Consider the following 252,709-nt stretch of genomic DNA (forward strand, 5'->3'; position numbering starts at 1 on the left):
AGTAAGTAACCTTGTCCCAAAATCGCATTATTTTGCTCTATTCTATGCCACTTTGCAGTGTAAGAAGTATGAGCAGTCTGAAACCAGTGTCACAACACAGAAGAAGGGTTGAACCAAGTAGCGGGAGCTTTATTTAAGTAGAAGATCTTAAGTTAAGTCAAACGTTATAGGAGAGATTGGTAACTTAACTTCAAATGACAGAGTTTGTGTTTCCAAGGAGTTTGCGGAAGGAGTCCCAAACCAGGAAGTCAGAGGAAGAAGATGAGTCCTTGGGACTGAAGAGACAAGGAATGTCAAGAAAATGAATAGAGCTTAACATAGGTAGAGTTTACAGGGCAGGTAAGTCTGGGTGTTCCTTGCGGAGACTAGACAAGGATGGAGTGGCGGGGTGAGTATTTATAGGGGTGATGTGATTGAGAAGAAAACTCAGAGTGAGAGAAAACTCAAAAAGTGTGGAGTGAGAGGGGGAGTCCAGTGTGGATGTGAAATTACCGCCCTCTCAACAGGCCAATCCAGAGGCACGGAACTGCCAATGTCATGGCGCAGGATGATGGGGATGGTCTGTGTGGAAGTTGGTTAACAGGGCCGGTTCCGGGATGTCATCCCGAGCCACCCATGATCTTTCTTCTGGGTCGTACCCCTCCAAGCCAACTAGGTACTCGAGATGACCCCTTCGACATCGAGTTTCCAGAATCCTCATCAGACCTGAGTGACATGGTTTTAAGAGAAACATGAAAGGTAGGTGAGATGCGGTAGTGTGTGGGTAATTGGAGATGGTATATGACAGTATTTCTTTGTTGTACTATGCTGAAGGGGCTTATGTATCGGGGACTCGCAAGGTAGCCAGAGCCTAATGTCTCGTGTGGAGAGCCAGACCTTCTGACCAGGCAAGTACGGAGGAGTGTTGCGTCAAGCATCTGCCTGATCTTTTTGGTGTTGGACTGCTCTCTGGAGGTGCACATGGGTGGCATCCCAGACCCTCTCACTCTCAGAGAACCAGTGGTTGATAGCTGGAATATCAGAAGACTCTATTGACCATGGGAACATCGGTGGCTGGAAAAGGAGTATGCACAGAAAGGGAGTTGGGGGGTTGGCGTAAGGAACTTTGAGTGTACTCGACCCAAGGGAGGGACCTGTTACAGCTGTGTTGGTTATGGTGGTAGTAGGTCTGCAGGAAGCATCCGATTTCCTGAATTTTCCTTTCAATTTGTCCGTTGGTCTGTGGGTGATAACCGGATGACAAGCTTACTGACACACCTAAGAGTGAGAAGAAGGCCTTCCAAATTACTGATATAAATTGGGGACCGAGATCAGACACTATGTCCTCCGGCAGGACGAAGTTCCAGAAGACATGCTGGAAAAATGCTTCCGTGGTCTCCAGAGCAGTGGGAAGAGCTTTCATGGGGACTAGGCGACAGGCCTTGGAGAACTGGTCTACCGTGACTAGCACACACTGCCATCTGAATAAGGGAGGACTCCTAGTTGTTAACAGGGGCAATGAGGTACAGGCAGCAGAACCATTTTACCAGAAGGAAGATGACGGGGGGGACTTTGAGATTGTACAATCTGGGCAGGACTGGATGAATCATTGTATCTCCTGGGACATTCAGGGCCACCAATAGCGATCCTTTAGAGAGGGTCTGGAGGACTCCAGGGTGTCCTGTACCAAGGAAGGAGAAAACTGTTTCCATTAACTGTAGGTGGAGAGGAGTGGGGATGTAGATGCCTCACTCAGGGCATCCTGGCAGAGCAGGTTCGGCAATGGTGGCTTCAGCGATTTGGTCGTCCAGGGTCCAGTGGATAGGACTGACGATCAGAGAGGGAGGTAAGATAGTCTCAGGCATAGAGGTGGTCTGATCCGTAGAATGTAGTCAGGTGAGGGCGTCAGCCTTCTTGGACCCTGGACGATGTGTGGAAATGGAATCGGGTGAAAAACAACGGTCACCCGGCCTGGAAGGGTTTCAACCGTCATGTGTCCCTGAGGTACTCAAAGTTACGAAGGTCGATGATGACTGTGAACTGGTTTGATTGGAGCAATGGAGGAGTCAGGAGACGTAGGATCTAAGTGCAGGCTTTAATAAAAATGACAGTCAAAACAACAAATGGGAGTGTTAGAGACTGGGTCAGGAGGTCTGGGAGGTGGCCTCAGGGCAGGGACTGGGTCAGGAGGTCTGGGAGGTGGCCTCAGGGCAGGGACTGGGTCAGGAGGCCTGTGAGGTGGCCACAGGACCAGGACTGGGTCAGGAGGCCTGGGAAGCAGCCACAGGGCTGTGACTTGGTCAGGAGGCCTGGGTGGTGGCCACAGGGCGGGGATAGGGTCAGGAGGCCTGGGAGGTGGCCACAGGGCCAAGACTAGGTCAGGAGGCCTGGATGGTGCTATAGAGCTGGGACAGGGTCAGGAGGTCTGGGAGGTGGCCTCAGGGCAGGGACTGGGTCAGGAGGCCTGGGAAGCAGCCACAGGGCTGTGACTTGGTCAGGAGGCCTGGGTGGCGGCCACAGGGTGGGGACAGGGTCAGGAGGCCTGGGTGGCAGCCACAGGGCGGGGACAGGGTCAGGAGGCCTGGATGTGGCTATAGAGCTGGGACAGGGTCAGGAGGCCTGGGAGGCAGCCACATGGCTGGGACTGGGTCAGGAGGCCTGGGTGGTGGCCATAGAGCTGGGACAGGAGGTCTGTGAGGTGGCCTCAGGGCAGGGACTTGGTCAGGAGGCCTGTGAGGTGGCCACAGGACCAGGACTGGGTAAGGAGGCCTGTGAAGCAGCCACAGGGCTGTGACTTGGTCAGGAGGCCTGGGTGGCGGCCACAGGGCAGGGACAGGGCCAGGAGGCCTGGGAGGTGGCCACAGTACCAAGACTAGGTCAGGAGGCCTGGGTGGTGGCCATAGAGCTGGGACAGGGTCAGGAGGCCTGGGAGGCAGCCACAGGGCAGGGACTGGGTCAGGAGGCCTGGGTGGTGGCCAAAAAGCTGGGATTGGGTCAGGAGGAGATTTGGTAGCGGGAGGTGGCGGCTTTAGGGGCAGAGTCATAGATGGTGGAGGTTTGAGAGGCTCGAGGATTTGAGACACAGGTGGTGGAGAGCCATAGTAGACACAGAGGGTGGAGCCAAGGAAGGGTCGACAGAGGCAGGTTGAGCCTGGAGAGGCACAAAGGGCGGAAAGCCTCTCACCACAACAAAATAACCAATTAAGAATATCTAACAATTTCTAATATATCCTACATTTATTTCAATAGAAATAGCTCCCTCGTCTTCCTCACACTTACACATACACACACACACACACACGCTTGTGCACGCGCACACACACACACGCGCATGCTCACACTCACACACAAACTCTTGCGAAAACACATTTTTACCCCTATGCTGAAATGCAGTTCATCCTCCGTTGCTAGTTCTAACATGACATTTCCGAATTAGCAACAAAGACTAGAGCTGTATCAAAACTATATACACTTGACCAGTACAATTACAGAACAGTTTCTATATTATCTGAAATATCTGTGGGAAACACCCCTCGCACTCTCTCTCTCTCTCTCTCTCTCTCTCTCTCTCTCTCTCTCTCTCTCTCTCTCACTCTCTCTCACACACTACACACACACACACACACACACACACACTAATGGACACACAGACATACACAATGCTAGGGCTGCACGATTTGGACAAAAAGTCATATTGCGATTATTTTGAAAAATATTGCGATTACGATTTGAGCTGCGATTATGATGGTAATGTTTCCACTGCTGGGATTTTCACATTTGAGCCTACTTTAAAAGAATCAAACGGAGACCTTTTATCAGTTCAACCACAAACAAATAAATGTATAAACAGTGAAACAATGTCTTCTTCATATCCAAATGTTACCATCCACTGTGCACCTGTTTTTGTCATTTTTTTGACAGGATCTCAGCCCACTAATCATCATCATTAGTTTTTGAAAAACAGTCAACTTGAATATTAGGGATTGTGATGGCCACAGCCATGGCCTCACAACCAGTTCAAGAGTGGTAACCTCATACACTATACATTTGTTGCAAATATTTATTTAGTTACAAATAACTCACAGGACACTTAGTTCATTTCACACACATTATACTTTATTTAGTTGACCATACATGAGTATCTTTTTGGGAGCACGCAACATTAGTTACTTTTGGATTGTTATTCTGTTTGTATAATTATTTTTTTTCTGAGCTTACCAGTGTTGGATTCCACACCCGGGAGAGATTCAGGAAGTCGGCTGGCTTAAAGGGGTGGCGTTTGGAGCAGGAGCAGCTTTATAGGGGAGGTGGCCTAATTGGACCCCACACTGCTTGTGGGGGGGGGGGGGTAGCTTTATTCCCTGTTTAGATATTTGGGGGGTTGAATTCATATTATATTGAGTATTTTTGTTGAGTTAAGGTTAAGTAAAAGCATATTTCTTATGGAATAAGTTTTTAGGTAGGTTTTGCTGTTATTTGTAGGTAGGTTATTTGTAGTTTATGTAGTAGGGTTGTTGTTAGTCTTCCCTTGTGTGTCAATTGGTTTGATCAGCCAATATATAAGTCCCCTTTGTTTCTTTTGTTTCAGGTCAGTTGTATTTTTGAGTCCTTTATGTTCAGAGCTTCAGTTATTGTCTGTTTATTTGACCTCTTTTACGGGCCCAAAACTTTATTTTTGTTTTGTTGTAATGATTTTTGGGAAATAAAACCCTTATTTTTGAACTTCCCTTGTGACTCCTCTTGCTTAACTGCTTGATCCCTCACAGGGATGCTCCAATCAGGATTTTAACATCCGATACCGATCTCCAATTTTCTTTTCATCTCATCAATTGATGCTGATCATTTAACTTTTTAACAGCAGCTCTGTCAACACTGGTTACATGTAAGCTTTTTGCTCAATGTCACTGTTAACTGAATTTCCCAGTAGGTAAAACCATAGTTGTTGCCTAGTTTTTGATGTCAAAAATAATGTTGATTGATCAAATAATTCAGTATACACAAAATATAAATTTTACTCTTTATTCTAGGCCTTAAAAACTAGTAGGCTTATACAAACTATTCTTTACTGTATATAAGATAGTACTAAAGAATGAGGCTTAATGTCAAACTGAAGTTGAACTGATAACCCATTGGTGTAATTCAATTTAATGTGAAAATTTAGCAATGCATTATATTATAGTAACTAAATATTTGATATAGATTTATTAAAGGTACGTTCCTTCCTTTTAATTTTGTTTGATGTTGGTAATATTAGTTCCGCTTTCAGCTGTTTCCACAGGGAGTGTATTAAGGGCGACACGCTCTCTCCTGAGGTAAACAAATGACAGGAGAATGAAGAGATGTTTCTGGACTCTACAGGTGTTATCATTTAATAAAGATGTTTAAATTATACCTCATCTTGTATTGTGCGATATTATTATGATACCTGTGCCTTGCGGACACTGAGATGCTGTTACCGCAGATAATAATAAAAAAAAACGCTTCACGCAGGATGCTCCAGTTTTGTGTAAATAAAGCGTTTAGCGCACGTAAGCAAACGGAATGGAACTTCTGTTACTCTAAGCATGAGAGGGAGTTGTGGAGCACAGAACTGCCCTGAAAACACTGTAACAATGCTCTAACTTAATATAGACTGGACAGAGCAGCGCAAATAAACTTTGAAGGGAGCAGGCTATTTATTTATTTAATTAAATCGCAGCCCTTTGCAATCTAATAATCGCACAAGGTCATATCGCGGTTTCGATTTTATTTCTATTAATTGTTCAACCCTACACAGTTGACATACTTATGGCCCAAACATACTCGTGAGAGTCGTCATGTCAGCGCACTCCTGCATGGGGATGAAAAAAAGTTATTTATGCATCACACAGGCAAGAGTGTGATATTGCTTATATACAACAGTTCAATGAAATCAAGTTCAAGTACATTTTGAAAAATGAGGAAAAACTGAGTACAGTCATAAAAAAGCATTTGTGCATGGAACTACATTCTTACGCGATGGATCAGAATCTGCCATTGCTGGTTCAAACCATAGACTGTAAAAAAAGATGGACGATGCCCCTTCGCTCTTTTCCATTGGTGAGAACTGAAGCCGCCAGTGTCCCGATATGGTGCTGACATCTTGGGACTTGAGTCTGCGCAGTTGCGATTTCGGGATCAGACCTGCGCAGTAGTGAGCAGGAAGTAAAGCCGCGAAATCAAGGCCCCGCCCTCACTCTCGCTGAACAACCCATTATGACGGTGTGAAATAATTCATTATAGAAATTTAGATATTAAATTTAAAGCTAAAATCTCCTCAGTCCTACGAAGATCCCGAAAAAAAGTCAGTTGGTGCTTCAGTGACTACTTCACTCAGAGAACCTGTCAATCACAGCTGTCAATCATGATGTCACAGCACCGTTTTTATAGCATCAAATAACTAACTAAAAACAAACTTATTTTGAAAACAAACACTTGAAATTACATCAACGTGATAGAAACTACAGTAAATGACAGAAACTATCTTTGGAAAAAAGATATGTGAAGTATATTTTAATATACCGTCCTGTTGAATAACATGGGGAGGCAGGGTTTATGACCTATACTAGGACCAGTCACCGGGGGGGCGATCGAGACATTTTGGCTTCACTTTTGAGGGCTTGTGCGGCACGCTTGGTTCAAACTAAATGATGCGTATGTTTGAAGCGATGTTACTTCTAACAAAAGCTGCAACAAAAAAAGGTAATCACATAAGCAAGATATCTCATTTTCTGACTTTCTCTCTTGCAATCCCTCAAATACAAACTCACAAATTCACACACACACACACTAACTTGTTACTCCAGTAAGTCCTCGAGTAAAGCAGCACAAGCCTCCGTTGTTGGTTCTAATGTGATGTTTTTAAATTAGCAACGAAGGCTTAAGCTGCATTAAAGTAAGATGCTGAATCTGTGGTGGAAGAAAGTAGCAGAGGTGGGAGTAAGTCACTAAATGCAAGTCTCAAGTCAAGTCCAAGTCTTAACATTGCAAGTCAAAGTCAAGTCAAGTCATTCTGTTGTAAGGGTCAAGTCAAGTCAAGTCATTCTGTTGTAAGGGTCAAGTCAAAGTCAAGTCAAGTCATTCTGTTGTAAGGGTCAAGTCAAGTCAAGTCAAGTCGCAACTTAGTCATCAAGTCATACCAAGTCGCACACAGGCTAGTTTTACACATTTTTTTTTTAACTCTGGGACTTTTATTACTTATTTAGTAATAAAAAACACAGAGGGCTGATGGGTTACAAAAATAAATAAATTAACTTGTGTAATAAATAAAATATCATTAAGAAGCACTTTAAATGCTCTAAAATAAAAATAAATTAAATGAACACAAGTAAACAAGAATTAATAAAACTTTTCCCATCTTGTGCTAGGCCTACATATAGTTATTTTGCTGTGATGTCCCCTATGAAAGTGTAAACTAAACAAAAACATTAAAAGTTTCAATTTAATCCAATTAGGCCAACGTGAACACGCTTAAAAAGAACTAAGAACATATATCTGGGAATTTCATATTATTGTAAGTTTTTCAGACAGTAGAATGTGCTGATGTTCCCTTCTCAGGAGGAGTCAGAACTACAGCTGTTAAACTGGATCATTTCTATCTATGAATACCCTGATGTATCTGTGTAAACATGGACTGAACATTGTCACATGCTCCCATCTCAACATATAGTAATAATACCTATACTGTCATCTCATCAGACACCAAACAATGGGTTGCATACTCAAAGTAGAATATCAATATCAGAAAAAAAAAAAAAATCTTACTGTACAAGTGAGGCAGTGGTTTTTAAAAGGTGATGAACCCAACATTGTTTTAAGAGTTATCCACAAACTAACTATTATGATCATGTTACTCTAGGGCTTTTCATTAGTTTTCTAATATCTTTAATAATGTAAAAAAAAAAAAAAACTATCAGGTTGTAACAAAGACTCAGGTAGGTTGGGATCCATAAGCAGTGTTTCTTTATTGAACTCACAGATACAGGTGAAACTCGAAAAATTAGAATATCGTGCAAAGTTGAATTACTATAATTTCAGTAATTCAACTTAAAAGGTGAAACTAATATATTATATAGACTCATTACAAGCAAAGTAAGATATTTCAAGCCTTTAATTGATATAATTTTGATGATTATGGCTTACAGCTTATGAAAACCCCAAATTCAGAATCTCTGAAAATTAGAATATTAAATGAAATCAATAAAAAAAAAGGATTTTAAATACAGAAATGTCGGCCCTCCGAAAAGTATAATCATGCATATGTACTCAGTACTTGGTTTGGGCCCCTTTTGCATTAATTACTGCCTCAATGCGGCGTGGCATGGATGCTATCAGCCTGTGGCACTGCTGAGGTGTTATGGAAGACCAAGATGCTTCAATAGCGGCCTTCAGCTCTTCTGCATTGTTTGGTCTCATGTCTCTCATCTTTCTCTTGGCAATGCCCCATAGAGGTTCAGGTCAGGCGAGTTTGCTGGCCAATCAAGCACAGTAATACCATGGTCACTGAACCAGGTTTTGGTACTTTTGGCAGTGTGGGCAGGTGCCAAGTCCTGCTGGAAAATGAAGTCAGCATCTCCATAAAGCTTGTCTGCTGAAGGAAGCATGAAGTGCTCTAAAATGTCCCGGTAGACGGCTGCGTTGACTCTGGACTTAATAAAGCACAGTGGACCAACACCAGCCGATGACATGGCTCCCCAAACCAACACAGACTGTGGAAACTTCACACTGGACTTCAAGCATCTTGGATTGTGTGCCTCTCCATTCTTCCTCCAGACTCTGGGACCTTGGTTTCCAAATGAGATGCAAAATTTGCTCTCATCAGAAAAGAGGACTTTGGACCACTGAGCAACAGACCAGTTCTTTTTTTCTTTAGCACAGGTAAGACGTTTGACATTTGAAGCCCATGTCCAGGACCCGTCTGTGTGTGGTGGCTCTTGATGCAGTAACTCCAGCCTCAGTCCACTCCTTATGAAGCTCCCCCACACATTTGAATGGCCTTTTCCTGACAATCCTCTCCAGGCTACGGTCATCCCTGCTGCTTGTGCACCTTTTTCTTCCACACTTTTCCCTTCCACTTAACTTTCTATTAATGTGCTTTGATACAGCACTTTGAGAACATCCAACTTTTTTGCAATTACCTTTTGAGGCTTTCCCTCCTTGTGGAGGGTGTCAATGATGGTTTTCTGCACAACTGTCAGGTCAGCAGTCTTCCCCATGATTGTGAATTCAACTGAACCAGACTGAGAGACCATTTAAAGGCTCAGGAACCCTTTGCAGGCATTTTGGATTAATTAGCTGATTAGAGTGTGACACTTTGAGCCTACAATACTGAACCTTTTCACAATATTCTAATTTTCTGAGATTCTGAATTTGGGGTTTTCATAAGCTGTAAGCCATAATCATCAAAATTATATCAAATAAAGGCTTGAAATATCTTACTTTGCTTGTAATGAGTCTATATAATATATTAGTTTCACCTTTTAAGTTGAATTACTGAAATTAATGAACTTTTGCACGATATTCTAATTTTTCGAGTTTCACCTGTATATGCAGGCAATGGTCAGGCAATGGGGAATCAGGGCTATCGTAGGCAGTGCAAGAGCGTTGTGAGGAAAGCAGGATGTCAGGGCAGGCAGCAATGGGCAATCACGAAGGGACAGGCAAGGTTCAGGTAGGCAGGCAGTAATCAATCGTTGTCAGCAGGAAAAGCAAGGTCGGTAGGCAGATAATCAGACAGGAATGGTAGTTAGAACGCTCAGTAGTGTAGCCGGAACAAACAAGAATTCGCAGTGAGTGTGTCACTGCGTGAAGCTTAAATAGAGGAAGCTGGGATGGGAATCAGCTGTGAATTTAATCAAGCCCGGTATGTGGGTGCATGGGTGATTAGTACTCAGGTGCATCAGATCTCCGTTGGCCGATCGCGGAGGTGCTTTCGAAAGCGTTTGTGACAGAGCCCCCCTCCTGTGAGCGGCTCCTGAAGCGAGGACCTGGTCGGCGCCGGGGTCGACCTCGAGGGCGGAGGGCCGGTCTCTCTGGATGGACTCTGTGGAATTCGGTGATGAGGTTGGGGTCGAGGATGTCATCGGCTCCGACCCAGGACCTCTCCTCCGGACCGTACCCCTCCCAGTCCACTAGGTATTGGACTCGACCCCGTAAACGTCTGGAATCCAGCAGTGTTCGCACCAGGAAAGCTTCCTCGCCGCCCACGATGATGGGGGGGGCCGGGGTTCGTCTCCTCCTCCGATCTCGGGCCACAGGCAGGTTTGAGTAGGGAGACATGGAAGTTGGGAGAGATGCGGTAGTTAGCGGGCAGTTGCAGACGGACTGATACAGCATTGATTCGTTTGAGGATTTTGAAGGGACCCACATACCTGGGACTGAGCTTTCTGCAGGGAAGACGTAGATCTCTGGTGGAGAGCCAAACCCACTGCCCCGGGAAGTAGACGGGACCGGGACGGCGGCGCCGATCCACCTGCTCCTTAGTTCGGTTCACGGCCCATTGGAGGCCTCTGATGGCTCGCCAGACCAGGGGAACAGAGGAGGTTGGTACCCCAGGATGCACTGGAACGGGGTGAGGTTTGTTGTGGGTTTCAGGAGTGAATTCTTGGCGTACTCGGCCCACAGGAGGAAGCGGCTCCAATCGGCCTGGTTATGATGGCAATAGGTGCGGAGAAACCTGGTGATCTCTTGGTTCAGGCGCTCCATCTGGCCGTTGGACTGGGGGTGGTACCCTGAGGTGAGGCTGACGTTGATATTAAGCAGTCGGAAGAAGGCTCGCCATTCCCTGGCGGTAAACTGGGGTCCGCGGCCTGAAACAATGTCCTCGGGTAGGCCGTAATAGCGGAACACCCAGTGGAGGAGGAGTTCTGCGGTTTCTAGCACTGTGGGGAGCTTGGGGACTGGGATTAAGCGGCATGCTTTGGAGAAGCGGTCAATGACTGTCAAGATAGTGGTGTGACCCCGGGAGACCGGCAGGTCGGTGATGAAGTCCACCGCGATGTGGGACCAGGGACGGTGAGGTATGGGGAGTGGTTGGAGAAGCCCTGCGGGTGGTTGCTTCAGAGTCTTAGACGCGTTGCAGGCGGAACACCAGCACACAAAGTCGGTGGCATCTCCTTGTAGGGTTCCCCACCAGAAACGGTTTTGCAGCAGGCGTATGGTGGTCGCGATCCCGGGGTGCCCGGAGTTTGTGGCGTCGTGAACCCAACGGATGACTCTCTCTCGGAGGCTGTGTGGCACGAATGTCCGGTTGGGCAGGCAGACGGGCGGAGGCGGATCGGTCGCTTGGGCCTGGACGATATCAGCCATGATGTCCCATTGGATTGGAGCCAGAATCAAGGTGGATGGAAGGATGGGCTCAACACTGGAGCTCGGAGGCATGGCATCGTGTTGCCGGAAAGTGAGTCGGCCTTGACGTTCTTTGAGCCTGGTAGGTAGGAGATGGAGAAGCGGAAGCGGGTGAAGAACAGCGCCCACCGAGCCTGCCGGGGGTTGAGCCTCTTGGCGGAGCGCAAATATTCCAGGTTGCGTTGGTCTGTTAGGACTTGGAAGGGATGTCGAGCTCCCTCCAACCAATGTCGCCATTCCTCCAAGGCGGCCTTCATTGCCAAGAGTTCGCGGTTGCTGACATCATAATTCCGCTCCGCGGGCGAGAGCTTGCGGGAGTAATTGCCCTTGAGAGGATTGCCCTGGCATTGCGAGAGAATGGCACCAATGCCTGAGCTGGATGCGTCCACTTCCACTACGAAGGGGAGATCTGGATCGGGGTGATGCAGAATGGGAGCCGAGGTAAACCGTTCCTTGAGCTGGTTGAATGCCCGGAATGCGTCGCTGGACCAGTGAAGCTTGGTGAGTCCCCCCCTTTACCATGGAGGTGAGCGGCGCGGCGACCGTGCTGAAGTTCCTAATAAAGCGGCGGTAAAAGTTGGAGAAACCTAGGAACCTCTGCAGTTCCTTTACAGTGTTGGGTTGTGGCCAGCTGAGAACCGCCTGCACCTTGCTCTCGTCCATGGCCACTCCCTCTGGGCTGATGACGTACCCGAGAAATGTCACAGTGGTTAGATGGAACTCGCACTTCTCGGCCTTGGCGTAAAGTTGATGCTCTGCCAGACGTTTCAGCACGGTCCTGACCTGCGTGATGTGTTCCTCCAGGGAGTTGGAGTAGATTAATATGTCGTCGATGTAGACGATTACACACCGGTTGAGCATGTCTCGGAAGATGTCGTTGATGTATGACTGAAACACGGAGGGGCTATTGGACAGGCCAAAAGGCATCACCAAATATTCATAGTGGCCGTTGGTAGTGGAGAAAGCGGTCTTCCACTCATCCCCCTCGCGGATGCGGATGAGGTTGTAGGCACAGCGCAGGTCCAGCTTGGTATAGATCTTGGCAGATCGGAGTTGTTCGAGGCCCATGGGAATTAAAGGGAGCGGGTAGCGGAATTTTACGGTGACGTCGTTGAGCTCACGGTAATCGATGCAGGGGCGCAATGACCCATCTTTCTTACCCACGAAGAAGAAGCCGGCTGCGGCTGGAGAAGTGGATGGCCGAATGAACCCCTTGGCGAGTTCTTCCTCGATGTAGGTTCTCATCGCTTGGGATTCGGGTTCTGATAGGGGAAAGATGCGTCCCTTGGGCGGTGACAAGCCAGGAATGAGCTCAATGGTGCAGTCGTGCGCGCGGTGAGGCGGGAGCTGTGCTGCCTTGACCTTGCTGAAGGCTACGCTTAGATCAGCGTATTCAGAGGGTACCAGGGAGGAGGCGTGAGGCACTGCCGAGATTCTAGCGGAGCCGGCCATGATGGGCGTGGAGGATTTTAGGCATTTCGTGAAGCAGTCGTCGCCCCATTGAGTGATTTGTTGCTCCCGCCAGGAGATTTGTGGGTTGTGTTGGCGTAACCAGGGGTGGCCGAGAATGACTGGATTGTGGGGTGAATGGACAATGAAGAAGCATGTGGTTTCGGTGTGCAGTGCCCCCACCTGCAGGATCACATCAGTGGTGGTGGTGTAGCACACGCGACCGGTCCCCAGAGGGCGCCCGTCTAACGCCGCCACTGCCAAAGGAGGAGTACAAGATATCAAGGGAATGCTAGCACGTTTGCACAGTGACTCATCAATAAAGTTCCCCACCGCTCCCGAATCAATCATAACATGGGTAGTGAGGTTAGCAGTGAAGTGAGTGAGTTTAATGGGGACTATAAGACAAGAAGCGGTGAGAGGGGAAGTGGTAAGTTGACTCACCTTGGCCTGTGGAGGGCGTCGCGGGCAGTTGGCGCGTAGATGCCCCGCTTGACCGCAGTAGAGGCAGAGGTTGTGCGAGAGGCGGCGTTCCTTCTCTTCGTGAGAGAGATGGGTCCGACCGACCTGCATAGGTTCGGGTTCCTCGTGGAATGAGCGAGTCGGAGCTGCCGGCGCGGACCACCGGGTTGACCGCCTGGAGCGGATGAGGTTGTCAAGGCGTATGGCGAGAGTGATGAATTGGTCAAGGGACATACCTTCGTCGCGGCAGGCCAGTTCAGACTGAAGCTCGGCACTCAGACCTTGTCGAAAGTGGAGCTTGAGGAGGCTTTCCGGCCAGCCGGTCTGCATAGCGAGAGTGCAGAAGGAAAGCGCGTAGTCCGCTGCCGTGTGATTACCCTGACGCAGGGCTATCAGCTGTTCGCCCGGGCTATTGCCACTCTCGGGGTGATCAAAGACGGTGGTCAGGCTGCCCATGAAGGATTCGTAGGTTGACTGGGCGAAACCCTGGTTGGTCCAGATCGCGGTAGCCCAATCGAGAGCTCGGCCCGTGAGCACGGAACAGACGAAGAGGATCTTCCTCTCATTGGTGGGGTAAAGTGCCGGTTGTTGGGAGAGGAAGACCGAGCACTGCATGAGGAATCCCTTGCACTTTGAGGGCGTACCGTCAAACTTCTCGGGGTGTGCGAGGCGAGGGCCGGTGATCGGTTGGTAGTGAGGAACGGTGTCGGCTGCTGGGCTGGCTTGAGGCGCGGTGAGTGCCGGTGCTGGCTGGCTGAGGGCTTGTACAGCCTGCATAATTTCATCCACGGCGGTCGTCAGACGGCCGAGTTGATGGTGTTGTGCAGATAGCTGATTCGCTTGGGTGGTGAGCTCTTCAGCCATGCATGAAATCACCGCTGGATCGATGTTTGGCGAAGTCTTCTGTAACAAAGACTCAGGTAGGTTGGGATCCATAAGCAGTGTTTCTTTATTGAACTCACAGATATATGCAGGCAATGGTCAGGCAATGGGGAATCAGGGCTATCGTAGGCAGTGCCAGAGCGTTGTGAGGAAAGCAGGATGTCAGGGCAGGCAGCAATGGGCAATCACGAAGGGACAGGCAAGGTCCAGGTAGGCAGGCAGTAATCAATCGTTGTCAGCAGGAAAAGCAAGGTCGGTAGGCAGATAATCAGACAGGAATGGTAGTTAGAACGCTCAGTAGTGTAGCCGGAACAAACAAGACTTCGCAGTGAGTGTGTCACTGCGTGAAGCTTAAATAGAGGAAGCTGGGATGGGAATCAGCTGTGAATTTAATCAAGCCCGGTATGTGGGTGCATGGGTGATTAGTACTCAGGTGAATCAGATCTCCGGTGGCCGATCGCGGAGGTGCTTTCGAAAGCATTTGTGACACAGGTCATGCCCCAGTATTTATGGAGATATTAACCGTACATCAGATCAAACCATATTTATGTATTTGTCCATAACAAGTTTAACCCTTGACCACTTCAATGTTAAACTATGATGTTTGGACAGTGCATGGTTTGGCATGACTTGATAATTCCTAAAAAGCTGACATCAGTTCATCGCGATCTCACACATCTCTGTTATTATCAATGAAGCTTTCATAATATATACACTTTGTTTGTTATAATTAGAGGATTTGTCAGCATACAGAATTCAGCACTGAACAAAAAGTCTGTTTTGAGCGGTGAGGGAAGTCTATCGTAAATGCTTCTGATTGGCCATTTCGTTCAAGAAATCAACACATAAGTCTGTGATTGGCTACATCGCTCAACGCTGGAAACATGTTATTTTATTCTCCCTCAACCCGCACACACAGAGTGAGTGGAATACCGCCCGCGCTCCCTCTTATAACGTCATCACCCAGTTACTGTAAAAAAAATAAAACATGCTTCCTTTGAAGAAACCCCAATAAATGTTATTTTAAGGCATTTTAAGACTTAAGAAATTTTAAAAAATATACATATTGAGCACTTAAATTTACACATTAATTGGTTGTGGTGGTTAACCTGCAATTTAATTTACACTTTAAGTTGGAAGTAGATAGATACCACAGAAAACCTCGTGCTTGAAAACTAGCAAAACCACTTACTTCTCGCTGTGCAACTTGAAGTGACGAATGAAATTTGAAGTTGTGGCCGATGAATCACTTATCTTGGCACTGCAGATATTACACACAGCCGTTCTTTTCTTGGCCGTATACGCGTAATCTCTAAACCCAAAATTTATTATCCTCGGGGCTGGAGCTGATGTTGTTGTTGCTGTGTCCATGTTGTCCGCAGAGGGATCTGCTGTTTTGGCAGGCGGCAAGCGGCTTCCTGATTACGCATGCGTATAAAGAAGAGTAGCTTGGGTTCGCAGACTTATTGGAAAATTAATAGTTCATTCTTAAATATATAAAAAAATCACAATAATTGAAAAACATTTTTTTCCACAAGTCATTTCAAGTAAATAGGCACAAGTCCGAGTCAAGTTTAAAGTCACAAGGAGCAAGTCTAAAGTCAAGTCGAGTCTTTTCAGAGATCTAGTCAAGTAAGTCTCAAGTCCAGAAAATTGCGACTCGAGTCTGACTCGAGTCAAGTCATATGACTCAAGTCTCCCACCTCTGGAAAGTAGTTCCTCTCATAAGAGAGTTTTAGGGATGAAAACCAGACAATGTTAAGATAAAACCCTGAACAATATCTTAAGGCGTAGTAACCGTGGTATAAGTGGAATAATTGACTCCGGCCCATTAAATTGTTTAAAAATAATGCACACTCCGCTGTGCATCGTTACTGCATTACCACCTTGGGTGTACATTATTTTTCAACAATTCAGTGGTCTGTCTCAATTATTCCTTTCTTATTTACTTTACTTTCACCAGGAGCTTATATTCTAATGCTGCAGTGTATTTGTTCATCATGTTCCAAAAGGCTTTATGTAAGCATCGAAGGCAACATTCGTAACAGTAAATAACAAACAAGGCATGGCAGCCCCTCAGCACACTAGAGCAGAAGGTGGAAAAACAATGCTGTTTATCAAGTGCTGAAACTGCTTGGTGCAGAATAATCTGCAATAATTTTAAACATTGTAGCCCAACAGTCACCTCTTTGCAACCTGAACGCCTGCGCTAAAAACAATGTAGAAACAGCGCAACCAATGAAACAGAATGCAGAGTTATTATTAACTGAACACAAGTGTCTAAAAATGTGCCTGCCATGCCTGAGACACTGAAGAAACAGCGAGACACGGTGCAGCAGTCAAGGACGTTCGTCCAGCGTATGTTTACATAGGAAAACAATGGAAAACAGAGCAGACGCACGCAAAAACGCGTTAAGTGTGAACGGCCCCTAAACAAGTTCGTGTATATATTTTCATTAATTATAAACCCGAACCCTTAAAGTCCTACTTGAAAAACTGACCCGAACCCGACGGACCTCTAACGTGAACGGCTCTAAGACCGCTGACAACAGCGTAACCGCGCGTGCACTCAGAACATCATGTCACCCCTCAAGTGATTTTTGCGGAGCTTTCCTACCGGGGCGGCTATGAATAAGGTGAATACAGCCTGTGCAGCATCAGTAAGTAGGAAGCTTGTATTTCAATTCGAACATAACCTGCCCTTACACATTTTATCATGAAGAAAACTGACCAGGCTCAGAGATATTTAGCCTCAGAAGGTGATTGTATTATTTTGTCATGATAAAGTTTAACGTTTACATAGTGTAATATTCAACGGCTGAGAGTTCATTCGCTATATATGCTTCCTAGCAGATGTAGTGACGGATATTTATTTACCGGGCGGGTCCCTTTAAGACAGCATTTCGTACGTTCATGTGAGAGAGAAAATATCGGCGTTTTAAATGCCCGGTTGACGTCATTAAACTTTTTAAGCGGTTGGAGTGAGCGCGGAGGTGAAACACACAACAAGCGCGCGCTCTCACAGTGACTCGCTGCAGATGCGCCTGGACAGGCTCAGATTTGCAGAGAATTACTACAAAATCATCCTTCCTTGTAAGAGAACTTACATTTCTTTTTATATCTGTCTTATGAATCTTTCAAACATTCAAAATAAGGACATAAAAACATTGTTTTTATGCAGTTAGACTGCTAGAGTGTGGATCAGTGGCGTATTGTTTCTTGTTTACGTGTTGCATTTATTCTGACTACACTGCTTTTTTATTTTACTTGTGCGAAAGATTATGGCAATTGTGTGCTAAAACATCTATTACTTTATAAGTTGTGTACTTGAATGACAGGTGTCTTGGTCAAGCTCGTATGCACATTTGTAACTCTTGTATTTCATCGCTGTATTCAGTTCACCGGGCTTAACTATCTATACTGCTTTCAGCAGTGTTGTGCTGTGTAGTAGCAAACTGCATTGACCCAGAGCTCAGCTTCCAAACAAAACATTGACAGAGACAAAATAATGATCATAATGATATTGCTGACGCCGTGTCTCTCGACGTTTGCTGTCCTTAAAAGCGGAAACAGAGAACAGCATGGTTTTCTGACATTCTTTGACGATCTACTGTATTTATTAACTGGTGACTCTGTATTTAATAACTGGTGATTCTTTCCAGACTCTTTCGTTTGACTGAAATCAATTTACCTGTGGAGAGAGTGACCTGAATGAAATGTTAGGCTCTAAAATACAACTTCTACAAATCTAGTCAAAAATGAATTTTCATGACTATACCTGCCTGTAATGAAAATAAAGAGACAGTGCACCCAGAAATTTAAATCCTGTCATCATTTACTTGACCTCATGTTGTATGATTTTCTGTCCATGGAACATAAAATGAGATATTCTGAAGAATGTCCAAGCTTTCATTTACATACAATGAAAGCATACAGTAATCAGTGGTTGTCAAGCTCCACAAATGACTAAAAGCATCAAGACAGTTGTCAATATGACTTGTGCACTAAATTCCAGATGTTCTGAAAAGATTGTTTTATGTAAAGAAGCGGCTGAAATTCTAGTCAGTATTACATTAAATCTGGGACTCTGCCCCTAAATGTCATTAAATCTTATGCATCTTCTCCTATAGCTCCTTTCAGACATGCAACCAGGTAAATTACAGGAAAATCGTTGGGTTGCCTTTACTGGTAAATGTACCTCATGTGCTTTTCACACATGCAACAAAAAGTGCAACGGCTGCCCTTTCTTGCACGTTATACACAGGGTGTCTACGGGTCTTAAAAAGTCTTAATTCGCCCTTTTGTAAAATAAGGCCTTAAAAAGTTTTTAAATCGGAGCAAAAAGCCTTTTATTCATAAGGTCATGGCATTAAATGTATGAGGGATTGTTTTCTCATTGCGGGATTGTTTTCTGATTGCATTTAAGTAGGGTGACCAGACATCCCGTTTTGAAGAGGTGTGTCTCGACAATTCTCTAAACATTGTAATTATGTCCTGGTTTCAGCTCACTGATTTTTTTTCTACTTACATTTGATGTACTAATTTTCCTTCTCACGTCTATGGTATCGTTTGCAGAGAAGATAAGCAATTTCGAAGCGTTGCACGTTGATTTGATGATACTTTCATTCTAGTATTTCTGCAAATCTGCTGAAATGTATCTGGATACGATGGCAATGATGTCATATGCTTTGCGCACACTCTTTATCATCCTGTCATTCAGCACAAATAGAAATGCACCAATAATAAAAAAATAATGCATTTTCAACAAAGAGCTGAAAGCAGCAGATCTATTACTTCATACAGCTTGTAAATATGTAAGCGAGTATTTTTCTGTAATCTTCATCTGCCACGAGCATGGATGTAAATCAGACAATGTCACATTTAGACAGCTACACTGCACTTTTTATGTAGTACAAGCACTTATTTGTTCAGATGTGGGGGTTGTATTTAGAATTTTTGGTTACAATGTTCTGAATTTTTGTGAAGTAATTTCATAATTACACATGCAATATGACATCATATGGATAGCTGTTATGATTGTGTGGGAATGCAGGCGAAGGCAGACAGGAGGTTTGGATCTAAGTGCAGCTTTATTGCAACAACAAAAATAAACAAACTCAGGTACAAATGAAAAAGTCCACGATGGGAAAAAACTAGGGCTGGGACGACGCGTCGACGTAATCGATGACATCGACGCAAAAAATACGTCGACGCAAAATATGCGCGTCGATTCGTCAGACCAAAACAAAGATGGCGGCGCCGGAGAGTAGAAGCAAAACGAGTGGCTCCTCAGACTACCAGAAGTGCAAGGCGGCACGCACTCGTTCATCTAAAGTGTGGGAATTCTTTAATTTAAAAGGAAAAAATTATGTGATATGTCGTCTTTGCAAAATGGAGGTGGCTTTCCATTCTAGCACCACGGCAATGCACCAGCACTAGGGCTGGGATGATGTCGATGCAAAAAATACGTTGACGCAATATATGCGCGTCGAATTGTCAGACCCAAAACAAAGATGGCGGCGCCAGCGCCAACACGAGTGGCTCCTCAGACTATCAGAAGTGCAAGGCGGCATGCACTCGTTCCTCGAAAGTATGGGAATTATTTAATTTAAAAGGAAAAAATTCCGTGATATGTCATCTTTGCAAAATGGAGATGGCCTTCCATTCTAGCGCCACCCGGGAGCAGCCGCAGATGACAGAGCACCGTAAGTTTTTTTCAACTCCCCACTTTGCACTCGATGTTGGAGTAAGCTATAATACGTTGTCGACACCTAAAGTTTTCGCTTATAGCTATTAATAATGCGCTTATAGCTATGAATGTCGTGAAAAATACATAGAGGACACTGACAACGCGCTGACAGACAGGACCAAGCAGGTAACATTTAATAAAGTCTCAACTTTCAAATTTGGACATTCAAAGAAAATTAAACCATAAATAGGCCTACTATTTTGTGGCTCTTTAATGTGTCGTGACAGATTGCCTCAGTTAAAGCTGCTCGTGAACCGATCATCTTTTCCTTGGTTAATTTATAGCATCAAATAGGCTAAACATGAATGTAGCCTACATCAGAAGGACTGTTGTTTTAAACGCGGAAAGATGTCAGTACGGTAGCCTACAATCCATTATTCAAATTCAAATCCACCGACGTTAATCTTCTCTCTCCTGACTACTTTGTCGGACAAAAATGGCGTATTATGATTGATTGATCAGATCGCCAGTCAATCAAACTTTTTTTACATTTTATACACCCCCACCCCCGATGAAACAGGTATTACCGGTGTTGTCACAAGTCGATTAATCGAATCGAAATCGAATCGGACTGAAAAATGAATCGTTAGATTAATCGATGCATCGAAAAAATAATCGCTAGATTAATCGTTTAAAAAATAATCGTTTATCCCAGCCCTAGAAAAAACTAAACTCAAACACAAAATAACACACAGCTGAACACAGGTTGACAAAACATCCACGAAGGGCAGGGTTACCTCGAACGAACACAAGTGACAATAGTAAACATGAACCAACATCAGGACACATTTAGAAAACATTGAACGACATCAGGGAACGTGAACAGAGAACATGAAACGAATAACGATCGACCAAGGAAAGGGGAAACAGCGGGGTTAAAAATTTACATTTATGCATTTGGCAGACGCTTTTATCCAAAGCGACTTACAGTGCAATTGTTACAGGGACAATCCCCCCGGAGCAACCTGGAGTTAAGTGCCTTGCTCAAGGACACAATGGTGGTGGCCATGGGGTTAGAACCTGTGACCTTCTGATTAACAGCCCTGTGCTTTAGCCACTACGCCACCACCACTCCCAAACAGATGCGGACAATAACACAGAGGCGGCAGTGATGAGGGCCGGGAATGAAGGGAAGTGTGGTTTATACAAGGGCTAGTGAAACACAGGGCGGACAACAAGGAAAACGTGACATGGAATGTGATCAGTGGTGAGTGAAACAGAAAACACGGGCCAGACAACAAGGGATAACCCACCCTCAAAAGGACCGGATTCCAGATGGTACAAAGAAAAGAACCCACGAAAACAACAAAACAACAAACAAAATGTCCAAAGAGTGAGGGGCTAGCACAGGGGGAGAACAGATAGACTGAAGGGGGCACAAGGGACACAGAGACAGTCCAAAGAGGCACAAGGGACAGACAGGCAGATCAGGGAGGCCGAGAGGGCAGACAGGCAGTCCATGGGTGTATGAGACAGGGACCGGGTTAGGTGGCCTGGGGGGCGTCCACCGGGTAGGGACAGGTTTAGGAGGCCAGGGAGGTGGCCACAAGGCAAGGACCGGTTCAGGAGGTCTGGGAGGTGGCCACAAGGCAAGGACCTGTTCAGGAGGTCTGGGAGGTGGCCACAGGACAGGGACAGGTTTAGGTGGCCTGGGAGGTGGAGTGGCCACTGGGGGAGCTGCGTGAGGCGGAGCCAAGGAGGACTTCTGAGGCGGAGCAGTCGAAGACTTGGGTGGCGGCGCCAAAGGAGGTGTAGGCAGGGCCGCAGGAGACCCTGGGGGCAGAGCAGAGCCATGGGAGACACTGTGGGCGGAGCAGAGGCAGGCTGAGACGTGGCGGACTCAGGTGGTAAGGCCTTGGGTAGGTCAGGAGGCGGAACCGTGGTGGGCTCTGGAGACGGGGACGAAGGTGGCTCAAGAGACGGAGCCGTGGTAGGCGGAGCCAAGGAGGACTTCGGAGGTGGTGCCGTGGAAGGCGTAGGCGGAGCCAAGGGAGGCTCGTGAGGTGGAGCCGAGGGAGGCGATGGCGTAGAAGGCTCAGAAGGCGGAGCTGAGGGAGCCACTGGAGGCGGAGCCGAGGGAGGCTCAGGAGGTGGAGCTGAAGGAGGCTCTGGAGGCGGAGCCGAGGGAGGTTCAGGAGGCGGAGCCAAAGGAGGCGAGGGCGTAGAAGGCTCTGAAGGCGGAGCTGAGGGATGCTTCGGAGGCGGAGCCGGGAGAGGTTCGGGAGGCTCCGGAGGCAGAGCCGTGGTTGCCGGAACCATAGAAGGCTCTGTAGGCAGGGCCGAGGGAGGCTCCGGGGGCGGAGCCGTGGTTGACGGAGCCGTGGGAGGCACAGGAGGCGGAGCCGAGGATGGCTCAGGAGGTGGAGCCGAGGAAGGCTCGGGAGGCTCAGGAGGCTGAGCTGAGGGAGACTCAGGAGGCAGAGCAGAGGGAGGCTCAGGAGGCAGAGCAGAGGGAGGCTCAGGAGGCAGAGCAGAGGGAGGTGGCGCCGTAGGAGGCTCTAGAGGCGGAGGCCTGGAAGGCTCTGGAGGTGGATCCGAGGGAGGTGGCGCCGTAGGATTTTCTAGAGGCGGAGGCCTGGAGGGCTCTGGAGGTGGAGCCGAGGGAGGTGGTGCCGTAGGATGCTCTAGAGGCGGAGCAGTAGAAGGCTCTGGAGGCAGAGCCGTAGGAGGCTCGGAAGGCGGAGCCGTAGTAGGCTCGGGAGGCGGAGCCCTGGAAGGCTCTGGAGGCGGAGCCGTAGGAGGCTTGGGAGGCGGTGCCGTAGGAGGCTCGGGAGGCGAAGCCCTGGGAGGCTCGAGCGGCAGAGCCAAGGAAGATTCGAGGGGCGGAGCCCTGGGGGGCTCGAGAGGCGGAACCCTGGTTGGCTCGGGAGGCGGAGCCCTGGGAGGCTTGGGAGGCGGAGCCCTGAAAGGCTTGAGAGGCGGAGCCCTGGGAGGCTTGAGAGACTTGAGAGGCGGAGCCCTGGGTGGCTCGGGAGGTGGAGCCCTGGAAGGCTCGGGAGGCTCGAGAGGCGGAGCCCTGGATGGCTCTTGGACGGTCACGGTTACTGGTGCTGGATCTTGGACGGTCAAGGCCACTGGCGCTGGCTCAAGGACGGTCGAGGCTACAGGCGCTGGCTCAGGAACGGTCGAGGCTACAGGCGCTGGCTCAGGGACGGTCGAGGGCGGGGCAGGCGTGGGCTCTGGCTCGCAGACCGGGGCAGGCGTGACAGGAAGCGCCATGGACGAATGGAGAGTCACCACTGTGGGAGGAGAGGTAGGGTCCTCCTCAGCATAGCCCATGGTGAACGGCGAGCCGCAGACCAGTAAAGTCGCCTCCATGAAGTCACGGAGCGTCCAGTCGGATGTCAGGAACAAATGAAAAAGTCCACGATGGGAAAAAACTAAACTCAAACACAAAATAACACACAGCTGAACACAGGTTGACAAAACATCCACAAAGGGCAGGGTTACCTCGAACGAACGTGAGTGACAATAGTAAACATGAACCAACATCAGAAAACATTTAGAAAACATTGAACGACATCAGGGACCGTGAACAGCAAACATGAAACGAATAACGATCGACCAAGGAAAGGGGAAACAGCGGGGTTTAAATAAACAGACACGATAATGACAAAATAACAAACAGGTGTGGACAATAACACAGAGGCAGCAGTGATGAGGGCCGGGAATGAAGGGAAGTGTAGTTTATACAAGGGCTAGTGAAACACAGGGCGGACAACAAGGAAAACGTGACATGGAATATGATCAGTGGTGAGTGAAACAGAAAACACGGGGCAGACAACAAGGGATCGTGACAATAGGATAGGCTACATGGAATTTGTACATTTAAAAAAAGCTAAAATTTGGTTAAATCGTGAAAAAACTAAATCTTAAATATACATTTTAACAAACTATATAGGATATACTGTTAAGTGCAGACGTTTGCATAACGTTTTGTTTTTATAAGTTTCCACACCCCTTTCAGAATGTATACAAATAGCCTATAAGAGATTATATTTTTTATGTAGTACTGCCCTTCAAAAGCTACATAACACAAAATGTACTATTATTTACACAAATCATACTGTTAAAAGTTTGCAGACCTTAGATCTACTTATGTTGCCTTCTTGAGCATCAAAAATGTTGAAATAGTCATGTATTAGTCCCTCAATTGTCAAAATCTGGACCTCATGTATAGCCACTGCTGGGAAGAACGCAAATGTGCAGAAGATGCAGAGAAACCAAATCATTTTACTGTAGTTGTTTTTTTGTTTTTTTTCATAAGAAAAGTGGTCATGACAAAGTGGGGATTCTTCACTGCTCATGACAAAGTGGGGATTCATGAACAATTATTATACAACCAGTCATTGATCATTGAGAAATCAGCACACCACATTAGAAACCAAGGGAATGTTAACTTCTTAACAGTATTATGTGTGTAAATTTAGTTACTATTTTGTCATGTGGAATATATGTGAGGATGTGTTATGTCAAATAGTTTATTCGGGGCAGTACTAAATAAAATAAAATGCCATTTTTGTGACCCCACACACACAAATATTGATTCCTTAAATTTTCTTTAGTTGGTCTTAAAAAGGTCTCTAAAAAGTCTTAAATTTAGCTTCATGAAACCTGCAGAAACCATGATACATTATTAAAGGATCCATAGCAGTCGCAGAACACTCCCTGTCAGAAGATTGCCTCAAAAGGCATTGAATGTATTTAAACAGAAAGATTATGAGAAATAGGAAAAGCTCTTGTTTAGTCGCACTATCTGCAGATGTTTTTTTAAACAAATAGCTTTTAACACGTGACTTATCACATAATCTTGACGCGTCATAACATACATTTTATTTCTTGAACATGAAAATAACTGAAGTGTAGCAGAAAGCTTGAGCCCTGTCAGCGTCATCTTCTGCTATCCTAGTTCTCCTGGACTGAGGCACAATGTCTGTGTAACTAATCCTGTCCTGCAAATGTGTATTTAGAGCTGAGCATATGTGAAATCTTTGCTTTCGAGCTTTGCCATGGCCAGCTAGAATCCTGTCAATTATCAATCAGTCTTGCATTATGCCATCTTCCATTTTGCCTATGATTTGTCAGAATAAAATAGTCTTCCTTTGGGCTAAAGTGTTCTGGGTAAGGTCTTGGTTTCAGAGCAGCAATATTAGATAATGTTAACCATATTACAATTCAAATCGTCTTGCCAGACAGCAAAAGACGGCTTTGATAGGTCCGGTTTTTTTTTCTCCCTCCATGCAAAATATACGTAGATGAATGTCAAACCATACTTTACTTACAAGTTCTATGGGTGTCCAAGGGGATCTCAAGGTTGAACTCAGTTACAGAGGACAGCAGTGTAGGCGTATTAATGTAACATGGTTTTAATGCACGCATACCAGCCAATCAAAATCAAGTTTTCAAGACCTTTAACAGTGTTCTGCGTAAAGCCTTTTACACAGACCACTGAAAGAAGACCTTTGAGGATCTGTTTGGAGTTTACAGTCGATTATGTTTTTTTAAAATTGCGATTAATTACATTATTTTTTTTGTAATTAATCGCGATTAATCACAGATTTTAATAGTTCTGAAATTTGACACTATATATACTTATTTTCTTGCCAAAATTAATTTATTTCCATCATAGGAAAGATAACAAAACAATATGTAGCAATATAATTCTTTATTGACTTTTTCCAAACAAAGACAATGCACTAAAATAGCACCATAACTATTGACCTTAGCTGTTAAGAGCATTTCCTACGAGCGATTTTATGAACGTTTTCAGAACGTTGCATATTTTCTGTGTGCAACCAGGCTGTGATATAGCGCCCGCAAAATGCTACGAGACTTAATCCAGTTCACGAGCTCCTCTCCAAATGCATTTCATGCACGATTCATTTTGCTCATCTACCTGCAAAAGGAACACACATATGGCAGCATTGTTTGGGAACAAAATTATTTTTTAGGCTTATTTATTATGATGATTATTATAATTATCTTTACATTTATAATTGTCTTTAGTTCTTAAGTTTTATGCTAGTCATTTTCACCTGTTGCTGCATACTGATACATTTGTGATGGCAAATTGTGAAGCCGTTGGAGACACTAAAGGTTTGGATTTTGGGAGGTGGTTATATATAAGATTTTTTTATCACTTCGTTCTTTGTATTGCTTTTTCGTTTTGTTTAAAGTGCAATTTGAATTTAGAAATGTCTTTTGTTCAAGTTTTTCATGCTTCAATAAATAAATTTAATTTCTCAAGCAAAATCAATATAGCTTGGGGATTGAACATATAATCAGATATTGATATTTTAAATGTGATTATCATTAAAATGTTTTTTACATATCACACAGCCCAAAAGGGAAGTAAAATTTTCATGAAGTAAAATTAAGTAATTTTATGGAGACCCGCGCAAACTGTAACATTCTCACTTTGACTTTTGTTTTTGTAATTTTATTTTGAAATTTCCTGATTAGTTCCTGTTTCCTAGTCTTGTCTATTCCTGTTTTCCCTTGTTCATGTGTCCGGTTTCATTGGTTTATTGTTTGATTACTTCGCTTCAGTTCCAGTTTGTCATTGGTTTTAGTTAATTGTCTTGTTATCTTGTTTTAGAGTTCTGTTCGTTTATTGGCCTTTGTCACCCTTGTCTTTTGTATTTAAACCTTCATGTTTGCCTTTTGTACTTGTCAGGTATTGTTCTTGTAACCTTGTCTTTCTGCTCTTGTAACCTTGAGTCTATGTCGCCTTGTTGTTTGGCCTTGTTGTTTGGCCTTGTTGTTTGGCCTTGTTGTTTGGCCTTGTTGTTTGGCCTTGTTGTTTGGCCTTGTTGTTTGGCCTTGTTGTTTGGCCTTGTTGTTTGGCCTTGTTGTTTGGCCTTGTTGTTTGGCCTTGTTGTTTGGCCTTGTTGTTTGGCCTTGTTGTTTGGCCTTGTTGTTTGGCCACACCTCTGTTCTAAACTTGTCTTTCTGCCATAGTCTAGCCTTTGTGTTTGTCACCATGTTGTTTACCCACAGTCTAATCTAGCCTTCGTACTTGTTACCTTACTGTTCTTCTGTAGTTTAGTCTAGCCAGTCTTTGTGTAACCTTGTTCACCTATGGTTTAGTCTCCCCTGTGTACATGTAGCTTTGTCTAGTTTAGTCCAGTCTTTTTCCATGTACCTTGTTTTGTTCCAATCCTGTCCAGCCTTAGTTATTTCATGTCGTGTTTTGTCTCCCTTCACATTTATAGTTCGGGATCCTGGTTTCACATTGTCTGAATAAACTGCACTTGGGTTCATCTCCACTTCGTCATCGTCTCTGCCTGTTTTGTGTGTCTAGATCGTTAGACAAACACGTGTACTCAATTTCATATTGCTACATGTTACCTATTAATATTTGTTTTTTTTTATTAGTCTGAGTAATATAAACATTGTATTTTTTTTAAACTTTGTAAAATAGTAAATTATTTGTTTATGGTATGGCTCTTGCGAAAAAATACATCAACCAAAAATTAAAATTGGCTCCTTAGTGAAAAAGGTTCCCGACACCTGATTTAGAGTAATCAATGACTTAAAAATGGTACAGTGCATCCGGAAAGTATTCACAGCTCTTCACTTTTTCCACATTTGGTTATGTTACAGCCTTATTCCAAAATTGATTAAATTCATTATTTTCCTCAAAATTCTACAAACAATACCCCATAATGACAACGTGAAAGAAGTTTGTTTGAAATCTTTGCAAATTTATTAAAATTAAATACGAAAAACGTCACATGAAGCGCTGTGAATACTTTCCGGATGCACTGTATATTAATAGAATAATATGAAATTAATTAGAGCTGTAATTTAAATTAGAGGTCAACTTAAATTGTCAGATTAATATAAATTTGGAGTCAGATAATATTAATAACAGAATAAATTTGTAAAGAGTAAATTAACAATAATTGCTTTACTCCAGCGCTCCGAAAAGGCAGAACAATGCAGAGATATTCAAAGGGCAATTTATTGAAATTCCACTCCGAACAAATAAGTGTGCCTTTACAAATGCGTTAATTGTGATTAAGAAAAATTAACACGTTAAACATTTTTAATTAATCGCATGTGTTAACACGTCAGTTCTGTCATCTCTATAGAGATAATATTTCTCATGTTGTCCTCTGTGTCTGTTTTCTAGGGGTGGGTAAAAATATAGATTTTCCAATCTTCATTTGAACGATCTCAATATCGATTCTTAAACTCCTATCTTTTACTCTAAGGGCAACCCTCTACTACAATGAGAGGAAGTTGCTCACATTATCAACCAAATTTCCCACTATGCAACTAAAATGTATATTGGCAACTGGCTTGTAAATGATTAGATTTCACTTACCAGTGATTGTTTAGTGGTGGAGCAGCAGCGAGATCCTTTCACTGTGTGTTAAGAGTAAAAGTTGTTCAGTGTAATGTGTGTGTGCCCAAAGACGAGATCCACGCAACCCATTTGTTATTGAATAATGTAGGGCTGAACGATTAACTGAAATAACATCGAAATTGCGAAATGACCCTATGTGATTTTCAAACCATGAGGGCTGCGATATAAATAAATAATCTCAACGCGCTGCCCGCTGTGCCTATGTGCACGTCTGTTTTGTCTGTAGTGTGTAGTGCTTTCTTAAATGCATGTAAACAGGATCATTGCATTACACATGTGGTACACACAGATTCTATCTATCCGGTGCCCTAAGTTCAGAAAGGTGTGCTAACATGCTCTGAGTGCATTATTTAAAGTGCCCTAGATTTACTTTAATTGCACATTCCCTTACATTTCCCATACCTCTATGTTTGGCTATAACAATTTCTTCTTGTTATTATTGCATTAATATTAAAATAAAGTTGACTGGGTTGCAAAAAAATAATGATGAAACCTGATTGTGATATATATATTTTTTTTCTCAAAATAATCACAATTAGAGGGGGGGTACATTTTTGTTTTTCCAAATAATCACAATTAGATTTTTTTTTTTTCCAAATAGTACAGCCCTAGAATAATGTCTCTTTTAAAACCCTTTCTGTTCTCTATAGTCAGTTGTTGATCAAAAACAACAAAAGAAATATTTAATTCTAATTAAGCTTAGGACAGATAAGTTAAAGCCATTAGCGTCTCTCTCATTAACATGCCCTCATTTTGAAATGTCATCTTTTTTTAAGAGACATTACTGCTTCACAACAAATCTATGGAAATACCTGTAAATAACACAAATTATGTTATTAAACAATAAACATGAAAAAAATCATATATAAAAAATATTATCATATTTATTGATTGGATGTGTTCATTTAAAAGCTAAAAAGTGATGAAAAACTGATAAAATATAATTAGTAAAATTTATATTTTTGTAATGTACCTAGTTAGAAGGTCCCATGCATAATTAACAGCATTAGCTGGGAGCAGAAGGTATATTTTAACTGAAATATACCCATAAAAATCTAATCGAGAGCTTGTGAATCAGAATAAAATTTGGAAATCTGTATCAATACCCAGCCCTACAGTGTACAATAACCTGTACGAGCCACAAATATTGGCATTAAGTAAATGTGAAAATCAAGTGATTTAAAATGTTCACAATGCAAGATGAACTGCACTGCAGATTTAAAGAGAACCACACTCAGACCACCTCACAATATTGTCTTGATTGTTTGTCTGAGGTCTGAGCATGTTTGGAGCGTTTAAATTTAATGTAAAAATTCTCGTGAACCGCTCTCAGACCCTTAAGACGAATGTGTGAAAGCACCCAGGTCTCGCAAATGGTTGCAGATTTGACAAGAGGTCTAATGGACATGGATCTGTCCTTAATAGGGTTTTTACACCTGGCTTGTTTGCAGTATTTGTTCCTGAACCTGGTGTGTTCTCTTCCTTAGTTTGTTTAGTTTAGGTATGGAACGTTTCGCATAACTGTGACATAAACAATACTCAAACATTTGTACCGGTTGACATATTTTTACTGTTAGCTATATCGTTTAACTTGGTAGGCTATATTGATTTATGAGCTAAATCCCGCAACAGTGTACAAATATTCTGACAAATGAGGGGACAGTTTGCACACATGTGACTTTTAATAACACGTTTAATAAATGTTATTGTGAAAGCAAACCAAACCAAGGAGAAATGTCAGTCTGTTTTGAAGCAAATCAAACAAGCTTTAGGTTTTAAAGCACCCATAGATTCCTGTCCCATTGGTACCCTGCCTGCATTTGTCTTAGGAGAGTTTTTATGACCACTGGCTGCTGATAACTTCCTGCAGTTACATACCAAAAGGAAGCAAAAATGCTTTTTGCAAAGTGAATACTTTTTTTAATGCATATTCTAGTTTAATTAAGAGCCTCTTTAGCTCTCATTGTTAAAGGACTTGATGAGTATATGCATGCAGTCAAAACAACTGAGTTTCAGGAATAACTTTGTTCAGTGATTATATGAGAGTTCTACAACCACACTTTATTTTGGAAGTAAAAATTATTGACAGTTTTTTAATTTGTTTTATTACACTGAATTCAGTAATGAGATAATAATTTGAATAGCAAATAAGATACAGCTGAATCTCTGAATGTTTCCTTGATTAGGTTTGTTTTCTTTTTCTTTACCATGATGTCCTTAGTTTACGGGAGGTATATATTTATTGTGTTTGCCAGCAAATTTTACTCTGATCGTATTAGTGTTGCCTCAAAGAAACCTTCTGCCAAGGAATATTAATTTTAAATAAAGTTCTGCTGTTCAGGGAGTTTCTACCACCACATGTTTTGCAACTTTCATGCAAATTGTAAATATGAAAATATTTCTGCATTTCTATTTCTGACAAACAAATACAATCTAGGCAGATGGTCTCTGTCAATATGACCTCACAGAAACATACAAATTATCCATCTCTAAGTCCTGTTCTTCTTTTCCAGATGATTCCAAAGATTATAAAAATCTAGCAGTCTTCTAGCTATAATGACCAAAGAATACTTTCCAGGTCACAAACAGGATTCTACATGTACACAATACAGATATTCTAAAACAACTCAACAAAGACTGAATGCTGTGAGGGACCACTGTCCTTTCATTCGAAACATCCAGACAGAGATAATCACTCCACGGTGTCTGATGCTTTATTTTTCTCCAGTGCATCAGCATCTGACTGTCTTCATCCTGTCTCCCTCATATTACATTACATTTTTTGAGTTTCAAATTGTAAATGACAGGAGCAAGTGCTCTATGAATCTAAATGTTTGTGCTTTTGATTCCATTGAAGTGTAGAAACTAACAGGCTTCTCTAATGCTGACAGCATGCATTTTTAAATAAAGCAACAGTTTTAAAGCTTTGGATGTGGAGAACAGGTCCATGCCTGATGGTTTAGCACATGAATCCCATGATCGTTACAAAGCTGCTTTCAGCATGGAGCTGTATCGATCTGAAAATAAATGAGTAATAAATAAGTTATTGCCACTTCTTCTATTTTATTTACCTTCTTAATACCACTTTGATATCTGGAGTGTTGGTATTTATTCATCGGGGGAGTGCATTGTGGCTTATTTACAACAGCCATTTGAACATGTCTGAATTTATGCAAAAATGACTAATGGGGGATGGCAGTTCTTGTCAGTAATTTGTCAGAATGGTGTGGTTTTCAAGGTACTTGAACTTTCGGAAGCAGCATGTTGATTTCATGTGTGATCATGTTGGACACTCATGTTTGTATGGTATGTTTCTCAAATTAATAATTCTAGGAATTAGGAATTATTCTTAATGGAATATCAAGTTAAATTTTATCAACAGCACCTGTGGCATGCTGTTGATTACAATTTAAAATGATTTGGACTCACTCATGTCTCAGTTTGTAAAAAATAAAAATAAATAAATGCATTTACAATTGATCTCTTCATCTTGTTGTCCAAAAACCTGGAAGAGAATTTTTTATGTGCTCCCTTTTTCTATGGGTTTTTGTAAAGGTGCATTTGAACTTATGAGAAAAATAAGTTACCCGTCTGTCGCTCACTTCGACGTTGTGTCGAGTGAAGCAACACTTGGGGACGTTCTTGAAGGCCTCGGTTACCTCTGAACTTGAGAAAAGGCCAATGAGAATTTGGCAGACAGAATTTGCATGTCCCTATGGGTATAAAGGGAGGGAATCATGCCTCTGTTCATTCAAATTTCTTCTTCGGAGCCGAGCGGTTGTGAGATCAGCGAGCTGAGATGAGAGCTTATGCTGTTGGATCTATGGCGCATATTAGCGGCTTTCTCCTTCTCTGCACGGCAGTGCAGCATTGCCCCTGGGCGTTTCGACAGCGCTGCTAAAAGAGAATATTATAAAAGTTTATTTTCTCTAAAAAAGAAATGCACAGCTGGCATTGAACATCCTTTTCAGGACACGTCTTGATGCCCTTCTGCTCCTGTTTAATTCCTGGTGGTCACAGGCATGGCCTCGCATGTCGGCTGCGATCACACTGAGGCAGCGTTTGTGGATGGTTCGTGTTCTCACTGCTAGAACCTAACCATGGCATCATGGCAATGTTTCTTCTTAAAGAGGAACGCCACTCCAGCTGCCCCTCATGTCGCTCCTTCCCGTGGGATTGAGGACGACCCGGCTGGCGATGGAGACAATTTGGGGATGGCAGTGGGCTCGGTTTCGCTGGGTAGATCCCCACGAACCACCCGCTCCCCGACACGCTCGTTGACTTCTGTCCGAGCTCAAAGTGAGAGCATTCCTTTTCCAACCCCTTGTGTCGCTTACACTTCCTTTACTCCCTCGAGCCCCCCAAGCTGGATAATGAGTTCGGCGCTGCATCGGAGTGCGTTCCGGCGTCTGACACGGAAGACTCGACGGGACTGCCTTCTTCGGGTCGGTACGCCCAGTCTGAGGCTGACGCCCAGATGGCCAACATGCTTGCCCGGGCCACTGTCAGCGTGGGGTTGGACTGGAACCCTCTGTCCTCCCCACAGCCTTCATGGCTAGATGATTGGTTCCTCAGGTCCGGGCGCTGCTCACAGCCACGTCAGCTCCTTTCTTCCCAGAGGTGCATGATGAGGTGTGGAGGGTACCTTTCACTGCCCGAAACTGACCTCCTCGCTCATCCGCTCTCACTACCCTCGACGATGGGGTGGCTCACGGGTACTCGGAGGTCCCCCAGGTGGACAGAGCGGTTGCGATCCACCTGTGTCCCGAGAACGCTGCCACCTGGTGGGATCGCCCGGTGCTCCCCTTCAAGGCCTGTAGGATGACGTTGTCACTGACCGCCAAAGCCTACAGCGCCACTGGACAGGCCGCCTCCGCTCTGCATGCCATGGCCCTCCAGCAAGTTAACCAGGCCAAACCATTCATAAAACACTGCCTGAATGTGATCGCAGTCAAGGCATGCGAGGCAGCTCTTATGACCGCCAGAAGTGGAGAGAAATCGACCGCATCCAGTAACTACACAGAGGCGGAAAGACATCTTTAAAAAGACGTGTCCTGAAAAGGACGTTCAACGCCTGCTGTGTATTGCTCTTTTGTGAGTGAGAACTCAAACTCTTTTAGAGAATACAAACTCTGTTAAGGAGGGGAAAACACTCTTTCAGGCAGTGAAAGTGCTGTCGAAGTGCCCAGGGGCGTGGACTGCACAGCGTGCAGAGAGAGAGAAAGCCGCTGGAAACACGTCGTAAGATCCAACAATAGTGCTTCTTGCCAAGAGAGGTGAGTGGAACAGTGGTGAACTCAAGCTTGCTGTTGCACATCCGCTTGGCTCAGAAGAAAAAATCTGACTGACAGACGCATGCCCGCTTTCCCTTATACCAGTATGTCTGGGAGTGGGACATGCAAATTCTGTCTGCCAATTTCTCATTGGCCTTTTCTCCAGAACAGAGGTATGCAAGGCTCCCAAGGAAGACCCCTTGTGTCACTTCATTCGACACAACGTAGAGTGAGTAACAGAAGGGGAACTGATTTTTTTTATTCATTTAATACATTTTTATTTCATCTTTAGTTTACAGAGAAAATATGTAACAGAAAATATTAGCAAAAATTTTATATTACAACAATAATCACATACCATGTTTTTTATATAATAATTACAACAACAAAAATAATAATAGCTCTACTCACTCATAGCACACACAAGACAGTCTTTTTTGTTACCTGCTGTATGAATTAAAATTCATACATCTAGCTGCTCCTAGAGATCTGCACTGCTCATATCTTAGAGTTCTGCACTGCTCATACACGTTTGGAACACCACAAACCAACGCGGAGTGATACAAACAATTTAGCATCCCAGTGCTGTTGGTGTGAGCTATCAGCACTCTTGGAATGCCTCCCGACAAATCAGACTCAAGGACCAGAACAAACTGTTGTATAATTTAAAATGTCTTAATACATCTCATTACTGTAAGTCACATAAATTATTATGGTCTTGCAATGTTAGAATTCATCCACTGAGCATCAGAGCATGAAATGGTTGAAACATCGTCACTACTCATTTCACTGCACTCATCTGGAAGGAATAACACAGTTATTTTTTATTCTGAGTAAATATGTCACTTAAAAACATGTGAAGCATTCGCAAAGATTGATGCTGAATAGAAAATAATATACTTTTAAACTTGAACTTGAACATACTTTTGAATGAACTTTCAGCACATGTACACACCTACATGATGTTGTCATTTATTTGTAGTTCATGGCGCTCCATTTCTTGATGTCTATCTTTGCCGAGCCATAAAGGTGAAAAGGATACATTTTCTCCGCTGTTGACTTCTGTGAGCTCTGTGCACTTTGCAAGTTTTAACACTTTTAATGACATAAACTGGTGAGATTCGATACACTCTGTTCCATAACTGTTCTAGGAGGACATTATTTCAAAGAATTAAAAATCCTCGGGCTCTGGAGACATTAAAAGACACTTACGTGCTCAAGCCGATGCTCCACAGCAGGCCACGAGTCGGAGGGGTGTGGGAAATGCAGCGAGAGATGCTGAACATGTCGACAATGCTGGCGAAAGTAATTGCTGACTTGGAGGATCTTGCTGTGATACGCCAATACGCCGAAATTTACTGATGTGGTTAAAGAGTAGGGGATGTCGAGAAATGGGTCGATTATCTGGAGTCATCGGAGAGGGAATAATCTGCTAGCGACCAAGGTGGATTTGGAGCATGTCTGGGAGAAGTTGGAGGACATGGATAAAAATGTTTTTAATTTTTTACCCTGCACTGATTGCTGGATGGTAATCAGCCATCTGTGATCATTTTAAGCATGTTTTTAAAGATTGAATTGACAGAGGTGGGAGATTAACTGTATGTGAAGATGAAATGTTGGACACAGACAACCCCATTCTCACCATTACTTACTACACTAAAGGCACTATTCTTCTGCAAGGCAATGAGGCAAGCTTAAACTCATTAGAGGAAATATTTACTATGTTGAAAGTCAGAGTAGATAAGGAGAGAGACAAGACCCCTGCAAACTGCTCCGACTCTGAGGAGGAGAGTGTAGAAAAACCCCCACCATCACCGTCTGAGCATCAGCTGAGAGACAGTCTGGCCCTGCTGGAACTGGACTTTATTGAGTTTAGAGAACACATTCAAAACAGACAGTCAGACACACACAACACAAATATCTGCATCCAACAGCTCAAAGATGAACTCCAGCAGCTGAAGAAAGAGAGCAACACCTCCATCACTAAACTCACAGCAGCTCTCAAAGAACTCAAAGAAGAAAATCACACTCTTCGTGCACAGATTGACAAATTAACAGAAGACACAGAGAGTAATGAAAAAAACTTCTCCAGAAAGTTGAAAGAGCTAAGAGATCAACAGGAGAATAGCAGAGATAGTACACCTCACTGCAGCACTACAATGCCTGTAACCCTCAAAAACAACACATACGCAGACACACAGTCTGCATCTAAAACACAGTCACCAGTGAAAACACAGGTCTCATCATCCCAGCATCCTCACTGTAACCCATCAGACCCTGGTCCAGATGTTTTCATTCTGATGGACTCTTAATGGGAAGTTGCTGGACCCACAGAAGCTCTTCCCACATCACAAAGTTTCAGCGAAACGATGCAGCACAACAGGCCACGCCCATCAGCTCCTTAGAGACTTCTCGGGAAACCCCTCATGTGTGATTATTCATACGGGAACTAATGACCTTCACACACTGCGCAGCAGTACTGCTGATGCTGTGAAGAAAGTCGCAGAAATCACCAGCAAAAAGTTTCCAGAGACCCATATTGTGATCTCCACACTTCTGCCGAGACTTGACACGCCACCTCATGTCATCAACAACATGCTGAAATCAAACGAGGATGTTCTACTCTCCCTAATGTGCACCTGGCCCACCATCACCACATCGGCCTCCACCACCTCTATGATGGAATTCACCTACACAAAGACGGAGTGCGTGTTTTTGCAAAGAACCTAAAGGATGCTGCCCTGGGCCGCAATCCAACATCACTGAGCCCCTTTCCAACGACACCAGGACACTACCGGCCCATCCACACCTACATGCCCATATATGCCCCTTTGACCCCGGTGAGGAGAGACAACAGCTGGACAAGCAACTTACATCATCCAATACCCCCAACACACCTACCTGAGGCTCCATACACACCTGTAAACCCACACATACCTGCCCCACATCCACCTGCTGGCCATCAACCCCCCACAAGGAAAAGGAAACAAAAAACTGCCCCAAACCAGGAGAGACCCCCACAGCAGAGAGCACAGAGCTATGCTGAAGGTGTGGCCCGGCCCCCTACCACACCCACACTCACGACAACCAGCGAGCTGGGGCACATTAAAGAGATGCTACAAACACTGTGCAACCAGCTGTTACAGAGATAAGAACACTATTCAAACACATACAAACACACACACTCACACATTCACTCTCACACAGACACACACACACACACTCACTCACACAGACACACACACACACACACACACACACACACACACACACACTCACACATTCACACATAGATCAGCCATTTCCAGGCCCAGGGAAACGTGCTGCTGTCTGGAGACTTTAACGCAAGAACTGGAACTGAACTGGATAATATTGACCCAAAGGGCAATAAACATGTGTTTGGCCAGAGCCCCCTGAGCCTCACAAAAAACCTCCCAGCACGGAACAATCTCGACCATACTATAAATAAAAATGGTACAGAATTAGTGCACCTCTGCCAAGCCTCAGGCCTGTACATACTTAATGGCAGGATCAGAGGGGACTCATTAGGGAGGTTCACATGTTATTCAGGTCTTGGAACTAGTGTAGTTGACTATGCCATCACTGACATGGACCCCTCCTCCTTCAGAGCATTCACTGTCAGACAGCAAACTCCACTCTCAGATCATAATCAAACTAATATATATATTAAAAGACACCACACAGCAAAACATAGAAGAATGGAGAACTATCAAATGTATCCAGTCCAGCAGAGATACAGATGGACTTCAGACAGCACAGACAAATATATCCAGGCCCTGAATTCTGAAGAACTGAAAAACCTAATCACTACATTTATGCACAAACTATTTGGAATGAACAAGGATGGTGTAAATTTGGCTACAAATGAAATCATTCATATATTTCAAAAACCTGCATGTAAATCTGAGTTGAAAAAGAAAGGCAAAAAACATCCTAAAAAAACAACCAAAACGGAAAAGTGGTTTGACACAGAATGCAAAACATTAAGAAAACAACTCAGTAAATGATCAAATCAGAAACATAATGAACCAAACAATACAGACATAAGAATTGACTACTGTTCCAAATTACAACAATACAAACAAACAATTAGAGTAAAAAAGCTTACATGAAATTGAACAATCAATAAATCAAAATCAGTTCTGGGATTTGTGGAATAATTTGAGCACAACAAAACAACAAGATTTGCCAATCCAAAATGGAGAAATTTGGAAAAAACATCTTGAAAACTTATATAAAGAAATCCCACAAAAACAACTAAATGACAATTATAATCAGGTCAAGCAAAAACTACAAATATATGAAAACACAATAAAAAATAACCAAAATCCACTGGACTTTCCAGTCACATATGATGAATTAATCCAAAAACTTAAAAACCAAAAATGGCAAAAAATCTTGTGGTTATTATTCAAATTATTCAACCTTGATATTATTTAACCTTGTACTTAGTTCGGGCTGTTTCCCTGACATCTGGAGCCAAGGACTTACCACAATTCACAAGACTGGGGACAAACTGGACCCGAATAATTTCAGAGGCATTTTTGTGAGCAGTAATCTGGGGAAGTTATTTAGTAGTATTTTAAATAATAGAATTGTAAACTACCTTAATGAACACAATGTCCTGAGCAAGAGTCAGATTGGATTCCTTCCAAATTATAGAACTACGGACCACATTTACACCCTACACACCCTAATCAATAAACACGTAAACCAGACCAAACAATGGAAAATATTTGCATGCTTTGTTGATTTCAAAAAAGCATTTGATTCTATTTGGCATGACAGACTATATTACAAACTATTACAAAGTGGTGTAGGGGGTAAAGTTTATGACATCATTGAAACAATGTATTTGGACAACAAATGTGCAATAAGAATTGGCAACAAACAAACAGACTTCTTCACCCAGAAGAGAGGAGTGCGGCAGGGCTGTAGTCTGAGTCCAACACTCTTCAACATTTACATTAATGAATTAGCGGTGCAGTTGGAACAGTTTATAGCCCCTGGACTCACTCTGCAAGACAAAGACATCAAGTTTTTGTTCTATGCAGATGACCTGGTGCTGCTGTCACCCATCCCACAGGGACTACAGCAACATCTGGACCTACTGGAGAACTACTGCCAGAACTGGGCCCTGGCAGTAAACCTGAAGAAGACAAACATTATGGTCTTTCAGAAAAAGCCCAGATGTCAGGAACACAGACACCAGTTCTCTCTATGCAGCACCGTCCTAGAGCACACTATGCAGTATACTTACCTTGGGCTTATTATCACTGAATCAGGAAGCTTCAGTAAGGCACTGGTGTAAGATCTTTGATAGTGTCATACAGCCCATAGCGCTGTATGGAAGTGAGGTATGGGGTCTACTCAGTGATCAGAACTACACTAGATGGGAAAAACATCCAACAGAAGCCCTACACACAGAATTCTGCAAATTAATTTTGAAATTACAAAGGAAAACACACAATAATGCATTCATGGCACGATTCCCATTGATCATTAATGTACAAAAAAGATCTCTACATTTTTGGATGCATTTAAAATCAAGTCCCACAGAGTCGCTTCATTATAAAGCGCTACAAACCCAAGAACTGAACCCTGAAAAAAGTCCCCTCAGTCAGCTGGTTCTGAGACTCACTAACCCGGTTAACAGTACTAACAGTAACCAGCCTCAAACCAGCACTGCTTTACAAACAAACATCAGAATAAATCAGATCATCAAACAATCTCAAATCACCTATCTGGAACATTGGGATCAAGAAACTAAAACACAAAGCAAATTACAATTCTGTCGGACTCTAAAATCAAAGTATGAATTGGAAGAGTATCTCCTGACTGTCAGAGATACAAAGCAGAGACAGATCCTGAGCAAGTACAGGCTCAGTGAGCACAGTCTCGCCATCGAGAGAGGCAGACACAGAAAAAACATGGTTACCCAGAGATGAAAGGGTGTACGACTGTACGACAGGTGAGGTTGAGACAGAGGTGCATGTTCTACTTCACTGCCCAAAATTTCAAAATACAAGGGACATTTATATGGATAAATTAACACACAGCATAAACAAATTTATAACCATGACAGAACAAGAAAAAATTAACGTAATACTTGGAGAGGGACACACAGCAGCACTGGCTGCAAGATACGTTTTAGATACAGCCTGAGAGACAGCGGGTGAATCTGTGTTATGTGTTTACCCCCGTGTGTCACCCCGATGTTCACCACAGTGACCCTCAGTGTATGTATGTATATTAATTTATGTGTAAGTATATATCAGTTCTCTTCAGTTATTTAAACACTGTGGTCTTCAGCAGTTCTGAACCTGTTTTGTATTTATATTTATAATTTATTTTTATATTTGTTAAACTAAATGTAATTATAGATTAAGATGTAGTTCTGCTTTTTTTTACACAACCTCTGCTTTGGCAATATTGTATTGTTTACATTCATGCCAATAAAGCCCCATTGAATTGAATTGATAACCGTAGCCGGCGGAATAACGTCCGAATCGTCGGAATTCCTGAGAGCGAAGAGGGATAGGATATGGTGAAATTCCTGGATGGGCTCTTTCCAAATCTGCTCAACATAGCAGGCCATAAATTGGAAATAGAGTGAGATCACAGGGTTCTTGCCCTGCGATCCACAGAGGGAGACAGGCCTCGATCAATTCTTGCCAAATTTCTGAGATCATCTGATAAAGATCTTGTTTTACCCGAGGCGAGAAGTAAAGAACCACAGTATTTTCTTGTTCCCAGACTTTGCGAATTTGACAAAAGAGAAACGTGATCAATTCAAGGACTGCAAGAAACTTTTACATAAATGGAAGGCCGCTTTTGCACTGATATTTACAGCCGAATTGAGAATAGATGCTAAGGATAGCCATAAAACATTCACATGCCCACAGGAAGAGATGTCCTTCATAAAGTCACTGGAGTGAGTAAGTCATTTGCTTGCACTTATGTTGCAGCTGAGTGGACCAGCTCACTGAACATTCGCTTGACTCTTTGATAAATCTGTGCACTTTTTGTGCTGGTTCCACCTATCAGCTGGAGTTTGTTTTGTGGAGTATTTCTTGCAAAGTCATTGGAGTAAGTCATTTGCTTACACTCATGTTGCAGCCAAGTGGACCAGCTCACTGAACATTTTGTAGATGATATTTTGCTGCGTAATTCTGTTTTGCAAAATTTGTATAGAAACATCGGACTTGAGCAATCTGTCTGCTCGCCATCAGGTCAGACAGCACCACTGCGGTAGCCTACATAAATCGCCATGGCGGCTTACGCTCCCGCCACATGTCACGACTCCCCCGTCAGGTCGCTGCGTGCCACTCACTTCTCCGTTAAACTCAATGTGATAGCGGACGCGCTGTCACGACAACGCTTGCCCAGCGGAGAGTGGAGGCTTCACCCCCAGTCGGTCCAGCTGATTTGGGAACGATTCAGCAAGGCCCAAGTAGATCTGTTTGCCTCCCGAGACATCCCATTGCCCGCTCTGGTATTCCCGAACAGAGGCTCCCCTCAGGGCAGACGCACTGGCACACAGCAAATACGCATTCCCCCCAGTGAGCCTTCTTGCACAGGTGCTGTGCAAAGTTAGGGAGGATGAGGAACAAGTCACACTAGTGGCTCCCTATTGGCCCACCCGGGCCTGGTTCTCGGACCTCGTACTCCTCGCGACAGCCCCTCCCTGGCTTATTCCCCTGAGGAGGACCTTCTTTCTCAGGGGCAGGACACGCTCTGGCATCCGCATCCAGACCTTTGGAAACTCCCCATCTGGTCCCTGGACGGGACACGGAAGATCTAGCTGGTCTACCACCTACCGTCGTAGACACAATCAACCAAGCTAGAGCCCCTTCCACCAGGCATCTCTACGCCCTGTTGTGGCACTTGTTCGCAGATTGGTGTTCTTCCCGGGCCGAAGACCCACAGAGGTGCGTAGTTAGGTCAGTGCTCTTATTCCTGCAAGAGAGGCTGGAGGGGAGGCTGTCCCCTTCCACCCTAAAGGTGTATGTCGCTGCTATCACCACGACGCAGTAGACGGCAAGTCCCGTGTTAAGCACGACTTAATCATCAGGTTCCTCGGTAGTCCTCGCGGGCCGCTAGAATCAGTTGGACTCGGGGCCCTCTCTCTTAAGACTGCCCTGCTGATCGTGCTTGCTTCCATCAAGAGGGTCGGGGACCTGCAAGCGTTCGGTCCGGCAGACACTCATGTGATCCTAAGACTGCGACCGGGCTACTTGCCCAAGGTTCCTACCATGCCCTTTAGAGATCAGGTAGTGAACCTGCAAGCGCTGCCCCGGGAGGAGGCAGACCCAGCCCCTTCGTTGCTTTGTCCTGTACGTGCTTTGCATACCTATCTGGACCGCATGCAGAGCTTTAGACGTTCTGAGCAGCTCTTTGTATGCTTTGGGGGACAGCGGAAAAGAAATGCTGTCTCCAAACAGAGGCTTTCCCACTGGGTAGTAGACGCCATTTCATTGGCCTATCATACCCAGGCCGTGCCCCCCCCCCTCCCTTGCGGGTCCGAGCTCACTCAACAAGGAGTGTTGCGTCCTCGTGGGCACTGGCCAGGGGTACCTCCCTGGCAGACATTTGTAGAGCAGCGGGTTGGGCGACATCCAACACCTTTACGAGATATTACAATCTCAGGGTTGAGTCAGTTTTATCCCGTGTCTTCTCAGGTCCGAGCCAGTAGAACTCGGTAACACGCTGATGGGCTGGCCGGGTGAATCGCTTGCATATAGCGCCCGTTCCCTTGGTTGAGGTAAAATTGGTTCTCAATCTACCCTGTACTGGAATAGGTGCTCCACAGGGTGAGGACTCCAACTCGGACTCCACCTGTTTGTATTCTCCGCGATATGGTCCCCTTACGAAGCGGACCCGCGTTTTCCTTAGGCAGTCCCGGCTGCCCTCCTGTCGCCGTGTTGTAGCAACTCCCCCTTGGGTGCGTGCAGTCTGATACCGCCGGTCGTCTTGGCACACAAAACACCATAAATGAACTCTAGTATTTCCTCACCTTTATACCCATATGTCCGGGGGTGGGGTATGCAAGTAATAGCTGCCAACTTTTCATTGGCCTTTTTTTCATTGGTCAGAGGTATATTCGGTGCTCAAGAGAGACCCCTAGTGTCGCTTCTCCGACACAACGTCTCGTTTCCTCCATCTGGGAATGGAGGTTATATCCGTAACCTAGACGTTTTTGAAACAAAATCTATCTATATGTCCAATGTTAATATGAGTGGAATGTCTCTCTCCACATGGAATGTGAATGGGTTGGGGCACCCCATAAAAAGAAGGAAGGTTATTTATGTTAAGCATAAGAAATATGATATAGTGTTTCTTCAAAAAACGCACCTTTCTCTGCAGGAAGCTGAAACATGTGGAAAGATATGGGGTGGGCATTTTTTTTATAGTGCTGGTTTGAATAAGAGCAGGGGAGTCCTTACGCTGATAAGTAAACATCTACAGTTCAAATGTCTCAAACAGAGTAAAGATAAATTAGTAATTTTTGTTCTAGCTGAAATTCAGAGACAAGTCCTTATTTTGGCTAATATTTATACACCTAACGTTGATGATCAGGGCTTTTTTATAGATCTTGAAGTGATGTTACAAGCCGCTGGCACCCATATCACTCATGATATAATATTGTGAGGAGACTTTAACCTTGATCATAGTGAAGCAAAAGTGTGCAAGCCCCCTAGAGCAACACTGACGCTTCACAGGATGTGTAAAAATATTGGCCTTATAGATATTTGAACCCATCTGGGAGGGACTATACATTTTTTTCATCAATTCATAAGATTTATTCTAGAATAGATTTTTTTTTATATCTAAGTCCCTCATTTCATCTGTTGTTGATTACTCAATTGGAAACATTTTAGTCTCAGATCACACCCTGGGGTGTTTAGAGGTGTTGTCACAGATGGAGAAAAGGAAATCATATAGTTGCCGTTTTAATGTATCCCTTTTGCAACATCCTTAATTCCAAACAATTGTTAAAGGCTGAAATCAGTGTCTATATGGAGACCAACTGGTCCTCAGTATCCTCTGTGGGCGTGGCTTGGGAGGCACTTAAGGCAGTTCTTATTTGCCGGATCATACAGTATGCCTCATTCACCAAAAAAATCTTAACCACAAGAACTTGTGGAATTGGAAGGGAATATTAAAAGAGCCTAAACAGAGCTGAAGCGCGAATGTCATCTAATGGCCTCAGGGAGTTGCAGATATAAATACAGAAATACAGAAATACATATATAATACTATTATGCTGCAAAAGGTGGAGTTTTGGCTATTCAGGGCAATACAGTCATTCTTTGAGTAGGGGGACAAGGCAGGGAAACCTCTGGCTAGATATATAGATATAACAGATAGTCTTTTTCTACCTTTCCCTCAGTGAAATATGCTGGTGGTGATATATTTACCTCGGCCATTGATATTAATAATGCTTTTAAAGGATTCTATCTTGATCTCTATAGTTATACATCTTCGTCTACTGATGAGGATATTAGAAACTTTGTGGAACCATTAGAACTTTCTAAACTGACGACTGAGCAAATAAATTATCTTGATTCTGATATAACCTTGGAAGAGCTTGGCGAGGTAATTCCAGGGCCAGACAGCTTTGCTGCTGAATTGTTTTAGATCTTATGCTACAGAACTGGCTCCACTTTTGCTAGAAGTTTATACGGACACATTAAAGAATGGAAAGATTCCACCAACCATGATGCAAGCCTGGATCAGTCTGATCTTCAGATCTTAAAAAGGACAAAGATCCAAGTGAGTGTAATAGTTACCGTCCAATCCAGCTAGATGATAAAAAGTTTGGCTAACCGTTCAAGTAAAGGTATGACAAATCTTATACATATAGATCAGGTCGTAACTCTTCTGATAACATAAAGCATTTTATTAATGTCATGTGGGCAGTGGCGAATGATCAGGCTCCAGTCGCTGCCCTCTCACTTGACGCTGAAAAGGCGTTTGATACGGTATAATGGGATTACCTTTTTAAGATTTTGGAAATGTACAGGTTCGGAAATACTTTATAGACACCCGTTAGCAGCGGTTCAAATTAATGGATTAATTTCAAATTATTTTACTCTAGATAGGGGCACCTGGCAGGGTTGCCCTCTTTGGCCATTAGTGTTCTGTCTTGCCCTGGAACCTTTTGCAGCCGCAATAAGAAAGGATGATGATTTTCTAGGGGTGGCGGCGGGACGTATGGCGCATAAGCTTTTGCTTTTAATTTATAGGGTCTCCGACCCTACTAGATCTATGCCTTGCCTCCACAGAATTATTATTTCCTTTTATAATTTCTCAGGGTACAGAATGAATTGGTCTAAATCCGAAGATTGGGCTCTGACAGCATATTGCCCTGTAACAGCTTTTCAACTGCGCCTTCCATTGGCCCAAGCAAGGCATTAAGTATTTGGGCATTTTATTTCCAGCAAATTTGAGTGATTTAGTTAGAGTTAATTTTGACCCTTTAATAAACAGTGTGATGTGGACAGGTGGGCTTCATTACATTTATCTATGACTGGGAAGGTTAATGTTATAAAAATTAATTGTATTCCAAAGTTCAACTACCCACTACAGTCTCTCCCATTTGAAGTTCCCCTCTTTTATTTTTATTTCAATAGGATAGCTAAATCCTTTATTTGGAATGGTAAATGCCCTCCGTTGCATTCCAGTAAGTTACATAGTCCAATTGACAAAGGTGGGTTAGATCTCCCCAAGATTTTGTTTTACTATTATACTTTGGTCTCAGACATTTGGCACATTGGTCACTTTCACCTCAGAGAGCCCTTCCCTTGCTCTTTACTGAACTGGAGGTCCTTGCCCCTATCTTGAATTGCAAAGTTTTTCTACCAAGCTACCCAGAGAAGTAAAGACACGTCTCGTTATCTTACACATGCAATGTGGACAAAAGTTTCCCAAGTGTTCAATTCGGACATTTACCTGAACGTTGCTGCAAGTATTTGGTTGAACCCTAAATTATGCATTAATAAGTCCTCTTTCTACTCGATGGAATGGATTGAGAAGGGTGTTGCTACACTGGATGACCTGTATGAAAATAAAGTCGCAGACACTCTTGCGATGGTACTTGCTGCTTTTAGAAAAGGTCATGAAGCTTCAGCGTACTATTCCTGGCTCATTCAGAGTCAAGGGGACAGGGTTTTAACATCTCCTAAGAAGTTATGGGAGAGAGACTTGAATTTAGTGTTGGAAGATGGAGAATGGTGTAGGATTTAAAAAAAATGTCACATATATGTCTAGGGATGCAAGGGTGCGCCTCATTCAATTTAAAATTCTGCATTGTTTTTATTGGACTCCTAGATTGTATAGGATTGGCCTTAAAGACTCTTACTTGCTGGTGATACCAGTTGGAGGATGGGGACACAGCCCATGCTTTTTGGTTCTTTACTAAGATTCAACAGTTTTGCTCAAGGGTTCAGAATTTTATCTTGAGCACTCAGATTTTATTTTGCCACATAATGGATAGTGGTTCATTCCGTGTATTCTTGTGCTGTTTGTTTGGATATGAGTATGGAATCAATAAAAAACTTGTTAATGACAAAAAAACAACAACCGTGTCCACAGCTAAATAAATAAATATATAAAAATAAAGTGAAAAGAGCACACTCTTTCCAAAGCTTTTCCAAACATATATTACGAAGCCAATCCTTCTGTAGGCAGTCTATGGACGGATCATCTGTGACAACTGTGCTTTTGCGAGTAGTTTCTGATCATACTATTGCATCTTTAGACAAACTTCAGTTTGGCTTGACTACAGAGTGTCACGAACGCCGGTGAAGGCGCCTCCTCAATCGGCCACCGGAGATCTAACTCACCCGAATATTGACTTTAAGACTACATTTCCCATAAGCCTGCATACCTGGTCCGATTACACCACAGCTGTTCCATATCACCATCACTCTATTTAAACCTTGTCTGTTTTGTCAGTTTTCTCATCGCAAAGTCTTGTTTGCCCCGGCTACATTTCTGAGCGTTTACTATTACTGCTACTGATCTTCTGTGTACTGACCCTGCCTTGTAGCTTTGATTACGTTTGTTTGCTGCCTGTCTTTACTGTGTCTTCGCCTGGTTCTCTACTATTGCCGTCTGCTGCCTGCCCTGATCTTCTGCCTGTCTGACCACGATACTGATTACCTCTGATATCCCTGTTTGCTTGACCTTCGAACCACGCCTGTATTAACCTGAGTCTGTTTTCTAAATAAAACCGCATATGGATCCCAACCAGCCTGAGTCTGCGTTACACAGAGACAGCCATTAACTGCACACATTGTCAGAGAAATTTTTAAAGCCATCTTACAATGTTTAAATAGCAAAAATCGAACAGGTTGACACACAACCTAACAGTTACTGGCTACACACAAAACACCAAGCAACCGCACATCTGCTAGCCAACTGGAAATTCTGCCCATCTGTCCCAATACAGTGGACACAAATGTCCATGGTATTTTTTATGTATAGTAAAATGTGATGGGAATTTGAAGTGCACAGTAATCAAGGTTATCTCAAATATTCTCGGTTATATCAAATAATCGCAATCAGATGATTATTTAATATTGCAAAAGGCCTAGCTGAACTGTTTTGAGCTTGTTATGTGAGAATGTTATAATAGCTTTTACAAAACCTGATCAATTGTTCACATTGCTGTGATATTTAAACTGTCCTTTTCACAGCAGATTCTGCTCTCTCAATAAAAGGTGCTGTGATCTACTCCCTGAAAGATATCACTGAAATAAAAGTCAAGAGATATCTCAGCAGTCTCTGTGACAGCGCTAGACTTTGTAAACTGCAAACAAAAATGTGTCTGCGGGCCGTGGTCTCTGACGCTTTCTGCCTGTCAATCATTTTGCACATTATCACAGTGTTGTGATTGCAGCAAATTATTGAGGCTGAATGCAATATTCTGGTTTAGAATTTGTTAATTGAGGCCGCTATTTCACTACTGTTGTATTTGACAATCGTGGGAACATGTTTTGTGTCGATATCAATGGTATCGGTGCGGGGGCATGGCTAAATCAATGGCTCAGTCTTGTGTAAGGTAGAATGGCTAAAATCACTTACAGCACCTTTAAAGGTGCACTTAGTAATCTTTTGAAAATGTCGTCATGGAATTGCATGATGTAGCAGCATTTAAACGCAGTAGATTTCAGTTACTGACTCCATTGTAGAACTTCAATATTCACAGTCTGCTATTAATTAATTTAATCCATGAGTGAAACTGTCCAGTAACAGGGTGGTTGCTGAGATTATGCAAGTAGTATTTTGCTGGTTATGTGATTGTAACGTGGCAGCCCCCATGAGAAAACCCTATCCGTGCAGATTAAAACAGCTTTTTTTAAAGTTACTGATGTGACTAGAGTCTTCATCTTATGTAAGTGGTCATGGTTTTCTACACATGTTTAAAAATGACAATTCATTTCTTTAGAAGTAAATCTTTTTAATAAGGACAAAAAATTACCTTTAATTGTAGTTTTAATAGCAGTTTTATTGTTTTCTGAAAAAAGGCAGATTGTTATGAGATTGATATGGTGATTCATTAATGCTTGCATTATTCACACATCATATAGGATATAATGTGGGAGAGCACAATTGTAATTTTTGTATGCTGATTATTTATTCTGATCATTTAGCTGAAGACACAGAGATGCTGTGGGGATATGTGTAATTACTTCTAGGAAAAGTAATTTGGATGTGATTCACATGTCTAAATGTGGGGAAAGAAGTTGATTTAATTATGTTATTGTGTGGGTGGTCTTCAGTTTTCCGTTCCTCTGTGACCTCTAATTGCACTGAAGTGAACAGCTGGTCTGGGTTGCATCATCTCTTGCATTTATTCTTCATGAGCTAGTGTTATGCCTTTCTCTGAATTTATTGTTATTTTGAGTGGTTGGTCACAAAATGTCCCAAGTTTCATCATAGGGCTGTCAATATAGCATCATTCACCAGTTCACGTGCCCCTATAATCTTTGCGTGAATGGTAAAACTGGTTTGGCTTGCTGTCTGCAATGGAGGAGCTTGAGGAGGCGACTTGAAACTTGAGCAAATTTATAACCCCCCAGTCTAGTAAGGATGGAGATAGTAGTCTGGGCCGATGTAAAAGGAGGAGTAGGGGAGGAGGTGGGGTGCTGGGAGAGCTGTGTTATGATGAGTTTAGAGGTCGCTTTTATATACTGGTAATTAATTGGAAGATTAGATGGGCATGCTCCTCCCAAACTTACGTTTATTAACTTAACTAATTCTTTCAGAGCTACATCAAAATTATTATAGTCTGGTGTTCAAAATCACAGCAAAATATTGTGATTTGTATACTGCTTCGACATCAATGCTAATATATCATTTTGATGCTCACTGAAACCTCATAAATATGTTGTAATAACCTCGTGATGGATAAATGTTACCCGAATAAGGTAGTTGACAGATAACAAATTCATGGACCTTTTTCTTAAAATCAACATCAACAACATTTTATTTATTATGTATTTATTATATTTTAGCTGTTGTGATTAGTCACCATTTCTATTAAGTTTTGCACCATTATAATCACCTTTTTGCCAGTTCATTTTAAATGGTCCTGTGATATGAAAAATATATATTTTTACATAAAAGCTTTTAAATAGTTAGAAAATGCTGTTTAAAATAGTTTTTAAAGAAAAATTGTTTTGATGGATTGTAGCATGTCAAATGCAGGACTTTCCATAACTATGTCATGTCAACTCTCCATAAACAGGTGTTGATCCTATTTTGAAAATGTTTCTAAACCCTGATCATAAAGACAACATTGCTCTTGTCTGTGTGTGTTAATGAACTTATTTTGGCCTCAGTAAACCACCAGAAATGCCTTTCCCTTTTGAAGATTCATAACTGTACAATAATAGTTTCAATAACGTTAAGATGGCATGAGAAATGCGTTTGCATGCTTAAATATCAGAAGCAGCTCTAGGCATAGAGACTTAAATGGTCTCTTTGATGATGAGTTACTAGAAAGATAGTAGACTTGCTCTAAATATATCAGGGCCATGTTTGTTTATGAGAAACTGGAAACAAAAGTATCTATTGTGAACTGTGGTAGCAAGCTGAGAGTCCTAAATAATCCTCCAAATCAAGGACCATCCCAAGAGGAATTCAGTACACTGTAGAAGCCACATCAAATTGTCAAAAGATCCACAGTCTGACAAAAAGACACATGATGGATTTTGAAAAGTCAGAGGTGTTTTGGAGGAACACGAGCTGTGACAGATTAAAAGCATAGCCTGTGGTATTGCCACTTAAGGATTTGTCCAGGAAGAGATTCCGGGAGTCATGTAAGGTGTCCCTCTCTGGGTGCGGTCCAAACAAAATTGTCCCTTTTGCCAAGAAAGTCTATTTTGATCCCAGAGATGCCTACCGTCTCCTTTAGAATCCATTCATTACACCATTTCCTCTCTAAGAGAAAACAAGAAATGTTCCCTGGGGATAAAAAGCATTGGAATGAGGCTCAGATTAACAAAATTATAATAACTCTCACAGTATTTCGGCTCCTGTGACCATATTTTACATGACTGTAAAGTAAATTTTCACATGCCTTTACAGGGTCAGTGCTGGTTTGTCCACTACAGGATATCATTTCTTTAGTCCATTACAAATCCTTTGAAGGGGCACTTCTCTGCGGTTACTCTGTACTTATCACTTGACCTCATTGTGTTTGTTCCATAAAGAGAAACCATGCCAGCCACTTAACCTGCGTTGTTGCCCCTAGATATAATTAGTGGTGCTTGCAAAGCATCACTATTGTAATCTCACATACTTATTAGTGGTGCTTGCAAAGCATCACTATTGTAATCTCACATACTTATTAGTGGTGCTTGCAAAGCATCACTATTGTAATCTCACATACTTATTAGTGGTGCTTGCAAAGCATCACTATTGTAATCTCACATACTTATTATTAGTGGTGCTTGCAAAGCATCACTATTGTAATCTCACATACTTATTATTTTTATTTTTATTAGTGGTGCTTGCAAAGCATCACTATTGTAATCTCACATACTTATTATTTTTATTTTTATTAGTGGTGCTTGCAAAGCATCACTATTGTAATCTCACATACTTATTATTAGTGGTGCTTGCAAAGCATCACTATTGTAATCTCACATACTTATTATACTTTTTATTAGTGGTGCTTGCAAAGCATCACTATTGTAATCTCACATACTTATTAGTGGTGCTTGCAAAGCATCACTATTGTAATCTCACATACTTATTAGTGGTGCTTGCAAAGCATCACTATTGTAATCTCACATACTTATTATTAGTGGTGCTTGCAAAGCATCACTATTGTAATCTCACATACTTATTATTATACTTTTATTTTTATTTTTATTTTTATTTTTATATCTCTTAACAAAACTTCGGCACCTAACTCGTCCCGCACCGTTTGGCGTAGACCCACGAATGAGGTGTCAAATCGAACGGCCTATTGAGAACACATGTGCTATGACTTTTATAAGCGATCGGAGTACGGTATTTGCCCCAGGGGCAAAAAAGCGGCCGAAAAATCCCATAGACTTAACATTGAGACAAACTTTGACGCGTCACAGCTCCAAGCGAGGATTTCGTAGAAACGTGTGATTTGCCACATTTGAAGAGGCTGGCAGGCTCTGTAAGAGCATACCTCAATATGGGGTAAAAGTTGCACCCCTGGGGGCAGGAGCTGCCCAAAAATGCCCCAATTGACTTATAATGGTGTAGGACGGCCCATGAAATGAAAAGGCATAGGGATTTGTATTGAACATAGCTCTGGATCACAGTGTCATAGAGACGAGGGGGTGGGCTCATTTTACTCAGACAACCAATCAGTCTCTCTGGATCATTGTGAAGCTATCAAGCCACGCCCTAGCAACCATTAAGAGCACCTTAGCAACAAGTCCCATAGACTTCTATTGAAAAAGATCAAAGGGATATCTCCGGATAGAAGTGTCATAGAAACACAAGGGTGGTCTCGTTTGACTCGGGACAGCAAACAGCCAATCATGCATCACTTCAACACTTCCTAGCCCCTCCCTAGCAACCATTGTCGAGCACCTTAACAACCAAAATCCATAGAGGGATATCTTCCATTCTGAATGTCACAGAGGCATGGGAGTTGGTTTATATCATTCATACTGACAAGCAGCCTTTGGAGATTCATGATTGGCAGCTGCCAAGCCACTCCCTAGCAACTACACAGAGTACCCTAGCAACCGTTTAGCAGTAACTATATCTCTGCACCAGAAAATCAGAGAGACTTCTGGGTTGATTTATTTCAATCAGGATGGCAAGGACACTTGATAAGTATCACTATGTTAACTGCCTAGCAACCAGATGGGGTTACCCTAGCAACCGAGTAACAAATCACATATCTCTGCATCAGAAAAACGTAGAGACTTCCGGGTTGACTTATTTCAATCAGGATGGCAAGGACACTTCATTAGTATCACTATGGTAAATGCCTAGCAACCAGATGGGCTTACCCTAGCAACCGAGTAACAAATCACATATCTCTGCATCACAAAAACATAGAGACTTCCGGGTTGACTTATTTCAATCAGGATGGCAAGGAGACTTGATAAGTATCACTATGATAACTGCCTAGCAACCAGATGGGGTTACCCTAGCAACAGAGTAACAAATCACATATCTCTGCATCAGAAAAACGTAGAGACTTCCGAGTTGACTTATTTCAATCAGGATGGCAAGGACACTTCATTAGTATCACTATGGTAACTGCCTAGCAACCACATGAGCTTACCCTAGCAACCGAGTAACAAATCACATATCTCTGCATCAGAAAAACGTAGAGACTTCCGGGTTGACTTATTTCAATCAGGATGGCAAGGACACTTGATTAGTATCACTATGATTACTGCCTAGCAACCAGATGGGGTTACCCTAGCAACCGAGTAACAAATCACATATCTCTGCACCAGAAAACAGTACTGACTTCCGGGTTGATTTATTTCACTCAGGATGGCAAGGACACTTCATTACTATCACTATGGTAACTGCCTAGCAACCAGATGGGGTTACCCTAGCAACCGAGAAACAAATCACATATCTCGGCACCAGAAAAGAGTACAGACTTCCAGGTTCATTTATTTCAACCAGGATGGCAAGGACACTTCATTAGTATCACTATGGTAACTGCCTAGCAACCACATGGGGTTACCCTAGCAACCGAGTAACAAATCACATATCTCTGCATCAGAAAAACGTAGATACTTCTGGGTTGACTTATTTCAATCAGGATGGCAAGGACACTTGATTACTATCACTATGGTAACTGCCTAGCAACCACATGGGGTTACCCTAGCAACCGAGTAACAAATCACATATCTCTGCACCAGAAAATAGTACTGACTTCCGGGTTGATTTATTTCACTCAGGATCGCAAGGACACTTGATTACTATCACTATGGTAACTGCCTAGCAACCAGATGGGGTTACCCTAGCAACCGAGAAACAAATCACATATCTCGGCACCAGAAAAGAGTACAGACTTCCGGGTTGATTTATTTCACTCAGGATCGCAAGGACACTTGATTACTATCACTATGGTAACTGCCTAGCAACCAGATGGGGTTACCCTAGCAACCGAGAAACAAATCACATATCTCGGCACCAGAAAAGAGTACAGACTTCCGGGTTGATTTATTTCAACCAGGATGGCAAGGACACTTCATTAGTATCAATATGGTAACTGCCTAGCAACCAGATGGGGTTACCCTAGCAACCGAGTAACAAATCACATATCTCTGCACCAGAAAACACTACAGACTTCCGGGTTGACTTATTTCACTCAGGATGGAAAGGAGCCATGTATTGTATTACCTTGGTAACTGCATAGCAACCACATGGGCTTACCCTAGCAACCGAGTAACAAATCACATATTTCTGCACCAGAAAATCGTACAGACTTCTGGGCTGATTTATTTATGACCATCATTTTTGTTCTTTTCAAGTTACAACATGCTGTTTGACGAGTTTTGCCACGGCAAGCACCACTCACATTTTCTTCAGGAAATGTACCTATCTAGTTATATTTTTATTTTTATTTTTATTTTATTTTTATATCTCTTAACAAAACTTCGGCACCTAACTCGTCCCGCACCGTTTGGCGTAGACCCACGAATGAGGTGTCAAATCGAACGGCCTATTGAGGACACGTGTGCTATGACTTTTATAAGCGATCGGAGTGCGGTACTTGCCCCAGGGGCAAAAAAGCAGCCGAAAAATCCCATAGACTTAACATTGAGACAAACTTTGACGCGTCACAGCTCCAAGCGAGGATTTCAGTAGAAGCGTGTGATTTGCCACATTTGAAGAGGCTGGCAGGCTCTGTAAGAGCATACCTCAATATGGGGTAAAAGCTGCACCCCTGGGGGCAGGAGCTGCCCAAAAATGCCCCAATTGACTTATAATGGTGTAGGACGGCCCCTGAAATGAAAAGGCATAGGGATTTGTATTGAACATAGCTCTGGATCACAGTGTCATAGAGACGAGGGGTGGGCTCATTTTACTCAGACGACCAATCAGTCTCTCAGGATCATTGTGAAGCTATCAAGCCACGCCCTAGCAACCATTAAGAGCACCTTAGCAACAAGTCCCATAGACTTCTATTGAAACAGATCAAAGGGATATCTCCGGATAGAAGTGTCATAGAAACACAAGGGTGGTCTCGTTTTACTCGGGACAGCAAACAGCCAATCATGCATCAAATCAACACTTCCTAGCCCCTCCCTAGCAACCATTGTCGAGCACCTTAACAACCAAAATCCATAGAGGGATATCTTCCATTCTGAATGTCACAGAGGCATGGGAGTTGGTTTATATCATTCATACTGACAAGCAGCCTTTGGAGATTCATGATTGGCAGCTGCCAAGCCACTCCCTAGCAACTAAACAGAGTACCCTAGCAACCGTTTAGCAGTAACTATATCTCTGCACCAGAAAATCAGAGAGACTTCTGGGTTGATTTATTTCAATCAGGATGGCAAGGACACTTGATTAGTATCACTATGGTAACTGCCTAGCAACCAGATGGGGTTACCCTAGCAACCGAGTAACAAATCACATATCTCTGCATCAGAAAAACGTAGAGACTTCCGGGTTGACTTATTTCAATCAGGATGGAAAGGAGACTTCATTAGTATCACTATGGTAACTGCCTAGCAACCAGATGGGCTTACCCTAGCAACCGAGTAACAAATCACATATCTCTGCATCACAAAAACATACAGACTTCCGGTTTGACTTATTTCAATCAGGATGGCAAGGACACTTGATTAGTATCACTATGGTAACTGCCTAGCAACCACATGGGGTTACCCTAGCAACCTACTAACAAATCACATATTTCTGCACCAGAACATTATACAGACTTCTGGGTTGATTTATTTATGACCACAATTTCTGTTCTTTTCAAGCAGGCTATTTGACGAGTTTTGCCACGGCAAGCACCACTCACATTTTCTTCAGGAAATGTACCTATCTAGTTAGTGGTGCTTGCAAAGCATCACTATTGTAATCTCACATACTTATTATTAGTGGTGCTTGCAAAGCATCACTATTGTAATCTCACATACTTATTTTTATTTTTATACTTTTTATTATTCTATCTCCGTACAAAACTTCGGCACCTAACTCGTCCCGCACCGTTTGGCGTAGACCCACGAATGAGGTGTCAAATCGAACGGCCTATTGAGGACACGTGTGCTATGACTTTTATAAGCGATCGGGGGTACGGTAATTGCCCCAGGGGCAAAAAAGCGGCCGAAAAATCCCATAGACTTAACATTGCGACAAACTTTGACGCGTCACAGCTCCGAGCGAGGATTTCGCAGAAACGTGTGATTTGCCACATTTGAAGAGGCTGGCAGGCTCTGTAAGAGCATACCTCAAAATGGGGTAAAAGTTGCACCCCTGGGGGCAGGAGCTGCCCAAAAATGCCCCAATTGACTTACAATGGTGTAGGACGGCCCATGAAATGAAATGGCATTGGGATTTGTATTCAACATAGCTCTGGATCACAGTGTCATAGAGACAATGGGGCGGGCTCATTTTACTCAGACGACCAATCAGTATCTCAGGATCATTTTGAATCTATCAAGCCACGCCCTAGCAACAATTTAGAGCACCTTAGCAACAAGTCCCATACACTTCTAATGAAAGACATCAAAGGGATATCTCCGGATAGAAGTTTCATAGAAACACAAGGGTGGTCTCGTTTCACTCGGGGCAGCAAACAGCCAATCATGAATCACCTCAACACTTCCTAGCCCCTCCCTAGCAACCATTGTCGAGCACCTTAGCAACCAAAATCCATAGAGGATATCTTCCATTCTGAATGTCACAGAGGCATGGGAGTTGGTTTATATCATTCATACTGACAAGCAGCCGTTGGAGATTAATGATTGGCAGCTGCCAAGCCACTCCCTAGCAACTAAACAGAGTACCCTAGCAACCCTTTAGCAGTAACTATATCTCTGCACCAGAAAATCAGAGAAACTTCTGGGTTGATTTATTTCAATCAGGATGGCAAGGACACTTCATTAGTATCACTAAGGTAACTGCCTAGCAACCAGATGGGGTTACCCTAGCAACCGAGTAACAAATCACATATCTCTGCATCAGAAAAGCGTAGAGACTTCCGGGTTGACTTATTTCAATCAGGATGGCAAGGACACTTGATTACTATCACTATGATTACTGCCTAGCAACCAGATGGGGTTACCCTAGCAACCGAGTAACAAATCACATATCTCTGCACCAGAAAATAGTACTGACTTCCGGGTTGATTTATTTCACTCAGGATGGCAAGGACACTTCATTACTATCACTATGGTAACTGCCTAGCAACCAGATGGGGTTACCCTAGCAACCGAGTAACAAATCACATATCTCTGCATCAGAAAAGCGTAGAGACTTCCGGGTTGACTTATTTCAATCAGGATGGCAAGGACACTTGATTACTATCACTATGATTACTGCCTAGCAACCACATGGGGTTACCCTAGCAACCGAGTAACAAATCACATATCTCTGCACCAGAAAATAGTACTGACTTCCGGGTTGATTTATTTCACTCAGGATGGCAAGGACACTTGATTACTATCACTATGGTAACTGCCTAGCAACCAGATGGGGTTACCCTAGCAACCGAGAAACACATCACATATCTCGGCACCAGAAAAGAGTACAGACTTCCAGGTTGATTTATTTCAACCAGGATGGCAAGGACACTTCATTAGTATCAATATGGTAACTGCCTAGCAACCACATGGGGTTACCCTAGCAACCGAGTAACAAATCACATATCTCTGCATCAGAAAAGCGTAGATACTTCTGGGTTGACTTATTTCAATCAGGATGGCAAGGACACTTGATTACTATCACTATGGTAACTGCCTAGCAACCAGATGGGGTTACCCTAGCAACCAAATAACAAATCACATATCTCTGCATCAGAAAAGCGTAGAGACTTCCGGGTTGACTTATTTCAATCAGGATGGCAAGGACACTTGATTACTATCACTATGATTACTGCCTAGCAACCAGATGGGGTTACCCTAGCAACCGAGTAACAAATCACATATCTCTGCACCACAAAATAGTACTGACTTCGGGTTGATTTATTTCACTCAGGATGGCAAGGACACTTGATTACTATCACTATGGTAACTGCCTAGCAACCAGATGGGGTTACCCTAGCAACCGAGAAACACATCACATATCTCGGCACCAGAAAAGAGTACAGACTTCCAGGTTGATTTATTTCAACCAGGATGGCAAGGACACTTCATTAGTATCAATATGGTAACTGCCTAGCAACCACATGGGGTTACCCTAGCAACCGAGTAACAAATCACATATCTCTGCATCAGAAAAGCGTACATACTTCTGGGTTGACTTATTTCAATCAGGATGGCAAGGACACTTGATTACTATCACTATGGTAACTGCCTAGCAACCAGATGGGGTTACCCTAGCAACCGAGTAACAAATCACATATCTCTGCACCAGAAAATAGTACTGACTTCCGGGTTGATTTATTTCACTCAGGATCGCAAGGACACTTGATTACTATCACTATGGTAACTGCCTAGCAACCAGATGGGGTTACCCTAGCAACCGAGAAACAAATCACAGATCTCGGCACCAGAAAAGAGTACAGACTTCCGGGTTGATTTATTTCAACCAGGATGGCAAGGACACTTCATTAGTATCAATATGGTAACTGCCTAGCAACCAGATGGGGTTACCCTAGCAACCAATTAACAAATCACATATCTCTGCATCAGAAAAGCGTAGAGACTTCTGGGTTGGTTTATTTCACTCAGGATGGCAAGGACACTTCATAAGTATCACTATGGTAACTTCCTAGCAACAAGGAGGGGTTACCCTAGCAACCAAATAACAAATCACATATCTCTGGATCAGAACATCGTAGAGACTTCCTGGTTGACTGATTTTACTCTGGATAGCAAGGAGACTTGATAAGTATCACTATGGTAACTGCCTAGCAACCACATGGGGTTACCCTAGCAACCGAGTAACAAATCACATATCTCTGCACCAGAAAATAGTACAGACTTCCGGGTTGACTTATTTCAATAAGGATGGCAAGGAGACTTCATTACTATCACTATGGTAACTGCCTAGCAACCAGATGGGTTTACCCTAGCAACCGAGTAACAAATCACATATCTCTGCATCAGAAAAGCGTAGAGACTTCTGGGTTGATTTATTTATGACCATAATTTTTGTTCTTTTCAAGCATGCTATTTCACGAGTTTTGCCACGGCAAGCACCACTCACATTTTCTTCAGGAAATGTACCTATCTAGTTATACTTTTTATTTTTATTTTATTTTATTTTATATCTCTTAACAAAACTTCGGCACCTAACTCGTCCCGCACCGTTTGGCGTAGACCCACGAATGAGGTGTCAAATCGAACGGCCTATTGAGGACACATGTGCTATGACTTTTATAAGCGATCGGAGTACGGTATTTGCCCCAGGGGCAAAAAAGCGGCCGAAAAATCCCATAGACTTAACATTGAGACAAACTTTGACGCGTCACAGCTCCAAGCGAGGATTTCGTAGAAACGTGTGATTTGCCACATTTGAAGAGGCTGGCAGGCTCTGTAAGAGCATACCTCAATATGGGGTAAAAGTTGCACCCCTGGGGGCAGGAGCTGCCCAAAAATGCCCCAATTGACTTATAATGGTGTAGGACGGCCCATGAAATGAAAAGGCATAGGGATTTGTATTGAACATAGCTCTGGATCACAGTGTCATAGAGACGAGGGGGTGGGCTCATTTTACTCAGACAACCAATCAGTCTCTCTGGATCATTGTGAAGCTATCAAGCCACGCCCTAGCAACCATTAAGAGCACCTTAGCAACAAGTCCCATAGACTTCTATTGAAAAAGATCAAAGGGATATCTCCGGATAGAAGTGTCATAGAAACACAAGGGTGGTCTCGTTTGACTCGGGACAGCAAACAGCCAATCATGCATCACTTCAACACTTCCTAGCCCCTCCCTAGCAACCATTGTCGAGCACCTTAACAACCAAAATCCATAGAGGGATATCTTCCATTCTGAATGTCACAGAGGCATGGGAGTTGGTTTATATCATTCATACTGACAAGCAGCCTTTGGAGATTCATGATTGGCAGCTGCCAAGCCACTCCCTAGCAACTACACAGAGTACCCTAGCAACCGTTTAGCAGTAACTATATCTCTGCACCAGAAAATCAGAGAGACTTCTGGGTTGATTTATTTCAATCAGGATGGCAAGGACACTTGATAAGTATCACTATGTTAACTGCCTAGCAACCAGATGGGGTTACCCTAGCAACCGAGTAACAAATCACATATCTCTGCATCAGAAAAGCGTAGAGACTTCGGGTTGACTTATTTCAATCAGGATGGCAAGGACACTTCATTAGTATCACTATGGTAACTGCCTAGCAACCAGATGGGCTTACCCTAGCAACCGAGTAACAAATCACATATCTCTGCATCACAAAAACATAGAGACTTCCGGGTTGACTTATTTCAATCAGGATGGCAAGGAGACTTGATAAGTATCACTATGTTAACTGCCTAGCAACCAGATGGGGTTACCCTAGCAACAGAGTAACAAATCACATATCTCTGCATCAGAAAAGCGTAGAGACTTCCGGGTTGACTTATTTCAATCAGGATGGCAAGGACACTTCATTAGTATCACTATGGTAACTGCCTAGCAACCACATGAGCTTACCCTAGCAACCGAGTAACAAATCACATATCTCTGCATCAGAAAAGCGTAGAGACTTCGGGTTGACTTATTTCAATCAGGATGGCAAGGACACTTGATTAGTATCACTATGATTACTGCCTAGCAACCAGATGGGGTTACCCTAGCAACCGAGTAACAAATCACATATCTCTGCACCAGAAAACAGTACTGACTTCCGGGTTGATTTATTTCACTCAGGATGGCAAGGACACTTCATTACTATCACTATGGTAACTGCCTAGCAACCAGATGGGGTTACCCTAGCAACCGAGAAACAAATCACATATCTCGGCACCAGAAAAGAGTACAGACTTCCAGGTTGATTTATTTCAACCAGGATGGCAAGGACACTTCATTAGTATCAATATGGTAACTGCCTAGCAACCACATGGGGTTACCCTAGCAACCGAGTAACAAATCACATATCTCTGCATCAGAAAAGCGTAGATACTTCTGGGTTGACTTATTTCAATCAGGATGGCAAGGACACTTGATTACTATCACTATGGTAACTGCCTAGCAACCACATGGGGTTACCCTAGCAACCGAGTAACAAATCACATATCTCTGCACCAGAAAATAGTACTGACTTCCGGGTTGATTTATTTCACTCAGGATCGCAAGGACACTTGATTACTATCACTATGGTAACTGCCTAGCAACCAGATGGGGTTACCCTAGCAACCGAGAAACAAATCACATATCTCGGCACCAGAAAAGAGTACAGACTTCGGGTTGATTTATTTCACTCAGGATCGCAAGGACACTTGATTACTATCACTATGGTAACTGCCTAGCAACCAGATGGGGTTACCCTAGCAACCGAGAAACAAATCACATATCTCGGCACCAGAAAAGAGTACAGACTTCCGGGTTGATTTATTTCAACCAGGATGGCAAGGACACTTCATTAGTATCAATATGGTAACTGCCTAGCAACCAGATGGGGTTACCCTAGCAACTGAGTAACAAATCACATATCTCTGCACCAGAAAACACTACAGACTTCGGGTTGACTTATTTCACTCAGGATGGAAAGGAGCCATGTATTGTATTACCTTGGTAACTGCATAGCAACCACATGGGCTTACCCTAGCAACCGAGTAAAAAATCACATATTTCTGCACCAGAAAATCGTACAGACTTCTGGGCTGATTTATTTATGACCATCATTTTTTTTCTTTTCAAGTTACAACATGCTGTTTGACGAGTTTTGCCACGGCAAGCACCACTCACATTTTCTTCAGGAAATGTACCTATCTAGTTATTTTTATTATTTTTATTTTTCTTATTTTTATATCTCTTAACAAAACTTCGGCACCTAACTCGTCCCGCTACCGTTTGGCGTAGACCCACGAATGAGGTGTCAAATCGAGCGACCTATTGAGGACACGTGTGCTATGACTTTTATAAGCGATCGAGGTACGGTACTTGCCCCAGGGGCAAAAAAGCAGCCGAAAAATCCCATAGACTTAACATTGAGACAAACTTTGGCGCGTCACAGCTCCAAGCGAGGATTTCAGTAGAAGCGTGTGATTTGCCACATTTGAAGAGGCTGGCAGGCTCTGTAAGAGCATACCTCAATATGGGGTAAAAGCTGCACCCCTGGGGGCAGGAGCTGCCCAAAAATGCCCCAATTGACTTATAATGGTGTAGGACGGCCCCTGAAATGAAAAGGCATAGGGATTTGTATTGAACATAGCTCTGGATCACAGTGTCATAGAGACGAGGGGGTGGGCTCATTTTACTCAGACGACCAATCAGTCTCTCAGGATCATTGTGAAGCTATCAAGCCACGCCCTAGCAACCATTAAGAGCACCTTAGCAACAAGTCCCATAGACTTCTATTGAAACAGATCAAAGGGATATCTCCGGATAGAAGTGTCATAGAAACACAAGGGTGGTCTCGTTTTACTCGGGACAGCAAACAGCCAATCATGCATCAAATCAACACTTCCTAGCCCCTCCCTAGCAACCATTGTCGAGCACCTTAACAACCAAAATCCATAGAGGGCTATCTTCCATTCTGAATGTCACAGAGGCATGGGAGTTGGTTTATATCATTCATACTGACAAGCAGCCTTTGGAGATTCATGATTGGCAGCTGCCAAGCCACTCCTAGCAACTAAACAGAGTACCCTAGCAACCGTTTAGCAGTAACTATATCTCTGCACCAGAAAATCAGAGAGACTTCTGGGTTGATTTATTTCAATCAGGATGGCAAGGACACTTGATTAGTATCACTATGGTAACTGCCTAGCAACCAGATGGGGTTACCCTAGCAACCGAGTAACAAATCACATATCTCTGCATCAGAAAAGCGTAGAGACTTCGGGTTGACTTATTTCAATCAGGATGGAAAGGAGACTTCATTAGTATCACTATGGTAACTGCCTAGCAACCAGATGGGCTTACCCTAGCAACCGAGTAACAAATCACATATCTCTGCATCACAAAAACATACAGACTTCCGGTTTGACTTATTTCAATCAGGATGGCAAGGACACTTGATTAGTATCACTATGGTAACTGCCTAGCAACCACATGGGGTTACTCTAGCAACCTACTAACAAATCACATATTTCTGCACCAGAACATTATACAGACTTCTGGGTTGATTTATTTATGACCACAATTTCTGTTCTTTTCAAGCAGGCTATTTGACGAGTTTTGCCACGGCAAGCACCACTCACATTTTCTTCAGGAAATGTACCTATCTAGTTTATAATACAATTTGAATGAAGGAAATATTACACACAGTGTGTTGTGATGCAGAAATAATTGGACATCTCAAGGTTATTACTTGTGGCTAGATGGAGCAAAACAGTATTGATATAGGACATTGCTGTGTTTGTGTGTGTTGTCTGGCAAAAACAAAAGTGTTTGTGTACAGTTTACTAAAGCCATCCCAGCTTTTAACAATGCTTTTAAAGTTTTCGGTCAAGTCTCACATAGCCAGAGTTTTGATTATCTGGCATAAAGTCTGGTCCACTTTGCAGATTATTTTGCCAATGAATCTCCTTGACACATTGTGCCCATCTGGACTATTTTAAAAAAATTCTACATAAACATGCAGTAGACCAACTGTTTCAATCGTTATCATGCATTTTGCACCACTTTTAAAAGATCCAACGTCAACACATTATTTTCAAGACACGTACAGTACTGTGCAAAAGTCACATAAGATGTTTCACAAAAGCATTTCTTTTAAGATGGTTATTTAAATCTTCAGCTTTAGTATGTCAATAGGAAATATAAATATTAGACTCCCAAACATTACTTTAGCAAATAAAACTGATTAGAATAGAAGAACAGGGAGCCCTGAATTCTTTCATACATTTCTAATTTTCAGATCTATGAGTTTGCTTGTCAATCTGTGAGACTGGGACGTCAATTCTGTTTGAGTTTTTGTGAGATTTCTCCTTCTGCATTCATTCATATTTCTCTGGAGTGGTTTGTGTTTTCATTTTATGATTAATCAAGATTCAGACAGTGTTGCCTTATTTTGTTTTTTCACAGTAAGCCATACAGTTACTCATGTGAATTGGCTGAAAACACCAACCAGTAAAACATTTTTTAAATAAAGTTTTCATTTCCATGAAATGAAATTTGCTGGCTTATCTTGCCATTCCAAGTGCTCTTGCAGCCTATTCAAGAGTAAGTTTGTACATGCAGCTGTTTGGAGGATGCTTGTGATATAATCCATGTAGTTGCGCAGAGTTGGCAATCTCATTTCAGATTGAGAAGTGATTCCTCGAACCATCTGTCTTGCCCCAATCAGGAAGACCTCAAACGCAGCTGTGAACACAATGGTAGAGATAGAACATCCCTTCGCTATTCTTTTTTCAAGGTGCTACTTATTAGTAGTGTACTCCTGCTTTGTATTTCATATCTTCTGGTCCCTGTAGTAACTGTCTACCGAACTCCTAATACTCTCTGGTACATGGCAAAACTCCAGTGCATAGCTGACAAACTGGTGTGGAACTGATCCATAGGCATTTGCCAGGTCCAGCTAGACTACGTGGAGGTTTTCCATGTCTCTCTTGGCAGAGAGGATCTGCTCCCAATAATTGATGCATTCTCCACACTCCCAGGGAAACCTATGACACCTGCCTTCTGGCAGCTTGTGTCTATGTATCCATTCTTTAAGAGGCAGTCAGACATCCTTTGCATTGCTACCACTGAAAAGAAAATCTTTCCCTCCATATTGAATAGAGCAATATTCCTAAATGTACTAATGTTAGTCAATTCCTGTCCATAGGTATAAAGATGGCCACCGCCCATTGCCACTCCAAGGCTATACACTGCTTCTTCCAGATAACTCTCAGAAGTCTCCATAACAGTTTAATAACCTTGGGGCACTTCTTCCACATCCTATATGGTATCTCATTCATGCTTGGGGCTGAAGTTGCCCTGGCTCTTCCACCATCTGTTTGATCTCACTCAGCTTAGGTGGAGCTACATCGAATTCTACTACTTGCTCAGCTGGCAATGGGATATATGCTCCTTCCTTCCCTCTCCGCTGTAGAATTCTCTCTACCCTCCTCAGTACTGCTTACCTAGCACTAATGCCATACCACAACACCTTCAAACCCTCCTTCTCATGCTCTCATGGTCTTCTTGGTGCCCCTCTACAACAGTGGATTCAGTAGAGCTATGGTGCTCAGTCAGGCTCTGTATCCTTCTAGTCTGCCCTGCTGCGGCAGCACAAGGTTGTGTCGTAGTAAGGATCCTTTGCTCATTAAGCATGTCCATTCTATTCGTATCTGTAGAGTCCGTCCTAATTGATCCTGCCTCTCGGAGGACAGCTGGACTGTTTTTCTTGAATTATAGCCCTCATTTTCTTTATACAAAATATAATTACATATGTTTTTGTGTTGACTGACAAGAACTTTTGTATTTAATATGACTAGGACATTTCCTTGTCATTTTTCACGCGAATAACCCGTAAATCACATAACGTAATGTTGAAAATATGTTATAGAGATTAAAATTATTTTTTCAATTTCTTTCAAAGTTGTGTAATCAATTACACAACTATATTTGCAGATACTTCAAAGTATGCTGTGATACGATTGATTCAGGGGCCTGCGATCAATATTTTGATAATTATCAGTTGCATGATTTGGTAAAAAAGTCATATTGCGATTATTTTGTAGATAAAATCTTATCTTGAACGGAGCATTGCTATGTGATCGAGTTAAACCAAAGAGTTCTCTAGACCATCAAGCTTTTATTTTGGCAGTTTCTGTGTAGCTGAATTCACAACTTCTGTATAATGCATTCCTGATTTTACTGTCCTCTCCTGTTCGGCCCACAAATACCCCGTGCCATGGGGAGTGGGCCTATTATTTGTATTTGCATATTAACTTATAGCAGCTAAGCATATATGGAATTACACAAAAGTAAAATTAATGTGCTATAAAAATGACAGCTTAGCGCACATATACAAATGGAACCGAAATCGGAACACATCGTTTACTCTGAGAATGAGTTGTGGAGCTCAGAACCTCTCTGAAAACACTGTAATAATGCATTAACTCAATACAGACAGGACATAGCAGCGCACGTAAACTTTAAAGCGAACAGTGCAAGCAGACTATTTATTTAATTAAATCTCATCCCTTTGCTGTTTAATAATTGCAGAGTCATTTGTGAATTCGATTTTATTTTGATTAATAGTGCAGCCGTATTATCAGGGTTTTAAAACAGAACCACCAAACTATCAGTATCTGAATCACCAGGTGTTGTTCTAAATAACTGGGTATCGTATTGGTACATACATTTTGTATATGTGCATCCCTAGCTCAAAACTATTACCTTTCAGTTACCAGTCCATATGTCTAAACACTACGCCACACTACCATCACCATAATGATAGTGCTGTCAACTTTGCAGCCAAGGTATATTAAGACTACTGCACCAGACAGTAGCGTTTTGATCCTCATGTCTGTACATTCCAGTGTTTGCTGCCTTTGTTTATACAAGCGTTCTCAGGACCACAGAGTCTTTAGTCAGTAATGACTTAGACATATTGTTACCCTTTTTTTTCAAACCCATATCCCTTGAAACGGCTCACAGGGTAACTTTACAGGTGTTTTGTATTACCTGTGCAGGGGGAGTCTTATCTCTCCTGGACCAGAAATGCTCTAGAGAGAAGAGTCCATAAATATCACCAGTATCCTCTGTTTAGCTGCTCCATTCTGTCTGTTTCCTATCAAGCCTACTCAGTTAGTTTTAATCAGACTTGTGCTTTATTGTCCATAATGATAATCTTCCATTGTTAGTTACATGTGCTTTGTTTGCACAGAAGCATGGGATGTCTGGTCTTCATTGCCTGCATGGTTTTCTTGTCTTTCCTCCAGAGCCAGTGAGGATATGGTTTGGAAGACATCCTAATTTACTGGTTGTGACATACTTATCCCTCCAAACAAACACTTGCCTTTGTATGTCTGTATTAGAAAGCACTAAATCAAAGGTGCCGCTATTTATGACAATAAAAACCTGTTTCTTTTGATGTGAGATCTGAAGAGCTGGAGCTGGCCTGGTTCACTTTCATAATGTCTCCTGTGTAGAAAGAATGTCTGTGTGTGCATGCATTAGGCCGCCCTTTTTGTGGCTGGAAAATGCTCTTTTGGTCTCTATTTGGCTTTGACTTCACAGCCTGCCTTTGTTCCTCACCAGTGGTGTAGTTGAGGCCATACACACACGTACGCTGTATGCTTACTCTTTTCCCAGGTCTGTTTGCGTATAAAGACTTCTAAGAATCAATATTTGCGTATACCTTCTGTATACCCACTTGTTTTGCTGGTTCAGAAGTCCATAATCTAATGTCGTTAGTTGGATTGTATTGGATGCTGTTTTGTGAAACTGAAGATTATGTTTTGTAATTCTGCCATTCTCCGCCCCTGACAACCATTGTCGCTGCTATCACCGACTGAGGGAATTTATGACAGTGAGTGGAGAGTCATCATCACGCTGAAGCAGTATCAGGTAAAATTAATTAACAAAATATGCCAAATGTCCTGTAAATTAAGGAATCGTCCCGGGGTCGACGGAGGCGCCGGCGCGTCCTGCTGGATATTTTCGTCATTACAGCAGAAACAATTTAAAATGCTCCGTAATTTTTGGGTATACAGATAAGTGTAAGACATCATTAGAGACTATAAAGGGTCTACTTTTATTTGTGTACACTCACAATAACAACAAAATCTTGTGCTTTTGTAAAATAAAGAAAATAAAAAGGGTGAGCTTTCAGCAGTCTCTGTGTCCACGAGCATATTTCTGAAATCGTCACAAAAATGAACTGAAACTCCACAAATACTTATCACACAAACATGAAACATATGTCTAAAGAAAGCTTAAAATGTCTACTTTTAAATAAAACAATTCAAATTTAAAACAAATATTCTCCTGCAATGCAATCTGTTTGAAACAAAGCGATCTACAGTTTTTACCGGTCCATTTCATTATCTGTAATGTGATCCCACCCACCAGCAGAGCGTGCCATTCATACGCTAATGTGCTGAGACGATCAATGCAAATGTACACGCCCCCGACTCTGAGGTTCAATGTAAACACAACACAACTCAACTTTTCTGTGTGTTTGTAACGATACACATTCGAGGAATCTCCTTGATATTAAGGAAGAGTTAACATTTTCCTCAGAAGAAGAGCGTGACTCCGATGAACATTTGTATTTTGAAGAGAGACTTAATCCAGCCGATGATACAATTTCGGACAAGTCAATTAGTTTTCATTAGCTGACATGCTATTTGTACACATAAATGTACATATTTTACTAGTGGGACTGTTTCCAGACTTGCCAGACAGGATTCAGAGTATTGACATTTGAAATATGACTCCTAATAAGCAAGTTTTCGTTACATTTAAATGCTGTTTAGGCTAAAGCAGGTATTTAAATTGTATGCTGTATAATATAAATATGGTATGTAATATGATATGATATAAAAATAATATGAATGTTTAGATTATATTTTATCTATTTATTATATAAAATTCAGCTTTGATCACAAATTGCCTTTTACAATATATTTAAATAGAAAACGGTTCTTTTAAATTGTAAAAAGAGTTCAGAATATCAATGTTGTTTCTGTATTTTTGATCAAATAAATCCAGTCTTGGTGAGCAGAAGAGACTTCTTTTAAATGGTAGTGTAGGTCTAAAATTAAGTAAAGTCTTTTATGTAAAGAAAATATATAGTCAGATTTCTTCTTTTAACTTAAAACTTGATTTTGATCATTAAGTCTCCTCACATTCATTCTCTATCCCTCATTGATTGGCCCAGGGGAGGGTCTTTGTCTTCTCAGGTGTAAATCACCTCCATATTCATGATCATTCACGCCTCCTCGCAAATTACCTTTCAACACTAAAATTGTCTTACAAAAGTTACTATATTGTTTTGTATGAATGAGTGATCAGGATGATTTTCACATCATTTTGTAGCAAACACTCTAGGCCTGGGGTCACCAACACGGTGCCCGCGGGCACCAGGTCGCCCCCAAAGACCACATGAGTCGCCCGCAGGCCTGTTCTAAAAATAGCACAACTCAGCTGCGTATAAAATTTTATTTTATTCTGTTGCTATTCATTTTTTTTAAATCACACTTGCATTTATATAGATTTAAAAAATGAAAATATCTTAAAAATATGTTTCTTATACATGAAGTTTAGATAAGTTTAGGTGAACTCTGACGTACTCCAGTCAGTATTGTGCGTGTGACAATACAGTGCTCGTGGAGAGTAAGCTAGAGGGCGCAGCAAAGATTGGCGCTGAACGTAGTTTCTTACCCCAAAAACATGGCAGAAAAAAGAAAGAAAACGTATCACTTTCACAACGAATGGGAGTCGGGAGTTCTTTTTTACGACTGTGAAAGAAACCTGCATGTGTCTTACATGCGGAGCGACTGTGGCAACGGCAAAGCGGCACAATGTGGAGAGACACTTTACTACGAATCACAAAAACTACTAACTAACCACCGGGAAGCGCACTACGGGCAGAAAAAGCCCTTGAGCTAAAGACAGCTTTGGGTAAGCAACAAGCTTTTTTCACAAGGCCGGCGAAAAAGTCACAAAAAGCAACCGAAGCCTCTTTTAGAGCTACGCATTTCCTGATCAAGAAGAAGAAGGCATTTTCAGATGGAGAAGTTGTCAAAGAAGCAATGATGATAATTGCTAACATTGTACTTAAAGACGAGAAATATGGAAGCGATGAAATCGCCACTCTCTCCAACGTCCAACTGGGGGCATCTATGATGGCTAGACGAGTGTCAGCTTTGTCCAGTAACTTGGTCGATCAGCTGGACCGGGATCTGGCGAGGTGCAGGTGGTTTAGCATCCAGTGCGACGAGTCCGTGGACAGCACAGCGCAGCTGATGGTTTTTATCCGGATGGTGTTTGAAGATTTCTCCACAAGAGAAGAACTCCTGACACTACTGCCCATAAAGACAACTACGAGGGGAGTTGACATTTATAACACAGTGAAGGAGTTTTTCGTGCAGAAAAAGGTACCATTGGAAAAGCTGGTAGCGGTGACCACATATAGGGCTCCTGCTATGATTGGCCGACATGCAGGTTTCATCGCTCACTGTAAAGGTGACCCAGACTTCCAAAAATTTCTGCATTACCCACTGCATCATTCACCAGCAGGCATTGTGTGCCAAAGTGATCGGCTCTGGGCACGTGATGACTCCGTTGCTAGAAAATCATAAACAATATCCGCTCCAAAGCAAAAACAGCACAGGATTTTCAAAGTGCTATTGGAGGAGATGGCAGCTGAATATGGTGACCTGCTACTACACACAGAAATCAGATGGCTCAGCAGAGGACGAGTTTTACTTCGTTTTTGTCACTTTTGGGTGAAATCAAAGAGTTCATGCAGTCCAAAGGCAAAGACGTCTCACTGCTAGAGGACACGGAGTGGACACTTGACATTGCATTTTTGACGGACATTACTGGGAAACTAAACCAATTAAACTGCGAGCTGCAAGGTAAAGGCAAGACTGTTGTTAATATGATAAGTGCTTTAAATGCATTTAAAGCCAAAATGAACATTTTCTCTGTGGATCTACAGAGAAAAAGGTGCTGCACTTTCCCTCTGTGCAGTCAGTGCTGAAAGACAATGCTTCTGCATCTGATACATTTGACAAAGTTGCAGACAAGTACTATGAAGTCATAAACAGACTTGGGCAAGAGTTTGAGAATAGGTTTTGTGACCTAGATCAGCTTGAGCCATGTGTATCATTCATTTCCAATCCTTTCATGAATGTGGACACAACTAGCTTTGCTGAGCAACTAAGTACAACGTTCAACTTGGATGCTGGACAGGTGGAGATTGAAATCATAACATTGCAAAATGACCTCCACCTCAAAGCCTACCAGGCTGCACCAAACTTTTGGTGCCTTGTTGACACAGAGAAGTACAGTGGTATGTGTGTATACAGCAGCTATGAAGGTTGCCAGCCTGTTTGGTTCTACCTATCTATGTGAATCAGCATTTTCTGACATGAACTTCATCAAGAACAAACACAGAACACGCCTCACTGATGCACATCTGAAAGAGTTACTCACAGTTGCAGTGTCAAGTTACACACCAGATTACAATACAATGGTAAACAGCATGCAATGCCAGTCTTCCCACTAACAAAGAAAATTATACCAGATGTCAGTGGCAACATGTCAGTGCCATGGCAAAGTTTAATTAAAATATTGAAGAATTGTTCAATTTAAAATGTGTGTTCATGACATGTAACAGTTATTATTTTATTAAAAATACAGCAGATTTGGTCATTAGTTCAAAATGTGACAAGATTTATTTAAAAATATTTAAGATTTTTCACTACATAACAGACATTACAATGTACATAATTGATAACTTTTTGAAACATGGTGCAACATAGTTCATGATTTGTTTAAAAGGTTTGTCAGTGGCTAGTGAAAATGGGACATTTTTCCTAAGAAATGTAATGTAAGTGATCATCTGAACATTTTACAATTACTGAGATAAATAGAAATAAAGTGCTGAATATTGATATCTGTTTCCCACCTTGTCATTGTTGGTAATTATTGTGAGAAATCATTAACGTGATCAGAGTCTTTACATTATTAATAATGTATAAGGCAAACTAAGCAAATTTGTTATTTCAGAAGAGTGTATCAAACTGGTAGCCCTTCGTATGACTCAGTACCCATGAAGTAGCTCTCAGTATGAAAAAGGTTGGTGACCCCTGCTCTAGGCTACAAGATCCAATTCTCAAAAGTCTTGTGGAAAAATGTTTAGTATCTGTTCTATGGCCTTATTTCAGTGACTAAACGTTATTTTCTCAAAAATACAAACATGTACACACATGTTGCTCACATATTATTGTAGCCCAGTTTGTGCTGAATACATTATTATCAGACTTTAACCATTAATATGTTTTTAAGCAACTGAAAAAAGCACAAATGTCAAGGCATGTCAAAACTTCTGCAGGGCCCAAAATACCCTCAGACCCCAGAGGGTTAAGGGAAAAAAATTGCTTTTATTTACAGGAAAACCTGTAAATATGGGTCATTCCTACAATTCTGTGTCATTTAAGTCCCCATTACAAGTGTGTGTGGTATTTAAATGGTTTAATTTCACCTGATTGCAAATTTGATAGGCTTGTTAAAAACAAATAAAGACTTTTTATGTTACACACTTCTGTGGGCTTAAAAGTTACATTTTAAATAATTTAAATCTTTTCTATTGTACTGTGTCATTTTCTCATGTCCCAAAAGCTGCACGTCAAACATCTTTGACAAAAAATAAATGCAAAATCTTTGGATTTCAATTTTTCCCCCACATACAGTTTAGAGTTATGTGTTACATTCTCTCACTAACATGTATTCAGCTGTGGTAAACATGTAATTTTAACACTGATAGTGGAGGTTTTTTGTGTGTCACCTTGATTTATTGCATGCCTTGTTATGTCATGTAAATATTAGTTTACAAAATGTTTCCTAGATATCAATCACAGATCATGTAGTGGCTAATTTATCCACTGAATGTCCCCCCTGATGCTACCCATTTAACTGGATGGACATCTGAATTTTGTTGTAATTTATCTTGACCAATATGACTAATAAAATCATTAATATGTCCCTTTAATGACGAAACATGAAGAAACTTAAAAGTATGTTTTATTTTTCAAAAGTTTCAAAGCTGTATTGTCACCGAATTGCAGGAATGACCCATTTACGATATGTACAGATTTGCTGTGCCGCAGCTGTCTATACGCAGATTACACAGTCTACAGTACCAGTAAAGTACAATCTAGTAACAGAATAGGGATGCACCGATACCACTTTTTCTCTTCCGATTCCGATATCGGAAACCTCAGTATCGACCGATGTTTTTTTTTTTCTTCTTCTTCTTTTTTTTTTTTTTTTGCATAATCAGTTTAGAATATCTTTACATTTTTGTGTGGAACTAATTGGGAGTACTCTTTAATATGTAAAGAAACACAAACCTAATAATGTGTCTAACTACACATTATTTCAATATAAATGTATATCTTATTAAGAAACACTTTATTATTAACTAGTATACTGGATAATTTGGCATCAAAATTAACAGTAATTCCAGTCTTCAAAGTAGAAGACTTCAGTAGAAAAGAAACCAGTGTTTTATTTTTGCCTTTTTTTTTATGTTTCAAAACTGGACTTTAAAGGATTCGGATCTCTTTTTTGTTCAATTTAGTTGTAAGACAGATCAGTCCACTTTTCATTCACACAGTTGTTTTTTGGAACCCATTGAACTTACATATTGTTCTAAATTGTAAACAAATACTAATGATGACAATAATAATAATAATAAATTGTTATTCATATTATTATTATTGCCTTTTTAATTTGAAATACAACAGTAATATATTTAAATCGTACACTTTTTAAACCCTCACGCCCTAACCCAAACAAAACCCTTTATTTTGACATTCTAAACTCTCCAGGAAGTCCTGTATGTGTCTGTTTGTAGGCAAATTCACAGTAGTTTAATTAGCTTCTTATTCAAATTCTGTTAAAATGCACCTCCAGTGCCGTTCTAAATGCATATTATAAGTGAACCGAACTATTGAGCATCTACATCTGAGATGCTGTTCTTGAGTTGCGCTCAGATATTGTTCTTGTTTCCCATTGTGGATGTTTTATTTGTTCCCGTGTCTAACAGTTATTTGTATTTGTTTATTTTCATTAAAATCCTTAGCTGCACCTAGATCCAGCTCTCTTGACTTCTTCCCAACGTTACAGATATGAACTGCTTTAATGGTGTTTTTATGTTTTTTTTATGTCATTTTTGGAGCTTGACAGTAACTAACATGTCTAACACACAGTATCGCATTTGGATCGGGCTCGTCGTGCCGATACCCGATCCATCTAAAAGCTTCAGTATCGGAGCCGATACCGATCCAGGTATTGGATCGGTGCATCCCTATAATAGACACCCCCAGCATTGTTCATGAAAACATGATTAAAAACCTACATGATGTATTAAGATCTTTTATGAAGCAGCATCCACACTGGCATTTGTCTGACATGAATAGGTGCACTGCACAAACTAAGATGGATGAATGTAATTTCAAGCCTATTAGTTTTCAACCCCCACACCAATCCTCTCCACAAATGTCAAAACAGTTGGCACTGCCAAGTACATCACCTTTCATTACATGAAAGTTGCATATTTGCATGCAACAAGCATGACCTACTGTGCTAGAGAGATGTGACTAGAAATAAGCCTTATTATTTGAATCGAAACTCACTTTTCATCCACAACAAATGGAAGAAGCTGCATGCTGGCATTTGTTAATCTTTACCCATTGTGTTGGTTATTTACATGACTAAGATGATGTGCAAGTAATTAACATGGCCTTTGTTCTTATTTTAGGACCTTTCATTATGGTGAATTATAAATTGTTGCCATTTGCCAATGTTTGTTTTTGCTGCCAAAAGAATGGCAGCATGCACAGAGACATGTGATCTTGTTGTTTGTTGAGTCACAATTTGTGATGTGCTTTTTTTTAACAGTTCTAGGGAAAACATGCTCATTAACTGTAAATTGTGTTTGTCTCACTGTTTTTGCCCTTAAAGGGATATTTTTCCCAAAATGAAAATTCTCTGATAATTTACTCACCCTCATGCATCTTAGATTTTTATGACTTTCATCTGCAAAACACTTTTGAAGATTTGTAGAAAAAGATCCAGGCTCAGCAGGTTCTTAGAACGAGAGAGGATGGTGATTTAGATATTTGTGCGAACATTTAAGCATTTTTTATCTATAAAAGATTGTCAGGTGTTGACGAATGGACATATTTTCCCGAGTGATGTAATCTCGATGGCATGTGAACTGACACTTGACAGACACGCAACCAATTAGTCGAAGGAAACGTGCCAATGTGCTTGTGTCACAGGAGCACTCGCCTGACTAAAGGCAATCTTTTAAAGTTAAAAATGGTTAATTATGGTTCTTTTTAGCACACAAAGTGATCAGTTCTCTTTAGGAGACATTAATGTCACTGCTGGAGATGGGATGGATTTCTTTTATGATGACTATCTATGCTTTTTGGGCCTACAAATATCTAATCACTACACCTGCTGATCTTCAAACGTGTTTTGCAGAAGAAATAAAGTCATACACATCTCAGATGGCATGAGGGTGAGTAAATTATCAGACAATTTACATTTTGGGGTGAACTATCCCTTTAACGCATCAAAAGGAATGGAATGCAACTGGCTAAAAATACAAACTAATAACACATAAGGACCAGGGATAGAAGAGAAAAAAGATTTTGCACACAGACTGCGCCTTGTTACAGAATGGGAAAAACTATTTAGATTAGCGCACACTCCTTTAGCCTACAAGGACAACGTGACAATGCGTCTTAAGAGATTTACCAAATATGCTCTGTTTAATGTTTTGCTCCAGAAATGCAGCTCTGCGAGGGTCTATGGCAAATTTATTCATGTGAGTCTTCTTGTGAAATTGCTATTATTTTGCATTTTTCTTTTTTATTCCAAATGATGTTCTCAGCATAACATTTTGAGTGACAAGTTAATTTTAACGATTAACATTTATTTCATGATGTCTTTGGAATTTGGTATGTCCAGCATGCACTCGAGCTGGCATGGACTCTTAAGTTTATCTAAAACCTGATCCATATAATGCCAGCATGATTTGAGAATGTTCCAAAGAGCATCTTTAATCTCAAATTTGCTTATTTATTCAGTGACCTAGAAATAGTTCAGAATCTAAAATATGTATTAGTGGACAACTGACATATTGCAGCAGCCGATAAATCAGCCGATATTTGGTACTTTTAGATTATTAGCTGCTTAATTTTCCCATTTTAGCCATTTCATTTAGCCAAATTAAGGTGAATGTGAAGGTGAAATTTATATTTTGTTTTATTAACAAAATTATTGTTTAAAAATAAACTAACTTCAACAAACCACCTTTCTTTGGGAAAAAAAGAAGAAAAAAAGCATTTATATTAATAAAAAAAGATTTTCAAATAACAGTAAAAAAAACATTTGCACTCACTCAGAGCTTACATAGAAACCATTCGCCAGTTGCCATATATAAACTCCGATTGTACATCACATTTATAATTTCACGTTATTATTTAGAATAGTTGTAAAAGTTCTCACCGTTTTCAGATATTTAATGCATATACCCGGTCTTAGAAGCTTCCGTGTTTCTCATAGCGTTTCGCATTCCCTTTCCAACGTAAAAATAGATCCTTGTCCGTTGGTTGCATGAATCCAACAAGAACCGAATACCTACAGAGTAGAATTCAAAAAGAATCTAAATATTACAAGTATTGCCACACTTGGCTTTGCTTGAAAGTAAACAAATATACAATCATGTCTCTTTCTCTCATCCAACACCTCAATGACACACATCCACAGCACCCCTCAGTGAATTAAATTTAACTGCGTTAGATTTGTTATTATTATTGTTAAGAGTTTCAGCGATTTTTGAGTAGTGTTTTTAATTGTCGACTAGCTGATGCAGAACGCTAATACAAATATTTATCTAATATGTGCATCTATGTAAATGTAATTACGTCATTCAAATTTTAGCAGACTGGAGTTCAAAGCAGCTTTGACCCGCTCTGATATTGATTTATTTTCCTGTTACAGACAATATCACACATTTATAGACCGATTATGCTAAACTCACTTGCTGTATTAGTTCTGTAATTCTTGTTTCTGTTTAGGCTTCCTCTATTTTATTGATATGTTTTGCAAGGAACAACTGCGGACTGTCTACAGTACACTACTTACTGGTTTATGTCAAGTCCGATAGACCCCTTGTTTACTTGTTTCTTTGTTTATGCAGTAAACTTTTGTTTCTCTTAGAGGGCTTGAATACATCTCATTATCTGAGGTTCCTTTTTGACTAATGAGAACAAAACAGTTATTCCTTTGGCAGGGGCTTTCCGCTCTATCAACGTTGACGGGACCACTTAACTGTTAGATTCAGACAAAGTTTGCTTTGCCTTTTCCTATTGCTTCACACTCATTCAAATGTATTTGAAGAAATGTAAGCAGAATGACTGAAATTGGTTTAGTGTGTCCTTGAGCTGTTTTACTGCTTCGTGAGGAGGAGAGGAAAAGGCCCCTCAGAAATGACAGTAAAATATGGGCATATTTATAGTGACTAGAAAAGTTGCACCATTTCACCAGGGGAAGTCCTTATCATGCAGAAACAGCCATGAAGATTAGAGCAAAATTATAAAAACAGATTTAACGTGTGCACCCAGTCACCAGCTAAGATTTATGAACCTGCTTCATTATTCTAGAGCGCTTTGTCTTGTCAAGATTATGCCACTGCCCATGAGACCTAAGCAGCACTGGAGTGTCGACTGGTTATTGTTCAGTTATGCACTGGGGCCAATAAACATGCAAGTATAACTCATCGATGCACTGTCCCACTGATCGATTTATTAGCACTACATTGAAGTGTTAATTGGCCTGTTATCATTACTGTTGCTCGCTTAGACAAGCTTTGCTGAACTTCCCATATGAATCAATCGGAGATTGCTTTATGGTTAAAACTGTGGGTTTTTTGGCAAAACATTCTCATAAACTGAATGGATATTATTTTTAGGTGGGCTGGAATGAGTGATATTGCCAAGCATTTTGAAATTTTCTTCAAAGAAATTGTTAAAATGTTTGTGCAAAGACATTTGTATGTGCATGGGTACAAGTACATGAGTGTATTATTGAACCAATTCTGATACCAGTATCGGGACATCCCTAGTCCTTAATGATGTTATACATTTACATTTCATTTGTTTTCCATATCTTGGGGTAATTTCTATATAATACCACTTAAAACTACCCAAACACACTTTCATGGACTCTTATTAGAAAATGGCAAATGCTTATCTGATGAAAATGGCAGACAGCTTAATTGCTAAGGTAGGATTGATTAGTAACATTTTAATGCAGGATTAGGGTCAATGTCTTAATAGGAGCCATAACGTCTAGGTTACGAATGTAACCTCCGTTCCCTGTGAGGGAACGAGACTTTGTGTCGGAGAAGAGACACTAGGGTCTCTCTTGAGCACCGAATATACCTCTGATCTATGAAAAAAAGGCCAATGAGAAGTTGGCAAACAGTATATGCATACCCCGCCCCCGGACATACGGGTACAAAGGCGAGGCCAGAAATGGTTCTGGCCACTACAGCGGTTCGGCTCAGCGATGTGGCCGGGAAGACACAATGTCTCGTTCCCTCCATCAGTGGACGGAGGTTACATTCGTAACCTAGAAGTTCCCCGTCTGTCGCTCTCTTCGACGTTGTGTCTGAGAAGCGACACTAGGGGTCCAATTTAAATCCGCCATGTGCTGAGCCGTGTACGTGTTCTGCTGACACAGGAGCGGGCATGTATTTCTTACGTGCCAAAAGACCGGCTGTGTCAGACTGCACGTACCCTTCCCCAATGCCCCAAAAAAGTCGTTGGAATCCTTCTGGTTACCCTAGACAGGGGAACAAGGCAACGCTTGCCAACCTGGGAACGGGCCAAGCCTGGCCGGACCTCTTTTCTCTCTATGTTTCTCGCATAGAGCAATAGACAGCCGGGGCCCTTACATGCATCGAGGGAAGGGGGTCTTACCCAATTTCCTATTCTTTCAGGGGGAAAAGACCCTGCAGAGACCACACCTACCCGGCGGGGAGGTAAAGTGGCGAATACATCACATGTGTTTTTAGGCGACACGTGGAAGTGGCGCGGTGGTAGATCCAGCCTCAGCGAGGGGGAGTTGCTACAACATGGCGACCGGGGGGGCAGCCGAAACTTACCCAAGGAAAACGCGGGTCCGCTCGTAAGGGACCGTATCGCGGAAAATACACACAGGGGGAGTCCGAGTAGGGAGGAATCGACCAGTGATTCGAGATGTGGATTCTCCTGGGAAAAAAAGACGCACAATTTTACCTCAACCGAGGGAATGGGCGCTGTATGCAAGCAATTCACCCGGCCAGCCCAGCAGTGTGTTACCGAGTTCTACTGGCTCGGACCTGAGAAAATACAGGATGAAACTGACTCAACCCTGAGACTGTAATATCTCGTAAAGGTGTAGGGTGTTGCCCAACCCGCTGCTCTATAAATGTCTGCTAGGGAGGTACCCCTGGCCAGTGCCCATGAGGACGCAACACTGCACGTTGAGGGGTCCGAGCTCACTCAACGCCTCCATCGCCGCAGCGCCTGCCTCAATCCCGTAGGAAAGAGGCAAGGTGCGCGGGGCGGCTGAAGTGGCTTTCTCTCATGACAAAAGAAGCCGCGACCGGAATGCTGCCTCAGCTATGTTTTCGCACTGAGAACATAACCCATTGGAGATAAATCGCTCATACCGAGCTCGGACGGAAGCCAGCAAGCCTGCCGGGGAGGCGTCATTGTCCCCAAATCGCCTTCATCGCCCGTGGCGCCTGCCCCAATCCCGTGGGAAAGAGGCGAGGCGCGGGGGGCGGGTGAAGTGGCTTTCTCTCATGACAAAAGAAAGCCTGCGACCGCAATGCTGACATGGCTATGTTCTCACCCTGAAAACATAGACCAGTCATAAAAACACTGCCTGCGTGTAATAGCAACCCAGGTACGCCATGCAGTTTTTATGACCGTCAGAGGCAGGAAACACATCTTTAAAAAGACACGTCCTAAAAAGGACATTCAACGCTGCTGTGTATTGCTCTTTTAGAGAAAATCACTCTTTTAACTCTCTTAGAGTTTTGGATTCTGCACTGTCGAAGCGCCCAGGGGCAATTTGCACTGCCGTGCAAGAAGGAGAAATTGCCGCTGTAATGCGCCCTCAATCCAACAGCATGCAGAGCGTCAGAGGAATACTGGAACTGGTGTGATTTCACATGAACAGCATGCACAACCATCGGTAGGGATGGGCGATGTGGCCTAAAAAATTTATCACGATAATTTCAGGGATTTATTGCGATAACGATACAAATGACGATAAATTATTTTCTTCTGTAAAATATCAGATTATGTTATGTTTAAGTTGTGTTCCAGTGACTGTGCTGAAAAACATCACACAACAACAATTACACAATAATAATAATTCAAATCAATTACAAGTTTAAAATGTAAACACAGATTCTTTATTTATTTATACTCTCATGGTGGAAAAATAGTGCAAAGCAAACAGCAAAAGTAACAATCACCAACCATGTCTTCAGTTGTGTTTCAAAATTACAACAGAGTACAACTGCAAATAAATCCTGATAAAGTAAAGAAGTTCAGAGTGAAACACACTCTTAGAATGTAAATATAATTTCTATAATTTCTTACCCCTAGGTCCACTTGTAGTTTTCGCCTCCATTGCCTCGCGTATCTTCAGACATTCGTCATACTCTGGTTTGTGTTTGTGTTTCAGATGGTGGAACAAATTGGACGTGTTTCCACTATTTGTAACCACCGTTTTTCTGCAAACTTTGCATATTACGCTAGTTTGCTCCTCATCTGATTTTCTGTAACCAAACCAGTTCCAAATTGTGGGGGTAGCTCCTCGCTTAACAACAACCTCCTCCTCAGCCTCACGTCCGCCTTCCGCCATGCTTGTTTTCACTCCGCACAGAGAATGTCCGCACGTGAACAGTGAATCGCGCACGTGCGCACAAAACTACGTCATCAACTAGACTTATCGTTATTATCGTGAGGAGACACATTTTTATTGTGAGGAGAATTTTCAACAATATATCGCAAACGATAAGATATCGCCCATCCCTAACCATCGGCTCCGAAGACATTTTCTGAATGAACTCTAGTATTTGCCTCGCCTTTGTACCTGTATGTCTGGGGGCGGGGTATGCAAATACTGACTGCCAACTTCTCATTGGCCTTTTTTCATAGATCAGAGGTATATTCGGTGCTCAAGAGAGACCCCTAGTGTCACTTCTCCGTCACAACGTCGAAGAGAGTGACAGACGGGGAACTGCTAAATAAACCCTCTGTTTATGTAAATCCCAAATAAACCTTTTCCTGCATAGCTGTATTCATGTTCATGGCCTCTCTACAAACTTATGTCCATTTATTTATGTATTTGGTACTTTTAGCCATGGAATAAGTAGAATAATGTACAGTTAACCATCACCACAAAACAAACCCTGACAGGGTGATCAGCAGGGTCTTGTTTATTTTGAGATAATGACCATGCAGATTGTACATTATGCTGCTGAATACACTTATGTAGGTCCAAGGTCCAACAGCAAAATTGTACTTTATTTTGTAAATACTGTGTTTGGAAATGGAAAATATACTACAACTACAGGTATGTATTGCATCCTGGAAAGTCCTTGTCTCTACCTGTGGAAGTACTGGCTGAAGATTGTCTTTTTAAAAGGGTAAGGCTTTTTAAAATTGTGTTTCTGCCAATACAGCAGGACATCATGCTACATACTCAACTCTGAATTATCCTGCCTGCTGATTTACAGCATAACTGACTTTCTTAACTGTCCTGATAATGAGATTATATGCTTCACAGAGCAGCACATCTTTTTTGGTCTCCATATCTGTAATATAAACACCTTTTACTGTTTTATTAATAGTATGGTGCTCCACAGATGAAACTTAACAACCTATGCATACCTTCTGTAAACTTATTTACCATGCATCCAACAGTGGGTTCCGTTTTGACTGTCTCTTTCTGTGAACAACTAGTTCACATATCATCACCTTCCTAAAAGAATGTCCTAAGTCATTTTTTCAGGTTTTTCAGAAAACAAAAAAACTGAACCAAATATTGTGAGGAGAGATGATTTAGGCAATAAAAAAAAAAAACCATTTTTGTCAAAAAATGACTGGGGACATTATTTTAGGAAGGTAACGATATTCCTATTAAGCTGTCGAAATTAACACGTTATCGCATGCGATTTGTTTGTATAACACGTTGATTTTATACACGATTAACACATTTACCAAATTGACATTAGATTCTGACATTTTGTTTAGCTCTGTGTGAGTTCTAAAAACTGGTTGGAATGGGGAAGAACCTCTGGATTTTGTGTCCGGAGACATTACACTAACATACACTATAGGGCTGGGAATTGCCACAGACCTCCCGATTCGATATTACATTTAGTAATATGTAATATTATGACATTTAGTTGCCAATTCAATATATTTTATTCAATTTAGCAATTTGATGTTATATTTAGCTATGTTAATCCTTTTTTAGAAAGAAATGTTTATTGAAGAACATTTCTGTCTGACATGACAATTCTTTCACTCTGTAATGCAGCAATTGCAGGTAAAACGTAGGGATGTGCAAAACTACCAATTTCATAATCAATTAGTTGATGCGTTGTTTGAGCAATTAGTTGACTAGGAAAGGAACCCATGTAGCCTATAATTACACTGGCAAAATTGTTTTTATTTTTTATATAATAATATATTTAAGCAATATCACACGAACAAGAGTGCAATATGGCCCTACATCAGCACTGCTGTGATTCGGCCGCAGGCGGAGTGCCATAGGTAATTACAGCAGTGCTGATGTAGGGCCATATAGCACAATTGCGAGTGTGATGTTGCTTATATACACTTATAAAAAAATAAAAAATAGGAAAAACTGAGTATGGTCATAAAAACGCATTTGTGCATATAACTACTTTCTTACACGACCGATCAGAATCTGCCGTTGCTGGTTCAAAACAAATGATGCGTCCAATACTTCGTTAGTAATTAAAAAAGTAAAAATAGTATCACGGCTTGTGCTGTTTCTAACAAGTTATTGGATAAACAAGGATAGAAGGCTGGATGTGTATGTGCGTGAGTGAGAGATAGAGAGAGAGAGAGCATGTGTGCGATGATCTGTTGCCACACCCAATCAGAGATGCTGTCAGCTTTATCAGTGGAAAATAGACGTCCAAGCAGGGGTATTCCTCTCCATTTCATGGTAGCCGGTCCGCAAGAGTCATTCACTATAGAAACAGCGATGTCCTCCGCCATTTTAAACAGTATGTATCCAATGTGGAAACTCCGATAAAAGGTAAGCACTTGAGTTCTGTAATAAATCAGTCTGTTGTATCTCTCAGCATGAGCCTTAATCCTGAAGTTGTCCGTTTAAAGCCGTTTAAAGCTATTTCCTAGTTTTGGTAATATATTAGTAATACGAGCGATCACGGAGCACACTTCTATGTAAACAATGACTAAAGGATTCACTTTACGTCACCAACTGGCTCATATTACACAAAAATTATCTTTTGCCACCACCTGCTGGCTAACATATGTAATTTAAAAAATCAAGTCAGTAACTCCTAACAGATACACTTCAGTTTAAAACAGCATGAACACGGAGTGATACACACACACACACATTGAAGCGTTGGAGTGCTGATGGTGTCACACCATCAGTGCTCATGGAACGTCTCCCGTCCAATCAGATTCGAGGATCGGAACTAACTGTGGTATATATATATATATATATATATATACACACACACACACACACACACACATACTGTTACGAAGGCAGACGAGGAGTGGGGATCTAAATGCGGTTTTATTGTAAATAACTACACAAACACAACTGGAACAAACAAAACATCCACGATGGGAAACAAAAGATATAAAGAGGGGAAAACATCCACGACGGGCTCAGGCAGGAACACAGACCAGAATATACAAGGCATAAACATTCACTTACAACATTCACATCCAAACATCTACATTCAACGGTTGACAAATGACTGGGGAACAAACAGGGTTTAAATACACAAACACAATGATGACTAAACGACATGCAGGTGAGAACAATGAAGTGCATGGGCAGTGATGAGGGCAGGGAATTATGGGAAGTGTAGTTTATGACAGTTGACAGGTGAAACACGGGGCAGACAACAGGGGATCGTGACATATACATACACAGTATTTCTTGAAAAAAATATATAAATATTATTAAGACCAGCCACTCCAAACATTTTTTACTTTAAGGTGCTATGTGAAACCACAAACAAAGCGTAATTTTAATTAACACCTTATTTTCTATAATACGTTTTTTAGAAAGATTAGCATAGTACATAAAAGGGTTTAAAATCTTGACCTCAAAGACAAATTATGGACAGTTCTCATGGGAACAGTCAGAATATTATAACTAGGCTTGCTGAATTACTTTTTGCAAATGATTTATGAAAAATAGTAGCCTAAATATGAATGACTCATACGTGTGCGCTGCTGAATCAAAATACTTTATTACTGGCAATATTTATCTACAATCAATGGAAACCAACCAGCAAATGCACCCTAATATTTGCCAATATTTATTAAGTTCAACACGTATTCAGATTCTGAACGACAACTGCAAGACATTTTCCAACCAAATGTGTATCAAAACACTTAGTAGCTTACATGAAAGCACACCATGGCAATACCATGTTTTTAGACATGTACCATTACCTGAAAGCACCATGTAAATACAATGGTATGTTAATATGGTAATCCTATATCAAAGTATTAGTGTGTTCTTTCACTTACTTCTTTGATGTGACATGAAAGGCACAGAGCATCTGATTTTCTGAAACCGTAAACCTTAACCTTACCTTAACAATACTGAGATGAAAACAGCTTTCTTTCACTTACTTCTGTGCAAATATAATATCTCGATATCCAGAGATCAAAAGAGATGGGATGTCAAAGCACAGTGCAAGCGATTTTCGGGGCATGAACAATCGCCATTTGGTGACACCTGCATGGAATTCAGCACAACAGGCATGGTTGTAGCAAGGAATTATGGTCCCCCTGACTGTATATTTCTCTGGGCCCCTTACCTATTAAAAATATACAGTTTTGAATTTTTTGTGGGCCCCCCTGGACTTTTGTGCCTCTAGAATAGTTTCTAGCTTTCACCCCACTAGCTACGGCCCTGACAACAGGTCTGAATTTGGGTGGAAAAATATTTGGAACTAACACAGATTTCCCATTTAATGTTGAGTAGATAAATTACTTTCTTGGACCAACTTTATATTAGGTGTCTTTAACTACTGTGTACTTAAACATTTGATACAATGTTCTTATTATAGACATACTATGGGTGTAACAGTGCAAATTTCTCAAGGTTTGGTTTGTATCATGGTTTTAGGGTCACAGTTTCGGTATGGTTCGGAAATTGCTATGTTCAGAAAAAAAAATACTACTGCCAAATCCAAAGAAAGAATACTAAATTTGGTAAACACTTCAACAAGTTTGCCCTTACAAATAATCACTACAGTTTTACAGTTTTTATTTGACTTTGAGTTATTTGTTTAATTAGAAATAACTCAAAGTCAAACAAAAAAACTGTATCATCCATGGTTTTATCATCATAGTTTTATTATAGTAATAGTGTAGTAACCATGATGTATGAACTATAGTTAATTGTGTGGTTACTATGGATAAATAGATAAGATAAATAAATAGATAAATAGCTGTTTCTTTGTTAATTAATAAGGTTTTCACCTCATTAATTAACAAAGAAACAGCTATTTATCTTCCCATAAAATAATAATAGTCATCCTCTTCCATTGCTACTTCCAATTCAACCACTTGAATCTTTACATATTATGCACTTTATTTACCTATTAATTTATCTAATCTTTTAGCACATTAGTACCATTTAGTAGTTGTTAGTTTTTTTGTTCGTTTTTTGTCTTTTTTTAAATAACATTCATTTTATTGCAACTGTTTCTTCCTTATGTTGATAAAAAGTTAAAGGTTGATAAAGGTTAGTTGAGGAAATCCTTCAGATTAATCAGATGGCCAACTCCCTCCAATTTACATATTTCTAATTTATTGAATGGTCCATTTGGATCATTCTTATATTGTTAAATACGGTATGTTGTTTCCAGGGGTGTAAAAAGTACTCTTAAAAATTATACTTAAGTGAAAGTAAAGATTCTGAGTGAAAATCTTACTCAATTAAATGTCCAAAAACATGCCTGAGTGAAAGTAAAAAAATTGTACTTAAGTATTAAAAAAGTAAAAAGTATCTTTTTTCCTAGCTAGAATGAAATCAAGAGAGGAGATTGTGTGAGGTGGGCCGTTGTCAAATTCAATTAGTTTAAGTCACCTTTTCACTGTCTCTGACATTTGCAACCTGGTTTAAAACATCACGTTACAATAACAACATATTTGAAAAAAAAGTTTTGTGGCCTATTGTACAAATCACAGCAATTTTCAGGTGGAATGAACACTAGAGATACTAAAACAACAATTACTTTTATCCCCTTTCACTCAAATCACAAGTAAAATGTCATGGTTACTGTTGAAGGAACGAGACGTTGTGTCGATTGTAGTGACACAAGTGCCCACGAGGATGCTACATACGAGGATTCTCGTAGAGTGTGCTCGAACCTGCAAGGGGGTTACGGCCTGGGTGTGCTAGGCTAGGGAAATAGCGTCAACAACCCAATGAGCTAACCTCTGTTTGGAGACGGCGTTCCCTTTCCGCCATCCGCCAAAGCAGACAAAGTGCTGCTCAGAGCATCTAGAGCCCTGTGTGTGGTCCACATGGATACGCAAAGCACTTACCGGACACAGCAATGAAGAGTCTGGGTTTGCCTCCTCCCGGGGCAGCATCGCTTGCAGGTTCACAACCTAAACCCTGAAGGGGGGGTCGTAGAAACCTTGGGCACGTAGCCAGGTCATGGTCTTAGTATGAGGTGAGCATCTGCTGGACCGAACTCTAGGCAAGTGTTGCTGACAGAGAATGCTTGCAGGTCCCTAACCGTCTTGCGACTGAATCAAGCGGCTCGAGATCTCAGGAGGGGAACAGGCTTGGCCGTGAAGGGTTCAACCTCCAGGCGCCTCTTAAGGAACCTGATAATCAAGTCGTGCTTACCAAGGGACTTTGCCCTCTACTGCGTCGTTGATGGCTGTGATAGCAGCAACACACACCTTCAAGGTGGAGGGGGACAGCCTCCCCTCCAGCCACTCCTGCAGGAATGAAGCACTGACCGAACTGCGCATCTCTGTGGGTCTTCAGATCTGGAAGAACACCAATTTGCAAACAGACACCACTTGAGGGCGTAAAGCCAGTGCTGGAGCGGCCTCATATGCATCAACACGAGCAGCGTGACCGCGGCCGAGGATGCCATATGCCCCAGAAGCCTCTGGAACTATTGAGTGGAACTGCTGTGCCTGGCATGAAGCAAGCCAGGCACGTAAGCACTGACTGCGCATGCTCGGTTTTGAGGCGTGCTGAAATTGAGACTGAGTCTAACTCTAAACCGAGAATAGACATGCTCTGAACTGGAGAGAGCTTGCTTCTTTCTCAGTTGACCTGAAGACTTAAGCGGCTGAGGTGCACGAGCATCTGATCCTTGTGGGCGCATAGTAACTCCCGAGAGTGTGCTAGGATGAGCCAGTCGTCGAGGTAGTGGAGTATGCGGATGCCCACCTCCCGTAGCGAGGCAATGTCTACATCTGCAACCTTGGTGAAGACGCGAGGGGACAGGGACAGGCCGAAGGGGAGGACCTTGTACTTATATGCCTGGCCGTCGAACGCGAACCGTAAGAAGGGTCGGTGTTGAGGCAGAATGGAGACGTGGATGTAGCCACAAACATCAAAATAATCAGTTCATAAACACTTAATTTTCGCTCTGTTCCTCACACAATGGCATTTTATTACATAAAAACACTTTTACTACAGTGCATGACTCATTTTAATGTTTGTATTACATAACCAACTACATTTACAAGCTTGTTTATGTATGATGAAACTACGCTGTAGCTCAACTGATAGAGTATTGCAAATGCGATACAAAGGTCCGGGGTACATGTCCTGAAGAGCATTCAAGTCTACACGTGAGCCGAAAGTGTCATATAAGCACAACAAATGATGTGGTGAATTGTGTTTTTCATGTCACATTTGCTTTTAATGACACTATCAGTTAGGTTTAAGGTCTAAGATTGGGAGGTAGGTTTTGTTGATTTAAATCTTGATAGAACATTAACCTTATAAACCTCATCTATTCAGGAGAACATTTCACTTCGGAACTACCCTGAGATGTGTAATGAACCACAGAATTGTATTTTATTTCACACTGTCACAGTTATGCAAAATACGTTGTATGGGGGAATGTACCCATGAATTGCGATGTCAGAGCACCCGGCACAGTGAAAGATTAAAAAAATTCAAATGAGGCTTTGAAGGAACTTAGTAATGTTGTTGGTTTTGTGAATTGTGAGTTTTTCTACCAAACCTGGCTGTTGAGCAGATGGATGATTCATTATCATCATTATCATTGCTAGTTTTACTTTTATTATTATAATTAATAGTTGAATAACAATAACAATAATAATTCAGCAAATAGGGCATAAAAATTCACAGATATGATTTAAATAAGTGTAGAAATAAATGACATGTACACATTTAATTATGAAAGCCTTTTGTTTATATATATATATATATATATATATATATATATATATATATTTGCAACGTGAATGATAATTTTTTACTTCATAACTGTCCAATCTATAGAAGTAGCAGGCGTTTAGAATAAAGTTTAGGTTCAAAAATCGGTGCTGTTTCTCACTTCATGCTCATAGTTTTGAATGAATACATCACATTCGTTCAGGAAGTCACATACGATCAAGTCGCACAAATATTTCAACGTATCCAAAGCTCAAATCAGATCTGAAATTCTTGGTCGCTTATGGCAAGACCCTTTTAGCGTCTAAAAGCTTGATTGGACGTACTGCGGTATATCTTTGACGTCAGTTTTCCTAGTCGAGCAGGGTAGTTCAGATATCGACTTCTATATTGTTAAACTCATCCGATGAATTGTCGTTGCCTATGATATCCGCTAAACATTCTTGCTAGGACGAATGGCGCACTTTTGATATTCAGATTGTGAGGGTTTTTAAACATAAAATACAACAGTTGCAGGTGCCAGATAAAGATGATCTGGGGCCACCGCTATACTAGCCCTGGCATAGATCATTTATTGTAGCCTATTCCGTTTGTGATATCTATAATTTGATTCTGACTAGTCATCGACTCAGTTCAAGATATCTCTAATTCACTCAGTCCAAGACGTCAACATTTCCATTCAGCTATCTTAGGCTCGGTTCTGATAGGAACTACGCCTAGACATCGTACTGAAAAATGACGTCAAAGATATACCCAGTAGATGTCTCAACTAGAGTATGGATAGCATAATCTAGGTGCCAGATAGTCTATTATCAATTTATAGACAGCTTGAAGAATTTTGATCAGAGCGTCTAACATCTGAGCTGTCTGTAACGTTCATTCTGCCTAGTCAAAATGTAACACAGATAGCCAATCGTAAATTGACTGTCATGTTGAGACATATATCTTGCATATGGTACATATGTCTAACTGATTGAGTATGTACGTATACAAACAGTCAGAAAGTCATGTTGTATCTACAATGGATGATGTCGTAATGGTCACACGTATGCTTAAACATCAGGCTTGCCATATTATAATTGTTCATGAGGGATAATGCATTGGTACGTAGTGTGTGATGTCAGCCTTATGTCATGATTTGTCATGCCCTTTGTCCTACGTTCTTTCTCAGTATGAAACGCGATCAGGTACAAAGTAAGCAGCTGAAACCATAACCATGGCTCTTAGAAATTTTTTAGCAAACTGCCAAATAACTTTTTCAGACTGCGTGGAGCTGGCTTCTTCTAATAACCATACTAATGAAGATTTGAATCTTGTAATATTACGGTATGTCCAAAAGGCATTACATTTATAAGAAAGATGGCTGACTTAATGCAACTTGAAATCATTACATGGTATGGAGAATTGTCCTGTCTTTCAATACCAGCGGATGTTTAATGGGTAGCTAGCTATTAAACATATGTAATATATTATGAATTAAATTATATGTAACTTTGTTACATTATACAATATAGTCCTAAGCACTTTGCACTTTTCCTAAGCACTTTGTTTTATGATCTGTTCTGACAGAATTGTTTTCCCTATGAATACAAATTTAATATGGCAATCTGTTTCTTTGCATTTATTTTGAATTAATTGTAAGATCTAGGCTTGCAGTTGTTAATGACAGTGTTAGTCAGCCACCACTGAAGTAGAACAACTGAAGTAGAACAACTGTTACAAGAAGGGAAGGTGCAGGGTTCCTGTGTGCACAGGAACACCCAAAGTCACCAAAGGGACTCCAATGTGCAGCATCCACCTGTATGATGCGACGTCAGCCATATTGTGCCAGAACACCCACCACACACCAGCTTACTGATGGCTCGCAGTCTCCGCTGTAATTCATCCCAAAGGTGTTCTATCGGGTCAAGGTCAGGACAGGTGCGCAGTCATGTTAGAACAGAAATGGCCATCTCTGTTCCCACAAAGTTGGGAGCATGAAATTGTCCAAAATGTCTTGAAAATAATAAAAAATAATTTAATAATATAATTATAATAATAGTAAAAATAATTCTCTCTTTCTCAAAACTGAGTTTGGATTTCTAAGTGATCAATTTATGTACAAGTGTTTTCCCACATGCTCATTGCCTAGGTCATCAGAAAATTAATGTGGCATTTAAATGGCAGTGTTTCCCAAATTAAACACAAGAGCTGTTAGTTTTGAATGATGTGAAACTCTACTGATAGAGTTTTGCAAAAAGTTTGTTTTTCAAATGCAAACTCAGTGCAAAGCAATAATGTCCTTGTATTTTTGCAGACTTGGTCTAAAGATTGGGTATATGAGTGAATGGTTTCACCGAGTGATCCTCAAATTCCACTTTTAGCATCTTAGCAATTTGAAAAAACTGTAAAACAAACTGTGACAGATGTCGCCTATATGGAATGAACCAAGAAAATCTTAAAATTGCATGGAACTGAGAAGCATGAACTGGAAGGAACAAAAACAGACTGCAATAAAAAAAAAAACAAGAGACAATTATTTTAATGCAAGCAAAAAAAAAAAAAAAATGTGCACACATCACCTTTGGAATAAAAGAAAAGAAATCTGGAAATCTAATTGTTAGTAATCTGTACTGAATTACAACATGAATTACATGAATTAAACATTAATTAAACTCCTGTCTTAATATAAACCCTGTCTGGGAAACCGCCCCTCAATATTTAACTAAGTTATTCTTGCCACTATAACTTATGGATCCCTAAAGACAAGTTTATGGGTAAATAACATATTAATAATAAAAGTATAATGAATATCAAAACACATGTTAAATATAATGTAGTAATTTTATTGTAGCACTCATCACCCTGCAGCAGCCAAGATGATGTTCTGCAATACAGACAACAGCAGAAACTCTACAACCAATTAAACACCAAATTACAAAACATTATTAGGCTATGTGAAAGTGAATAAATGTGTGTGTGTGTGTGTGTATTTAGTTATAAATGTGTGCTGTATAAGTTAGCCTATAATACTTTTGGAAATTATAACTTAAAACAAAAACAAATAATAACCCATAAAGATACATTATAATAATTGTATTATATGGATAATTAGCAATTACTTAATATACATTTTAACATTACTTTACTCTAGCACAGCAGTCAGTAAAACAATGTCACAATAAACTGAATGATTAATATGTAGGAAGGCTACATCTTAAGGTAAGTCTGTTTTTCTAAAATATTACACTTCAATACGTACAGAATGTGCGCGTTAAGAAACACGTTCAAATTGGTCGTCTCAACATGGTAAAACTGTGCGTCTTTACACGCACTAAAGTAGCGCGACGAAAACTGACGCCTTAACACGACCAGAATGAGCGTGTCTACACGTTCAAAAGAAACACGTAAAAAATTGCCGCGTTAACGCGAACAAACAGCGCGTGTTGACGCGGTCAAATTTCACGCGTTTCGTAAATAGACTATTGGCCCCGTTCGCGTTCCATAAATAAGTGACGCCAAGGGGTCCTGGACGCTTGGTCCATATGTGACGAGTTGGGGTGTGAGAATGTTTTGGAAAAGGCTGCTTCAGTCCAGTAAGACGAAAGTAAATCATCTTTAAAAATTCAGAGAGTACTTTTCAAGTTTAAATAAAATTTTAAGGTGTAAAAGGTACTATTTTGTGTTTGGAAATGTAATTAAGTAAAAGTAGCCTACAAGTATTCAGTTTAAATTGCACTTGAGTAAAGTACAAATCCCCAAATATAATACCTAGTATAATACTTAAGTATTTTTACTCAGTTTCTTTACACCCCTGGTTGTTTCACAAATTTTAGGGGACTCAAGAAAACATGAATTGGGAAAAATACAACATATGTAGACCTTAAGACAGGACCTCACCTCTGCCTTTACAGCCTTGTTATTGTGGGCCTCAAATTAAATGTGCCATCTAATAGAAGAAATTAGCTGCCCTTCAGATGAAATTAATTGATTGAATGTATCAAGAAATCATCAGCTGTATTTTTTTTACAGTTTCAGTTGAAAAATTACACCAAATAGAAACATAAAAGTTCATAGTGATCTGGCTTCTATCATTCAAGCCATCTTACATATGCAAGCTTACCATCCTTGCAGAGATTACAAATAACTAGCATACATTGCACAAAAAGACGGAAGGAGTTGTATTACAAGTGCACCCCATTAAAACTTCACTTCAGAGCACCAGTATCTTCTAGTCAAGATTTGATCCCTGTGTCAATTACCTGCATGTGTATGTGTGTATGTGCACCACTCCACTTTGATCCTTGGGAATCACTGCACTTATATCCAGCACCATTTAAAATCTGCAGCTAAATATGATTTGATCTGTATGCTGTAATGGAAGATGATTGAAATGAGATTGCTTCCGGTGCTCTCTGCCTGGTTCGCACCTCAACTATAAATGACTTTGTCAAAAAAAAATCTGACTCAGGCCACTGAGCTGTCGCCTTCATGAGGAATATAATTAACATCTTAAAATCCACGATCCCGGTTCCGGGATTTAAAATTACGTCAGTAATAATGTACTTCCAATTTTAAATGTATGCGGAAGAGTTATGAGCTCATATCTGGTACCATTTGAAAGCTTAGAATGTCTACTTTCTTGAGATATGCATCACTTTGGCATTTGTTTTACACTAAGTAACTTATTTACAATAAATTACATAGTTCCACCCATCAAAAGTCGTGTCATAATTATGTGCGTTTTTGAATACATATGTCTAATATCGCTCAAATATGACGCACATGTACAAACCATGTATCAAATGAAAGCTCTCATTGCCAGTAAGAAGTTCCAATAAGTCTTTTTATTGAGGTATAATCACATATCTAATACACTTCGAATGAATCATGAAGTATACAATCATACAAGTGAAATTATTGAATATTTGCCGTGCTACTCGCACTAGACAGCACAGTTAGCCACAAATGCTACATAATCTTTTACCTTAGGTTATTCTCTGCAAAATGAGCCGTTTTTCAGTGTTTTCTGTGGTTGTGTGCCCAAGTAATCCCTCGAGTGCAGAAACACCACAAAGTAATATTATATGATATTCAACAATCCAGGAAAATATGTAAACATCCGATCCGGATAAAGCATATATTGCCGTAAAGCTTAGACCCTCCGCTTTCCGGCAATGTCTCTCAAGATCAAATAGACCAATCAGGGGCTGTGATATTGCATCCAGACTGTGAAGTGATCACTGGGTAGGTTACGTGCATAAAACACACAGACGCGTCTCACCAGACACCAGAGTGCATATTTACCACTTTCAACAGTGTTTTATGTAATGACAAAGGGTTTTCTGTAAAATTACACTGGGATTTTGCATTTATAGAACTGTATATGGGTATGGGGAGACTTTAGATTTGGGTAGGCGGAAAGTACACCAAAAAAGTAATATTCCTCCCTTCAAATAAATTGAAATAGATATTAAATAAAACATGATACAGACAAAATTCCTTTTTCAGGTATTTGCTGACATCTAGTGGAAACAGCCAAAACTATCTGCTTGCTGCTAGGGTTTACAGGGCTTGAGTTATACACTTTCAAAAATGAATTTATATAAAAAAAATCAAAAAGCGCCTCTTTTTTTAGGAGGGTTATTACTGTTCAGACAACATATATTTAATTTTTTTTAATTTTTAGCAGTGTTTTATGCAACTTCAAAGGGTTTCCTGTAAAATGACACCAAAACTGTGTATTTAGGCCAAAGTATGTGGGAATGGGAAGCTTTTTAATTTGGGTAGGCCAAATCCAGGCGGAAATCCCCAAAAATGGCAAGGATCTTTTACCAATTATCTTTAGTTTGTCAGACCTCTGGTATTATTTAAATATATATATATATATAAAACATTTCTTTCTTCATTGATAACACAATCACCAAAAAACTTGCACAGTGCTTGACTGAGACGCTCGTATAATGCCAGAAGCGCAAGTAAATTTAATGGAGTCAAATAGGGGTCTTAAGGCCTTGTCAAGAATGGATATGCTCCTAAGCAGAAGAAATGTATTTCCCCTGAATAATTTTACATATATCCTTTGTTTGCCTGTCACACCAGCTAAAATACTGCAATGAGTGTGATGAGCAATCTTTAATGATGGGTAAGGCTTCACAAACAAGTAACACCAGTTTAACATTTACTGTGGTTTCTTATGCACATATTCTGCCTGCGGAAATATTGAGGGAAAAATAGGCCTATTTGCTTATGCAAGTGACACCATATCATAATGAGGTGCCATTAGTCTTGCAGATTCCTGTTCTGCATCAATGTCAAATTTATTTCCAGTTTTTGAAGGTTATATATTGTGTAGCCCAAGGGTGCTCTTTTCTATTGCAGGTTGACCTTTAAGCATTCAAAACAAACACATCTGTCAAGTGAGTCATAGAATTCATCTCATGTGATCAGAAATTCCTGTCACATATAGTGGCACCCAAAGGTACTTGTACATTTAAAAATGTATAAATGTCATTGCAAGACAACCATAAATATCAAACCAATTGGCATTTATAAAAAAAAAAAGTTAAGCTAAGCAAAATTGAAATAAAAATAAAAAATCACAAAAAGAAGTTTGTTAACCTAAAACAGATAGTACAGTAGATATACTGTTTAAAGTTAAGATAAAGTATTTGGACATGTTCTGGTTGTAAATCTTAGTGGAGCATTTTCATAGTTAATGTGATGAACTGGGGCACCTGTGTAAACTTGAGACATATAGTACATCCACTAAAAATTACCTTGGCATCAGCTTGTTGAAAGTAATTGCAATTACAAGTAAGAATTTTACTGAAAATTAAGAAGTGACTTTTAGTTCCCCTTCTGTCACTCACTCGACGTTGTGTCAATTGTAGTAACACAAGGCGTCTCTTCTGAGAGCCGTGCGTACATCTGAACTTGAGAAAAGGCCAATGTCAAGTTGGCAGATAGAATTGGCATGCCCCACCCCCAGACGTACGGGTATAAAGGGAAGCGGGCGAGTGACTGTCAGACAGATTTTTTCTTCGGAGCCGAGACGGTTGTGCAACAGCAAGCTGAGTTCACCACTGTTCCACTCACCTCTACTGGCAATAAGCACTTCTGTTTGATCTACGCTGCATTCCAGTGGCTTTCTCCTCTCTGCACTCTGTGCAGTCCACACCCCTGTGTGCTTCGACAGTGCTTTAATTGCCTGAAAGAGTGTTTCTCCTCCTAAAAAGAGATTATATCCTCTAAAAGAGTTTAAGTTTCCACTCAAAAGAGTAACACATAGCAGGCGTTGAACGTCCTTTTCAGGATGCATCTTTTTCAAGATGCCCTTCCACCTCTGTGTAGTTCTTCTTCCCGGGTCTTGCTCAGCGGAGAGTGGAGGCTCCACTCCCCCAGGTAGCCTCCCAAGCCAACTTCCACTGCCCGCTCTGGTACTCCCTAACGGAGGCCTCTCTCGGCACAGACGTGCTGGCACACAGCTGGACCCGGGGGCTGCACAAGTACGCATTTCCCCCAGTGAGCCTTCTTGCACTGGTGCTGTGCAAGGTCAGGGAGGATAAGGAACAGGTCACCTTGTGGCTCCTTACTGGCCCACTCGAACCTGGCTCTCGGATCTCACGCTCCTCGTGGCAGCACCTCCCTGGAAAATTCCCCTGAGGAAGGACCTCATTGATGGTGCATTCTCTGGCACCACGCCCATACCTCTGGAACATCCATGTCTGGCCCCTGTGTCAGACATGTGATGTGGAATGTGATGTTCCACTTGCACCTTGCACCCTTCACCAAGCTGATCAAGTGCGTCTTCTTTCCCAGGTGAGCAAGCAAGCTCTCGCTTCCTGGATGCTCTTCCTCCCTAGCCCTCTGGCCGCAGATTCGGCGGAGGAATTCACCGCCAGACCCACCACAAGTCGAGTGCTCCGTGTTGGGCTTGGGCTCCACAGAAATAGTTCCCGCTTCAGGCAACTCCCTGTGATGTATTTTCCGTGGTACACTGAGTTTAAAAATTGGCTCTTTAATATATTCATTCACATGTATTTGTAGCATGTTGCTCTCACCTCAGTTTTCTCTCTCTCTCTCTCTCTCTCTCTCTCTCTCTCTCTCAGATCATAGTTTCATTCACCTTTGTCCTAGATGGATGATATTCTGCAACTAAAAGATTGAGCTACACTTTGAGAAAAACTCAGGCTTAGCAACTTTGCTGAACACAAACTGTCAAATTGGTCTTCTTTCTTCCCATCACCCTATTTCCAATATTTTCTATTTCGCATTCCCTCCTCTGAGGATAATTCTTGATTGCCAGTCTGAAGTGCTGGCTCAAGATGAAGTATTTTGAGGGTCTTTAGTGCTGCAGTTCAGTCAGAGAGCAAAGCTTTGACTCTGACAAAAGGAAGAGTTGTGTGTGTTTCCCCAGTTGTTCAGAGCTTCATAGTTCTGAGAACTACAGCTTTACAGAAGCCACTTGACTCCTGCTTGTGTGATTGTGGCACAGCACCAGTAGATTGCTCTGGAAGCTTAGCATCAGATCACACCAACTGATAGGCATAAAGCTCTCAGAGGCAGGCAACATTAGAATAAATTATTCCATTGCTGTCTTTGCAGCGTTCAGTCTTTGTGACTAATTGTGTCAGCAATAAAACTAAAAGATAATGTGTTTTGCATGGCACGAAGGCGAGATTGTACTTCATTTGTGGTATATCAATTGCGTGGGGTCTCTGAGCTATGTTTATTCTCTTGCAGGCGGATTGGCCCCCAGGAAGTTACAGTTTGATATTGAGAGTGGTTGATTCAGTGTTTTTGACATCCTCAGCCTTGAAAATTTCTTTGAGTCTTTTATCTTGTCTACTTCTGTGTCATCTTACTCATCGGGCTAGACATCATCCAAACACTTCACAGCAAAAGTAAGAATTGGCATCACCCCAATGACTAAGGGTAGCTATATTCTAAACCACAGAAATTAGAAATGTTTCTACCTATTGCAAACTGTGCAAGGGAACTTTAAAGTGGGTATAAAATATTTGTAGTCAGTTTTGCACAGCATTGTCTTCGAGCACTCCAAAAAAAGTGATACATACAGCACTAATTCGAAGGAAAGTTCTGCAGTAGCAAGCTCTACCTGGGGTTGTGTTAAGTGTCTTTCTCAAAGGTGTTGATTGAAGTATTGTAATCTCACTAACTTTCTACATTCTGGATCACCCAACCTGGGATTGAATCTTCAAGCACCATGACCAGTTATGTTGTAGTTCAATTATATGTACCCATATAATTCCACAATAGGGATCATGGGATTCGTAAGGAATTAAAAGATTCCTCTTAATGATTCCAGATCTATTAAAGATTATTTTAGAACACTTGGAGAAGAAATGTGGAAATAAGAAATGCAATTCTTATTGGATTTACACCTCTCAGCAACCTGTTACCAAATTATGATATAATTTCATATTTTAACAGAACAGATTCTTGCAAAAGACTTTAATTAAGATATTTCATATATTCACAGTTTTTTATAAAAGACCACTAATTACAAGGAACTCATAAAGTGTATCTTTAACTACACATTGTCATAATAACAACAAAGTAATTCCTCTCTTTTAAAGCCCTATTTTGATGGTGTCAGTTTTGTAAAGTCATTATTACGGCGGATGTCTGTAATGTTTACTGTTGATTCGCACAGGATAAGCAATGTCTGTAAACATCGCAGAGATGTTTGTGTCTACTACATCTGGTAAATACAACATAACTGGTGACTTAAGCAAGCCTGTATTACAATATAACATTCTTGAAACAAATATGTTTTTTTTCTCCAGAAAATATGTTTCCAAAACGCAGGGCTGCCGAACAGCATACACACACATTTTCCCCCATTAACTCAAATTAAAATATAACATGCTTGTATTTTCTGTTCTGTTTTACGTTCTTATTCAGAACCAGTTCTTGGTTCCCAAACGTTTTCCACACACTTTCCCTCCATCTGAACATATAACAAATAAAAATAATAGGGCTTAATTTTTTTACATTTGTCAAAAAATATAGAGATATATCAGTCACAATGCTAAACACACACTCAGAAATGAAAGAATTAATTTCAATTTGAGCCTAAGTTGAGTTCTACAGCCATCTTTTTGGTCAATGTTGGCATTACAAGTTATCTGTTGTTTTCCAGCTGATGATGGCAATCTGACAGACACACACACATACATATTTTTGCTAAATATTATTTTTTCTATAGAAAGTTTAAAATTGCAATATATTTATTCTGATTCTTCTGTTTTATACTCATTGAATTTTGCAGTTTATTTCTGTTTCTTTGTTCATTTTCTTTACATTATTATGCATTTACTTTGAGTTATTACATTTTATGTTTGAAATAAATAATATTCTGTGTCTTTGTAACACCATGGTCAGTTTTGATTGCAAACATAATGACATTAACTGCAAAAACAGACACTTAAAATCTTTGACACATTTTTGTTTGATAATGTCTAAATAAATATCCAAATGCATATGTTGATAAAATATATAATTAGATTACAAAAATTCATCAGACTACAGCCGTGGCCAAAAGTATTGGCAGTGAAATGTGGTGTTTCGCAAATGTTTTGCGAAAAACCACATTGTCGTTGTGGTGTTGATTCATATTGTTTCTAGATTATTGTGCAGAGTGATCAGATGTATTTTAAATAATTTCAAAAAGCTTCATTGGCTAAAAAAAAAATTATTTATCACAAAAACCCAAATTTCACGTTTAGTTTTTTTTGGTCCTGGCACAAAATGACCAGCCAACATAATTTCACTAATCATATCAGCAGCACCTGGGAATGTATGAACAAGTACTAGTCAGGTGAAATCACTCTATCATTCTGATTGGATTATAAGAGTAGACTGATTGCTATAAAAACAAGGAAGAAGTGCTTCCAATCATTGTGTTCTTGTTCGCAATGATTACCTCTAAAGAAAGACGTGCAGCCATAATCGCTTTGCATCAAAATGGCCTCACTTTTGCACCTGAAAAAACCCTTTACCAGATCATCAAGAACTTCAAGGAGACAGGTTCAACTGCAGTGAAGAAGGCTTCAGGACGTCCCAGAGTATCCAGCAAGTGCCAGGACCGTCTCCTCCTGAGAAGTCAGCTATGGAATCGTGTCACCTCCAGTGCAGAGCTTGCTCAATATTGGCAGCATGTTGGTGTGAGTGCATCTGCACACACAGTGAGGTGAAGAATTTTGGACAATGGCCTGGTGTCAAAAAGGGCAGCAAAGTTATTTTCTCTGATAAAGCCCCCTTCCAACTGTTTGTGACATCTGTAAAATTGATTGTCCGGAGAAGAAAAGGTTAATGCTACCTTGAGTCCTGTGTCGTGCCAACAGTGAAGCATCCTGAGACCATCCATGTGTGGGGTTGCTTTTCATCCAAGGGAGTGGGCTCTCTTAGAATTCTGCCCAAAAACACTGCCATGAATAAAGAATGGTATCAAAACGTCCTGCAAGAGCAACTTCTCCCAACAATCCAGGAGCAATTTGCTGATAATCCATGCATTTTCCAGCATGATGGAGCACCTTGTCATAAGGCAAGAGTGATAATGAAATGGCTCGGAGATCATTACATTGAAATTTTGGATCCGTGGCCAGGCAACTCCCCGGATCTTAATCCCATAGAGAACCTGTGGTCAATCCTCAAAAGGCAAGTGGACAAGCAGAATCCCACAAATTGTGATCAACTCTGAGCACTTATAAGGCAAGAATGGATCAGTCAGGATTTGGCCCAGAAGCTGATAACCAGCATGCCAGAGCGAATTGCAGAGGTTATGAAGAACAAGGGTCAACACTGTAAATATTCGCTCTTTGCATATATTTAAGGTTTTTGCCAATAAAAGCCTTTAAAACTCATGAAATGCTTATCATTGTTTTCCAGTATACCATAGAAACATGTGAAAAAATAATCTACAAACTTTGCAAAACACAAAATTGATGTCACTGCAGATACTTTTGGCCATGGCTGTACACAGTAGGTGGCTGCAGCCATTTCCTGGCTGTTACTGGGATGACATGGTTTTAGAGAGCATATTATTTATATTTTGTTCACCAGATGGCAGCAATCTGCCTCCAATTTATGTCACAATGCCTTCATGTTTCAACTTGAGTGTAGGTTCTTTCCAAAATTTGTTTATTTGTATATTCAAATTAATGTTAAAATGTAGAAATTTACATGTAAAAAATGATAATCTAGAGTAAAATCCCAAAATAAATGCATAATTCTATTATTCTTCCGGGAAGAAAAAAAGTTTGTGTCATTATCATCATAAAAAAGGGTTACACATCTGACCCTTCCAGTCTAAAATGACTGCAAATATTAAAGAGAGGTGCCATTTTTCAGTACCATAGGAGGGTTATGTAGCTTACCCTGCAAGACTTGGAAAGCTTGGTCAACCAGCTTCAACTGAAAACCATGCTGGTTGTCCAGTACCTATCAGTCAGACAAGCTCCACACCAGCCTAGTTTCATGCTGATCTATGCTGGTCTGTTAAGTAGGGCAGGCATTTGCTCTCCGATACCATGGAGAATGCTGTTCTCTGCTTTCAATTTGATTTCAAATAGGCAATTGTTTAGACGTTTTGCATGTCATTCTGTTCCTTTGTGCTTTATTTAGGTGGGTAATCATTGGAGTCTTTCCTCACCACACAAGCACTTCTCAAACTCGGCGGAATGAACAGGGCTTTTACCAGGAGAAAAGGTAAGAAAATAGATGTTCCTGCAATGTCAGCTGTCAATACGCCAACATGACTGACTGACTGACTGATGAAGATGAATGTTCGTTTATGCAGGCTGGTTCAACCTGCTTGTAGGAAGGTGCTAGTTTACATGTTTGAATTTAGTCAGACTAAATAAAAAAAATTTTAAGTGTTCCTTCCTATAAATATTCAATTACACATTTGTGCATTATAGATTAAGACTGTAGCTCAACCATGCAAAAACCCACTTTTCTCGATTATAACTGGCTTTTAAACAAACTCTTGGTTATATCATTCATTTTCCTGAAGATATTGAAGAGCTTGTTTGCTAAATGTTTTTGCACAGATATTTGTTAATGATCACTATTGTGATTGTTTTGCTGCACCATCAAAGATGCAGTTTATTGAAATTTTAGCTCTCTGTCACTTTTTAAACTCCTTCACCCAAAATAACCTTAGTCTGTATAGTTTGAAGTTGATTTCTTTGGGGAAAAACAGACCCTGACTGCCTTAAAGCTCACTAAAAAGGAGGCAAACTCAAATTTTACCAGACGAATCAGGTTTTCAAAGCTTCATTTCTGGCACTCATCTCTTCCCTTTTGTTTGCAGTTCCAAAACCTCCCTATATACACTTGTTGCCTAATTTGAAAACCACAGACAGGCCTGGTTTCATAGGTGACAGAGTTCGTGTTTGTAGTGAGTGTACTTCCCACTGATAGTTTGCCTTCTAGCCTAATGTTTTATTAATGGTGGTGACAAAATAGCCCCTGTACGTGCTTGTGTGGTCACAATCTACATTTGGCAAGTTTATCTCCAGCAGCAGACATTGCATTGAATATTTCATAGCCCTCCACTGGGTTTCAGTTATTGGCTGAAATATTGTTCAGTCCAAATCCAAACACACACTCTTACACGTGATTTCTCCTCTCTACAAGGTGATAATGTTGTTTAACAAGCTAGAAGTTATGAGACTTCAGATTCATTGACCTTTCCAGCCGCAGAGGGACACTTTGCTCTTTGTAAACAGTAAACTGAAGTGCTAAATGCACCATGTTAATGGTGAAGGATTCAAAGGGAATATTAAAGGTTTCAGGCATAAATACTGTAGACCGGTGAGTTTGAATTATTTATGGTTCCCCACTAAACAAAAATTACAAAACTTTTACATCGGAAAAAAAATTCTTTATCCAACCAATTACATACTAATCACTCATACATTCTGTAATAAACACATGTCATAAATATTTGACCAGATGGGTCTATCTGGGATGAATATTATGGATTGGAACATTTTTAAAGTGCAGAAGTGCTGGTTTTTAAGATGTTTTCTAAAGTGTAATAAATTTCACCAGAAAAAATATTAAATGCAAGACTCTATAACAAGAATAATTTTGGTCCACCCTTGGAAGTATTATAAATGTCATATATTCTCATTAAAATGTTCTATAATTACATGTTACAGAAACATTTAGAATGTATTTAATAATGTATGCCTTTCAAAGCATTAGCATTATCAAGTGTACAGTTGAATGAATAGTAAAAAAAAAAATCTGTCATAATTACTTACCATCATGCCATTTCAAACTCTTCTGACTTTCTTAGACAGAACACTTTTTGTCCATTTTATCAATTCAATGCCAGTTGTACTCAATTTGATGCTTAAGAAAGGACCCAAAAGTACTCCTGTGTCATATTCCAAGTTTTCTGAAGACACATTATCTGTGAAAAATCTTAGAGACAAACTTGTTCACAGTGACTTAGGTGTTCATGTGTGAACTTGCTGTGTTTTTAACACCTTGTAAACACATAAGGTAAATTTTTTACTGCATAAGAAAGTAAGTCATATGGGTTTGGAACGACATGATTGTGAGAAAATAATGACAGAATTTTCATTTTTGGCTGAAAATATTATTTTAAATGAAATGTGTTGGTATTTTGGTAAGCTGAAAGAAATCAATACTTTTATACTGCATCAACTTTTTATGCAGTACTTGCTGAGAGAGAAAACAGCTGAAACGAGCCTATGGTGGTTTACTGGTTTTAGCTGATTTAAGCTGTTTTAAATGGCTTCTTAGCTTCATCAGCTGAAAAGTGCCCAAAACCATCAAACCAAACCAGCCTGACCAGTAAGGTATAAACCAGCTTAGTGGGCCAAGCCTTTTCACTATGAATGACCTTTAAGTGAAAAAAGTTTTATTATTTTTTAACAAAAGTTAATAACAGTTTTCACAAGCTAAATAAACCTATCATGGTAATCACCTAGCTTTCATATTGAGGTTTTTGCATTCTAATTTAATCATGTTACATCACATGGTCCATGCTCTTGTTTTTCACCAGTTGTTTTGAATGCTTAACCTTTATTATTGTTTGTGTATAAACTGACAGCTACTTTGCACCAACATTAAAAAAATGACCTTTAATCCTCAGCTATATGGACAAAGATGTCCTGCGGTGCAGTAACCTTTTTGTAGCTCAGGGAAAAGCTAAGTGAACACACAAAATGGACCTCTTTGTGCTGCATTTATTAGTTTAGAGTTCAAAGACCAATGAGCTACATTAACTTGTTAATTGCACTGTTGTGAGTTTCACTCCCTTGTTTTGGTATTTAAAAAGTTTAAATGACCTTGTAGATCACCTTTATGAATTATGGTGGATGCATGACTCTATAATATAGCTAATATTTTTTGTACTTTGACAAGTATTGCATCTGTAATTCTGTTGCAATATTCTCTAGCAAAATAGTTTTGTGGTGTCAAGTTTAGAAGATTATCATGATGATATCTGATGTCCAGCAGTTGAATAACATTGTGTCAGGGATTAAAAAAAACAAAAATATATAATTAATACATTAAATAAATAATACATTTCTTCATGTAGCTCATCCCACACTGTATTTGCTACTAACATGAAACAGTACTGAAAACATGTTGAGAAAAAGAATGATGTAACTTTTCTTGGCAATTCAACTTATGTTTTTCACTTGGTAAGAAAACGAGTGAAAAAATAGAAATAGAAACTCAAAGATGCAAATATAATTTCCAAAAATGCACATACAAAATATATATGCTATTTTTTCATTTGATTAAATGAAATAAGTGGTGAGGACCTACCGACAGTGGTCCGAGGAGGGACAAACCACAAACCGGCGACAGGGTGCTTGGTGCCCAAGGCTCATTGATGCGCAAGGGCAATGAAGGCTAGAAAGTCACAGAAAATTTGAATAATGGTTACAGGAGGAGTGTCACAACACAGTGCATCACACCCTATGGTGCTGCATAGCTGCAGACCGGTCGGAGTGCCCATGATGACCCTAGCCCAAAGTTGAAAGCACCTACAATGGGCATGCGAGCATCGGAACTGGACCTTGGAGCAGTGGAAGAAGGTCGTCTGGTCTGATGAGTCCCAATTTCTTTTACATCACATGGACAGCCATCTGCATGTGTGCCATTTACCTAGAGAAGTGATGGCACCAGGATGCACTGTGTAAAGATGACAAGCTGGTGGAGGGAGTGTGATGCTCTGGGCGATGTTCTGCTGGGAAACCCTGGGTCCGGCCATTCTTGTGGACGTTCATTTGACACAAATTTGTTGCAGACCAGGTGCACCCCGTCATGGTGATGATATTCAATGATGGCAGTGGCCTATTTAGCTATAGGGATAATGCACCCTGCCACACTGCACACATTGTTCGGGAACGGTTTGAGGAACATGATGAAGAGTTCAAGGTATTGCCATGACCTCAAATTCCCCAGATCTCAATCCAATTGAGCATCTGTTGGATGTGCTGGACCAACAAATCCGATCCATAGTGACTAAACCTCACAACTTACAGGACTCGAAGGATCTACTGCTAATGTATTGGTGCCAGAGACCACAGAACACCTTCATGGGTCTTGTAGAGTCCAAGCTTTGGCGGGTCGGCACTGTTTTGGCAGCACATGGAGGACCACGGTGGATTTGCTCCATTCTGAAATACTGAACAAAGAGCCTGTAGTCAAACTGACTGCTGAAATGAAAGCTGAAGAGCCTGTGTTATATTAGTCCTGTGATAAAGTTGTCAAATAAACAGTAAAAGATCAGTCATCTTCTTGGCACAGGATTTCATGGGCTATCTCTCTAACGCTGTCTCTTTCTGTCTCCTTCTCTGTCCCTTCATCTTTCATATGTCCAAATGTCTATTCTTCCCTAATATATATTATACCAAAAAAAACATTATGCCTATGGAGTAATATATCCGAATCCTTATTATTCTAAAAACAGTAAATGAGAAATACCCAGATGACCTACTATTTCTGGCAACATTCTGGAGTGCGGATCGACTGGACACTTTACGATCCCATAATCCCTCAAGTGCTGAGGAAATGTCACGTTCAAAACGTGATTATAAATATCAAGAAAGTTGAGCTTAAATGGTGCTTGTTTAACAGAACCAGAGAAGTTTATTTTCGCAATTGTTCTTATTACATCATTGTTACAGTGTTCGTATATTATGGGCAAATAGAGCAGTCAGGAGTTTCTCTCTGGTCCATCTCTTTCTGCCGACTGATGCACTTTTTCTGCCTTTTCAGGTCTCCCTCCGACATCACTATAATGAGAGACAGACACATGACCAAGCCCCCTTCCCCACAATCATAAATTCTTGTCATAGGTCAATACCAACATCCCCGGATAAAGTATGTTGGGAATTTATTCATACCGCTCGCCAGTGGCAGGCCGTGCATTACAAGCCTTTACACACTTTCACAATGAATAAGACACCCTATGCCATTGGGCATCATGCATTATGTCACAGCTAACTAATAATATCAATTGACATTTTAAAATGCGCACTCATGCCAGAACTTGAAACAACACATAATGATCAAGCAAGCCTAATTTAAACTGCAGCATGACTGTATTGTGACATGAACGTCTCCCGAACAGACATTCATAAATCATAATTTTTCATATCAATATACCAAGGAGGTCTATAATACCTGGAAAATTCTATCTAATAATATTAGCTATTTATATATTGCTTGCAATAAAATTTGTTTCGTCAGGGTGCTGCGTTCCATGCAAGTTGGATGTGGGATATTCCTACTTGATATCTCCGACCATAAATGCATTCCAGAGTGTAGACATGTTTGTGTGACATCATGCCCATGCATCTTGGTGAAATCGGAGTTGTGAATTTCTGCACATGCCAACAAGTTATAATTCTGACTTCAATATTAATTTTGCATCTGCATTCCATTGCACTTTTCCTATTAGGAAGTTGTAAAATCCGACTTTCCGAGTTGAATAGAATGCAGCACCACTTTTCAAATCTGGATCTGACACTGAATGCAGCCTAATTTACACTTAGAAAATGTAGTGGTTACTGACGTAACCTCCGTTCCCTGATGGAGGGAATGAGATGTTGTGTCGATGTAGTGACAATAGGGGTTGCTCCTGGGAGCCCCAGATATCTCTGATCTTTGAGAAAAGGCCAATGAAAATTGGCGAGTGGAATTTGCATGCCACTCCCCCAGACATACGGGTATATAAGGAGCTGGAATGCAACCACTCATTCAGGTTTCGCACTGAGGAGCCGAGACAAGGTCCCGGCCATTTCAGCGGGTAGTTGAGTATTTTTGACACATCGACACAACATCTCGTTCCCTATGGAAAACGCCACAACTACTGAACTGTGTTACATGGACTGGTGGTGCGAGACGGGCAGAGCTCTGTGTGCCTCATAGCCAGCGCACTGGGCCATCGAGGCTCTACCCACAATGCACTCATAGGCGTGAAACAGTCCCCTGCACCTCGTGGGACAAGTCGACTGCTCAAAAAATAAGGACCGGCTGACCCAGCCGTGGCCTCTTATATTTTTTTCTCCCCAAAAGGAACAAAATCATTCAGCTGGGGGCCATATAAGGTCCACATCGGGGGTGTCCCTCCAAAGAGGAGGACACCGTGGAGACCACACCCCACCCGGAGAGGGGGCTTTAGAGTGGGAATACTATACAAGGTCTTACCGAGTCTGGTCAGAAGCCCGTCATGTGGAAGGGTGCCATGGTAGATCCTACCCGAAGGGGGAGGATTTACTACAAATACGGTGACCGGGGAGAGAGAGCCCTCTGCCCAAGGAAGTTGTTTACGTGACGTGGTTTACCAATGGGGAAAACGTTTGCGGAAAATACATCACACTGGGTTATCAACGAGATAACCAATACATGTGGAGCACCTACCCCAGTACAGGGCCTAAACGACACGCGTCCTGGGCATGATATACCATAGTGATGGTATCAATGACCCAGTGACCGATCCTCAGTTTGAATACAGTGCTTCCTTACTGCTGTCTTTCAGCTGACTCTAGGGGCTCAACTAGAGCTCCCATGGGCACCGAAGGACCACGGAGAGGTCCCACGAGGGAACGAGGCACGGTCTGGGGGGTTTAACCTCCTTGCACCTCTCAGAAACCTGGCGATAAAGTCGTGCTTCCCCAAATACTTACTGTCTACTGCATCGTGATGTGCCGAGTTAGCGGCTACATACACCCTCGAGGTGGAGGGGGACAGCCGTCCCTCCAACCTTTCTTGCAGACAAGAAAGCACTGATCCGACTGCGCATCTCTGAGGGTCTTCGCATTGGGAAGAACACCACTTAGTGAACAGATGCGACTTCAGGTCATACAGGTGCCTTGTCGAGGGAGCTCTGTACTGAGTGATCCTGTCTACCACTGTAGGCCACTTAAGTCTTCCGCATCTCGTCCAAGGGCCAGATGTCACAGGTGACAGATGGTGCCCCATCCCTGATAAAGAAGGTCCTTCCTCAGGGGTATTTGCCAGGGGGTGACAGTCGCGAAGAGCATGAGGTCTGAGAACCAAGACCGGGTGGGCCAATAAGGAGCCACTAGGATGACCGGCACCTCGTACTCCCTGACCTTGCACAACATCTGTGCAATTAGACACACTGGGGGAAACACATATTTGCACAGCCCCAGGGTCCAGCAGTGAGCCACCGCGTCTGTGCTGAGGGGAGCCTCACTCAGAGAATACCAGAGCGGGCAGTGGGAGTATTCCCAGGAAGCCAACAGGTCTACCTGTGCTTGACCAAATCGACTCCAAATCAGCTGTACCACCTGAGGGTGCAGTCTCCACTCTCTCCTGGGCGTGACCTGCCAAGACATTGTGTCAGCTGTGCTGTTGAGGTGGTCCGGGATATGAGTGGCTTGTAATGACTTGAGTCGCTGCTGACTCCAGAGGAGGAGACGGCATGCAAGCTGCGACATTCGACAAGAGTGTAGGCCACCTTGGCGCTTGATGTACACAATCGTCTCTGTGTTGTCCGTCCGGACCAACACATGCTTGGCCCAGATCAATGGCATTAGCCTTCACAGGGCAAGTAATACTGCCAGCAACTCAAGGCAGTTGATGTGTATGCCCGGCTCTTGAAAGAAAACTGAAGGAAGGGACTGTGTTGAGGAAGGATTGAGACACGAAAGTACACGTTCTTCAGGTCTACCACCACAAACCATCTTGATGCCGGACACTCGATAAGATGCGTTTTTGCGTCAGCATCTTGAACGGGAGTCTGTGCAAAGCCCAGTTCAGAACTCGCAGGTCCAAGATTGGCCCCAACCCGCTGGCTTTTTGGGTACGATGAAGTAGGGGCTGTAAAACCCACCTGAGGGGCTGTAAAACCCCTTCTTCATCTCGGCTGGGGGAACAGGCTCTATCGTGTCCTTCTGTAAGAGAGAGGCGATCTCATTGCACAATCAGCATGTTCTCACCTTTCACCGCAGTGAAGCGGACGCCGCTGAACCTGGGCGAGAGCCTGACGAACTGAATCACATAGCCGAGTCGGACAGTCCAGATCAGCCACCGTGACGTGTTGGGGAGCACGAGCCCGCCTCCGGGGCACCACCAGCTCCACGTCAGCCTGCGACTGGGCTACCACACTCACCGATGCTGCAATCAATTGTTCATCCTCTTCACAAGCCCCGAATGAGACCACAAACCCGCCTTGAGACAGGCCCGCTGTCTCACCGCGGCTCCCATTGAAGTCCCCAGATTGCCCCAGTGCTAACCGACTCTGCCTCATACCCGTAGGTATATTGAACGAGCCGGGGAGACGCTGGGGTGGCTTTCCCTCTGATGAAGGAAAGTCACGACCACAATGTAGCCATGGTCATACTCTCGCAATGAGGGCATGAACCATCCACAAACGCCGTCTCCGTGTGTGTAGCACCCAAGCACGCGAGACAGTGATTGTGGCCGTCAGAACCGGAGAGATAGCGACCGCAACCAGAAATAACACACAAACGAAAAAGCATCTTGAAAAACACGAATTATACAAAATATACTCTTTTTGTTGCTGAAGCGCCCAGGTATGTTTCTCTGCACAACACCAGTGCAAGAGGGGGAGAACCACTGTAATGCGCCTTAGAAACTAACAGCTCATAAAAGCAAGAGATGAATGGCTGGCAGAGTAATTCAGCTTTGTGAAATTCAACCGCTCTGCTCCAAAGAAGAAGTCTGAATGAGTGGTTGCATTCCAGCTTATATAACCGTATGTCTGGGGGAGTGGCATGCAGATTCCACTTGCCAATTTTCATTGGCACTTTCTCAAAGATCAGAGATGTCTGGGGCTTCCAGGAGCGACACTAGTGTCACTACATCGACACAACATCGAATGAGTGACAGAAGGGGAATTCCTGATGTTGCTATAATAATGCAAAAAGCACTTGCCAATTTTCTTGAAGTGAAAATCAGTCCTCCTTTCATGATTAATAAATTAATCAATCACAAAGTCATGCAGAATATCTCAGGTTTTTAAATCCATAAGGATCTCTTTCTCAATGGCGATAGCGGCAGTAATGACAGTCGACTCGTCATCAAGATCTCACTCTTGTCGCTTTCAAATTACGTCACTTAAAGTGTGATTGCGTCACACCGAGACATATTCTAAAGATCACACCCACCTAGAACAAATAAATTGTCTGATTGTCTGATGAATCTGGCAATCTGAATTAGTTGCCCATTTATTTGCACTTATAAGGAATTCTGTGGAAATTGTGAAGGCCTGGGGGGGTGGAGCTCAGACTCACTCGCTGCTTCGGCTTCAGGCTTTGGGCATGTCATTTGTGAAACAGTTATCATGCTTCGCTTGTAAGCATCAAGGAATAAATTCTAACTGGATACATTTTTCATTTTCTGTATTTGTTTGTAGGTTAATTAAGAGTGAAAAGCGATTGTAAATACTTTTTTAGATTCAAGATGGTGCCGAGTATGGCTGCTGCATTGTGAGCTCCGACACAATACTGCAGGTTTTTGTTTTTTTGTTTACAGTTTTTTGTTTTCTTGTCTTGGATGTTGTCTCTCTTATTGCATATGACAGACAAACGCTTTTTGACATTGTTTCTGCAATTACACACTGTAAACCGGACTTTAAATTCCTTAATGCTGACCCGCTGTTTACAAACACGCCAGCAGAGCCCTTTGTCGGGGCTGCCCGGCCGAGGAAATGCAGAAGGAAAAGGGGAAAAAGAGCCGGCGTTCTCATCAGAGTGGCTACAAATTCCTCCCCCGCCCACCATTTGGCAAATCAGACCACTCTTCCGTTCTGCTTCTGCCCGCTTACAGGCAGAAACTGAAACAGGAAGCACCCACCCTCAGAACGATATAGTGCTGGTCGGACCAATCAGAATCTATGCTACTAGACTGTTTTGATCACGCGTACTGGGAGATGTTCCGGTCCACCTCTGATGACGACATCGAGGTTTACGCTGATAGCGTAACATGTTTCATCAGGAAGTGCGTAGAGGACGTTGTTCCGACCTAAACAATACGGATCTACCCCAACCAGGAACCATGGGTTAACGGCGATGTTTGGGCGGCACTTCATGCGCGGACCTCCGCTTCTGATTCTGGGAATGCGGAGGAGTGTAAACAAGCCAGTTATGCCCTCCGCAAAACTATCAGCGCAGCTAAACACCAGTACAGGCACAAGATAGAAGGACAGTTCAACACCACCGACTCTAGAAGCATGTGGCAGGGAATTAATATCATCACGGACTACAAAGGGAATAAAAACTCTGCCGTGAACAGCGCTGCCTCGCTCCCGGATGAGCTAAATACCTTTTATGCTCGTTTCGAAGGAAACAACACCACGCTCGCGGAGAGAGCTCTCGTAGCCAACATAACAGAGGTTAGTTCACTTTCCGTCTCTGTTGCGGATGTAACCTGATCCTTCCGACAGGTAAACATCCATGAAGCCGAGGGTCCAGACGGCATTCCGGGGCACGTAATCAGAGCATGCGCTGGTGTTTTTACGGACATTTTCAACCTATCCCTCTCCTTGTCTGTAGTCCCCACATACTTCAAAACGTCAACCATTGTGCCTGTACCGAAGCAAGCCAAAATCACTTGCTTAAATGACTGCTGTCCTGTTGCTCTGACCCCCATCATCAGCAAATGCTTTGAGAGGCTATTCAGAGATTACATCTGCTCTGTGCTGCCCACCTCAATGGACCGATTGCTGTTTGCCTACTGCAACAACCGCGCCACTGATGATGCCATTGCATTTACAATACACACTGCTCTCTCCCACCTGGAAAAAAGGAACAAATATGTGTGAATGCTCTTTGTAGACTACAGCTCAGCATTCAACACCGTAATGCCCTCCAAGCTTGATGAGAAACTCCAGAATCTGGGCTTAAATAGCTCTCTGTGCAGCTGGATCCTGGACTTCCTGTCAGGCAGACGTCAGGTGGTTAGAACACTGGAGCCCCCCAGGGCTGTGACTATGTGGCAACACATAGCTCCAATGCCATCATTAAGTTTGTTGACAATACGACGGTGGTAGGTCTGATCACTGACTATGATGAAACAGCCTACTGAGATGAGGTGCACAATCTGACACTCTGGTGTCAGGAGCACAACCTCTCCCTCAATGTCAGTAAGACCAAGGAGCTTGTTGTGGACTTCAGGAGGAAAGACGAAAGATGAATGGAGCACTGGTGGAGAGAGTCAGCAGCTTCAAGTTCCTCGGTGTCCACATCACTGAGGAACTCATATGGTCTGTCCACACTGAAGCCGTTGTGAAGAAGGCTCACCAGAGCCTCTTCTTCCTGAGACGGCTGAGGAAGTTTAGAATGAACCACCACATCCTCACATGGTTCTAGACCAGCGCTGTAGAGAGCATCCTGACTGGCTGCATCACTGACTGGTACGGCAATATCACCACCAAAAACCGTTAAGCCCTGCTTTGGGTGTTGCGAACTGCCAGACACATCATCGGAGGTGAGCTTCCCTCCCTCCAGGACATATATACCAGGCGGTGTTTGAAAAAAGCTTGGAGGATCAACAGAGACTCCAGCCACCCGAGCCATGGGCTGCTCTCACTGCTACCATCAGGCAGGCGGTATCGCAGCATCAGGATGCGCACCAGCCGACTACATGACAGCTTCTTCCCCCAAGCAATCAGACTTTTGAACACTTGAGCTCTGACGATCAATATATCAGCACTGCACTTTATTAATCTCACACTATAAATTATATAAATTATATTCTCTTGCAATACAATCTTCTGTATATTTTTTATATACTTTATATACTTTTTTTTTTAATTGTACATGTATTCCATATTGTGTGTATTGTTTACTGTACATTGTATATTATTATTGTGTTGTGTAATTATATGTACATTAGATATGTAAATTGTGTTGTGTAAATCTGTTGTTTATTGTAAATTGGTATACTGTATGTCTCGTCACTGTCATGACTGCTATGTTGCTCGGAACTGCACACAAGACTTTCACCCACTGTTGCACTTGTGCATATGGTCGTGTGACAATTAAGTGATTTGAATTGATTTGATTTGACATGATTGAAAAAGGTGATTGAGAATGAAAGGATGAAAATGTTTTATTTATTTGGCATGCTAGGCCAGCAGAGAAGGCTTTGAGGGCCCTGAGAATTTGCCACTGCCTCTCGCATGCATACCTAAAGAACGGGCGAGAAGAGCTTCCTTCATCAAATACAGTATATACTGTGACAGTACACGATTTTGGACGGAGGGTCTGTCTCTCCCTTTTTATTCCACTTTTTTCCAAGTTTCTTTAAATTTTTTGTTTAAACAGTGAACTGACAAGTCAGGTCTACATCACATCAGCATGCACCAACCACAGAAGTCTCCTCTTGCCAATTAATCAAGCCACAGTTTTGCCCTCAGCTGCAGAGAGAACAGACAGAACACTGAGGGGGCTGTTCATCAACACCTACACAGGCAGCAGGAAATAAAACACAGCATGTCCGCTAGGCTCAATTGCTGGTGTCTGATAGACTAAAGAATAATCTATTTCTCTCTTATTGGCCAACAAGAACATTCCAAGTTTTTACCACTGGTTGTAAATTGAACAAATGACCAAGACAATTTTTTTTATTATTTACTCAGTCAACACTGAATTAGAAAGGAGTGTTGGGGAATGTACTCAAAAAATGTATCCACTAAAGAATAATAAATACTTCTCTAAAGTTGTCATCAGATTAAATGTAATTACATTACCAATTACTTGACTTTCTTTAATCCCAACACCATATCAAAATTACAGTAAACTGATCCCAGAATTCAGGTAATGTACCTTTAACTGCCCTATCTTTCTTACATCTTTAAGATTGTACAGCATGTGTGTTGACACACTGGAAGCTGTCAGCTGCCTCTAACCTACACCTAAATAATTTTTATTTTCTCTCTTTTTATCCAGATAAGCCAACCATGCACACACCTGAAGCCCTGGTGAGAAGCCACGTTGTATATAATGCTAAGGTACATTTTAATGCATATTTGTTGCTGTGGTCCTCTTAGCTGCTGCTACAATATTTACTGTAGATTGGGGAAATACACACACACACACACTGTGCAGTATTATACTGAAAATGCACAGTGCATAAAACTCATGGGTAATACAAACAGTACACAATGACTTTGGCGTGTGTGTGTGTGTGTGCGTGTGTGTGTGTGTGTGTGCGTGTGTGTATGTGTGTGTGTGGGATAGCCTGCTCCAATGAAGCTGTTGGAATGATGGATGTAAAGATGTTCAAAGTTGTACTAAACGCCCTTGCAAGTATGTGTGTGTGTGTGTAGAGCTCACTGTACTACCTTAATTTGACCTTCATCCTCATATTTTCATCAACAGCATCCAGTACATAATGACCACACACTCACACACTTATCAATACAGACACCTTTACATGCTAAATTAATTATATTAAATATTATTTTATTTTATGTTAAAAAAGCTTGTGGTTTGTGTACACTGTATATTTTTTTTTAGTTTTTGGGAATAACAGAGGTGGAGGAGCCCAAAGGGACAGATGTGGTACGTGTGGCCATCAGAAAGCTGAAGGTATTTTATAACATTATTCTGAACATTTATGGGCTATAAAATGTGCTCAAAATTCCTTCATTTTCTTCTCTGTTTATGGGTCAGAAACTCTAACTCAATATGTTAATTAAATGCCAATCTGCAAAAAAATTTCAATGCATAGTTTGCTTCCAAAGTATTTATAACATACTCAAATTGCATTTTAATTTCAAATGAGTGCCAGTAAACACAAGGCAAAATCAGGCAGTGAAAACAATTATTTATTCTACTGAGTAATTGATTATACTTTACAATAATGTTATTTATGTTGCATTAGTTCATTATTAGGTGTCATGAACATATATTTTTAATAGCATTTCTTAATCTTACATATTTACATTTACATTTATTCATTTGGCATATGCTTTTATCCAGAGCGACTTATAAAAGAGGAAAACATAAGCGAATCCTCTTAAGGAGACAGTGGTACGAAAAGTGCCATATTACAAAGTTTCACTAGCATCAGAATAGTATTCAAAACAGATTAATGTGCAACAAGAATGTTTTTTTTTGTTTTGACTGGTTAAGTGCTCATAGAAAAAAATTGTTTTTAGCCATTTTTTGAAGACAGAAAGTGAGTCAGATTTGTGGATGGAGTTGGGAAGGTCATTCCACCAACATGTTATGATGAAGCCGAAAGTCCGGGAATGTTTTTTGGTGCCTTTTTGTGTTGGTACAACAAGTCAATGTTCCTTAGCCGACCGCAGCCTTTAGTGGGTGTGTAGCTCTGCAGAAATTATTTAAGGTATGCTGGAGCAGACTCAGTGACTGTTCTGTATACCAGCATCAGAGCCTTGAATTTGATACGTGCATCAACCGGCAGCCAGTGAAGAGAGACAAGGAGTGGTTTAACATGCGCTCTCTTTGGTTGATTAAAGATGTTATTTTGTAAATATACTATTGATCTATTTCAGCCTCACTTAGACCATCGCCAAAGTCTTTATCCTGATGATACCATTCTACTGCCTATCCTCAAGACCTAATAACAACAAAGTCAGTTGACTGACCTTAGGGGTTCGATTACCACATATAAACATCCGGGTGAACCAGCCTCTTCCTGTTGCCTTTCTTTCCTCATCTGAGACAAGTTTGGTAGTTTGAGTCTTAACTCCACTGTAGAGAAGAATCACATTCAGTCCATACTTATCTTGTTCTGAATGATGGGTATATGACAGAAGACATTTTTCAAATTCTTGGGTACTCGAAACCATCAAAACAGGATACAAGATCCAATTTTGGCAATGTTCTCCCCTTTTTTCAGGGATCCATGAATGTGGTTTGGGATCCAGTCTGGAAAAATGTGAGAACTGCAACCTTGCTACAGAAGCAGGCAATTGTAGTCCCAACAAATGGCATCCTGGGTTCTAGTCCAACTATTCCTTATGCCAAAAAAAGATAGTGGATTTCAACCCATCTTAGATCTAAGACGACAAAACACATTCATAAACCACAGCAACAATTCTACAGGCTATTGAACCAGGCAAAGGGTTTACCTCGGTAGACCTCAAAGATGTACTTCCATGTGCCCATTTGTCAGGAACACCAACAGTTCCTCTGTTTTGCCTTTCTGGTCAGGTCTACTAGTTCAGAGTCCTTCCATATGGCCTTTCGCTTTCTCCACGATTCTTCAGAGTAGTGTCAGTAGCTCTCTTTTCCCTGAAGGTGGCAGGTCTGAAAATCCTGTCATACTGGGGCTTCTGGTTGATTTGCGCTTCATCGTGCCACCAAGTTATCCAAACACAGAAATGGTGGTCAAATGTACAGTCTCTCTGTTTCAGAATAAAATAAGCTATGTTCTGTAACAAGCAGTGTTCATCGGGCTACACCATAACTCCTTCCCTGGAGGAGCAAGAAATTGTTGTCCCCTTCGGTCACATTACGGCGAGACAAACAGTGTTGACAACAGATGTACCCCTAAAGGGGTGGGGGGGCAGTATAGTAAGGCAGGATGGTCAGAGGCTTTTTGGAGTTACACTGGACCTCAGAGCACAGCAATGTGCTGGAGTTAAGAGCTGTTCACCTACCACCGGAAGCTCTTTTTACCCTCATACAGAACAAGCATGTTCTGGTAAGGACGAACAACATGTCCATGGTGTATCATTTCAATCACCAAGGTGGAACCAAGTCACTGTGTTGCCTTTGGGTGACAAGGAAACTTCTGTTGTGGGCCTTTCCGAATCTTGACTCACTCAGGGCAGTATATATATATCTGCTGTTCCAGACTGGACCACTTCCAGGAGAATGGCGCCTATACCCAGAAGTTGTGCGTCTCATATGGACATGGTTTGGGACAAGACCGATCAGCCGAGACAATTGCCATATGTGGCTCTGAATGGTCAGGGAGGCCACTTTGGGGACTAGATGCTCTGTCTAAAGAGTGGCTGGACGGGTTGTTGTACACTCCTCCCCTTCCGTTAATTCAAATTTACTGAGGTACAGGATATCCCCATGTTGTGTCCTTTCAGGGCATTACGTGCTTTTGTGAAATGCACTCAGTTTGTTTGAAATGCACTCATGGCTATTTGTGTGTTTTGATAAAGAGTCTTGGTCAGCCAGTACATAGGCAACGTTTGTCTCGCTGGATAGTGGCCATGATTGCTTGTGCATATTCTAGTCAAAATATGTCAGTTTCAGGTAAACTGGTTCCACCAAAAGTATGGCTACATCTTGGGCAGATATCTGCTCAGCTGCGTTTTGGAGCACACCCTGTTAATTTTATAGGGATAATTTGGCAAACTCTGCTTTGGGGTCCACTTTTTTATCAGCCGCCACTAAACAGGGTTGTGAGGGTTTCATCCCTCATTGCCCTGATGATACTAGTCATCAAGGGTAAAGACCGTGGTGATGAGCTAAGTTAGGTCTAAATAGAGAATAAGTTATGCATATAACAATGGATCTATGAGACCGAACAATGACATTGTGTAAAAGTACAGATGTTTCTAACTTTAAGTAACTGACTAATACATTAAACATGCTCACCCATCCTTTATCTCTCAGAGTGTTGGAAGGTCCAAATCATTTACAGTATGTGAATGTGAATCATTTTGTTTGGATGGTCCATGTAAATTGTAATGAAGACTAATGAAGTTGGTTGGGATCCATATGCGGCTTTATTGAAACAGCAAAACTCAGGTCATACAGGCAAGGTCGTGGGCAGAGTGTAGTAGAGAGACAGGGGCGAAACGAGAACAGGCTAGAGAATGGGGCAGGCAGCAAACAGTCGAGGTAGATTATCAGGCTAGAGTAACAGGGTAGGAAGCTAACAAACGTGGTCAGGGAAACGCTAGGTCGGTACACGGATAAACTAGAGTGGTTTCAAATCTTGCTTGGAAATGTCACCGGGGCTAAACAAGACTTCGCAAAGAAGGAACAAACAGACACGGTTAAATAGGGTGAGGTAACGAGAAACAGCTGGGCGAGTAATCAGACCTAGGTGTGTGGGCTAGTGGGGAATGTAGTCTACGAGATCAGTACTTGGGTGAATGCGATCTCCGGAGGCTCAAGGAGGAGGCGCCTTCACCGGTGTTCGTGACATAAATATATTAGTTTAAATAAATTATTCACAAATACACGAGTTCTTGCACAGAAGTTACTCTTCTCTTTTTAAGCAGATATTTTTTTCTTTTCTACTTGTTTTCTAAGTAGTTTCCCAACAGTGATTATTAGTTCACGTTTCTTCAGAATTCATTAACTAATGTCAAAGTATTTTAATGTGAAAAAAATAGTATATGTAGAAATTAACAATAACCGAGATGAATAAATCCTAAAAAAGCAATGTTCATTGTAAGTTCATGTTAACGTATACAACCTTGTATACAACCCATGTCCAAATACCATATTGTTTATCAGTTTTTATGTTTCATATTCAGTAGCAAGCATCACTATTACAATTACTATTCTATTGTGCTTTTCTAAGAGATCTTACTTATTATTATCACCTGGCTGGTGAGTAAAGTCCCCTAGACTTACGTTAAAAGAGGGACCTTAGCAATATCTAAGGACCAGAGTATCATACAGACTTGGAGGTGGGCTAGTTTAACCTGGGCAAGGAAGCAACCACCTAGAAACCTTGCTGAACCTGCATGCAATGCCCATGCTGGTCTAGGCTGGTTTATGCTTGTTGGTGCTGGTCTAGCTGGTGAACTAGCATAGCCATGCTTTTCACCTACAACACCTAGCTGGTGGACCTGCATGATCTTTCTGATAAAGCTGGTTAAAATAGTTTAAAACCCTGGTGGGGTTACCTGCATGCTAGCATTCTATGCTGGGGGACTAGCACCCAAATCACAACATAAGCTGGTGACCAGCAATGCTGGACTTTTCACCAGGGAATGCCCTAGCAACCACTTGGACACCCTATCAACTACATATCAATGCGTTAAACACCACTAAGGAAACACCTTAGCAATTGTATAGCAATACCCTGGCAACAACACATAATACCCTAGCATAGGGACAGCAAGTTTGGCACAGTCAAGCACATTTTCTTTAGAACATGTCCAAATCTAGTTTAAACTAGTTTTATAGATGTAATAACTGAACCAGATAGTGAACACACAAAACATCATAAATAAAACTGTTTATTAGACCAATGTAAAACAGTGACTCATTCGCAATGGGATATTTATTCCAAAAGTGCTTCATGCTACGAAGGTAATAAAATGAGAAGTGCTACAATACGTAGTTTTAATTTGCTCTGATTAAATTGATTCAAACTGCTTAAAATTGCACCTCCAGCTCTTTTATGTCTAGCTTTGGACTTTCTGCAGGTCAGTGTATTACATGTTTGACATCACGTCATTTCATCTGATGCTATACTGCTCTCTAGCTGCCTTTAAAATATGGTGAACACTTCCAGCTCTGTCTTCTTTCCCCTTGACAGTATGTACTTGCGCTGCATGTGGTGAATCATTTTTGTTTCTCTCAGTTTCAAAAGCACATCAAGAAGTCAGAGGGGCAGAAAACTCCTAAAGTGGAGCTTCAGATCTCTATTTACGGTGTGAAGATACTGGACCCCAAAACAAAGGTACACAAAAGTAGCAACCTGCATTTGTAACCTGCGGATCTATTTCTACTTGATCTAATCATTAAAAATAACTTTTTTTGGTGTAACTTAATTTAGTCAGGTTGATTCATTAAGATTAAATAAAAAATCTGTCTTACTGTATATAAAACCAGTTAATTTAGATGTTAACACATGAATCAATGTTTTAGGTTACCTGAAAAAAATCATTTTGTAATTATTATTTTTGTAAGATATATAATGCTCTTCAGTCACAGTAAGGTTAAACCACATAGTTGATGTGATTTTATGCACAACTCCTTAATTCAGACTCGAAAAACCACACTAATTTATGCAGCCCATGAACTACCCCACTACCATCCTCACACCTGGTCTGACAGCACAATGAAATGCAATTAAGCAGAACATTAAATGCGCTACCTTATCTTTAAAACAATTACATTTCAATGTCATGCCAATTAAGTGCTGTAAGCATGAATGACAGAATGATTTAATTCCAGTTCTGAACTAATTTATCTAATTTGACAACTGAAGTAACCAATTAGCACTTGATTAATGCAATTAGATGTGTTTGTTCAAAACAAAACAGCTCTGTCAGAGGTTCTGACAGGATTTGAATATAAAGCAAACGTTTGTGAACTGTAAGTGTTTAAGGAATATTCTGGGTCCAATACAAGTTAAGCTCAATCAACGGCATTTGTGACATAATATTGATTACCTCCAAAAAAAATTTACTTGCCCCTCCTTTTCTTAAAAATAAAAAAGCAAAAATCTGGGTTACTGTGAGGCACTTACAATGGAAGTGAATGGGGCCAATTTTTTAATGTTAAATTCCTCACATTTTTAAAAGTATAGCCACAAGACGTAAAAAAATATGCGTGTTAACATGATTTTAGTGTGATAAAATTGCTTACTAACCTTTTCTGTGTAAAGTTATAGCCAATTGTACAACTTTTTTGCCATGACAATGAAAATACATGAGTGCTTATTATATAAGCTTCAAATTTCTGCCTTTAAATCCTCCAAAAATTAGCTCCATTCACTTCCATTGTAAGTGCCTCACTGTAACCTAGATTTTTGCTTATTTTAAAGAAAATGAGGGACGAGTCTAAATAAGTTTTTGTGGTAATAAATATTATGCCACAAATGCTGTCGACTGAGCTTAAATTGTAGTTAACAATAGTTAGAATATTCTTTTAAGACTAGGGATGTGCATGAGTAATCGATTAAGCAGTCAGCTTTAAATATACAACTAGTAAAAACACTACTCAAATATTGCAATTAGATTAGTCTTGGGCAGCAATGAGACTGTTCTTTCACCTAAATTTTGCCATTACAACTCAATGCATTGGTTGACGTTAAAGGAATAGTTCTCCCAATAAGAAAACTCTGTCATTACTTAAAATGATGGTATCACTTTAAAAGACTTGAAATGTATGTTTCTATGTGTGGGTGCAAATATTTTTGTCATGTTTATGTTTATGCATAGTGCTCATTTTAAAATAAGAAAAAAACTGTTGAAGGTTGAACTGAAATTCCAATTTTAAAGTAATCAATTACTCGTTTTCTAATGTATACCCGGCTACATGATTACTTGAAATGCCCATCCTGTCCATAGACATGAAAAATCACCAATGAGATCTCTTTAATATCTAAATTGTGTCTCCTTGAAAGCAGTGAGATTTAAATGGAGATCAGATGGAGTTTCCTACTTATCTGAAAAGACAGAAGGAACTCTTTAGTAATCTCCTGTGTCGGAGTCACAAATTGTGTTCAGATTTGCAAAGACACCAAAGTCAGCAATCAAAAGTCAGAGCTTTTAATATGAAGTTGAACATTTTTCATCAAATTCCTCCAAGATCCAGAGGAGAAACATCTGAAAAAAAGTTGAAATGAAACATAGATGAGAACTTGTTTCCTGAGCTATAAAATAGCAGCCTTTGAGCAATAACATTTTCCTCAGGGCAGTTATCTACTTGTTTGTTTGTCTTTACTTGCATGAGATCTTTGCTTTACTTAAAATAGGTCAGTCATACCAGTGAGCTGTTCTCACTCATCTTATTCCTGTTCCAGGAGATGCAGCACAGCTGCCAACTTCACAGAATGTCCTTCTGCGCAGATGACAAAACTGATAAAAGAATCTTCACTTTTATCTGTTCAGAACCGGAGACTAAAAAGCACCTGTGTTACGTGTTCGACAGCGAAAAATGTGTATGTTGTAAAAAATAGCTAAGCATAATTACAGTAATATCTGACAAAGGTTTGCTTAATAATTGCAATTGATGCAAATGTCACGCAGGCAGAGGAGATCACTCTTGCTATTGGACAAGCCTTTGATCTCGCCTACAAGATGTTTCTGGAGTCTGGTGGAAAAGATGTAGAGATGAGAAAACAGATTGGAAACCTTCAGAAACGAGTAAGAAATATTCCTGGCATGTTGCAAACTTGAGCCATTTCATCATTGTAAATGAGATCTGGCCCAAAGTTGTCCCTGAGAATGATTGTAAGAAACCTAATGCAAGAGCATTACTCAAATCTGTGGGGCCCCGCCTAGAAGCAGTGAGATATTTTTTGAAAGTTTGCAATGTCGCCCTTGCTTCTACTGGGCTGAATCTCACGAAACCTGTCAAGAAAATGTCCTGGTCATATTTAACCCAGTGTTTATCTCGTTAATGAGATATCATTACTGAGTAATATTCGTTGACAAATGGATAACGAACCAGGACATGTTTTTGCCTTTTTTTTCCTCTGCTGAGATGTTTTTATTGAATCATTTTGGATTTCGATCTGTTATCAATTAAAATGCCTCAGTCTGGTGGGTGGTCTACAAACTTTGCCATTGTCAATGAACACAGGTCTTGTTTTCTGCTGCAAACAACTCCCTGTATGTACTGCTTAAGGTGCGGCTTAAAGATTGCTTTAAATCAAATCCTTCATCATTTCATTAGTGGTGTACTGCAGTGACTTATGACAAATGTAATGTTTTCGCATTATCGAAAATCAAAAAATAATTATGATTGTGCGATCTGCTTATGTTATTTAAAGATTCAGGATTTAGAGATGGAGAACTTTAAACTGAAGAAGAAACTGAAAGACTTGGAGGACCAGATGATGGATTCTCGCTGCTCACCAGTGTGTTCAGTAGGAAATGAAACATGTTTGGTATTCCAGTAAAATGCTTCTCTTTCCTGGTAATCTAATTGAATCTGAATTGGTCTCTTTTAGTTTGTTTATCTTTTCTATCTACCCTACCACTCACTCTTTCATCCCTGTCTATCTTTCTCTCTCTCCATCCCCTTATGATTTCTCTTTGCCCTCTGTCTCCCTGCCCAAACCCTCAGCCTCCTTTCTCAGCTCCTGCATGTTAATGTCTCTAATGAGCTGTACATTTTGCAGAGACCGTCTGCCTTGTCCTGGTGTGGTGATGTCACATCCCTGTCAAGCTTAGAGATCTCCTCTGTCACTCTAACACCTGCCAGTTCACCCGATTCCAGCCAATCAGCAAGCTTGCTCACTCTGCCTATGGCTAAGCCCAACCACTCACAGCCCACAAGCAGCTATAACGTACCACGACCTCTTGTAAATGTCTTGTGCTCTTTTCAGATTAGCACACAAAATTTTTCTGTGTACTTTGCATGTAATTCAATTTCACCCAAAAATGTACGATTTTGTCATAATTTACTCTATATTCTATTTATGTCGTTCCAAACCCGTATAACTTTCTCTGTTATGCGGAACACAATTTTTTTTTTTTTATAAATATCCTGGTCCATCTATTTAATTAAATATTTGTTTTTATTGACTAGGGAAGGGCGATATGCAAGAAATATGCTCTCAATATTTGTATCAAAAAATATTTTTATATACGATTACATCGTATCATATCCCTGGCCGAGGGATCAGTGAATATTCTTTACTGATTTTGCTAAAGAAATTTAATTTATTTCTTGAAACTCGAAAAACTTAAACCAAAAATATTTCTAAATTCAAAATGAACTTCAAACGAAATGAAAAACAATTAAAATGTGAAAGTGGTCAAAAAATCGCATATAATTTTCCACCACGCAAGTCTTCGTCTACAACGGGTGGAAAATGACTAATACAAATTAAGATCTAAAGACAATTATACATTTAAATATAACAATAATTTAAATATTAATACATTTTAGGTTCAAGGTATACTTGTTTATGTTGTAAACCCATGTATAGGCTATGAAGTGAACCTGCAGAGTTGCGTTCACAATGTATGTTTTCCACAACTACTCTGTGGAAATAGAGAAACTAAACTTCGAGCACCTCCTCATATACAACACTATTCTTGCAAACGTTTTCATATGACTGAAACAGAAAAGAGTGAGAACTACATGCCCGTGTTCCACGAGACATGCTGTATGCTTCTGAACAAACAATTTCATATTCTTAATATCCCAAGATGGATTTTTGACTCTGTGCTCAGTGCTCTATGACATTATAATGTGCCAAGTTAAAAGGTTCCCTGTATAATTAACAGCATTAACTGAGAGAAATATTGTTTCAAATGTAAGCAAAATGGACACTATCGCCACTTCAGGGTATAGAGCTGCCTCGTGTAGGGTGCTCTGACCTGATTAATTTTTTTTACCACCGCGGGCGGTAGACCACTTAGGTCTTCCGCATCCCATCCAGGGACCAGACATGAAGGTTCCAGAGGTCTGGGCATGAGAGGAGGTCCTCCCTCAGGGTTATTTGCCTGGGAGGTGCTGTCGCAAGGAGCTTGAGGTCCAAGAACCAAGTCTGGGGGGGCCAGTATGGTGCCAAAAAGGGAACAAAAGATTCTCCTCCTGGCCCTCCACCGGGGGAACGGAATGTTCTGGTCACCTACTCCAGGGTTCTAGCAGACATCTTCCTCTTTGGGTCGTACATGTCAGGGGCACTTAGGAGCCTTCTTGTGGGTCTAGCTGCAGGCCGTGAGGCGGGGGCATCAGCTTTCTCCGCCTCGGGCTGGGGCGGAGTCGGCTGGGCTTTTGCCGCCGCAGGGGGACGCCCTTGGCAAGCAGACGGAGTACACATTCTTGTGCCAAGCCGGGGCAAGATGTGCTGTATTGCCTCTGTCTGTTTCTTCACCGCCGAGAACTGCTGGGCGAATTCCTCAACGGTGTCGCTGAAAAGGCCGACCTGGGAGATGGGCGCGTTCAAGAAGCGTGCCTTGTCATTGTCCCTCATCTCGATCATGGCATGCAGGGTGGAGGTGACTTGTCCAATGGTGCTGTAGGCTTTGGCCACCAGAGAAGACGTAGTCCTACAGGCCCTGGAGGGGAGTGCTGGGCGACTCCTTCAGGTGGTGGCGCTTTGTGTGCACCGCAACCACCTTATCCACCTGAGGAATCGCTGCATAACCCTCGACGGGCTCGTCATGCACCTCCGGGAAGAAAGGGACCAAGGTGAGCTGCCTGTCTCATTCCAGAATTGAACGAACGAATGTGCTGGAGAATGAGCGGTCCGTGGGGATTACCCGGAGGAACCGAACCCATTGGAGCCACCAAATCCCCTCCTGCAACAAGTGGGCTGGCCTCGTACCCGGATGTAGAAGGAAAATACGCATCTTTAAAAAGATGTTCACGTCAATGTGTTTGCTCAATTAAAGAAAATCTACTCTTTTACATGAATATTTACTGTCTTAGGCTGTCGAAGAGCCCAGAGACATAATCTGCAGTGACCGCTGCAGAAGGAGAGAAAGCCGCTGAAATGCACCATATTTCCAACAGCAGTTCGCTTCTTAGAGGTGAATGGGCTGGCAGAGTAACCCAGCTCGCTGAACACAACTGCTCGGCTCTGAAGAAAAAATCTGAATGAGTGGTTGCAAGCCAGCTCTTTTTATACCCTTATGTCCGGGGGAGTGGCATGCAAATTCCACTTGCCAATTTTCATTGGCATTTCTCAAAGATTTGAGGTGTTTGGGGCTCCCAAGAGCGAACGCTAATGTCACTACATAGACACAACTTCGAGTGAGTGACAGATAGGGAACTCATATGCTGTATTACAAGTCTGAAATCATACAGTAGCTTTGTGTGAGGAACAGACTACAATGTTATTTAATGAAAATCTTGCTTTTGTACATTCAAATATGGCTCTTCAAGATGTGTCAATGATCCCCAACGGCATTGGTTTTCATGTGTCTTAACCTATCACAACATGGCAAGTTTGAATATGTGCGAATGACATTTGAGAGTTTTGACAGAGAGCTACATTTTTCAGCAAAAACATCATGAACAGGTTTAGAACGACATAATAGTGAGTAAATGATAGAATTTTCATTTTTGTGTGAGCTATTGCTTTAGCTTTTTCCATACTAAAAAAGGGAAAAGTGTTGCTCTTCATTTGCATTTTGTAGGTGTTGAGTGCTTGGTCAATTATTTATCAGTCATTTGGAGTCTGATCTTGGTTACAGCTGAGCTGGTCTTACATTTGTGTGCTGTCCATTTTATCAGGCTGGAAGCATACAAGCTACAGCACTCTCTACTGACATATTTGATATGGTTCCATTCACCCTTGCGTCTCCAATAACAAGAAGAGCGAATTGTAATGGGATATCATCTCAGAACAACCCACTGCCGCCAAAAGACAAAGGTGGGGAGCTCTTTATCTCTGCTGTCTCACTCAGATTAATGTTTTCCATTTTCATGCACCTTAAGGCAAAGTCCATAAATGCTAATGTCATCATATAAATATGCTTATCCATAAAAGGGTCCATTTGAGTTGAAAACAAATGGGGCCAGAGTGAGAATGGAGCATATAAGTTATATGAAGGCATTTGTTGCTATGCAGTTGTGTACTTTATCTTTAATTCCATTTTACAGATTGATGATGTATGAATGTATAATTTTGTCTGGAGAGTTTAGATACAAACTTTGTAACCAGTGATCCATGAAATATCACAATTGTGCCCTGGAGCAATGACTGTCCCTGTAATAAGTGGCTGCGGGGAGATTCAAGTACCAAATGACAAATTAGTAATTAGTTTGTCTGGCTGTGCTGCAGATATAGACCTGTTTGGAGCAGAACCATTTGATCCGTTTATCTGTGGACCTGCTATCCTAACACCAGACATTCAGTCCAAACTGGACGAGATGCAGGTAAGCATACAGGGTATTTTTTGTTTTTTTACTTTTACATTTGTTAAAGGTGCTTTAAGTCCATTTGTGTGTGTGTGTGTGTGTGTGTGTGTGTGTGTGTGTGTGTGTGTGTGTGTGTGTGTGTGTTCATATACATACTGTATACCATATTTATCCCTTATATTGTGTTCCGGTCAAAACTGACTGAAAACTCTAGTTTATTTCATCCTGTTGGAATAATATTCCATGACTTTGTTCACACACATCTGAACACATACATTTATTTTATTTTTTTTATAATATTCATAACATTTTATTGCTTTTATTTCACTTTGTTACACCTGTATTGTTGGTCTAAAGTGACCGGCCATTGGACATGGATTATCAGCATCCCAATCCTTTAGATGAGCACATAATGTATGTGGATGTATGTTTGCACACACAAAGTCCTCGGACATGTGCGCGCTCACACACACAATATGTGCTGAGTGCTCTTTTGTGCGTCATCTTTCCATGTACACTCTTTAAGGAATATTTCAAGATCTACTTATCATATTATGTTGTGTTTGGGCGCGTTTGAATCAAGATAGTCTGTTGTAAGATATGATATGCCATATTATATGCTATATGTTTGTTTTAAGAAGTAATTAGGAAAAACGTGACAAAAAGACTCCTGTTTATTATATTTATGTGTGTCTTTTGGAAATTCATGCACAAATAACAAAAACCTGTCATAATTACTAAAAAGAAGTTGACAAAAAGATATAATGCAATTTCTTGGGATAATATATGCAATATGAGAACTGTATTAACAATCTTATTGGGCCAGTCATTTTTGACCGTGAACACAAAATGTGTTAGCACAAACAGACACAACACAAGGGTTAAAATGTCCTTACTACCTGACAGATATCACTGAAATAGGTTGTGCTGAGAAATCAATTTTGTCTCTGTCACAACTCCATACTCTGTAAATGGCAAAAAAAAAAAAAAAAAAAGGATCTGTTTTTGCAGTATGTTAGCTTGTAGTGAATCAGAGGACTCAGATGCACTCTTTATATTACAACCTCTCTGCTGCACTACCTGTGTATAAATCCTAAAGTTTAATTTTGATGCAATGTACAATACTATTTATATATCTAAATATAAATGGTATAAATATTGTAAATAATCTTGAGCACATTGCTCACATTGTCTTGAAGTAGGATTATGACAGAATTCTAGATATGGTAAAATAAATACTGTCAGTTTTTTGTATCATAAACCGTAGAGGCAGCCAAAATGATTGGCAGACATAATTAATAGATCAAAGGATTTGGCTGGCAGGATTCATTCTGGCATATCACAGGGTGCTTTTTATTCCAGTTTCAATAATTCAGAGGATTAAAGAATGTTTTTATTTCTTAGGAAACCCCACCTGTTATGAGAGTATTATTCACTGCAAATGTTATTTATACTTTTGTGTCTGTAATCCTTAACAATTCAATTATCTTGATCTCTGCTTTCACCCTCTATGCCACCCCACAAACTTTCAGAGACAGAGATGGTTTGTACATGTTAATTATTTCACCTCACAGTGAATTCTCTCTCTTACTTTGACATTTTTGAGATTTAAGCATGACTTTTGCACTTTAATTTCTGCACCTCATGAATCAAAATGTAGCCTATTTAAATTGTCAAGCATTGTCATGTTGCATGCATACTGTCATTAATTGTCTCAGTGCACAGTATTTGAAACTTACTGCATCATTGCCCCCAACCCCAATAGTTTTTTCATAGTTGAAAAATATTTATTTATGCTATATGCATAAAATATGAAGCATGAAATATAAAATATACACTGATGAGCCAAAACATTATGACCACTCACAGGTGAAGCGAATAACGTTGATCATCTCCTTACAAGGCCGCACGTCAAGGTCAGGGTAGATTAGATGGTAAGTGAACAATCAGTTCTCGTAGTCATGGTGTTGAATGCAGGAGAAATTGGCAGGAGTAAAGACTGGAGTGACTTTGATAATGGCCAAATTGTTATGGCCAGACGACTGGGTGAGAGCATCAGCAAGGCTTGTGGGGTGCTCCCGGTCAGCAGTGGTGAGTAACTTCTTACAGTGGTCCGAGGAAGGACACACCACAAACCGGCGACAGGGTGTTGGGTGCCCAAGGCTCATCGATGCGTGAGGGCAACAAAGGCTATCCCGTCTGGTCCGAACAGACAGAAGGTCTACTGTGGTACAATTAACAGAAAATGTAATGATGTTATGGGAGGAATGTGTCACAAGACACAGTGAATTGCATCATGCTGCGTATGGGGCTGCTTTGCCACAGACCATTCAGAGTGCCCATGATGTACCCTGTCCACCATCTAAAGTGCCTACAATGGGCATGCGAGTGTCGGAATGCATCCTTGGAGCAGTGGAAGAAGGTTGCATGGTCCGATGAGTCCCACTTTCTTTTACATCATGTGGACGGCTTTGTGCGTGTACGCCATTTACCTGGGGAAGTGATGGCACCAGGATGCACTGTGGAAAGATGACAAGCCTATGGAGGAAGTGTGATGATCTGGGAAATGTTCTGCTGGCAAACCAGGGTTTGGCCATTCATGTGGTAGTTTGGCATGTGCCACTTACCTAAACATCGTTGCAGACCAGGTACACCCCTTCATGGCAATGGTATTCCCTGATGGCAGTGGCCTGTTTTAGCAGGATAATGCACACTGCACACATTATTCGGGAATGGTTTGAGGAATATTATGAAGTGTTCAAGTTGTTGCCCTTGCCTCCAAATTCCCCAGATCTCAGTCCGACTGAGCCATCTGTAGGATGTGCTGGACCAAAAAGTCTGATCCACGGTGGCTTCTTACAGGACTTATAGGATCTGCTGCTAATGTCTTGGTGTCAGGTACTACAGGACACCTTCTGGGGTCTTGTAGAGTCCATGCCTCAGCAGGTCGGCACTGTTTTTGTGGCCAGTGGAGGACCAACAGCATATTAGGAGGTGGTCAAAATGTTTTTGCTCATGTGTGCAATATGAATGTTCAGATGTTCAACCAAATCTGTCAATGGTTTTTTAAAAGTGTATGTCTGGGAAACAGTTTTAACTTTCACTAAAGTCATTAACAAATATTTTATCATTCTTAACAGATCAGCAGTTCATGTATCATTCAAATATTAATATTTATATCAAATATACTGTATTATTATTTCTGTTATTAAAATGACAAATATTTGAATGTAAATTGATTAGTGAACGTTGAAATTGTGCTAGTAGAACCATTTGACATGCTTATTTTCATGGAGATCACAATGTATTTAACATTTCTCAGATGTTTCCTGTTTGCTGTTTTGGCAGGAGGGGTTCCAAATGGGATTAACTCTAGAGGGGACAGTTTTTTCTCTGGATCAGGTGGACAGCCAATGCTGATTTTGGAAAGACATTTTTGAACAGTATATACTGTACTCTAATCACGTTTTGGATTGATTTTGAAAGAAAAATAAGAGGAGCCTAAAAAAGTTCTGTAAAGGTCATTTCTATTTTTATATAGTAAACATTAAGATTGTACATATGTTTGGGGATTTGTCTTAAATCTTGTACCAAAAATTGTTAACATTTATTTTAGCTTTCTAAAAGTTCCAGAATAGGTTGCTCATGTTGTAATGGTGCAACTTAAATTTTTATTTAAATTGAAAGGCAATCTTAATATTATATCCCAGCTATATTACAGGATTATGGCTCTATCAGCTTTTACTGTAAGAATGTACAATCACAGGCATGCTGAGTGACTCAAGCCAGGTCTCCTAAGCAACCAAATTAGCCCGGTTACTAGGGAGGGTAGAGTAACATGGGGTAACCTCCTCGTGGTCACTATAACGTGGTTCTCGCTCTCGGTAGGGCGCGTGGTTAGTCGTGCATGGATGCCACGGAGAATAGCATGAAGCCTCCACAAGTAATACACTCAACAAGCCACGTGATAAGATGCGCAGATTGACGGTCTCAGACGTGGAGGCAACTGAGATTCGTCCTCCGTCACCCAGATTGAGGCGAGTCATTACGCCACCATGAGGACATTGGGATTTGGCCATTCCAATTTGGGGAGAAAAAGGGGAGAAAAAACGAATGTACAATAATAAATGGCTAAATCAACATCAGGTGTTAGATAATCTATCTGGTGGGTCTCGAATATATTCAGCCCTTGAAGTTTCCTTTACAGATGTTCAGAAAATGATCTTTCCCTCCATTGATGGCTATTTAAATATTTATGTTAACTGCTTATTATTTTCACTTTGATTTTAAATAAATGACAACTGATAGCACACTATTAACCTTATGCTCTTTTGTCGACAACAAAACAGTTAGTCCAACAGTTATTAATATGAAAATATTCTTGTTTAAATATTGACAATACACATCCGATGGAAGGAATTTAAAATGTTTAATCTGTCATTCATTACAAACAAATGTCCTTTCTCCCTAAAGAGTAAAATCAGGTCTTTGCTTTCAAAATTGGGACAAAGAGTTTATCTGTGTTGTTAATTTTGGGCTAATGAATCTTTTAATGAGACACTGATTGTGGTTTCTGTGAGGATTCCCATTAATGATAAAACATAAATGAATCATTTGTCAAACAGGGTTTGCTGTTTTTCTTTTAGGTGGCCAGGTCAGAACTGTGTGTTTATTGAATGTAGAAATGCTACCCTTAATAAGAGCCCACTTTCATACAACTTAAACAGTTTCTCTCATCCAGATCCACTTAAACGTAACCAAATCCATTTGAAATTACAATCTATATTCCGATTTGAAGGTTAGCATGACCGAATATTAACAGAATAACACAGACAGGCATGTCACAAATTTGTAATATGGAGAACTTTTCCAGTTACAAAAAAAAAAAAAAGAGTGTTTTTATCTTTCAATAACACATGGCATATAAAGTATAAATTAAAGGGTCCTTATAGTCTCTAATGTACTCATACACCACAGGCTATTGGAAATCCTTGATCATGAAATAAAGGCCCTTACAAACTGTCCCGAATAATAAATATTGCATCGGTCGAGCCCTAAAGTCCAAATGATGATGCTTTTATCCTTGGATTCATGAGAAGCACACAGAGCCGATATCAATTCCAAACTCCTGATCTTTTCCTCCTACATCCACTGGAGCCAAGTCCACAATTGGCAGCCGTGAAAGTGCTTGTGTGCGGTACTCAAAGATGGTCTTACCCCACTCACCATTGGATTTCTGGGGAGAAGAACACAGAGAGCAATGAGGTACTTTTCACTGGTCACAGTGATTTTTAATTTCATATAATACAGCAAGATCGCTAGAAAAACCACAGGAGTTTTTGCATATGGTTCATTGACAAAAAAGATTGTCCAATGTGATAAAAATGAGAAATCTTTTAAAAATCTAGTTTAAAATGTGCCAAGTTCTTAGAAATGTAATCTTTGTGTCTATGTTGGTGTCATACATTTTTAGAAAACATTTATAGAATTTTCTGCAAAAAATAAATAAACAATTATTACATTAAATAGGTCAAGTGATGTAATCATCAAATAAAATGTACTGGTAACACTTTACAATAAGGTTCCATTTGTTAACATTAGTTAATCCATTACAAATCATGAACTAACAATGAACAATATATTTTTTACAGCATGTATTAATCTTTGTTAAGGTTAGTTAATAAAAACACAATTGTTCTTTGTTAGTTCATGTTAGTAACTATTGTTAATATATACAACTTTATATTTTAAAAATGCATTACTATATATTGAAATAAACATTAACCAAGATCAATAATTGCTGTAAAATTAATGTTCATTGTTATTTAATATTAATTAACAAATAAAGAATGGAACCTTCTTGTAATTTCCAAGATATTAAAATAATATTTAAATAAATTAAATTACTTTTTCAAAATATTTTTAAAGATAAAATAAATAGTTTCTTATGGTTATGACAACAGAATGACTACCTACATGTTGGTTACACCACCTGACATTGATTTGGTGGACAAAAGCCATCCCAGATGTGTATGTATTTCCTTCTTCAGCAGAACCAAAATTAAGATTTTTATAAGCACATTTCAGTTTGTCCATACAATGAAAGAGAATGAGTGCTAATATGCTGCTGGCTATTTGAAGGTCCAAACGGTATATTTAGGCAGCGAATCAATAATTAAAATGTTTTTAACTTGAATTCTTTGCTTCCACCCACCGCTGTATTGCTCTGTATTGTTCGTTCCTCTGTTGTATACGAAGTGCGCGCTTCCAACTTTTTGCGTGACCGCGTCATTGCACTTACGTCACGCAACAGCTCCATGATGGATCAACTGGTAGCAGGAAGCGTTATTTAAAGGTTAATAATTTTTAAGTATGGATTTATTTTTTTACACAAACCTATCGATTTGCTTCAGAAGACATTAATTGATCTACTGGAGTCGTTTAGATTACATTTATTCTACCTAAATATGCCTTTTGGACCGTCACACAGCCAGCTGCGTCATTGCACCCATTCGTTTTCATTGTATGGACAAAAAGAGCTGAAATATGCTTATAAAAATATTCATTTAGGTTCTGCTGAAGAAGGAAAGACATATATGTCATGTTCACTGTTGTCTTTTGTTTTTGTGCTGTTATTTTGAAGTTTAGTTTAGTTCCTGTTTCCTGTTTGGTTTTTGTAGTCCTCTGTAGTTTCTTTTTAGGATTGGTTTTCCCCTGATTGGTTCTCCTTCCCTGATTGTTTCCCCAGGTGTCCCTCATTCCCTTGTTTGTTCCTTCTGTATTTAAACCCTGGTTCTTTGTTCAGTCTTTGTCGATTGTTGATGTTTCTGGATGCTTGTTTTGCCTGTTTCCCAGTTTATGTCCTCCATGTTTTTGTTCCTCCCTGTTTTGTTTTATTTTTCCCATTGTGGATATTTCCTTTGTTCCTGTTTTGTTGTGTTGTCATTTTTGCTTAAATAAAGACCCACTGCAGTTAGATCCTCACCCCTCATCTGCCTTCCTGCTCATCTTTACAGAACAATCGACCTAAAATGGATCTAGCAGTGTTCCTCAAGGAGCTAACACTGGCGGACTTGTCTGTTCGAGAGTTCACCCACTTCTTCGCCAGCGTGGCCAGTTACACCGGCTGGGATGACAATACCCTGAAGGAGGCGTACCGGCTCGGTGTACCCAAACACCGATGGTGGGAGTTACCGGAGACTACACCTGGCAGGAGTATGTGGGACTCGTCGTGGAGGAATTCGCTGCCGGGGAACCACATCTCTTGATCCCGGCTCCCGCCTCTGGGCTTTCCTCGCCAGCCACGGTGAGTGAGCCAACCCCCACGCCTGCCGTGGTCAACGAACCAGCGCTGCCAACTTCGTCCGCCCGGAGGAGGAGGAGGAGAAGAAAGGCTTCCGCTCCCCAGCTCACGCCAGCCACGGTCAGCGAGCCAGCGCCTATGCCAGCCATAGTCAGCGAGCCAGCGCCTGCGGCCTCTACCGTCAGCGAGCCAGCGCCTGTAGCCTCGAATGTCAATGAGCCAGCGCCTGTAGCCTCGAATGTCAATGAGCCAGCGCCTGTAGCCTCGACCGTCCCTGAGCCAGCGCCAGTAGCCATGACCGTCCAAGAGCCAGCGCCAGTAGCCATGACCGTCCAAGAGCCAGCGCCAGTAGCCATGACCATCCCAGAGCCAGCGCCCCTCGAGCCTTCTAGGGCTCCGCCTCCCGAGCCTCCCAGGGCTCCGCCTCTCGAGACTCCCAGGGCTCCGCCTCTCAAGTCTCTCGAGCCTTCCAGGGCTCCGCCTGTCGAGCTTCGCAGGGCTCCGCCTCTCGAGCCTTTCAGGGCTCCTCCTCACGAGCCTTCCAGGGCTCCGCCTCTCGAGCCTTCCAGGGCTCCGCCTCTCGAGTCTCTCGGGCCTTCCAGGGCTCCTCCTCCCGAGCCTTCCAGGGCTCCGCCTCTCAAGTCTCTTGAGCCTCCCAGGGCTCCGCCTCTCAAGTCTCTCGAGCCACCCAGGGCTCCGCCCCCAGAGCCTCCCAGGGCTCCGCCTCTCGAGCTTCCCAGGGCTCTGCCTCTCGAGCCTCCCAGGGCTCTGCCTCTCGAGCCTCTCGAGCCTCCCAGGGCTCCGCCTCTCAAGTCTCTCGAGCCACCCAGGGCTCCTCCTCTCGAGCTTCCCAGGGCTCCGCCTCTCGAGTCTCTCGAGCCTCCCAGGGCTCCGCCTCTCAAGTCTCTCGAGCCTTCCAGGGCTCTGCCTCTCGAGCTTCCCAGGGCTCCGCCTCTCGAGCCTTCCAGGGCTCCGCCTCTCAAGTCTCTCGAGCCTCCCAGGGCTCCGCCTCTCAAATCTCTCGAGCTACCCAGGGCTCCGCCCCCCGAGCCTCCCAGGGCTCCGCCCTCTCGAGCCTCCCAGGGCTCCGCCTCTCAAGCCTCCCAGGGCTCCGCCTCTCGAGCCTCTTGAGCCTCCCAGGGCTCTGCCTCTCGAGTCTCTCGAGCCACCCAGGGCTCCGCCTCCAGAGTCTCCTAGGGCTCCGCCTCCCGAGCATCCTGAGCCTCTAGAGCCTTCCAGGTCTTCGCTTCTAGAGCCTCCTACGGCTCCGCCTCCCGAGCATCCTAAGCCTCTAGAGCCTTCTAGGTCTTCGCTTCTAGGTCTTCGCTTCTAGAGCCTCCTACGGCGCCACCTCCCTCGGCTCTGCCTCCAGAGCCTACCAGGGCTTCGCCTCTAGAGCCTCCTACGGTGCCACCTTCCTCGGCTCCGTCTCCTGAGCCTTCCTCGCTCCACCTCCCGAGCCTCCCAGAGCTCCGCCTCCTGAGCCACCTCCGGCTCAGCCTCTAGAGCCTTCCGCGGCTTCGCCTTCCATGGCTCCATCTCCAGAGCCTCCCAAGCCTCCCTCGGCTCCGCCTCCTGAGTCTCCAGAGCCTCCCTCAGCTCTGCCTCCTGAGCCACCTCCTGAGCCTCCCACGACTCCGACTCCAGAGCCCCCTACGGTTCCACCTCCTGAGCCACCCATGGCTCTGCCACCCGGGTCTTCCACGGTTCCGCCCTCGCAGTTCCCCATGGCTGTCCCATGGCCGCCTCCCAGGCCTCCTGAACCTGTCCCTGCCCTGTGGCCGCCTCCCAGGCCTCCTGAACCTGTCCCTGTTCTGCGGCCACCTCCCAGGCCCGCTGAACCTGTCCGTGCCCCTTGGACTTCCTGCCTGCCCTCTGTGCCCCCTTGGACTTCCTGCCTGCCCTCTGTGCCCCCTTGGAATTCCTGCCTGCCCCCTGTGGCCCCTTGGACTTCCTTCTTGCCCTCTGTGCCCCCTTGGACTTCCTTCTTGCCCTCTGTGCCCTCTTGGACTGTCTGTCTGCCCGTTGTGCCCCTGTGCTCTATCTGTCTGCCCCTTATGCCCCCTTGGACTGTCTGTTTGCCCCTGGTGCTCTCGGTTTTTCTCATTTATTTTTGTTTTATGATCGTCTAGAATCCGATCCTTTGAGGGGAGATTCTGTCATGTTCACTGTTGTCTTTTGTTTTTGTGCTGTTATTTTGAAGTTTAGTTTAGTTCCTGTTTCCTGTTTGGTTTTTGTAGTCCTCTGTAGTTTCTTTTTAGGATTGGTTTTCCCCTGATTGGTTCTCCTTCCCTGATTGTTTCCCCAGGTGTCCCTCATTCCCTTGTTTGTTCCTTCCATATTTAAACCCTGGTTCTTTGTTCAGTCTTTGTTGATTGTTGATGTTTCTGGATGCTTGTTTTGCCTGTTTCCCAGTTTCTGTCCTCCGTGTTTTTGTTCCTCCGTGTTTTGTTTTATTTTTCCCATTGTGGATATTTGCTTTGTTCCTGTTTTGTTGTGTTGTCATTTTTGCTTAAATAAAGACCCACTGCAGTTAGATCCTCGCCCCTCGTCTGCCTCCCTGCTCATCGTTACAATATACATCTGGGATGGCTTAAAGGTGAGTAAATCGTGAGAGATTTATACATTTTGGGTGAACTAATCCTTTAAAGCCCCTAAAAATGTAAAACATGTTCATCATAATAGAGCAGTATTCAAGAAATTGTTTTGTTTGAATTGCATTTTTTAAAGTATTTTTGACACATGAGCAACTAAAGCAGTGACTGATCCTAACTTTTTCATTTTATATAAATAATACATGTTGCCAAAGAAGACAAAGCAAATATATTTGAACATACAGAGCAGCTGTCTTCTGTGACAGTGTACTTCAGGCGGTTGTTGCTATATGCCTTGATGTCCTGTCCATCGGCAGCCTTTAGGACTACAGCCTTCTTCAGATTGCTGTTCTTCTCATCTTTATAGGCCACACTGTTTTTACAGTAGTAAGTGATGTTCTGTACTGCCTCTTTGGACAGTAGGCGGAGAAATCTCAGTTGGACTGACACAGTGTTAGCCGATGCGTCTTTGCTTCCATAAGTGAACTGAAACCAAGAAATTAAAAATCAGTGTATAATATAAATGTAAAGTATGTGTTAATGTGTCTTGTTGTACCTCAGACATACATTTAGTGTCACGTTTAAAAAAAATACAATACCAGTCAAAAGTTTGGACACAAAGGTTTAAATGATTGTATGTTTCTCATGATCTTAAAGACCAACAATATTTTTTTTAATGGATGAGTTGAAACATTTTAAATAGTTTTGGGTTGTTATATAATTTTTCTATTTGTGTTATTTCTTAGCTTTAATGCATTTTTTATTTTTTTTAAATGAAATGAAGAATTACTAGGTGTGTCCAAATTTCTGACTGGTGCTATTATAAAAAAAAAAAAAAAAGGATTCTAATTTTTGTGTAAGGTTTGAGACAAATAAGGGGCAGTTCACGCAGCAGCGTTCTTATATCTGTCTGCACTGTTTTTTAATTGCATATATATATATGTCTTAGGCTGAGTCTAAGACAAGAGCTTGTATGTATTAAATAGTTTAAAGAACTATAGGTGCATATATCAAATAAACCTAATTTATTATCTTAACATGTAACATTTCTGCTTTACAAAATACAGAATAACTGTACAATAACTAAAATGGGCCTAAAACCCAAACAATAATGTATTAAATATGAAATATGATTTTTACACAGAAAGTGAAACATTTACATTAAATTTGTTACCAATTTCCTTAATTGCACTATATTTCATTCATTGTAAGTCAAGTAAGCATTTCTGCATACTTTTACCTGCAAGATTTCATTATGGGGTACGCACATGAACCGTTTTTTTTTTTCTTTTCAGAAACCATTAAATTCTGATTACATTGAGAAAAGTATTTTGATATTTTCTTCAGTATGTAGCATTCATGTAACTAATGGCTAAAGTATTTCTAAAAGACTAGAGGCCATTCAGACCAACGCAGAGCAACGAACTCAGATAGCACACATACGTCTCAGAGATGTCTGTTTTAGATCTTTTCATCTGGAAAGCATCACAATCTAATTAACATCTTAAAAAGATAAGATTTACAATGATTCTAAATTACAAAAGTCTCATTTGCAGAATGTCTTATTGACATCCATCCATCCATCCATCGTCAACCGCTTATCCTGTGTACAGGGTCGCGGGGGGCTGGAGCCTATCCCAGCTAACATTGGGCGAAAGGCGGGGGACACCCTGGACAGGTCGCCAGTGTCTTATTGACATCCGAGACATAATTATTGACATAGTGTACATTTTATAGATGTATTGCAGATGAGAAAACAATATTAAATAGATGTCTTCCAGATGTAAACACACACATCAAATAGACATCTGGGTGCTGTACATGTGCTATCAGGGAAAAGAGTATAACAGAGTTGTCTTGAGAGTTTAACAGTTGATGTTCTTTTTAACTGGACAAAATAACTTTTAAAAAAATGGTGGTGCTCCTGCACGAGATGCCAAAAGCACAGTAATGGGTAATGCAGCAGTCAAAGACACCTGTTTAGCATGAAAAACAACTGAAGAACAGAGTGGTTGGACGCAACAATGTGTTTGGTGTGAACAACTCCTAATTAACAAGAAACAGCACCAATGGAAGTTTTTCAAAGTCAAAGTAAATATCCACTTTATCTGATGAACAAATCAGACTTATTAGCCAATTGATTCAGATTCGATTATTTGTGAACTTGGCATCAATTGTTCTGATTCTACAGCAGATAGAAATGCGGGACATGACATCACAATCTCTAATATTAGTGGTCAAAAATGTTTGTCAGAAAAGTCGAAGCTTTTCATTGTATATTTTTTTTTAAAGAGACTCGACTGGAATCGGGATTAAGTCCGAGTCCACACTTGTTCAAGTATTAGTCAAGACAGAGTCAAAAATGGTCTTGGGCTCTGACTTGTACTACAACACTGATTCAGATACTTTACTAATTGCGTCATTGAAAAAGTAATCACATCAAATTACATTCACTTTACTTTAAAGTTACTTTCTAAAACACTTTCTGCTCAACAAATTCATAATAATGTCTATATTTCTTTCCTGTTCATTGTTACACACAAGTCAAACACACAGCACCTCACATTTCTCCTTCACAATGACTCATTATGGGGCCATCATTCATGTATTCTACATAATTGATTTATTAGAAATAAGCATAACCCTACAATGTACTTAAAAGTAATTAAATGAATTCAAAGTGAGTAACTGTAATCTAATTACAAGAATTTAAAATGTAATGCATTACACAACTTTTTGGCTTAAAGTAATTACATTACAGTAACTAATTACTTTGTAATTGGATTGCACCCAACACTGGTTGTGACACAACTCACTGTTTTTCAGTGTCTCCCTCCATGATAGATTGTACGAAGTGTAAAGTTTAAATAGTTCCAACTTTTAAAAACATGCACTCTGTTCCATTCCGCTGTACTACTACATAAGGATTTTGCAAGAATGCACCGTGTGTGTATAGCCCCTAAAGCAAAATGTATTTAATTTTTTTTATTTTGTAATTGAAAAGTCATTGTTGTATATTAACCTTAGTTCCCCGGTTTATGGTTGCTCCGAACCAGACTGGTTTAGGCATGCTGGAACGTGAAGTCCACCAGTTCTTGCGTGGGATACTAGCAGGGTTGGCTGGTATACAGGTCTCCCCCATTTCCATGTTACAGTACACCTGGATGGCATCTCTAGTGTTGCCCTCATTCGGGTCTATCCAATACTCACCTGTGATACAATTTGAAAAGAGTGAAATCCTAAGAAATCTATTTAGTTGAAATGAAAACTTGTGCAAAAGCCTAAGGGATAAACAGTGGCACACTTCCCTATATCCATTATTATTGCTTATATATTATAATTTATTATTCTGACCAATCCCTGGATTCTCTACAGTGTGTTTAGGATTATGGATTTTGAAAATTATTAGCTGTAATTGCAAATAAATCTCTTCACATGGATCCTCATAACTCATCATGAGTCAGACCTATTCAACACAACATGGGCTTTGATTAGGCTTTTCCAAGGGATTTTAATATTTTTTTCCTGCATGGTTCAATATAAAAAGCGATAAACTGCAATTCTTTAAGGGTTAGGTTTCCTGAAGGAGCTATTTCTACCTGATCTAACCCTTAAAATTTGTTTTGATGGTGTAGCTTAATGTATTAAGGTTGATTCAGTAATGTAAAATTATATTTTTTACTTGAATAAAATAAGTACAATTAGATGTTACCACATGAAGCACATTTATTTAGGTTAATATTTTTCAGTGTTGTCTGCTTTGCAGCTTCCTGACAGGTGAGTACCTATTCCTTTTTCTTTCTGTTACAGTAAAACCACTCTTTCTTGGATGCTGTGTTTGTTTAATGCAATAGAAATTTTGACTTGTCTGTCCATACGCCAGTTCTCCTGAAAGGTTGGGAATCATGCAGGTAATTTCTGCCAAATACTGTCAGAAATGACCATTTCATATTGGTTAGTAGTGGCAGATATTTTTCTACTCTCCCATTAAAATAATTTTTGTGCGTTTCTGGTTGAGGAACACTGATTAATGTGCTGACTCTGATTATCTTTGTAAATGGAGTTGAATCAACAAGAGGACAATTGCTTACTCACAAAATGTAAGCTGGTGCTGCATCTAAAAAAGGTGCTGCATTCTCTAAATGTAAAATTACATTTTGGTTTAAAGTCTGAAACTTTCTGTTTCCGTTATTTACAATCATAAAGTAAATGTTAACGTTTGTTGAAGAAAATTCTGGTAACACTTTACAATAAGGTTGCATTTGTTAACATTAGTTAATGACTTAGTAAGCATTAGTTAACATGAGCTAACAATGAGCAACACTTATTTATAACATTTAAAAAGTGTTTAAGGTTACTCAATGCATTAGACAACTAACACTTAAAAATGACACATTTTGAAATTATTTATGTGGCTTGTGCAAAGGCATAGATTTGGCTTGAACATTGAAGCATTTACCCATGTTTCCACTGATCGCGGTATAAGTAATGGGGGGTTGAACTTGCTTGATCACACACATGCTTGATTATTGGGGGTCGTTTATGTGCTTTACATTTTTATATATATATATATATATATATATATATATATATATATATATATATATATATATATATACACACACACACACACAATATATAGTATTATGGGCCTTCATATAAATTAACATTAAAGTAATGCATTGAGTAATGTTAACTTATACAATTTTTTAATGTTAAGAAATGTGTTAGTATATGGATACATTAACTAAGATTAATAAATGCTGTAAATAATTGTTGTTCATTTTAGTTCATGTTAACCAAGGCATTATTAACTAATGTTAACTAATGCTTTAACGTATGTTAACAAATGCAACCTTATTGTAAAGTGTTACCAAAATTCTTTGTAAATGTTTCAACTGCTATGGTTGTCGGTGGATACAAAGTTGTTGCTTTGTAGCTGCTAAGTTGTTCTGAGTAGTTTTTAGCATGTTGCTATGGGGTTGCTTGGTTGTTCTGAGTGGTTGTTATGTGGCTGTGATATTATGGCCCTTAGACCACAAGACTTGGAATATCACACACAAATGGAGTGATTTTATGGTACTTTTTTTGAATCCACTAGGGCTGTGCGATATGTAAAAAATATGTAGTTATAATTGCCTTAAAAAATTTTGCGATATCCGATTACATAGTCAACCCCCCTGCTGAATGTTAGGAATTTGTATTGCTTTATTGATTTTGGTTAAAAAAAAATTATTCATGGGGTCCTGGGTAGCTCAGCAAGTAAAGACGCTGACTACCACACCTGGAGTCGCAAGTTCGAATCCAGGGCATGCTGAATTACTCCAGTCAGGCTTACTTAGCACCCAATTGGCCAGGTTGCTAGGGTGGGTATAGTCACCCTGGGTTAACCAGTGTTAACCCAGTGTAGATCGAAGTCGCTATAATGTGGTTCTCGCTCTTGGTGGGGCACGTGGTGAGTTCTGTGTGGATGCTGCGGATAACAGCGTGAGCCTCCACACACTCTCTGTGGTAACGTGCTCAGCAAGCCATGTGATAAGATGCATGGATTGACTGTCTCAGACAGAGGCAACTGAGATTCGTCCTCTGCCACGCAGATTGAGGCAAGTCACTACGCCACCACGAGGACTTAGAGCGCTTTGGGATTTGGGCATGCCAAATTGGGGAGAAAAGGGGAGAAAATCCAAAAAAACGATATATTCATTTATTGAAACATGACAAACATAAACAAAATAAATTTCTAAATTCAAATTGCATTTTTAACTAAACCAAAAAAGCAATAAAATAACGAAGTGATCAAATCCAAATCCAAACATTTACTGTCTTCAACGACTAACTCTAACTAAAGAACTAAAGACAATTATAAATGTAAAGACAATAATAATCAAAATAAATAAGCCTAATAAATTCCCTTGTGTTCCCAAAATAATGCTACAAAATTTGTTCTTATCAAATTTGTGTTTGTATTCCATCTTGGTAATAGAGTTAATGCTGCCTAAAGAAAAGAATATAAAACAAAATTTTAGGTTCAAGGTAAATGTGTCTTGAATTACTTTATGATTTAAACACTATCGTCTTTGTTTATTTTATACAAAAATATATATATTACTGAACCTGCAGAGTTGCGTTTACAGTGCATGTTACCCGTGTGGAAATAAAGTTAATTAAACTCTCAGCACCTCCCGTCCCATGATGACCAGAGATAATTTGCAGCATTCTCACAGATTGCATAATTCTTCCAAACCGTTTTCAGACAAATTAAACAGAGAAAATAAGATTGAAAACTCTTTACATGCGCTTGTTCCACATGACAGGCTTGTGCTGCACACCTCTGAACAAACAGCGAATCAGACACAAGCACTGATGGATTTTCTGCTGTCTGTTCTTAAAAATATAATGAAGTGTTATCTTTGTGACTAACAACACTTCTTGTCACGTGTCACTCCGAGACGTCTTACAGGTCATCTGACTGTTGTGGGTAGATGAGCAAAATTACACTTGCATGAAATACATTTGGACAAGGAGTATTTTGCATGTGGTTGGTGCTAGTTTCACACCCTGGCCACTGTTTAATATATCCGGCGACTTCCCAGATCTACGGTTTTGCCATTCCCGATATTGTCGATCATCATCTGTTCGCAATCGGCATCGGTATCTTTGTAAGGCGTCGTCAATATCAAATTACATCGCCCAGCCCTACTATCCACTGCCATTTTGTTGAAAAGACAGACCCTAATTGTTGAAAAGACAGACCACCTTTTGTGTTCGACATAGAAAATAAGTGAGATAAAGGTTTGGAACGGCATGGGGGTGAGTAAATTATGACAGAATTCACATTCTCATATGAACTATTCCTTTAAACCAGAGTAGTTTTTCTTCATCTCACTCACCGCTCTTCTTTAGAGGATAGCACTGTTTTAGGTCCTGACATGTGCGAGCAGGATATTGGTGACTGCCATCAGGACTGCGCATGCTGTCTAGCTGACTTCCAAGGCTCTTAAGAGACAACTGAACCCCACTGTCGACCCGAACCGCATCAGATCCATTATTGGGTCTTGCCTCATCCTCGTTGAATTCTGGAGGTGGAGGCGCCTCTGGCTCAGTGTCGCCATCAGATTCAAAGTTAATACCAAAAAGGTCATCTACAGCAGCGGTAGGGGGGCCAGGAGGTCCAGGGGGTCCAGATGGGCCAGGTTCACCTGGGGGTCCCTATAGATGAGAGACTGAGTGATTGCTATTTGTGTTGAACATTACAGAGCATCTAATGTTTTCTAATTTTCTGATCACATTAGCAGCACTGGGTAATAAATCATGATTATGAGTCATTCAGAACAAAATTTATGATTTGACAGAGTCATTAAGGATAGAAAATTTGCATTTGACAAAAATGATAAGAAAACAAAAAACACTTTGTTGAGATTTTCTGCTACATGTAAGATGATGACCTGTGAATAGCACTATGGATGTGCAGCTCTGCGAAAACTACATCTTAAACCAGCCTAAGCTTGTTAAATTGGATGTCCAGCTGGTCTTTTATGTTGACCAATGCCCAAAACCCTCTAAAACCAGTCCAGTCTAACTAGTAGAGACCAGCTAAGACCAAACAACTTAAGGCAGGTTTAAACCATTTTTTCAGGAGAGAGATCCCATCCCATCTCATTCTTTTTTTATAGATTTTCTCCCCTTTATCTCCCAATTTGGAATGCCCAAATCCCAATGCGCTCTAAGTCCTCGTGGTGGCGTAGTGACTCGTCTCAATCTGGGTGGCAGAGGATGAATCTCAGCTGTCTCCATGTCTGAGACCGTCAACCCGCGCATCTTATCACAACTCGCAAAATTCACCACACACCCCACCGAGAGCAAACCACATTATACCGATCACGAGGAGGTTACCCCATGTGACTCTACCCTCCCTAGCAACTGGGACAATTTGGTTGCTTAGGAGACCTGGCTGGAGTCCCTCATCATGCCCTGGCATTTGAATTAGTGAACTCCAGGGGTGGTAGTCAGCGTCTTAACCACTGAGCTACCCAGGCCCCTCCCATCTCATTTGTTAACTACATCATTAACATCACCTCTGGTCCAACATCTCCAGCAGCACCTCGAGTTCCAGGGGCCCCCACTGCTCCAGGTGGACCCATATCACCTTCTTTTCCTGCTGGTCCAACAGGGCCGGGGGGTCCCTAACAATGACATTCTCAATGTTAAATTCCATTCTACATTCACATTTGTTGCTGATGCTTTGAAGTCGAAAAAACATAGTTCTGTGCTATTTTAAATTATATTTAAGCCTGCTGCTCACTCTTTGCCCACTGGGTCCAACAATTCCAATTGCACCATCATCCCCTGTAGCACCCTAGAAGGAGAATATTGACAGATGATTATCAGAAGAAGGCAGATGAATGTTTTATTGTGAAATGTGGCAGGTTATACTTACTGATACTCCAGGAAGCCCATGTAGTCCAGTGAAGCCACGATGACCCTTCTGACCTCTCTCACCTGTGTCTCCTTTGTCACCTTTGTCTCCCAAAGGTCCTTGTGGTCCCTAAGATTGATTAGGAGACATTTTTGAGGCACAGTGAAGATGTGTCTATGAAAAGGACAGATATTTCCAATTATTCAGCCATTATTTGGCCATTTTGAGTAGGGTTGAGAACCAGTTCTGAATAAGAACATCCTGGGGTTTGTTTTTAATACTGGAACCAAATGATATTCTTGACTTTTGGTTGCATTAGAATTTCTCAAATGTGCTTTCATCCACCAGAGCGGACAGAACACCATGCAAAAATACTCAGTGTTTCCTGCACTACCATTCAGTGGTACTGCAACATTGCTATCAAATCAGCAGTGTGAAACAAACAGTGCAACTGTTTTTGTGCAAGTGTAGTCCAATTCCCAAACAAATTACTCTTATAAGTGAGTTCTTTTGAATCTACATTGCAAAACATTCAGCACTACCTCCCAAATGAACAACTCATCAACTGCATCATTTTAGTAAATAACTTATTGAACCGCAAGTCATTCATTTTGTTGTTTCCAACTCGAAATGAACCTAGAATTGTTACTTGGTATGTGTACGTAAGGCTTGTAGGACTTAAATCACAGTAATCACTGGATGGTTGTTGATATTTTATTATTAATCTGATTATTTTTAGTAAATGTTTTTGAGTAAATATTGGCATTTTTGGCCATCCTAATCAATACATACTGGCATCAGTTCTTGAAAAACCCATCTCGGTCAACCAATAGTTTATGATGCAACACACATTGATTGTACCATTTGTGAATATGTAGACTTACTTTTTTCCCTCTGGTTCCTGCCTGACCGTCTGGACCAGGTGGGCCTCTTGCACCCTGTTAGCAAAATAAACCAATCAAATTGGATTAGAACAAAAATATTAAAGAGTACAAGATTAAAGTAGCCATTTCCATGGCATTTTCACTGCCATTGTAGATGATTTTGTTACACATCAGTGTTACTCTGAAGAATCAGAAATTGATACAGGTAACACACCTGATCGCCTCTTTGTCCTGGATCTCCTGGAGTTCCGACAGGTCCTGGAGATCCTGATTCTCCCTGGCCTCCAGCGAGACCCTCTGGTCCTGGGTCTCCTCTGTCACCCTGAGAGCAACCAAACACAAATGAACTTTCATTAGAACTTATCTATATTTGGAAAAAGTATTTCTGATAAAACGCAATTTAGGTCTGTGGGTCCCTACTCTTGCTCCAATGATACCATCAGCTCCTGGAATTCCATCAGCTCCAGCCAAACCCTAATAAAGAATAAATTAGGACTAATATTTGTATATAAACTGTACAGTATATATGTAATGTATATTACACGTGAATATTAACTCTCTGTTAAAAAATTAACCCATATACCTCAGGGCCAGCATCTCCTCGGGGTCCAGCAGCTCCTGGTAAACCAACTGGTCCAGCACCACCTTTGGTTCCTTGGGGACCTGTGGTACCAGCTTTTCCTGGTGGACCCTTCAGAAAACCAAACAGATGGATTAAAATCAAGTGTCAAATCTGTAGTTTCTCACAAACGAATCTTAGTGGAAGGCTGCTTATCCACTTGTGTCTATGAGTCATCTAAACCAAGTAAAAAAACAATGAAGAGCACAAATGTCCTGGGTTATTGATTTCTACAAAGATGCATTTCCAGATATTTTGCATGACAAGTTGGTAGAGGTGGTAACTTACCCCAGGTCCAGAAAGGCCAGCCATACCACGCTCTCCTCTCATCCCAGGAAGACCCACAAGCCCCCTCTGTCCTGGTGTTCCACCAGGGCCTGTTGGTCCATCTGGGCCCTTGGAAAATTAAATGAGAATATGAGTTTTGGGCAACATGATCACAAAATTCACAGAATTCAACATGTTGCTTCCGAAAGTACTTGTACCCTGAAATTGACCCCATTCTGCTGAATTACTGGTAAACAACATCCGCCATTAGACATTTTTGCATCAATTAAAACATGTTTACCTCTCCTTCTGGCACTACTGACACAAGGTCTAATCCCAAGGAAACCTTAATGTAATTGCTCTAAAATTTAAATTTTACTCCACTTATGTACAACTAAAAATACAACTTGCTTTTGGTGCCATCTATGGACATTCAACCTGAAAAATGGAGCTCACACATGCCAATATGTTCAACAACTCTTCCTACTTTGGCCACTAGGGGCAGTGGTTTGAATTTCAGTAAGCACAGACTGACTTCAGCCGCATAACTTTTGACCTGCTGTCACAGAATTCACAGTGCTATCAGTCTGGTTTTAAGATGCAATATCAAGTTGTGTTATTATTCATTCTGTAGTTTTAAACATTTACAGTTTATTTTAAAATCATAATTCTGTTTTTATATGAAAAGCACAGAATGAACATGATTGTAATACACTGCATATGATTTTGTAGAGCACTTGTTACTGGTGCTTTATTTGATATCAAGTGTAAGGAAAAACTTACTGGCAGTCCATCCTCTCCAGATTCCCCTTTGTCTCCATGGCTACCGGCAGGTCCATGGTTTCCACGTTCTCCCTGACGCCCAGGCCCTCCAGGATCTCCCCGAAGTCCAAGTGGGCCCTCCTTACCTGGGGCACCAATTGGACCAGGCTCACCAACTGGACCCTAGTAAATATATCAATGTAAGCCAAATAGTACATCAGAGGCCAACTGTCTTGTTTTATGAGTCAAAAAAATTATTTTATAACACTGTATTAGCAATTAAAATACTAATTGAAAGTCTGGCTTTTGAGCAGTGCATTGTGGCTAAGGAATCACTCACAGAAGAGCCAACTGGGCCGACACCTCCTGGGAATCCTGGGAAACCACTGGGGCCCTTTTAGAAAGAGGAAGAAACCAAAGATGATTCCACACAAGAAAGAAAGAGGATTCAGCACAAGTAATTGAGCACTTCTAAGATGATCAATAGCAATTATGATACAACAATTTTTTATGTGACTTACAGCAGCTCCCTGAGTTCCTCTGCCACCTTTAAGGCCAGTAATTCCAGCCAAGCCCTAAAAATTAACAACAAGTTTGAACATGTTTCAAAAGAGTTCCTTTAAATAAATGGAATCAATGAAGTCTGTTAATTTGTTCAGTAATGTCGGTTTCCTTATTTAAAGTCTATTTATAAAATCTATTTATATATGCACATACTGTAGATATACTGTGTATATCAAAATTTATACCACAGGTCTGTTGAATGCTTGATTCTGATTGGTTGACGGACATTCTGAGGTGTGCAATTATTTTCCAGTAAACACACAGCTATGAACTAGTTCCAGGTCTTGACCGCATAAAGGTTCCATATCACTTCATTAAATAATTTCAGTTATTTTAAAGAGCCCTACAAGCTAGCACAACAATATAACCAATTAAAACAAAGACATTAGGTAAGTACATTGGATAAAAATGACAGTGTCTATAATATCCTACATTTATTTCAATTTCGACTGAAAAGTATCATTGGGCTCCCTCTTTTCCCTCTCGTCTCCACACACACACACACACACACACACACACACATTGAGACTCGAGTCGGGACCAACAAATAGAGCTGCACCCCCCATGACTTGATCAATACAACAGTTTCTATTATCTGACATAACTTTTAATATGTGAAACTTTTTATTTTAAAAGTTTCAATGAATTTTGCCCTAATCAGCCTCACATAGCTATAGTGGAAAGCACCACGCTACACCTCCCCATCTCTTTTGCTCTCACACAAACACTCTCGTGAGCAAATTCAGCGCACCCCCGTGACTGACTGGGATAGTAAACAGTTGTATAGCAATGGAAAAGCTGTACAAGCATGACGACACTCGCTGCTGCTGAAGCATAAACTTACACTTTGGCAATTTGATAGTCAGGAATCCTCTATGTTATTCCTGACTAGAGCCACTTTAAACACAGGTTATTCCACACGCAATATCTCTCAGTTTCTCTCTTTTTCTCGCACACATACACTGACACACACACAACCTTGTCACTCCAATGCCAAAAAGCAGCTCATCCTCCATTGCTAGTTCTAATGTGATGTTTTCGAACTAGCAACGAATGCTTGAGCTGTATCAAAGCAAGATACACTTGGTCAATACAACTGTTTCTATATTATCTGAAATTCCTGTGGGAATCCCCCTCCCCCGCTCTTAAGCTCTCTCACACACACGTGGACACACATACAAATACGCATTACGCGCACACATTACGCGAGCGAGCGAAAAACAGAACCATCATGTCAGCGCATACCTGCATCTCAATGGGGTTGAAAACAGTTGTTAAGGTTTACATCGGAGAAGCTATATACAACAATGGTGACACTCGCTGCTGCTGAGAAGTGCTTAAAATTACATCTTGGCGATTTTTAAGCGATATTACTTCTGACGAGAGCTGCAACAAAAAAGGTAATCCCAGAAGCGATCTCTCTCAGCTTGCGAGTTTCTCTCTTTCGATCCCAGGGCAGTGGTGGCTCAGCGGTTAAGGCTCTGGGTTACTGATCAGAAGGTCGTGGGTTCAAGCCCCAACACCACCAAGACACCACTGTTGGGCCCTTGAGCAAGGCCCTTGAACCTATCTGCTCCAGGGGCGCCGTATCATGGCTGACCCTGCACTCTGACCCCAGTTTAGCTGGGATATGTGAAAAATAAATAATTTCACCATGTATATGCAGAAATGTATGTATAATGTGTGACAATTGGTCAAATTAAATTAAATTAAATTAAATTAAAAACAATCTCACACACATGCACAAACGCACTACCTTATTACTCCAGTAATTACTCCAGTTAAGCAGTGCAAGCTTTGCTATCCTCCGTAGCTAGTTCTACAGTAACGTTTTCAACCTAGCAATGGAGGCTCAAACTGTATCAAAGCAAGGTGCTGAATCTGTTGTGGGATGAAAACCAGAAAATGTCTTGATATGGTAACCGTGGTATAAGCGGAATAATGCACACCCAATGTGTAACTGTCACTCCGCTGTGTGTCGTGACCACATTACCACCTCGGGTGTGCATTGTTTTTCAATAATTCAATGGTCCGTCATCAATTATTCCTTACATATATATATATGTCCTTTCTCACCTCAGGTCCAGGTTTTCCCGCCATTCCCTGAGGCCCTGGAGACCCTGCCTCTCCCTTTGCCCCTTCCTCTCCAGTTTCACCTTTAACTCCAGGCTGACCATCAGGACCCTATCATAAAAACATAACAATATTTAGAACATATATCAGATCATATTAAAAAGACGAATGGACTGATGGATGGACTGACTTACGGGAGGTCCAGCAAACCCAACAGGACCAGTAGGACCTGGCTCACCAGGTGATCCCTGTAAAATAATACAGGAGTAAGGAAATTATCTATTATATGACTAAAGAACAACTACAGGGGTCTCTCACTAGGTTAATAATTTACGTAAATGTAGATGCTTTACTGTTACAAATGCTGTACTCACAGCCATTGCTCTTGAGCCTGGAGATCCAGATGGGCCTCTTGGGCCTTGTTCACCCTGTAATTGCATAATCATTTCAAAGTGCATCTGGGTAGCAACAGTAATAACAATTTACATTTTAATCAGTTCTACCGAGAAACTGATGAAACAATTAAGTCTCAGTATGGCTAAATAAACCACTATGAGGCAGATCAAACTGCCATTTAAGAAGAGTTTTATGAAAACATCATCTTACCTTCTCCCCAGGTGGCCCAGTTGGTCCGGTGGGTCCAACAGGACCGGGCAATCCCTACAGACAGTAAACATTTTTTTATTAATAACTTTCTTTGCACCGTGAAACACAAAATGAGATGCTGACCAGAATGTTTGGGACTGACAGCTTCAGTCACCGTTCACAATCATTGTTTAAAAAAGAAAAATGCAATCAAAGTGAAGGTTACTGAGGATAACATTCTGCCTAACATCTTTTGTGTTTTCCTGAAGAATAAAAGTCATACACGTTTGAAACATGTAAATGATGACAGATTTTCATTTTGGGTGAACTATGCCTTAAAGAATTATGTCAGCACTCAAACATTAATTTAGACTTTTTTACACAATGATTGACAGGTAGTTCATGCAGTTAATTATGTGTCTGTCACTCACTCGAGCCCCATCATTGCCAGCTGCCCCTTCTGCCCCTCTGTCTCCCACTCCACCCTGAAAAAAACAGATAAAGAGTATTAAAATACATAAAGTTTCCAACAAGTCGATAAGAAAATAAAATAGAGAATTTTGCTTGATGCGAGACAATTTCACTGTCTACACAGATAAGTTTTCACGGATAATTTCTTGCATCACTCTCAAGGAATATTAACTTTCAGTGAAGATATGAAGTCATTCAGTATATGAAAGCTGTAATGCCTTTAATATATACAATAATGTTGCACATATTGCAAAAGCATGATTGTACTGTGTTTATTATGCATGTGCACATTTTTACATGCCAAAGCCTTTGATTTCTCTTATCATGCAGAGCCACACTCACACTTTCTCCTTTAGGCCCGGCTGGTCCAGAAATCCCTCTCTCTCCTGGCATACCCTGTAGCCCAGGTGGTCCTGTTTCTCCTCCAAATCCAGCTGGACCTGGTTTGCCCTGCACAGCCAAGAACATTTACCAAACTCATTATCGCTATAAACAGGCTTGTACATAATCTCTGTGTATGTTAATGGCATGTTGAACACAGTGCACAAAATTCAAATAAAACAGGCAAATTGTTTATTATAATGATTACAGTAATAAAACATGTCATTTGTTACTGTTAAATGATGTTAGTCTATCATCTTTGATGTGCTAAATGTATAGACCATAATGTAGCAGTATTGGTGAGAACAGAAGAATTATTTTTAAATTTCCACATTTTAAAAACATTAACAGATCATGCCAAATGATGTCCATCATTCTGACAGATTTAAAATAAGAAAGAGAACTATTTAAATCTAGTTCATCATTTTCAATTCAACCATCTTTACATGGTATGCACTGTCATGCAATAATGCAAAAGTAACCAACACACTACTTTCCCTCAAATATGATGTCATTTGTTTTTTTTGTTTTTTATCAGTTGCATAATGATGCAATATGCTACTTTTAAAAAATAACGTTCAGCAACTTTGCAAATTAATAAATAGAACTTGTTTCAGCAGTCTTAACATGATTTTAGTTTTGTAAATCTTTGTTAATTTGTAGCCTGTGTTTTGCCAAGTCCCGGTCGTTGTAGGCCTAAACACAGACTATGTCTTGAAAAGCAGATAGGCCCAGAAAACTGGTCTTTAATTATGAATTATAATGTTCAATTATTGTTAAATGTACAAACACAAATGGAGTGCCATAATCTAAGAAATAAAAAACAAATTTGATGGATAAAAATATTTTATGATGGAAATTTTATAAATCAGTCTGTCTCCAGTCAGGCTTCCTAAGCAACCACATTGAAAGCAAAATGCTACATATCAGTACTCATTCGATATTTATTATACAGTTATGTGGCACAGGATTCTGGACAAATAAGAGTTAAATCTGGGCTGAGATAGACAACCACTGTCAAGGATCGTAAGGACAAAAACACAGATCGATATGGAAAAAAGAGATCACTTGTGACTTTATCATGCCATTAGTGGTGTAAGTGTAAGAGAGGAAACATCTGACTCTAACCTTTGGACCATCAGGTCCAGGGGTGCCTGGGCCTCCTTTGGGTCCTGGTAACCCATTAGATCCTGAGTCACCTCTCTCTCCAGGGGTTCCACGCTCACCCTACAGAGAAGAGGAGTAGAAATAATGTGAAAATGCTTATGTGCTGTTTTAGAAATTCTGATACATTGCAGTTAGGGATGTCAAAAAATATTGATATATCGATTACTGATCGGCATGTTATCGATATATTTTTGAGGCAGCGATATAGTAACATTAGCCAACATTTAAATTAGAACCCTAATTTGTGTGCTTTCCAGTGGAGTAATAGCTTTGGGAAACCACAAGGGGGAGATTTAACATTTACTGAAGCCGGTCGCTGCTCGCAGTGTAGGAGAGATATTGTTGCAGTCCATACTAGGTTGTGGTGGATCACTATACACACAAAAGTTACGAAGGTTTTTGTGCTTTTTCAAAAATTACATTGATGAGTTTGGAGGTACAGTAAGTTTATGAAACTGGTTTAACTGTGCAAACTAAACAATGACAATGTTTATTATGAAAGTTTTCTGTGTGCAGCATTGAATAAGTTTCATTCAAGCTGTCAAACCACAAAAGACATACTTGTAACTGAAAATACATTAGGTTGGCTATGTGAAAGATACATACACACTATCATCCAGTGATGGCTAGAGTAAATAATTTTTATCCTTTGATAATGATTTGGGTCAAATTTAAAGGAAGATTAACCAAGTTGCGTTCAGTAGCACTGCAAAATTGTGCAGCCTCTGGAGTCTTAACTTGTCGTCTGTCAGAATTTTAAAATGTACCATGTCGTCTGCTAGACTTGTTTGTACTATAAACTCCTTTAATTTAGCCTGCTGCTCACACTGCTCAAGTTGTGTTGAGAAAAGCTGTTTGAAAAAACAAAGACTATTGTGCAAGGAGTAGCCTTATTTATAGCTGAAAAAGGTATTGATCCCTAGCCTACTTGCAGTGTAAATACAATAATACTCTCACCCTTGGACCTGTCTGCCCCACGCCACCAGCTTCCCCATGGATACCCTGAGGGAAACAAAACATAGACTGCTCTTATTCTGTTCTTCTTCTCCAGCTGAAATGACAAGCAGGAAAAACTGACCTCTGAGAAATGATGAACTCACCTCATCACCTGGTTTTCCTGATTCTCCTGGTGGGCCTGGGGGTCCAGGCAAACCCTACAAATTTTGCATAATTAATAATGGATTCAGCCCTTCAACGAAAATGGATATTGGCATAATGGTGTTCCAAAACAATAAGATTTTCTTTCTTCAGTGATAATATTCCCCTCTGCTGTAGCTCTTAAATCTCATTTGCACTTCCACACATTCAAACATTGGACTTTGTGAAGCATTGTGATGCACCAGATTTCAATATGCACATATAAAAATTACAATTTAAAGTTATGGTGGATGGAAACATTATCAGTGGATATCGACTTAAATTTCAGTCTGTTCCTCGCACAAAGCTATCGCAGTACTTCAAAAGACATGGAATATAGACAAAAAGTCTCATGGACTACTTTTATTTTGTCTTTATGGTGATTTTCTGTTCTTTTTGAAGCCTGCACTATGTGCTTTTAAAGTATTGGAAACCTGCAGAATGAATATTCTTTTGTTAAAAACTCCAATTTAGTTTTCCAGGAGGAAAGAATGTCATACAGGTTTGGAACAACATGAGGGTGAGTAAAGTATGACAGCTTTCCTTTTTGAATGAACTAACTTGTAAAAATTTGTTTAGCTATTTAATAGCATGACAATAACCCTGTTCACATATGCAAACAGTTAAATTACAGGAAAATGGTTGGGTTGTCTTTACTGGTAAATGTTACAAATGTGTTTAAACAAACCATCAATATGGAAATACAACTTCCATATGATACAACTTCCTCTTAAACTCTATATGGGGGGGTGCTATATCACCAAACGTTTATGCTTAAAACTTTAAATTCTACATATACATAAGCCAGGCATTTGAGGTATCATTTGAAAGCTTAGAATCTGAACTTTTCAGAGATAAACATTTCTCCTGCATTTATGTTAGGCCTCAAAATATTTGCGTTGAAACTTAGCGCCCCTCGGAGGTAATGGGGGTAGAAATATTTATATAAAAGTCCTTCACATGGCACATAAATGAACAAGTCATCTATCAAATGAAAGCTCTCACTCTCAAGAATGTTTTTCTTTTTTGTTACTTAAAATTTTGTCGCTCTAATACCACAGTTTGAAAAATTTTCAAAAGAATCACATAGTGAAATACTTTATATCTGCTTTAACCTTGTCTGTGAGCTTGCTTGGCTGAACAATCCACTGTTATATCTTAGATGTCCAGAATAAAATATGCCATCCACAAGAAAAAGTATGTATAACTAATCACCATAAAATATGTTTTCACAAAGAGGAAGATATCAGCTATCTAATTACATCTAGATTGAGCTTCTAGTCCACTCAGAGGCTAAAATATTCAATGAAACAACAAGGGTGTTGCTTGAACTTAAAATTAAAATGAATGTCTATGGACGAGCACATCTGTGAGGGCTAAAATGCATTAGAGTGCCACCTACATTTCAGATCTGTATATTGTGATGGAATGTCACATAATTCTAGTGCTTTCTGCCACCTAGTGAAATAATATGAGACTTTTCAAAGTGAACTTGAGTGAAGAAAACCAAAATAACATGTTTACAAAGTTAGGACAAAAAAAAAGGCATACAATATTATTTATGAATAATTGGAGTCTTCTGTTTTTTTTATTTGGGCAATTCTCTGAAAAATAAAAACAAAAATTGCAATTTGTCCACAGTATGTGTGAATGGTGGAAATTGTAGGTCATTTTCTGGAAAAGGCTGTATGTGTGAACGTGACTATTGACAGTGTGTATATTATAATGTTCAAAGTTTCCTCTGATTGAAACCATAACTTTAAAGTACATACTTGGAAGCCAATAAGTCCAGGAGGTCCCTGCTCCCCTCTCTTTCCTGCCACTCCCTGAAGAAAAAATAAATAAATTACAAAATAATTTCTGAACATTTTACCACAACAGTGTGATATATTTTCAAGTACTCTCACATATATAGAGACATTTACAAAAAATACATGTGTAACAGAAATTATTGATTGGAAAACTCACAAGTGGTCCTGGAGTTCCTGCTGGTCCTTCCTCTCCATCTTTCCCATTGGCTCCCTAGAGGAATCATATCCATCATATCAAATCAAAATGATCTGGACTCTTAAATCACAGTTTTATACAATAGCCAGGCAACACTAACAGGCCGTTTAAAGTACTGCAGGACAGGCCCAAAAAGCAACACAAAAAGAAAATGAGTTTCATAAAAAATACATTTTAAAGCTTGACTCACTCTTTGTCCTGGAGCTCCTGAAGACCCTGTCTCTCCTGCTTTCCCTGGATCACCCTGGATATTTAGAGCAAACAAGTTCATAATGAGAGCATGTAAGCTAAAGAAAGAAATTTTTTAATGAAAATTCATGGGCCAAGTAAAACTTCTTTATTTTTTATACCAAAAAGATTCCATTGCTTCTCTTCTTCTTATGCATTCTTTTTCCACACATACTTCAATATTGATTTACTCATTGTTTATCCAACATGACACATACAATGAGTAAATCATTATTGAAGTATGTGTGGAAAAAGAATACAATAAACAATATTTAGTATATGGCTATTTTATAAATATGTACATATTAATAAATTACACTGAAGCCTTTAGGTCCGGGCAGACCCATAGGTCCTGCTGCACCTCTGGTACCAGCTGGCCCAGCTACACCTGGATTCCCATCATCTCCTGGAGCTCCCTAAGAATAAATTCAGATTACATTAATATTCATATGCACATTAACAAACGATTAAGTCAAGCTTTGCAAAATCCAACCCTGTGAAGATTTTGCTTCTTAAATACATAGTGGTTTAAAACAATAGTTCATCCAAAAATAAATTTATTTACTCTCAAGTTGGAATGGCAAATTCCCACTATTTAGTAGTTCCTCGTGGTGGCATGGTTACTCACCTCAATCCGGGACCGGAGGACAAGTCTCAATTGCCTCCGCTTCTGAGACAGTCAATCCATGCATCATATCATGTGGCTCGCTGTGCATGACACCACGGATACTCACATCATGTGGAGGCTCATGCTACTCTCTGCGATCCACGCACAATTTACCACGCACCCCATTGAGAGCAAGACCCACTAATCGTGACCACAAGGAGTTTACCCCATGTGACTCTACCCTCCCTAGCAACCAGGCCAATTTGGTTGCTTAGAAGGTCTGGCTGGGGTCACTCAGTGTCCCCTGGTTTTGAACTAATGGCTCCAGGTGTGGTAGTCAGCGTCAATACTTGCTGAGCTACCCTGGCCCCCCATTTTTGGGTGAACTAATCCTTTAATTATGTGTTTTTTAAGATCTTATACAATGTTTTTATGTCTTTAATGTCACAATATTACATTAAGTGAAAGGTGCATTACCTGTGGTCCTATTTTCCCCTCTGCTCCTTGCATTCCCTGCATACCAGTCAGACCCTAAAGAGACATGGAATATAACATGGAAACAGTATATAAATTGGACTAATTTTCTGACCAGAAAACTGTTACATACAAGGGTCTGTGCCTGGTTGCAAGTAACCACTTGGGCTAAGAAAACCCTTAGTACACTTACAATTATATCTAAGGGTTTATAATATAATAATAATATTTAATAATAAGTTATATATAATAATAATAAGTCTTAGCAATGATAGCATTGAATTGTTGCGTACTTTGTAATTGCATGGTCACATTTCAAGGAAAAAACAATCATATAAATTTTTCCAACCCTTGCTCCCGGAATTCCTGCTTCCCCAGTTCGTCCAGGGTCTCCAGATGCACCTTTAAGCCCTGAAGTGCCTGGGACACCACGCTCACCCTGTGCACCCTAGAGACAGAGGAAGAATATAGTGTGGGAAAGGAATGAGATTACATTGATAAAAACACATAGATTGGATAATGTTAAATTCACATACAGTAGATATGTGATGGTGTTGTTAACAGCTGTTTTACAGATAAGCATTACTACTTCAGAATTAATTAATGTTGGTTGATGTTAATGTCAACATATATTAATACATTTTCAAAATGTACAATTGTAAATAGAACATTAATAGTTAATGTTACCATAACATTAAAGGGATAGTTCACCCAGGAATGACAATTCTGTCAACATTTACTCACCTTCATGCAAGATGTGTATGACATTCTTTCCTCTGCTGAACACAAACAAAGATTTTATAGAAGAATATCTCAGCTGTGTAGGTCCATACAATGCATGTAAATAGTGATCAGGCCTCTGAAGCCCATAAATGAGATAAAGCAGCATAAAAGTAATCCATACGAATCCAGTGGTTTATTCAATGACTTCAGAAGAGATCCAGTTGGGTTTTGGTGAGAACAGACCAAAATATCGACTTTTTCACTGTGCATCATACCATAGCAGTTTCTAGAAAAGATCATGATTTCAAGCTCGATTACACTTCCTGGTGCTTGACGCATGGGCAGAACACTAGATGGCGCAATAGAAAGTGTACTTGAGTTTGAAATCATGATTGCCAAGGAGACTGCTGTGAAGATGTACAGTGAAATAGGAGTTATATGTTGTTCTGTTCTCACTCAAAACCAACTGGATTGCTACAGAAGAGATTAAACCATTGGAGTATGATGAATTATGTTTATACTGACTTTATCTGCTTTTTGGAACTTCAAAGGCCTGATCAACATTTACATGCATTGTATGGACCAGTAGAGCTGAGATATTATTCTAAAATCTTTGTTTGTGTTCTGCAGAGGAAAGAAAGTCATACAAATCTTAGTTGGCATGAAGGTGAGTAAATGATGAAAGAATTTTCATTTTTGGGTGAACTAAACTTTATATAATGTAAATGCATTGTGAAATAACATGAAATAACAATGAGTCATTGTATTTTCATAAATTGGCATTAAGCAAGAATAATAAATTCTGAAAAAAAAAATATGGTTTATTGTTAGTTTGCGGCACTAACTAATGTTAACAAATAGAACCTTATTGTAAAGTGTAACCAGATTACAGTTTTACTACAACCCCAGTTCCAAAAATGTGGGACAGTATGAAAAATGCAAACAAAAACAAAAAGGAGTGATTTTTAAATTATATTCACCCTTTGCTATATTTAAAGCACCACAACTAAACATTATATGATGTTTTACCTTGTGAATTTTATATATATATTTTTTTATGTATAGTAATTTCAAATCAGATGATTGCAACACTCTCCACAAAAGTTGAGACAAGGGCAATTTAAAGTTGAAATAACCAGGCGATGTGAAACAGGAGATGTTATACAGGTGATGCAATTGTGTCATAGTACTGTATACTATATAAGGAGCCTCGGCCTAGCACAGCCTAGGCCTTCAAGAGCAAGGATCAGTCGAGACTTGTCAATTTGCCAACAGATGCTTCAGCAAATAATCCAGCACTTTGAGAACAATGTTCCCCAAAGACAAATTGGAAGGATTTTGGACATTTCACCCTCTACAGTGCACATTCACAATATTAAAAGATTAAAGGAATCTGGTCAAATCTCGGTACTTAAAGGGCGAGACGAAAACCATTTCTGAATGTGCATGACCTCTGATCCTTCAGACATCACTGTCTAAATAAACGTCATTCATCTGTAATGAATATCATGAACATGGGCTTGGTATATCTTTAGTAAACCTCTGTTAGTCAACACTATTTGGTGCTGCATACACAGATGCAAGTTAAGATTTACTATGCAAAGCAGAAGCCATACATCAACACTGTCCAGAAGCGCTGTCGACTTCTCTGGGCTCAGTCTCATCTTAGATGGAATGTATAACATTGGAACTGTTTCTTTTTTTTGGTCCGAAGAGTAAATATTTCAAAAGGTTTTTAAAAACACAGCCATAGTGTTATCCAGGCCAAAGAGGAAAAGGACCATCCAAGTTGTTATTAGCATCAGATCCAAAAGCCAGTGTCTGAATGGTCCAGGGTTGTGTCAGTGCCCATGGCATGGGTAAATAGCATATCTGTGAGAACACCATGAATGCAGACAGATTTGTAAAGATTTTACAGCAACATATACTGCCATCCAGCACCGTCTTTTCCATGGACGTTCCAGAATTTTCCAGCAGGACAACTTCAAACCACATACTGCCCATATTACAAGTGCGTGGCTGTGAAGCAAAGAGTGTGGGTGCTAGATTAGCCTGCCTGCAGTCCTGACCTATCTTCAATTGAGAATGTGTGGAGTTTTATTAAGTACACCATCCGGCAACGAAGACCCTGCACAATTGTGCAGCTAAAGAAATACGTAATGGATGAAAGGGGGAAAATTCCACTTTCTAAACTTAACAAACTTGTGTCTTCAGTGCCCAAATGCTTAATAAGTGTTATTAGAAGAAATGGTGAAGTTTCACACTTGGAGTGTGTTGCAATCATCTGATTTGAAATGACTGTTCATTAAAATATAAATAAATAAATAAATAAAAAAATACAATTCACAAGGTAAAACATCATATTACATGTAGTTGTGGTACTTTCAATATAGCAAAGGGTGAATATAATTTACAAATCACTGGAGTGATTTGTAAATTATATTCACCCTTTGCTATATTGAAAGTACCACAACTACATGTAATTTTGTTTTTATTAGCCACTATCGTACTGTCCCAACTTTTTCATAATTGGGGTTGTAGATTATCGTCCATTATCGGCATTTGAAAAAACCTACAACATATGGGTTTAGCACTGTTAGGTATGTTTCTAACCTTTTGTCCTGGCAAACCATCAGCTCCTGGAAAGCCACGATTACCTGGGGCTCCCTAGAAAAATATAAAACAGTGAAGATGTATGTAAAGAAGAAAACATGTAAAGCGACCACATAAAAAAATCTCTTGCGCTGAATCACTTTTGATGTTTAGCTTGAACACGAATGTTAACTGTTAACAGTGATGGAATGTCACTCACTCTTTCTCCAGCTGGGCCTGGGGGTCCAATGGCCCCCGTGTCTCCTCTTGGACCTCGCTTTCCATCCTCTCCCATCGGCCCCATTTCTCCCTGAGCTCCAAGAGGACCCTTCAACAACAGACATCCCATGACAAAAACAATGATGACATTCTGTCAAACTGTACAGAGCACAAATATTAACATTGACCAACTAGATTTAAAAATTATATGAAGAAAGTGTGAGTGGTGCAAAGCCCGCTGCCACAATGCAAGGGTGTTCTGTGTGGATGCTAGGTGGTTGCTTATTAGTCTAAATCAAAAGAGGACCTCCATTAATGTAAGTATATGGGATTTATCACCAGTTTAATCATCCACTAGGTGAAAAACATGAGTCAGATCGATTAGAGAAGTAATAGCTTATCTTTCCTCAATATCCCACGGAATTTGATGTATCATTCAAGACCGTAGCACAAATAGTGTGAGACAAGTTATGTGCCAAAGTTTAACACTTAAGTTAGGGGTTTGTTCAAATCATTAGCCTTAGCAAGCACCACTACATACCTTTTTTTAATTACTAGGCATGATTCTGAATATTTTTTTAGTACTTACATGCTCTCCTTTAGCTCCAGGTTCTCCTTTAAATCCAGGGACACCCAAATCACCCTTTCATATTAAGAAACAAGGGAAAAGTGATTGTCATTATAGTTCCGTTATTACAATTTGCACTGTCACACTGATAAATATGTCATTACCAATTGGCCTTTGGCCCCTGGAAGTCCAGTTGACCCCTGAGGTCCAGGTGGACCAGGCTGTCCAATCAGTCCAACAGGGCCCTGCACACCTGGGATCCCCTACAAAAAAGAGCAGATGATGATATTGCACATTAATAATCCCCAATGAGGCAAAGAATCTCACAATTTGATAATTAATTAATTAAGTAGCATTTTTGGAAGGGTTTTTAGGAACCTACTGGTGGTCCTTTAAGTCCTGGAGTACCATCTGTTCCTAATGGTCCCTAAATATGACGGTAACATTATAGAGATCATTCAGTGCATAAACAATAAGAATATAGCATTTTTTTCTTAAGAGCTGGACAGATGAGCCCGTACCTGATTACCCTGTGGTCCTTGTGAGCCTTGCCGACCTGGCTCTCCCCGTGGGCCCTGGAGTCCACTGGTACCTCGAGGGCCTGTGGCTCCAGCCTGACCCTGCGTAATGTTTCAGACAAAGGAAATATTTCATAGATCATTCACTTTCATCATATTTGGTATGAACACACCATTTACAAGTAAAACAATTTCTATGTATGAACATTTCCTGAATATTTTCTTAGAACATCAGATACTATTTATTGCAATTACAGTGAACATGAATCAGGCTTACCTTAATGCCTGGACCACCAGGAAATCCTGGAGTTCCAGAAATTCCCATTGGACCCTGTAAATAATAGAAGTCTGCTATAAGATGATACATTAGTCTTTATTCATAAAAAGTGCTGCACATCTTTGAACATAATGGCAGACTTATGTCGTTTATGGTATTTTATTAGAAGCAAATGGGTAGATAGAGTGTATCTGTGTAAATATATGAGGGAGGATGGAGGGAGTACTGTTATTCACATACCAATGGACCTGGTTTTCCTACATTCCCCGAAAGGCCACGTTTGCCCTACAAACAGAAAATATTTGAGTTATTGATGAAAAGCTAATTGAAGCAAAATTAACATAACTCTCATCTCAAGGTCAACATTTGTCAGAATGAATGGACCACACTGCACATACACATAGAGGACACTGTTGACTTACCACTGGTCCTCCTGGTCCAATGCGTCCTCTCTCACCAGTCATCCCAATTGGACCCTTCAAAGAGCAAAATCAGCATGATAAAATATTTTGGTTAGAACAAAAAACAAATCCTACTAAAATCCCCAAAATTACAATTTGGATGAAATGTTAAATGCCATAAAAATCTGATTTCTTACCGGAGGACCCACAAGTCCCATGGTACCAGGAGATCCTGATTCTCCCTTTGATAATGAAAATAAAGTAATATTACTAAGACAACAAACCACAGGGACACCTATAAGTACATGAAAACTGTCATGTGAATTTGTTGGCTTCAAATCTGCGACCTCTGACCTTTGACCCCAAGGCACCTGGTTCGCCTTTTGCACCCTGCAGACCTGAATGGCCCTAAGATAGGGATGGGATTCATCAGTTTTACTCTGTGTGTGTAATCTTTTTAAAACACATTTAAGCACATGAATTTGTGAAGTTACATTACTATGTCCTGACTTAAATAATTTTTTAAGTGTCCCTACTTTTTGTTAAAACTTTCAAATATTTATAAAAAAATAATTAAATCAGGTCATATCAAAATCAGCCTTCACCCTGTGAGTCCTTTTTAATATTTAACCTCCTATAAGTAAAAAAATAAAAATATATGGTAAAGCTCTGATCAGTTTTATAGTTCTTTTATCTTAGGTAATAATGCTTACAGTTTCTGCATCACAACCATGATATATGTCAATCATCAAAATTGTAAAGAGAATGTTTGATATTTTTTGATAATTTCCCTCATTCAAGTAGGCCCTATTAGTAGCTATTAACCCCACAAATGGCTACAGCAAGTAAGTAAAACAAAAAATTAAAAAAAATGGTGAAAAATTGGACAAAGCAGGTGGTTATATACATGTAGGTGAATGTAGTAGAATACATATACATGTAGGTGAATACATCTGAACATGTTCAACAGATTAATCCAATGTAATTCCTTGTACATACACTTATTTGTTTATTTATTTATTTTCAGCTCTGTAGCCTGTTTTGTCCCAGTAATCAAGAATCATAAAATGCTAAAATGGTTCAATTATAAGTATCTTTAAAGAGTGATCAGTGTATCATGGGAATCATTAAGTAATCAGAGAGAAGGTCCTCCTTATCAAACCCACCTTGTGACCTTTCATCCCTGGCTGACCAGGTAATCCTGGGAACCCTCTGGAGCCCTATGAAACAAAACATTGTTGATTAGAATGCACTCAGCTGTGCCAGATATCACACGGACATCTCTGAGACATCTGTTTTAGATGTTTTCATCTGGAAAGCATCACAATCTAATTAACATCTGCTAAACATCCTAAAAATATTAGATTTACAAACAATCTGAATCATAAACATCTCAAAGACATACTTATTGATATACTGTACGTCTTATAAATGTATTGCAGATGAGCAAACAATATTAAAAAAAATACACACCCATCAAATAGACCTCTGGGTGATGTACGTGTGCTATCAGGGTAGTGAGTGAACTATAGGTTTAATTTCATCTGTGAGGATTTCTAGATACATTTTAAACATAAGTCTTTATCCCCTTCTTGATGGTCTGTTTTCACTCCACATCAGTGTTTTCATTTGTGTGATGAGGGCTAGTTCAGTCTTTGAGCCACTAGATGGCACCATGGAGTCTAAAGGTCCATTTTTGTCACATCCGTAACACAAGCATATTTCCCAATCTAAAATGGAAAAACTAAATTCTGATGACTGAAATCTATCTGCAAGGGTCTATGAGTTAAATTTCACATTAGGGGGCCTGGGTTGTTCAGTGGTAAATGAGCTTGCTACCACCCCTGGAGTTCGAGAGTTCGAATCCCAGGGCATGCTGAGTGACTCTAGCTAGGTCTCCTAAGCAACCAAATTGGCCCGGTTGCTAGGGAAGGTAGAGTCACACGGGGTAACCTCCTCGTGGTCACTATAATGTGGTTCGCTCTCGGTGGGGGTCTTGGTGAGTTGTGCGTAAATGCAGAGGTGGATGGCTTGGGCCACCACACGTGCTATGTCTCCACGGTAACACGCTCAATGAGCCACGTGATAAAATGCACGGGTTGATGGTCTCAGATGCAGAGACTAATGAGATTCGTCCTCCGCCACAAAGATTGAGGCGAGTCACTACGCCACCATGAGGACGTAGATCAAATTGGGAATTGGTCATTCCAAATTGGGAGAAAAAATGTCTCTGCAAATGTCACAACCATATTGATGGAATTGTCCAACTACAGATATCATCATTATATTATTTACATTTTTGTGTAATTTTTTAAAAATCATTTCTCTGATTTCCATTTGTGAGGAAGAAAACCTAGTGAAGTTTCTGTCTAGTCCTCACGTAGCTGCAGTCTTCCCAAAACATACACAACACACACACACCGCTCCGTTTCTGTCTCCGTGATATCTGCATGTGGTTTGCGTAGCCTATAACAGGCTTATATTTGATCTCAGCTGGATGCATAATTTTCATCATGTGTAATTATAATTGCCTTCAACGTGCGTGTGTGCATGTGTGTTTGTTTATAATAAGAATAGATTACATAAAATTAATTAAGTGATTGGTGAATAGGTAAGTAATCTCTGTTTATTACAATAGTACTGAGAAGTGTTATTAAGGAGGATTGTGGATGATTGTCTACAGTGGTGGAATAAAGCATTTGGAAGAGCTGAAAAGTTTCCAATCCAACAAAATTTATTCTCAGACATAAATGTTATATTTTGATTTCTTAAACTAACACTATTGAAAAACTTATAATACTCCTTACTGATGTAACTTTTAAACATATTTTAAAGTGTATACTGTGTATTATGATGCATACATGGATGTCTCTGGGCTAAGCCCCGGATGTCCACTGACCTTAGAGCTGCCCCTGCTTGAATCAAATTTTCTTTTTTGGGTCAACTATCTCTTTAAGTATCTTGACTGTGATTTTAAGTTGTCTTTTCTTTTGTGAACAGCTAAATAGACTGCACTATTATTACAGCTTTTGTATGTACACCCTTAGCTTTAGATTTGAGCAATTGTGTCCTGTCTGCTCTAACCAGAGGTCCGGATCTCTACAACCCTGCTAGATAATTTTTTCTGCAAGCACTCCAGTCCAATTCCTTTTTTTATTGTTGTTATTATTATTGTGTGAGTGTATATACAGTTGAAGTCAGAAGTTTACATACACTTAGGTTGAAGTCATTAAAATGAACTTGTTTAACCACTCCACAGATTTAAAATGAGCAAACTATAGTTTTGGCAAGTTGTTTAGGGCATCTACTTCATGCATGACATGACCATTTTTCCAACAATTGTTTACAGACAGATTGTTTCTCTTTTAATTGACTATATCACAATTCCAGTGGGTCAGAAGTTTACATACAAGTTAACTGTGCCTTTAAGCAGCTTGGAAAATTCCAGAAAATGATGTCAAGCCTTTGGGCAATTAGCCAATTAGCTTCTGATAGGAGGTGTACTGAATTGGAGGTGTAAATGTGGATGTATTTTAAGTCCTACCATCAAACTCAGTGCCTCTTTGCTTGACATCATGGGAAAATCTACAGAAATCAGCCAAGACCTCCAAAAAACAATTGTGGAACTCCACAAGTCTGGTTCATCCTTGGGAGCAATTTCTAAATGCCTGAAGGTACCACGTTCATCTGTACAAACAATAGTACGCAAGTATAAACACCATGGGACCACACAGCTATCATACCGCTCAGGAAGGAGATGCATTCTGTCTCTTAGAGATGAACGTAGTTTGGTGGAAAAATGGCAAATAAATCTCAGAACAACAGCAAAGAACCTTGTGAGGTTCAAGTATCTATATCCACAGTAAAATGAGTTCTATATCGATATAACCTGAAAGGCTGCTCAGCAAGGAAGAAGCCACTGCTCCAAAACCGCCATAAAAATGGCAGACTACAGTTTGCACATGGGGACAAAGATCTTACTTTTAGGAGAAATATCCTCTGGTCTAATAAAAATAAATGTACTGTTTGGCCAAAATGACCATCGTTATGTTTGGAGGAAAAAGGGAAAGGATTGCAAGCCGAAGAACACCATCCCAACCGTGAAAAATGGGGGTGGCAGCATGTTGTGGTGGAGCTTTGCTGCAGGGGGGACTGAAGCACTTCACAAAATAGATGACATCATGAGCAAAATTATGTGGATATATTGAAGCAACATCTCAAGACAACCATGAAGTTAAAGCTTGGTCGCAAATGGGTCTTCCAAATGGACAATTACCCCAAGCATGCCTCCAAAGTTGTGGCAAAATGGCTTAAGGACAATAAAGTTTATAGGTTTAAAGGTATTAGAGTGGCCATCACAAAGCCCTGACAATCCAAAATTTGTGGGCAGATCTGAAAAAGCATGTGCACGTGCAAGGAGGTCTACAAACCTGACTCAGTTACACCTGTTCTGTCTGGAGGAATGGGCCAAAATTCCAGCAACTAATTGTGAGAAGCTTGTGGATGGCTACCCAAAACGTGTGACCCAAGTTAAATAAATGAAAGGCAATGATACCAAATACTAACAAGTTGTTTGTAAACTTCTGACCCACTGGGAATGTGAAATAAAAGCTGAAATAAATAATTCTCTCTACTATTATTTTGACATTTCACATTCTTAAAATAAAGTAGTGATCCTAACTGACCTTAGAGAGGGAATTTTTAATGTACTTGGCTTTGCAAACTTCTGACTTCAACTGTGTGCGTGTGTGTGTGTGTGTGTGTGTGTGTGTGTGTGTGTGTGTGTGTGTGTGTGTGTGTGTGTGTGTGTGTGTACTACTGTCTGCATAATACAGTAAATTGCTTCTTGAGGACAATAAGCAGTGAAGCTTTTAATGTATTGGTTAATTTAAGCTGTTCATTTTAATGAACCAATTAATTTAAAGGTGCACTCAGTAATTTATACAGCAGTAAAATGTTTAACTCCTTAAGTCATAAATTGTAATTTTGCAATATATGTAGGAAATCATGGCCACTCACATTAAAATGAAGACTCCAGTCATATAAGTAACCTTATAAAAGCTGTTTTATTCTACATGGAAATGGTCAGCACATGGGGGCTGACATGTTAGAATCACATGACCTGCTGAAAACTACTCCCTTAATCTCAGTAACCATCCTGTTATTTGACACTTTCACGCATTGATTAAAGAAATCATGGCTGACTGTAAATATTACATTTCTACAATGGCATCTGAAACTGAGATGTAAAAATTTTAAATGATACTGCTTCCAAGCCGCTAGGTGTCAGTGTAAGTCCTAGACGATACAAAGACAAATGTTTCTGTGTACCCCTTTAAGTCATCACTAAGTAGTGTTCTCAAAGGCCCATGTCTGGCATTTTACATTGTCTTGTTTTTAAAAGAACATCGTGGAAAAAACACTTTCAAATGTTTTTATATGTTCCAACATATCACCCCTAAGTAACCCTAAGTTCTTCCTTACAGTGTTTTGTGAACACTTTGCTATTTGGTTTGAACTAATCTGAATGGGTAACAAAATAGGTAATTTCCTAATTTTAACTGAATCATTAAAAGAACTGGTTCAATAAATGTATTCACTTTCTTTGTTACTCAGACATCACTACCATGCTCAAGTCTGAGTAGCAAACCATCAATGTAAAATGTTTATTATCTGATTGACATACCAAGAGACAAGCTAATACTAAGATCTCCATAATGAAAAATCTGCAAATAATTTAAAAAACAACAGAAATATAACACTTTAGTAAGGGCTTAAAAATGATAAGAACATATGTCTTACTATAGAGCCAGGATACCCTTTTTCTCCTATATTTCCAGGAGGTCCGGCTTCACCCTGTTACAGAAATAAAAGGATTTATGATATCAGAAATCACAGGGATACAAGGACTATTTTCACACTTCTACTATGTTTAAATCATGAAAAGCGAGCCAATATCATTGTTGGTCAACTCACATCTAGACCAGGTTTCCCTGGAGGACCATCTGGTCCCCTTGGACCATAAGAGCCCTAAAGACAAAAAATATTTTTTGCATCTATATTCAACTGTATGACAAAGAAAATGTCTCTAATGAATATTAGCACTCTATAAATCCAATAAAACATTTGCCTGTTATGAAATAGTATTGCTGACTATTTTTCATGCACTTTATGTATTAGCTACCTTTTTGGTCTTACCATGGGTCCAGGATCACCCGCGTCTCCTGGGGCACCCTGGGCTCCTGTTGGCCCCTAAGCAACAGAGATAATAATAATATAATAAGCATGCAAGCATGACATAACTATTTTTTTTTTTTTGTCTGGATCTGACTATTGAGCTTAAAAAAGTCAAAAATGTCAAAAAAAAAAAAATCATAATATTCAAATAATGCATTTGTAAACAGCACTGGGACATTTCATTTTTTATCAATCATATTCTCAAACATATTCATTTTTTTTTTTTTTGATGAACCGTTATAGTATAAAAGCAATATGAGACTTGCAATTGTGAAGAACAAAAATTCCAAAAGATTTATAGATAGAAACTATTTATAGAAAATAATTATAGACACCCAGTTAGCACAAAGTTTAAGTGCACTTACTGGTGAACCTGCAGGGCCTGGATGACCTCTTGCTCCTGCTTCACCCTGATCACAACAAACACATTCTATCTCAATATAGTGGTTCTACGAGCCTTGGCATCAAAATATTTACTGCAAAGTTATTACTGAATGTGGACAAATCACTACCGGTGCTCCTGAGATGATCCCTGCCATTCCATGCTTTTCATTCTGGAATCCAGAGGCCATCTGAGATCCAAACTGACTCTGTAAAATATCAATGTAATTAATATCTGAACTGAAAACACTGCAGTCATTAAACTCTTTGCAGCCACACACTTAGTTGTATATTTAAAGATCTGCAGGTCCATGCTATCTGAGTTTTCCCATAATAATTCCAAATTATGGGAAACTTATGATCTATTTCCCAAACAATGATTTTGAACACACAGGTCACAAACTATTGACCAGAACCAGTTGCCAAATTTAATTCTTATAATGGTGTAAATGAGAGATTCTGGACAGGATTTAGGGGTTTGTAAAAGTGTCTTGCATGCTAAATACCTACTAATTCTGCATTTCTGTTTTTGCCCTTTGTTGAAACAAATTATACATCATTAACATCTCATTATAACTTCTTGGAACATATTTGGTTCAAAATAAATTTTTCTACTATATGTAAACGGTCACTATCCTGATAAATAATATGATAATATTCATTATATATTCAGATCAGAGAAACACATTTTTTAATTTTAATCTCTGTTTAGCGATCTAACAAGTACAGGACACAATGGCACTAATAACAATCCTGGACAGGTAATATGACTCACCCCTGGCAGTGACGTGCCTAAAGGACCAGGCTCACCAGGTATGCCCGGGATACCAGGTTCCCCATCAAAACCAGGTGGACCTGAGACACCCTTAAAAAAAATTATCACATGTTATTTTTATGTATATATATATATATATATATATATATATATATATATATATATATATATATATATATATTAAAACATTTTATTGATTTATTGTGGTGACAGGATCCTGACATGTATGTTCTATGTCTCTGTGTGAGTGCACGGTTTTGTTCGTTTTCATTGCTGTGTGCTCTTCTGTCTAGTCTGTGTTTCATGTTCAGAGCATGTTGTCTGGATCCTGACTATACGGTCCGGTTCGCTCTTGTTTCTGAGTCGGAATCTGGACACTCACGCTTCATGTCTTGTGTTTGTGAGCTCTTTGCTTTGTGTTCAGTTTCAGGTCTCTTGCGATGCGCACTTGTCTGGTCTTGTTGTTTTGTTTGAGCACATGGCTGATGAAGGCTTCATTGCCATGTGCTCTTCCTGTCCAATCTGTTGTGTTTTTTGTGAGCACATGGATCTTGTTAACTAATGTGCAATATGCTCTCCTGTCTCTTGTTCTGACCCCTCCCTATTGTTACCACATTATAAGTTAATTTGCTTCACCTGCTTTCCTTATTACCATCTTCGTTTTCTTTCCTATTTAAGCCCTGTCATGTCTGTTCCAGCCTGGAGCACTGAGCCCAGTCTGTTCTGCAGTGTTTTGCCCTGGACCCTTGAGTTTTCCCTCTTTGGGGGTAGTTTTTGTTTATTTTTCAAGTTTCTCCAGAGATGTTTGATTGGGTTCAAGTCTGGGCTGTGGCTGGGCCACTCAGGGAAATTCATAGAGTTGTTCCTAAGCAACTCTTGCGTTGTATCTATCTTGCGTTGTCTTTGGCTGTGTGCTTAGGGTCATTGTCCTGTTGGAAGGTGAACCTTCTGCCCAGTCTGAGGTCCTGAGCGCTCTGTGCCAGGATTTCATTAAGGATATCTCTGTATTTTGCTGTGTTTAGCTTTCCTTCAACCCTGACCAGTCTTCCAGTCCATGCCACTGAAAAACACCCCCACAGCATGATGCTACCACCACCATGCTTCACCGTTGGGATGGTTTTTCAGAGGTGATGAGCGGTGCCTGGTTTCCTCCAGACATGATGCTTGGAATTGAGGCCAAACAGTTCAATCTTCATTTCATCAGACAGAGAATTTTGTTTCTTATAGTCTGAGAGTCATTTAGATGTTTTTTTTATGTGTCTTGCACTGAGGAGAGGCTTCAATCTGGCCACAAAGCCCAGATCGGTGGAGTGTTGCAGTGATGATTTTTCCTTCTGCAAGATTCTCCTATCTCTACACATGATCTCTGGAGCTCAGCCAGAGTGACCATTGGGTTCTTGGTCACCTCTCTTACCAAGGCCCTTCTCCCCCGATTGCTCAGTTTGGCCAGCTCCAAGAAAAGTCCTGGTTGTTCAAAACTTCTTCCATTTAAGAATTATGGAGGCCAATGTGCTCTTAAGAACCTTTTTTTTCCCCTGATCTGTGCCTCGACACAGTCCTGCCTCTGAGTTCTACAGGCAGTTCCTTTGACCTCATGGCTTGGTTTTTGCTCTGATATGCATTTTCAGCTGTGAGACCATATATAGACAGGTGTATGTCTTTCCAAATCATGTCCAATCAATTCAATTTGCCACAGATGGACTCCAATGAAAGTGTAGAAACATCTCAAAGATGATTCAGAGGTATGGGATGCATCTGAGCTAAATTTCAAGTGTCATAGCAAAGGGTTTGAATACTTACTTCAATGTGATATTTAATTTTTTCTTTTTCTTTTAAAGAATTTTGCAAATTTATCCAAAATTAGTTTTTGCTTTGTCATTATGGTGTATGTAGTGTAGACTGATGTGGAAAAAATATATAATTTTAAGCATTTTAGCTTAAGGCTGCAACATAACAAAATGTGAAAAAATGAATGGGTCTGAATACTTTCTGAATGCACTTTGTGTGTGTGTGTGTGTGTGTGTGTGTGTGTGTGTGTGTAGATTGTTTGTTTGTTTGTTTGTTTGTTTGTTTGTTTTTAACACCATGCCAGCTTCTATGGCTATTTCCATGGCGAGAAATGTGTAAGGAACTCTATATACGGTTTTTCAAATCTATTTTTCCTAAAAACTCAATTGCGTTAGGTTTGACTTTGTTAAACATTTCTTCCAGGATGTTTACTGAATAAAAGTTTTCTCACAGGGTTAAGACCAGTACAGTCCAATAAAACATGTTTCAGGAGTAATGGCTTCTGGCAGAAGGTACATGTTGGTTGATCACAAATGCAGATGATACATGGTCCTCAGATTTTGATCCATCTGTATATATAGGTGTATGTGATGGACAGATTTCTCTAATGTAGAGGATGTTGGGTGGGTTTCAGATTTTTGTTGGTCTTCAGCTTTGTTGTATATTGTAGGGCTAGTTTGATTAGTCTATTCTCCAGAAAACGTTAATTTGCTTCTTCTACATAAAAACTTTGAGTTGGTGATGTTCTAAAGGCCCCTAATGCCAGACATATGCCTTGATGATGTACTGTGTCCAAGAGTCTGATATATGATTTCCTGGCTGATCCATACACTATACTTCCATAATCCAGGTGTGATCGAATTTGTGTTCTGTAGATATTTAAAAGAACTGAACTTTCTGCATCCCATTTTGACTTAGCTAGAACTCTTCAAATGTTTATGATGCTTTAAGACATTTATCTTTTAAAATCTTTAATTGAGGGATAAAACTCAGTTTACTGGCAAGAGCTATTCCAAGGAATTTGGTTTCCTTAACAACTCTGATGTGTTCACCATCCATGAATATCTCTGGGTCAAGATGGAGATAGCGTAGCTGTCAAAAATGCATACAAACAGTTTTAGTCTTTGAAAACTTAAAACCATTTGATACTGACCAGGACTGCATTCTGTTAATTGTCTGCTGGAGTTTCTGTTCAATGTTATTCATGGGTTTGCCTCTGTAGCAAATACCAATGTCATCCACATAAAGACTGCAATTGATATCTGACCCGATGGCTTTTGCAGTTGATTTTGATACTAAAATGGGTAACTGATAAAATGCTTCCTTGAGGTACTCTTAGCTCTTGTACTGGTCGGCACTGCACTGTCTCTCACTGTGCCTATTGTCCTGTTCATTGTCAGAAATGTCTTGTACTGTCTTGTACTGTCCCGTACTTTTTGCACATGTTTGCATGTGCACTTTATATAGGTATTTTATTTAGTTGTGTAGTCTCATGTGGTCCTGTGTTTGTCCTATGTTGTTTTTATGTAGCACCATGGTCCTGGAGGAACGTTGTCTCGTTTCGCTGTGTACTGTACTAACTGTATATGGTTGAAATGACAATAAAAACCACTTGACCTTGACCTCTTGTTTATGTTGGTCAGATAGGGTATTACCTACTCTGAATTTAAAATGTCAGTTTGATAAAAAAAAAAAAAATAGCAATAAAAATGTGTAAGTGTCCTCTAAAGACAAGTTGATATAAATCCTTTAAAATACCGAACTTCCAAATGGTGTCATAAGCTTTCTACAAGTTAAAAAAAGACAGCCACCATATGTTATTTGCTGATGAAAGCATCTTGTACGTAGCTTTCAAGGCTGATGAGGTGATCTATAGTACTTCTCCCTTTTCTGAAGCCACACTGAACTTTTCTTATGAGATGTTGTGATTCCAGGATCCATACTAGACGTTCATTAACCATTCTCTCCATGGTTTGGCATAAGCAACTTGTCAGGGCTATTGGGTGGAAGTTGTTGGGGTCATTATGATCTTTTCCTGTTTTTGGGATGGGAATGATTATCGCTTCTTTCCAAGAGAGTGGAATATTCCCTGATATCCAATTAGACAGTATAATGTGAGGCAAATTCTTTAAAAACTGAAAGTGAATATCATCTGGTCCATCTGCCGTAGCATGTGCTCTGTTTATAGCTCGTGTCAATTCTTCCATTGTGAACAGCTGATTATATCCTTATTATTCAATGAAAAATGTATACCTTTCTTTTCGTCCTGAGCTTGGAAAATTGGAGTTCTTTTCAAAATGTTTCTGCTAGGGTATTTGCAATCTCTTGTTTAGAATTTAGAATAGAGTCTTGATATTTGATGTGCTGAATTTGAGCTCCATCATTCCTGCCCTTCATCCTTCGAATCAAATTCCTTTTTTGTTGAGGTTCTTGATGTCAGACCAGATACAAATTGTCTCCAACTTTTCCTTTTAGTATCCTTTATTATTCTTCGAGCTTGTGCCCTACTTATTTTAACCTTAACAAAATTTTCATTTGTTGGCCTTCTGAAGAATAATCTTTCAGCTTTCTTCTGTTCTTTAATAGCTGTCTTGCATTTATCATCAAACTATGAGGATAGATACATGTGAAAAGTTATGCCTTAACTTACTCGTCTTCCTTTGCTCCCTGGATATCCTGTTCGGCCATCTGGTCCAGGGGGGCCCTGTTGAAATGGCATAAAAGTGAAGAAGACTTTGAATAGTATTATGAAAAGTTGGGAATTTCATTTTTTAAAGGATTAGGTGTGTGTGTATGTTATACACAAAGCATTATTTTATCACCATTGGTCCTGGGCGTCCAGGTACTCCCACAATCTGTACAAACAAGTACACACATTTAAAATACTGAACTAGTATTACTCTGTATAAAGCAAGATGAACATTACCGTTTTATCTATATCTTATATCTGGTATGCAATACGGCATGAAGAATAGACAGTAGCATTAGACTCACATAAGGAATGTCGCCTGGTTCACCTTTCTGGCCCTGAAAACACACACACACACACACACATAGGCCACATAGGATTTCTGATTAACATATTATTAAACATAAAAATGGTAAACAATATTTTAAAGGAAGTCACATACCTTAAATGCAATTGTTTCTGAAAAAGACACAAAAAAATACCAAAAATATAATTGATCAACAGATTACATTTAATATGCATAATGCACGTTTGATCATAAAATAAAAAACAATAAACAAACTAAGTAAACTTTGCTAATTACATTTTAAATAAGACATTTTTTAATAAATGATGTGATAAACTTGACTTTCCCTCTTCATCCACATTAATTCATTTTTTAAATTTTGAAATTCACGCCTGCCCTCTAGCGTCCACTCTGGGTATTACTCACCGATCTTTCCATGTGCACTGGCAAAGGTTTGACACACTGGGCAGCACTCTCCCTCTGGTATCATGAATTCTTCGCATCCTTTTAGTTCCTCACAGCGGATCTCCTCACAGATCACCTTACCACTATCGCATACACACAGTCTGCACGGCTCTGGCTTCCACATCTCATTATTCGAATAAGTCTGCTCACCGTCTTTACAACTTTTCGTATCCTCTGTTCAAAGATGAAAAAGACAAACCGACAAACATATCTTATAATATTACCAATATAATATTATCTTTACGAGATGCACAAAAACAACATTATCCCATCAAAACATTCAAAATGTCAAGTTATAATGCACCATTTATTTATTTAGAAGTGTATAAGGAGGAAGCATGTTTCAGCCTTCACAAGTCTTTCCCAGTTGAATTGGTTTATTTGTTTGTGTTTTTCTATAATATTTACTTTCTAGATTATTGTGAATTTAAAGAAGATTTTTGCCCAGTTTATTTTCTTCACTGGCTAAACAGAAGAGCACTGTCTACTGAGTCAGTCTTTAATCAGCAAAGTGGCCAGTAGATGTCAGTCTCTAGAGCCAGGGAACTTGGTTCTTGTTCACAGTAAAAATCATAGTTCCCCTTCTGTCGCTCTCTCCACGTTGTGTCAGAGAAGCAACACTAGGGGTCTCTCTTGAGCGCCGATATTCACCTCTGAACTATGAAAAAAGGCCAATGAGAGTTGGCAACCAGTATTTGCATGTCCCGCCCCCGGACATACGGGTATTTAAGCGGCGCAAATACGGGAGTTCATTCAGAAAATTTCTTCGGCGCCGATGGTCGTGTTTGCAGTCTGCTGCGTTTTACACACCGAGTTCCTGCTATCCTCTGCTGCATGCTGTTGGATTCTACGGCGCACAACAGCGGCTTTCTCCTGTTTGCAGGGCTGTGCACTTCCTGCCCCTGAGCGCATCGACAGTTGCAGATAAGAAAGATCTCTCACGAGTTCTTTCATTCATAAAAGAGTGATTTTATTTAAAAGAGTAATTTCCTCTAAAAGAGCAAAAACACAGTGGCGTTGAACGTCCTTTTAAGGACGCGTCTTTATAAAGATGACTTTCCGCCCCTGTGTTGTTCCTGGATGCGGTAGAGTACTCTCCGCTTCCGACGGCCACAGGCGTTGTCTCGTGTGTCTGGGCAGCGATCACACTGAGGCTGCGTTTGTGGATGGTTCATGTTCTCATTGCGAGAACATGACCATGACAACGTTGCGGTCGCGGCTTGCTTACAACCGTAAGCAGGCCACTCCAGCCGCCCCCCGCGTCACTCCTCCTTCCCACGGGATTGAGGACGATGCGGCTGGCGATGGAGGCGATTCGGGGATGGCAGCGGGTGCAGCTCCGCCGGGTACGCCCCCTCGGACCACCCGCGCCCCGGCACGCTCGTTGACTCCCGTCCCCGCTCGAGGTGGCGGCGACTCGCCTCACAGCCAGTCTGCCTACCCTCTTGCGATGGAAGCAGATGAGTTCGCCGCGACATCGGAGGGCGTGGGCTCTGATGCTGAGGGCACCTCTGGGCTGCCGCCTTCGGGCTTGAACGCCCAGGAGGAGGCCGACGCACAGATGTCCGATATGCTTTCCCGGGCAGCCAACAGCGTGGGTCTGGATTGGAACCCTCCATCCTCCCCACAGCCATCACGGCTGGACGATTGGTTCTTGGGCGTTGGGCGCCGCTCACAGCCTCGCCCCCCCGGTTCCTTTCTTCCCGGAGGTGCATGATGAGCTGACGTCTTCGTGGAGAGCACCCCTCTCCACTCGTCGCACCACCACCTGCTCATCCGCCCTTGCCACCCTCGACGGCGGAGCGCGCCACGGGTACACAGAGATCCCCCAGGTGGATAGAGCTGTTGCGCTCCACTTATGTCCCGGAAGCACTACCACCTGGCGGGGCCGCCCTGTACTCCCTTCCCGGTCCTGTAGAGCAACATCCTCGCTCACCGCGAAGGCCTACAGCGCTACCGGACGCGCCACTTCCGCCCTGCATGCCATGGCTCTCCTGCAGGTCCACCAAGCCAAGGCACTTCACAACATGCACGGGGGTGGCCCTGATCCTGACACGCTGCAGGAACTGCGCTCAGCGACCGACCTCGCCCTGAGAGCGACGAAGGTCACAGCGCAGGCACTCGGGCAGACGATGGCCACTCTGGTGGTCCAGGAACGTCAGCAATGGCTGGAATTGGTTGAGATGCGTGAAGCTGACAAGACTCGCTTCCTCAACGCCCCTGTCTCCCAGTTCGGCCTCTTCGGCGACACCGTTGAGGACTTTGCCCAGCAGTTCTCCCTGGTGAAGAAGCAGACGGAGGCCATTTCGCACATCATGCCACGCCGCAAGCTTGCCGCCACGGCCCAGGCCCCACCTGCTCGCCGAGGGCGTCCTCCCGCGGCCAGAAGACCTTCTGCTCCGCCCCAACCTGGGCCCAGCTCTCAGCCCCGGCGTCGAGCAAACCGCAGGAAGCGTACGCCCCCTGCCTCACGGACCCCTTCGAGGACCCGGAAGGCTCCCAAGCGTCCCTGAGACAGCGGACCCAGAGGACAAGAAGTTAGCTCCGGAGGTGGTAAGACCACTCCGTCCCCCAGTGGAGGGCCGGGAGGAGAATCTTTTGTTTTTTCATTTGCCAAATTCTCAATAAAAGAGCTATTCCCTTTACCTCTGGGTCACATGGCCCGCAAATGCCGTTCTCACGGCACTGTGCTTTCAGGCCTCAACAGTCTCGGCGCCCAGGATGCGGTGCTCCCGCCCTCAGCCCCACGACTGTTCCCCGGCCAGTCGGTTCAGACGAGTCCAGAGGACGCCAGCATCAGACCTCCTCCTCAGTCACGAACCCGCCCCCTACCGGGTGCGCGGAACAAGGTAAGTGCTTTGAGTTTATTCTCAGCACCACAGCGCCTCCCGATGCCGCGTTACCTGTTACGCACTGCTGCAAAGCCCCGCCGGGTACGTCCAAAATACTCGTCCCCTTGGTGCCCCTAGTACGGAGCTTAGAGGCATGGCTTTCACTGCCCAGCTCGTCACGGTGGCTGCACCGGACCATCCGACTCGGTTACGCAATTCAGTTTGCCAGGTCTCCGCCCCCCTTCGTGGGCGTTCGTTCCTCCGCAGTGCACGGCGAACATGCCCACTCCCTGCGCGAGGAAATCGCCTCCCTTCTAATCAAGGACGCGATAGAGCCTGTCCCTCCGACCGAAACGAAGAAGGGTTTCTACAGCCCTTACTTCGTTGTACCCAAGAAAGGCGGCGGCATACGACCGATCTTGGACCTGCGAGTTTTCAATCGGACCTTGTCCAAACTCCCGTTCAAAATGCTTACCCAGAAACAAATTTGATCTGGCGTCCGGCATCTAGATTGGTTCACAGCGGTAGACCTGAAGGACGCGTACTTCCACGTCTCAATTCGCCCTCGACATCGACCCTTTCTACGGTTCGCGTTCGACGGCCAGGCGTATCAGTACAAGGTCCTCCCCTTCGGCCTGTCTCTGTCCCCTCGCGTCTTCACGAAGGTCGCAGAGGCGGCTCTTGCCCCGCTACGAGGAGCGGGCATACGCATACTCAATTACCTCGACGATTGGCTCATTTTGGCCTCCTCGCAGGAATTACTATGCGCACACAGAGACCAGGTGCTCGAGCACCTCGGCCGTTTAGGGTTTCAGGTCAACTGGGAAAAGAGCAAGCTCACCCCGGTCCAGAGCATCTCTTTTCTCGGTTTGGAGTTAGACTCAGTCTCAATGACAGCACGTCTCTCCAACGAGCGTGCTCAGTCAGTGCTGGAATGCCTCGCTTCTTTCGAACCAGGCACCGTGGTCCCTTTGAAACGTTTCCAACGGCTCCTGGGGCATATGGCATCCTCCGCGGCGGCCGCGCCACTGGGGTTGATGCATATGAGACCACTTCAGCATTGGCTCCAGACTCGAGTCCCGAGACGAGCATGGCGCCACGGCACGAACGGCGTGGAAGTTACCCCTGCCTGCCGCCAAACCTTCAAACCCTGGACAGACCTCTGCTTTCTACGGGCAGGAGTACCCTTGCAGCAGGTGTCCCGTCGCGTTCTGGTTACAACCGACGCCTCCAAATTGGGTTGGGGCGCCGTGTGCAACGGGCGCGCAGCCGCAGGCCGGTGGAACCGAGGCCCGCTGCGCTGGCACATCAACTGCCTAGAGCTGCTGGCCGTTTTTCTTGCCCTGAAGAAATTTCTTCCGTTGATTCGTGGCAAGCACGTCCTAGTCAGGACAGACAGCACCACGGTGGTGGCCAACATAAACCGCCAAGGCGGAGTACGCTCCCTCCACATATCACAGCTCGCCCGTCGTCTCCTCCTTTGGAGTCAGCAGCGACTGGAGTCACTGCGCGCCACTCACATCCCCGGCAACCTCAATGTGATAGCGGACGCACTGTCAAGACAAAACTTGCCCGGCGGAGAGTGGAGGCTCCACCCCCAATCGGTCCAGCTGATTTGGGACAGGTTCGGCAAGGCCCAGGTAGACCTGTTTGCCTCCCAGGAAACCTACCACTGTCCGCTCTGGTATGCCCTCACAGAGGCTCCCCTTGGGACAGATGCTCTGGCGCACAGCTGGCCCGCGGGGCTGCGCAAGTACGCTTTTCCCCCAGTGAGCCTTCTTGCACAGGTGCTATGCAAGGTCAGGGAGGACAAGGAGCAAGTCACTCTGGTGGCCCCCTACTGGCCCAACCGGACGTGGTTTTCGGATCTCACGCTCCTCATGACAGCCCCTCCCTGGCGAATTCCCCTGAGGAAGGACCTTCTTTCTCAGGGACGGGGCACGTTCTGGCATCCGCATCCAGACCTCTGGAATCTCCAAGTCTGGTCCCTGGACGGGACGCGGAGGATCTAGCTGGCCTACCTTCGGCCATCATAGACACTATTAACCAAGCCAGAGCCCCTTCGTCCAGGCATCTTTACGCCCTGAAGTGGCGTCAGTTCACGGACTGGTGTTCTTCCGGAGCCGAAGACCCGCAGAAGTGCGCAGTTAGGTCAGTGCTCGTGTTTCTTCAGGAGAGGCTGGAGAGGAGGCTGTCCCCCTCCACCCTCAAGGTGTATGTTGCCGCTATCGCGGCCCACCACGACACGGTAGACGGCAAGTCTCTTGGTAAGCACGACTTAATCGTCAGGTTCCTAAAAGGTGCCCGGAGGATGACTCCCTCCCGGCCTAACCTGTTTCCCTCCTGGGATCTCTCGGTCGTCCTTATGGGACTCCGGAGACCCCCCTTCGAGCCGCTTGACTCAGTTGGACTCAGGGCCCTCTCTCTCAAGACCGCCCTGCTGATCGCGCTCGCTTCCATCAAGAGGGTCGGGGACCTGCATGCGTTCTCTGTTAGCGACGCTTGCCTGGAGTTCGGTCCGGTGGACACTTTCGTGATACTAAGACCGCGACCGGGCTACGTGCCCAAGGTTCCTACCACACCCTTCAGGGATCAGGTGGTGAACCTGCAAGCGCTGCCCCGGGAGGAGGCAGACCCAGCCCTTTCACTGCTGTGTCCAGTACGTGCCTTACGTATTTACCTGGACCGCACACAGAGCACCAGACGCTCTGAGCAGCTCTTCGTCTGCTTTGGGGGACAGCAGAAAGGGAATGCTGTCTCCAAGCAGAGACTTGCCCACTGGGTTGTTGACGCCATTTCCCTGGCTTATCACACCCAGGCCGTGCCCCCCCCTTTGCGGGTCCGAGCCCACTCCACCAGGAGTGTTGCGTCCTCGTGGGCACTGGCTAGGGGCACTGCCCTAGCAGACATTTGTAGAGCAGCGGGCTGGGCAACACCTAACACTTTTGCGAGATTCTACAATCTCCGAGTTGAGTCAGTATCGTCCCGTGTTCTCTCAGGTACCGAGCCCGTAGAACTCGGTGGCACGTCCACGATCTGACCGGGTGAATCGCTTGCACCCAGCGCCCTTCCCCCTAACCAGGGGAAACAGTGCGCCTTCATTCCCAGGAGATCCCAGGTTTGGGACACTGGTTGACTCCTCCCTAGCCCTCGTGGGTCGCAGTTCTGCGGAGGAACTCGCCGACCCAAACCACTGCGGGTACCGCAAGCTACCCTGTACTGGTATAGGTGCCCCACAGGTAAGGCCTCCTGTTCGGACTCCCCCTGTGTGTAAAACCACGGTTCTGTCCCCTCACGAGTTGACTCCGTGTTTCCCTTAGGCAGTTACAGCTGCCTCGGTTGCCATGCTGTATGCTTCCCCCCTCTGCGAGGCTGGATTTACCACCGCACTACTTTTCAGCATAAGACCTAAGTATAGGCCATGCGATGTATTTGCCACTCAAAATTTGCCTCCCCTCCCGGGTAGGTGTGGCCTCCGCAGGGTCTTCTCCGCCCTAATAAGGGCTAAGACCCCCTTCCCTCAATGCGTGTAAGGGCCCCGACCGTAGTTGCTCTATGCGAGAAACATAGAGAGAAAAGAGGCCCAGCCAGGCTGGCCCGTTCCCATGTTGGCGGCCATCACCTTGTTCCCCCCTCCAGGGTAACGATAAGGAATCTTGATGGCTTAAATGGGGCATTGGGGAAGGGTACGTGCAGCCTGATACAGTTGGTCGTTCTGCACGTAGGAATACCTGCTCGCTCCTGTATCAGCAGATCACGTACACGGCTCAGCGCATGGCTCTTTTTAAGTGGACCCCTAGTGTCGCTTCTCTGACACAACGTGGAGAGAGCAACAGAAGGGGAAAGTCTAGGTTACGTATGTAACCTCCGTTCCCCGATGGAGGGAACGAGACGTTGTGTCTCCCCTGCCACGTCGCTGAGCCGAGCCCCTGTTGTGGCCGGACCATTTCCGGCTCCTCAGAAAAATCCTGAATGAACTCCCGTATTTGCGCCGCTTAAATACCCGTATGTCCGGGGGCGGGACATGCAAATACTGGTTCCCAACTCTCATTGGCCTTTTTTCATAGTTCAGAGGTGAATATCGGCGCTCAAGAGAGACCCCTAGTGTTGCTTCTCTGACACAATGTCTCATTCCCTCCATCGGGGAACGGAGGTTACATACGTAACCTAGACGTTTCTTTTAGATTTGTTTTTAATCCTTAGATACCACTCTGGTCATCTACTGCCAGGGCGGTGGCAGAAAATTGTCTGCTTCATAGTCTCCCTCAGTGAAGAGGTTAACGCTGTGTGTGGAATGGCAGACTCTATTATTTGACACTGACATACTTACATCACATTTATTCATTGACATGTCTGAAAGCAAGCTGTCAGCAAACAGCCCTTACAAAAATGTACCATGGTAACCATTATTCCCACCAAAACACTATAGTTTACAACATTTATTGTGAATACAAAAAACTAGGATTGTGGTATTTACCACCGTCATGTATCAATCAATCAATCAATCAAAAGAGATTAAAAAAAAATAGTAAATTGATTGACAAGCTTCTTACATAGAGATCCTATATTGAAGCAGCTGTAAGTGATTTCTGCGCCACAACGCCAAACATAATTGTATGTTTCTCTCTCCACGTCTGTCGTTCTTTGGACAAACCAAGGGGTCACCTTGTTGTAACTACACTACCATGGGGGTAAAAAGCATCTTTCTCAATTGACAGCCATTGAAGAGTTAAGCAATATCACACGAGCAAGAGTGCTATATGGCAGTACATCAGCACTGCTGTGATTCGGCCGCAGGCACGAGGCCGCAGGCGGAGTGCTGTAGGTAATTACAGCAGTGCTGATGTAGGGCCATATAACACGATTGTGAGTGTGATATTGCTTATATACAACAGTTCAATGAACAAGTACATTTTAAAAAATTAGGAATTAAACGAGTACGGTCATAAAAATGCATTTGTGCATGGAACTACTTTATTACGCTACGGATCAGAATCTGCCGTTGCTGGTTCAAAACAAATGATGTGTCCAAGCCTCCGTTAGTAATTCAAAAGTTGGACCATGTTGTTCCTAATAAAGTGCTCTGTGAGTGTACTTCAAGGTAAATCTAAAAGCGAACAAGGTGGTTCAAAATTGTTTGTCAGCGCGAACACTCAGGAAGCTTTATATCGGCTGCTTAACACCTTCATACTGCCACTGGTTCAAATTATCAGTGAGTGTGACCCGGTGCTCCCCCTACTTTGAGGCTGACAGCTAATTCCGGTTACGTTCTTCAGACAGTAAAGTTCAGTCAACATGAACATAGCAGAGTAAACTGGTACAAACTTCTATTTGAATGATTGTTCATACAGATGCATTTTCCAAGACCATGTTGTGTGCGTGTGTGTGTGTGTGTGTGTGTGTGTGTGTGTGTGTGTGTGTGTGTGTGTGTGTGTGTGTGTGTGTGTGTGTGTGTGTGTGTGTGTGTTTATTAGTCTTCAAAAGGAACCAAATCTACTCAAATACTCTGAAGTGCCCATTCATACTATTGTCTAATATGCTGCTTCATACATGTGCCATATGCAGCCGAAAGCTATATTAAAATCATCATAAAATACAATAACAAATGGTAACTGGTGCACATTATAGAAGTCTGTATAGCACGTTAGCACATTAGAATCATGTAGGCAGAATGTAAACATGACAAATTACACACTGCATCAATATTACTTTAAATCATCATCAAGTGGTTAAAACAACTTATTTTGCTGATCTCATGTGAATTCTACTCAATATAATAAGACATGTTGTCAATGATAACACATTCTAATGTCATAATAGTTCAGTGGTTCTTAAAGTGTGGGGTATTGTGAGGTATTGTAAGGCGGCACTGAAAACTGCCCCGTTTTCAAATCTCATTCACTTTCAGAAATTATTTTTCATGCCCTTTCTCCTTAAAAGGATAGTTAACCCCAATATGAAAATTCTCTCGTCATTTCCTCACCCTAATGCAATTCCAGATGTGTATGAATGTCTATCTTCTGCTGAACACAAATGAAGATTATTAGAAGAATATTTCAGCTCTGTAGGTCCTCACAATGCAAGTAAACGGGTACCAACATTTTGAATCTCCAAAAGGACATAAATGCAGCATTCTAGTAATCCATTCCACTCCAGTGGTTAAATCCATATCTACAAAAGTGATATGATATGTGTGGGTGAGAAACAGATCAATATTTAAGTCCTTTTTTACAATCAATCTCCACCTTCACTTTCACATTCTTCTTCTTTTGTTTTTGGAGAGATGCATTCTTTGTGCATATTGCCACCTACTGGGCAGGAAGGAAAATGTATGATTTGAATTACTTTTATGCTTTCTTTATGTGTATTTTGGAGATTCAAAATGTTGGTACCTATTCACTTGCATTGTGAGGACCTACAGAGCTGAAGCATCCTTTTAAAAATCTACGTTTGTAACAATGTTTGTATATTTAGTTGGGAGGGTGAGTACAGGATCTCAGAAATGTAAATATTTGGGTGAGCTATTATATATTAGCATTGCTCCTGCAGCACTCTCTCTATTATTTATTCTACTTTTGGATGTTTTACAAGGCATTATTAAAATGCTTTACGTATTTATGTAATCGAAAATAACAATGTAGTCCTAGTTAAAAAAAGTTCATTCAGATTCTTTTTTTCAACTTTTCATTATTCAGCAAAAAAAAAAAAAGTGAAAACTGAAAGAACGCATTTCATTGTGTAATTTAAATAAAACTTGAAACCTTGAAAACATGTTCATGCAGCTCCATAGTAATTAGCATTTATGGCTCATGATTGGCTCAAAAAGACCTGTCTCCGGAACTTAGTGCGCACAAGCAAAGCATACGCCAACCGAGCAACTGCCATTAAGATGAATGGGAATGCTAAAGAGCTGCCACCGTGTTTTCTGATTGATTTTTTTTTTCTTGGTTTACAGAGCCTGTTATATAAAGACAAATGAGATCTTTTAAGTAATATCTTTTAAAGGTGCACTCATAATTTTTTCCTCATTAAAAATTCCTAAAGACATGAATTGTACTTTTGCATTATATGTAGAAAATCATGACCACTTACATTAAAATTAACATTCCAGTCATATCAGTAACCTTATAAAAGCTGCTTTATTTTACATGCAGAGGGTCCGCACATGGGGGCTGCCATGTTAGAATCCCATGACCAGACGAATACTACTCACTTAATCTCAGTAACCGTCCTTTTACAGTGGTGGCCAAAAATATTGGCACCCTTGTTAAATATGAGCAAAGAAGGCTGTGAAAATATGTCTTTATTGTTTATCCTTTTGATCTTTCATGCAAAATATTCCCAAAATCTCCCAATGGATATCAAACAATTGCAAACACAACACAAGTTTTATCAATAAACAAGTATTTTTGGCAAATATATGTGTTGCACAATTATTGACACATATTCAATACTTTGTGCAACCCCCCTTTGCCAAGACAACAGCTATGTGTCTTCACCTATAATGTATAATGAGGTTGGAGAACACATGGCAAGGGATCTGAGGCCATTCCTCCATACAGAACCTCTTCAGATCCTTCAAATTCTGAAGGTGATGTTGGTAACATAACTATAAAATCAAAGTATCAGGTAATAGGCTGTATTTTAAACTCTCTGAGCTAGACCAAGGCCACCTTTCATCCCACTCTGTTTGCCCTCATTTAACTGGTGATCATATCATATGCCACACCCTATCATTGAGGTCTGCAGCAGGAGACCTTCAGCCCTTTTTCTCTCAGCCCTATAATGGCCCCATTCGTGTCCCACTTCAAGGCTTCATCCTTCAAAAGCTTAATGCCAAATGATGGGGCTTCTTCCTATCTGTTGAATTTACTTCTTTGTTTGAGCAGCTTGAAACCTTACTTCATTTCTTTCTGTTACAGAGGATTATTTCTATTTTATAAACAACAGTGGAAGTCTTTGGTATGTGCAAACTAGGTAAATAAATCTAACATAGTAAAAAGTGTCTGTGCTGAGGTTGTCTGTGGCTCTGAGAGACAGCGCCAGACAGGGATAACTCTTGATTAGACACTGTAGCTTGACAGGGATGGCAGACAGTCAAATTCTTATGCTCTAACCCTGTCACATAAGAGACTATCCTGAGGGCTGTCATTACGTGATAATGTGTTTGATGGTATGAAAGGTCTTTAATGCTGTTTTAAATGCTTTAATCTATGTATATAAAAGTGCAGACAGCATTATGGAAGGTACTGTAAGTATTATTTTAAGAAAATATTTGTTGGCCCTTCTCTTATCAAAGTTTTGTGACAGCTGTAATTGTTTCAGCAAAGCTCCAAATTATGTCATACAGACATTCCAAGTAATTAAGAAGACTGAGTGGAATTTCCGTGCACTTTGCTAACAGTCCTCATTTTTTATGTATTTGAAGTAGGGACTAAAAACTGTTCAAGGAACAAAAACGTAAACCGAAAACCAAAATTTTATTTTTTTCCGAATGTAAATGTAAAGAAGTACAAAGTCTGATTTGATTGTTTCAGAGTGAAAACATTATTTTTAAATGCTGGTAACCGGTTAATATATTTTTTCATGTAACCAAAGACTAAATGGTTTATCACAGAATATTTTCAGAATTACACCATTTCATGATGCCCAAAAAATGGGGCTTTACTCTTTTTAGTAGAACATAATAATAAGGTGGCATGGTGGCTCAGTGGGTAGCACTGTCGCCTCATAGCAAGATGGTCCTGTGTTCGAGTCCAGACTCAACCAGGCCTTTCTGTGTGGAGTTTGTGTGTTCACATGGGTTTCCTCCAGGTTCTCCAGTTTCCCCCACAGTCTAAAAACATGCAAGTTAAGTGAATTGGAGACTCTAAAATTGCCCCATAGTTGTGAGTGAGAGTCCCACAGCCACTGGTTGCATCAGGAAGGGCATCCAGCATTAAATTTGTGCCAAGTCAAATATGCAGATCACAGATGGTCTGCTGTGGTGAACACTAAAGAGAGCAGCTGGAATATGAAGCCTTCCAAGACATGCTGAAGACTTTATTGGCAACTATAAATAATTACTACATATACATGCACGAGTACATTTCAAACATGCAGTGTGAGCGTGTATGCAAATGAGAAAGATTTTGGCTGTTAACTGATTTTATTTTGGGGGATTTTTTTTTTTAATGTGCTAAATAAAAAACATTATTTTATATCGGCTACTGTATGAATTGCTTGTTATGATTTTAAAAAAAAATTTAAATGGAGCTTGTTTTTCCAGACTAGGTCGCTTTTGTTTTTCTTGCGAGATCTGGCTACACAGCAACTGGTCACCCACCCTTACAACCGAGTCATTTAAAAAAGAATGCTATTATCCTTTATCAAACAAAAAAATACTGTTTCTGCTCAGAATGAACCGAAATGAAAAAACATATCGTTTTTTGTCCCTGATTTGAATTATGCAATAGGTAGTAATCCATCATCAGTGATCAGTCAACAATAAAAAACTCCTTCAACCATGTTGAAAACCTAAAACATATCTAAATTCTCAGCTTTCTGTATTGACTGTAAGGCATTGAAGCAGTGAAACTACTAACATCAGCACCTGTTGCTATTCAGCTCTATGAAACTGGCCTTTTTTATAGCACAATTTTGAAAAGACAGTAAGTACCAGTTTAGTGGAAAAGCAGACATTATTTTGGGAAAACCACAGCAGCCTCTATTATAGGTTGTGCTTAACTTTAGCCTGTGGGCAACTTTTATTTCTGTCAAAGCAAAAAGGCACACCCTCTGTCCGAAGTTTTAACTATATACTCAGAGACATGTATAGAATGGATTTTGTAGGCTATATTTTGTATAAAGACCCTGTGATTGACATATCATCTTTCCCTTCTTCAAACAGTACAAGCTGGCTCTCATAAGGCTCATGACGTGTTTCCATATGGCATAATAACTATGAGAAGGACACACATTGTTTTATGTATATCAGACAAGACCGATGTGATGTGATGTGATGTAGATGTAGATGTAGACTGTAGATTAGGCTCAAAGGGCTGGAAGCATCACCATTCAAAATTATAGGAATCTAGATCATTCTAGATTCTACAGCAAGGCTCAATCAATTCTTCTTGGGCTACTCAACAATAAACAATTAAACTTTTAATGTTTTAATGGGATTCATCTAAAACAAATGTGAAAATAGCATAGCTGATTTTCAGGCAAACGCATCTGTCTCATGATTGGGTGTGCCACGCATTCTCCCTTGGGAAGTGCTTGACCACAATTGGTGGCCTGCTTTGGTCCATGAAAACCTCACATCATTACATGCAAGGCCATGAAATTATGTCTCCAACTCAGATAGAGATGGCAAAGCAGATCGGGACAGTTGAGCTTGCCAGTTGATGAAATCAGGAATTTATTAATGGTTTAAAAATCAACCTTAAGATTTGATGCTATTCAAATAAATCATGTAATTACATATTATACATTAGTACGTATTAACTGCAAACAGAATTAACTTCATACAGAAATATCTAGACTTTTCTGTCACCACAAATCTTTTTTTTTCTAATAGCAGTTTGTAATAGACTGAATCGGCATCCAATATTATTGACTCTATTTAATACTTAAACCATTTACATAACTTACAATGGCATTCATAATATTCTCATGCAGATATTCCCATATTTAATGTAGATAAATATGACAAATCTGTCCAAAAGTGTTTTCAATTTCAACTTATCATATTATTTGAACCAATGTCAACAGATACTTGGAAAATCAATATAATGTATGTCCTTAAAAAGCCCTTTTCCCAGTTGCAACAATATCCTATATATATATATATATATATATATATATATATATATATATATATATATATATATATATATATATAAATGTGCTTTATGTGGTACCATCTAAATTACTGTTTTTTTTATTTTTTTTATTTCAAGGTTGAAAATTATTTAACATCAATGAATCAGTCTGAGTATGTTAGGTAAACAAAACAAATTGTAAGGGTTATTTCAAAAAGTATAGCTCCTTAAGGTCACAATTGTAGTTTGTTGCAACTGGCTGTTCTGCAAATATTGTAGTGAAAGTGGGCTCAGACAATTGTATGTCGGTGTAGAATTATTCAGGTGTGAACCAAGTTCAACTACAAAAAAACAACTTCTAGTTCCCATGTATTAGAATGTCATAATACTCGCCATACAGGTCATCAGTGATGAAGACCTGTTCTGTCAGATTAGTGAAACGTGAGGCAGGTTACTCACCGGTCTTGATGTCCTGGCCCGTAATCAATAACACCTGTGTTACAGTGATCGCCAGCCATATAGATATCCTGAGGTGATGAGTTGCCGTCATTTTCAAAACAGGGGCGCGGGCCTTGCCCGTGCTTTAGCAGAGGAGGTAGTGAACAGAAAATCACAGTTTCACCATGCGCTCTGAGAGATGCCCACTTTATCCGAAGAGCGCAGCTGCCAGCCTCCGCGCAGACGCTCGCCGTTTGAAAACTTAAGACTGCGCTTGTACCTCCGCCCTGTGGTTCTTTCTTCCAGCCTCTCATCTGGAGCTAAAATAACTCCTAGAGTACTCTCTAACGTGATGCACTCTTATGAAGAGCATAAAATAGAATGTATCATGTATCACTATCAGAACACAAAGCCCACGAGCATGACGCAGATGACCACAGGCTTTTAATTAAAGGAAAACTATAATGATTTTACCAGTCAGCGCAAGTGAAATCGCATGGTTCAATATATATATATATATATATATATATATATATATATATATATATATATATATATATATATATATATATATATATATCAGAACAGCCCAGTGAACATTATCTAATGGGTCATGATAATTTTTTGATGTATACAGTTGCCTTGAAGTATAAAAAATAATAAACGTTTTTGAACATTGCCACTGATATTTCCCAGGAACAAAAGGCTTACAGCAAAAATGGAAAGGGTAACATACTAAAAAAACAACAACAACATCGTTTTGGGCTAAAATAAATAATAATTACTGAATTGTCACAGTTAACATTTTCAGGGCAAAAACATTGGCCACATTGTGGCACTTGCCCCGAATTCGGCACATTAGGTCCGACTTTAGGAGAAACAATTCGGATCTAATACAACGATTACTTGTGTGAATCATGATATACTTGAGACAACTTGTTCCAGTGTTAATGTGACAACCGATCTTGTCCTAACAACACAGTTCAACCTTTCAGTCAAACGAACTCCAGTTTTTTACAGTTTAGGCATGTGTCTGTCAAGAATGACAATGCTTGGGTAGTTCACATTAGTCCATGTTGGTTAACTTCATCCGTCTTTCCCTCAACTTTAGAAGGTTGTTGGCGTAGTCTAGTTGTCTTCCTTTGTGAAGTTGAGCCCTCCACTGATCCCGATTCCTTGATGCTACGGTCCATGATTCAGGTTGAATGCCAAAGTCCACAAGATCTCTTTTGAGTACACCTTTAAAGAGAAGCTTTGGTCTACCAGTGTGACGAGTTCCCTCTTCCAGAACGCCATGGAGGATAGAATGAGGGATGCGGGAAGGTGGCATTCTGTTTACATGTCCTGCCCATCTAAGACGAGTAAATTTGAGCCTAGATGATAGAGGTTCTGAATTAGTTATCTTAAAGAGTTCCTCGTTTGTCATCTTGTCCTCCCAGGTTTTTCCTATGATGAACCGTAGGTTTCTGGTTTGAAAAGCACTGAGTCTACTTTCTTGTGGGCGATAGGTTGGCCAGCTTTCTGCTCCGTAGAGGAGAATACTCAGGACACAGGCTTCATAGATTCTGCCTTTAGTTCAGACGGACAGGTACTTATTCCGCCAAACTCGTTTAGTGAGTCTTCCGAAGGTAGAAGCCGCTTTACCAATTCTGGCACCCAACTGAAGATCAAGTGTCGCACTTCGAGTTATTGTAGAACCCAAATAAGTGAACTTCTCAACTTCTTTAAGTGGGGTCTTATTGATTGTAAATGTATGAAAGTCATGGACATGTGACATTGTAACAGTCTTTTCCATGTTTATGGTGAGTCCAAATTTGTCACATGATTCGGCTAATCGATCTATCAGGATTTGAAGCTGATCTGGAGATGACGCGCATAACGCAGCATCATCGGCGTAGAGTAGTTCATGCACAACAAATTGCTGGGTCTTTGTTTTAGCTTTAAAACGAGACAGATGGAAGAAATTACCATCGTTACGTGACAATAGAGAGACACCAGTGTTGTTGTCCAGGTCTTCGTATGCTCTTTTGACTACATATGAGAAGTAAATACCAAACAGTGTAGGCGCTAATACACAGCCCTGTTTTACACCTCGTTTGATGGGAAACGTATCAGACAGCTCACCATCAAACTTCACCCTACCCAGCATACCGTCATGAAATGACTGAATCAGTAAGAGTAGAGTAGGTGGACAGCCAGCTTTCTCAAGGACCTGGAAAAGAGATTTTCTGTCCACATAGTCAAAAGCTTTTGTTAGGTCAACAAAAGCCATGTAAAGCAGTTGCCGCTGCTCTCGTGACTTCTTTTGCAGTTGTCGGACAGCAAAGATCATATCAGTAGTTGATCGCTGTGGTCGGAAACCCGGACTGTGATTCTGGATATGCATCTTCAGCGATTTCCTGCAAATGTTTCAGTAGAATACGAGCAAGTACTTTGCCAGTGACAGACAGCAATGAAATACCTCGATAATTGTTACAGTCACCACGATCGCCTTTGTTCTTATAAAGAGTGGTGATCGTTGCATCTTTGAAATCTTGTGGTACTTGTTTGGCATGCCAGCATTTCAGAATGAGTTGATGAAGATGACTGGCTAATGGGATTAGACCCGCTTGTAGCAGCTCACTTGGTATTTCATCTGCACCTGGTGCCTTTCCTTTATTCATACTTTCAATGGTGGATAACACCTCAGCAATGTCAGGTTCATCATCAAGGTGATTACGGATTTGAGATTGAGGGAGGTTTAAGAGAGTCTGACGGCAAGCGTTTCCCTCTGCTCCATATAGCTCGTTGTAGTGCTCTATCCATCTTTTAAGTTTCTCCATCTGATCATCTATAGTAGATCCGTCTTTCTTCTTTAACACACTACAAGTTTGAGATGTGGGTCCTGTTGCAGTCTTGATGGCTGCAAACATTTCCTTGAGATTTCCAGAGTCTCTTGCGGTTTCTATTCTAGAGCAGAGGGAGTTCCAGAATACCTGGACACACCTCCGGACAGTTGCCTGGGCAGTTGATCTTGCTGCGCGATAGTTTTCCTGAGCTTGACGAGTGGGTCTTGACTTCAAACGAGCTAGTGCTTCCCTCTTTTCCTCTAACACAGGTTGGATTGTGTCAATGGATGATTTATACCAGTCTAGATCTTGACGTTTTCTTCTTCCGAAAGTCTTAACCGCCGCGTCATGTACAGTATTTCTCAGCGAGTCCCAGTATGAGTCAGGGTCAGATTCTTTATCTATGGACTTCAGGCCTTCCTCAAGTTTCTTACAGTACTCCTCTTTGAGCGCAGGTATGCATGTTTTTGTTAATCAATTTTCTTGGAATGTTTAGCCTGGCAATAGTAGGGCCTTGGCTGCAGCTGCATTGTAGACACAACTAGACTATGGTCTGTGTCACAGTCTGCGCTATGGTAGGTGCGTGTGTTGAGCACCTCCTTTCTCTGCTTCTGTCTTACTATGATAAAGTCCAGCTGATGCCAAGAATTTGATCTTGGGTGACACCATGTCATTTTACGATGTCTCTTCGCTGGAAAGATGGTATTTGTAATACACAGATTATTTCGACAGCAGAGCTCTAATAAACGTTGACCATTTTCGTTCATTCGACCAACACCAAACTTCCCGATGCAGTCAGGCCAGGCTTGATGGTCATCTCCGACTCGAGCATTTAAGTCTCCTAAGAGCACAACACGCTCAGAGTCGGACAAGGGGTTTAAAGCACTTTCAAGGTCGTAATAGAAGTGATCCTTGACAGTAGGGTCAGCAGCCAGCGTCGGAGCATAAGCAGAGATGATTTTGATGGTACCCTGTCGTGTATTGAGCTTCATGACTGAGATTCTGTCACTAACAGCAACTGGTGTCTGTATGCTGTTAACTATGGTATTTTTGACAGCAAAACCTGTGCCATAGAGACGAGGTTCATCAGCAGGCTTTCCAAACCAGAAAAAAGTGAAATTCCTCTCCTTGATGGTACCTGCACCCGCAAGTCGGGTTTCCAGCAGGGCAGCAATATGCACATTTCGCCTGGAAAGTTCAGTGTCAATGACAGCTGTTTTCCTAGCGCATGTTGTCTCAGGGTCAAGGTCGTTGTCAGTGGGCATTCCGGTCATCATCGTTCGGACGTTCCAGGTAGAAAATAGTAGTTTTGTTGTTTGAGGTGGTTGTTTCAAACTAATCAGACCACCTCATCTGATTGTTCGTTGGTGAGTGGAGCACCTTATTGGCCGGGGGCTGCCCAGCTTCAGCAGGCGGTAGCTTCCATGAGGTTTAAAAACACCTCCCACTCTAGAACAAGGTCCCTGGCGCCTGAATGTTCTCACCATCATTCAGACTTATAACTGATAACTACCTCATTCTGGGTGTTATTTCTGTAAGAGTGAGTTACAGGCGCAGGTTTCCTCTGCGCGTGTCGACGATTCAAGTTTGGTCACTATGAACACTGTGAACTTGCCGCCAGGACTTTAAAGCTACCCTGGGTGGTCCTATCACTTGTCAGGGGCTTCTCTCGCCCGGAGCACACGTAATCAGAGGAAAGGCATAGCCAATACGTCTGCGAGAGTGCCCGGGTGCAGGGGAATGCCAAAAGTAGAAAGCGATGCTCAGTACAATTGCCTTGATGGGATCCCAGCTCCATTTTTGTGTGTACGGCCGTTGACTCCGAAGAGTTCATCCGCCCTTGAAAGCAAGTCTTGCTTTTAATCTTGCCAGGGTGTACACCCACCCTCCTCATTCCCTATACAGGGCCATGGAGGTTTCGGATTAGTCGCCGGAAAGCTCGACCATGAAACAGGTAGTACTGGGTTACATGGTACCAGTAGCAGGTTTTTGCGACCTGACCTGACCTCAAACGAACTCCAAAAAGCACATAAAGGCAGCATCAAATTAATTCATAAGATTCCATTGGTTTAATCCATGTCGTCTGAAGTGCTTGACACATGCGCTGAGTGCTAGATGGCGCTAGGAAGTGTAATCGAGCTTGAAATTATGATCGCAAGGAGACTGCTGATGTCCAGATTTATAGTGAAAAAGGAGTCATATGCCACTGCCACATTTAAGTGTTACTGTTTGATTTCTTATCAAAACATGTTTCATTATAAAATAATCATTGTATAATGCATCAATTCCAATATAAGAAATATAGGTCAAATTAACAAAGTAACTTACTGATGGGTGGGGGTTCATTTTGAAACCAGAGTAGATATCCTGTAAAAAGTCTGAGTGGTCCTTCAGTCCCACCTAATTGATTACTTTTTTCTGCAATCTGCAAAGGCAAATTACTTCAAGACAAGTATAGACTATATGACTGTTTCCCTCCTATTCATGTCCTTCTCAGTTGTTTGCCACTAACAAGTGACCTCAGGGATGTTCTTGGCTAGCACCACAAAGTATTACTGTACATGCGTACAGACTGTGTTCTATACTAACTATAAAAAACTCTTTACAAAAGCTAATTTTTAGCATTAAGGTTTAACCAGTGTGCCTGGCTTCATTAGTAACAGACCTCAGTTCTATCCACCCATCAGTGAACATAAAGGAGAACCACATGATGTCATGACTGAATCGTTCCATAAATACATTTAGTCAGAGGAACTTTGTAGACTGACGAACAAACATATTTGAACAAACTGCTTTATGCAGCATCACAGCTTCACTGTGAGAAGTAATTGCCATCATAGTGTACACCCACATGCTTTATTAGTGTGCCTTTATTATTATATACTACATAGCTTTTTATATAGCTATAACAAATAAGTTTATAGATGTATTATTACTTTCATTGTATGGAGAAAAATGGTGACTGAGACTAACATACTGCCAGTGCCAACATCTCCTTTTGTGTTCCATGGAAGATGGAAAGTCATACAGGCTTTTGGTTCATTGTGCTAAAAATGGACTTCACTTAGTTATTATCTGTGCAGATGGAAGATTACCAAGTCCAGATCTTTAAATATAACAAACCATAACATGTAGAAATTTCAACTCAGTCTGACCAGAAGTTGTTATTCCACAGACGTTTTTTCTGTTCCACTTGGCATTCCCTAAAATATTTATTAATTCTTTGGCTGAAGTTGAGCCGAATAATTTTTTAACAGGAAATGTATAAATGTGTTATGAATGTGGTTTAACTCATACAGTTGACCACAAACATTATTCATGGACTAGTTTGAACTTTTGCTGCACAAGAGTTTAGAAAAGGTCATCAGATCTGCTTTGTTGTTGAATGAATTACAAACCTCATTACAAGTAATGTATACTATGCCGGAATTTACAGAACATCTGTTAAACTAATTACTGAAAGTACTGTTTACAAAATAAAACATGTAATTGACAAGCATTAGCAAGGCAATCATACACAATATAAACTCATAAATACAATATATTCTGCTTTGAAGGTAGTTATTTGTGACATAGATATGAGGGTGTCAGGCCTTTAGATGATACTGATAAGACACGGTAGAAGACAACACTACATATGGCAGAGAACACACTAATCAGGTAACAGCCACTTCATTATTTATGATCAGGGTGGCCAAACTAGGCAGCAATGTTGCCACAACTGGCACCATCTCAAATTCAATCAACTATGAATAAACATTCATATTGGCAGTATGTTGTGTTGAACTGCAGTCATGTTCGCAGCAGCGACTAAGAACTTTGTGACGCAGGTAGGGGACACTGGACGGCTGGTCCCTGTGCCCAGTCTAAGTGAAGCAGACCGCTATCAACCTCTCAGCCTGGTGACGAGGAGGAGGAGACGATATTTCTGGAAAAAGACCAAAAATGCCTCGACCCCATTCTCACTGAAAGACATACTCGTGGGAGAGAAAGAGATCACCGCAGGTAAGTTTAACATTTTAGATTCAAAATTTGACCAAATAACAAACTAGATGAGTGTTTATGAGTGTGTTTCTTCAATGGTCCCATTTAGCCCTGTGGTCTTCTAGAAAGTAAACTCTTTCACACTCACTAGTTTATTGATTTGTTCTCATAACAATGTCCAACAGTGTATGTACTACACATGCGTCACGGGGGATTTATGCACTGTAAACCCTAATGTTGTCATTACTGGAAAAATCGAATTGCCTTAATTAAACATGACTTGAAATGTCAAGTTTTGTGCTCGTTACTCAAATATCTATGCTCTTTGAATGTCATGAGAGCGCTTATTCTATTCATTACGTGCCAAGTGGGCATGGGCGGGAGTGTTTGCGTTATGTGCAAACTGTGGGTGGATTGTGTGTTATTGATGTGGCGTAAAGTGTAATTGGTTAATTTCCTGAGATGTACTGTGGCGAGCAGGGTGGGGTCGAGCGGCATCTGTGCAGAGTGAGGTGGGAAGATAAGTGGTGAATGAGTTCCACCTATGTGCCACACCGGTCTCATGTTCCTGTGAGGGGTGGCAGGAGTATTTAAGGAGCGGAGACAGCGGCAGATGAGAGAGAGATGCACTAAGCTATCTGAGTGTGTGTGGAAATGTGTCTGCTGAAAAGCAGAGCATGTGTCAGGGACCACTGAAAAGAAAACCATTTTAAAAAGTTAAATGTCTATGTGTTTTGTCAAGCCGGTCCCAGCTTCCTGCTTTCCCATCCTTTATTTGTTACACTGGTGCCAAGACCTGGGAAGGAGGAAGCTGGGACCAGCTTCTCAGACACCGCTCCACACCGCCCTGCTCGCCACAAATACATAATTGTACTAAGATGTTTCAGAATCACTTCTGTTTTCAGCGCAAAGTCTAAATTCAGTTCCTGCATTTGCAATGTGGAGATTCCACCAGCAGGAGGTAATAAAGTTAATGTTAAAACTCAGAAAATATAGGAACATCCATTTATGTCCCTGGCAATAATTTATATAGTCGTTTATGAAACAAAAATGTATGAAATTTTATTTATATAGTCTTTTATTATTATTATTATGTTTAGATTTTTAATTGTATTTGTGATCAAATTTGTATTGGTATTTTTCCACCTGTTGTCGTAGAGTGCTTTTTAATTCACTGCAAAAGGAGCCGGTGGAAGAAGTTAGAGAGGGTAAAATGTTTGGATTTGGGAAGGTGTTTATATAAAAAATGTTGACCACTTTGTTATTTTGATATTTTTGTTTCTTTGAAGTCTACTTTAAGAAATATTTTTGGTAAAAAAAAAAATTATGTTTCAATAAATTCATTTAATTTTTAAAGCAAAATCGACCAGTAGAATTGAAGTGCTTGCTCAAAAGAACGGAAATCCAAATTTATATTCTTCTAATTCATTGCATAGCCCATTTCCTAAACCAACTTCTTATGAATATGCTGTCTTTGCTTATATCACTGGTGCTTGACAGGTAATGGACTATATGATAGGATGCAGACAGTGCTATACCCAGAGAAGAACCTCAGAATTGATTTGCCCTTGACCCAGCCCGCTAGCACTTTGCTCGCACATTTTCGCTAAAGATACTTGCGCCTAGACTTAGCGCATGCTTGCATAAAAATACCAAAACTTCATGACCATGCCTACTGACGTTGTAAGTAGCATGCATGACTATTTGCATAGTGCTGCACTTAGCACTCTTAAAATAGGGCCCTAAGTGTTAATAACTCAAACGATTTAGTACAAAATCAAGGCTATGGGGAATACCCATAACAACCCTTGCACTTGTATTGTTTAATTATGTATCCTTGAAACATATGGAGGCATTTAAATAATTGATAGAACTTTTTGCATATTTCTCATATTTCATATCATGTATGCTCTACACTGACACATTTGGTTACTTATAAACAATTACACTAACTTTCGAAAAAAAACAAAATTGTTTGGTGTGGTTGAAATTATGTTACACTGTGGGACAGTCATAATTTTAAAAAAAAATATAGAAATAATTTTTACTCTTTGTTTTGAACATTATAGTTTTAAACCTGTAATAACTTATGCTTTATGATGGATTTCCATAGTTATATATTTAAATTCTGGGATGAGGCTAAAACAACACAATCTCTACATAAAAAAGCATTTGAAAAATGTCAAAAATAAATGATGATGGCATGGTAAAAAATTAAAAATCAGTTCTAATGTTACCTTTGTACAAAGAAAAACAAGTTTAAATCTGTTTGTTTTATTAAAATTCAGCCCCAACTCAAACACCGAAATACTTGATTTAGTCTTATGCTTTCAATCATATCTACAATTTCATAGCAAAAATTGTCTGTGCATGTTTATTTGATATGAATGTGACAGGGTGGAGGGCGGGACCGGGTTGTGATTATACACACCCGGTCCCTTATCAGGCTAATTAAGCCTCCGAGAGGTCCCGGATTTCGGCATCAGTGTAAAGGGATTAATGGAAAGGAGCAGGAGAGAACCAGCTTGACAATATAAATAATAGGTTTAATGAGAAACTTAAACAAAAGACACAAACACACACATGACAGTCAGCTGACAGTAAACGATTTCTCTCTTGTCGCACCACCTTCCGCAGTCGGCCTTTATCCCTCTCGGAGGCTTAATTAACCTGATAATGGACCGGGTGTGTATAATCACGACCCGGCCCCGCCCTCCTCCCTGTCGCAATGTACATACAAAGCACATAGTTAATATGAACTATTAATTTATTAGTATTATACACTATGTGTAGTCTGTTTTTGTATCAATTGCATGCTGTAAGTGATGTCAAATGGGTATATCATAAATACTGAAGGTTATAGGAAACATTTATATAGCGGTAGGTTATAGATGTTATTCTCTCTGTATCTCTCTCTGGATGACAGGGGTGTCATCTTATCAGCTCCTTAACTATGAAGACAAGTCTGATGTAGCCCTAAATGGGCGTTTGGGCAACCATTTGATCCATGAAGTGGGCATCAATGTGAGTGGTTCCGACTCAGTAGCGGTGAAAGCCTCATTTGGAATCGTGACCAAGCACGAGGTGGAGGTTCCAACATTACTGAGGGAACTCAACTCAAGGTGCAACCTAGAGTAAACATTTGGACATTTAGATGCTTGTTTGTAAGCGTCTTGTTTCTGTTAATATGACTCTCTCTCTCATTCTATCTCACATTCAAATATTTCCCTCTGTTCTCCTCTTACTTACCTTTCCATCAGGAAAGTAGACTTGGATCACTGCCTGATCCGTCAAGCCAAAGAGAGTAAGCGGACAGTCCTGTGTGTTGTCATGGAGAGCATCCGCACTACTCGACAATGTTCTCTCACTGTCCATGCTGGAATGCGAGGAACTACCATGAGGGTAAACATATGGATGTGTGAACCAGGGTTTGAAATTAACCAGAGCTTTTGGGGATATTGATCAAATCCAAAATCAAATGAATTGATGTTGATATTATCATAAGATGTGCTAAATTATATCTGTAATTATTCAGAATATTTTTGTTTATTTAAGTTTTTGTTTGAATTTAATTGATTAAGTAACAACAAGTATCTGGCATAAAAGAATAGGACACAATATATACATTTTCTATTGTTAGCACTATTCTCTTTCACCCCAAACAGTTCCAGATAGACGATGGTCAAAATCCTAAAGGTCGAGATAAAGCTATTGTTATTCCAGCCCATACCACCATAGCATTCAGTGTATTTGAGCTTTATGTTCGTCTGGATGGATGTCTTGGTAAGTAAATAAAACTCTGGATAAATCCAATAATACATTCAGTATTCTCACTACATCATTTTATGTATGTCTATTAGGTAAATCCCATTTAGATTAATGGAGGCTTTCAGATGTAAACATTCATTTTCAGTTATTTCCAATTATAATAATATTTTTCATTAAGAATAGTCTGCACATCTGGTTTATTCCTTTAACGAATGGCATTTGTTGTAACTTTGGTTAGACATTTGTGTAGCACCAGAGTCAGTAGGAGGTTTCGAGCGGGAACAAATACGTCAGCAGCTTGGAGGATTCACTGGCCACTTTTCTGTGGGAAGACTCAGAAGATTTTTGTCGGGGATCATCTATGGGAATCCTTTCAGAGCAGGTAAGATCATACAGTCGATTGTGTTCTTTATGATGCCTAGTAATTCTGTCTTGTAAGGTTACATTAAAACTGACTTGGAAACGTTTTAACATGGCTTCATCTTTTTTTACTTTTCAAAACTTTTTATGTATATATTTTTGTTGCTTTATCCTTGTCCCAGGCCCAGAATTTTAATATTAAACTATGAAATATCCATGTATAAAAATACAAAATATTACATGTTTAAAACTAGGCAGCGGTTATTTACACTTTACATTTACACAAGCGCAAATAGCAACAAAAAGCATCTTCTTTGCACCAAATATAACATACAGTATAGGGGCATCACTACAGTTTGTTTATTGTGTTTATTTAGAGTCCCACAGACACCCAGCACCAACTTCTACCCCTAAACCTAACCTTACCTTACCTTATAAAAATTAACCATGGTTTTACTACAGTAACCACAGTATTACCATGGTATTTTGTATTAAAATCATAGTAAACCACAAAATTAACATGGTAACTATATTAACACCACATTATTGTAGTAACACAATGGTTAATTGCATTAAATCTATGGCTAAAAAGCATGGTTATGACAATGTGACTATAGTAAAAGCATGGTTAATTTTACCCGCATCAGACATTTCTCTCAAATCAACCTTTATATTCATTTTCATTTATTATAATTTGTAGTATTTAATGAAATATTACGAGTTGAGAGAGGAAAACATGGGATAAATGGGGGAATCTAACCAGAGTCATTAGCTTGATAAAAACTCATTCATGCCACCTTTACCAACTATGCTATTGCAGCAAATCTTTGGGGGAAGTTTGGCTTTAACTTGTTTCCACAAGACTTTTGGAATGCAAATAGCCCACTGTGTGGAAGGTAGTATTTACACCTAGTGCAAATAGTCACTCTGTTAAAACTATGATAATTTAAACAAAGAGTAAAATAAACATAACTTAAATATGTATTATGTTAAAATTATTTCTGTTAATTCTATAATTGTGGCATCATTTCCACCACACCAAACCATTTCAGGAAACAAAATTGTAAGTGAAAAACATTCTTGAGATGAAATATGAGACGACTCAAGTGATGAGACAACAAAAAATCAAGGTAAATATCACATGTGAGCAGAATATTTTTATTAGGTCATTTCCAATCAAGCTGTCATTTTTCTAAATTATGCAAAAAATGTGTTGAAAGTGTAGTATTGAATTGTGTGTATTTAGGATACATACAATGTTATTTAATGTTATGTATTTTCATAAAAATGATGTGTACATACACTGTTGCACATCGTTAGTATACAAAATAAACTAGTGAAAATGCTTCATTCCCAGAGCTAAATGTGCCTAAAATTAAGGAAACACCCTTAGCTTTTAGGGAGACACATTCCAGACAGTGCATAAGAACTTGTGTTATATACCAAATACAGCCCTTGAAATATTCCTTTGTGCTTCCTGCAGATGACAGGACATTTGAGGAGCTCACTCAGTCTGACATGTACATGGATGATGTTATGACAAACTACTATGAGAAGGCCGCCAGCATGACTGATCTGTCCACTACTTACCTGCGAGATGAGAAGCACACACGCATTAATCTACTCAACCATAACATTCCTAAAGGGCCCTGCGCCCTGTGTGGCATGGGGGACCAAAGGCGTGAGACTGTCTATGGCTGCCTGGAATGCTCTTCAGGGGGAAACAAATATGTCCGTCTTCATGCAGTTCCATGTTTTGACCTCTGGCACAAAACCATGAGGTGAGGGATGGCCTGAAGTTATGGGCAGGTGATACTGTTCAATACAAGCACAAGATGTAAACGTGATTACATTCCTGCAAAATAGCTTTTAATAGACTGGTATGTCTTAAGGTCAATATTACATCAGAAATGGCAAAAAAAGAAATGCTTTCTCTAGAAACTCATCAGTCAATCATTGTTTTGAGGAATGAAGGCTATACAATGCTTGAAATTGACAAAAACTGAAGATTTCATACAAAGATGTACACTACAGTCTTCAAAGACAAAGGACAACTGGTTCTAACAAGGACAAAAAGAGATCTGGAAGGCCAGATGTACAACTAAACAAGAGGATAAGTACATCATAGTCTCTAGTTTGAGAAACAGATGCCTCACATGACCTCAGCTGACAGCTTCATTGAATTCTACCCGCTCAACACCAGTTTCATGTACAACAGTAAAGAAAAGACTAAGGGGCGCAGGATTTATGGGAAGAATTGCGAAGAAAAACCCACTTTTGAAACAGAAAAACAAAAAGAAAAGGTTTGAGTGGGCAAAGAAACACAGACATAGGACATCAGATAATTGGAAAAGAGTGTTATGGATCTTAACCCCATTGAGCTTTTGTGGGATCAGCTAGAATGTAAGGTGCGTGAGAAGTTCCCGACAAGACAGTCACATCTATGGCGAGTGCTACAGGAAGTGTGGGGTAAAATGTCACCTGAGTATCTGGACAAACAGACAGCTGGAATGCCAAGGATCTGCAAAGCTGTCATTGCTGCGTGTGGAGAATTTTTTGATGAGAACTCGTTGAAGTAGTTCTGAACATTTTTTTCAAATTGTAAAAGTCATTTTTCACATTATTAATGTCCTGATCAGTTGAAATGTCACTTTGGTGAATAAAATAACTTTCCATAAGTGGCAAAATTTGTACATTATTTGGCCGCCGGTGTAATTGGGAAATTACATACAGACTTTTTCATTGGTGCTAAATCTCTTTGTTTATATGATATTTTTCAAATAATAGGAATTTTGAGATCGGCTACTTGCCTTAGTGGATTTCTGATACAGTCAGGGAAAAAGCCAAAACTGATATGATTTCCAACATGTGAAGACCAGCTGCTAAGTTCTCGAACACACTCAACCATTTGAATAATTCAGGCCTATCAATAAATTAGTCTGTGGTTCACATGATGACAGAGCAGGAAACACATCATGGCTCGTTGTCTTTTTTTATAGTACACTCTGTTCCTGTTTCCAGGCACAGTAGTTCTAATTAGCGCTTTAAAGCTGAAGGCATGCATAGTGCAAGGTTACATTTGTGTGCTTATTTGACACCAGTTGACCCTGTTGGCCAGAACAGTCTAATGGATGGAAAAAGCATACCATTAAAACTTGAATGTATCATGTATGTATCAGTTCAGATATTAAAAGTTTGCCTCCACAAATTGATGACCACTGCTTTGTCTATAAAATCAGTTTTATATCTGAAGAATTAAAAAGAATAATAATCATGCAGCCCTTGTATATACATTTACATTTTACTTATGCAATTAAACTTTGTGAAAATACTGTTATTGCAACCCTGCTAGTTTTTGATCCTCTTTTTTTTTTTTTTTTTTTTTTGTCCGTGGTGCCTTTTTCTTGTGATATCAAATCGTTTAAATGTATATTTCAAGTAGGAAAACAATTTCACTCAACATATAAAAGCGCATAATAGTACACAAATAAAACAAATAACTATTACTCAAGTTACTATAATCAAGTTACTATACCATTGTTCTTAGTCATGTGCTCAACACCACGCCAGCAAGAAACTTACCCTGGTATAGGCCTACATTTTGTAAATTTATGTGGGACTATAATTGTCTTTTTTTTATTCTGGAAAAAAAATAATTCTTACACTTTTTACATATGTACTGTATATAACACATGAGTTTTGTTTATGGGGTGGGTCTTTCATAAATTCACAGCATGCCCACCTCATCAGACACTATATCACCACTGCTTCTGGAGTAAATTCACACAAAAATAACAGTAAATCTAAATGTGACATTTATTATAATTGTGTGTAATTGTTGTTAATAAGTGATTTAAAAAATAGTTAAACATGGTTTTACTAAAGTAATATTAGCAACCATGTATTTTGGGCTGAAACAATGGTTTTACTACTGTAATATTGTAGTAGCAACCATGGTTAACTGTGTGGTAACTATGGTTCAACTAAATCCCATGGTTAAACGATAGTTACTGTAGTAAAACCATGGTTAATTTTTGTGAGGGTAAACAAAACAGAAGTCTAATAATTTTCTGTTTAGGCTCACAAATGTAAAAAAAATTAAAAAAATTCAATGACCCATTTTATCCCAAGAAATTGCAAAATTAATCAAATAGAAGTATCGATATTGGTATCAGTATTGACGATTTTGGATTTGAAATAATAGGATCGGAAAAAAATAAGTTCTATCGCCCATCCATAGGAATTTATTTACATTTTAATTTATTGTATTTAAATGTTTTCTCAATTTTATGATTAAATAAAAAAGTCTGAGTGTGTATTTTGATAAAATAATTGAAATACAATACGATGTATCATGCCATCATGCTGTAGGCCTATCATGTGAAGTTTACTTTAATTGTTTTAAAAAATTTAATTGTAACTAATTGTAATTGTGGGCCTCAGCTTTAAGGAATATTCTGGTTTCAATATAAATTAAGCTCTATTAGCAGCAATTGTTGAATAATGTTGATTATCACAAAGATAATTACCACTCGCCCCTCATTTATAAACAACAAAAAGGTACAGCAAGGCACTTACAATAGAAGTGAATAGGGACGGTCCATAAACATTAAAATACACACTGTTTCATATATATATATATATATATATATGCAAATCGGCAAAAACAATGAATGTGAAAGTGGAGTGATAGTAAAAAAGGACATGTATTGATTCGTTTCTCACACACATCAATCATCTCGCTTCTGACGCTAATGGATTTAACCAGTGGAGTCAAATGGATTACTTTTATGCTGCCTTTATTTCCTTTTGGAGCTTCAAACATTTGGTACCCATTCACTTACAGACCTAAAGATCTCAAATATTCTTCTAAAAAGCTGTGTTCTGGAGAAGAAAGTCATCGACATCTGGGATGGCATGAGGGTAAGTAAAATAAATAAATTTTATTTTCTGGGGGTGAACTATCACATTAACTGAAATGTTTGCATATATACAGGTGTATATATATATATATATATATATATATATATATATTACACATTTTGAACTATTAATTTAACTCAGAATATACCTTCAAGTTTAACATTTCTCTAGAGAAAACAATCAATGTCATAGTTTTTACATTTGAATGAAGCTTAGAAGACAGCATCAGCATAATGTATGAAACTAAATGGCCCTTTATGGAAAATAAAGTGGTATTGTATTGCGTATAAGGCACTTCAACTACCAAACTGATGAAACAGCGCCATCTATTGGAAGATGTCATGGATATTATACGTTACCATTGAGTTGACCTGCAGTAAAGCAGCAATTGTTATTAGTTTTACATTAAGAATCAAAAAGGAGAAGAAAAGGAGTCTTTTTCATTTCTCATCTTTATTACTTACAAAAATAATGACCAACATTCTGCATTAATGACAAAAATCGTGCATATGCAGTGGGCCTTTTCATTTACTATATTAAAGCTCTTATCAGAACACGTTCTGCTCATTCAATAGCAATCATAACACATTCTTCACTCTCACAAATAAATCCACATCAGGATATGCGTTCAAGCTCAAACTAAATCTGAAAAACCTCATAGAAACAAATAAATATAGACCTTTTTTCTTCTCTTCAAGTTAGAATTAAAGCACTTTTTGATCCTTTATTACTGGATGAGAGGAACAGAATTGCAGAAATAAGCCACTAACGTGTCCGTTTGGCACAACTTCACTGCTCCTCATTTCCAGTTCAATCAAAAGAATGCCTAATACAGCCACTGGGAGTATTAATATATTATTTAGTATCTAAAAGAAAACAAACGCATTCCCCTCCCTGACATCCAACTTGCGGTAAGTCCTGTAAATTACCTATACAGACAACTAGAATATAAGCATGTCAGATGCCTTGGTAATATTAGGTTTGAAGCCGTAATATTATTTCACAACAATTTTGCTTTTATGACTTCAAAATATGTGTGCTACGATCAAGGCACTTGAGGCCAGTTGTTTTTTAACACAAAAAAACAAACCAGATCCACAGAATACTGCTGCTTTCAGTGCAAGTAAATCATTGCCACTCACAATAAACTATGACATTATTAAAGATGGCTTTGAGACTGATGGGTATGATTGTTGGTTTTAAACATGGTTGGTTCCGTTTTAAACATGGTTGGTTTCATTTAAGCTTTGTCATACAAAGCTGACAATACTGCATTTCTTAGAACTCAAACTTAACCCAAACTCTGACAGCAATGTACACTGAAAAGAAGTTCTATCTTGTAACTTACTATTACAACATCTGTGAACTGCTCAGTGTAACCAGTAGGGGGTGATAAGTCTACTTATCACCCCCTACTTGGAAGGTGATAAGTAGACTTATTACACCATACTTGGAAGGACAATGGTGCCAGCCAATTGCTAATGAGGCTTCCATCTGCTGACATTCATTCTCACCTCAGTCCAGTGTTCTGCTTTTTGCTCCATATGTGCACTTCTAGTGTTTATATTTTTATAGCAGAGACGACAGCTATTTGTGCTGAATAACCTGCCCTAGAAACAGCAATCAACTATCCCAACAACTGGGTGAATTTTGCAAGAGGCTAAAATAAAGCCAAAATGCATCTACAAAAAGAGCATAAGGGATAGACATGTGACATAGGTGGTCCTTTGTATTGGTCAATCGGATTCAGTCTGTACGTCATTCCCAACATTCCTATTGCAGCAGCTTTTGGTTGAGAATCTCCCAGATCATGGCTTTCCTGAAATACGGCATATGATTCTACACAGAGAAAAAGAGAAAGATGATTGTGTATATATAGAACCCAAGATGAAAAGCTGTGTTAAAGGTTCTGTAAACAATGTTAGCCGTTCTGGAACTACCGCTAGACTTATGCCCAAAGTAGTCTTATGCCCTAAGTATACTTCGGTTTGTACACGTATGCTAGCGAGTGATGTAAATTTCATCATTAGCATCATCGAGCACTGTATGCACACAGCCAGATTTTACTAATTTTCTCATACTCTACACATATGTATGGAATGATATTCTGGACATTATTCAAAAGGAATTGCAAATTGTATTTGCAATTGCGTTTTCAATTTGTGGACGCATAAAATGTGACATAATCCAAACGCAATTGCAAATCGCGCATTACGGTTTGCATTCTCGTTTAAGCGAACGCACAGTGACTGCCAGATTTCAAATGGAAAAGCAAAGTCCGTTTGCAACTGTGTTTCCCATATCTTACGAGTTTTGGCCCTGTCATATTTAAATAGCAATTTCAATTACCACATCTGCTTTTTCACTTTCTCAGCGTCGCGTATGTAGCCAGCCAAAACTCAAATGGAATACTAATTCCCTTAGTATTTCCATTTCCGATGCCTTACACAGAAACCTGTCAATCAGGGTCAAGGGTGGGATTATGCTATGGGGCGTGTTTGTCTTGGGAATTGACATCACTCACAGTCTATCAGGATCAATAATTAGCACTGCACTTTATTCATCTATAATCTCACACTGGACTGTCAACATATTCTCCTCAATATACTACTTCATAGATATATATATATATATATATATATATATTTCATATACTCCTACTTATTGTGTTGTATATTGTGTGTATTGTTTACTGTACATTGTATATAATTATTGTGTAAGTATGTGTACATTTGATTTGTAAATTGTGTTGTGTAAGTATGTTGTTTACTGTAATTGGTATATGTCTCGTCACTGTCATGACTGCTATGTTGCGCGGAACTGCACACAAGAATTTCACCTACTGTTGCACTTGTGTACATGGTAGTGTGACAATAAAGTGATTTGATTTGATTTGATAAACCGGCGTCTGTTCAGGGCATCACCTCTTGACCGTCGACTGTGAGTGACGTCACTTCCCAAGACAAACACGCCCCATAGCATAATCCCACCCTTGACCCTGATTGACAGGTTTCTGTGTAAGGAATCGGAAATGGAAATACTAAGGGAATTAGTATTCCATTTGAGTATTAGAAAATCAGTTATTTTGAATTCTTATAATAAAGGTGGCTTAAATTTCATTGATTTTGATTCTCTTAACAATACCTTAAATTAATTGGCTTAAACGTTTCCTTCACAATCAATCTTCTATTTGGAGTATAATCCCAAGATATATTTTTTCTCAATTAGGAGGTATACATTTTCTTTTAATGTGCAATTATTCAATTAGTAAACTTCCTGTCAAACTTTCCAATTATCATCAGCAGATGCTTATGGCTTGGAAACTTATTTACAAGCATAATTTCTCGCCACACAATTTTTTAATTTGGAACAACTGTAATGTTCTTCATAAGAGGAAATCTTTATTTCTTGAAAACTGGTTCAATAATGGGGTGATATTAGTAAACCAGCTATTTGATAGTGAAGGTAATTTATTTAATTATTCCGATTTGGTTTCAGGATACCAATTCCCAGTATCTAGTAAAGAATTTAATATAGTTTTCAAGACCATCTCTTTGGAAATCTGTATGCTGTTTAGAAACAATAATAGTGCTACAGTGACTTCTGTTTCTCCCCCTAGCCCTGAATCTACTGTGGTTGGTTCTATTTGTTTTTCAATACATAAATCCAATTATAAAATTAGGTCATTATTTTTGGACCCTGTTACTTCAATTCCTTCCTCCATTTCTTATTGGAATAACCTTTTTGATGATATTAAATGGTCATATGTTTGGTCACATCCTCAGAAATTCTAACTAATAAAGTTAAAGAAATATCCTATAAAATTATTCATAGATTTTATCCAGTTAAATACTTTTTAAAGAAATTTAGAAATGATATTGATACTTCCTGCTCTTTTTGTGAAGCCTCCTCTGAAACTGTTGATCATTTGTTTTGGGAATGTCTTTTTACTCGGTCTTTCTGGAACAATATTGATGCTCTGATTGTCCAAAAGGTTTTATGTAACTTTTCTTTATCATATAGACACATTCCTTTTGGATTTTATGTTAAAGACAAGAATCTAATTAATGCATGTTTTTGTATAAACCTTCTTTTATATATTGGAAAGTTTCATATCCATAAATGTAAATATATGAAACATAAACCCCACTTTAGCTTTTTCAAAGAAGAATTGAAGATGTATTTAAATACAATTTCAACTTCTGTTAACAAGAAAGCAATGAAAACATCCAGAATTAGTGCCATGTTTAATATTCTCTCTTAATGTTTTTTTCTTTTGTGCCCTCTTCTTTTTTTTTTTCTTTCTTCTCTTACTCTTTTCTTTTTAGGCTATTGTTGAATATATTTAAATTTCTTTCACATTTCCTCTCTTAATGTATTCTGAACCATAATTTCTCTTTTGTTTTGAAAGATTGTTTATATTTCTTGTATGTATCGTCTTGTTCTGTTTGTTAATATTGCAATAAAAAAAAAAAAATCATAAAAAAAAAAAAAAATAGTATTCCATTTGAGTTTTGGCTGGCTACATACGCGACGCTGAGAAAGTGAAAAAGCAGATGTGGTAATTGAAATTGCTATTTAAATATGACAGGGCCAAAACTCGTAAGATATGGGAAACACAGTTGCAAACGGACTTTGATTTTCCATTTGAAATCTGGCAGTCACTGTGCGTTCGCTTAAACGAAAATGCAAACCGTAATGCGCGATTTGCAATTGCGTTTGGATTATGTCACATTTTATGCGTCCACAAATTGAAAACGCAATTGCAAATACAATTTGCAATTCCTTTTGAATAATGTCCGGAATATCATTCCATACATATGTGTGCATGTGCCTGTAATTGTTTGAACTAGTGGGTCCTCAAGGTAAAAAAAAAATGGGGCTAATGCCCGATTGTCCAAGAGGACGTAAACGCTGGTGAAAAACAGAAGACGATGGTGAACAACAATGGTGGATATGCATGTTAAGGGTTTGTGTGTAAGGAGGTCAGTAGATACCTGCAGTTGTATAACTGAAATCTGAAAGACTATAAAAGACAACTTTATGAGTCTAAACTCCTGAAGAGAAATAGCCCAGTATCACATAAAAGTTGTAGCGTGCGTGCACACGCACACACGGTATACTTTGAAAGGCTGGAGCGTTCGACTGTACCCAAACACATATGCATATAAATACATCGAATTAGACACGCCCCTCTTTCAAACACCCCACCCTCCAAAGAGATGCACGTACACAAACATGTGGAGAGACCATTGTAATCAGACATGAAGGACAGCAGCACATCATAATGTCAAAGGTAAGGGGAAAAAAATATAATAAAATAAAAAATGTATGGCAGCAAAGGTCTCGGCTTCCCATACATGGACAGTACCTGTCTGAATGTAAGGTTGCGTCCTCGGCTGATATAATCAGCATATTTGCAAACAAAAACACCACAGTCACTTCCGTTCTTCTGCTGAGGGATCTCCTGCAAACAAACAGTCATCTTATGATTTGTTAACAGTATGTGTCTTATGTCAGGTCTCAAGATTAATTTACAAAATATTGTGTTTGTAAACTACAAGTTGCATCTTTTAAGGTATTATATATTATACAATTGCTTACGGTAGGTCGTACACTGCTCACTGTCCACTTAGAGATGTCCAAATCTCTGCCCTTCTTCACCTTGAACTCCTCTTTCAGATAAAGCCTATTGGACAGAAAATTTGGTTAATGAGATACAGAGGTGTAGTCCCCTCTGGGGGGGGGGGGGATGCATCAAGAAATCTATGATTGTTCTCTTTCAATTAATCTCACCAGTGCAAACACCACAATTAAACCAAATGCTCATTTTAGTTGTTTAGTTGATATGAACAACTGATTAAAGGTGTGTTCACACTTGTAGTTCGGTTCTCTTGGTCCTCTTGGTCCGGACCAAAAAAGAAAATGATACATTTAGTCCTGGTTCGCTTTGTGTTCACACTGGCATTTTTAACACCGAACCTAAAGATACGAAACAAAAGGCATAAGTATACGTTCACAACCTGATTGGACAGCTTTTATGACGTATATTTTGCGAGGGAACTTGTCGAACACCCAAAACAATGCTGGCTGCTGGGTGAAATGCGCTCATTGGATTTAAATATGTATATATGGTGGTATTTTTACCAGCTGAGAACAAACGAAGAGCTAATAAAATGTGTAACCGAGTCAAAATAGCACCAGGAATTCCTCCGTTGCACAAACAAATGAAGATATGCAGCAAGGACGGCTGATGGCGGTTCTGACTCCTATACCACTATCGCTCCTATAATGAGAAGAACCAGGTATGCTTGAGGTCAGTATTAGGCAAATTACTTCCTGTTTTTGGTCCGTTTAGATGTCTTTGGTCCATTTTGTGTTCATACATCAATGGAACCGCACCAGAGCTCATTTGGAAGCGGACCGAGACCCACTATACAGGCGGTATCGGTCCGCTTGTTTGGTGCGCACCAAGGTTCGGGTGTCAGCGTTCACACTTGTTCAAATTAACAGCACTAACAGAGCAATCGCACCAGAGTTCCTTATAATCGAACCAAACCTGCCAAGTGTGAACACACCCTAAGTTGATCATTATTGTCAGCATATCGCAATTCACATATCAATATTATAAATAAAAAATATAATCATGGATCCATTTTTTTTTTTTTTTTTTTTTTTTTTACAGTTTTAGTCCAAACTTTAACCAAATATTCAAACATTTTGAAAAATCTATAAACATTTATTAATTTAAATATGTATCAAATATAAGACTGCATTACAGAATTTGAATTCTTCATAGATTTTTCTTCTAAAACATTGAGCAGTGTTAATATATTGCAGTATTATTATTTATTTGTAATTCTTTGTTCAAAGTATGTTTAAGTAATTTAATTATCGTCATAATGCATCTTTTTCATATTGTCTTGCACAGAACATTTTTATAAGTCATTTAGGCTAATTGACGAGATTAACACTGGTTGAACTACATAAACATCTACATTAAAAAAAAAATCTAAAGATTCTTAGATTGTCCGTGAGAAAGAGCGTGAATACGCAGGATCAGTTTCAATATGTCTTGTGTGGTTCAGACTTTCGATTTTAAACATCTTGCATCTTAAAAGGAATATTCCAGGTTCAATACAAGTTAAGCTCTACAGACAGCATTTATTGTTTTATGTTGATTACTACAAAAAATACTTTAGAATTGTCCATCCTTCTCATAAAAAAAAAAGAAAAAAAAAGTGAGGTGCTTACAATGGAAGTGAATGGGGACCATTTTTGAAGGCAGAAATGTGAAGCTTATTTTATAAAAGCACTTACATTAATTCTACTGTTAAACCTCATGAATTATTTGAGCTGTAAAGTTGTTTAACCCTCTGGGGTCTGAGGGTGTTTTGGGCCCTGTAGAAGTTGACATGCCTTGACATTTGTGCTTTTTTCAGTTGCTTAAAAACATATTAAATCTCTAAAGTCTGATAACATTGTATTCAACACAAACTGGGCTACAATATTATGTGAGCAACATGTGTGCACATGTTTGAGAAAATAACGTCTATGCGTGGTTATTGAAAAAAATTAAATTCTAAGTCACTGAAATAAGGCCATATAACACATACTAAACATTTGTCCATAAGACTTTTGAGAACTGGATCTTGTAGCCATGTGAAAACAATCCTGATCACTCATTCATACAAAACAATATAGTCATTTAACTTTTGTAAGACACTTTTAGAGTTAGAAAGGTCATATGCGAGGAGACGTGAACTATCATGAATATGGATGTATTTCACACCTGAGGAGACAAAGACCCCTCCCCTGGGCCTATCACTGAGGAATTTTTAAGTTAAAAGTAGTAATATGACAACATTTTCTTTACATAAAGACTTTATTATTTATTACTGCAGTCTTTGGTGTCACATGATCCTTCAGAAATCATTATAATATGCCATAAAAGAACACAGAGACTACTGAAAGCTCACCCTTTTTATTTTCTTTATTTTACAAAAGCACAAGGTTTTGTTGTTATTGTGAGGGTACACAAATAAAGGTAGACACTTTATAGTCTCTAATGATGTCTTACACTTATCTGTATGCCCCAAAATGACGGAGTATTTTCTGCTGTTTCCGCTGTAATGACGAAAACATCCAGCAGGACGTGCTGGCGAGTCCGTTGACCCCAGAGGGTTAAATCCTAATTTTTACAGTCAATTTAGGGTTTGTTGACATTATATCATCATGGCATCAAAGTTGTAAAATTGGATATAACCTCACAGAAAGTTTTAGTACACAATTTTATCACAAACAATATTGTGTGAACATGATTTTAATATATCTTGTGGTTAAACTTTTAAAATAGTATTTTAACATTACAGTTTGGCCCATTCACTTCCATTGTGAGTGCCTCACTGGAACCCAGATTTTAGCTTTTTTTAAAGAAAAGGTGGGGCAAGTCACAAACGCTGTCGACTGAGCTTAACTTGTATTGAACACAGAATATTCCTTTAAGAAATGGTATGAATGCACACATTAAACATTATCTATATAAGAAAAACAACTGCAATGTACTGATGTAAGACCTTATCTAATAATCACTTACAGAATCATGTTGCAGATGTCATCATGCCTTTGGCCCATGGAATCATATGATCGTACAGACTTTGATTTAAAGTCAACAACCTACAGCGGAAAGAAAATGAAACTTTGACAATTGAGACCTCATGAGGCACACAAATTAAAAGCTATTCAAAAAAATGTAGATCGTGAATATGAGTGGTTTATAAAACCAAATATTCCCATGTGCGTAACCACACTATTCATTGAGTCAAAACAGTGAAAGCTTGTGCACCATGAAAAGAATACAATTTTAATTTGTGCTGGAATAGTTGGTTTGAAATTATAATACTGAAAGTTCACTACTCACAGCAAGGGACCAATGAACACCCAGGTGAAGGGGAACCAGGATGATGTCATAAATGAACAGGTCTACAGCCTTGGTCCAGCGCCGAACAGAAGTATATCCACCACCATGCAGCTTGGGAAATAGGAACGTACTGAAAGAGTAGACCTTCCTGCATCCTATTTCCTGCTCACTGCGAGACATCACGAGATTCATGTAGAAATTGATCACCTGAGAAAGGACATTTTCATTGCATGAAAAGTGTTCCATGTTCCATCAATGACAATGTTTCTCAAAAGATTTCAAATCATTAGAATCAAGTTTTTTTTTTTTACTTGCATTTTAACAGTTAAGGAAATTATCAGGTAATTAATGTCATCTGACCTCAAAAGTATAACACATAAAAACCTCTCAAAAATATGCAACTTTCAGGCAGTACCTCGTCATTGAGCCAGCTGCCTTCTTGCAGGGTTGCCAGATCCCTCTGTGTGATGCGCAGTTTAAAAGCACTGCATAGAACCAGGTTTGGATCACTCTGGGCAAGAGCAGCGCTCACTTCCTGCTGCATCTCCTGTTGCATAAATCATAGACAGCATTGTGACTCACAAACAATTAAGTGGTAATTAACAACACCACCTGCTAAATTCAGATTCTGGAATAAATGCTTGCCATACTCTAGGTGATTTGATGAGTAACTACACCCATGTGCGAATATGCATACTTTCCTACTATATAACATGCAACGACATAGGTGTGAAGAAGCGGTTTGAATAAAAACATTTTATTTAAAAACAATTGCGAAATGACAGAGAACCAACAAAGGACAGGACAATGGCCACATACCCAGATGTATTATGCCTAGGAATGCATTTATACTACACACCTGCATACCTAGAGAATGTACTTAAAGGCCCAGATATATGGGTGTGACATAATTTAGAACAAAATCTGGCCAAAAGACACTGTTTTTGCATTTGTTTCAGTGGTTTGTAACAGCACGCCTTGAAACTTTTAGGAAAACTTCTAACCAGCTGCTAAACACAATTCTTGCTGCCATTGGTCCATGTCATCAGTAGGTGTGACCTGAAGCTCAACCTACCTTGAGGTCAACAGCTAATTTTCAACAGCTAAGGTTTATCTTGTTCAGTCAGTCAAAATCAGTCAAAAAGAACACAATGGTGAGTAGAGTTATTAGCAAGCTGGTGCAAATTTACTCATCGTTCACACTTTCCAAGACCATGTCATTTTTTTTTATTCTAGTCTACAAGTCTACAAAAGGAATAAAAAAATAAAATAAAGTACTAAAATTCTCTCAAGTGCCCATTCACTCTTTTGTTTTAAATGCTACTTCACTTATGTTCCATCTGCAGTGAAAGCCATGCACACACATGCCCAAAGTAAGCCAATCATCATTCTTTTTTCTTTATTCTGCACAGGAACACCTATACACTCATATTTGCAATAGTATCAGTGTCATCATAAATTACAATAACAGTGTGTGTCCGGCATATATTATGGTCGCACATTAGCGTCATGAATTCACAATGTAAACAAGAAAAATGTAAAATTTCTACTGCATATATATTACTTTAAATCATCCAGTGGTTAAAACAACTTATTTTACTGACCTCATGTGAATTCTACTAGAATAAAGGCATCAAGTCATTGACAACACATTTTAACTGTAAAATTAGTTAAGGTCTTACTGAGCATCCTCATATTTAAATGCTCTTCTAAATGCCACTCTAAATGTTCGCAAACAGTATAGCGTTGCTTGGCTGTTCAGAACATCTTTTAGAAGGAAAGTACACTGGTGGCCAAATGTTTGTAATAATGTACAGATTTTGCTCTTTTACTTTTATTTCACCAAAGTGGCATTCATCTGATCACAATGTATTGTCAGGATATTAATAACGTGAAAAATTACTATTACAATTTGAAAACAAATTCAGAACTACTTCAAAAGAGTTCTCATCAAAAAATCCTCCACATGCAGCAATGACAGCTTTGCAGCTCCTTGGCATTCTAGCAGTCAGATTGTCCAGATAGTCAGGTGACATTTTACCCCACACTTCCTGTAGCACTCGCCATAGATGTGACTGTCTTGTCTGGCACTTCTCACGCACCTTAGTCTAGCTGATCCCACAAAAACTCAATGGGCTTAAGATCCATAACACTCTTTTCCAATTATCTGTCGTCCAATGTCTGGTTCTTTGCTCACTCTAACCTTTACTTTTTGTTTCAAAAGTGGCTTTTTCTTTGTAATTCTTCCCATAAGGCCTGCACCAGAGTCTTCTCTTTACTGTTGTACATTAAACTGGTGTTGAGCGGGTAGAATTCAATGAAGCAGTCAGCTGAGGACATGTGTGGCGTCGATTTCTTAAACTAGAGACTATGATGTACTTATCCTCTTTTTAAGTTGTACATCTGGGCCTTCCACATCTCTTTCTGTCCTTGTTAGAGCCAGTTGTCCTTTGTTTTTGAAGACTGTAGTGTACACCTTTGTATGAAATCTTCAGTATTTTGTAAATTTCAAGCATTGCATAGCCTTCATTCATCAAAACAATGATTGACTGCCGAGTTTCTAGAGAAAGCGTCTTTGGCAAAAAATCTTTTTTGCCATTTACGACCTTAAGACATGTCAGTTTATTGCATACTGTGGCAACTCAAAAACAAACACAAAGACAATGTTAAGCTTCATTTAACAAACCAAATAGCTTTCAACTGTGTTTGATATAATGGCAAGTAATTTTCTAATACCAAATTAGCAATTTAGCACGATTACTCAAGGATAAGGTGTTGGAGTGATGGCTGCTGGAAATGGGGCCTGTCTAGATTTGATCAAAAATGACTTTTCAAATAGTGATGGTGCTGATTTTTTCATCAGTAATGTCTTAACAAGAGTTTGTGATCAGTTGAATGCCACTTTGGTGACTTAAATTCCAATTTTATTCTGAAACAGCAAAATCTGTACATTATTCAAAACTTTTGGCCAACAGTGTACTGTATATCGGTGCCTTAATGGTCTAAAAAAATAAGTTCATTAATTGCAGTATGGGAATTCGGATGCATTTTGTATCTCAGTGACCCCATTAACACCTGGTATTAAGATGTGCTTCAGGTGATCAAATCACTAGTGATAGATGCTATATCGGTCAATACTTTGTCATTGGCCGATAACGGATTCCGTCTGATAACCAGATTCACTTCGCTGATAAGCAAAAGTGTAAACTTTCCCTTATGTCAGTTCCAAAATCTACCAATCAATTTTTCAATGGATAGTCAACACTTTCTGAAATGATATTGCAAATTTGAGTAAATAAGACAAAAATTAAGTGTTTGTTTCACTTTAGAAATTTAGTGCACATTTGTGTATCAGAATTTATATTGCATATCGGCCATACTGCTCTCTAGATAACAATTTGGCAATTGAAAAACCAATATCGGTCGACAACTACTAATCACAATGCTAAATAAAGGTGTAAGCTGGGTCCAAAATGTTTTGTGATCAGACCACTTAAACCACATACGGAGTTGGTCAAAAATGCATGGGACCACATCGCATGAGCTGCAAATACCCTGACTGAGGAGAGTCATTACGCCACCAGGAGGACTTACAGTGCATTGGAAATTGGGCATTCCGAATTGGGGAGATAAAGTGGAGAAAATAAAAATAAAAAGTTTGATTTTAGATTAAATTTCAAGTACATCCAGAAATAAAAGTGCTCATATTTTTTTTTTTTCACAGTATCATCATACAATAACACTCTGATATGAGCGATTTATGCAGCCATGAAATCAGAGACCCTCCCCTGGAAATCCTAACACAATGTGTCACAGGAGACGCATCTGAGCATCCAGGTGTAAATGGCAGTGTCTGTGTAAACAGGGCCACATAAAAAAAACAAATTTACACCAAAAAAAAAAAAAAAACACTTAGAATAAATGCAAAAGCTATAACACAATTTACAAAGGCCTGGATTTCAATTGCAAAAACTAACCTTTGTCAGTCTGGGAAACTCCTCACTGTGCCTCATCGAGTCTGTAATCAGTTCCGGCCTGGACGGTAACAAGTGCTGAGGCCCTGCTGCTGTGTCTTTCTCCTTAAGATTCAATCTGGCCTCAACCTCTGCCGACAGATCCACATCAACGGGCTGAAGAGAGGGAGTTCATGTTAGTCATTTTAAAACTATATACACTATTCATGTCTGACATATTTTTCTTTTTTTCTTTAAACACACCTGAACCTAGTTTTTAGAATAACGATCTCCAATTTAATCTTGTTTCATAGTTTTAATATGTGGCCACCAACCATTGCATGACAATCTAGTTGGTCACTATGATTTTTCACTTACGATTTTTCTTGCCGTTTGACCATCCAGTCCTCTTTCCTTTACATCACTTCCTAATGTGCACCGATTAACATCCATCATTCTGTAGTAGTGCAAGAAACACAAATAAAACAATATAAACCCAATAAAATGGAGGTAGGCTGTTTTAAACTAGGCAGTAAAAATTATGTGAACATAGTAAACATTACCTCTCTTTAGTCTGCGTCAGTGATATAGGATTCCTCCACACAGACATGTTGGAGATGGCTTAAGTCAAATATAGAAATATTTGATTTAATTTGTTTAAAAAAACCATCATGAGATTTTCATCAAAAGGATAGAACTGTTTTAGGGACAGATGGGAAAACAACATTAAGCAAAAACAAATTTAACAAATATCAGGGATGGGCCACTGTTAGCTGGGTGCACAACAGATCACAGTTGAGCTCACCTCTCACAGAAGCAGATCTGCCCATGTCAGTAGTGGGACTGAGGGAGGAGGCCTTGTGTCCATCGAGGGGAAAAGTTGTCCTAATGAAACAAGAAAATATTGTTAATGTCCTCTTTTAGAATTATATTGGTGACAGAAATGTACAGTTTGGATACAAATGAATGAATGAGGTTTTTCCACATTCATTACAAAAGGCCAACGAAAGACTCATGTGTTTACATCAGAGGCTTCATCAGTCCAAATGGCAGTGGTTTACTCTTAGAGTATTTCTCTGACACTATTTCTACCAGCTTCCTGTAGTGCTCTCGATCACTCTCGCGCAATGCCTGCACCAAACGTCAAAACAGGGAGAGAAATCATCAGGTCATCAATCTCCCAGGCATCTCGGTTTATACTTAGCAAACACGTGATTTTGCTTAACAATAATATAATGACAGAGAGACCAAAAGTTCAATAAAATCCAGTTCTCACCTCCTCCACGGTCAGGCAAGGTTTGTGTGTACGGCTTGATGGCTCCATGTCAGGCGGTCTTGCGCTAAGCCCTTGGGAGGCGTAAGACGGCATCAGCTTCAGAGATCTGGCTCTATCCTGGCTTCCTTTGTACATTATTACTCCACTGATCAAGGAGACAAATTCCAAGATTGTTTAAAAATTACAAATGAGCATCAACAGTTTTATCATAAAGAAAAGGAACATGTTGACAGTGTTGTTTAGTATATGAGATTACATTCTCTACTTCAAGTTCAATTGTATTTATGTAATTGTGTTGCATAATTATATTTATCCCACAAGGCAATGAAAACAAATCATTTAAAATTTGTGTTTTGAGGTAAAATTAAACAGTACATCCTTTGAAGTACAATCATAGTGCATTTTTAATTCATTATTTACATTTATGCATTTGGCAGACGCTTTTATCCAAAGCAACTTACAGTGCACCTATTACAGGGACAATCCCCCCGGAGCAACTTGGAGCAGAGTTTCCGCTAGAAAAAAATGGTGCCGGTCAAAGTGAGGTTTGAGGTTTCGTTTTACGGACATTTTGATGATATGCCGGTCAAATATATCACCTCTTAATTAGTCAAGTTGAGGAAAACTGGAGGCAGTCTATGTAACTTAAAAAATTACATAATCAGGCCGTATAGAATGCAACATATTATTATTAGCTTAACTTTCAAATAGACGAAAAAAAAACATGAACGTCCGATTGGCGTCAATCAACGCCAATTGTTTTTTACTGTGGTTTCACACACATTCACTTTTTGAAACATTGAGGCACGGATGTACCTAATACAAATAAATAAAACATCTCCAGTTAACTAGCAGATCATTCATTTAGTCCGTTATTAAACAAGAGATCTAGCGCTAAAATCTGTTGTTTTTGAAATCAAGCTGAGCTTCGTGTCCGCTGCTATCAGTTGCATGGACGACGCTGCTGCGAAGTTGCGCAATCTTCACTAGGACGCAGCGTTTCAATCTATCGCCGTTGCGGAGACTCTCTATTAATTCCGGTGAAATCACAAAATAAAATGCACACAAACGTGTCCCTGCTTGATATGTAACCATCCACTGATGAACATAGGCTATTCAGTTTTGATGATAGAGAAAAAAAACTGCACGAATGCGCGGCTTAGAAGCACTGATCTATCTATAATGAGATGTTCCTGATTCACCATCGTCTGGCCTCTGAAAAAAGCTTTTAAAGCTAGTCTGCCTGGGCCTGGCCATATTTGAAACGTCTCACTCAATCGTTCGTTGTTTAGGTCTATATTGCAGCCATTTTAGGCGTGCGCTTTATTTGAAATGCAGCATGCGATGTTGTTTCATAACTTTCAAACGATAGAGCCTGTTCCTTTATAACATAGCAAGAGATCGGTGTATTTTTGCTTTATACATTTTAGGCTTATTCTCAAATTCAGATTGTGTTAGGGAGACGGGATTATTAGGCAATTTTAATCGGACAATTTGACCGGAGAGATTTAATTTTGTCGGACATTTAATTTTTTTACCGGCCAATGTCCGGTAATTACCGGACAACGGAAACCCTGACCTGGAGTTAAGTGCCTTGCTCAAGGGCCCAACAGTGGCATCTTGGTGGTGCTGGGGCTTGAACCCCCAACCTTCTGGTCAGTAACCCTGAGCCTCAACCACTGAGCCACCATTGCCCCCATTATCAAATTATAAAACAGTCTTAAAGAAACAACTCAAGAATAACACTAAATTATAAATAAATAACACTTACTCAGGTTTCCTCAAAGCATGTGTGTTGTGGTGGACATTGGGTGCTGTTCTCTCTTTACTCTTAAGACCAATTTCCATCTGTGTATCTGAGGGGAAAACCATTACACAGTAAAACTCTATTAGTGATATATAACACACGTATGGATATGTGTGTTAATCTCCAGAATGAATACATAGAGAAACTGGAAAAGGATTTTGAATGCAGGATTACCCATTTCGCTGCTCTCATGCAACGTTATCAAGCTGTTGCTGTGTATGTCATCAATACCCATAAAGCCAGCCCTGCCAACCTGAGCCACCAGTGAGCAAAACAATGTGTGAAACCAGGGATTTTGTAAACAAAGAGACATTAGCTACTTGGTGATAATCATGCAATCATACCGGTCCATAGGCATTCTGCTTTTCATATTCAGCACTTCTGTGGTGTCTTAAACGGAACAGCCCAGCAATCCCTGCAAAGGTTTTCTTCACAACTCTGACAATCACATCTGTAGAGAGGGAGAGGGAGAATACATTTCAAAAGGTTTTGATGGCAGGTTACAGAAAAATATCCAAAGGTCTTGCTAAATTCTGGCCAAGCTAAGTTAACACTGTAAATGCAGATGTTTATAGAAGATCTCATCTAAATATTTACCATGTCTTGCTCTCTTGGTCTCTGGATATTCCGTTGCACCATCAGCAGAGTACACACTACAATACAAGAGAAAATGAAACACTTGAAGACATGGACTCTTTGATAGGATCACCAAACATCTCCAATATAACAAAAATCAGCAATAACAATTAACTAGGACATAAGTTTAATTTGCTAAGAGTTCTGACATCTAAAACCCTAGATTATAATAGTAACATGGGCTTCTTAAAGCTAATTATTAAAGATATTATTGGCTAACTGGCAAATTACAATGTACATGGACTAAGACAATATTCAGTCAATTTAATGACGAACGAAAAACGTGATGGTCTCGTTACAGCAAGCAGTCTATAGTAGTATATTCGACTGTTTAGTGTTCGTTTAGTGACTCCATTCTGTTCAAAGTTTGTCACTGTGTAATTGTAGCAAATATGATAAACTGCGTATACTAAACTGAATTAATGACAAACAATGACTGTTATAAACTAACCGACAATAGCCAAACCAAAACAATGAGTTGTCTGAGGAGTAATATCGAAACAAGAGTGATTTGGTGGATTCAGAAAAGAGGAAAACAAAGCAGGACCAATACTTTACCTTTGATAGTTGCGTTTGGCGGGCCTGGTGTTCTCCTGACGCTGTGTGTCTGTGCCCGCGGCTCGTGCTTCACCGTTACCGCGCTCACTAGGCCAAACTGCGGATTTCCCACCAGAAAAGGGCACGAAGAGCGACGATAATCCGTCAACTATCCATCCATACATTACAAACCACCACGATGAATAAGACTCTCCTTCGTTTGTTAGTGCCAGGTCTATACTGAAGAATTTGTAATCAAAATAATATGCAGCTCGTGTTTCAATAGCCTTCCGTTTCCTGCGTCACTGATATGTCAACTGCGACAATACTGCCGCCCACTCTCGTGCTAAGGATATTCTGTTGGTTGTAAAGCATTTGATGAAAACAAGTTTAATTAGTGAATGGGGGAAACCAGCTCCCCCAATTCACTTTAGACGTCGTTTCTTTACTGAGTAAAATCAGGCATTACACTCCCGAGTTTCTACCCAGCTAACAAAAAAGATCCCCAGAACGTCCCCTGAATGGCCTCTGGGAACGTTCGCAAGACTTCCAGCGGACATTCGGGGACGTTCGCTACCAGTCATTTAAACGTCACGTTGAATCAACGTCGTTAACACTATTGAAAACACATATAATCGATTCAAATGATATGCTTAACTTATGTTGAAACTATGTTGATTTCAGTTGGTTAAAACTATGCTATGCAATCAAGAACATTTTCACTTTCATTTTAAAATCCTAAATACTTTTAATCTTCCACCTTTTTAATTACAATTTTGTGGTTCCTCAGGTTTTACTAAAAATACCATAATTTTACCATGGTTTGCCATTATGAAAATTAAACATGGTTTTTACAACAGAAACCATAGTTTAACTATGGTATTTTCAGATTCACAATAACCACAATATTAACTATAGTTACTGTAATATTACTAAATTAAAACCATGTATTACAAGGAAAACATATTGCAAGGGCATGTGAAACTATTTTAGAGAGGGCTCTATATGAAGAATATAAGTGTGAGTAGATTACAGAATTTTTTTCATTATCCCTCACACAGTAGGCACTTTATAAAGAAATGTTACCCTTGAAAATGGAGAACAGAGAGCAATAATGTATATTAGGTCTTTGCTCTTGCGATAATTCATTCTTTATGTCCCTGAGTTAAATTTACATCTATTTCTAAAGAGAACTTCCTAGTAGACAGCCATCCATATAAAAGCAGAGAGAAGTCTGGTGTGGTGTAGGTTGGACTGGAATAGACATCTGTCCAGGTTGACACAAGTTAAGGTCAAAATCTGTTAGTTCTCCATGTCTTCAGCAGAGGCTCCCAGCATACGATTCAAACACAGCCATACTCATTTCAAATATTAAATCTTATCTGGTCACAGGAGTATTCCAATAACTGTAACAACTCTTCTGATTCTTTTAATATCCCTACAATGTTTTTTGTATCCTCGGTGACACAAGCATTTAAGAGGCTGGGGAGAAAAGCATTGAGTAAGTTGGCCAAATTTCTGTGAAAATCATTGAAAATGGAGTCCCTGCAAGTAGTGAGGTCACATGACTTTGTATTAAGACTCTGGCATCGATTCACAATCTTAATTTTAAAGAAACATGACAGCATTGTTAAAGGGTTAGTTTACTTACTTTTAAGACATCGCAGATGTGTATGACTTTCCTTCTTCAGCAGAACTGAAATCAAGATTTTTATAAGCAGATTTCAGATCAGTTGTCCATTCAATGCATGTACTTGGGTGCCATCAGTCTGCTGGCGGTTTGATGGTCTAAAAGCATAGTTCGAATTACAGGGGGTACTGGGGGGTACTATACCCCCCAATGAAGACCCAGTACCCCCCAAAGGGACAGAAATATCAGTTTTGGGGGGGTCAGATAATTTTTCTGATATTGTGAAAAAATATATTTACGGTTACAATACAAGTCAACTCCTATTTTCACTGTAGGAACATTTTAATGTAAAGCGATTTCAGACACCCCTATAGTTGACCGTACCATTTTTAACCACCGTGGCGGCTAGAAGCAATGGAGATAGAGAATGGTTTGCTGCTGACGTGCATGGATAATTGTAAGTTGCTAGCTGGCGTCTAGCTTGTTGATTTTACAACCTTCATTTATTAGCGTGTTTTGTTCTTTCATAGCTCATGTCACGTCTTCATACATTGAATTACCGGCTACTTACCTGTAGGGATGGGGCGATTACGGTTTCACTATAAACCACTATAAAATATATTGACTACATATGGTTACACGTCGGCCTTGTTGACATGCCCTGCTTTTAACCTTTAGTGACACATCTTACTGGAAACAACAACAGTTTACTTTGCTCACCCAACAACAAAGCGAGTCATCGCCCATATTTCTGCTTGCATCATCTGATTGTGGAGAACTATGTTGTGGTTTCTCTCTTCAGGTATGTTTCCACTCAAAAAAAAATTATCTTGACCTTTTTTATGCTCAAAGCGCACATAACAAAACAGTTGGAATGTAAGGGCTGGCATATTGAGGTAAACTCATAACAATGTTACCGTGAATAAGACCCTCGGTCATTGTCCATATTAAAACAGAACATGTAAAGAATAACCTCCATGTGTTGACTGAGCAAATATAAATGTGCTTAAAGGAATAGTTCACCCAAAAATTACAATTCTCACATCATTTACTCACTCACTTTGAAGGAAAATCTTCATTTGAGCTCAACAGAAGAAAGTCATGTACATGCACAGCTCTGTAGGTCCATACAATGCAAATGAATTGGTACCAAAAGTTGAAGCTCAATAAAGCAAAAAGGTAGCATAATAGTAATCCATACGATATGAAAGGTGTACGTGAGAAACAGATCAATATTGCAGTTGCTTTTTACTATAAATATCCTCCCTGGCCAGTAGGTGGATATTGGGGGCAGTGGTGGCTCAGCGGTTAAGGCTCTGGGTTACTGATCAGAAGGTCGTGGGTTCAAGCCCCAACACCACCAAGACACCACTGTTGGGCACTTGAGCAAGGCCCTTGAACCTATCTGCTCCAGGGGCGCCGTATCATGGCTGACCCTGCACTCTGACCCCAGCTTAGCTGGGATATGTGAAAAATAAATAATTTCACCATGTATATGCAGAAATGTATGTATAATGTGTGACAATTGGTCAAATTAAATTATTATTAAATTAAATTAATTAAATTAGGTGTCATTATGCATGAAGAATTTGAATCGGCAAAAACAAAAGAAGAAAAAAGTGAAAGTGGAGATTTATAGTAAAAAAAGGGCTTAAATGTTGATCTGTCTCTCACCCACACCTATTATATAACTTTTTTTTATCCCTTTTTCTACCAATTTGGAATACCCAGTTCCCACTACTTAGTAGGTCCTCGTGGTGGCGAGGCTACTCACCTCAATCCGTGAGGCGATGACACCACGGAGACTCACAGCATGTGGAGGCTCATGCTATTCTCCGCGATCCATGCACAATTTACCACTCGCCCCAAAAGAGTGAGAACCACTAATCGTGACCACGAGGAGATTACCCCATGTGGCTGTACCCTCCCTAGCAACCGGACCAATTTGGTTGCTTAAGAAACCTGGCTGGAAGGAGCAGTATCCCCCAATTATGGTGGGGTAATTCGCACTCTGTCTAAAAGGCATATTTAGGGAGCATACAAGTAATCCACAAGACTCCAGTCAATCAATTAATGTCTTCTGAAGCAAATCGCTAGGTTTGTGTTAAAAATAAATCAATACATTTTAACTTTAAAAAATCACTTCCTACCAGAAGTCGACGCATCATTGACATAAGCGCAATGGCGCATTTATGTGAGAAGTTGGAAGCGTGCGCTTTGTATACAACAGAGGAACGAATGTCACAAGATTGTTAGTTCATTTCAAACAGAAATACAGCACTGGTCAGAAACAATGTCTTAAAGTTATAAACGTTTTAATGAATGATTTGTTTTTACACCAACCTATCGATTTGCTTCAGAAGACATTAACTGATCAACTGGAGTCGTGTGAATTACTCTTATGCTGCCTAAATATGCCTTTTGGACCGTCAAACGGCCAGTAGACTGGTGGCACCCATTTACATGCAAGGGATGGACAACTGAGCTGAAATCTGCTTATAAAAATCGTAATTTTGGTTCTGCTGTAGAAGGAAAGTTATACAAATCTAAGATTGCTGAAAGGTAAGTAAATCATGAGAGAATTTTCATTTTTGGGGAACTAATCCTTTAAGCCCAAAGTATACTTCGACTAGACACAGACACTCACAGGACGCATGACACATATCTCGTCATCACTGACCACACGCAGCCCGTTTGTTCTGACATCTTTGAATGTGCATGCATTTGGAATTATTTGCATGAATTAGTGGATCCACAAGGTGGCAATACTCAAATTTGAGCCATTGCGGCCATGAAGAAAGGCTAGAATTTGTAATAGCAGCAAATAAAATGAAACAACAACAGTCATAGAGCACCAAATGGAGCATATTTTGTCAGGCTCACGTTCGACTGTATGCAGACGCTGAGCGTTCATGCCAAAATCAAAGCATACTTTGGGCTTTAGAAGTCCACTTACCTTGTGGTAAATGTTCCTACCTTTTACATATTGTTTTCATGAAAGATACATGCTGTAAAATTGACAGTAAATGCAGTAATTTGAAGATAAAAATCATGTTTTAATAAATTAATTTGTGAGGTATTTTATGTTCTTGTCCTTTTAAAGGAATATTCCAGGTTCACTCCAATTAAGCTCAATCGACAGTGTTTGTGGCATACTACTGATTACCACAAAAAAATATTTTGACTCGTCCCTCCTTGTCTTAAAAAAAACAAATAAAAACATGGGTTACAATGAGGCACTTACAATGGTGGTGAATTTGCCAATTTTAACGTTAAAATTTGCATTGTTTCAAAAGTATAGCCACAAGACAGAAAGGATATAAGTGTAAAAAATTATTTTAGTTTGATAAAATCAATTACTAAACTTTTCTGTGTAAAACTATAGCAAATTTTACAACTTGGTTACCATGATGAAATAATGTAAAACAAACCCTAAAACCCTATAAATGTGATGATATTAACACATTTACAGCTCGAATACTACACAAGTTTTAAAAGAAGAATTAATGCATTTGCATTTATAAAATTATAAGCTTCATATTTAAGTGTTTAAACCCTCCAAAATTTGGCCACATTCACTTTCATTGTCTCCCATTCACTTCCATTGTAAGTGCCTCACTGTAACCTAAAAACTTTTTTCTGATTAACATTTTTTATTGATTCATTCAGATAACAAAGAAAAGCAAAACATATGTACACAGAATAAACATTTAACCCCCACCACCTCTCCCCTTGCCCAAGCCCCAACCCCACCCTGACTCTCAACAAACATCCCTGTGGTCACATATAAGTATACACACACACACACACACACACACACACAAATAAAATAATAATAATCACACACATTTAAAACTATTTCTGTTACTAACACACACACACTGTGAAAATAGGAACTGAGTATTCCCACTTTAATCCTGGAAGCATCACTCTGAATCTCAGTTGACTTCGACAATGGGTAAGTGTACATAATGAAGCATAGCAATATTATATAGTTTTCATACCTCCTCTGGCCCTCCTAATTCTCAAGTTCCGGTAAGGCACTGGCGCCGCATGTTCAGCTGCACCAGTACTTTCACTGTCTGCTTATGAAATAGTCGGACTCTCCTCGGGTGCAGGTTCCATGCAGCTGTATCCACTGTGGTTGCAGATCCATTAGCACTCCAGTTCTGGCCACCGCCAGGACAGTAGCTGGGCCCAGATACTTTGGCTTCCCCAACTTAGTAGGTTTTAGACACCTGATCAGGACCTGATGACAAATGGGTGAGTAGGGCTATCTGCAGGCAGAGGGAGAGAGAGGGAGACATCACCATTTATGCCACATAATGTCTTAATAAGGGAATCCCCATATTCTACATTCACCTCTGTATCACCTGTAGAAAGACACCCATGGGGTCGTGAAAGGCCTACCCATTAGTATTTTAAAGCGAGAATTTTCGGTAGAGTACGGTGACATTCTGAGCTCAGTCAACACAGCCGGCAATACATTAAACCTCTGGGGTTGACGGACCCGCTGGCACGTCCTGCTGGATGTTTATGTCATTACAGCGGAAACAGCATAAAATTCTCCGTCATTTTGGGGCATACAGATAAGTGTAAGACATAATTAGAGACTATAAAGGGTCTACTTTTATTTGTGTACACTCACAATAACAACAAAACCTTGTGCTTTTGTAAAATAAAGAAAATAAAAAGGGTTAGCTGTAAGCAGTCTCTGGGCTCATGAGCATAGGCCTATATATGAAAAACTGAAACTCTGCGAATACTTATCACACAAACATGAAACATATGTCTAAAGAAAGCTTAAAATGTCTACTTTGAAATAAAACTATTCAAATTTTAAAAACATATTCTCCTGCAATGTAATCTGGATGAAACAAAGCGATGTACAGTTTCTACTGGTTCAGCTAATTATCTCTAATGTGATCTCACCCACCAGCAGAGCGCACTATTCATACACTAATGTGCTGAGACGATCAAATCAAATGGCAAACGCCCCCTTTAAAAACTTTTAAAAACAAAGTTTTTAAAACTTAAAAACATTCACCTTTCTGCACGTTTGAAAGACAGCAAGATACACAAGTGAGAAAACTCCTGGATAGTGACGAAGAGTTAACATTTTCCTCAGAAGAAGAGCGGGACTCCGATGAACATTTGTATTTTGAAGAGAATTTCTCTTGATCTTACAACCACTCTATGACCTCACTGATACCCTGGCCTCAGAGAAACGGGTCACACTGTCCTTACTTACCCCAGCACTGGAGCATATTGGCAGTGAAATCCTCACTGAGCAAGCTGAAGACAACATACTCACCAGACAGATGAAGCAAGTAATGAGGGAAGACTTGCTAGAATTGAGATACACAGAGCGGGTGGAACTAGTGTTGCACATCTCATGCTTTCTGGATGCCTGGATGACACAGTTGAGGCATGTGTGGAAGAAGCCATGAATTTTGCAACAGCAGTGCCTCCACACAGAGAAGATGCAGAAGGGGAAGTAAATGAGGCAGAAGAGGGAACCAGCAGCACCACCACCACTAAGAGGAAGAGAAAAGTCTGTCTGAGTTGCTACATCGAATCACTTCATCCAGGCAGAACAAGGAAACCTCAGGAAATGAAAATTTCCATGAAAAAGTGCTGCTTGAGGTGAAGATGCCACTTCCTACCATCAGCACTTACGCTGACCCTCTGGCTTGGTGGAAAGTACATGCTAAAGAAATGCCTCTCCTGGCAAATGTGGCCAGGAAGTATCTCTGTATTCCTGCCAAAAGCGTGCCTTCAGAGAGGATGTTCAGTACAAGTGGACACATTTTGTCACCTCAGCGGTCAAGACTGAGCCCTGAATATCTCAACATGCTTACATATCTTCATCATAACCTGGCCTGAAAAGAAATCATGAAATACATGCTGTAATCGTAATCTCAGGAAAATAGTAACACAAAATCCTGCACTTTTTTTCTCTCCCATTTGTTGCTGAAAAGTACTGTTTATTTATTTCTAAAGAGTGATTTTTTCCTCTCCTAATTTATTTGGTTCAAATGGAAATGTACAGCTTTCTTATTTATTTTCAAAAGAGAGACTTTTTTTTACACATCCATTAAACATTTTCAAGTTACAATTATAATAAAGCATTTGTTTTCATTTCTTTAAGGGTCATTGTAACTGATAGTAATAATTGTGTTATACCGTATACCGTGAAACCGTGATATTTTCTGAGACGGTTATCATAGCATGAAAATCTCATACCATTGCAATCCTAGTTACAATATACCTTGTGACAGCAACCATTGAATTATTGGACAAATACCTTCTTCCTTTACTTTTGAGAGTGGGTACTGTTTGCAGTATACTTGTATGTTAGACCAAAGTTTAGCCACGTATGGCCTAACGTCAATTAGGCCAGCCTCATCTTTGTGGGCTGCCCACAATGCTGGATTGACATTGAGTAGTTCCTGTTTCTCGTCAGAAGACTTCACAGATGTTGAGCTGAGCACTTCACCACAAGTTCCTGTACACACAGACTGAGAATACACCAGTGACGTGCGGTGATGTCTTAAAGAGGCTAGGCACTGAGTTATGAAAGCCAGATTACCTGATTTATTGTTTAAGCTAATAATACGTAATAACAGTGAACGTTACACACAAGCGCAGCATATCAAGAAATGTACAAATCAGGATGTATATCGTGTACTCTCTCTCTCTCTCACGCACACACACACAAGTGCGTAAACAGTGAACGTTATATGCATTTATCAGATCCTTCAAAACCTCTCGGTTTTCCTTTACCTTTTCATTGTGGTAGGTTATATTCAGCTTCCTTTGCTCGTCAAGTGCAAGGTCGATCCGAGATTTTCCAAAGGTTTTCAGTGTAATTTGACACTGGATGTGAGCTGACGACTTTTCATGCTTGGTTAAAGCTGCGGGCAGGTTGTTCAAATCACAATATCCCGCTGAAGTCCAAACAGTCTGACTGGTTGAAAAAAGCAGGCAGGGATAGCAGTACAGCCGCTGATTGTTAGCGCAGCCACATAGCCAATCTTTTCTTACATACCAATCAGTTTGAAATGATCGGATACTTTTTGGGCCCTTTTGCTGTACTAGTCCATCTAAGGCTGGCGTAGACCTCCCTCTTGCAATTAACTCCTATTTGGAATTAAAATCGAGCTTGGAAAAATTTCTTAATTCCGTGATTACGGCTGGTGCTGTCATTTTGAATTTTGCGGGGATTAGGCATGTACGCTAGCTGTGGTGTAATGACGTTAGCTACGCAAATGTCCAGGAATATCTCGATTTTAATTGGTCCATGTCTGATACGTAACGGAGATGATTACGGGCATAACATATTTACGTCAAAAGGCACAGCAGATTTGTGCTTTTTGCCGTACATGTTAAAGAATACAGGATCGAAGTGCGCATGCGCACCATGGGTTTTCCGCTTGTCGTCTGCAATGAATGGACCGTAAAAGCACTGCTTATTCTACCATTTGTTTTTAGTTGATTATGCGTAACTGCTACATTTGTCATCATAACATCTAAACAATTGGAATAACACACATATTGCATGTATAAATCACAAGAATAAAAAGTAAAAATCCAAATACAAGTTTATTATTTACTAAACATTTTATTTTTGAATTTTGGCAGGGTAGGCAGTGCCTAGTTTGCCTACCCAGACCGCACGTCAGTGGAATACACTGAAGAAAATTTAAACTGCAAAAAGTTAAATTATTGATCGGAGGCACCAATTTTGTGCATCAGATCATGTCCCAGTAAGCAGAATGGAGAGTCAGGTAAAGTGACAAAATCATGCATTTTGAACAGAGTTGGGTCGTCTGTGGAGGTAAAAGGAAGTTTTCTATCATTCTTATCTTGTATGACTTTTACTGGGGTTGGTTTAAGTTTAGTCTGGAATCCCATTGTGGATCTCCCCACCCACATTTTATTGTCAATTTGGCCTCGCTCACGTATCGATCTTCAAATGAGCCGTCTCTAGGGTATGGATCTAATTGTGTTTTTCACTCTGACCACCCACGCAAATTACCGATAGGCGGTTCAGTATTATAACCTTGATCAAAACATTCATTGTTTTGGTGTATCCTCCAGTAAAGGACACCTTTTCTCCTGTCCCATACTATCACCACAGTACGAGTATTCAGGTATATAGTAGTTAGTCAAGAGAAATAAAGCAAGTTAGTAAAATTCTATCCAGACGGAGAACAGGATGGCAGACCAATATGGTAATGTTTTAATAATGTTTTTCGGAGAATATAATCCCCTTCCTATTTAATCCGAATAAGGCAATTGTCCCCTCCACTGAGGAGGACACCAAGAGAAATTTGACCTTGAGATTGATCTCCTTCCTATTTTTCTTTCAAACTAGGGAAACCCTGACTTGTCGTGACTGAGATTAAGATTCTCCTTCTTATTTATAGCACAAAGTTTAGAAGAGCACGCTCTCCCCCAGCTAACAAATCTCCTTTTTTGGGAGTCCGCCTCGACTCCACGAGCAGGTGCGTGCATCTCAAGAGTGAGCGCGTTCAGGCCATCCTGCAGTGTCTGTCTCAGTTCAAACTGGGGAGAACCCTTCCATTGAAGCTGCTTCAAAAAGGATTGGGATTTATGGTGGCGGTATCTGTCATTCCATACACATGAGACCTCGTACACTTGAGACCTCTTCAGTGCCATGGGATGCTTGGCGCCAAGGGCGCATGCGCATCACTATATCCCGCCACTATATAACTGCCTTAGCAAACTGGACAGCTCCTAACTTTTACCAATGAGGTGTCGCACTGGGCCAGGTTGTCAGGCAGAAAGTGGTGACTATGGATGCTTCCAACTTAGGTTGGGGGTGTTGTGCGATGGATGCCCGAATTTTGGCACCTGGACAGGTGAGAAGAAAGAATAGCACATCAACTGCTTAGAGCTATTGGCTGTATTCCTAGCCTTAAAAGGCTTTTCAGTCAGAAATAGTGAACTGTCATGTCCTGGTTCACTCAGACAACATGACAGTTGTGGCATATATAAACCACCAAGGCAGAATTAATTCACCTCAACTGTTGAGACTGATGTGTCACCTCCTCCTATGGAGCGAACTTCATCTATACCTGAGAGGAACATATGTCCCAGGACACCTGAATTATGGCACAGATCTATTGTCATTCCATGGGGTGATACTGGGTGAATGGAGACTTCGGAAATATTGAAGATTTCGGAAATATTCGGCAAAGCAGAAAATATCTATTTGCCTTAGTGGGGAATACCCACTGTCCCCTCTGGTACTTGAAGTCCCAAACCGCACTGGGAGTGGATGCAGGCCCACAAATAGCCGACAATATGCAAATATGCATTTCCCTCGGTGTGCCTGTTTCACTCTGTCATGTGCAAAGTCTGAGAGGACAAGGAAACAATTCTAGTGGTTGCACCGAAATGGCCCAACCAGCCATGGTTTCCGGAAATGATAGAGATGCTGTACAGCTCGCCATGGGATATACTTCTGAGGAGAGAATTCCAAGGCACAATCTGGCATCCCCAGCCCAATCTGTGAAACCTGCAAATGTGGCCCCTGAACATAGCACACTAATTGCATCAGAACTGACACATTCATTCATAAACACCACAAGATGCCTCTACATGCTAAAATGGAATGTGTTCACTGATTGGTGTCTTTCACATGGCAAAGACCAATTAAACTGACCCATACATGAAATTCTCATATTTCTTCAAGAACGATTAGACGCAGGACTCACTCCATCAATGCTCAATGTGTATGTGGTGACTATATCTGCACATCACGCACATGACTATATCTGCTCATCCAACACCACGATAGGAAAGCATGATTTAATCATAAAGTTAATTAAAGGAACAAGACGATTAAACCCACCTCGGGGGTGGTTTAGTCCTAAAACCTTTCACAGGGCCCCTCTTCCAGCCTTTGGACTCTGTTGATTTGTGCATGTTCTCCGTTAAGGCTGCACTACTGCTAGCTCTGTCCTCAGTAAAACGGGATGGTGACCTGCATGCTCTATCAATCGACAATGCATGTCTGGAGTTTGGCCCTGGTCTTTCAAAAGCCCCTGTCAAACCCAGAAACTGTTATATGCCTAAGGTTCTAACTATGCCCTTCAGAGCGCAGGTGGTTTGCCTTCAGGCCTTCTTTGCTCCTCCATTTAATTCAGATGAGGAACAATCATTGCATTTGTTATGCCGTGCGGGTGCTAAATGGATACGTTGTGCGTACCCCAGTTCAGACTGTCTGATCAGCTCTTTATATGTTATGGAGGATGCACAAAGGGAATGTCTGTCTCCAAGCAAAGACTTTCTCACTCGATTGTCGATGCAATTGCCTGGCTTATGAGTCACAGGGTAACACTTGCCCAATTGTTGTTAAAGTGCACTCAACTAGAGGCATGGCTTCCTTATGTGCATGGACGAATGGTGTGTCCTTACAAGACATAAAGTACAGTCTCAAAACACATTCTCAAGGTTTTACAACTTAGAAGAAACATCTCTCTTTTCACCAGTCCTCTCTGTTTTGAGCGCTTACTATTCATTGGCCAAATATATATACTTTTGCTCCTCCCTTTAAGGAAGAGTTCCCCATATTTTTACACAACTGCCTGCATTCAGGCTGTTGTAATTAACCATAAGTCATAAGCACTTACATTAGAAATAAACTCCCTTCCCAACTGGGTTCGTGAAGGAGTTACTTCATACTATATGGCTATAGTTCATATATTCATTCTGAGGGCACCCCTCCTGGCCCAACACAAGCGTCACTCACTGTGGCATACTCATGTTGGTTGCAGTCCCATGAGACTGCAGAGTCATGCTTCCTTTCTGGGATGTCATGTCATGTAGTGCACAGTGATGGGATTCTGTTCCCCATATGCATTAATAAACGCAATGTCAAGGGAAAGTAAGAGTCATAAGGGAACATGTCGGTTACGTCCGTAATCTAGGTTCCCTGAGATGAAGGGAACGAGTATGCAACTCTTCTGTCTCTACATTCTCTCCTCTGACTGACACTGAGGTCTCTAATCTCCTCCTCTCCAACCACCCCACCACCTGTTGCCTTGACCCCATTCCTTCTCACCTTCTCCAGGCCATCGCTCCTTCCATACTACCTGCACTCACACACATAATCAACACGTCTCTACTTACAGGCACTTTTCCCATTACATTTAAGCAGGCTCGAGTAACCCTGCTGCTGAAGAAACCTGCACTTGACCCCACACAATTAGAACACTACAGACCAGTCTCTCTCATCCCATTCATGGCAAAAACACTTGAAAGGGCAGTTTTCAATCAAATCTCTCACAGAACAAACTGTTGGATGACAATCAGTCAGGCTTCAAAAGTGGACACTCCACTGAGGCTTCTGTGTGTCACTGAGTCTCTGAGACAGGCAAAAGCTGAATCCAGATCATCCATCCTGATTCTGCTGGACCTTTCTGCAGCCTTTGACACAGTCAACCATCAGATTTTGCTCTCCACCCTCTCCTTGCAGGGTATTACAGGAACTGTGCTTGACTGGTAGGTCAAGGTAGCCTGGAGAGGTGAGGTATCCAAGCCACATAAACTACGTACTGGGGTACCCCAGGGATCAGTGCTTGGGCCACTTATCTTCTCTATATACACAACATCACTTGGACCCATCATTCAGGCACATGGTTTCTCATACCACTGCTACGCCGATGACACACAACTCTACTTGTCTTTCCAGCCCAACGACACCACCGTGACTGCTCAAATCTCTGCCTGCCTGGCAGACATCTCGGCCTGGATGAAGGAACACACCTGCAACTCAATCCAGCCAAAACAAAACTCCTAGTCTTTCCAGCCAACCCTGCTGTTGAACACAACATCACCGTGCAGCTGGGTTCGACTACAGTAACGCCTTCAAAAATGGTCAGACATCTAGGAGTAACCATTGATAACAAACTACATTTCACAGAACACATCTCAAAGACCATAAGATCATGTAGATTTACACTCTACAACATCAAGAAGATAAGACCCTTCCTATCTGAACATGCCACACAACTCCTTGTTCAGTCCCTTGTCATAACTAGACTGGACTAGACTAGACTGCAGACTGTTTAATGAACCAAAGAGAGCACATGTTACACCACTCCTTGTCTCTCTCCACTGGCTACCGGTTGATGCATGTATCAAATTCAAGGCTCTTATGCTGGCATACAGAACTCTCAATGGGTCTGCTCCAGCATACCTAAAATCATTTCTGCAGAGCTACACACCCACTAGAAGCCTGCGGTCGGCTAAGGAACGTTGCCTTGTTGTACCAACACAAAGAGGCACCAAAACACTTTCTCTGACTTTCAGCTTCATCATACAACATTGGTGGAATGACCTTCCCAACTCCATCCGGTGAAGCAGACTAACTCTCTGTCTTCAAAAAATGACTTAAAACGCATCTTTTCCAAGAGCACTTAACTAGTAAAAAAATAATAAAAAATTGCACTTGTATAGGTCTTGATTCTAGTGAAACTTTGTAATATGGCACTTTTGTACCACTGTCTCCTTAACATGATTCACATATGTTTTCCTCTTTTGGAAGTCGCTTTGGATAAAAGCCTCTGCCAAATGAATAAATGTAAATGTGTAAGATTCAGAAACCCTTGTTAGTAATGATACCTTTGGCCATTAAGTGAACTGCAGCCAGCTACCTGTTTGAATGTTTGAGCTCATACTCCACGTGAGCGAGCATCAAACAAAACAATGATGTAACGTATAAAGAGGCTGAACGTGATTCACCTACATGCTGACAGATGAGGTAGCATATTTTAATAACACAGTTATGATTGTTTTACTACAAACTTTGAGACTGCATATTATATTTGACTCTTCAGTGCTGGAACAGGGCTAAAATAAAATGTGGATATAGGTCTGACTATGCAAGACTAGTTTCAAGTAGTCACTTTTCTTTGCATGATACATTAACTACATTTATATGATAGCCTATGTTGGCGTTTGCTAGCTTGCCAGCCAGCTTTATCAGTAGCTGTTAGCTAAATTTGGTGGATGATGACAGTAGCTGCTTATAAAATAGACTGTACATTATAAATATGTTGACACAATTCAGTATTGATGTGATTCCATCACTACTGAAATGTTGATATATCGATGCACTATTTTTTATAATAATAGAATGTAGATATTCTGTATAACCAAGTTACGTTACACTAATGAATGGAGCTTTTTGCATTATCTTGAACATTGTCTAGCATTCATTTCATGTATTATTGTAGTTTACCTTGCTGAATAATTACAGATTAACATTGACCTGACTTTTAGTATAAAGAGAAGATTGTTGAAATTATTTGAAAGTTATGAAGCAAGGTAGCTTGCAATTCCCCAGCGTTAGCAGGTAAGATCAAGTTAGCTAAAATTACACAGATCAATACTTATGGCACTATATTTCACACGCTTTGCAATTATGTAAGCTCACCTGTCCAATAAGAAGAATGCCAATTCAGGGGCGGTTTTGATCCCCAAAACCGAATGAAGGTCCCACCAGGAATTAAATGCTCTGCCGATGTTCACATTAGTTGTCGCTCAACCACGATCAGGTTCCCGCTTAGCCAGACTCAATAGATAAATGTTTTTTCGGAGTTTGTGTAGGAGTTGGTGTTGTGCGGGGAGCCGAACGTTTGCTGGATTCCATCTCTAAGATAAAGTTACCTAGTGTTGCAGTTTGTTGTTGCTGTTGAATAGCAAAAGAGAACTACTGTCTGAAGCAAGGCTCTTGGGAGTGTGCATAAACGTCACATCCTTTGGATTTTCCAAAAGCGACCTGCTCCCTTCACGTAAAGATCAGGCTTCCTAGGCAACCTAGGAAGTCCGGGAAGGGCACATTTTTAAAGTTGCTTTACAAGTCTTTCACAAATTGACAATAAAAGACAAATATTACATGAAAAATTGTACATACTGAACCCTCAATGTTTAGAAAACATGAAAATTGTAGGTGTGAAACTGATCAATCTAAATTAGTGGCCAAAAGTTTGGAATAATTTAAACATTTTGCAGTTTCAGAAGGAAATTGGTACATTAATTTACCAAAGTAGCACTCAACTGATCACAAAGTATAGTCAGGACATTATTAATGTAAAAAATAGCACCATCACTATTTAAAAAAGTAATTGTTGATCAAATCTAGACAGGCCCTATTTCCAGCAGCCATCACTCCAACACTTTTTCCTTGATTAATCATGCTAAATTGCTAATTTGGTACTAGAAAATCACTTGCCATTATATCAAACACAGTTGAAAGCTATTTGGTTTGTTAAATGAAGATTTACGTTGTCTTTGTGTTTGTTTTTCAGTATGCAATAGACTGGCATGTCTTAAGGTCAATATTAGTCAAAAATGGCAAAAAAGAAACAGCTTTCACTAGAAACTCATAAGTCAATCATTGTTTTGAGGAATGAAGGCTATAATTGGCTTGAAATTGCCAAAAAACTGAAGATTTCATACAAAGATGTACACTACAGTCTTCAAAGACAAAGGACAACTGGTTCTAACAAGGACAGAAAGAGATGTGGAAGGCCAGATGTACAACTCAACAAGAGGATAAGTATGAGTCTCTAGTTTGAGAAATAGATGCCTCACATGTCCTCAGCTGACAGCTTCATTGAATTCTACCCACTCAACATCAGTTTCATGTACAACAGTAAAGAGAAGACTCGGGTGCAGGCCTTATGGGACGAATTGCAAAGAAAAAGACACTTTTGAAACAGATAAACAAAAATAAAAGGTTTGAGTGGACAAAGAAACACAGACATTGGACAACAGATAATTGGAAAAGAGTGTTATGGATCTTCACCCCATTGAACTTTTGTGGGATCAGCTAGACTGTAAGGTGTGTGAGAAGTGCCCGACAAGTGCTACAGGAAGCTTGGGGTGAAATGTCACCTGAGTATCTGGACAAACTTACAGTTAGAATGCCAAGGATCTGCAAAGCTGTCATTGCTGCACGTGGAGGATTTTTTTATGATAACTCTTTGAAGTAGTTTATTTTTCTATGAAGTAGTATTTTTTACAAATTGTAATAGTATTTTGTCATGTTATTAATGTCCTGACTATACATTATGATCAGTTGAATACCACATTGGTAATAAAAGTATCAATTTCTTTCCATAAGAGCAAAATATGTACATTATTCCAAACTTTTGGCTGCCAATGCATCATGAATTACTCATCACTAGTGTACGGGGCTACACACACACACACACACACACACACACACACACATCAACTTCCTGCGACAAAGCGACCTCATCTCATTCTTTGTAGTTTCCATCCAACCAAAAGTGAAAATGTGTAAAAAAAAGTTTGGGAAATTTGCCGCCTTCTGCCTGTTTCCATTCAAATGGTCTTTTATCAATAAAAATGGTGTGCGTGATGATGTCATGCCTAAAAACCACTTTGTCGCATAAGTTTTGGTTCACCGCAAAAGAAATCTGCCCTTAAGCCTTTTCCATACAGAAATGTGTGTTTATCGATAATTGTGTACCTTTCGCCTCATGGATATCCCTAAAAAAAATTCCTCCAAATTTTCGGTAAAATGAGAAGAGTATTGAGACAATTCATTGAAATTAGATAGCTTACTGTCATTTTAATTTCACAAATAAATGTATTCAGAAGACGGAATTGCAATCAAAAGGGAGCAGTTGCTCTTCTGATAGGACTGTAATTTTGGTCCTGATATTGTGCCTAACGCAGGTTTCCACCGGTTCCGACCCAAAAGGGAATCATCATGGCCCTGTTCAAGCTGACAACCTGCACCAAGTAGTGGGGAAAAATTTCAGTCTTAGTATTAGGACCATTCATTGAAGTGTATATGCTGTGTTTACAGTTATTAAATAAATATTGATGCAGTGTATCAGGCTTTACATATTATATATTCCTTATATTCAATAAGCATTGTCATCACAACTGCATTACATCCTGCATATTTGTCCAGCAACGTTTAATGACCAACTGATCTTGTCATCTAAAATTATTTTTAGCATCATAATGCAACATACATTACATCTTAGCAAATGCAATCCGAGGTAAAGAGGGCTAGATTTGTTGTGGAGAATCTAAGTTTCTTTCCTCTCAGTAAGAAAACTCTCAAAGTCTGGAGTTCCAGGTGTCAAAGGTTAGAATCTCTTAGTCCAAAACATTATCTTTTATACAGTTTGTTATCTGGCATTACCTCATGTCTACGCCCCATTCATTATTTTTTGTAACCAATGGATACTGTTTGGCACCATTATCTCACAGAGCCTTTCTTTTTTTTAATGGTAGAAACCTACCTTTAGTCTATCTTTTTAATTAAAGTGGTAAATAAAACATGACAGTCTAGGCATAATAAAGTCACTTTGACCACTGGTTGTTTTAATCTTTATCTTCAGCTATGTTTCTCAAGGTCCATAGCATAATTATTTCTATTACACTGTGGTTTTTGCAGCATCAACACTTTTAGTAACCTCATATGTCCTCTTCTGGGTCACACAAAGTTCAGTAACCTCATATGCCCTCTCCTGGGTCACACAAAGTCCAGGCCATTCCATAAAAAATATACTATGATATAGAAAAATATACTATAGATTCAAAATATTTAAGTTTGTGTAAAGAAAAGGCATATATAGTTCTACAAATATATACTGTATATTTTTTCATTTGGTAATTAATTTTTGTAATGCTTTATTCATTTGGTAAGCTAATTTAATTTAAAATTATGAACAATTTTATAGAAATTGGGCTGATAGTTTTCCAAAGAAAGTACCTCACTTTCAATTGATGCAGCCACCGCTACAACAATCTGCTATGATATCCACACAACCAGCATTCATTGCACCCAGTAAATACAACTGGCCATGAGGACGGTGATCTCATAGACCTAAACTCCTCAATGGGATTTAGGAATGATATGGTGGGAGAAACTCCTCAAACGTGGGTGGGCTGACTGTATTTGAATGTTGGAAACTTACATTGTCCCAAACTATAACATATGTTGGCAAGTGATTTCTTAACAACCCCCTCATTCTCAGGAATGAGATTCCTGTAAAGAGTTTCCTAGAAATTGAGACGTTGTGTGTTATAGGGCCCAATGATGGGAATGTGGCAGAGTACACCATTCCAACATATGGCAGCACACATTGAATTGTTCCCTCCATGCTGGTCAGGCACATCAACAGTGGCTTGGTGACCAATAATATTAGGGCCACGTCTCCTGACTTTGGTCAAGTTGAATCCTGCCTCATCAACATACACAAATGTGTGGGGATTCATCAGCCTCCAGCTTCATCACTCTATAAAAGATAGTAAAGCAATTTAGGAAATAATTTAAAGTAGATATTGTAAATCATACAGTTACACATCCCACATTATGCAACATTCTGCAATATAGGTTATAGTTGTCAATACTGAAAGACAAAGAGTTTACAGCACTGTAGTATACAATGATAAATTCTTACCTTTACATACTGGTACCTCAGCTCCTTTACTCTCTCACCATTCCTCTCAAAAGATACCTTGTAGAGTTGGTTCATTGCAATCTCATTTCTATTCAGCACTCCAACAATTGGGGAGAGGCTGATGGTGTTGACATTTTGAGAGATGCCCTCATCTTGTATGACTGCACTTTGAATATTTTTTAGTCTAATAGCATTGTTTGCTATGACCAAATTACAAATTTCAAGTTCTTCTTGAGCAGTGAAAACTGATCTTCTGCCACCACCATGGGGCAGACGCTCAATCCTAGAAAATACAGCACAGAAAAGTCAATGTATTCTACATAAATTCTGAGACATGCATTGGCTATGTTTACTGGAACACCAGTGTGAAGGAATATTGCAGTACAATATTGTATTACACACCTGTTTTCTCTCCTGAATGTCTGGACTATTGACGACACCATGGACCGGCCCAGATTAGGCTGCACTCTCCGACCAGCCTCTATATCATACTTAAGCCGTGGTTGATGACATGTCTATAATTGTTGCCCGTATGATGGAGTGGTGGTGGTGTAGTGGGCTAAAGCAAATAACTGTTACTTAGCACATAACTGTTAATCAGAAGGTTGCTAGTTCGATCCCCATGGCCTCCACCATTGTGTCCTTGAGCAAGGCACTAAACTCCAGGTTGCTCCGGGGGGATTGTCCCTTTAATAAGTGCACTGTAAGTTGCTTTGGATAAAAGCATCTGCCAAAAGCACAAATGTAAATCTCATTTGAGATTTCTCTGTGCCTTTGCCTTTCTCTCCCTCACCGTACCACCCTGCACTCTAATGCCCCTTCCGCTTGTCTCCTGCCAGCTCCATATTCCACAGCTGTGAAATTCAGTCTTACCCTAGCAGTATAAATGTGTTTGAGAATTGATTTTTCACCTGTCAGCTAAATTGGACAGCATTTGCGTTTGGTTGCTCTAAATTGTGTGGAAATTGAATTGTTCCTCATCTAGCCTAAGTATATCCATCTGACAACTATTACAACAATACCACATAACTATTATGTATCTAATATATGTGTGACAGGATATTGTGATTGTTGGTTGTTATATTTAGCATGTAGGGATTTACACACTGAACATGTGTATAATTGCATTTGAGAGTAATATCATTCAATACCAAATTAATGCAAACTATTTTGATCTGCAAAGCTTACTCGATGCACTTTGTGCCAAAGCAATTATAAATGACTATAGCCATGTGAACAAATGACCTAATGGTCATATATTTAGTCATAGTTTAATAGTCATTCAAAGACTGTGCCAAAGCGATTGAGAAAAACTGTAATAAATAAACATCCCGTGAAAGAAAGCACATTCGAAGGCTGCATTCGAAGTGTCCTACTCGCTTTTCTGAAACGAGACAGCTTCGAAGACGTATGCGACCGAGAAATGCCACCTGCGGAGGACACAGCCTTCCAAATGAGACACAGCCAAAGTTGAGAAAAGTTAATCTTAATGCAAATGAGGAGCGACAACCAATAGGAGTGAAGACTGTGGCTGTGTCTTGTTTGGAAGGCTGAATCCTCTGGAGGTCACATTTGTCAGCCGCATACGTCATCAATGTCTCGTTTCAGAAAAGGGAGCAGGACACTTCGAATGCAGCCTTCAAATGTGACCTTCTTTCACAGGAATTCTGAGGATGCATTAGGTGTATCCTTCTTCTCATTTAAACGAGACTTGTTTAAAGGAGGATGCTCGGTATACTGCAGCCTTCAAAGGACGCATCCTACCTAGCATGCAGCCTTCGAAACGAAACACAGACTGTGTCAGTGGAGCTCACATCATCCGTCTCCTTAGAGAAGTCGAGTGCAAGCAAGACAGAGAAGTTAATGTAAGATTATATATGCAGAAGTATTCCAGAAACATGATTTGAAACATTACACACAGAATTCAGTTTGGAATGTTGCAATGTCATATATATGTCAAAAATAGCCGGCCTTCAGCAGGAACCCCCACACAGTTACACCAAGCTGTTCTGTGTAAGGTTACAAGGACCATCAGATTTGCACAACTCTAAGACATTTCATCTTAATCTAGCCTTGCTAGATGAAAATCACTTTGAACTGTGGTAACATTTGTACCTGACAAATTAATGATTATAAACTGATGGACCTCTTTAAAATGTGTGTAGCGATGTGCAATCACCTATAATTGATAAATATAATCTTTAGTTTTGTATGATTAATCTAATTCTACTAAGAATGGTAACTATAAGGCTTAACTTGATAAAATGCAATGATGTGTAAAACCAATATGATTTTGTAACCAGGGATTTTCATGTTTTGTTACCTACATGTATAATATCCATAAAAAATGTCATATTTGGTATGCAAGCATTTGTTTGGTTACATAGAGAAAGTTGATGACAACGAATATCATGTCTCTTGCACCATTTGCAAGATATAAAGTTCATGATTAAATATGCACTATTTTTGAGTGGGAAATTTGTAAGACTGGAACAAAGAACCATAAAAAAGGACAGCCCAGTCGACCATGTGACTCTGAAAAGTCACTTCTGTTGGACACCTTAGGGGATGCGGCCAATTGCAGTTAAAATATTTTCTAACAGGAAGAACACTCTCTCTTCTCTTGCCTCCTCTCTGTCTCTTCTCTTCTGCTTCAACTTCTGCTCTGCTGACTGCTCAGATTCGTGCTGACACTTCCCCATGTGAGATCCACGGAAGCTTGGGACTTGACATCCCGAGAAGGAGTGAGAAGGCCTCACTTCACAGCTAACAGCATAATTCATACAGACAATAACCCTTCGATCATACAGAGATCAAAATATTGATAGAACGAACTTTCGACCAAGCGCCAAGAACCAAGCAACACAAAGAATGCAAGGAAACACCACAAAGACAAGCAAGTACATCTCCAATATTGTGCTCAAAGTGCTGGTGTATTAATTAAATAATTTGGGTTATCCGATAGCAAATCGATGTAGACTCAAAGGAGGATAAATGGTTCTTAAGGTATTGTAAACAGACTCTGTAAAGTTCAAGGGGTCATGACATGAGAAACCAAATTTGCCTTGATCTTTTGGTATATAAGAGGTCTTTGTATCATTAAAACGTCCTGCAAGTTTAATATTTTAAGACGTCCTCCCCATTCTAAACGAATCATTTATTTAATCAAGCTCAAAATACAGCTCGTTCTGGATTCATGGTTAGAAGTGACGTGTCGGTTAGAAGTGACGTAACAGCGTTTGCATATGACCGCCTCCAGCACAAGATAACTACGATTTAAGCGCAAGACAACTCACGCTCATTTCAGTATCGCCGTCGCCTCACAAGTGTTCAGTCGATGGACAGCGAGCTCTGACAGAGACTACTTGTGCACAGGAAAATTACGATGCCACACAGATGTGCTGTTCCTGGCTGTGGTCAAACAAAACCTCTGAATAAGCTGCCGAAAGATCCAGGCGTCAGGGAAAAATGGATGCAGTTTATTTTTTGTGGACGTTCCAGTCACGGCAGTGTTAACTTAAGCGTTTGTTCTGTACATTTTAAGGATGACTGTTTTGAGAACAAATCTCAATATGATGCTGGCTTTGCCAGAAAACTGTTGCTCAAAGATAAGTCCGTGCTGACTATTCTGGGAACAACGACGACGCAAACTGTAAGTAATCTACTTTAAACTTTAAACTACTTTTTAAAGCGCAATTTCATTCATTATGAATAATCACAGTGTTTTTACTTAGTTTACTTGCATATTGTTCTGGCTGGAAGCGTCAATAATTGATACATAGGCACTGACGTTAGCCAATCATAACAGTGGGCGTTAACACTGAAGTCTTAAATGGAAAACGCCCCCAATACAGACTGTTTGAATCAGAGGATGAGAAACAGGGTGGGAAAAGGTCATAAATCACTAGATTTTAAAAGTTTTTCTTAAAAAAAAAAATATTAATACTATAATTGCACCTAAGGGAACATAATAATACAATAAAAAAAACCATGTCATGACCCCTTTCATGTTCACTGTACTGATCAGTTATTTCACATTCTGTCATTTTTCACCAACCTGTCTCATGTATTTATGTGTTAGATTAGATCTATGTTTACAATAGTAATACAGTTTGTCTGTCTTCATAGACGACGTGACTGTGGTATATTTTGATAAATAATCTCATACCAGTTTCTAAAAGATTTCGCTTCAAAGCTGTACCTAAATACAGGTGATATTATTTTCAATATCCCATGAGAATTATATCACTCCAATAAGTTAATTAATCATAATTCACTTATTAAAGCTAAGTTTTAATAATAAGAGTTTAATTGGTACATTGATAGTTTGTTCATCTTATTAATGTTATGATACAGTGAGCACTGCTGCAGTTCATATAAAAACACTCTCCCCTGTGGAATGTGCATTTTTAGGGTTAAGAAAATGGATTCCTTATTAAATTAGAATTAAATCACAATTTAATCACTTGGCCAGACGTGCAGTCCACCAATAACGTTAGAGCGACAGCATTACAGTAGGAACGCCCACTAGCGACGTCAAGCGATAAAGTTGTACACTGCTTGAGTATGAAAAAGCTGTAATGATATAATCAAATGTAAAATTTAAAGGTGTCTATTGAATAGCAGAAAAACTAGGGACATACTAGTCACTTATTAAGAAAATAACTGAATACAGAATAATGACAGTATAATTATAACTCTAATATAATTTATTAGTCATAAAATCAATACGTTAATACAAGGACAATATATAAAATGAACAGTTCAACTCTATTGAAAGCATGAAGTATTGTGCCAGATATTGCAAACTGTAAGTGTGAAAACTCTTAAATTACAGTTAAAATACAATATCAACATGTAAGCTGTCTTTGCAGGTAAAGAATGGATCTGTCTGCTTTTGGTAATTTGGCTGGAAAGGGGAATGAGAGGAAATATAATGTTAGGAGCATTGCCTGGACAGGTGCTAGTAAGGCAGAAAATCATAGAAATTGGGTAAATGTAAACAAAAATATATAGAGAAAAAAGGGAATATGTGTGTTTCTGTTTACCTTAGAATCCAATTGGAGCTCTGGTGTTCACTCCATCAATCCATCATTCTAATACAAGGCATGGTGAAACAAGTTTATATAAATATACAAATATGACTTTACAAAAACTGTCTTATGTGGTATATAATTTATTTATTTGTTTGAGCATTTTCTTCTCTTCTGGTGACAACTGACAGGCCATATGTTAAGGGCACATGCTAAGACCATTTTTTAAAATGATAAGGTGGAGTTGAGGTCCTGCTAGTAAACCAGACAAGATTTACCAACAAGTCATTTCTTATGCATTTTTAAATGCTGATTATTTTTGTCAGTTTATTTTTTACTTTACACAGTATACAGATTGTATTAATACATTGACGATCTTACGTGTTTAAGGGAGGCAGAGTTCCTGAACCAATCACATGCTGCACCGATGGCTGATAAGTCCCACCTTGTCCTGCTGGCATCAAAGAGGGCCAAACAGAGTATCCAATTGGAGGGAGAGGTGGTCCATTTGAGCCATAGTGATGGTGATGATGGATGGCCCCTCTCCCTTTTGAATAAAGTTCCTAAACAACATACTTTGCATTGTAACTTGTGTGAGGTAATCTACTAAAATGTCACCTTGGGTTATGATAAACACAACATTCCTAGATGATTACCTGCCCTGAATGTGTGGCTTGAGCTGCACCTCCTCCTGGGGAAACAGCCATTGGCGGAAGAGCCTTCAGCATCATATTGTGCATTATGATCTGGTGCATCTGAGCATTCTGCATTAGCATCAACTCCACCATGTCTGTCATCAAAACAACAATGTAGAGAACATTACAAACTCTTGGTTTAGCTTAATTCTTGATTGATCAATCTGAGCATGTGTCCTCATCTTAATATGCAACTTATGCATCTTCTAATGCCATAGTCATACAATTTGCATGTTTAGTGATCTGCTTGAATAATAGTCAAAAACACAATTTATGCACCCTCATTAAAGATGCTTTAGTAGAACATTTTCTGTAAGTAAGTGTAAATGTTACAGTTTTTCTTTCACTCTAATTCCTTTACTCAGCTTAATGTACAACAATTGTTTACCTTCTTTAATACTTCCTGATCTGTAGTGGGAGGTTTGTGTGGGTGGAATTTGTGCTATGAGAGGTTGTTGCTGTGGTAACTGCTGGATTATGGTGGTTGGCTGCTGGGGAATCTTAAGGAAGGAGAAATATGATTTGTTAGCAAAAATAGACGAGCAACACTTCTGTGTATTACACACAGAGTCTATTTGCTTACATTTATATTTTTAGAACATCCATAAAGGCTGGTGAACTGGGATGGAATAGAAGAATTTGCTTTATGCATAATAAGGGAAGTTTGACAACAGTTGAAGGTTGAAAAAAGTTTTCATACGGTGTGTTGAATGATTCTAGGGGGCTGTGGGGCAGGAGGAGGGAGTGGAAAGACTGGTGCGGGTGCAGGTTGTGGACTCTGGTGGATATGGATAGGAGGCACTGGCTGGGGTGGCCAATGCAGAGGTTCATACTGATATGGCCTGTGAGATCCACCCCATGTGTGTGGCCTTCCTAGATCCTCCATCACATGCTGATCCTGTTGCATACACAAATCACACCTTGTTACTTGAACACCAGTTTTGTTTAAGATTGCCTTGAATCTAATACAAACTAAACAGAAACGTGAAGTGATACAATATGATATTTATTATCTCTTTGGTTGGAGTTATCAGATGGAACAATACCCTTAGTCTCTGTAGCAGGTTTCTCTTCCGTCTCAGAGCACTGTGTAATGCATCTGCCTGCCCATCATAACTTCCTGTGATGAACAAAGATTCAGTCATATGCTTAATTTTGTGTGTAATGCAAAAACTTCTAATAATCTGCTTATGTTTTGATTCTCTAATAATTTTATTTATTCCTATTAATAACTCTCTCTTTAAACATTTAAAGGTTCTGTAAGCAATTAAAAATAGAATTAGCATAGCTAATTCAAATGCTCAGTCACATGAAAGCTTCAGAAAGCTAAAATTGCTTACAGCACCTTTAAGCTTGACATAGCAGAAACCGCTGATTTCTAGAAAACAAGACCTCGACTATAAAACATAACATGTTTCTTAATTATGCGTCATATTTAGGCCCCATGAATATTTGCATGACCCCTTAAACTTAAAACCCTAATAAGATGACTACTTTTTTCATTGATTTTTTTCAATTGATTGTGTAAACTTATTCCCTCAATTTAATTGAGTAATGGCATCTGCAAAACTTTTGATTTTCTCCCCTTTTCTCTCCAATTTGGCATGCCCAATTCCCAATGCGCTATAGGTCCTCGTGGTGGTGTAGTGACTCACCTCAATCAGGGTGGCAGAGTATGAATATCAGTTGCCTCCGCGTCTGAGACCGTCAATCTGTGCATTTTATCATGTGGCTTGTTGGGCGTGTTACCACTGAGACCCAGTGCGTGTGGAGGCTTCACGCTATTCTCCAACTCCACGCACAACTCACCATGCACCACGCCGAGAGCGAGAACCACATTATAGCGATCACGAGGAGGTTAACCCAACGTGACTCTATCCATCCAAGCACCGTGCCAATTGGTTGCTTAGGAAGCCTGACTGGAGTTACTCAGCATGACCTAGATTCAAACTTGCAACTCCAGGTGTGGTAGTCAGCTTCTTTACTTGCTGAGCTACCCAGGCCCCCCAAAACTTGTATAATTAAGTTTACTTGGGGATCATATACAATGAATTTAACTATTCAAGTTAAGTTAACCAGATGCAAGGAGACTTAACTCAGATTTCTGCGCCACCAAACGGAATTGAAAAAATAAACTTTGTTTTAGAACAGATTTCTGAATATGCCACCTGTCTTCCATTGGGCAAACAAAGAGATTCTCCCACCTCCAACTCATTGGTTGAGTAACATTGTTGGGGTAGGTCTAAGCAGGGGTAGGTCTCAGTAACAAACTTTTTTCATAGCACAACAGAACACGTTTTCGAGAAAATTAACCTATGACTGTCTTACTAATAGTTGCCTGCATATTAAGCTGCGATAGGAGAAGGTATTTTAACACATAACAAGTTACATACTTCAGCTTTAATTGAAAAGGACTCTAATTTATGTCATACTAAAACCTCTATGAATTCTTATTAACAACTAATTAAATGCCATCCTGAGTTCTCTTTGAACAAGGAAACATATTCAAATAATTTAACCCTAAATCAGGCAACATGCACCACAAGATACATACTCTTTAGTTTCTTATTGGAGGTATGAGAAAGAGTTTCTCACCCAATCTTCTTATCATTTATCATAGTTGAGTCTGTTTTGAGTATGTGGGTCACATGACTTGGTTAAAATTTTCTGTGATCATTAAGTCACCCTGACCTAAAATCAACATGGCCAACCATGGGGCAGGACATGCTGACTTTGTGGTAATTAATGATATATTAATTAGGTGTGTAACAGTAAAATTTCTCATGGTTCGGTTTGTATCTCGGTTTTAGGGTCACAGTTTCAGAACGGTTTGGTAATTGTTATGTTTAGAAAAAAAATATTACTACCAAATCCAAGTAAATAATATTCTATTTGGTAACAAACACTTCAAGAGATTTGCCCTCACTACAAATCACCATAGTTTAACCATGGTATTTTAAGTAAAATCATAGTAACCACAAAATTATCATGGTTACAATAGTAAAATCAGACTATATGGAATCTACAGTATTACTTTTGTAAAACAATGGTTAATTGTATAAAAACTATGATTTCTGCCAATGGTGACAGCAGTCATTGTTACTTCAGTCATGGCTACTACAATATTACTATAGTTAAATCATGGTTACTATATGGCTACTACAGTATTACTACTTAAAAAAACCATGGTTAATTTTTGTTAATGTCCTTTATTCTCTAATTGCTAACTCAACATTTAAATTAATACCTGCATTTATGCTACATGCATCAACATAAAATGCATTTCATACTCAACATATATTCAACATTCAGAAGCTGTACATCACTATAGAAGGAAAAACCTTCTATCATGCTATTAAAATGGATGATAGAAGGGATGTCGTAAAGCAACACAAGTGTTTAATCACACGTGGAAATCCCACATCTTTATCAACGGATTAGGGCAACATAACTTTGGCAATGAACACTCCTAGCGCTTTAGTTATTGTTATCCGAACTAGCACTGAGTTCCTTAAAGACAGAAGGGAGTGTCTGTGTGCAGTTTCGGGCTCATCTGTGGCTCTGTGCACACCATCTATCCTCGGGTGATGTCGGCGTAAAATAAATAACTAATCAAACATCGATGTATTACCAGTATACGGCACTCGAGTTGAGCAATGTCTACAAACAGCACCTGTTTTGTAAAGGTTTTATGATTATCGCTGTTGTGATTGACTGCAAAAAGAATAAGTTCCCAGACAGGAGACTTGAATGATGCAGGGGCTTCTCTATCTTGTGACTTGTTTTCTCAACTTGCCATTTTCAAATTCACACTAATGTGTGCAGAACTGCGATGTCATCAACTGATTTAACATACTCACATTTAATAGGACAGCTTCTCTCTGTAGAAAGTTGACCCATGTGAAACAGGCAGAGTGTGTATGCATTCAGGTGCATTAGCGAAGGTAATAACTGTCTATTTGGTGCTTTATTTTCTTCGCCAAACTGTATGACCCAGATACATCTTTAACCTTGAGATGAACTGCGGTGCAAATGCGTTCTGAACCGTGGGTGGCAAATCGTATGGTTAATTCTTTTGACCAAGGGCCGTTATAGCCCTAATATTAATCTTACTTTTCTTTGGTAAAAAGGCTGTCCTACACAAATATATATGATATCAAATAAATAGAAATAGGTTGGAAGTAATCCAAAAGTAATTAGATTACCCCCCAAAAATGTAATCTACAATATTATGTTTCTGATTGTATCTGATTACAATTACAAGTAATCTGCCCTGCACTGGGTACACGCATACACAGAAACAAACTCTCTCTCACTCACTCACTCTCACACACACACACACACACACACACACATGTTAGCGCGGCTATCCTCATGAGGACTCTCCATAGACAATGTTTTTTATACTGTACTAACTATAGATTCTATCCCCTAACCCTACCCCTAAACAAAACCCTCAGAAAAACCATTCTGCATTTAAAAAAATAAAACAAAAATTTGTTTAATAAGCTATTTGAATTATGGGGACACTAGAGATATCCTTATAAACCACATTTATGCATAATAGCCTTGTTTTTACCAATTCATAAACCACCCAAACCCAACCACACACACAGACATGTGCGCGTGTGTATGTATGATATGTTTTAAAATAAGAGGGGAAGTCAGAAACACACAGAAATATTGATGTCTTTTACTTTTTTGTACCTTAATAGGGCAATGTATCCTGGGAAATACAACTCATAAAATTCAAAATATATAAAAAATGATTTTGGATATGTTTTACTTAAGTACAAATGATGTAAAAAGTAACATGATATAATTTTTAGCTAATCATTTTCCACTCCCCATATTCCCCATAGCTTAATATTGCACTCAATAGTTTGAGTTACCTTAAGTTAAATTCTTAAGTCTTCTTAAGGAGTTTTAAGAAAAATACATTCAAGGAACATAGATATTTGAGATATGAGCAAAAAAACTTGACATTTAAAGTAAGTAACTTACGTAACAGTAAGTAACAGTAACTTGATTTTCAGATAATGACAACATTTGTGTTTACAGTGGGCCACAGCTTAGCAGGACATTGCTGTTTAAAGGATTAGATCTCAAGCAGTGGAATCAAAATTAGAGAGACTTATATGTAAAAACCTAAAATCATAAAACTACAATAAAGCATTACACAAAACATAACCATCTGAAATTGTTTTCAGAATTAACCTACTTGTGGAAAATACCGAACCCTCTCGTTCAATGTTGTCATTTCTCTCATTTTCCAGTCTCTAAAGGGGACCAAAACAAAGATATAATTAAAATGATTCAGACAGTCTCTTAATAGGCATGCATGGTCTCCTGACAGAGAATGTTGTCAGAATGCTATTTGTCAGTTAATGGATGGATGTTACATATAAATAACAATATACCAACTCACCTTTTCCAGAAGTTTCAGCCTCAGTCTTGTCATTTGATCAACCATTGGATCTGCCATTTTAAAAAACCTTTTAAATTTGCTCTGTTAGTTTGTATATCTGCTAATGCAGTTTATTGTTCAAGTTACTCATGAGTTACAGGCTACATTCTCACTGGCATTTCTCTCTCTTTGTACAGTGTCATGGTACCTCACGATTCCTGCTTGTCCATGTTAAAACCTTTGTTGGCAAAAACAGATCCCTGTTCCTTTGAGAAGTCTTGCCCAACCCACTAGTTGCTAAGTTACAAGCCGAGACTGAGGCGTTTTGTAATATGGCCCCATTCTACAAATTCTAAACACGAAGCTAAACAAACACATATGAAATAGAAGAACATACATAGAAACAGTATTCTTTTTCAATCATGGCTATAATTTTCTATTATATTTTTATTATAGTTGTTTGTAGAATAATTAGCATTTAAAGCCATCAAAGCAAAGCATTTTCCACATATGTCTGTTCATGTACTTTGGAGACAAGAGCATTGTATATTCTGCTAGCATTCAGCACCTGCCACAAAAATTATTTCAATTATATCCATACTAGGTGCAGGCTACTAATTGGCATATTTATATATAAAAAATATATAATTTTTTTTAAAATTGTATTTAAGTTGACATTTGTAGCATTTTAAATGTGCACTATGTTTATTTTAAATTATTTCTTTCAAACAATTAAAAATTATTCTGTTCTATTTAATTTTGTTTTATTATATTTATTTTAGATTTATTTAAATAGCAATATAAATTATTGTAACATTTGTGTATATTATTTTATATTACACATTTGTATATTATACAATATAAATAAATACATTTTTACTTATATTTGTTGTTTGAAGGATGAGAAATACTAAGCCTGTTTTGGTTGTC

At 40.3% G+C, this 252,709-nt stretch overlaps 5 protein-coding genes across 8 annotated transcripts; 2 read left to right on the forward strand and 3 right to left on the reverse strand.

The window, feature by feature from the left end:
• The first annotated feature begins 16,628 nt into the window (after positions 1 to 16,628).
• On the forward strand, positions 16,629 to 130,270 carry LOC127646432 (PTB domain-containing engulfment adapter protein 1-like). Of its 4 annotated transcripts, none has more exons than XM_052130086.1 (12): positions 16,629 to 16,796; positions 100,413 to 100,496; positions 113,228 to 113,289; positions 113,798 to 113,869; positions 118,815 to 118,913; positions 120,984 to 121,121; positions 121,210 to 121,326; positions 121,956 to 122,042; positions 122,307 to 122,489; positions 125,378 to 125,516; positions 125,928 to 126,022; positions 129,353 to 130,270. In XM_052130086.1, the coding sequence occupies exons 2-12, from the start codon at positions 100,469 to 100,471 to the stop codon at positions 129,422 to 129,424; spliced, it is 1,092 nt and encodes a 363-aa protein (XP_051986046.1). In that variant the 5' UTR covers positions 16,629 to 16,796; positions 100,413 to 100,468; the 3' UTR covers positions 129,425 to 130,270. The 4 variants fall into 4 exon arrangements, with proteins under 4 accessions (XP_051986046.1, XP_051986045.1, XP_051986047.1 ...); XM_052130085.1 differs by lacking the exon at positions 16,629 to 16,796 and adding an exon at positions 17,118 to 17,229; XM_052130087.1 differs by lacking the exons at positions 16,629 to 16,796; positions 122,307 to 122,489 and adding an exon at positions 17,118 to 17,229 and having other exon boundaries at positions 121,956 to 122,051.
• Positions 130,271 to 130,419: 149 nt separating this feature from the next.
• col5a2b (collagen, type V, alpha 2b) lies at positions 130,420 to 188,887 on the reverse strand. The gene is made up of 54 exons (XM_052130083.1): positions 188,558 to 188,887; positions 174,424 to 174,636; positions 174,154 to 174,170; positions 174,017 to 174,049; positions 173,845 to 173,877; positions 173,673 to 173,726; positions 169,235 to 169,324; positions 168,591 to 168,668; positions 168,444 to 168,488; positions 168,040 to 168,093; positions 167,818 to 167,871; positions 167,644 to 167,697; positions 163,008 to 163,061; positions 162,196 to 162,249; positions 162,039 to 162,083; positions 161,863 to 161,916; positions 161,681 to 161,725; positions 161,441 to 161,494; positions 161,167 to 161,265; positions 161,028 to 161,072; positions 160,810 to 160,908; positions 160,667 to 160,720; positions 160,079 to 160,186; positions 159,880 to 159,933; positions 156,893 to 156,991; positions 156,547 to 156,600; positions 155,780 to 155,878; positions 155,425 to 155,478; positions 155,196 to 155,249; positions 155,000 to 155,053; positions 153,191 to 153,244; positions 153,048 to 153,092; positions 152,052 to 152,150; positions 150,885 to 150,992; positions 150,503 to 150,556; positions 150,093 to 150,146; positions 149,861 to 149,914; positions 149,681 to 149,734; positions 149,490 to 149,597; positions 147,371 to 147,424; positions 147,190 to 147,243; positions 146,871 to 147,032; positions 146,109 to 146,216; positions 145,785 to 145,892; positions 145,622 to 145,675; positions 145,416 to 145,523; positions 145,202 to 145,255; positions 144,339 to 144,446; positions 144,204 to 144,257; positions 143,977 to 144,084; positions 142,792 to 143,110; positions 138,924 to 139,111; positions 136,145 to 136,387; positions 130,420 to 131,240 (listed from the first exon to the last, which is right to left on the reverse strand). The coding sequence occupies exons 1-54, from the start codon at positions 188,646 to 188,648 to the stop codon at positions 131,094 to 131,096; spliced, it is 4,494 nt and encodes a 1,497-aa protein (XP_051986043.1). The 5' UTR covers positions 188,649 to 188,887; the 3' UTR covers positions 130,420 to 131,093.
• Positions 188,888 to 195,158: 6,271 nt separating this feature from the next.
• LOC127647028 (pejvakin-like) lies at positions 195,159 to 201,274 on the forward strand. The gene is made up of 6 exons (XM_052131082.1): positions 195,159 to 195,369; positions 198,275 to 198,470; positions 198,609 to 198,750; positions 199,014 to 199,131; positions 199,355 to 199,409; positions 200,904 to 201,274. The coding sequence occupies exons 1-6, from the start codon at positions 195,159 to 195,161 to the stop codon at positions 201,259 to 201,261; spliced, it is 1,080 nt and encodes a 359-aa protein (XP_051987042.1). The 3' UTR covers positions 201,262 to 201,274.
• Positions 201,275 to 204,843: 3,569 nt separating this feature from the next.
• LOC127646968 (sentrin-specific protease 2-like) lies at positions 204,844 to 222,149 on the reverse strand. The gene is made up of 17 exons (XM_052130973.1): positions 221,550 to 222,149; positions 220,953 to 221,008; positions 220,700 to 220,806; positions 220,530 to 220,608; positions 220,320 to 220,404; positions 218,549 to 218,693; positions 218,297 to 218,403; positions 218,078 to 218,157; positions 217,836 to 217,893; positions 217,651 to 217,729; positions 217,297 to 217,449; positions 213,735 to 213,866; positions 213,320 to 213,526; positions 212,996 to 213,075; positions 210,004 to 210,088; positions 209,771 to 209,866; positions 204,844 to 206,238 (listed from the first exon to the last, which is right to left on the reverse strand). Exons 1-17 carry the CDS (start codon positions 221,711 to 221,713, stop codon positions 206,173 to 206,175), a joined length of 1,779 nt encoding a protein of 592 aa, XP_051986933.1. The 5' UTR covers positions 221,714 to 222,149; the 3' UTR covers positions 204,844 to 206,172.
• A 23,242-nt stretch (positions 222,150 to 245,391) lies between these two features.
• On the reverse strand, positions 245,392 to 252,016 carry zgc:112416 (uncharacterized protein LOC550509 homolog). The gene is made up of 9 exons (XM_052131098.1): positions 251,801 to 252,016; positions 251,594 to 251,651; positions 247,419 to 247,492; positions 247,073 to 247,270; positions 246,761 to 246,872; positions 246,334 to 246,467; positions 246,059 to 246,240; positions 245,693 to 245,740; positions 245,392 to 245,553 (listed from the first exon to the last, which is right to left on the reverse strand). Exons 1-8 carry the CDS (start codon positions 251,855 to 251,857, stop codon positions 245,728 to 245,730), a joined length of 828 nt encoding a protein of 275 aa, XP_051987058.1. The 5' UTR covers positions 251,858 to 252,016; the 3' UTR covers positions 245,392 to 245,553; positions 245,693 to 245,727.
• Positions 252,017 to 252,709: the final 693 nt, after the last annotated feature.

The sequence above is a fragment of the Xyrauchen texanus genome, chromosome 7, assembly GCF_025860055.1.
Source record: "Xyrauchen texanus isolate HMW12.3.18 chromosome 7, RBS_HiC_50CHRs, whole genome shotgun sequence".
In the NCBI taxonomy this organism is placed as follows: domain Eukaryota; kingdom Metazoa; phylum Chordata; class Actinopteri; order Cypriniformes; family Catostomidae; genus Xyrauchen; species Xyrauchen texanus.

Bases quoted from the DNA above. Each gene is read 5' to 3' on its own strand.
- LOC127646432 (XM_052130086.1), top strand. From the start codon at position 100,469: ATGAACAGGGCTTTTACCAGGAGAAAAG. The intron at 100,497-113,227 runs GTAAGAAAATAG...CTTTTTATCCAG, and splicing joins GGCTTTTACCAGGAGAAAAG to ATAAGCCAACCATGCACACA. The intron at 125,517-125,927 runs GTGGGGAGCTCT...GCTGTGCTGCAG, and splicing joins ACTGCCGCCAAAAGACAAAG to ATATAGACCTGTTTGGAGCA.
- col5a2b (XM_052130083.1), bottom strand. From the start codon at position 188,648: ATGACGGCAACTCATCACCTCAGGATATCTATATGGCTGGCGATCACT. The intron at 173,727-173,844 runs GTGATAAAATAA...CCATTTCAACAG, and splicing joins CTGGACGCCCAGGACCAATG to GGCCCCCCTGGACCAGATGG. The intron at 149,735-149,860 runs GTGAGTACAGCA...ATTATTTTACAG, and splicing joins CAGGCTCAAGAGCAATGGCT to GGATCACCTGGTGAGCCAGG.
- LOC127647028 (XM_052131082.1), top strand. From the start codon at position 195,159: ATGTTCGCAGCAGCGACTAAGAACTTTGTGACGCAGGTAGGGGACACT. The intron at 198,471-198,608 runs GTGCAACCTAGA...CCTTTCCATCAG, and splicing joins CTGAGGGAACTCAACTCAAG to GAAAGTAGACTTGGATCACT. The intron at 199,132-199,354 runs GTAAGTAAATAA...AACTTTGGTTAG, and splicing joins TCGTCTGGATGGATGTCTTG to ACATTTGTGTAGCACCAGAG.
- LOC127646968 (XM_052130973.1), bottom strand. From the start codon at position 221,713: ATGTATGGATGGATAGTTGACGGATTATCGTCGCTCTTCGTGCCCTTT. The intron at 217,894-218,077 runs GTGAGCTCAACT...ATTTGACTTAAG, and splicing joins CAGATCTGCTTCTGTGAGAG to CCATCTCCAACATGTCTGTG. The intron at 209,867-210,003 runs GTAAGCAATTGT...GTTTGTTTGCAG, and splicing joins TGAGCAGTGTACGACCTACC to GAGATCCCTCAGCAGAAGAA.
- zgc:112416 (XM_052131098.1), bottom strand. From the start codon at position 251,857: ATGGCAGATCCAATGGTTGATCAAATGACAAGACTGAGGCTGAAACTT. The intron at 251,652-251,800 runs GTGAGTTGGTAT...GGTCCCCTTTAG, and splicing joins GGCTGAAACTTCTGGAAAAG to AGACTGGAAAATGAGAGAAA. The intron at 247,493-251,593 runs GTAGGTTAATTC...TGTTCATCACAG, and splicing joins GGGTTCGGTATTTTCCACAA to GAAGTTATGATGGGCAGGCA.